Source organism: Siniperca chuatsi, linkage group LG2, assembly GCF_020085105.1.
Source record: "Siniperca chuatsi isolate FFG_IHB_CAS linkage group LG2, ASM2008510v1, whole genome shotgun sequence".
NCBI lineage: Eukaryota > Metazoa > Chordata > Actinopteri > Centrarchiformes > Sinipercidae > Siniperca > Siniperca chuatsi.
The window spans coordinates 13,481,786-13,714,519 of NC_058043.1; the positions used below are offsets into that span (position 1 = coordinate 13,481,786).

Genomic DNA, 232,734 nt, shown 5'->3' on the forward strand with positions numbered 1-232,734 from the left:
TGCAATGACTAACCCAGTGGTTCCTAACCTGGGGGGTTGTGAACCCCAAGGGGTCCAAAGATTAATCTGTGGGGTCAAAAGATAATTAAAGTGATTAGAAAGAAAAAAATCTGTGAAACAAAATTATGCTATTTTTTTTCCAATTTCTTTTCTCCAATTTCTTGCAAAATTCTGGAAACTTTAATCTCTTCTGTCCTCAGAAAAATTACTCTGTAGTTGAACTGCACTCAACTCATGTCAACACTAAAGCCGTAACATGTGATGAAGTGTCACGGCTAAACATTGCTTCATTTCAAGGAGTCATAAGCCCCAAAAGGTTGGAAACTGTCCTAACCATATGTAAATTGTTAATTAACTGCCACCATCAATCAGAGTTTTAGTGGCCAAAACGTACTGTGACCCTAAAACTTAACAAGCTTGTTCTATAACGAGACATTAACTGTAAATTAAGGCTGCTCCCTAATAGTTGAACACACCCTTAGTCGATGAAGCGTCTTAGTCGACCAAGTTTTCATTGGTCAGTTAGTTGCAGTTCGTGTGCGTTTCATGCCATTTGTCCCTCTTATAGACTGAATGCTAATCACATGACCAGGCAGGGCTGTATGACGAAGCCTCGACGGCTGCGTTCCCATGGAAACCGCACTCATGCAGGTCCCACGAAATATGACTGCTACAGTAGCTTGGAAAATAGCGACATGGGGCACTTAACTGCTAACTGCTGCTAACTGTAGCTAGCTTAACTAGTTAGCTCAGTTAGCCATGCAGCTAGTGGTCCTATTCCTAGCTGAGTCTGCTAGGATTGGGAGTTCGGAGCACCGGGGGAGTGAGGAGGTTTTCAAGCCTGGGGGGGGGGACCCAGTGGGGAATGCTGGCAGGGGGTGGAGCCGGAATGGGCACAACTACCGGTCCAGTCTCCTTGCTGGTTGTTCCAACACATTGAGAATCATTACCAAGAATCAATACTTTTGCCGCATTGTCATTAACAGGCGGATCGCTTCGGCTTGTAAAATTTATATTTTAAAGGCTCGTTTGTATTTCTCTGTAATGTAGCACAGTCGAACCATTTTCTGATTCCCCCAAAAATATATATTAAATAATTAAATTAATATCATAAACGATAGATTTTTAAACAATAATGGCTAAAAAGTTGGACCCTGATATACTGATAATCAGCAGCTTTTGTCCCTGTTTAGCTTTCACACACAGATTAGTGGTAGATGACAAATTAAACAAATAAATTAGCAAGAAGGGCACAGAGAGCGCATACCTCCACCAAGGCCAATATTTTTCTATGACATGCAAATCTACAAGCGCAACCATTATATTGTCTGGATATATTTCCAAAACTATTAGAATAACAGTATGTCAAACAAGCGCATTGTGGTTGTAACAATAACAAGTGCGGACAAAGCAGGTAGAAATATTGCTTTTCTACCTTTTCAACTTTTTACTCGAGTTGTCATCAACTTAAGTAAAACATTACATTCACTTCACGTGGTTCACTGTCTGCGTGTGTAGGAGCTGAGCCCCACCCTCAGTCAAACATGCAGAGGAGAGGACAGAGAAGCTAGTGTGACCATAAAATATCTTTTTACCGTTCTGCATGATTCACGCGGGTCACATTTTCAGGTCAGAAAATCTAATAATTTCCGAATTAATCCGGAAACAGTGATGTTTGAGGTGGCTGTTGTGTTTTGTTGTATGTTTAGTCACTTAATTTTGCCATAGATACCAGTGTTACAATTGACCTATCTCGCAGTATTAATGGAAGTGAAAAATAATTTGTGTATCCGCCCTGTGATTCAGATCCGCTCCAAGATTTAATGGCTTCTTCCCTGGTTTCTTCTTTGGCCCATGCCACACCCTTCCACCAAGTTTCATGAAAATCGGGCCAGTAGTTTTTCTGTAATCCTGCTGACAGACAAACGGCACCAAAAACATAACCTCCTTGACAGAGTTCATAAAATGTAAAATGTCACTGCAGCTGATGAGACCTGCTGCTTTTCCCATTGGCACCCACACATTTCACATTGTATAATACATGCTGAGCGTTTGGCTTTTTGATACTGATTCGGCATAACACATGAATCTGAGTTTCTGTTTTCTCTCTCTCAGAGGGTTGATGGTTGTGATATCGTCTCTGCCTTGCTGTGTTAGCGGCAGCATGTGACAGGGTCAAGAAAAATCTGCCCTCTCGCTCTCTCAGCTAACAAGCCACACATTTTTGACAGTGACACATTGTGCTCTTTGAGCTGAAAACAGATCGTTACTGGAAGATTTTCTGCTGTGGGCAGGAGAGGCGAGGAGGATCCATTTGTCACATCATGCAACAGAATAGTTCTGTTCTTTTGGTAATTTTTTGTGTAGTTTTTGTGCTTTTTTAATGCTTTTGTACAGGTCTTGTCATTGTGTTTGTCTCTCTTTGTCTGTGCCTTCTACTGTCACCCTGTCTCAGCTTTTCTCTCTCAAATTAAAATTTCCTTTATTGGCATGACCACAATTAAGTAACATTTACAATCTTTTTCAGCAATTTTAATGAGCATTTTAAGGACGTCTTCTTCCATGTTGGCTTAAAAGTTCAAATTGTTAATTCTAAAACAGCAGAATCTCACCACAAGGACCATTACTAGCTGTGCTGGAGCTTTTGATTATATCACACAATCTTTGTCAGCAGATTAACTTTTTTTTTCTTTCAATCGTTTAGGCCAATGTGGAGTAGTCCTTAAAATGTTCAGAAAACATACAATTCCATCACAGTCGGGCAAACTTCATCTGCTGATTAAGACTGTGTGATACGATCGAATGCTCCAGAACAGCTACTATTGGACTTTGTGGTGATATTGTTTTGCCAACTGCTGTTACCACAGTAAAAAATGTCCTTTCAAACGCAAATAATAGAAAATAAAGAACAAAAGAAAATATACAGAGAGATGAGATATATGGTCTTCTTTGTAACTGTGAAGCACTTTATGGCTATATTTGGAACCACCTACTACATACTACAGACGAACGCAGTATGCAGTATGTATTACATACTGTTTTTCATAGTAGTATGCCATATGAAACTGTTTAATCAGTTTATTTTGCAGTATGCTTGGCCAGGCTTAGCGTACTGCAAATGCTGCAAGAGCTGTCAATAAGATAACAACACGAGATACATAATGTTTTTATTAGGGACAGTTATATTCCTCCTTGTCCACCACTGACACAGGGTGACCAGTTGTTGAGACTGCCAGATTAAATAAAGATTAAATTAATAAATACAGGCCTATAACTATATAAAGAAATAAAATCAAAAAAGGTAGCTTTTTAAGGAGCTCAGCCCAGTTTCATGTGTAACATTGTTCACGTGTTGCTGATTTTCCCTCAGCCTTTGAAAATGTATTATATATATATATCCTGCCCTTTTTGGCCATGTCAGTTTTTCCCCAAGTAAATATAAACTTTTTTGGTCGGAGAATTTGTAGATTTCTTTTAGTTTTATTTTGGTAAACAACTTGGTTTTTATGTCTTGTACATGCTGCAATGTAACAGGAAGTGTTGCTCCGTCTCTACCTTGTGTTTTTGGCCGAACTGACTGTCTCTCTCTGACTAATTCACTGACTGTGGGAAAGTCTTGTCCTGTCCTTGGCCCGGTGCGACAGATTCCACCATGTGATCGGAGGCGACAGATTCCCTACATATCAGACGACTCGGGTGTCCACGTCCGCTTCCTGCCCTCTCGGACACGGACACACACGGACACACACACACACACACACACACACACAAACACATACTGACACCTAAACCCCAGTGTCCAATCTGCCTTCCTGTCCTGAGCTCAGGGCTAGTGGCCCAGTCTGGGTCCACACAGCTGCCAGTCATCTCAGGTTGCTCACTCTGAAAATAGATGCTACGGCCATTAACATCCAACATGCTAACCACCGAGCTTCCTGTTAAAGCAATGATGGGCGCTTAGGGTTACAGAGAGAGCAGAGGAGCCACTTATACTACTTATGGTCAAATAGAAGAGAATAGAATAGAAAAGGCTCATGTGACAGGCTTTCACTTAAAAATACCCTGATTTTTTTTTTTTTTCAAAGGAGCAGGTCGCTTTAAATTGAATTTCACCAAATTTTTTTCATTTCTGCAACAAAAAATCTTTGGAAAGAAGATGCTTACCTGCAATAGGCCTTTCTCACAGCAGATATTTTGATTTGTCATAATAGGAAAAGCACAGGTGTTACAGGCTCCATTATAAGTTTCCCAGTAAGCAATGACAGTTTTACAGTGAGCCAGCATGCACAACACCAGGACTCTGAAAATGAAGCAGCTAAATGGAATTCAGCCATCGTTAATTTTATTATTTACACCTGTGCTTTTTCTACTGTGACATGTCAAAATGTCTGCTATGAAAAAGGCATATTCCCTCTCTGCCCTCCAGCTTTCCTCAAGCTTTCTTCATTACCTGAACGTCACACCCACCTGCACACCTGCTCTCAATCACCTAATCAATTCCTTAGTCAGTGTATATAAAAGGGTCTGGCCCTTTGTCTTTATTCTCTGCCAGAATGTCTATTGTGCAACCCAAGCTTCTTGTCCCTGCATGTCTTGTTTTGACCATTTGCCTGTCTTTTAGGACATTAACCTCTCTGCCTCACCCTCTTGCTTTTGATTGCCGAACACTACCTGTTAGCCTCTGAGTCATGCTATTGAGTCCTTTATCTGTCTTGAGCAGTGGTCAGACTGGATTTTCCCAGGCAAAATATACTTGCGTGGTGTGGCAAAAAGCAGGCAGAAAACAGCATGGATAGGGTTGTAAGCATAAATTGCTCAAGCTAGCATTGCTAGCCAGCTAACAACAGCAGTCCACTAAGTTGTACAGCTTATTATCAAACATTTTATTATTGTTATCCTCAAATAATGTCTTTGCACTCACTGCAAACAAACTGTATCCCTCTTTCTTTGATGCTTGTATTATTTTGACATGCAGTTATATAAACAAGAATATAAACAGTGTTTCCTGAATAAGAAGTCAATCCCTCTCACAAACTGGCTGAACATTGGAGAGCCTCACGATTTTCAGTGAGAACTCTGTGGGAAGCGAATATTAAGCGAAAACATCTCACACCTTTTCTCACTGAAATGAATGGGGAGCAGTCAGACCACAACTTTACTGATCTATTAAAGCGCTGATAATTGTGAGCCAGAGTCCCTATAAGTAAAAGTTAAAAGATCAAACTTCAGAGCTTTGCGCTGCAAATGGCATTTTCAAATTTTCATTTTCAGCAATATTTTTGAATTATTCATTTTTAAATTTCAAATGCCACCATTTTTTTATATCAAGAATAAAGATTGAAAATTAGTCCTAGATTTTTGTGAAAACTAAAAAATACAAATTAAGGAACCAAAAGTACAGAACAGAATTGAGCATGCTGCAAAAAGTCTCCATCATCGTCATCTTGTCTATTATAGAGTATCTTACTTTCTGAAAACAAGCAGTACAAACCAATCATCTAGAATCAAGTGTCATTTATACATCATTGCAGTGATTTGTCTTACCCTTATTTTAAAGCATTGACTCTTAGTCTTAAAGATTTAAACTGAGTCAAAATGACTTGTTTGGATTGGTGTTTTGTGCAGTGTAGAGTAAACATCTGTTTCACCTATTGCAATAAATTTCGGATAACCTAGTTTAGTATTTTCTCCACATTAAAGTTATAAAGTAGACAATAATAATTTGCAAAAGTCAGCTCTTAGCTGGTTGTTTCAGGGGGAGAAAATGAGTAATTCTTTAATCAGAGTGGTCAGAGTGAGTTTCAGTCTGGGGCTCAATGGAAAAGAGGCTCTTATCTGGTGAGTAGGTGTTCATAAGACCTATTTCTGGTCGGAGTGCCGACAGACGAGCTCAAGTGTTTCCTCTGTTTTGTCATCCACACACACAAATCAACACTCAGCTTAATGTGGGTGACACACACAGAGCTCAATATTCTGTCACCCTGTCACTATGGCAACTGGGGCACAGCAATAACCAGTGTGGTGAAGTGTGAGTGTGTTTATGTGTGAGAGTATAAGTACCTCTATGCATGTACACATTTGTTTGTGTATATTAACATGTGCTTATGTGTTTAGGTGTCTGTGTAAGTGTGGCAGTGATGTCGGGATTTACTTTTATGGATATACAGTGACATCTCACCTCTCTTTAAGCCTGCGAAGGAGATATAGGAGGGGTTTTTGATTAGATACTCCAGCAGCCATTGTGAGAACTCTTTGATCCCACATGTAAAAAGATGAGAGTCTACAACATCTGCTCTTCTTCACTGCTGATGTTGTTCGTGCCCCAGGCAAGCTGGTCCTGAAGGTGAACAAGGCCCTTACCTGCCATTACTAAGAGTTCACTTTTAACCAGAGGGGTGTACTACGAAGCAAGATTAATGGGTTAGCGAGGTTGAGCCATGATAACTTATGCTGCACACTTAACCTGCTCTGGAGGAGGTTATGTTCAGAGTTTTGGATTTAAATCGCCCTTTCATTAATTGATGATATTCTCTATGAGCGATTGAGGGAATACTTTACATATATATGCAAACTTGGTGAGCCATACGTTAATGCCACAAACAAGCCGTGTAATTACAGTAGCACATACTGTATGCATCGCGTTGCCACAGGAACCTACATGCATTCACTTGGTACATGCATAACTGTATTCCTGTTTGATTCAGGTAATATTAACAGAGAGCTCTACAATGTGCAGTTGTAACGTTAGAAATACACAGGAGAGTGCACTGAGTTGATTAGCAATTTTTCTGCCAGCATTCTTGCCTTATTTGCAGCAACAGTGTTGCTTTTTGCTATAATAATTTTTTTTTTCTCCATTATAACATCCTGTTCCTTTTGACTGAAGAAGGCGGCACGCAATCGGCCCATTTTGTGCAGAAGAAGAGTAAAATGACGTGTCAAACGCCCCCTTTAATGAGAATACGCATAGAGCATGGTGAAGTAAATCTGGGCTAAGAAAGTTGATAGCCCATTATCTCTAATTGGAGTTTTAGGTTTTGTCAAGCCAGCTAACGCAAAGAAAGCCTGGCTTTGTCTAACTTGCTTCGTAGTACAGCCCTCAGGCCTTGAATTTTGACTAGCATGTCAAGACCTTGAGTGGATAATGTTTTTTTTCTATTCAACTGAGGAACATTGTAAATACGTCCCGTTGTACGTCAAACTGTAAGCAACAAAACAAGACGAGGTGCTCTGATATACAAACATGAAGGAAAGCAAAGTTTTAGACATGGTCATGTTCACCAAGAGTAAACTAGTAAGAAGTAGTGTAAGTGGAAGTCCTGTTGCTATGGTTACGCAATTTAATATACAGTACTCTGCCCACTGATTTTGTCAAATTGTTGACCACGACTATGTTTGAGTTGTCCTGTCATGCCTGATAAATTTACTGTTTTTAGCCATGCTAACAACAAGGCTCTAGAGATAGTAATATCGGTATTGCCATGACATTTTGTACAGATTCATTTATGTTCCCCAGAGGATGTATCCTATTGACTTTGGTGATCTCCTGACTTTTCATCTAGCGTTATCATCAAGTCAAACTTTCAGTTTGTGTAATACTTTGTTTTATGACCAAATACCTGCAAAACTAATCATCCTCAGCTGTTCTTTGTGTTTAGTGCTAATCATCAAATATTAGCATGACACCCACCCACTAAGACCGCCATTATGGTAAACATATCTGCCAAACATCAGCATGTTAGCACTGTCATGGTGAGCACGCTGACTTTAGCATTTAGATCAAAGCACCAGTGTGCCTGCAGCCTCACAGAGCTGCTAGCGTCGCTGTGGAATTGTCTTGTTTCAGTGGCCATGGTATAATCTTGCATTCATCTCATCACACTTGGATTACTCTAAAGGCCTTTTCATACCAGGGACGAAACGAAAATGCGAATTATTCGCTGACAATTTTTCACGTTCAAACCTTTCACATCAAGTCCGAGACGAATATTCGCGTTCTGTGCATTCCAGGGAAAATTAAAGCTTCGCACAGTACACCTCCAACTGCAAGGTTAATTTCTTTGTATCATGAATGCACGAAGGTTCCATGAATCCATGAAGGTTCCATGAATCCATGAAGGTTTTACATTTGTATGACTTTCCCAGAGCTTAGAAAAGTGATTTTCATGTCCGTGGCCAACAGGAGAAACACTAATGGGCATGTGCAGTAGACTGCACAACATGGAAGCAAACCCTTAAGCTAGAAAACCTTTTTGGCTTATGCGCTAGGCGAGCAATTTTCATCCAGTTAAATGGGCGCTATCTTGGAGTCTTTTATCAAGTTCTTTTAGTACACCTATGGCTCCCCATCAAATTTGAAATATTCCTGGGTGGGAAGCCGGTGAGGGAGCATGTCTTTGCTGCTGCACTCGAGACTCCTGGTTGGTTGGGGTGACTGTGTGGTGGGGAAGTGGGATCTCTCAAATTAAGACATGAACTTTGCCTTGCCTTGCTACACCCTGCTAGTGAACCACTGGTCTGTCAGATTAAAAGAAGCACCTGGTGACTCCTCATGTACCAGAGAAGAAAACTAGCTGTGTATGCTGTCACAGCATACACAGTTAACAGTGATGAGAAGAAGGATGAGTGGACACCTTCAAAAAGCAGCTCAAGACCAGTTTAAACCTCCTTTTGCATAGTGTTTCCATTTTTGTATATGGTCGTAGTTCATGTTTATTTTAATGTCATGTTTTAGTACTGTTTATGCATTTTATCTGTTTTACTGTGAAGCACTTTGTAACTTTGTGCACTTGAAAAATGTGATAAACTTGATAAACTTGATAAATATGATAAACTTTACCATAAATAAACTAATTTAGAATATTGTCAGATTAAGAAAGATTTAGATAATATGATATGCAGTATCTCTCTGTGTCTACTGTATTTTGACTGCTTGTGTGTCTGCCCGTCTGCTCAACTCTAACAGTAAGGATATAAGAGCAGTTTGGATGTGTCTGGATCATTAAAGTTAAAATGAGTGAGTATTGGGTTACAAGGGGCTCTCCCTGCTTCATTAATAATCCATAGGAGACCATTTCACTTCCAGACAGTAGGAATACTAACTAATATCTTCCTCTCTCCATTCAGACTCTCCCTTTCTTCGTCTCTCTGTGTGTCTTACATATCTTCGGATGTGTGTGGTCTACCTTTTGTATGTTGTGTGGGGTTTTTTATTTTTTATTATAAATGACCTCTAGACGAGACATCCTGTCCCGTCTAGAGGTCAGCTGGGTGAGGTAGAGGATGTCTCCTGTTTACCATCTATTAGGTTTGCTTAATTTAGCATGTGGCTGATGTTGTGTGGATTTCCTCCATCTCCAACATGTTTCATTTTTTTAATTTCTTATGTGGGGTCATATGAAAAATATGGCATATAAACTCAAAATGTATATATTGTAGTTCTCAATCTCTCTTTATTGAGATTTCATTTATTTAAATGTATTTGTTTAATAAAAAATAGTGAAAAATGGCCATCAGATATTCCAAAGTGATGTCTTCAAATATCTTGTTTTGTCTGACCAACAATCCAAAATCCAAATGTATTATATTTACAATGATATAAATCAGACAAAAACAACAAGATTTAAGAATCTGTGGCCGGCAAGTGTTGCATTTTTGCTTGATAAATGACCTGAACGATTAATCGATTATCAAAACCTTTTGTTTTTTGGTTGTTATTTGGTCGATTTCAGCACTAGTTATAATTGCAACTATTTGCAACATACTTCTACAAATAATAATGAAGATAAAATACAATCCAATGGTACAAACAAGAAAGAAAAAATAGGAAAAACATAGAAGCTATACATAACCAGATAGACAAATAAATCATAGCAAAAACATTATCTTGTAAACATCATAATGGTATAGTAGTAGAAGTAATGGTATGTAGTGCTGTGTGTGGTTGAGTGTGTTTTGCTCCATTTCTCTTAATTAGTTCAATACAACAACACCAGCATTTGAAATCTGTATTGTTGTTGTTGTTGTTGTTGACAAACACATTGCTTGGCTTGAAGGTGCCCTGGCCTGTAACATCAGACTGGAGTGAGCCAACGTAGAGGGATGGATGAGAGGATGACATTAATGATTCATGGTCGGGATCTGGCTGTTGTTGGTTACTGGCAGAGAGCCTGATGTCCCTCCAGACCGGCTAAACAATGATGTCATGCTTTAGAGTATCGATTAAACTCTCCCCTCTAACACATCACTCTGTCTCTTCTCTTTTTCTCTATTGTTCTGTTTTTCTCTTTACTTCTGCCTCCCTCTCCTTTCTTCTCCTCTGCTCTCCACCTATACTGACCTCATCAAGTCCATCATCAGAAACCAGATGCGGCCACTAAAACAATAAAGCTCCCATCCAGAGAGACATAAAACACATCATAATCAGATGGTCCATGCCAGGATCAATAATTTCCAGTTAGACCCGGTACCCTAGAAGGCAGTTTTGGATGCTGCAGCAGGATGCAGAGGGGGCTGAGAGGATTGATGGGGGGCGAGAGTTGGGTTACATCTAAAGTGCACCGCAGAATCGATAGTTTGTGGAGGCCCTGGCACACAGTCAGAGTTATGGACCGATCTCTTGTGGGATCTGAAGCACACAGGCCTGCTCTACAAAAGCCTGACTACCCTGACAAAAACAACAGATTGGGTTTTACTTCAAAAAAGCATTATATTTGTCATCAATCTGAAATACAGCAGTATTGACAAAATGTATGCACCTGCAAAAAAACTGATGAGCTGTGTTTTTTGGATATGATACAATGAGGATTTGTGATTCCATGAGCCTGGATTGGGATGCACCAGCTAATAGTAAAATCCATGACTAAATTTCAAAGTTTCAAACAAATGATTTACTGGTAGAAACTTTAGTAAGGTGTATGTCAGTCTCTGGGAAGCAGAATACAATCAAAAGCAGCCATAAACCATCACTCTAGCATCACAAGCTGTAACATAACTGCCAAACACAACAGTGTTACGGTCCAAACTATATTTTAAACTTAAAGTACCCCTCCACTCAAATGTGTTTTTCTTATGTTTATTCTTATCAGATCGATCTCAGTTTGTACATGTTAATGGTGAGTCTTCTGTGCATACCAAATTTAGTCACAGAGTTCCACAAGGTTCTATGCTTGGACTGATTCTATTCACCTTTTATATATGCTTCCTTTAGGCAATATTATTAGGAACCACTCCATATACTTTCATCGTTATGCGGATGATATCCAATTATATCTATCGATCAAGCCAGATGAAACTAACCAGTTATCTAAACTTCAAGCATGCCTTAAGGACATAAAAACCTGGATGACCTACAATTTTCTGATGTTAAACTGAAGTTATTGTACTTGGCCCCAAACACCTCTGAGACACATTATCTAAAGAAATAGTTGCTCGAGATGGCATTGCCTTGGCCTCCAGCACCACCGTAAGGAACCTCTGAGTTATCTTTGATCAGGATTTATCCTTTAACATGAAACAAACTTCAAGGACTGCCTTCTTTCACCTACGTAACATTGCAAAAATCAGGCACATCCTGTCTCAAAATGATGCCAAAAAACTAGTCCATGCATTTGTTACTTCTAGGCTGGATTATTGCAATTCCTTATTATCAGGCTGCCCAAATAAGTCCTTATAAGGAGCTGCAGAGACTGGAGACCGGATCTGTGGTTGTGGGCCACCTGCTGCCCCCATGTTCCTGCTCGACAACTGCTAGTACAGTTGTTGTTATTGGCTTTGTTACTATTATTGTCATTATCATTCCTATTATTATTACTTTATTAATATTAATATTAGCACTACATTACATTATTGCTATTTTAAAATTCTAGGTGGAATTTGCATTGTGCTTCCCTCTCCCCACCCTCCACCCCCCTTCTCTCTCTCTCTCTCTCTCTCAAAACATGGCAGTGGCAGATGGCCGCCCACCATTGAGTCTGGTTCTGCTTGAGGTTTCTGCCTGTTAAAAGGAAGTTTTTTCTTGCCACTGTCGCCAAGTGCTTGCTCATGGTGGGATTTGTTGGGTCTCTGTAAATAATATTATAAAGAGTACGGCCTAGACCTGCTCTATAGGAAAAGTACAATGAGATAACTTCTGTTATGAATTGGAACTATGTAAATAGAATTGAATTGAAAATTAATTATGTTTCTTATCTTCCTAAGATGTCAGACCTTGACTTTACTGACTTGTATCTGTGCAAAGTTTGTCACTAGAGAGGTGTTTTCACATTCCTCTACTGAAGGGGGGGGGTCTGTGCACTTTCCTAAAATCTGAAATTCAGACATACTCCGGGCAAGCATTTAGCCACTAATAATGGAGACACAATCTGGATCATTATCCTTCTAGACCGGGTCTGGCTGTCCTCGGTTCTCTTTTCATGAAAATTATGCAAATTATGTTTCAGATCTTGACCTTGTGAAGACCACTACTAGCAGCCCCGGGAGGCTGCAGTACTCATTATACTGTACACCAAAAAAACAAAATTGATGGATGAAAAATATTTTTTATTTTTTGCTAAACTTGCTATTCTTACATCCTTAGAAGTACTATGTTGAGGCCAGTTTGCAATGCTGTAAATAAGTTTGGTGGTAAAATACTGATATTTGGCTAATGTTTAGAATTGAATGTTTATGTATTAGCTGCCAACATGCTATGCTCACAGATACCATGTTAACATGCTAATGTGTAGCATACAACATTTAGCATGTTAACATATTAATGTGTGTGTGTGGGTACAAAGGACCTGAATGGTGCTGAATAATGCTATTGGCATTGAAAAGATTTTAGTTCCACTTAAGATTCCACTAAAAGATTTACAGCAGCAGTCACACCGGTAAACACAATAAACACAAGACGTTCATTAATTTTATGTGACAGTTACAATCATGCAACTTTATTCAAAATGCTATAAAAACAGCAGAAACTTTGTTGGATTTGGAGGTTCAGCGGGGGAGAGAAAAAGAGGAAAGAAAAGATGGATTAATATTTAGTAAAATACTACTATCAGACTAATAATATAATACTACTGTGTTACTGTAATTCATATAAAGCAGGAAGCAATGAAAAATGGCAACACATTTCCACCTGGAGTTTGTACTGTTTCCTGTTACTGCCTGGAGACAGCAAAAGGCAACAGTACAAACTCTTGTTCTCATTCGTGAAATAATTTTCTCCCTCTTCTGTTTCTTAATATGAGCATAGTCACTGCTGGAGTACTGACTACTAAAGTGTGTACTCCTCAGACCAGAACCGATCATGTGACTTTTCGCAGATCAGGATGTTTGGACACAGCCAGCAATTCTGCTCAACCACATTTGTGTGTTCGGGTACACAATGGAGGCCAGACAGAAGCACACACACACACACTGAGTGAGTGCCCCGCATTTGCCTTGCACTGCACTGCTGAGCTCCATTCATAGTTAGTCAATGGAGAAGAAATGTAGATCCTAGATTCTAATTATCCTTTGCAGTGGCCTCTTTCCTCCTATTCTGTCTCTTTCTCTCTATCCTGTTTCATCCCTCTCCCTCAACTTTCTCTCTCTCTTTCTCTTTCCTCCTTCCTTTATCTGCCACTGTCATACCTTTTTTTCTTCCGAATTTGTTTCATACTGCGTTGCGTCATCTCTGTCAGCTCCAATTTTCTGCCTTGATCCCCATCATTCTCCTCACCCCTCCCTCCCCTCCGCCAAGACTCATTTTTAGTTGAATGATATATCAAACAGTAGCTAGCTGCTGAATGAGAGGGATTTGCTAACACCCCCTCTATTCTGCACTCCATCTCTCTCACACGCACACACATACATAACCATCCATAGCAAGAGGGGATCAAAGACATACACACACACATACATATGCAAGCACATACACACACTCTATGCTGAGAGCTATTCATTCATTAATGGAGTCACATGCTGCACATCTCAGTTTCACACATCACTGGCCTTTAGTTTTAGTGAAAGAGACGACTGAGATAGACAGAGAGAGTGTGCAGGCCTGTGTGCATGCATGTCTGTGTATACTCTCAATATGTTGTTTTTCCTGTTACATGCACATGATTTTGTCTTCACATACAGAGACAAAATAGTGTGTCTGTAGCTGGGAGTGTGTGCTAGTAAAGCATGTTCGCTCTTGTGCATAGAAATACATTAGCGTGTGCATGAACACACGCGTAATTGTGCCTGCGTGCTCCTGTGCATTGTTGTCTATGCAGTTGCTCTCCGCGGCCTGCTTGCTTGAAGCTGCTGTCACATGGCCTCTGCTCAGGAACGCACGAGGCAGCAGCAGTGCAGAGGAAAATGATCACATCTCACATTGTGAGATGACATTGGATTTTTTTAACTTCTCCACCTGCACGTGAGAAGCATTATGGTGGAAGAGGGAGCTTGTATTCATTAGCTTTGTTACAAATTCTCTTTGGTTATTAAAGTGAGATGTTATTCATAGTGTTAAGGGTTACTGCAATAATTAAGTCAAATATATCCCTGGGACAACACAGTGTTTTTTCATTATTTCACACAGTCCTGAAGGATTTCCGATCATTGCAGCTCAAACTCCTGCAGATGCATCATTCCACCCACTCCCACCCGCTCCCATGGAGATCCCGATCACTCCCATCCGCACCAGTGTTTCCTATTGGAAATCTGTCTACCTCACCCTGCAAGAAAATAAGACACATGCAGCCCTTATAGATTAAACTTGAAGCTGTGGGACCTAAAATTGGATAAAAATTTTATGGATCCGGTCCTTGTTTCTCTGATAGTTTGTGCTGTTTCCCATAGCAGCAGATATAAACCAGATGCTGGAATGTCCGATTTCCGAGAAGCTTTGATAGTGTTACTGTTTACAGATCAGATTAGGATAAGGGATGGCAATTTTTGGTTATTGATGTTTATATGAAATGTATTTAACTGTATATACTGTGCAAAAGAAGGGGAGTGAAGGACAAACTAAACTGTAACTGGAGTGTAAGTGAGTATCTCCTTTTTTCGATCATTCAAGAGGGATTCTGTGCTTAATATTATACAGGATAATTTGTTTTTAATATAACTTGGGCCTTATTTTCAGAGTTTTGGCCATCATATCTAATTTTCTGTGCAATGAGGAATTATTCTTAACATTTTGGGAGTGCTCACTTACAGTTTTACCTCCTAAGTAAAATGATTTACTGTGCAATTATCTGGCTATACTATTTCAAGTTATTTAAAACCTGTCTGATCTTCTGACTGCTCGTGTACCTTGCCCCGTCAGACCTTGTTGAAATGAAGTTGCCCACACACATAAATTATGTTCTTGCATAAATTACAATATTTTCATGTGTTTGTGTTTTAGCAAACCAAATCAGTGAAGTCCTATAACAAGATGTCCCTGTCAAAGGACATTTTTAAACACCCCATGAGTGAAAATGCTATCTACCACAAGAAAAAAATCTGCAGTAAAACACAACATCTGATCAGCAGAAAGTATTTGCACGAAGATTTTGGGCTGACCTGAAAAGCCCCCTCACCATAAAATCCTCAGGCAGAGCTGCAGCTCTCTTTTTCTCTTGCCAACGTGTTTAATCAACACCTTCATCTAACAGTGAACTGCATATGTGTGATTAACAAGATGAGAGACCTACTTTTTCCTCATCACACAGACAGCAGCATGGTTCCAGCTGTAAGCACCGCTTTCCCTCTGCATTGTGTGTGCGTGTGTGTGTGCACGCGCGCAACCACTGAAGAGCTTCCACTGTAATTACACACATACCTTGACAGCAGATTAATTCCTGCTATGAATGAGAAGAGAGAGCAAAAGGAGGAAAAAAGAGAGAAGGAATAAGCCAGAAAGACTCAGGGTGAATAAAACCTTTCTTTTAAAGGCACCCTGCGTGGTGAGACGGTCGCCATGTTGTTTGGATCACATGTTCTATCAGCATGTGCTATAAAGACAAGGATGATCTAATACACATTTCTGTTGGCTGCAGAATTGGTGATAGTAATATGCTGTAAAAGGTAGCAATGTGGTAATAAAGGAGGAGAAGAAGACTTCAAGCTGATGGAAAAGCAAGTTTCAAAATATTTGATAAAAACTTTGAAAATGTTTGAGGTAGAAAATGCTGTCTTTCTAGTCTCTTATTAGCTTTAGCTATGGATGTATTGCAGTTTATTTTACCTGAATAAGCACTTTTTGAAAATGAAATATTTCATTTGAATAATTGGGCTTTCGGATTTATAATGGATTATATACAGTATATGCAGAATTTAGGCTTGACTTCTAAAATTTGCTACAAAATGCATTTTATTAAAATTCTGAAGGTGTCAAATATTATAGCTTGTTTGTTACAGAAGAGTAGTACAACTTATCAGTGAAAACTGTGAGGTTTTTGGTAAAACTGACAGCAATAATGGTCCTACACAGGTCTCATAACCAATAAATAACATTAAAATTGCTACAGCAAACCTTTACTCAGAGTAACTTTTCCTAAGGTTTAACTCAAGTTAAGGCCCCTATGTAAACACCTTACAAAAGCATCATAAACAATGAAAAGTATAGGCAACTATTTAGTAAACTCTTAACATGAAGGAACGTGGGACTCATATATTGCTTGGATCACGATAACATGATAACTAAGCGCAGCTCAAGTGTCATTGCTAGTTTCTGACCAACACAGTTGTCGTTTTCACACCCAGCGCCTATTTTGTTTTCGTAGCAAGTGTACTTGCGCCCATCTTTACACCCATGGGCGAGTTGGTCTTCAAATGAGGTGTGGCCAGGCACATTGTCGGTGCGTTGCTGTCTTGAGGCAGCAGAAAGCGATTAGTCGCACACACGTACACTCTGCTTGCAACACACATGGGGACATGCAGCAGCGCTCAACATCCTAAGTTAAATATTGGTACATTTGCATTTACAGAGGGTCCACCAGCCAAGGACCACATACCTGTCACTCAGCGAAGATGAGTGCCGCTGTAAACTTCGCTTATCCCGCCAGGCTGTAACAGTTATCTGTAATCTCCTTTCATATGATTTGGAGACCAATGCCAGCTATGCGCCGTTTAACTAGTGAAAGTGGAGTTGGACACACCCTAAATGCACTTGCGCAATGCACTTTAGACCATGCGCTATAGATTGTTTAAATAGGGCCCCAGGTCTATTGATATGTTGGTTTTCAGCAAGACACACCAGTCAGGTCATGTGCCAGCTGAACATCAAACAATGGGTTTCTAATACCCTTTTTACACCAAAATTAGCGTGTATATGCGGGGGTTTTTAAACGTGGGTAAACCTGCTAAAATAGCTGATTGACTCCTTTCCTATTGCCAGTAGACGAGTTTGATTTTTTTTTTTTCCAATGTGTCATGTTCGACATCACGAACACGCCGGAAAACAGGGTTAGTAAACAGTAGAAAGCAGCATGGAGGCTGTAACATTAACATTAGTAACCTGTCTCCTTATTTCCTCTTCCCTTCAAATCAGGAGACGCTCTCTCACCTCGCTGTCATGCCAGTGTTGCATCTTGCACGATACGAAGAACAAAATCGCTGTTGCACATTGTTCCCATAGACTGTAAAAAACAAATCAATAATCTTCCTGGCTATTTACGCGCCAACGTCCGGAACTTCAGCGCGCGTCACAGCATCGCGCCAGAAAAGGGGCAAAAATTACTGATAAGGTTAACATGTTTGGCCATAAGGATATGTTTTTGTGAGAAAACTGTGTTTGTTTAAGATAAGATAAAATAAGATAACCTTTTGATTAAACAACATGCAGGGAAAATGTAGAGTCAAAGCAACAGAGACTTTGCAATAAAAAATGAAATCTAAACATTGCACTTGTGGGAATTGAATTGGGTGGCGAGAAAGTGTCTTGTGTCCACAAATAGCAGTATAAGCAGCTTAAAAGACAGCTATTGTACTTGCAAAAGTGTGTCTCTTATAAGTTAAGTACACAGAGTACCTTTTAAGAGTGTATTTTTAAATAACAATTATGTGTGTTGGTTTTAATGTTGCGTTTTAAGGTAATCAAAATGTCTCTTATTGGAAACTATTTGGATACACGCTGATCTTCTTTTAAATCTGATCTCTATTTCTCTAGGTGGCTGATTCTGCTAAAAGACTCAAAACAACATGCATCTTGATGCAAACCAAACAATTACATCTATTTATATGTTAGTACTCATTGCCAGATTGTTATTTTTTTCTCCCTGCTAAACACTTTTGTTTTTTCCCCTACATAAATAATGTTTTGGTACAACTTGGTACACTGGTGATGTGAAACAACCTGGATAAAGTAACATTTGTTGGGGGCCTAACAGCCAAGGCAATTTTGATCAGCCTACAAAGTGGTTTGAACAAATTAATTAGAAAATGGACCAGTACATAGGACCTCAGAGAAAGGGTTTGAAAACCACAAGAACAGAGCAGATGACTGATTGAGACTGGTAAGTGGTTTTGTCCAGGCCTGAAGAAAAGAAGCAGGATAATAATCTGAACAAACCCATCAATATACATGACTCAACTCTCTGAGGAGCCTGTCCTTGTTAGAGATGCTGTGTATATATTTTTTTATATTCTATGCTGTATCTCTTCAACAAAGAATATTGAAGGTCAAAAACACACCCAGGCAGGCCATCAGTGGATTTTTGGAAAACAGATTCACATAACAGTGTTTTCATGATTTGTTTTTTAACACAGAAATGTAGGACACAGTGTCCAGAGAGAAATCCAAAGTGGATAACATACAGCACAGTAATTGACAGTGATTCACAGTATTAAATCTGAACTCATCTCAGAGCAAAAACATGGTTTATTCAATTTATTTTCAGTTATCTAGCTTCAGAGAAGATGAAGAGACACAGCCACAATATTATCAAAAATCACATGTTAGAGATTCAAAGGCTCCGGCCATCTTTACTCTTAGCCCTTTGTGAACTACATGCTGCTTTTCCTATGGTGAACTACTTTGGGAAGAAAATCTTACCAATTTAAATAAAAAAGTGTCTTTATTGCAATAGAATATGTATACTTCATCAGAACTGCTTGTTGGACAGTCGGATAGCTTCGGAAACCCCCCCACAATTGTCCGACATGGGGGTCTGTGTCCGGGAATTTCTGTAACTTTCTGAAACAGACAATCCCACAATCACACCCACTTCACATCATGGTTGCAGAGGTGAGAAAATTGCCAGGTCACTTTTTATGTGTGTGCAACACTATAAATGCCTTCCAGGAGAGAAGGCGTTCCCATATTTAAACAATATCGTGTCTCCTCTCTCTCTATGACAGCCAGCTTTTCACTCCATCTTCCACAACTATAAATACTTTTGAAACTACTTATTTTCAAGTGTAACCCGACCCTTAGGATTCATCGTCTGGAAACCCTATCCATCGAATAGTTTTATAATTTATTTCAGTTTGGACCAAAGTAGTGGACTGGCCAATAGTATGGATAAAAAAACAATTAAACTGTTTCAACAGACTACAAATACACATCCATTATCTTTTTTCTTGCCTCCTGACTACATTTGAAGCGCAGTACATCATCCTGTAAATGTGCGTACACCCACATTTTCTTCAGAAAATCCAACGTGTCTAATTAATACAAAAAGTGATCCTATTCCACTGTAGTTTTTATGAAATAACTATGTATTGGTAATACTTTGCATGTTATATCAAATCTCAAAAGACAATTTGTATAGTGTGAAACAGTAAAGATTAGCAACAGTGAAAAGTGTCAGGAGTTGTGTCATTTAGACTCAGGGTCACTGAGGGTTTAGTAGCTTTATCATATGGGCGAGTTAGGGAAGTGGGCCAGGGTGTGAATTGGTGTTAAAGTAACACACATGCTTTGCTTCTGACACATAATTCCTCTGCTAAATATGGCTTATGTATGTTTATTTTTGTTACAGTGTCACTTGGTGGCATGTGTACATAAGCAAAGCACCTAACCCATCAATTGATTGTATTCACATGTTATTTACAGCATGAAAATATGACTCTGTTATTGCTATGCTATGTATGTACGTATTTAGCCACTGTGAAGTGTCAGGAGGCCATGTTTGAAATTAACTCCCCACATCATTACTCACAGCACATGTGACAAAATGCATCTGTGACATAAAAGGTGTGGTGAATGATTGACAGAACCAGCACACAGCAAGTGGAAGAGGTCACAGAATCAAACAGTTTGCCATATGATAATTATACATTTAGACAATATATTTAGTTTAAATATATATTGTACTTTGATAGAAGGTGTCACATAAGTGATTATATAGTATAATACCTCTGTGGCACTTCACTTCTTGAGCAGAATTAACTTTTTTTTTGTCTGAATACACTTTGAATGAACCAACTAGATAACTTCTACATTGGACCAGAATGAACTGCGTGAGTGATGCAAAAGGACATTGGTTAACTGGATTCTAGTGGGTAAAACTTGTTCCGCTCAGCTCTGTTCACTCCAGCATAAAATGTTTGCCTTCTGGAGGGATTCAACAGTTACAAGGACATTTTATTGGGAAAATATGTGAAGAGCGTAACAAAACAAAAAACTTTCAGTAACAGAAAATCTCAGCACAGTTCAGACCTGTATCAGAGCTGAGCTGCTTGGTCTTCTGAATGTGGCAGGAATGACAGTACTTCTGCTAACTCGTCAGTCAGACTCTCTAAAAACACTGTCCCTTCTCATTACTCGTTCCACAACATTGTTAGCAAACCGCAAATTATGAGCTATGTTTTCGTCTTTTTTTGGCCATTTGTCAGCAGGTGTCACTGTCTGTTACCATGGAAACACTGGTTAGCAGGTGTCACTGATAGTTACTATGGAAACACTCGTCAGCAGGTATCACTGATTGTTACCATAGAAACATAGCTCTTAGTTCTGAGTTAGCTTAGGGGTAGTTGGCTAACGTTTTAGGCTTAGAATAATTGTTTTTATTTTTGTGAAACTGTCTTACGCTTCTTCTTGCTAACATCCCACAGTACAATGCTTTGCCTTTCAGAGATGTGAAAATTATAGTCATTCAAACAACACCTGCAGCAAGTGTCAGACAGAGTCTCAATGTGATGCTCACTAAGTCAAGTAGTGAGTGTTTACTATGTGGGGAATAGTGAATGAATTGATTAGATTCATCTTTATTGTTATTGCACGTAGTAAGTACCAGTACAATGAAATGGAGTTTAGCATACAGGGATACAGTATGTTTTCATTAGTGTATAATCACCTGAAAATAAGAATCGTTGTGTTTTCGTTACCTTAGAATAAGCCGTTTATATCTACAGAGGGAGCGGGTCCCCTTCGATGGAGGTCACCATGTTGCACCACCATTTTTCTACAGCAGCCCAGAACAGACAAACCAATCACTGGCTCTAGATAACCGTTTGCTTTTTTCACGGCCACCGTAGTTTCTCCTGCACGCTTGGAAGGGGAGGGTGAGGCGAGCTGTATTCAAATGGTTACAAACTGCGATTTCGCCGCTAGATGGCACTAAATCCTACACACCGGACCTTCAAAGGTCTCATCTCATATGTTTATTTAAAACCTCCTTTTCTAGAGCATCTGTCAGTGTTTTCTTTCTGCAGTGGCTCATTTTATGTTTGTTCTAGTATCTCGTCAGCATAATTCAGTAGAAATGCCCAGTGGCAGAGGATAACTTTTAATCTTCATCTCTCTCTCTCTTTCATTCTCTCTATCTGGAAGGACAATAGTGAGTCGTGCCTGTTTGTGAGGCCAATCTCTTCCCACCTTCCCACTGAGACAGAAAACAGGTCAGAGTAAGAATGGCTGTCCCTGAGACACATATTGTATAACAGGCTAACCAACAACACTGTGTTCAAAAATATCCATTGCTAAGATGAACTGTGTGTGTGTGTGTGTGTGTGTGTGTGTGTGTGTGTGTGTGTGTAGGTGTGTTGTGAAAATACATATATGTGTATACTCTATGTGCAATAAATGTGTGTGCACTGTGTGAATGTGAGCCAGTGTGGCAGTGATTCAAGTGAGTCACCAGAATATGATTAATACAGCTTGTTTGCTCAATTTTTTTGGTCCGTTATTTAACCAGTGAATTGCTTTACATTAATCTGCGTCAGCTGTGATAAGGACTGTCCTCGTAAGAAGAACGACAGCATCGGTCGTTTCACTAAGTTCCTCAAAACAACATATGTTTACACTCGAGTGACAAGCCCTCTAGTGGCCGTAGGAAGTCAAGTGAGTTATTTTAGAGCGGTAGAGTCTGCATACGGAGGAGGTCAGGCCCGATCGAGGATCAGAGGATTTTGAATGCTGTACAGATTGTAAAGCCCCTTAGGGCACATTTGTGATTTGTGATATTGGATATATAAATAAAATTGACAATTAATCATTTAAGTTCATCAAGCAAAACATTTGCTGGTAAATTTTGTTTCCATATGCAAAGATTTGTTTTAGTATTTGTTTTAATATTATTAGCATTGGTAGTAGTATATTGTGTGTGTATATTATATACAGTATATTTGTATATTGCACATTATATCACATAAAACACTGCTCTATTCTTTATATATTTTTGTATTTATAACAATATTTATCATATATTGTGAATATCCAATAGTCACATACTTACACTACCTACCTACATTCATATTAGATATAGTACACACACAATATCTACCTGTTTCTACATCAGTGAGGCTTAAATAAGTCACACAGTACAATCTCAAAAAGGATTTATAAGGAGTTGTACTACTGGACTCGTTAGTTTTGCACATGTATATTCATACAAATATTTGCGCAATTCATTTATGTAGTCTACAGTACTATAATGTATCTATTGTATATAGCTTTTGTTTGAATGCCATTTTTTTTATTTCTCATTTTATCTGTTTCATTGATATCGTTCTTAATAAGTTTCTCTTGTAGCTTGTCTCTTGTGCTGCTGTAACATGTGACTCAAGTTTTCTCTCATCTCTTTTGTGTGTGTGTGTGTGTGTGTGTGTGTGTGTGTGTGTGTGTGTGTGTGTGAGAGAGAGAGAGAGAGAGAGAGAGAGAGAATATAGTATTCCTGACAGCCAGAAGTAGAAGAAAGTAACTGAAGTACTTTCGGCAAATAACAAGAAGAAAGAGAAAGTATTGTTGATGGGGAGAGAGCTCAGGTAACCAGGGAGGCTGCAAAAAAATAAAATGGTGTTAAGTCTCGATCAAGTCTCCGATAACGAGACAGTGTCTGATACACTGATACCGTCAAGAAGCTACAGTAGAAAAGGCTCTCCCCTGAGCTGTCTCTTTCAAATATAACAATGAACATGTATCCTGTGAACAGAGCTGTGAGTGAATCTGTGATATTACTCTGTAGTAAGGGAGTGTAATGCTTTGGTAGTTCGAAACAGAACTTTATAATCAATATGTGCATTCACAATGAGCCAGTGACCGAGATAATGTAATCATATTTACTGGCTCACATTCATTTTCTGGCTGCTGAGTTTTAAATTCGTTTGAATGATTGATTGAGAGCGGAGCGGGGATGCCAGAGACGAGTACATTACAGTAATTAATACTGGAAGAAATAATAGCAGGTCTCAGTTTTTCTAGGTCATTTAAGTAGAGAAAAAGCTTTATCTTTGTATATTTCTAAGAATATTGGAGTTAGATGTCACGTTGATATCATTTTCAGAGAGAAATGAGATCTTTGCTGCACAGGGTCTAAAATTAACAAAACTGTCAGTTATCCATGTTTTGATATGCAAGGATTTAACATTTTTAGCTTTTATTTCACCATGTTTTATTTCTATTTCATGTTGTGTATCAAGTATGAACAAATCCAGTTAAGGTTATGTTTATGCCAGAAATGTGTTTGGCACGTAGTAAGTATATCTTGTACTTTGTACATCTCTTCTGTTTGATTTCTATGAGGTTCTGTTTGTGTTGTCTTACCCTGTTGTTGTACATATTGCTGTATTAGGTGGCCTTTACATCTGTCTGTTGTCCTGACTGACTGTTTAATGCGGACTGACGTCTGTTGTTGTTTTCATATGCCAGAAGCAAATGGATGCACAAAGTCAAATATGATGGGCAAAGTCAAACAACAAGACTGATGTGCAAATGAAACTGAAATGTTTCTGTAGCATTGAAAACTGCTGAGTACAAAAAGCTGCAATGAAATGTCTGAATTGTACTCTTTGCTTCTGATTTAAATTTTAAAAATGACCAATTTTATTTAGACAAAGTTCTTGTACAGCTGCTTGTGTTGAGACATTTAACATTCAAAATTTTCGTCTTCTTTTGTTGAATGAAAAAATACTTTTGAATAAAAATGTTTATATTTCTCAAAGTAAGGTATCAAGAACATTCAATCTATTTAAATGTGCTTACTTTTAGGTCAATATATAAATAAAGAAAGGATTCACTATTTCCCCACCAGAATGTTATTACTGGCAGTGTGGATTATATTAACGATGGATTAATTGAAGAGGCTGCTTGTAATGATGAACTCACAAATTCATCACCCTACCCTCCAGTTCCCCTCAGCTCTATGGAGTGTTTTGGTGTCTTTCAGCAACTTTATTATTTTGTTTCACTTTCACTGCTCTCATACCATCATTTCCAGATGCAGCAGCTGTTTTCAGTGAAAAAGCTCTAAAACCCCACTGTACTCTACCTGGTGAACATAGTGGAGCATTTAGCAGTTAATTTGAAGATATGTCCCTCAGGATTGAGTGGAGAGCAAACCAGAGCTAAAAAGAGAGTGAATATCGCACTTACATTTATCAGGTGGCCAGAAACACAACTACAAATGATGCGAATGGTGCTCCGTATTTGCTGGATGTAAATGGGAAACTGTTCACTAACACATTCACTGTATCAACTTTTAAAAAGGTAATAAATAATATGTCAGTGTTGTATTTACAGCTTGTTTCCACTGCCCCCAAGTGGCCAAAAAAAATCAGTTATTGCAGGTTTATTATGCGAATAATAATAACTTTCGTGTCTGGTCAAAACTTTCTGGGGGTTGCAGCCTGTATTGAGAGGACTTGGATTCATGACTTCAAAATTTCTAGAATCAATACAGCCCTAGTTGTTCTCTAATAAAATAATATAACTTTGTTGCAACAATTTGTCTCTCTAGCTCTAATTTTGATTTTCAACGCATTTGTTGTTCAGTTCTGTAACATATACTGATGTGTGTGTACCAGCTGAGCCACAGTGATGGGGAGGATGGAGGGAGGAGAAACGAATGGATAGACAGACAGATAAATAGATAGTTAGATGGTAGGACAAAGAGGGGGAATGAATGACTCATACTTCTGCCTCCTCCATCTCTCTTCCCTCCCTCCTGTCATTCCAGTGGTGCTTTACATCCTGATGGCCTTCATTCACATCAGCATCCTTTCATTCATCCCCTCCCATTAACCAATAGGAAAGCTCGATCTTAGCGAAGACCGCCCACTTGTCTTCTCCCAGAACCAATACACACACTGTGCTTCCCTCCTTAACGCTCTCATTCGTTCATTTTGCCTTTTATTCTCAAATACAAATCCCCATCCTTCGACCGTAATGAATGAAGTCAGTGCAGCAAAGCAAACGAGGAGTCAGGGAGAGCATAAATAGAAAGATGGATAGATAGATAGTGCAGGAGAGAGGTTATGTGCATTGGATTTTTGCCCATTCTGCTGGTCAGAGGAACAGAAATCCTCAACACCATATCTGCCTTTGAGCATTCAGGACATGATGTACATCCAGGACAAAACAAAAGCCCGCACACACATATGCACACAGCGAGAGTGAGATAATCACTCAGTGAATAATTGTCAATAGCAGCTTGAAGAGGAAGTGGAGAGACTTTACAAGTGTGATGTACCAGTGATTCTCTCTGATGGAGGACAGTCAGTGCACACTAACAAAAAGGAGGGCATTACCGTGGTAGTCATTTTTCATTGTAACCAGGCAGGAAGTCATTCATCATATGTATAGTGTAGCATCTGGTGAGGGAGGATTTGTACAAATACACACCACAACTGCTGCAGATTCCTCCTTCTGAGGAGCTAAATTTGAGCAATCAGTGATTCACCATGTTGCTCAAGGATACTACTGCAGAAGCTGTTCAGGACTGGAATGTTGTTGTCACTTCTGCTATTTCAGAGAGTTGTGAAATTTGAAAAGAGATATTCTACTTTTACATCTACTGCATTTATCTGTTTATTCCCATTTTCATGATTCTTCTGACCTACTGTGATGAGAAATCTTTCGCATGTAAACCAAGTGCCAACATAATTTTTAGCCAACATGGAAGCTGCGGTAACATGTGCAACGACCAGTTAACCTACCGTATCCTGTAATATGCTGTAACAAGGTAACCGATAACAACCTGTGCACCTGCATAATCCACGCTTATTGCCGTTTCTGAAGCCAATATAAATATATTTTAAATATATTTATATAGGAAATTGCTGTCAGTTGGCACAGTATCAGACCTATTTGAATTGAAAGAAACAAATCAGAGATGAGGGCTGTGATTCAGACGAAGTGAACACTGCTTTCCAAATATGTCTTTTAAGTATGGAAATCACTTAAAAAGGTCCAGTGTGTAACATTTCGGAGGAGCAGAAATGGAATGAAACATTTATAAGTATGATTTCATTAGTGTATAATCACCTAAAAATAAAAATCATGCTTTCATTACCTTAGAATAAGCCGTTTTTATCTACATAGGGAGCAGATCCCCTTCCACTTTCTACAGTAGCCCAGAACGGACAAACCAAACATGGGCTCTAGATAGGGTCTTTCGCAAGTTTCCCAGACACCATAGTTTCTCCCCCACGCTTGGAAGGGGAGGGTGAGGCGAGCTGTATTCAAATGGTTGCAAACAGCAATTTCACTGCTAGAAGTCCTACATACTGCTCCTTTAAGATCTGTATTATGGATGTTCTGGCAGCCTAGTCGTGTTTCTGTTCACCTGGTGAGTGTAAGTCTAATATCCACTCTCCTTTCAGCCCTGTTTTTTGTCTCCACCAGCTCCTGAGGTAAATATCTGGTTCTTTAGCTGTGAAGTTTGCTGTTCGGTGGTTGGTTTATCAGAGCTTTTTTTGCTGAAAACAGCTTCCTGCTGCGGCCGGAAACACGTGTAGCAAGAGTGAACCAAAACAGTAAAGTTACAGGCCAGAAAACCAAAACAATGAGCTGATAAAGTTGTTAAAGCTGCTGAAATGCTCTGTAGAGCTGAGAGGAACAGCAGACTCGGATAGTATTTCTCTGTGGGTTTGTCACTACAAGCGACTGCTTATAGTCATTTGATCCATTGTTAATTAAAATATTTATTACAGCTGTCTAACATTCAAACATACGAAATCTGTGTACATCTTCTCTCAAAAGGGCCCATATTATAGGCACTCATGTCTTATAACAGGTTTACGTACTTGACTACTAGGAAGGATGTCACGAAACAAGTCGTATGGAAAAGTTAAAATTAAAAAAAAAAGGTATTACGCCTTTACAAAGCTGATTTGATTAATCGCACAAAAAGACAACAATCATTAGGCAGTAAATTGTTATAGCCCCCTTCATTAGCTCTCGTTCAGGATACTGTCTGAGTAGTCAAGACTTTACATTCAACAATGTCATACAAAAATACCAACCATTAGTGTATGGGCTTGTAAAACTTCAACTCGTAATTCAAAGCCAAACAAAAAACACATCACATTCATAACCACCTTCACTCTTCAATATCCTGGTGGGTTTTTTTCTTATATTCATTTGCGCTTATGTATATGACACTTGAATCTTCCATTCTGTTTGGATGTGCCTGCCTATAAAGCCTCCGTAATCCAGAGACATAATAAGAAGCCTCTTTCATGTGTTGAGGTGAAGTGAGTCCCTGAGGGATTGACTCTGTGCTGCTCAAAGACGCGATTTCCTCTTACAGATGATAAGGAAATGAAAGTGGGTGGGGAGCAGTGCGAAAGAGAGAACAGGAGAGTAAGAGAGGGTGTTCAGGGGTAAAACAGAGGTGCAATGAGACTGAGTTGGACTAAAAGAAAAGCAGAGCAGGGGAAAGTGGGTGGGTCATGAATGAGTGAGACAGACAGGAAAGGGGGATAAAGTGATAGTGAATGCAAACAAAGCAGAGTGGAGGTTGAAAAGATAATTGGTGAGAGACAACAGTAGTGTTGGAGAAAGTAATACCACAATGTAAAGGTCCTGCATTCGTAATTTTAAAGAGGACCTATTAGGCTCATTTCTAGCTCCATTTTTTTTCTGGGATTCCACTAGAATAGCTTTGCATCATTCACAGTTTTAAAAAAAAAATCCTTATCTTATAGCCTACTGGCCCTTTTTGCAGACCCTCAGTTCATCTGCTGTCTGAAACAAACCATTTTAGCTTAAAGGTGGGGTATGTGATTCTGGAGAAATCCAATACCATGACAAATACCATGATACACAGCACTGTGCTGTCCGTACAGTTGCTGCTGGGAAGCTAACAACCAGAGATGACGAGACGGTTTCCCAGAGCAGCACACCAGCTCCAGACAGCGATACTCACAACTCTCCTGCTACTATAGCCAACATCACAACAGCAGCATATCTTGGCAAACTAAGTAAGCTGAATGTCCGTGGGCAAGTCATTTAACGTTACCTGACACACAAATCATGGCTGGAATAGTGTTGTGTGTTTAGCTGACTGCCTGGACTCAGAGCCCCGATTGACTGTTGGTATTCACATCGCTAGCACAGGAGCTTTGGACCGCCAGGAGGAGGAGAAGGAGGTTTTCAGGCCGGGCTCCCAGTCTGGGCAGAGTCAGCTAGTTAATAGTGCTAGCTGCACTGCTAACAGAGCTAATGATAGTTACGGTTAGCACTAGTTAGCAGTTACTTTAGCAATAACTAAAGCCACCTGTCCAAGAAACTAACTTTCCTTCACAACCAAAAAAGCACTTTCTGCGACAGATACTTAACCTCCAAAAACTTGAAGAGTAGTCCTGAGCAAAGTAGTCTTGCATAGCCAGACTTATCTCCACACTTAATTTTAGCGCTATGACCAGAGCGGTCGAATAACTCAGACAAACTGAGCGGGTGGATGGGTGCATCCCTGTACTCGGGCACTTTCAGAGTTTCGCTGCCAATCACAAGTGTGTACCTTAGTTACGTAACCACGGTACGGAACAAGATGGTGGAATTTGAACAAGGCATTTCAGGATGGAGTCAGACAGCATTTTCTGTGGAAGAGAAGACTTCCCTTTGGCATGGGGATAATATGGCCTCTTTAAAGTATAAGAAGTATTATCAGCAAAATATACTTAAAGTAGCAACAGTCAAAGTATTCATTATGCAGAATAACATCTTACAAAGCATACACCAGCCAAATTGATTTTTCTACAACAGTCGACGCAATAATAATAATAATAATAATAATAATAATAATAATAATAATAATAATCTTAAATAAACTTTGTTTTTTGTTTTTTTAAGTGCTGTAAAAAATAAAGTTACAAGTTGCTTTACATGCTTGATTAATGCAAGGGGTTAATAAGAGTCCCACCGTAGATACGTTTGGAACTTGTTTTGATTTTTAGTTCAGCTTCAGTTTTTTCCCCCCGCCACACCCTCGACCGATGCATCATCAGGCCACATCTAGCTGTAATTTCACGTCCCACAGTACCTGTGCTTACATAGTAGTGCTGGTGGACCCCTATAGGTTTATTATAGGTAGGAATTAATGTACAGCGTCTCTGAAGATGCTCATTCTGCAAAACCATCATTATACTGTAGCTACATTATGTGATTAATAATAATAACATCCTCCTGACATTAGATCATATTTTCGATGCCTTTAAACCTTTCTACCCTGTGGGGAGGGGGGGGACTGATCAGGACATCAAATGAAGTGTTACGGTAATAATTGTCAAGCCGGGGACCCAAGTAGGCAGGAGTAGGACCCAAATACAGACTCTCCATCGAGTAGGTGCTGAAAGAAAAAAGGCTTCCACTGATATTCAGGCAGGCAGTGGTAAAAATCAGGAAGGCAGTCCAACAATAGCAAACAAGTCCAAGGAGGGTAAGAAATAATCCAAAATCCAAAAGTGAGGTCCAAGAGAAATAGAATACCTGCACCACACTGGGGAACCAAAGGCCTGGGATGCTTGACAAGAAGACTCTGACAAAGAGATAAGCGAAGCACACAGACTAAATACACGCAAATGAAGGGAGACAACGAGACACAGGTGAGACTAATCAGGACAAAGCAAACAATCAAAACTGGCGGGAAAAGCAAACAAAGACAGGAAGCAAAACTACCAGACATGAGGGAAGGAGAGTCTTTCAAAATAAAACAGGAAAAAACATACATAACATGTTATGAAAATGCAAAAGTAATTTAATTTTCTGTGATATGAAATGGGCAATGCAATATCAGGGAAGCAATATAGCAAAATGTTTAATAAACATAAACAATTATGGATGTGCATGTGTAGTGATTTTTTTTCCTCATATGGAAAATCTGTTACATTCTGAATCTTAGATAAGATCTAATATCAAAGATCAGGTTATACAGCACGCAAGACCTTCATATTCTGTAACTGAATCAGTGTTGGTCTGGGGAGAAGTGAAAGTGTGTGTGTGTGTGTGTGCAGGTGTGCATACAAAGCAGATAAGTACAGAGTCTGAAACAGATAGATTAAGTATGTGTGGTCTGATCAGGGAAAAGTTAATCAAAATCAATAGTTTACAAACATTAATCTGCACAGAAAATATTGCATGTTACAACTACGGGGTTAGGAGATGTGCTCATTTGAAAATGTAAGGAGTTGGCACTTGGTACTTGATGGTTGGTGAGAGCTGCAGTCGTAGTGAGTGTTTTACTCCCAATGACCACAAAGGGCATCGATGAGCCCATTCCACACTCGAAAAACAAGTTTCTTTTATGCAATTCAGCTTGTTTGAGGAATTTTCTAGTATCATCACTTGTTATGGGAGAGTTATGATAATTGTGAGTTTCAGTGAACCAAGTGAAATGATCTCGCTTCATTATTATAGATTTGAAAATATTCACAGAGATGTGTTAATTTTGCAGTGTAAACTCACAGTCCCACACCACCACAACTACCATGTCCACCAAAATCTCACAGGAAATGAAAAAACCCGTCCTCTCTTGACCACTATCAGATCAAGGAGAATGTATGAAAAAAACAGAGGTACCCAAATCTGTAATTGACTGAGCAGAGCCAGGTGCTGCAGAGTGGAGCGGAGAGGCTCGTATGATCAAACAGGGGTCTAAATATAGGATGCTGCTGCATGATTTCTTCTGCTTGAACAGGGAATCACCCAACCTTAGCTGAGAATGAGAGGAGAGATGAAAGGAAAGGAAAGGAAATGAGAGGAGAGGAAGACGAGAAGTTAGGCCCATGTTTAGAAAAATCCCTTGGTTCTGAGAGAGACAGAGAGATGTAAGCTCAGTCACATGGCTATGCATCCTTTCCCATCCATCACAACATGGGGGAGAGCCAGCAGCACTGTAATCTCTGTGGATCTGTCTATAAATGCTGGCTGCTTTACAGTCTGTCCATCATCTTACCATGCTGGTTGCAATGTTGTGGCCACAGTGGAAAGTGACTAAAAGAAGTGGTCGGTCCATGAAAAGCATCAGGAATGGCGCTCAATCAGTATCTTTGACAGGTGTATCAGAAGGAAATCTCATATAATCTCCACCAGACTTTTTTCAGATTCAAACACTACAGTGTAACACCAACACCAACTGTCGTCTGAGAATAAAAGGAGCATTTCTGATATTTCCCAAATAAATCCTCCTTTTCTCCTTTTAATAATAAAAAAACTATTAACAATAGATTACACTTGAATAAACAGCAATACGTTTGAAGGACATTATTTTGATTACAAATAGGGATGACTAAATGTGATTTCAGTAGGACTTGCATCATCTTATGTTAGCATGTTAGCATGTATTGCTAATTGGAACTAAACAAAATGGGGGCATGAACCAAATGTTATGGCAAATCAGTTATCGAAACATTTCACTCAAAAAAATGAAATGTCATGTTGGATTTAGAGGAAAAGTCAGGAAATCACCAAAGACATTAGGACACATTGTCTGGGAACCATGAATATCTGTACAAAAGTTATTATAGCAATTTAGATTTTGGACATATGGATATTTCAGTCTGGACCAACCCACAGACCGATACACTAGTGTGACTATGAGACATAATTCAGACTCACCATGAGTATTTATATTTATATCATATTTTCGTTTTTATCACTCCTAACTTTTTTATTTTACCCATTTTTTCTTTTTCCTGTAGAAATGGGAATTAAAATGAGGCAACAATTGTAGCCAACTGATGACAATGTTGATGCATGTTTTTCCACACAGTATGTCATGAAATTACCCCATTTGCAATTACCTTACAGTTCGTTCAGAAGCCAGATATCGAACTTCAGCGGTTCAGAGAGACACTCAGGTAGTGAATGCTCGTCTTCTTAGAGGCCAACCTGGATTTAAGTGCTAACACTGGGCCGCACAAACAGGTTTCTTGTTGACATTTTACAATGGGTTCATGAGAAATTCAAGCTCAATTGCAATCATAGGCTAATCATTTTTGTTCCAAAAGAAAATCTTCACAAATCAACACATGCTATAAGATTTCTGAACCACATTTAAACACTTAAACACAGGCTAACATTACACATCCGGTGAGATATTAAAAAGAGTGATTTATGTAATAGAACAAAATATAAAACCCTTTTAGACTTATGTATAACCACGGACCTTGTTCAATTGGTAATAATTAGAAGGGGCTGCTGATAATACAGTACACTGGTCAAATAAATCATGGTTTGGTCTTTGTGGAGACAGAATGAAAGAGAGATAAAAGGGTTTAGAGAAACAAAAATAATAGCCTTTATTTCTATAGGGCCATATTCTGTGCCTGTGGTACTTATTATGAATTAAATACCTTCTAGTAGTTTAGGGTCTTTGTTTAATCTTCTGTAACAGTGGTTTCAAGCCTTAGAAAACAAAAAGTAAGGACTCAAAGTAAGAACAGCAGTGGTGGATGACATATTCAGATCCTTTAGATCCTTAAGAGTACCAATATAACAATGTAAAAGTCCAGCACTCAATAGTGCAGAAGTATTATAAGCAAAATGTACTTAAAGTATCAAAAGTAAAAGTATTTCTAGTTCTGGAGAAAAATGACCACTGTGACTAATTTACAATTTTAAATCACTTTATTTGATTGCTAATACTGATGCATCAATGTGTAAGGCAGCATTTTATTGTTGTAGCTGGGTATTTTATATGCAGTTAGGTAGTTATGTCCAGTGGTTCCCTACCTAATAAATGTAATGGATTTAAAAGTACAATAGCCTCTCTCATCTAAAGTGTGGTGGAGTAGAAGTATATATATTAAAAATTAAATTAAAATAAATTAAATATTTAAAAAGTAAAGTAGGCTACCTTAAATGTGTACTTGAGTAAATGAATGAAAAGAAAACAAAAAAGAGACAGAGAAAATGATGAATGTATGAAACATGATTTAGTGGAAGACAAACAAAAATGAAACGGCCTTCCACACACAGGAAGTCGTGTAATTTCCACACTTTCATTTCTAATGAAGACACCAAGAAAAACAGGACATGTGTTAACTTTGGTTCCTGGACTTCATTTCTTGTGGCTGTCATAAATTTAAAGGGTGTCATACGAACAGAGGGTGACATCCTGTGGCCGGCTGTGTGCTCTCACCTGTCATATCAGACACCACCTACAGGCGGCGGTGTCATTAAACAGACCAAGTCTTTTCCCACTGACTTCCTCTCTTGACTCGACTCTTCTTCTTTTCCACCGGGTTTACTTTTCTCTCTCTTCCGGTTGTCGTCTGTTCGTGTGGCAGGTACCCAGTTTTCCCACCTAGGTGGACTTCTAAAATCTTAATCAATCTTCATGTATTTTGCGTTCCCACACATAAACACCAACTGATTTTGATTAATCACTTTACTGGTCATATTTACACCGCAGTATGTTTTAGATTTGATCCTCGTTAACAGTTGAAAATTAGATTTGAAAAGTGCTAACGCTGCCTGACATCAGCTAGCGACCAGGCAGTGGTTACACTCATAGCCAAAACCGGCTTTCTTTATTTAGTGTAATTTTGGTCAAAAATGTACTTTTTCCATCGACATTTGAATGCTACTGTTTAATTACGAAGCTTTCTGTTAACAAAAACATTTATGTTTACATTGCATAAAGCTTCCTTGGCTGCCCGCTTGCGATTCAAACTTTAGCTAACATGCTAGTGGATGCAAATAACTGTGATATTAAATTAAAATAAAGGTCTAAATCAATTTTTCTTGTCTTCAGATTAACCAGTGTCGAAATGGCCAAGTCCAAGAACCACACAACCCACAACCAGTGTAAGTATGACTGCAGTGATAAGTAACGTTTCAAGTTTAACGTTACCCTTTGTTGAGCTAACTTTTAAAATTTTAATCCATTAACGTTACACTAAAGGCAGATTTTAAGGAATATTTCAGTGTCAGGTTTTTGGTTTTGCATGCATGTCTACTAAAATATGTATTTAGATGTACTTTGCAGATGAATGTTGCAGGGGATGTGACAAATGAACCAACTGTTTTGTGTTAATCGTTCCTCCTCTTGTCTGAACAGCTCGTAAAGCCCACAGGAATGGCATCAAGAAGCCCAGATCTCAGCGCTATGAGTCACTGAAGGGGGTACGTACAGTTACAGTTCTGTGTTGATAGATTGTATATTTGCATGAGCACAAGACATCAGGTTATTCTGAAAAATCAAGTGCACAGGGAATCAGACAACGTGTTTACATGCATGGTAGTAACCTGTACACTGCAAAGTCGATGTATACATGCAGCAGTCAGTAGTCAGACTTCTCCCCTACACTGATCTTATTTTGGATCCAAGGCTTACTCATTGTAGGTGAATTAGGGCCAACTCAGACCAAATCAGGGGCTGCGGCGAAAACGCCAGTTCTCCCATTCTTTTGAGTGGGAGTAGTCTGTTTAGGCTACGGCAGTGGGGACCGCGGGGGATGCTGGGGGGGGAAACAGTGACCTATGGCAAGAAAATTGAAACAGAATCAACTTTTGGAGAAACACAATTAGACGTCACGTTGCGGTGGCCAATCAGGCGATCAGACCAGAAATATTGAAACCAGGCCGCTATCCAGATGGAGTTCATGGACCAAACTATGATACTCTTCCAGTTGTGTCCTCGCTTGGTTTATTTCGTGTACCCAGCTTCTAAGTCTGTGTCTGACTTGCAGTCTATGCTGAAAAATTGCGATACCAAGAAGCTTCCTCTGGTGTCCCTTTTGTGTTCATTTGTTTGAGAGCCAGACAGACACAGCTGTGGTCAAGCAACCTAGAGGGTGAATGAGGAGAGGGAGCGCCGGTAGGGAGAAAGCCGGTAAATCAGAACTAAAACATTATTTTCTGATTGTTTCAGAGCCGTTACGTTCTAAAGCACAAATAAACGGCCACACCGCCGCAATGCTTGATTAAGTGTGAATACGGCCTTAGTGATACAAGAATACAAGGTTTTTAAGCTTGTTGGAGCATTTGGACTGATGGCGTGGTGAGGACAGGCTTTTTGAGCAAATTTTTTTTCCCTAGAGCACAAATGTGTCTGAAATGGCTCAGTTGTGGAAATGAGCATATACAGACTTAGGGAGGCTACTCCGTTGGTTTCAGTCTGTTTTTTTAAATAAATTCTTATGAATATGATGATGCATCCCTACTAGTTGTAATCTTTCCTTACATCCTGCTGCTTATCTGTCAAAACAGTACTTTTCATATCTGAGGTCTTTATGTACATGTAAAAAGCAGATGATAACATTGTATACATAGTGAGAAAATGTGCTTTCTTCACTTGGTTTTTCAAATATGATTTTTAAGAAATTGATCACTGCGGTAAGCCGTTGGTAACCCGGTTACTAAAATGTGGGTAGGTGAGTGAGAGGGAGACGCTTGGATAATGTCAAGCCTTGCCTAGAGAATAAAACAAGTCACATTTTTCTTTTAGACTAGCAAGTTCTTTAGAATAAAGGGCTGTTCACACTGCTGTTTAATCCAAAACTATCATCACCTTGTTTTTATATAAAAATGAAATGGGAATTGGTTTCAAGGCAGGTGTTCAGACTGAACTTTTACAGTTGTATGATTTCTAATTTTGTGTACAAGTGTACACAATTTCATGCAACTCGGGCAGCTGAAAATTTGACGAGACAGAATTAAAAACACTCTAAGCATCATTGGTCCTCCTGTTGGTTGCTGTTCATTGTATTGTGGGAAATTTTTCAGAGTAATTTTTTTATATAAGTTACTTTTGAGACCAGTTTTGGAATGAATTGGCTTGAGACAGACTGCTGTGTCTGTGGGTGAAAGCATGTTGTACCTTGGTGATTGGTTTCTACAAACCACACATTTCTGATTTGAATAGGCCAGGTACTAGTGAGGTAGTTCTGTTACTATCTAGTGCTTTTTTGTGTTTTCTTCTTTTTTCAGTTAAACCAGAAAACTAGATATGTAACTACACTACTTTTAATACAGATCAACAAGTGTTTGGTTTCTGTTTTTCCCCGCTTGAACCCTTGTCTTTTGATAGATTGTGTTGGTGGTTGTTTGGTTATTTTTCTTCCCACCTGCTCACTTCACTGTTTGATTTCTTTCTTTGCTGCAGGTGGACCCTAAGTTCCTGAGGAACATGCGCTTTGCTAAGAAGCACAACAAGAAGGGCATGAAGGCGGCGCAGAAGGCAGTTCAAGCGAAATAAGCTGCCATCCGGTCACATCCATGTCTGTCAGCGTTCATGTTTCCCCCATTACAATAAAGCTATGCTTTGTTAACAAACCAATGAGATTTTTCCTTTTATTTTAACTGCCTCAATTTGCTCATATTTAATGAATCACTTAATTGAATGCCTGGAATTTCCTCCAAGGCGATCTTAGCTGTCTTGGTTCTTGCATCAAAATAACAAAAGAAAGAATGAGGATTAAAATTTAATGTTTCACAGGGCTTCTGGCAGCTGAGTGGTTAAGACGTATACCACAATGTCCTCGTTTTGATTCTGACCTTTTGTTGCATGTCCAACCTCCCTCACTCTCCCTGCATTTTCTGTTTATATCTCTACTATCACTATCAAATATAGGCAAATGCCACAAAACCTTTAAAACAGAATTTAAAGGTTCACATAAAAAAATAAGTTCTGTTTTAGATTAAGTAAATTGAGTTTAATGACATTGCTTTGTTCTTTTAGAACTGTAATGAAACGCCACTTTCCAACTAGCTGGTTACAGCCAGTTAAATCTTTAAGTATGAAGTTATATAATAGGAGTAATGTATGGCTTAGAAATCCTAACCTCTCAGACTTGAATAGTGCTGTATCAAATACAAGATATATCTGAGAAACACCTTTACTGATCTATAGAAGCCTATAGGGGACTAAATTAAAATGATAATGTAAACTTGGAAATTAAAATGGAATTCCACAATAGTGTTATTGTCCACATATGTATGTGTTTGAGTAAAAATTAAAATGCAACAATACAGACATTTTCACATACTCAAATGTAAATGGAAAAGCTGTTTGACATTTCATTTTCAAAGTTGTACCCTGATGTACGGTGGACAATATTCAAATGTTATTTCAAATCTGAAAATGAAAAGCATAAAAAATGTAACCTGATTTTTCATTTATGCAAGCAATATTTAAATGAAAATGCAAATTTCTAACAATTTAGAAATGAAAACAGCTTTTGACATTTCTTTTTCAAGTGAAGTGCTTTTTGCAAAAGGTTGAGTACATTATTTCTCAAACATCCTAAGCTGTCAGTTTATTTTCAGCCTTTCTCTCACTGTGATCTTTGATACGTTTAGTCATCTTCACTAGAAACTAAGTCCATTATACCCACCTGCAACAGGTAACACCTGATGTTAAGTCACACTGGCCAAATAAATGAAAGTAACTCAGTATGGGGGATTTTTTTGGTCTGTTTCTGGAATTCCTTGTTAGACACTTAATTCGGTTACATATTTGGGGTACAGATCTACTGTACTATTAAGCACTCCACAATTGGTCCCACAGAGTGTGGGACCACCTTGTCCACCTTCCTCATCAGCCTTACGGTGGTTTTCTGCATCGGATAGCAGCCTTAGAGCGTTAAAAAATGCATCATTATTTGAATTCAGCTCTATGGTCCTCAAACAGCCCTTCTCTTCACCTGGACAAAGGTGTAAAGAAAAGGCAGGACAGGCGAAGACGAGAGAAAGAGGAGATATTACCAAGTGGGGTTAAATAAACATCCTTGGCAGAGTACGACCTTTGTTATTACAAAAGCAGTAGTGATCTTTTTTGTAAGTAGCCTTGGAAAAAACAAATTAGGGACTAGTAAGAAATGAGCACAGTTAGAGGTATACATTAATACCGAAGTACACTTTTACAATTAAGACAAATTATTGCAAAAGAAACAGATGAACAAGCACAAATTGAAAGCAAAAACACAGGCAGGGCATTGATGCATGGAGGTTGCATTTAAGCTTAGTTTCCCCTGTATCTCACATTACTTTCCCTGTTTTCTCCATGTACTCTTTGTACATGTACTGTAGATTTAACTCACATGTATTGACTATGTATGTGCAACGACATTGTAAAGATAACCGTTCTAATGAAACAACTAGAAATATTTGCTTAGTGAAAACTATATTAACTGGGGACAGTACGAAAATGATTGGGGTGGGGAGGGGGGCTGAATCTTATACTTTTTATAAAAAGCGAAGCCTTCCCAGCCTCATTTTCGTTGGACAAAAAGTTGACAAATCAACTTGAGAACTTGCATATCAGAATAAGGTTGATACAACCAAAATACTGCAAAACATGATGATGAAATAAAAAATTTAAAAGTCAATTAATACATTTAAATAAAATACGATATAATTCAGTAATAAGTAGATACATAACTGCATGCGTGAAGTTTGGCAATACAATTTCCATTTGTTACAGAAACTTTTCACTGCTTCTTCAAGAATCCTTATAATGAGATACCATAAAAGGGTGTAGATTGTAAAAATCTGATTTATGTGTGTGGCATTTCTCAACTATATTGAAGTCATATCTTGGAGTTGTGGATCACAATCAAAGTAAGCAACAATGTCTTTGTTACTTAAATGTATACTGCCACAGCCTTTATCAGTAAATCTACTAATCATACTGTCTCTGGGATATATTTGTGAAGAATTTTTAAATGTGTCACTTTCTTTTATTTTGTTGATCATACAGATTAAAATGTGTGCATTTTATTTTCATGCAACAAATCAGTTGGCTTTACGTCGTCACTTCCGCTCACGCTGACTCGAGCTTGCATCATTTCTTGTCTCTGCAGCGGGGAGAAGACAACATGTGAGTATATCCATTCAAACTCAGCAGTCACAACGTAAAGCGTTGATTACAGTCACACTTTACTGTACATCTCTTACTATATGTGTGCGTTCAAACGTCGCTTTTGACAAACTTTGTAGTCCGTTTAGCTTCAAGCTAACTAACTGAAGCATTGACCGGCTAGCTTAGCCTGCTAGCTAACAACAAGGAGGCGTCATTCTTGTGAACTAACTGCTGTGGAAAAGTGACTTATTGGACGTAATTGACGAGTTTGGGCAAAGTTTCTGCGGTTGCATGTTAGACGTGGAAATAATATATTAGATTGGCTTGACTTTAGCACATAAAATGTTAAAAGGGACTACATGTTCTGTTGACAAACTATCGAGCACTGTCAGGTTTTGACAGGTCGGCTATTAATGAGATCCAAAAGGATCTGTGAAGGGTGGGAGACATTCACTGAGGAAAACAATTTTTAATGCTTACTGGCCTTTATATATAAAGTAGGTTTAATTTCCTAATTTGACCAAAACGTTTTGTAGCATTGTGGGTCAATGAATGTGTGCTGAAAGTGAGATTTACTTAGTTCAGTTGCTTGTAATATGGCCAATAATGGATATGTTAATGGGTAATTACTGGATTTCTTATCCATTACTGGATTAATGGATAGTACATGGGGAGGAAAAAAAGATTAATCATGTGATCTTCATTTATGTACACTGATTTATTCCCCTGTCTTCCTGCTCAACAACTCTAGAGTTACACTTTTGTTTTCTGTGTTTTGACAGACGCCATGGTGGAACCAGTTCCTGAGTCCATCAACTTTCCCTCTGAGGAGGAGAAGATCATGCAGTTGTGGCAAGAAAAGGACTGCTTCCAGGAATGCCTCAAACAGTCCAAGAACAGGCCCAAGTAAATCCAGCTGTTTCTGGTTTATAATTATTCATTTACTAAGCAAAATATATTCCCACGACAAGCTGTTGAAGCATAAGATGAGTTTATAATTTTGTTAAATATCCTTTCCTTAAAATATGCTTTTCATATTAGTTAAGAAAATGTATTCAACATAAGTCTCCTACTTATGCCGTTGTTTAGTAAAAGCTTCTAAGTGCACCTGTTGGTGCCAGTGTCATTCAGTACCATGTTGGTTTTGATCGTTTCGATAGGCTATATCATTAACAACAAGCCTCCTCCACACGAGGCTCACCTGCTGCTGTGAAAACGGCCTCACGGGTGAAAAAATCCTAAATGTGAGTTGTGTTTTTTGGGTGACTATAAAACATACTACTGACGAAGAAAGTCAACACATACAGGGAGAAAGAGAAACAGAAAGAGGCGGCGCACACAAGCCGGTGTGTGTGCACTGTGCAGTAAGATACAGAGGTGTAGGTGTGTGCGTGGGGAAAAGAGGAAGGTGAGCAGATTAAAGTAGTTTGTGAGTATACACTACAATAGGTGGTGAATTAAGTAGAAATAAAATGGTGAATTAGAATAATAGAAATAGGGTAATGTATTCTTACAAATTTTTATATATATATATATATATATATATATATATATATATATATATATATATATATATATATAATATGTGTATATGTATATCCTGAAATTTTATTTATTTTAGGGCCATATTGCCCACCCCTAGGGTGAATTTGTAGCCCCCCAAACCATTGTTTCTGTTCTTCCACACTGTTTGTTGTTCAGATATACAGAGCAGTGAAGATGCTGTCTTTCTGTATGAAGCAACCATAAATACACTCATATAACGCAGCAGTGTTGTGTTTCTGTCATCTTGCACGCTTAGTTGAGAGGAAGGTGTTTCCAGACATCATAGTCATCTTGTCTTATCATCACATAACAATTTTTTTTATCAGGGAGAACTGAAACAGTCGAGCTAGATGACCAGACCTTTAAAAATATGTTACTGTCCATTTCCCTACCAGGTATACCTTTTACGATGGCCCTCCTTTTGCCACGGGTCTACCCCACTATGGGCACATTCTAGCTGGCACCATCAAGGACATTGTTACTCGCTTTGCACACCAGAGCGGCTTCCATGTGGACCGACGCTTTGGCTGGGACTGTCACGGCCTGCCTGTGGTAAGAATCTGTCATCCTCTGTATTGTTAAAAATCATTTTTACTGAATGTTCTGTGTAGATTTACAGATTTGTCCTTGAGTTATTTATTTATCATGTTCTGTGTGTTTTTGTAGGAGTATGAGATTGACAAGACTTTGGGGATCAAAGGGCCTGAAGATGTGGCCAAGATGGGCATCGCTGAGTACAACAAGCAGTGCAGAAACATTGTCATGAGATACTCCAATGAGTGGGAGGTGAGTATACAGGAAATAAAAATATCCTCATGTCAGAGAAGCCTGTAACCATACTTGTGAGACCAGTTTGGTTTTGGTTTTCATGTGTCAATCAAATAAAAGCATGTCTGACTCAGAACAGTGGATTGAACCTGCTCTAAAACATAGTGAGGCTACACCATAGGTATATCTCACATGTGTCAATATATGTGTTTTTTATACGGGAGGTGAATATCTGTTAGTTAGTTTGGCATTACTGACCTAAAAATAATAGTGTATAACAAGTTGCCCTGCATAATTTTGGCACATAATCATTATGTTCTTTTGAATTGCTATGTGTATGTTTCTTTTTGTTCCTAGAATTCAGTGAAGCGAATGGGAAGGTGGATTGACTTCAGGAACGACTACAAGACTCTCTACCCATGGTTCATGGAGACTGTCTGGTATGAATGTCAAATTTTCCATCCTGTATGTACACGTTTTGGCTTAAAGATACATAATTTGTATTTTGCTTATATACAAGGAATTAAATGGTAAACATTTGATATACTAAATGCGCTAAGTCATTTTCATCAGAGACTTTTGATTTAACTTATCTACTTAATCATTTCTTCAACTATAACTTGATTTTCAGGCACACTTTAAACACTTAGGTAACAGGAGTATACAGAAAACAATGAATAACCACAATTTACGTTGACTAAGACACTTAAAGCAATACACAATTAAAAATGTAATATAAACCAGACTTAATCCATGGCTCGAGTCTGTCCTCTTGTGTGCAGTTTGTCTCTCCTTCTTTAGGTTTTGTCATGCGTCTTCTATTTATTCAGGTGGGTGTTCAAACAGCTGTACGACAAGGGTCTGGTTTACCGAGGTGTCAAAGTCATGCCATTCTCCACTGCCTGCAACACTCCCCTGTCCAACTTTGAGGCCCACCAGAACTACAAGGTTGGCACGAATAACAACCCCCTCACATCTCAACCGGTCTAATGCAGCACTAGGAACAAAATTTACTGTTTAGATGTAAATGTTTAATTAACTTAATCTCTGTTTCATTTTTGTCTACAGGACGTTCAGGACCCGTCGGTGATCGTGAACTTCCCAATGGTTGAGAATGAGGATGTGGCTTTCATCGCCTGGACGACCACACCCTGGACACTGCCAAGCAACCTGGCCCTCTGTGTTAACCCGGAGTTCTTGTATGTTAAGGTCAAAGGTGAGAGACAAAGCTTGACACAAGTGCTGTGTCCCATTTCCACACTATGTACTAATTATATACAGTATATACGACTTACTAATCTTTATAATATGCTGTTTTTGGTGTTAGAATACACAAAATCAACATACTTGACCGGTTTACACTAATGGGACATTATATAATATGTGTGCCGTTTGATGTCAATCAAACTGTGACTCTACGATGCTGCTGCTAATTAAACTAAAACAAACATTTAACCATTTAATAATTATTTGTTGTTTTCTGATGGTTTTCTGGAGCTGTTTCACCACCATCCACAATTATATTTATTTTTTCACTTTCCTAGTGTGAACACACTACATACTCAAAAAGCTGCTTAGGTTTTTGAAAATCAGGGTTTGGTCAACCATGCCGATATAAACAACCACTGATGTGCTGACTGGGACTGAATGCTTCTCTGCAGAGTTTGTTTGTCTGAAGTGTTTTGTCCTAATAGAATCTGGTCCCAGTGTTATCCTGTGGTAAGGATACTTTCAAATTATTGTCAAGAAACAACATTATTTTGTTGCTGTCATCTTTACGTTCTTCAAGTCATTGTAGGGGGAAAAAATTAAATATGTGCTTGCATATCCTGCTAACAACCATGTTTGTGTTTTGGATTACTTGAATTACCAGGCTTGGTAGTTTTGTTGAACAATGTTACTTAAATGCTATAGCCTAAGGCCAAAGTTTTCTGACTGAAAATCTTGTTTCCCTTGTGGGTTTAGTGTTCTGGACCACAGTATCAGCTGATGGGTGTTTTTATTCAGAAAGAACAAACAAGAACAAATTAAGAGAGGAGGAGTGCTGCCTTGGCAATTTGCACCCAGAGGAAGGGATTTCTGCACCGTAATGTGTTGGTGGACTTTCTAGCCTTTGGCTGTGTGTTAGCAGATGAAATATGACTGTTTTTCTTCTTGTTGTATGACAAGGGACTCTTAGTGACTGGAACTTTGTTTTTATCTACAACTAACCAGACACTTCACATTCATGAGCAGTAACTTGAAGCTAAGGCATAACTGATGTTCACGTAGGCTCATTAAAAACATTATCTTTCCTCCAAATGCCTGTAGACTCACCCACGTAAAATGGCCCTGTCAGATCTGAACAAAAGACTATTAAATGAACTTGTGTATCAACTTTGCTAATGGTTTCTATATACAGTTTGCACTAAGAAGTGTTTAAGTGATGACTTCTTAACGACACAATCCAAAACTGATGTGTTTCTAAAGGCTCAATCTGTAATCCAAATCTAACCTGAAACCTGGTATCTATCTCAAGATCGACAAACGGGTCTTTTATTACACAAAAGGCTACACAACAACCAAATTTAAAGTGAAAAAAACAAGCAAATTCAAGATATTAAGTTCCCTATAATTTTAAGAATGTTAAAACTGCCTTTTATCAAGTATTGTGCTTCACTGCTGTCAGACACATGATGTGCATACACTCAGTTGCCAGTTTACTCACTGTAAACATATTTACATGTTAGTTTTACAATAGGAAACTGACAGATTTTTGTAAATATCACCATACCACCTTTTGTTTTTCATAGCAGACATTTTGACTCGTCATAGTAGGTAAAGCACAGATGTTACTAATAACATTAACAATAGTTCTTTTTCATTCAACTGTCCCAGTAAGTCGTGACAGTGAGCCAGCATGCATAAAACCAACCTCAGACGATGCTGAGTTTCAGGACCCTGAAACTGAAGCAGCTAAATGGAATTCAGCCATCATAATTTTTATTATTTACACCTGTACTTTTCTTACTGTGACATGTCAAAATGTCTCACGTGGAAAAAGGCTCACTGTAACTTAAAACGACAGTTTTGTTCATGTGTGTGTATGTCATGCACATTTGTGTATGGTTAAGACCTGAGAAATGTGGATGGACCTCAAATCAGGTCACTTAAAAAAAGTGTTGTCCTTGTTCAAATATGTATAAAAATAATACTCCAGAGAGGTGGCTAGTGTTTTTCTGTTACCCTCCTGCTATAGTTTTTGGTTCCCTGTGAGAGAAGCTGGTGGGTTTTTAAAAAGATGACCTAGATTCATACCAGTTTGTCATAGCCTCTTTGATCCTGCAGGGGGCACTGTTGAAGCACAGTCTGTCATCTTGACTGCACCGCCTGTGCTGTGCTGCATGGGAGACCGCCTTGGAATACCAATGAATGTTTGTTTTTTTTTGTATCAGCTCAGTCTCTCTTTTTATCTTGCGTCCTCTCTCTTGCTCCATCTTCATCCAAAATTTTTCCCCTCATTTTCTTATTGCTCTCTCTGCCTCCACATCCACCTGTTTTTGTCCTTTGCTGTTCTTATTTTCTCTCATTCTGTCTCTTTTTGTGTCAGTCTCTTTCTCTTGCTGCCTTTTTTGCTGTTTGAGTTGAGGGCTGTCAGCAGCTCAGGTCTGAGCTGTGCAGTCATTTGTCACACCACTGAAGGGAAGAAACATTTTTTATTGATGCTGCCCCCTTCTCTCGTTTTGTATCTCAATGTCAAAGGCCATTTGGTTTTTGCCCTCTTCACAACTGTTGTCCTTGCTGTTCTCAACGTCTCCTCTCTCATTTTTCCTAAAATCCCCATTTGGCCAGTTTTTCCAGGAGGGTTCAGTTTCCCAAGATGTCAGGCAGATATCCTACATGAGGTGGCAGCTTTTCAATAAGAATAGAAACACCTGCTGAGATTTTTGTGTTAATGTCTTGACCTTCTTCAAGACATTGTTAGACTACATTATAAATGCTGTACAGGTGGATATGGAACAATGAATATACAAATAACAAGGCAGTATACCGTGGCATTATAGTTCCTTGGTTTTTGGTCCCCAAAACAAACTAACATTCAAGTAAAAAATTAAATACATAAATTAAATAAACATGTCATAAATGATGGTAAATAAACATAATAAAGAATAAAATAATATTCAATAAATAAAAAACATAAACTGGTCTTCATATTAAAGGTTAGTTCAGCTTAGGCTCTATTAATTTCTACAATTTTATACATCTTAACAGTTATTTTGCAAATTTTGAAGTCACACATTTCAAAAATTTGCAGTGCAACTGGAATTTGTTGTAAAAGCATTAAAAATGGGTGGAATTTGCATGAATTATCTTTATACCATGTCAGCTCTCTTTTAACTTGTCTTCATGTCGTTCTTACTGTATGTGGCCTGAAATGGGACGTGTTCTTGTTTAAAGTGTGCCTCCATATAACAGCAGGACAGGATTTAATATAAAGAGCCTTGTGTTAATGATAGGTCTAGATTTATTCCATACACACGCCTGGCAACAAAGTTTGGAAACCTTACTCAACAGATGCAGTCACATGTGTTTTTCTGTTCATCTCTCAGATAACGCCACAGACAAGACCTACATCATGATGGAGGCCAGGCTGGGAGCTCTGTTTAAGTCAGAAAACGAGTACACTCTCCTGGACAAGTAAGTACAGTACAGTAAGACCCTATAGCCACCTAAACAAACAAGCGTGCAAATGACTAATACCTTAAGACACAGTGAAATGAAAAATACATTTTGCTCTAATTTTGTGTCCCTGTGTTAATTGTTCATTTATCTCTTGTTACATGCTAAATATGTGTCAAAAAAAAGTTTTTGAGTATTTTTGTAACAAAATCCCTCTGTTTTCTCTTCCTGTAAAACGTAAAAATGTTTTGATGACTCATCCTGAATTTGGGGGCCATTACATAAATGTATCCAATCAAATGTAATTCGGGGTGATTAGCTAACCCCAACCATCATAAAAAACTGCACTTGACTGTTAGCTAGTGGGTAGGTAGTAGAGAAATATCATAGTAGGAGGTGTGTGTTTGGATTTCAGCTGGCAAAAACTTTGTTCACATTTCTAAATAATGTGGTTGAGATCTAATTTATCTATTTAACCCCTATCCTCCTCCTCCCGATCTTTACAATGCTGGTGGGAGGAGTTTGAGTGAAGGTGAGCGGCTATCTACAGCTCTTTATCTCTCCACAGCCTCATATTGCGCAGTTTTCACTAATCCACACCCGCTTTTAAGCAATCCAATCAAATTTTAAGGATTTGATTTAAATCTCTCTAAACCCCGACCACACATTCAGTTTCACTCAGAAATACGTCACATTACAGAAGGGTAAGACGCTCGCTGTAACTTAAAATGTAGATACTTCAGCCTGTAGGTGCCAAGGTAGAACATTTCTTTGCTGAGCTGCTGGGGAAATAATATAATAATATTTACCCAAAATAACATTAGAGTATTAAACAGTTCAATCCTTTTTCATTACTGTCAGATCTTAAGAGCAACCATACAGGGGGTACACAAAGTACTATTAACACTTTAAGTTACTAAATATCCACTGCAAAAGGTGCTACAAAAGGGTGGTCATTTAGGTTGCATGAAAGTAACAGTGCAGTACAGTATTTGTTCAACCATAATTGTAATATCTCCTGTAGTATCAACTTAAGACCGCTGTTTCTTTTTATCAGCACATTTTGTTTTTGACTGACGCATGGGCAATTTGGGCACTGATGATTTGATAGTAGCATGAGATCATGTCGCTTTAAAAATACATATAAAGCACTGATTGTCAGCTCTGTTATAGTTGACAAATGCTGCTAATTGGTATTGAAGCTAATGTGACTGACCCTTGTAATAGTGTTAATGTAGTTACTTCCGTTAGTGTTTTTCCATTAGGTGTTTACATCCCCCACTACCCTACTGAAATAAGTTGAAATAAAAGTTCAGGTTACAATAAATGTAGTTCATAAAGGTGACAATGGCAAACCATTCAACAAAATGGTGATGGGTGTTTCTTAAGTGTTGAGTATAACCATAATATTCTTACTTGGAACACTAAAACTTACAAACTTGATAAGTTGAGAAAACTCAAACCTATGGTCTCTCAGCAAGCGTCAAACTCGTGTTTCACATTTACTGTGAAAGGTGTTCTCCTGAGTTATAACTTGTCTTCCAGAGTTAAGAGACACAGATAAAGTTACTGACAGGAGAATTAGAAGACAGCTGTGTCTGCTGTTCTATGCAGCAGAAAGCAAATCAAATTCTCAATTTCCCAGTTCAGTGGATGGTTCTGGAGCAAAGGGAAAGTGCAGAATGGACCAGGGGAAAACCAGAGGTGAAATAAAGAAAACAGCTGAGTGAATAAAGGATACAGAAACCTGATAGAAAACATTTCCAGGCATGATTTATACCCACTCATCCCATATATTGGACAAATTAACTGGCAATGAAGAAGGCATGTTGAAAAATGTCTTAACTGGCAGGAGACTCATCTTCTACAAGGATAAAGTTCCCATACACAGGGAGAGAGAACAGTGACTGACTCAGCTGACAACACAAACTTTAAATTGTGATCTCAGGAGATTACCAAGGCAAGTTTTGTCCTTACCAAATAAAAACATTTTGTGAACAGTTGTGAATGCTCGAGAGGGAATTATATCATATCCCATAGTATTCTTTTATATATATATATATTCCATGGTCTGTTGAAGCTGTTGGTTGCCTAGCATCACAAGGGTGTAGGTTTGGTTTCGACATGAAGTGAGAGTTTCTTCAACAAAAAACAAACAAAAAAACCCTGAAATAATGCAAATCCTGCATCTGACATATTTGTATCAACCAACACATTATTATGACATTGGTTATCATTGTTTCCAAATTTTAGTTTAATAAAAAAATGTAGTCGGTCCACCACTTTTGTCCAGACTAAAATATCTCAACAACTACTTGATAGATTGCCATGCCATGTTATACAGACATTCATGGTTTCCAGATGATGAATTCTACTGACTTTGGTGATCCCCCGACTTTTCCTCTAGCGCCAACACGAGGTTGACATTTGTAGCTTTGAGTGAAATGTCTCAACAATTGTTGGATGGATTGCCATGACATTTGGTACACACATTCATGTTTCTCTCCGAGTTAATTGTTAGGTCCCTTAGATTTCCATCTAGCACCATCATCAGGTCAAAAATTTTTATTTCCTTAATACTTTGATTTATGACCAAATATCCCCATCAGTTGTACTTGTGTGTGCTAATTGCAAATGTTAGCATGCTAAAATACTAAAGACACCTTTTTTGGTCATTGTTTCCTTTATTTGAAGGCTTGCCTGTATGTTGTCAGAAGTCGTGGTTGTACAAGTTTTCTGCTGGTTCAATGCAGGGAAGGTGAATTATAGATATTGAAACAAGGACTTTATAAGTGTTTTATGTATTTTTAGATTTCCTGGCAAGACGCTGAAAGGAAAAAAATACAAGCCTCTTTTCCAGTACTTTGCCAAGGTTTGTAGACTCTGTGTTCTTGTTCCTGACTGTTTTGTAGTTTTATGTATTGTTGGACACAAAATGAAGACAGACCTATGTCTCACTTTAATTACCTGTCTGACCACAAATTGGCAACTCAACTTACATTCTCTAAATATGTCTCTTAATCTCTTACTATCTGTGGCGCTATTTCTTTTGCTTTCTCACCACTCGCCCCCCTTCATCAAATTCTCCTCGTCCTCATTTCACTTCAGTGTGGGGAGAAAGGAGCGTTCCAGGTGGTGATGGATAACTACGTCAAGGAGGAAGAGGGCACAGGAGTGGTCCACCAGGCACCTTACTTTGGAGCTGTGAGTGTGGTCTTTTGCTGTTTACCTGCTATTTTTCTTAGTCTCTGCTGTAACCACAGAGTTTCCTTGCCAAGATCAAGAGATTCATTTTTTGGCAAATTCTCACATTTGAGAAGCACAGACCAGCAAATGTTTAGTATTTTAAATTACTCGGTAATAGTCAATAATCAGTTGATCAACTAATTGTTTCAACACCACTACTGTAGTTTACCAAAAGTACACAAGTATATGATTTACATGATAAGAATACTGCTAACAGAAGTGGAGAATTAGCATCCACTACTAAAAATATTTATGGTGTTAAATTTCCAGACCAGCCAGATACTAATGAATAATGGACGTACTTTGACAGTTTATCAGAGTCTTAGGCATAAGCCTGGTTGTCAGGAGTCTCAATCAAGACCAAGACCTTTAAGATTAAACAGAGACAAAGAGATTATAAGATATATCTCAAGCTTTTTCAAAAGGTAGAATTGCACAGGTTTATTGTACTGTGATGGCTGAGAATGTGGAGGTGGAAGACAAGTTGCTCGTTTGTCCTGTGTTCAGCCCTTACCGTTGATCCTTCTCCCTTCTGTCACTGTCATGGGGCTCCACCTGCCTCTGTTGGGCTCACTAAGCCCACCCTTCTCCTTTTTTAATTATAATGTACTTCCCGTCCCTGAGTGATTTGGAATAAGAGAAGTTGAGAAATGTACTTTTAAAACGTAAGCTTGATTGTCCAGTGCTGCAGATGCTCATATGGAGAATGAGGTCACCCTTGTCGAGTGTAACTCCATGAGTGCCATCCTATGTTAAAAAAGTGCATCCAGAACTGTTTAGTCTTTCTAGCAGCATAACTGCATTGTTTTTACTGATATAACTCAATTCAATTATGTTCTATTTTATGTTCTATTATGCACCATTTTGTAGTTGCTTATATTTTCGGAATTTGCAGAGCGGTTTTTATTGTTTAGTCTAGTTGCATTGCTTTAAGTCCCTTTAGCCATTGCCAGTGTAGCTCCTGTATACTGGAGTTAACACATGCAGACATTGGTTTATATATCACTTTATATATAGCGGGAAACTTCATCCTGAACAAGATTTGTTCATGATACTAACAATGACAGCAATATGATTTGGTGTTTCAAAACTTGAGCCCAAGGCCAACACATTTTATCAAGACTAATCAGGGCCCACTTGAGAACTGTGACCCTGTTTGGGAAAACCATTTAATTAATTGTCTTACAATACCTTCTATCTTGTTTTCTTATCATTTTTATGTTTTTGATAAATGTAGAATACTGTGTCTGTTTGAAATACTTTCAGCCTCTAATGGGTACCATGTTTCTTTGTGTACTCACATTGATGTGTATGCTTATTGGAGAGACTTTCATGAAATCAGTCCCTATGGGGCTGTTAAGTAAACTCTTCACATCAATATCTCACTTACATTTGCATTTATTTAGTGATCACATTCACATTGATTAGTTGGTGAAAATCTGAAACACAAATGCATTTGCTCTGAAGATATACAGTAAGAAGAAATGCGCTGCCAAATGTTTCAAATTTTATCTTGTTTTGACTAGATGTGAAATGACCCTGTGAGCCATCCATCTTGGATCTTGACAGGGGGTTTGAATACAAAATACATTTACAGCTGAACAGTACTCAGATCTTTCATGCATAGCTGTCACATACCAGTAGCGCTTGTTTCAACACTATAAAAAGTATCCAGCTCAACAAGGAATTTAATATAGAGTCATAACATATCTAAACTAGTGAAACTGTCTGCCAGAGGGGTTAGATCATTTCTTAGTTTCATATACAGTTGGATCTATTTGGAGAATATTATTGAAACAAATGACACGAGCTTGAAATAAATGGGTCACTGTATCAAGATAGTATCAAGATATTGTTACTTAATTAATTACAAACACATTTTCAAGATTTAGTAATAGGTTACTGTACATGACTTCGTTATAATTAGGGCTGCAAGTAAGAATTATTTTCATGATTATTATTTTCTCAATTAATCGATTAATTGTTTAATCTATAACATCAGAAAATAAGCTGACATATTCAACGGCTTGTTGAATTGATTAATCGACTAAATGATTCAGCTTTAGTTACAATGCATATTTTATTTGCAGTGAATTACATTAAGAATAAATAATACCTCCACTCACTAAACCCCTTTAAACTGTGTATTATTCTCTCCGCAGGATGATTACAGGGTGTGCACAGAATTCAACATCATCCAGAGGGACCAGGCTCCTATCTGCCCTGTGGACGCCTCGGGCTGCTTCACTTCAGAGGTCACTGACTTTGCGGGACAGTATGTCAAAGTGAGTGACACATCAGACATTTACATGTAGATTAGGTTAGCAGGCATTTCAGGCATTCTACCCCACTGGTAGGATACACGGGATAAATTCCTCAACGATATTGATAGCTGGTTTAATTCAGCATTTCATTTCCCGCTGTTTTATATCTGGATAATATACCTTTCTGTAATGACTTTTTCCCTCTTCCATTGCGCAGAACTGTGCCCTTTCTTCTTGGTCATAGGTTTAATGCTTTTTAGAATTTAGTTTTGTGGTAACTGAAATGAGAATATGAAATATTTTTAAAATTGTTTCCAAATCTAATTTTAAATTATTCTATAGGTGCATAACTTGCTCATTGATGTGGAGGGAGTTAAGGGAATCCGCGTCAGAGCAGTTTCACAAAGTTGTGTAGGAAAACCTACTACCAAAACACATTGTCACTGTTTACCAGTGCACTGGGTGCCCTCTTCCTCCCTGTCACACCCAACTTCATTATCATCCTAAGTGGATAGTGAGTGAAAAATAGCAGGCATGCATGATCTGATCACTATTTCGCATCCTGGCGCAAAGGCCAGGGAGTGGACTTGACCCGCCTGGCTACTAACAGTACAGCGTTAGCTAATAAAGAGCATGCAGCCACAGTTCACTGAAAGTCTGTCATAATCCACTTTTGAAATATGTTAAAACCAAGCGTGAGTTTCAAGGCTGTCTGAGACATTCTTTATTGCCGTATAAAAACTTGGAGGTGATCTGAGGGAGCGTCAGTCGCAACGTGGGCCACACAAACAGAAGTCGAGAGAGCAGCTGTTCCTCTGTAAACTAAAAAACAAACCCAGTATTTTACACAACATGAGAGCCACATCTTACACCCAGAAGAGCCTGCAGGTTAGCGGCTCCGGCGGCAGAGTAAGGGTTCAGAGCCCGTCGCCTTCCCGGTGCCGTGGATCCTCATATGACAGCCGTGGACGCTCGGGTTATCGCAGCACTGCCATCGAGTTGGGCACAGAGATACACCAGCACCATGCCAACGAGAAAGAGGAGATGCAGGAACTCAATGTGAAGTTTGCAGGATACATCGAGAAGGTCCAAGCACTAGAGCAGAGAAATGCAGCTCTTCAAGCTGAGCTGTCTGCACTGCAGAGCCGCTACAAGGGAGGCCCCACAGGCATTGGAGAAGAATATGAGCTCAAGTTTAAAGAGGTGCGGGAGCTGATTGAAGCCTTGACTAATGAGAAGGGAGCAGCTGATATCGAGCGAGGCTACATTGAAGAAGAGGTCGAAGTGTGGAGACTAAAGCTGGAGGAGGAGCTGGCACTCAAAGAAGAGGCAGAGATGATCCTGAGGGAGTTTTGCCAGGATGTTGACAATGCCACACTGCAGAAGGCTGAGCTGGAGAAGCGTATAGAGCAACTGGTGGCCGAGATAGAGTTTCTCAAGAAGCTGCATGATGAAGAGGTGGCTGACATCATGAAGCAGATTGAGGACTCAAAGATTACTGCAGAGCTGGATAGCGATCGACCTGACCTGGCTGCTTATCTGCGCAACATGCGTGCAGAGATAGAAACTGTTGCTGCCCGCAACGTCCAGGAAGCTGAGAAGTGGTACAAGAGCAAGTTTGACACCCTCAAGGAGCATGCTAGCAAACATGAGGTGCAAATGAAGACCATGAAAGACGAGATCACGACCTTTCACAACCAAGTGACAGACCTACAGAACCAGATTGACGGGCTGAGGGCTCGCAACACAGCCCTGGAGCAGCAGCTGGAGGACATGGAGATGTCTCACATGGATAAGGTGGGGAGCCTTGATGGTGTCATTGCTCAGTTGGAGGCCCAGCTCTGCGAAACCAAACTGGAGATGACCAAGTATCTCCAAGACTACCAGGAACTGCTGCACATTAAGCTCAAGCTGGATGCGGAGATCGCCACCTACAGGAAGCTGCTGGAAGGGGAGGAGCACAGGCTTGGAATTGCCAAAGATGTCTAAATATCCATGATGAGAGGAACCGCAAGTCCAAAACAGCCACAGAGAAGACCAGCAGAGCATCATGGAGTGGAGAGATCAGCTCATTCTAGTTAAAAAGACTTCCCTATCTTACCCATTCTTTCTCTATTTTATCCTCCTTACTCAAAGGGCTGGGTATTGTTTGAAATGTTTCAACACCAGCGCCGATACGACACTTGAGTTTCAGAATGGATACCTAAATGATACTTTTCTTGAAACCTTACTTTGAGATATGTTTTTTCTACAAAAACATTTTTTCATTTAACAAACAATGACAATAATGTCAAATGTTAAACGTTGTCTTAACACATGTTCTTTCACAAGAACTCTAGAAATGGCAAAATTTTGACTATGCATACCTATTTTAATGAGGTTCTGGCTCGCAGTCATACATCCACACAAAAGAAAGATTTACATGTGCGCGGCTTTCCCAAAATTTTGATTCAAATCAGAAAGTATCTGATCAAAAAATAAGTAAATAAGATTACAAATCTGACAAAACATTTGATGCCAGCTTTCTGTACTTGACCGTTCTGGATACTCAGTGCTACAGACACATTGTGCTCGGTACCCAAGAAGTATTGGGGTTCAATACCCAGCCCACCTTACCCTGTTACTTACCTTGCCACATCCTGACCCCATTGTCCTTACGTCTTTGCTTACAATGTCTACTTGCTACCAATTCTTCCCAGTACCCAGCCCTACAGTCCTTAATTTTACATCATTTTCTCAAAACAACCTCCCTGCCACTTCTCTTGCCTTTCCCTAACCAGCTCTACCCTGTCTCCCCCAGTACTCCCCTGCTCCTGTTTTATGGCAGCCCTCAGGTCTTCTTAGTCAGACCCTTTTCCTTTACTCCTTTTCCTACAACACCCTTGCTGAATCCACCTTCCCTTTTTTCTTGCCAAATCAACCCTGCTGTTATACCTCTTACCATTTCTGTCACTTCCCTTTGCTACATCTGTCACAGCTTCTCTTGATTAAATTTTAGGATCCCACCTCCTTTACCAAAAACACTTTTGTCCTGCTGTGATGCGTCACATCTCAACCCAAACAAAGCAGAATAAATATCAGTAGTGTTATGACTGGTCTTTACAGTGCCCCCTGATTATTCCAAATGTTTTGACATGACACAACTATTGACCATTTACACTAATGTTGACCAACTATTAATTAATAAAGATTGAAGTGAGTGCATACAAAATAATGCATGATCATTTTTTCTTTCTCATGTGAGTTGCCTGTTTTGGTCTTTAATGATCTGTCTTTTCTCGCTGGTCTACTTTGTCTCTTTCTGTAATAACTTTATTTCTTTGTCTGCTTTCTATCCATCTCTTTACCTTCTCTTACCCTCATTTTAACCTACAAAATAGGAAATGTGCTGAAAAGCAGTCCTTACTGAGTCAGGTGCAGTAAATTACAATAATTTTAGTATTAGTAGCTTTTTGCTTTATCCTGTAAAGAAATTCTAAATGTGCCACTAAGGAATAAAATGGCTGTGTGAATCTAGCCTTAGGTCGCTGTTTTCCATAGTTTAACTGGGGTAGTTCAAATTCTTACACAAGAGAAAGATTACTGTTTTGGAACCGTTAACTCTGCTGATTAATTATGCTTTGTGACAAAGTGTCACAAATATGTGTCAGTAATCTAGTAACATATTGAGTAACCCTTGTTTATACTCAATTGGCCAGGTAGTGAAATGGGTTTATTTTCTCGATGGGTTGCAGGCAAGCTTCCAATGAGTCTCCACATCACAGGTGTACTTTCATGTTTTAATGAGCCTGGGTCAGGGCATAACAAAATTTACTCCTGGCTGAGGAAGTTTAAAACCCCTCTCTCTACAAAGAGGTCACCACCAACAGTCTGCCAAACACCTTGCTGAAAAGTCATATTTATGAGCTTCCTGTGAATTGGTCAGAGGTAGATGAAATAGTATGTGATAAAGCACAGGGCTGATTGCATATTAGATTGTTTGCTATAAACAATGAGCTGGATGACAAACAGAATATTTCTCCCTACCTGTTTGGTGATATTTATAACAGCTGTATGAGCAGATCGTGACCATGGCTGTGAATTTACCTTGTTTTTTCTTAAAGGGAAGAATAAAGCCATGGTCCATAATCCAGAGCTTTCCTACCTGAAGGAGAACATTTATATTTTAAAAAATAAAAAATTTAATTACCTGGTGATAAAGAAATGGTAGGACAAACATTTTGTCTGAACTGGCAGTGATGCACAGTAGTGTTACCATGTCACGGTTTCTCTTAAAAACAAATAAAGTAAAAATACATAAAAATTGCACAATTTCTGGGTAAACATCTTATTATAGGTTGCTTTTGTAGAATATGTACAGGGGAACTACTGGTCTGTACTGAATATAATAATATAATGTTAAATATATACAGTAATACGATAAAATACAATATCATATATTCTATATATATATAATACCATAGTAATAAGTACAGCTGTGGTTGTGCTACTGCACATTATGAATACACAAGATTGTCTTCATCTGAAGAGTTTTACAGAATAACATGTAAAGGACAAATGATATACAAATGATGAAGATAACTATTTAAGACAAATATATTGTATAGTGTTTTAAATAAAGCACTTTTAATTTCTGTTCATTTCGAAGATGCAAAAAATGGTGTGGTGTCATCCAGAAGTTATTTTTTCACTGCAATGTTAAATACGGCTGACAATTTATGGCAGAATGTATAATTAATATGTTATTAATATTATGTGAAAATGAACATGAGAAATGGACATACGGGAAAAAATACATAATCAAAAAAACTGTAATTTAAAGATATGCTACACAAAGAAACTATTCACTGCAGGTTGCAGTAAATGATTATATCCCAGGTAATTAAATAAATAAATAAAAAGCTTGGGTTGCAAATGTACTTTCATAATCTGGTTTTCACCTGGATTTTTAGTATCATCATTAAAATTTCACCTCCATTTTTTCATGTTTAAAATACATGGTCCTCTTGTCTTTGCTGACCTCCAGTGGTTTAACTTCTCCCCTTGTAGCAGTGATGCACAGGTGTACTCCAGGGTGTGTCAGTACACTCTGACATCATAGTTCCACACTTCTGGCCACCCCCAACCACATGGAAACTTTAACCACAGAGGACAGTGAAACACAGCCCTCCATTCTGGCGTTAAGTTACTCTTTAAAGCTTCATTTTATAAATCATGTCTATTGTTTTGGTGTTCTTTTATAGGATGCTGACAAGAATATCATCAAGTGGCTGAAGGAGAAGGGTCGTCTCGTCAATGCCAGCAGTTTCAAACATAGTTACCCCTTCTGCTGGAGGTGAGACATGTTAGGAAATCAACAGCTTCACTTTGAGTCTTCTACTGTGGACCCTTAAAACAATGTTTATAGAATAACCCCACCTGTTGAAGGTCAGGGTTGGAGGTCACAGATGTTAAGCCTGTACAAATTAAATATGAAATTTTCTACTTCAATACAGGCAGCCTTATTTAGTGGTAGAAGACATACAGTTCAGCGTTCAGTACAGTGTTTAAAAGTGGAGGTGTGAGGTTCTTCTGTGCTCATGCCTCCCTCAGGAGCGTCAGAATCACTCCACAAAGCCAATGTCAGCATGGTGACACACACATAACCTCTCAGGGTCACACATTATCACATCATAACTAACAGGCACATGCAAACACACACACCCAAACTTACTTTTTGAGCAGACTAAATCACTCTCTCCCTTGGAGCAGCTGCAGGCTGAGCAGAGCAGGATTAATTAACCCAGTAAATATGCAGAGATGTGCTCTCTAAGCCACAAGGAGACACAGGTTCAAAGAGATGTAACAGTTGTGTTATTAACCACTCAGCACCTGTAAGGGAGAACTCAGCCATGGTGGAGGGAGCTCTGCTTTAGACAAAAATTAAAGAATACTCCTTAAACTACAGATTGATGGAGAAGATGAAAACAGTGCAACATTATTAAAATATATTCAGTAGCAAAAAGTCAAACAATAGAATTATGATGTGAAAACTGAGGTTTCGGTTCTGCATTCATTTTTACCGCATGTACATTCAGGACACATATTTTGCAGGTATACTTTTTATATCCTGTTCACCAACTTAGTTTAGCGTGTAAGCGTACTAACATTTGCTAATTAGCACTAAATATGGTAAATGTGTGGGAATGTCATTATTTTTGCAGATATTTGGTTATAAATTAGAGTATTGGACAAATTTAGATTTTGACCTGATGATGGTGCTAGATGAAAAGTCGGGATCACCAGAGTTATTACAATTCATCCTAAGGGGAACATGAAGGTTTGTACAAAATTTCATGGAAATCCATCAAATAGTTGTTGAGATATTTCAGTGTGAACCAAAGTGGTGGACTGAACGACTGAGTGACACATTCCTAGCGCTAAAAAAACACAACCACCTATTGACCGTACCAGCCCAGTTTCTAAAGAGAATTCAGTGATTAATACAGCAGGACAAAATATAAGAAAATACACAATATGCAAAAGTAAATAACAATCCTTAGCTTCCAACCTGAAAAGAAATGGCTTGCTTCATGAATTAGAATTTATCTTAAAAATGCAATTTTCATACATTCTTATTAGTAGTATTAGTATTATTTTTTTCTTGATTTTTTTTTATTTTTATTTTATTTTATTTTTTAAGTCAGTATGTTGCAGCCTTGTGTTTTATGTAATGTGTTTATGCTCTTTTAGGTCTGACACGCCCCTGATCTACAAAGCCGTCCCTAGCTGGTTTGTTCGAGTGGAGCACATGGTGGAGAAACTACTGGAAAACAATGGCAAATGCTACTGGTAAGCTGTTTTCTGCAACAAGCGATAACTAGCTTGATGCTAAGAGACAGCGAATTGGCAGCTATGTGCATCTTGCCAAACAGGTGGTCTAAAATACCTCTAGACAAGACAGACAGCCGTCGCAGCCCCAAAACAATTACAGCCGTGATTCTGCACAACCATGTCAAGTTGTTTGTTGCAGTCATGAATCAGAATCAGAAATACTTTATTGATCCCCGAGGGGAAACTCTTTAAGCTTAAGCTTAATTAGAAAGCTGCATAAGAGCATCACCCTCAGTGTGCAGTCACACAGACAGGGAGGAAATATGAACCTGTCTCTGCAGGACAGCTATTTATCACTGGGCATAGTAATTTTAAGTTATTGGATTTAAAATGCAAGTTGTTGCAAGGATTTTCTGTATTAGTCATTAAATGGGGTTAAAATCCTCATCAAAGCATTTTATTATGATGCACAAGGGACTGATGTTTTATAGAAAACATGAGCATGATGCTAATTGTAATGGCAGAACGTGGAGCAAAAGTAAGCGTCAGCTTTGCTAAGTGGTATTACCCCTGGTGCTCCCAGTGCTCTTTTCTGAGCCACAGTAGCTGCCTCTGGTAATGGGACTGTCAAACTGAGATGAATGACTAGCCGCTAGGAAGGTGAAGACGCACAGACACACATATATACAGAGACCGACACAAACATACACACTACTTTAAAGGCTAAATTCCTTATCTGAGGGGTACTAGAGTTGCATGTAAGAGAGGACAACCATGTCCATATGTATATGTGATAGTGTGTTTTGCATTTTTTAAAGTAGAATAGGACTGCAAGTAACGATTATTTTTTTCTATTTATGAAGTAATCACAAAATAGCTACTATTTTAGCAGAAAATTTACTATCATAGAAATTTAAGAAAACCAATGAATATTCACATTTGAGAAGCTTGAACCACTGAATTTTGCAGTTTTTGCTAAAAAAAAAATGACTTAAAACAATTACTCTATTATGAAAATAGTTGCTGATCAAATTTCTGCCGACCCACCATTCAGTTAATCGTAGAATAAAGAGTAGAATACAACGCGATGTAAGGTATTTGTAGACATGATGAAACATTTATGTTGACTGTGTGTCTAAAGAATCACAGTAAATTCATTATAATTTTAATGATAAATTTAGCTATTATACTTGTGGGGCCTTCAGGAACTTATACATGTATATACACATATTTCCTCCCTGTCTGTGTGGCTGCACACTGAGGGTGATGCTCTTATGCAGCTTTCTAATTAAGCTTATTCTCCAACCCTAATTATTTGATTTTGTTAAAAGAAGTTTTTTTTTTCCTTTTTGATTAGACTCCACTTTCATACTTGAGTTCTAGTCTCTGGAAGATTGTCTGTCTGCCAGTGAGAGTTGCCAGCTCATCAGCATCTTAAATAAAGTCCTTGCAGAGTTCAGTACCTCTGTTAGCTGATGAGAGACTTAAAAGAATCCTTCAGAAGGCAAATTGCTAGTTACCATATTCTCAAAGTGATTTGTTCATTTTATCTCTCTTTACTCACATGAAGCAGTGGGTAGACTCAGACTAAGTATCTATTGAGAGAGTTCAGACTGATTTCTCCAGATGTCTGTCTGTCTGAATAAATTAAGGACCAGATTAATGAGTGCTCGCAAGGGGAGCTGGTCTCTTTTAAGGCTCAGGGTGCAGGAAGCTCAGTCACTGGTGCCTGATCTCAGAATGTAGTTTCTTGGCTATCAGGGAGAAGAAAATGTGGTGTTGATGGACTGGTCCTCAAATGACTCAGGTTGGATTAAGCAAGAATCAAACATGTTTTTCTCCTCCATTTGACTTCTTTGTCTTTTTGTCTGTCTCTTTGTTTCAAACCCAACTGTTCACTAAGCCCCGCTCATTGCCACTCGAAATTCTTAGTCAGTTTTGAAACAGTGGGTCCTTGATTTCAGACAGTGGTAGATAAAATTTGACTTCTCATTTCTAGCCTTCACTAGCAGATTTAATCAGCTGTAGCTAGCTAACATTAGCTCCATTAGTTGGTTGAAAATACCATTTCCAGCTGTCTTTTTAATGTTTCAAGCTGAGTCGTTTTAAAATAAGAATCCTGTAAAGGGATCCTCAATATGCACTTGACAGCTACATACATGACATTGTGCTAAAAGACTGAGGCTAAAGATGCATGTCCCAGGTATCCACACCAGGTAATGATCCGTGTAGAAGACATATGGTGCCCAACACATATGGGCTTACAAGACACTAGACAGCAACAACAACCAGGATGTCCACATGGTTACAGCTGCAGGTAGTAAGCTAGTTTGCCGGACATGTTAACATTTGCAGCTACTGTTAGAGCAAACAAACACACTATTAAAACAAACACTTTTGCTCTTGTATTTTTGGTTTTGGAGAGGGTAAAAAAAAACAAAAAAAAAAAACACCAACACCAACCAAACGTACTCTTATGTACAGAGTGTCGTTCCTACTACAGCCTGATGCACACTACTGCCGTGTGTAGTTACTTTTGCTAAGCCATGACTGTTCAGGAGGAGGGGTTTAGTTGCACATTGTGCTTCAGCACTGTTTTCTCTTTTTCTTCCCTCCGTTTTTCTCATTTTCCCATCTTCCTTACCTTTTCCCATTATGCACACACTCAGTCGGTGCCGTCCCTGACCACAACCTATGTTCCTCTGTCTCCCTGTTGTATCCATCCCTAGCGTCTCTTACTTATAATAGAAGCCTGTACATATTAAATGGCTCTTCTGTGCGTCTCGAGGACAAGACAGCACACTTTAAATTCTACATTTAGCATCAAGCAAGAGAGGGAGGGTGACGGGTGGAGGAGTGTTCGCGGGGGGTTGGTGAGCAGCAGCAAAAAAAAATATCATTAAATTGATATATTAGGGGCCTAAATAGAAATGCCTCCTGCAAATGGGAATTGATGAACTCGTTGCTTAGTGTGTGGATCCTGACGACGATTTATACCCCCACCCCTGCACTGTTCTCCTGAGCAACACGGCCTGGCACAGCAAGAGAGGGGAGCAGAAGAAATGAGAGGAAGAGATTGTGAGATAGTGGATTGAAGCTAGAAATCGGTCGAGGTAAAATATGAAAAGGGGAGAACCTAAAAGGGGTACAAAGGAGGAAGATGCCTGGAAGGGAATGTTAACCTTTGCAGTTGAGCTTCACAAAGAGAGCAGTGCAGTTTATTTTTAGGGCTAAAATGAGGAAGAAGAGGAAAAGAAGCCAGCTCAATAAAGGCATAATAATGGACATTATGACAATGCTTGCTCTTGTTGTGAGAAAGTGTATTGCACAGTAAATTAAAAGGTTATCAGCAGGTCTTGAAAAGTTTTGAAAAGCATTGAATTCATTTTCCTCAACAACAACAAATAAGCCTTATAAAGTTTTCAGAAATGTTATGTTATTGTTATTGATAATATTGTCTCTTGCAAGCCATAAGCAGTAATATTAGTTACAAAATGTTTTTGTATCTGATTGCGGGCTGTTGGGAAATGTTACACACTAAGTGGGATTGTTTCGACAGTGGAGTGTGCACGCAGGAGGCTGTTATTTTTTGTTTCAGACTTTGCAAACACTGTTACTACTCCTAGCTAGGTAGCTCATGAACTCATAGTGGGCAAGTGTCGATTTTAGCATGAATAAATAATTTTTCACTGGTTAATCCTTCCATCCATTTCATGTCGCTTATCTGGGTCCAGGTTGCATCAATTTAATTAATTATATCATTAGGAATTAATGTTATATACTTAATACTAGGAAGTACTGAAAAAATGTGATATAATAATAAATTAAATATATTATATTATATCATATTGTCCCTACCGGATTTCTGTTTATTATCATACTTTGGACATTATGACCATGAAACAGGTATTGAATTGCATTTTATGTGGTATCGAAATGGTCAAAGATCATAAAAAGTCTTAAATTTAACTTGGTGAACCCTGCAGAAACCCTGATTAAATGGTTTATAGGAGAATTGGTGGTTGTAAATAGCTGTTAAATGAGGTTTGAGTATGACAGCAATATTCCTGTTGTGTCATTTCAAGCAAAAGAAAACCCCCATCCCTCATGCAGACTTGATTGTTCTTGTGGTTGAAATCATGTTTTATATTTTAAAAGAATAACTGAAACCAGAACACACATCATAATCTCTCTGTCTCTGCAGGGTTCCAGAGTTTGTGCGTGAGAAGCGTTTCGGGAACTGGCTGAGAGATGCACGAGACTGGGCCATTTCGAGGAACCGTTACTGGGGAACACCGATCCCTCTCTGGGTCAGCGACGACTTTGAGGAGGTCAGAAAAACATGAAACACGCAAATATGCACTTGTTATGCTTTAACAGAGTACTTATGCTTCTAATGTGTCTGTGTACTCTGCAGAGATCACACAATTTGTCTGTGTCATGACCAAATACCAAGACAGTTACTCTTTTCTCAGGGAGCTGATCGTAGCATTGGCAGCACTCACAAATCAGTCTGGGCTAAGCATGAGAGGGCATAATTGAAAAGTTGAACTCTCCATAACTCTCACTTTTATTTACCATAGAAATTAGTTTGGGGAAAAGGGAAGACTGGTCTGCTGCGAGGATACAGAAATCCAGCTCTTCTCATAAATTGGCAGGGTGAACATTTTTCTCACTGACCTCTTTTTGACGCTCACATAATTTAGCATGTCTGGCCCTTTTTTGTGTGTGTGGAGGCTTGTATAGGAGAGACATTCTGGCATGGCAGAGTGATGTGACCATGGTGTCAAACCAGAGAGTGTAGCGTGACTCAGGCACCATTACCGAGTGCCTCTGTAAACTCAACACATGAATGATTCATTAATGTAAACAGCAAATAAACACAAACCAAAATGTGTTTGGCTTCTCTTCATGCCGGTTAAGGCAACTTCAAAGGTCCTCAAGACAAACAGCGATCAGGCGGGAAAGGAAGGAAGACAATAAGGGAGGAGGGGGGGTCAGAATAAATTAGCTGGTGAAGAAAATGAGGAAGTGAAAGACACGAGAAGGGGGAAAATGAGAGATGAAAAGAGAGAGAGGAAAATAAATGGAAAAGGAAAAAGAAGCAGGCAACGGAGAAGCCAGCCAAACTGTAAATATTCGTCTGATTATGGATGTTCATTGCCAGAACCGGCTGACTCTGTGAAGCTGACTGAACTGAATAGAGATGTCAGAATTGGGTTGTTTGAGCATTTGAAAAATGAAGTGTTGGTCCCCTGGCTGGAAGAGGGACAGCCAGCGACCTGCTTGCTGGAAATAGCATTGTGACTGTTTCCAGAGCGCTTGTGCTCCCTGGTGCCTCCCTCACACACCCCTCAGCGGCAAATCGCACACCCAAAACTAAAGCTGTAATCGTGTGTGTCTGTCTGTGTTTCTGTGTGTGTGTGTGTGTGTGTGTGTGTGTGTGTTTGGCAGTTCAATTTCTATCTCTCAGAATCTTTTCCTTTTGTATGTCTCCCTGTCCCTGTCTTTTCTGTATGTGTTTCTTTTACTCTGTCTTCTTTTGTATCTGACGGTGGTGTATCAGGTTGTATCTGGGCCATGTTACCTGGTGCTGTGGTAAAACTAGAGCAGAGCCTACAGGTTAACTCTCTGTAGAGACCAGATAACACACTTTATCATACTTTATAAGGTAAAGTTACTCAGAAAGTGTGTTGAAGTAGGCTTACTTTTAAGTTGTGTTGTATTGTGATAATTTAATACAAAAGCTGTTAAAAAAATACATCAGAATTATAAATACAAAATACATCAGGCTTTAAACAAATAACTTCATATTAGGGTAAGTACAACTGGCTTCAATTCCTGTGGGTTTAAAGGAATAGTTTTAAATTTTTGGAAATACACTTTGTCACTTTCTTGCCAAGAGTTAGATGAAAAGATAGATGCCACTCTTGTGTGTGAATATAAAGCTACTGCCAGCAGCCAGTTAGTTTAGCTTAGCATAGGAAACAGCAAACCTGGCTCTGTTCAAAGGTAACAAAATCTGCCTACCAGCACCTCTAAATCACACTAATTCACACGTTGTATCTCGTTTGTTTAATCTGTAAGAGTGGTATCGATTTTCTCAACATTAGCTTAAAGCTGACTCTGATATAGTACATCAGATGAGAACATTTATGTTTAATATTGTACATGGCCCCTTTCAAATAAAATGCATTTTAAAATTCTAACTCAGCAAGAAAGTGAATAAGTGCATTTCCCAGCAATTTTCATTTCAGCAATATTCAGGACAATTGTTACTGTGAATACAGTCTTGTGATATTGCGCTCTCAAGCTGTACTGTGTGTGTTTGTGCGTGTTTTTGTTTGTCAGGTGGTGTGTGTCGGGTCCATGGCTGAACTGGAGGAACTGACGGGAGTCAAAGTAACTGATCTGCATCGGGAGAGGTGAGTCACTGATCAGACAGATTAGATTATCAGACAGCCACTTGAACATGTACTCAGTGGTGTGTGTCTGTTGTGATAGTGTGATACTCTCAGATTCACAGGCTGTATCTGTGGACATGTGATAAGTTTTTGATATCTATCTTGTGTCTGTGCTTGTATGTGTGTGTCATTGTATGAATTTGACTGTTAAATCTGCCCTCTGCTTCTCTAATGTGACCTGTCTGCCTGAACCAGACAGGTGTTGTGGAACACAGATCACTTTACTCTTCCGCTCTTCATCCGCTAATTTCCTTGAATCACTTCCATGGGGTTGGCCATCTTTTATTGATGGGGGAGGGAGAGGTCACCTACGCTCCCTCCTCCTGTGTTTGCGTTGTATTGAACGGGTTCCTGTGCAGGTGTTGAAGACTTGGAAGAGTTATGAAAAGTATTTTAGCAATCTTCAAGATTAAAAAGGAACTCAGCTAATTAAAGAATAACTGATTAGCAATGTAGCACTTTATCAGATGTTTAAAACTGGGTTTGAAAAGTGTACAATGGTTTGAAGCTGTGGTGTGATGTTTCACACAACTCTCATAAATGTCTGATATGCAATGGTTTAAGATGACATATAACAGAAACGTAGTTGGCTTGGAATGCATTTTGTAGTAAGTTTAAGCTGCATAAGCATTACTTTGTTTGTAGTGTTTGGTAATGTTAGTAGCAAGCCATTCTCCATTAAAAACAGCTTATCAGGCACCCTGAGAATTGAGATTCCCACAAGAAAATTGGTGGCTTGATTATTATGATATGTCATTTCCAGAAATATACCTGAAAGGGACACTCTAGTGATTTAGTATTGCACTTCCATAAAGTTAGGAGACTTGCAAGAGACAGATTAAAAAAATAATGGTCTAAATATAGGAAGCAGAGTCTAAGATATCCTGACCTTTAGTCCCTAGCATGGGTCAAGCCCCAGAAACGCTGGATCCTACACTTTTCATAATGCAAATTAATATCGGCTCATCGTTAAACACTCCATGACCCAAATCTTACAATCTCCTCCACTCCCCCAGTTTGTAAAGACGTGATCACACCAGAAAGTGGCACAGTGAAGTTGATTCTTGTGTCCTCGCGAAATAGGTGGTTCTTGAAGCTTGGTGATGTATTGACTACCACTAACACGCTAACCAGCTGGAAACATGCTAGTGTTACTCAGTCACAATAGCTGTCCAAGCTAGCTGGCTTGTTAGCTTGGTTGCTAACTGGACAATCAGTTCGAACAATTTATTCAAGAGATGCATCTGTACCATCAACTCATACCATTTGTCTGCAAACATCTGTCTACAACTTTTGTGGATCAGTTTATACTCTGGCAGAGCAGCGTTTTATAAAATTGGATGGTGAAACACAGCCAATAGGCTATGATACCTTCCTTTGTTTTGAACACTCTGGCTCTCTGTTCCCTCCTAGGTCAGCACTGTCAAGACGGCTTGCAAGTGGTCAGTGGTGCAAAATAATGTGTCAAAGTTCACAAGAGTTTAACTTGACACGAAAGATTCATTGTGGATTTACTTCGCACCTGGTACAAAATATGTATGGATCTCTAACAACTAAATGGACAGACTGTTATCAGTTCACATTATAAGGTGTGAAGTGGCCAGCTCACCGAGATAATGGCTGTGCCTGCATTGTAGGAAAGCGAACATTTTAGCAAAATCTTATGCATAACACACCGCAAAAATGACACATTCAACTACTCAAAATGTACTCTGCAGTGCACTTCTTTTTCAAAAATTCCTGCTTAACACTCTTAGGAGCAGCAGAGTACTGCAGCGGAGCAGATTTAGTGGCCATCAGCCGATGACTAAAAGTGTAATCTGCAGTTTATAGGCCTGAATGCTAATAATTCTAGAAATGTGTACCAGGTTGTTGCTAGAGGGAAAAAGAAATTACATGTGCTTAATCAACTTTCTGTGGATCTATGATGATGTTGTTGTTGTTGTTGTTTTGCTTTTTTTTATTTACCAAGAATATGACTAAGGGAACTTTTCATACATATGGATTTAACCTAGATTTAGTGGGCACCTCACACAGGCTGTCACTTTGTAACTACTACATAACCCGGGTTCATCTGTTTTCCTCAACTTTACTGAAGAAACAGTAGATTTGTTCATTGGCTGAATCTGATTGAGTCGGTATATGGAGTAACTTAATCCATATCCTTGAAGCATAAAGCAATAACCGACCTTATTCTAGTGGGTGTCAGCACAACATAAGCACCACTGTTTTTTATTAAACCTCGTTTCCAGCGGTGAAAGATTATAAAATTGTTGTTTTGTACTGCAGCCAAAAACCCTATAGACCCATGGATCCACGCAGTGTACAAATGTTTAAAAAGTTGCTCATGGCAATAATAAAACCTAAAATAAAACAGAAATGGTCAAATTGTTATTGCTGCCATTTGTCTCAAGAATTGTACCTCCTTTCTTTTTCTTTCCCTCCTTCTGTCCACACTTTCTCTGCACAGTATTGACAGTCTGACAATCCCATCACGGTGTGGTAAGGGTGTGCTGCGGAGGGTCACAGAGGTGTTTGACTGCTGGTTTGAGAGCGGCAGCATGCCTTACGCCCAGGTCCATTACCCCTTCGAAAACAAGAAGGAGTTTGAGGACACTTTCCCAGCTGACTTCATCGCTGAAGGCATTGACCAGACGAGGGGATGGTAAGCTGTTGGTGAATGGATGAATGGAGGGATAGATGGAAAGAGGTTGACTAGAATAGAGACAAAAGAGACCTTCCCTGCTGAGTTAAATGAGGGAATTGAAAAGAGCAGAGAATTAATGGATGGATAGAAATCAGTCAGACAAGTGCGTTCCTAAAAGACTTAATAATTAAATTTGAATTGAATGGATAAGTATCAATGGCTGAATAAAAAATGGATGGATTAAATTTGTAAATTTGTGTGTTTTCTACCTCAGAGAAGGAATGAACTGTAATGTTTCACTCCTACTTGTTACCCTGACCTTGTGTACTATCTTTTTGTATCCTGCTGTAGGTTCTACACCCTCTTGGTGCTTTCCACAGCGCTGTTTGGCAAACCGCCCTTCAAGAATGTCATTGTTAATGGATTGGTACTCGCTAGGTGAGACCATTGACTTATTAACAAACCCCTTTTCCTCATCTTTCTTTAATTTGCAAATAAAATGTCCGAATAAAATGGCTAAATAATTTCCTAAAACAGCGGGGCGCTGTAGTTTTTAGTGAACATTAGTGAAATAGGAGTAAATGGTTAATTTGTTCGGGACTATTTTAAGCTGCAGATTTGGTGCACTAGTGAGTATTTGTGGCATTTGTGGAAGGAGCATGTCTGCCAGTGCGACATTATGACTCACTTTAAATAGTTTTTGGACAACAATGGAGGTATATGGCATAGAGGAATAAGCTAGTGTACATCAGGCTTTGGCTACACAGGCAATACTCAATAGCAGGATCCATTTTTGGTTTTCATTTTTATTTGGGATTTGTTGATAGAAAAAAAAAACACAGGATATTGCCAACCTTATCCTTTCAGTCAATTTCAAACGCATTTCTAAGCTATTTTCTGCAGACATTATTTTTTCTTTTCTGCCTCCGCTAATCCACTGTTTGCCCTCCTCTTTACTACCATTTTTATATTCCTTTTATTCTCCATTCTTCACCTGCCCATTCATCTCCTAGTTTTCCTACTGTTTCTCATGATCAGTGTGGTATGTGTGCAGTAACATTTAACCCATAGAGCTGCTCTACAATAGATCTACTTGTCCTCAACCTCGGGGTCCAAATGTAGCACTGTGCTCACAGGCCTGCTGATCTGGAAGGACTTGACTAATTGGAATACCAAGTGCATAATTTCTAACATGCAATGTTGTGCATGCATGCATGTGTATGTGCATTAATGCCTTTCCCTGTCTCATTCCTGCAGCGATGGACAGAAGATGAGCAAGCGCAAGAAGAACTACCCAGATCCAGCACTGGTAGTGCAGAACTATGGAGCTGATGCCCTCAGGTCAGCTCTGTGCTTGAATGTGAACGAGTGTTTCTGAAGCATGAATGCCTATGTGCCGGTGGCAAGGTTCTGTGTGTTAACCAACCTTATGTTATTAGCAGGCATGGTTTTAAAAGGTTTGAATCACTATCTACGCTCAACTAGGCACGTTCTTAGCCCTACCAACAGTATACACACACTCACGCATACTGTACATACACATGCATACACACATTGTTTCTCCTCATATATTCGCTCCTTTGCCCTGAGCAATGATGGTGCCATGGCCATATGGCCTAATGAATAAAGCACTATGCAGTTGCGCCATATGCTCACATATACACTGATGAAGAGTGAGCTGCTGAGATAAAGAGAGAAAGGCTACGGTCTGTTTCTGAAGTATTTTCAGTCAAACTGGATGAAGTGACAACTGTCGGTCTCCATGTTGGCTCATTATAAGGTACCAAAAAGTCTTTGACCAACTGATGGTTCTGTCTATTCCGCATTTTATTTTAAATGTATCTTAGAGTAGCTGCTATTAAAATTGCTCACGGCCTATTGCATGAAGTTGCATCATGTTAGCTTGCTTCCAGAATCATTATCAAAACCTTTTCTAACCAGTCTACACTGTGTGCTGATGCCTGCCACAGACTATTATATCGATATGGATTATTCAGATTTTCTGTCATTGTCATGTCAACTGTGTTTTTATTTGGCTTTAATGAAGACAAGAGATTCATTTGCAGGACGGTGGTAAAATTAGGTTTTGGCCCATAATGTGTGCATAACATATTCATGGTGGACGTTTAGCCTAATTGGTAAAGCTAATCCAATCCAGATATGTTTGACAGCTGAATAGCTTTGCATTAAAAACATGCAGCCTGTCTTACAGCTTTCCTTTAATGGTGTCCGATAGTGTTTTTATAGTGACCATATAAAGAGTAGTGTTACTCTCAGACTGTTGTGGCAAGGCGTTTTGAACAGGCTTTGAACAGCCTCTAAGCATCTGCATGAACAACATACTGAAGTTCAAATGCTGGATTCAGCCAACAGTGGCTCTTAAGAGGCATGTTGCACCTGCTTAATGTCGAACAAATAGAGACAAAGTAACCTTTTTAAGACCAGAGCAGCTTCTCTTGCTTTGTTTGCTGATGTATGCTGTCTACATCTGCAAGATGCTAGATACAGTGTCAATTAATGATGTGGTTCACTCGCTTATAATGCTGTGTGTGGTTTGCTCGCTTGCAAAGATGTGTGTTGGTTCCAGTTTTTACCAGAGCTCAGTGGGGCCTTATTGACAGCTGGCATACCCGGATCGCAATGATTTACAATAAAAAAAGGAATGCAATTGTATCAGGCTTTATATACCAGAAATTGAAATATACCCTGACTGACCCAGATACTAATCTTGCACAGTGGCTTGGGACATCTCTATCATTATAAGGGAAATCAAGATAAACTAAATTTATTGCAAATTTACTAGATTGAAAAAAATTTACCATTTATGAAACTTGCCGATCTCAAGTGCAGTTGTACAGTATGTAGACCACTGCTTTCTATATATCAGCCTTGGCTTAATCATGCCACTGGAAACATGTACAGGCTAATAAGATGTCATTCCAAACGGTAGCTTTGATTTATCATGCATACTCTGTGTTGATATACAAGAACACATCTTACTGTTGAATAAGTAAAGAAACAGCAAATACACATACACTTAACATATAATTTGTAAACTGCCAAAAATGATTTATATTCTGTACCATGGCATTTGACACATTTACTTTCACTTTCAGGTTATATGTTGCTGTCTCTTGAGTGAATTTGTTTTACTTAACTTTAAACCTTTAAACTAGCTGGCTAGGTGCAAACTTTGTTTTCCCACAACACTTTTGTTATGGTGCCCTTTACATTCCTGTGTAGTGAATTAAAAGTAAATTTGGTGTGTGTGAAACTTGGCAACACTGCTCAGTTTTACAAAGTTTATTCTCACTGCCGCTTTTTTTTATATCTCTCTGTCCTCAATTCGAACACACATATTTAATTTGTGTAGCTCCACTAACACATACAGCAAACTGCCTTACTCACTCATACACATTTAAGTTATTACCTGTGTACACATTGTACACTCTTACTCACTCATAATCACATCAGATCAGGTCTTTATTGTCCCTTGAGGGGAAATTTGATTTACAGTAGAGGACAAAAACACAAACTCAACATATGAGAGGACATGGGAAATTAATCACAACTGTTACAGCAAACAACCAAATAAAAAAGATATATCTGTTCTTTTAAATTCTCAAACCATTGGAAAGGTAGATATGATATGAAGTGCTGCTGAGCAGTGCAGTCAAGGTTCAGTACAAATTAAGACTATTTATTGCACTTGGAACAAAGGAAAATTCAAACCTATTGCTTTTTACCCTGGAGGACCTGTATCTCCACCCAGAAGGGAGAAGAATGAATTCCTCCACGATTGGGTGGTCAGAGCTGGCTAAGATCGACCATGCATTCCGCAAAACTTGTCTGTCATGGATATCTGCCAAACAAAGCTGTGCCAATTTCTTTCCTGGCTATTTTAACAATGTTGAACAAATGATTTTTGTTTTGCACTGTGAGGTTCCTCTTAATGTCTTGTCCACATTAAAAGTATTCAGTCTGTGCAGAAAGTGAAGTCTCTACAGGCCCTATAATAAATCCTGCCGCACTCACCAACTCCTTCGATGTCTCTCTTTGTAGACTGTACCTCATCAACTCTCCTGTAGTGAGAGCAGAGAACCTGCGTTTCAAAGAGGAGGGTGTGCGAGACGTGTTGAAGGATGTCTTCCTGCCGTGGTATAATGCCTATCGCTTCCTGGTGCAGAACGTACAAAGGTTACAGAAGGTACATACGTAATGAGCACAATAAAAGGTCATTACTTCCACAACTCCTACAATTTCCCTTTAGCTATTCCTGGTCTAAAAACAACAGTACTGCTTGATAGTGCAGCCGTTTCTTACTATTATTAACCAATTATTATTAGGTAATCATTGGTACAAAAAGGAAATTACTTGTTGTTAGTGCCATAAAATAATGTAGTAGTAACTGCAGTAATTTCTCCCTCTAACATCCCTATGTCATTAGTTAAATGATGGTTAGGTATTTGGGTCTAATTTGAAAAAAAAAATCAGAAGCAGAAAACATTTTTTCAGATTGTCTCTGCTCTGTACATTAAAAACTATCCTGTGGGAGCAATTTTAAAGGTTGATTCTCCACAAAGGGTAGCTCTTCAGTTACTGTACATGTACACTGTTACACCTGCCAACCTGGGGGAAAGTAATAGCAGCAGTTTAGACAAAATGTAAAACATGTCAGTGTTGCCACCTACAGACAAAGAATGTAACATCTGCTGCAGTTTGAGCTCCTTTCACCACCTGCAGGCAATCAGTGTTGCTTGTGGCTGCAAAATGCCAAATACTGGCACCCTTGTGGCCTAGGGTTTTAAGGCAGTGACCATATCCAGTTTGAGTCCAGCCCGGGACCTTAGTTGTATGTTGTTCCCAAATCCGTCTCCCCTCGTTTTGACATTTTTATGAATGAATTTACCATGTATTTCCCTTTCATAATGTTTATGACCAGTCTTTACATCATGCTATTTCAGGCACTTGACCATCAGAGAAGGGAGCCTGTGATAATTGTCAGGAGAAGCAGTCACCTAATTAACAACTATATCGATATCTTTTTTCCTGTGAATAACAGATATGTAAACAAGTTCAATAACACCCAAGTTTATAGTTCTAAATATTTAAAAACACACACACACACACACACAGCAACTATAAAAATAGAAAAAACTGCAGTTATAAGAATATTTACCTGTAGGTGGTACACGTGTAAAACTCGCTGCAGAATTTGCTTTCCTTGCCTGTAGATGGCTCATGTCAGCATTTCTCTATAAGCAGGTCCAATCTGCTATTACTTCTACTTTTCTTGCTTATATTCTTGCTTATGTGTGGTACAGTTCAGGCCTGGTTTCAGCTGCTTCACATGAATGATATTGCGTGTCCTTGTTCTGTTTATCAAATGAAATTGTCAGATGAGTAATTTGTGTTAATGCTTCATTTAACTGTGTGTGTGCTTGTCTATTTATGTGTTAGGAGGATGAGATTCGGTTCCTGTACAATGAAAACACGGCGAAGCAGAGTGACAACATCATGGACAAATGGATTCAGTCGTTCACACAGTCCCTCATCCAGTTCTTCAAGGCTGAGATGGACAGTGAGATATACACACTGAAAACAATCTTTTCTTCCAGGATCCATCCCATCTGGCAACCTACAGTATTCATGTTGTTTCTATGTTCAGCGTAAATAAACTGACCGTACTTTCTTGTTGCAGCTTATCGCCTGTACACTGTCGTGCCACGCCTGGTCAAGTTTGTGGACATGCTCACCAACTGGTACGTGAGGACCAACAGACGCCGTCTAAAGGTGAGAAAACAGCTCTGAAATACTGCTGTTTAGAGTTCACTTTGTTTCTATGTAAGGAAGATGCACGGTGCAGGTTTTTGACAACAGCTATAATAGCCAATGACAAATGTATGGAGTCCTAGGAGTGACAATCACTACTATTAGTAGAATCTGATGACTCAAAAGTATAGTCATATACATAAGTGAATAAATATAGATGATGCTACACTTTCTGATTTATGTCCTGTATCTTTTTTGTTTTATTGTTATTTTGTTAAGCACATAAATTATTCATTCAGTTAATGGAAACAGTGATTTAAGCTACCACTTAAGCTACCAAGTCTCTTCATTATAGCCTCCATCTGTGGACATTTTATAGCAATCAGTTTGTGGACATTTGGTTGTGTTTTGGTAGTGTATTGGGGATACATGCGTGGATGTCTGCTTGGGCACTTTTTTCAATTCCAAGGGGACTGACTGTATTGATGTGTGTGTGTGAACTTTGTAGGGAGAGAGTGGCACTGAGGACTGCCTGTGGGCGCTGGAAACCCTCTTCAGTGTTCTGTTCTCCATGTGCAGGCTAATGGTGAGTCATACTGTTTGTGTGTGTGTTTGTGCGTGTGTGTGTGCGCGCGTGTGTTTCATGTTCTTATATCTCGGTGGGGACTTTAACCTGAATGCACACTAACCCATGGAGGCTTGTGTTACCGTGGGGACAAAAAGTGAGGTCCCCATGGGTAGAGACTGGTTTTTGAGGGTAAAGACTTGGTTTTAGGGTACAGGTTACAATTAGGTTAGGGTAAGGGTTAAGGTTAGGCATTTAGTTGTGATGGTTATGGTTAAGGTTAGGGTAAGGGGCTAGGGAAAGCATTATGTTAATGGCTGTCCCCCCACGGGGATAGTGAAACAAACGTGTGTGTGTGTGTGAGACTGAGACAGAAAAGAGATTGTATGGAGGAAATATCTTGTGGTGAGGTTTTGCTTTTGTGCATGCAAGACACAAAGAAATAATGCTGGTGTGGAAGAGGTGTGCGTGTGCTCGCATGGCTATGAATAATGCATGAGCAGTAGGAGTTTTTATTTATAACACATTGAAGATGTTTGCATGTGAAGCGAGAGGCACGCTAAGAGACAGTTAGCCTAATCCAGATCAATACAGATCAGCTGTGAGCTATACAAATTAATTAGCCGTGCTTGAAATGGAAGAGAATCACGTTAGAAGTAACCTCACTCTAGCACAATTCTGTTTGAACTTTTGCACCATTTGAGGAAAAAAGCTACTCTAAAAATGTTTTATATGCTGATTTTATAGCTGCTTCTGACTTTTAAATCTTTGTCAGAAAATGTAAATTAACTACAGTACAGAGCATCTAATAATCTTCTTCTCTTCTTTTTTCTCTCATGTCTGTTTGCTTTCTACCCTCCTTCCCCTTAGGCTCCCTTCACACCCTTCATTACAGAGATGATGTACCAAAATCTGCGTCACCTCATTGACCCCGCATCTGTTGAAGAGAAGGACATCAGCAGCATCCACTATCTCATGCTGCCCCAAGTCAGGTTGGAAAAATCCTTCAATAAAGCTCCAGTTTTAGGGACATTGACTGCTTCACGCCACTTACATTAAAGAGGAACTTTGAATGATAGGTCCTCCGCTTCATATGATCACTCAGTGGCAAAAGTGCCCTGAGAGTTGTCACTATCTATGTTTGCTAAAAGTGGCTGTCCCCCCCAGAACAGCACAAGCTACAGAGCAGCACCCCTGGATCTAGTAGTTTGTCTGTGCAGATGCTTACTGAAACCAGATTTCAACCAAATTAATGTAACCAAGGTCATCTGGTTTAAAAACTGCCTCTCTAGTCACCCTGCAGTTCACACAGCAAACCCCCCTGTGTTGTCTCACAGGGTATTCACTGCTGATCCAGAGCCTAATCCATTTCAGCCACAGTGCGTGGCCTTACTTTACCACAATCGTATCACACTCTGAACTCATAGTAGAACCTTTTGAAGCTTGAGAGTCCGCAGTAGTTTCTACATAACTGTCAGGCTGTTCTTTTTGTGTCTTAACCATTTTTTCTCTTCATTCATGCTGTTCACTACTTCATCTTCATCTGTGTTATCAGTTTATTCACCACCACTCTGATTAAAATTTCCATTTTAATATGAATTATTATATGTGTTATTTTATGGGATCAGTTGGTTCTATTGATAGAGAAAATCTGCTCAGAAACTACTTAAAAACAAATATTTGTCTGCGCATGTGTCAAATTCAAGACTCTTTGTTTCTAGGTGATAAAAGTGAATCACAGATGATGCATTTCCCACAGCGGTACAAAGTTAGCTCCAACCAACAACCAGGTTCAAGACATTGAAGTCCTTGTGCAAAGCCTCCCTCAAGTTCACTGCTATCTTCTCTAAAATCAGCCAACAGTTTTACCCTAAAAATACAAACAGGGTGTCTGTTTGTATCTGTTGATGCTTTCTTCAGAGAGTGATAGGAGTCTGTGCACTTTCAACAGAGACCTAGAAATACCCACACAGAATGGTACAGGGCCTGTCTTGATTGTCGACCCTGCAAATGGATATTGCTCACAAAATATGATCATTTAATGCCCTTCATTTCAATTACTTCAGTAAAATGTGTGCCTTGGTGGCTGATCAGTTTTGTAAAGCCTGGGAGGAATTTCTAATTGCCCAAACTTAATTGCATCATCCTTAACTGTAAAAAAGTTCTGACATGATTAAATATCCATTTGATTTAGAAAAAGGAAAATAGTTTGTGTAATGGTTCATATAATCTCCCCTGTCACTTAGACAGCACTCAGTGCTGCTGCTTTATTAGCCGCTTGTCCTTCCTGCTGTCGAATGGGACTACTTCACCCCCCTCCCAAAGGTCAGCCACCAATCAGGCGATGGGAACAGCTGCTCCTCAATCAACTCATTAAATGATTGGCTGTCCTCTCCTCTCTCATTTTACTCAACTGTTGTGTGCACACACGGTGAAGCACACTGCAGGAGTAAATGAATAAGCATTGTGCACGTACACACACAGACTACGTTCCTGGAGACAGTGAGGGCTAATATCTCTGTTATGCTGACTATCAGTGGCTGTGCAGCTCTAATTTGGGTTCAGAGGTAGAAGTCACAGTGTACCTTATTAATGGATGTTCCTGAGTTAAACTCTGGCGCTGCTGGTTCTGAACTCTGTCTTTATTTAGATGTGTGGTACTAAACTTGTAAGCTCTATTATTAATTTTCCTCAATAGAATAGCGATTTCTAAACCACCATTAACTAGAAAATGACGATTGCTGCCGATTGCAGAAATGCACATACGTCACCTGACTGTGCCATGAAATTGCACAGAATTTGACAGAATACAGATTGATTTTCCTAAGAAGATGGGTTGTTTTGAAAGATGTTCCTCTCATCCTCCAACATCCTCTTTTTATAAGAAGGAAGCTCAGTCAGGCAGCACCCATTGCAATTGCAAAAGTCTCACTAGGTATAGAGTTTTATATAAAACCTTGGACAAAGCAGCGCTTAAACGCACCATTCTCTCCAGCATGACCCAAACTGCTGAGTTAAGAGGTTATTCAAACACTCATACCATAACATTGTAACGCTACTTATAATGCGGTGATACTTAGATTTTCTTTATTCATGTTTCTGTTTTTCAGGGAGAGTGTGATTGACAAGCGCATTGAGAGCGCTGTCTCTCAGATGCAGTCTGTGATTGAGCTGGGCAGAGTGATCCGAGACAGGAAGACCCTGCCCGTCAAGGTGAATTTTCAACTTTACCCAATCTATTCATTCACTCTAGTATAAGAGGTACAGTTAATTAAAACTCGGGGAAACGTATGACATATCTGCTGATATTGGCTTATTGCAGATGAAGCGATGTCCACCAATTAAGTAAGAAATTGCAGTACAGAAATGCCAAAGATATGTTTGAGGTAATTTAGAAACACTGTCTCCATTTGATAGTTTGTCCACCCGAAAACACTGACAAGTTTAAAAAACGATGAATATATTGCTATGAGATTTTTGTAACTTAAAAATATCAATATTTATATCTGCTTCAAAAATCCAGCATCAGTCAGGCTGTAGTATTTTCAGCACCGTGCTAGGAATTCCTATAGCTCTCCTTTAGATTGCCTATAATGTATCTGGTTTTGTCATATTAGTGCACTAGGTCTGGTATGGTATAGGTATGGTTGCCATGTTGATTACGACAACCCAATTTGTGTACTGTAACTATTGACCAACTGTAATGTCGGTGTGTATTTCAGTACCCATTGAAGGAAGTGGTAGTTATTCACCAGGACCCAGAGGCTCTCGAAGACATCCAGTCCCTGCAGAAATACATCCTGGAAGTAAGCAAACAGTCTTTTGTACATTTATTTATTATTATTTTATTTTATTTTATTTTTTTAAACCAAGAATATCCTTTGTTTATATTGTTTGATAATTGTGCATTTTGTGTAGTCTTAAAGCTGTCTTGGTAAAGTGCTCTGTTTCAAGGCAAGAGGTGCATCGTCTTCTTATCTTTCCTATAAGTGTTTCCCTGTTTTTGTCTGTTTACTGTGCTTTGATCAGTACTATTAAATTTTTAAGTTAAAGAGAAACATCCCCAAGAACCTCGTTGACACTCCAAAGCCATTATGTTGACTTGATAGAGGGGATGTACAAAAGAGGGAGTACATCTTCATATGCCTTTTGGGATCGTTAATTTAAAAAGGGGGTGGAGCAGATGCCTTGGGAAATGATTTCATATTTGATCTACTCCACACAGAAACCCCTCATCAAATATAGAGTGCAAGCACGAGCAGTGTTTTTTTTTTTACTCCAGCACACAGAAACTTCATGTAACTGTTAATCTGTTTGTGTACTTCCTAGTCACAGTAATATGCATCATTATAGTTCACGTAGCTCTTCTAGCTCTCGTTTCACATATAGAGCCTGCAACATTATTAAGTTGCTGGCTCTGTAAGTTGAACTTTCCAGATATAGTAGATGTTTTTTTTACCATTCATACATCCTGTGGGTTTCACTATATTTCATATGTAATTTTAGTGAAAGTAATATCATCACTGTATGGTTGTGCACCGCAAAGTGCAGATTAATTACAAAAGTTTGTCGGGTCCATTCAGGTCAGGTCCAAGAGACTGGAAAAATGACTACGCAGACATTAGACAGACTAATTGTCATAGCTGTTTAGTGCAGGAAGCCAACTGATATTATCCCTTTGTCTTGGGGTTTGATTTCGATGCTGTTCCACAGCTGACTCCTACAACATTTCAAGGTAAAGCTACATGCTTTACCTGGAAATGCTGCTTTGTTCCCACTATAGCCATGGCAAAAGATTTTGTGAAGTCTTGTTAGGTCCCAAGCTGAGAAATTACTGATCCTAGATGGAAAATGGATTCCGGCACTTGTTCCTATATGATGCTGACCAGGAAAATTGACAGAACATTTACAGATTAAGGTTCATGTCGGAAAAGGGCTTCTGTTGCACACTCACTGTTTCATTTCTGGTGGGTAGGCACAAAATGGCATTGGCTGTTGATGGTCAATGGCCATTTAAATTTTAGCTTTGGTCAGCTTTGCTTGGCTGACAAGCTTGAAGATTCTACTGTCGACTGAGTTTCCACTGAGCTCAAGATGCTCAGTTGCTGTGAAATATCGCCATTTTCTAAGTCCACACACACACTCACACACACAGCCATATATGTATGCCCTCAAGATAAGAGTTTCTTTTTGTGCCTTTTTGCATTGATTCAATCCTATTTTCACTAACCGAGCTCAGCTCAAAACAGAAGTTCCAACTATTTTCTGCCTCGCGCTGCCCTTAAGTTTATCACTCAGCCCACTACAGTAGCTTATCTGTGCTCTCAGGCAGCAAGTCAACTGTGCTAGAACTCAGTCTCAGTCAACTTTTCAGTGTGAATGACTGAAAGAAGCGGTGCATTGCAGGCCAGGGTGGGTGTCAATATGGCTAAATTTAGAATCTCTATTCCTTCACCAGATATGACTGGATCACAGATTTCTCTCTCCACTTAGATTGAAGAATGAAACATATTGAAAGGTAGAAATATTGACTGAATAGGAGAAATGGCTCACCGACTGACTTACTGGTTCATTTCATGGCTGAATTTGCTCTTTGAGTGAATGACTCTGTAATCAATTATTGATTTGCTCTCTACAGTACATGCCTAGGGTATTTAAAGTTTAAAAATTTGATGTTGTATTTTTATTTAGTTTGTGATTTAGTTTTCTGTGAAGTATAATTTTAGTTAATTTTTAGTGTGCATTTTACAGTTTGAGTTAACCTTGATGTATTTTAGTTTTAAAAGTAGTTTTATGCATAATTTTATTTCACTTTTGTTAGTTTTGCAGTGCACATTATGGTTTCATTTTAGTTAATTTGTTCCCTTTTTTGTTTCGGTCAACTGTAATAACCCTGGTACTCATCAGTATACTTGGGATATTAACACTCTGTACAGGCAACTACAACACAGCAACTTTACCTGTTCTAAGACATAGTGTGTGTCTTTTTTTTCATCCTCCAGGAGCTTAATGTGCGACAGTTGACACTGTCAACAGACAAGGACAAGTACGGTATCCGTCTGAGAGCTGAGCCAGACCACATGGTGCTGGGCAAGAGACTAAAGGGGGCCTTCAAAGCTGTCACCGCTTCTATCAAGGAGCTCACCAGTGAACAGTTAGAGTCCTTCCAGAAGACAGGTATTGCTGTGTGTGCAAGAAAAGGCACAAAATCTGTGAACTCACAACTGAAAAATCACACTCGAGAGGCAAAGGAAAATCACAAACTTTTCAACAGTGTAAATGCACATCTGCAGCCTAATGTGGTTGACTAGTTCACATTTATACATGACAAAGTTTATATATTTCCTGTGCAAATGACATCTCAGAATTATTGTTGTGTATTCATTTTTCACCAAGTACTTGTGTTCTCTATACAACTTAATCAGTAAGCATTGATTTTGTTTGCCAAACAATTTGTGAGGAGCAGTAGGTTAGTGTTAGGATTTTCCACTCAACTGCACAATTGCTGCATATTGTGTTGAAATAATTTATTTAACCAAAAACTCCACTATGAATCCTTGCAATGATGTCAGATACAGACAGACAGCCAGTTTACCCCCAGAATGCAAACCCCTAACCCTTCTGTAACTATAATCAGAGCTCGAGTACGGATCAAAGCAGTGCAAGGTATCTTGTCTCTCCAATTATAGAAAGACGAGGAGAGCCCCCAGAGTCTCTGGGGGAAAGAGGCAGTGGAGGTCAGCTGGGCTGTGGGAACTTAACATTTCCAATCACTTGGATGTTTGAAGTCTAGCCAGTTGGAAGGAAAAAAGGAGGATGTGGAAAGATATAGATGTGGTAGAAGATGGTTGAAAAAAGATTGGACAGAGGAAACACACAGATGAAAGTCTGTACAGTGGAACCAAGTAACATTTGCTTGTGATGACAGGCGAGATGTGATGTTTGTGTGTACAAAACCTCTTTTTAAGGTGCTGAACTGTATAACGCATTGCCAGTATTCGTTCAAAGGAACAGTTCAACATGATAAATATGACGCTACAGCTAGCAGCCAGTTAGATTAGCTTAGCACAAAGACTGGAAGCAGGGGAAAACAGCTGGCCTGGTTCTGTCCATGACAAAATCGGAAAGGACCGAAAAAAGGTGGAGTAAAAAACAAAATAAACATCTGTTAACTGATCAGTCAGTTAGTGGAAGGTACACTACTGTCTCTGAAGCTAACGGCTTACATTCATTTGAGAGTCAGTTGATCAATTTCTAGCTCAGAATCCATGACTCAAAAAACCTTGTTCCAATTTAGAATATAAAGGTGGCAATTTGGCTAGAAACTGATTGTGGGTTCATGGCCATTGGTTGTATTACTCATTATTCCTTACCTGTGCCTTTTGATCCCATCACTTTGACGGGGTTAGAAGAAAAGAGGTTAAGAGAGAAGGTGGAGAAGAGCGGAGAAGCAGGGAGGGACACAGGAAATCAAAGCATGGAAATGGGATTAGACACAAACGGAGTGACTGTTTCACCCAGCCTCTGGGTGTGGAGAAGTGGAGAGGAGAGGAGAACACAGTCATGGTTTTTAGTCAGAACACAGACGTGGGTAATTGCTGCCACTGGCAAAATGGAGATATAAACCTGACTAGATTGGGTTTCCTGTATTGTTTAAAAGCTCTGATCTTGTGTGGATGTGGCCAGGATGCCTGCAATGTAAGGAATCTCACAATGCAAGCAAATACCAGTCCAGACCCCAGCTAATTCAAAACAAAGGCTCGGCCTACGTGCAAGTGAGCACTTATGATTGGGTGTAATTGAAGCCTTTTCAAAAGACCTTCTCAAGACACGAACACGGCCTAATAAAGACTAATTTCACATAATCTGTTGGCAATTTATTCAAATTTAATTAGGAGAATAGTGGGGCACTTAATTGTTTATCATCACATTTGTACTTAAGTCTATAGCCAGCATTGATTTAATAATAATGGGCTTCAATAATCAATCATTTTCAAATGCATCAATGCTTTTTCATCCTCCCTTAAATGATCCATTTTCTGTTATCAGACTGGTGGTATTTTAGCTTTGGACACATATAGATATCTCCCTATTAGCAAGAGGATCCTTTATTTCGCATCTGAAAATCAGTGTGTTATACTTGTCTAGTTGAGTTATTATGTTATTATTATCTAATTTAATTATAGTGATGTGAGTGATCTGACAAAAATGTAGCCACTTCCAAACAGTTCAAACATTTTCCATATTATATGTTACTCAACATCCAGCTGACTTTGTACCGGAAAGTTTTTCATGATTGGCTCTTTAGACCCTACCACATAATTTTGTTCTACTTGATTGTTACCAAGAATATCCCAACCCAAGAGGAAAATCTCAGTATTTGTGGTAGCAAACTTTTTTAATGAGTGTATATTAAGTATGGTTGACTCATTTTCATGCCCCCTAGTGAATTTTGTATGGACTGTATAATTTATGGTCGTTCAGAAATGTGGTCTGGTGGTGCTGAGACAATGTAGGGTTCCGTGGTGTTGAATTCTGTATGAACAGCATATTATGAACACACGCTGTTTTTCTATGAAATGTTGAATGTTTTTGTATGCTGCCATAAAATGATGTTTATTTTTAGGTTCAATGCCATAACTGGTTATGAACATTTTTGTGTTGCTATGGTTACTTTAAGGATCCATCATTGTGGATGGCCATGAGCTTCATGAGGAGGACCTGAGGCTGATGTACACCTTCAACCAGAGCTCTGGCTCAGCCGCACAGTATGAAGCACACTCTGATGCACAGGTATGCTCGAAACCCAGTAATTTTGGTATTAGATACCTTTGCGCGCAAATTGAACACACTTCGGGACAAAAGGATTTAAAAAAAAAAAAAAAAAAGATGTAATTCTTAATTTTCTCTGAACAAATGCTTTCCTTTTTAAACTAAGGAATAAAGTGTATAGCTGTTTGCAAGACAATATGGCGGAATGGAAAATTAAAAATATAATTTCATTTAAATCACTGGATCTAATGTGATCTCTACAGTTTTAGAAATAAATGTGTACCAAGTAAGTAAGTAAGTACCAATTTTTTAAGAGACTATAAAAACACCCTTTTATTAAATAAATAGTTATACATTTTGGAAATAAACTTACTTGCTTTCTTGCTGAGAAAGCGAGTAGTGGAGACTTAAGGAAGTTACTGCACCCAGCCAAGAAATAGTCCAGTCTTTATGCTATGCTAAGCTAATCACCTCATCTAACTCTCTACAAGAAATAGAATAAGTGGGACTGTTCTCTAAACCTGGTAGCAGTCACTTCTATTTTTAATGAATATACATTTTATCTTAGTTTTAGTTGGTTTAATGTTTTTAATGCACTTTATTCTCTTAACCCTAAAATATTTTTTCTTAAACTTGCTGCACACATAATTATATATTGTATCTCACATATTTTCAAACTTCTAAAATGCTGTAGACCATTCATGTACCATTTATTACACAAATGGTTATGAATGATTTGCAAAATTACCATTCAATTCATCCATGCTTTCTAAAATTAGTCACTTGTTAACACACATGAAAAGGTACAGAAATGCACACAAACATACATGCTTTCCTCTACCCCTCTTCTCTCCTTACTGCTACTAACTGTTGTCATGTAGACTGAGCTACAAAGTGTAATGTAACCGGATCTAAAAAACAAACAAACTAAATGCTACTCTGTTGCCATATACTGTAAATGCATCTATGTGTTTACTGTGAGTGTGATGTATGAAATAATTTCACGGCTAAATGGAAACCAGCATGTATGCGTTTCCCACAGGCCCACTCTAATCAGTGCTCCTCCAACTGTATACACACCACACGGCTGCACCTTAATACCAGTTTACTGAGCTGGCTTTTTAATTCTCTCTTTTACTCTCGCTCGCTCGCACTGACTCTCCTGCACCCATCTGTCTGTCTCTCTGTTCTCTCTCTCTCTCATATACTGTTTCTCTGTTTGCTTTGTGTACTTTTCTCTGTCACCCTGTCATCTCTTTCCCTCCATCTTCCCATGGTAAAGTGTTCAGGCCTGGCAGCAGCTCAACCTTACACAACATGACATTCATTTTACTTTAGTGACTCACACAGACTACAGTATTGTCATTATTGCTGCTTGGTTGTTGTTTTTTTGTTTGTTTTTTTACATTATAAAGGTTTGGACAACAGTATAAGGCAGATTTATTTCATAAAGGTTGCTCTTGTTGTCTGTGGATTTTACCCTGCCTTTTCAGTTCTATAGTTTGTAGCATAATGCTGAAGGAGTCTGGTTACTCAGTGGCTACAGTAAACACATGATATCAGAAGATTAATACTACCTTAATGTCTTCATGTCATGTGAAATTCTGTCACTCTCTGCTACTATTCTGTCTAATGCATATTGCCGTGATTGTGGCGTGTACATGATGAGATTAAATGAAACTACGCTGATTTAAAATTTCCACCTGTCAACAATAAAGTGTTGGATGAGCACACTATTTGTGGTTACAGAAACAGGAAAGTATTTCATTCATGCCATAACTTCACCATTACAACTAGAAAGTCAACAAGCTTTTTCTTGGTTAGTCTGCCAACCTGGAATTGGCTACTGTCCATACTTAGTTGATAATAAAAATAAAAAAAGATTTTAAAACAATTCATAAATGTAAATAAACTGAGTGACGTATATGAGGCAGTCTTGCTTGTCAAAATTAGCTGATTACCGTATCAGTCTTTGGAAACAGTTCTGTGATCACTTTTGTGATCAATTCAACATGTAGCTTAAACTCTTCTGTTGTACTTAAGGTTCTGGTGCTGCTGGATGTCACCCCGGACCAGTCCATGTTGGATGAAGGCGTTGCCCGTGAGGTCATCAACCGCATTCAGAAACTACGCAAGAAGGTGGGACAATTGCCCTACAGGAGCACTACTAGCTCTGGAAACATGAGTGACACATAACACACTAGTAGTGAATTTTACAATCCAGTGTCTAATGAATAGAATATGACATATATTAACAGTTTGCCAATACATGTAATCAGGGCTGTGCCAGGGTGAGCAAAACATGCCACTGAGGCAGTTTGAGGATTTGTACAGGAAGAAAAAAAAACATTCAAGGCTGTTTAATGGTGAGTTATGTATGACAGTTAAGCAGGGGAAAGGAAATTGACTGAGTACGAGAAGCACTTAGGAACATGACACATTAGTACTGAAAGAAGACTTTTACACAAAATTCTGTGGGGTATTTTAAAGGATGACAACAACAACCTGCACATCCCCTCCTTGCAGAGTTTGGTGACACTGCATGTTCTCTAGAATTAGAAATACACAAAATACAGTATCTCCAGTCGAAACTACATGAACTTTTTCAGGAGGCTTCCCTCGTTGTGTATCTGTCAACAACACTGTTTTTGTTGTCAGTGATCTTTAGCCTTAAACATCCTAATCCTGACAGTGTCCTTGCCATACACCCCATCCTCCTCAAATACTTTGATCAATAAAGTAGAGCTAAAAGTTGATAAATCGAGTAAATTTATAACATGTAAGTGATTTATTAAGCAAAGATACTAAACAATCTTGGTTTACAGCTTCTCAAATGTGACATGCACATCTCATTATTATATATTCATTAGAAAAAAATTGAATGTTGAAATGTGATGAAGAAAATGGGAAATGTTGCGTTGGAAAGTAGAGAATAGATAGATTATTAAATGTGTGCCAAGACCAAAAAAATTGGAAAATTAAGGACTTGATAAATAAAATGGGCTAGTTAAAGATAAATAGAAGAGTAAAATAAATTAAGTTTTAATTTAAGTTATAAAGTGGAGCATAAAGCTGTATATTGCTTTTTACACTCCATTTGAATTATTTAACCAAAAATATTATTTATTGATGTATTCAGTTGTGCTCTAGGAAACTGCGATGGACATTTTTCACTGTTGTCTGACATTTTATAGACTAAACTATTAATTAATTAATTGATAGTGAAACGATTCGTTAGTTGCAGCCCTACAATGTAGACCAAGCATAGGAAATTTGCTGTATTTTTTTGTTACATTTCCCTCCTTTTGATCACCCTGTCCTCCCCCCTTCCTCTTTATGTCCCATGCTAATTTTGTCAGGGCAGTTTTGAAATCTTTCCACTGCAGCGTCACAGTTAGAAGTTTCTCCATCATAAGGCAGGCTTAATGGAAGCTTAATTACAGTCTGGCCCCTTTCAGATTCTAATGTTGGAGCTTTGAAGTGGTCTGGGGAGTAAAGACGGATTAGCCAACAGCCCCTTGTTTTCACAAGCAACAAACAGTTTTTTCCGTGCCCCTATAGCAGTGGTGTGCACTGGCTCCCGGCCAGGCTAAATTCCTCCAGTTATTTCAAACTGAGATCTGTTAGGAATTTTCCACTCCGGGGATGGGAATTAATTTTTAACAATTCTTTGATATGTTTGGTAGTAGTTTCTGGGTGTGCATGCGTGTCTTTATCTGTGTTTGCGTGGGTGTTTTGTGTGTTATCATATGCAGGGTTGAGAAACAGAGGTCAGCATTTCCTTTATTTTGTTTTTGTTTTATTGGACTATTCACAAACTGGAGATCTCTGTAGCTCTAACTAATGTGTTCACACACACACACACACACACAGACACACACACATGACTGTACCAGGGTAGGGTCAGTACCTTGACTTGGCAGGAAAAACCTATAAATCTTCCTCCATTGATTGACTGCTCCTCTGTATCTAGCTAACGTTATTTCTCTGCCCTTGAGCCACATGCTGCAATTGGAGTGTGTGTGTGTGTGTGTGTGTACGTGTGTGTGTGTACGTGTGTGTGTACGTGTGTGTGTGTGTGTGTGTACGTGTGTGTGTGTGTGTGTGTGTGTGTGTGTGTACGTGTGTGTACGTGTACTATACAGTCTCAGTATATGTGTGTGTGCGGCTGTGCTCACGTGTGCATGGCTGCACACTGCAGATCAGGATGAGATCAATGTGTTTGAATGTGTCAAGGTTAGAGGAAGCTGGCAGCACACATTGCCAAAATAGATGGGCTTTCATCCAATAAAAAAATCTCCCCTTGTTCCCTTCTGCCTTTATTTGTTCCTATACTGTCTGTGTTTTGCTTTTTAATCCCTACCCTCTCTTCTTTTGACCGCCCTTCCATTTTGTTTATCCAATCCCCCCTTACTTCCTTGTTTCAGGTAATTGTTTCTTCCAGATTTAATTTTCTTATAGAAGAGAAAAAAGCTTTAAAGAGAATGACTTGTCGCAAAATAGATTCTTTGTGTCCTTCAGTAATCATTTGTTTTAATTAGATAACAGGTTTGTGTAAATCAAATGGCAGATTATTGTGCATTGTTGTTTGAAGAGCTATTCAGAAGTACTTTTAGCATATTTTCGCACTTATGATTAACAATTCCTGGTGTCTTTTAGCTGTTTTGATACTGTAGAAACTTGCTGCTTTTTTACTAAAACAAACACCCTCACTTAGTTTCTTTTATTAAAACTCACTACCTATCTCTCAATCCCTTGTTTCTTAGGGCCATTTGGTGCCTTCAGATGAGATTACTGTGTACTACCGCTGCCAGCCAGAGGGGGAGTACTTGGACTCTGTGATCCAGGCTCACACTGACTTTATCCTGGCTACCACCAAGGCTCCACTGTTGCCCTTCCCTGCCCCCAAGACTGCCAGCGTCATCATAGAAGAAAAGACTCAGGTATGAAAGGACACCTAAGGTCAAGCAGGATTATTGTTTGCTGTACTATGATACAAGTTCACTTTAACAGGCAGCTTGTTGTGTATCACAGCCTTTCAACAATTAGGAAACCTGCTGGTAACAGACAATGTGTGTAATCAATAGCGTAAGTGATATTTTGGTGTGGTGTTGGTTGATTTTGTTCTTAGGATCACTCCGGGGCATCTAGTGCCGTGGATGCCGCGGAGTGTGGCTTTAATGCCCTTCTAAAATTAATTACCCACACAGCCAGTTTGGCATACCCTATTTTGAACTCACCTTTGTGCTCTTAAAAGAAAGTTGCGGATTTCCTCATTTAAAACTACTGTACATGCAATGCACCAAATAAACTCACGTTTCCCAGTGTCTCCATCATCACGCTGGACATCAACAGTAGCATGGGATTTCTCCCGGAAATATAGCTGTGTTAACGTAAACAATAAACATTAACAGCTAACCCTCTAGCTAATAATTAATGTTATGTGATAAGCACAAACAGCTAAATACTGTACAGTGTAAGCATTAATACACGTGTGTTTTAAAGTTTACTGGGATATTGCTGCATAGTGTCAGCTAATTACGAATGTACATAGAGTTTCTAACTTGTTGTGAGATCTGACAGGTTGCTACTTTTTCAGCGCAATGCCACGAAAAGAGCACACATATTGGTATTTTTCCCCTGATAATGCTGCCGTTACATTGTGAACAACAAATCCATGTTGAAATCATAGAAATAAACAAAATAAACCCTGCTGTCAAAAAACTTTTTTTTTTCTTACCGTCTGCGCATATATCTCTCAAGCACCAAACGGGAAGCAGCAAACCAGGTAGTTACTTTGGTAATGGCCGAAAAAAACTCCTCAAAGACCGCCGTCACACACACGATAGACGGTGAATTAACCGTGTTATGAGCCTGTGTTTAATTTGGCGTGTATCTGATCCACCAACCAACGCGTATTTTAGTGAGAAATCTTAATTTTTGGAACAGTTCGCGTCTCATTCCCACAGTCTTCTCCCACTAAAATAGCGCAGCTAACCAACGGAGGCTGGTAGCAAGTTGAGTAAGTTTTATGACTGCTCCTATGATCTCAGACTCAAATGCTAGTAGTTGCATGGGTGTTGAAACCTGTTCAGATTAATTTTGAACACCCTTAGCCCATTTATAGACTTATATAATGAATAATGATTAATATAATGAATTGTTCACATTTTAAATCAATCAGACAGCATTTTGTGGAAAAGTCAAACATTCAGTGTGCAGTTTAAATATACTGTAGTAGTGTTTTAATACACTGACTGCTAATTGTTGATTGTATACTGTTTTGTCTTCATACAATGTAATTATCACTTATTGTTATTGCACCATTGGTTTTGGCCTTGGTGCCCTACATTTTAGCCACGATGCCCCAATAAATTTGTATTTATGAAAGGCCAAATTGGCCTTGCCCTAAAAATGTCTTAATTCCGGGCCTGAAGAACACTTCAGAAAATAACATAAAAAGTCAGTGTGCGTCTCTCTCTTTTTGCCTCCCTCATGCTCTTTTTTTCTTTGTTGCAGCTGAAGGGCTCAGACTTGGAGTTAACCATAGTAAAGGGATCTTCAGCCCCTCGGGCTCTTCTAAATGGACCAGCTTGCACCTATGTGAACATCAGGGTGAAGGTCAACAACAAAGAACAAGGTAGCACATGGGAAGGCCAAAAAGGAAGTCTGTTTTTCCAGCCCAAAAATACTAACAAGTATATGTATAACTGTTAAACTGTCAAGAGAAGTTGCTCTTAGGTTATTTAGCATTTTGGGGAAAATTTAACATGTGCTGATTGTCGAGATAATAAGATATGTACCATATGTACCACATATGTTTGATATGTAGTCTTGCATGTATAGGATAAGTTCAATCACCTTGTCTTACTTTTAATTCACTCTTTAAACTGGCTATGTTAGTAATCCTGTCTGACTGGTTTCTTGTTCAGAGGGGGTGGTGCTGTTGGAGAACCCCAAAGGGGATAACAGACTAAACTTGGACAAGCTGAAGAACGTGTGCAGCAGCATCTTTGGAACCAATAACACCATGCTCAGATTCTTCGACAGCGGGACTGGTGAGAACTGTTTTTGGCCTCTCAGAAAGACAGAAATGCGGCTCTTTCTTATCTATTTTCTGCCATCTCATATTGCTTGAGTGACTGTTGGTCATCCTATAGCCACCTTCTTGCTACTACCTCATGTAAACACTAAAATACTTCACTCTTACTGTTGGAACTTTTTTTAAAATTTAAATTATTGTAGTTAATATGGAGCCCCAAAACTGACAAAATATAGTACAAGGTTATCAAAGATAGGTTATCAAAAGTGTAACTGAATACATAGAATAAATATATAAATATAAATATTCTGTATATATGCAAGTTCAGAGCACTGATTGGTCCAGGGTGTGTGTGTGTATGTGTAACTGGACTGTGTGGTTAGGTGGCTGAACTGGAAACAATGGTAGTTAAACACACTGAGCACCTGCCTTTTCAGCTAGCTATGTAGCTGCAGCTAACTTTTATCATAACACTACACCAGCCAGTGCAGGTAATGTTAATCATCCATATACTGTACTGCATACCAGTGTAGCATCATTGTATAAACTCTTGTAACATTAGGTAAAGCATTTTAGCCAGCAAGCTAACCCTAGGTAGCTAGCTAATTCAACTTTTTTTTTTTTAACTAAGTTTGTTTGGCATTATAAGAAGGAAAAGGAAAGAAAATAAAGACTTTTCCTTTTTTTTACCAACTGATTGGAGGTTAAAGGAAAAGTGTAAAGCTTTTTATTTCTTTTTGCACTTCATTTTAATTATTTAACAAACAAAATTATTTATTGATTTATTCAGTTATATTTTTGACTGGTCTTATAACATTGTCTGATCATTTTGTCAGTTTAGGGTCTCTATAGTAACCCAAATGAAATTTTAACACTCCTCTGTGTGTTTCTGTGTGCTGTCTGTGTACACATGCTTGTGTGTGCATTTGTGTGTTCATTACAGAGTTGACCAGTAAAATAGACCTTCAGGCTCTAAGCGGTAAAACTTTGTCAGTGACTTCAGGCTCTTCCTCCCCTGGCCCCGCCCCCGCCACGGACACCATCCTATGTCCTTACGTGAATCTGCTGCTCTGCAACGCACAACCATCTGGTGAGAAACACACACACACACACGCACACACACACATTCTGTACATACAGCCATGCACAACTGATAATTCATTCCTTCCTACTGTTATAAGGCTGCCTTCACTCTTTTTAATTATAATCAACAAATCCTCTGGAGAAACCAAAACCAACAATGAATTTATTCTGCTGGCAAGTTGTGTCTGTGTGGTCAAAGTTTTATTTAATGTAATGCATAATGCATGTAGCATCATAGCTCCAACAGATTCTTTGTTTTTGACACACTAATCACAGTCTGAACCAGAAACATTTCTTAATGGTTCTAAGTGGAAAAAGTACTGTGATCTTTTTTTACTTAAGTAAAATTAGCAATACCGCTCTACAAAAATTGCAAATTAATGTCCTGCATTCATGTTTAGCTGGGATTTTAATGGAATAGCTTGACTTTTTGGAAAATAATTGTTGTATGCCTGTTGTATGTATGTTTTTTCCATGTTGTGTTTATAACTTATGTCACCTGGCTGCAAACTAAATTCCCCTTTTGGAACAATAAATATTCATTGATTCATTTGCTGTCTTGCTGAGAGTTAGCTGGCAAGATCTGTACCACGCTCATGCCTGTACAGTAAATATGAAGCATAGCTTAGCACAAAAACTGGAAACAGGGAGAAACACTTTTCTTTTCTTTCTTTTTTTTACACACAGATTTTAAAAACATTAGATATAACAAGTTAATTAGTGAGCTTTAGAGGTGCTGGTAAGCAGACTGTTTTACCTTTTGAACAGAGCCAGACTAACGTTTTCCACTGTTTTCAGTCTTTATACTAAGCTAAGCTAACAGCTGCTGGCAATAGCTTAATTCCAAAATGTGGAACTATTCCTATAACTACTTTATATACTGTTGGGTAGTTTATACTATAACAGTGTTTTGTATAAAATCAGAATCTGTACAGTAACTACAAACTGTAACTGTCATATACGTGTGCTTAGTTATTTTCCACCACTAGAATCAACTACACTTATTGTGTGCAGATTCCAGTGTTCATTGTACTGAAGGAAATTCACTATAATTCAGCTTTATCCTTTAAGTCATTCACATTCAACCCCTTTCACCTTGCCCCTCTACCCCTACATCTACCACTTGATCAGCCAGGCTCTCTCTCGTCCTCTGTGTTTGATCTATCATTCCTCCTCTCTGTCTCCTTCCTTTTCCCATGGCTAGGCTTAGGCTTGTTCACACACCTTCCCAGGACTTGTGAACAAGCCAATCATTTCCTAATTTGTAAAGGAAGTAAAGTCTGTGTGGTTCACTTTTCTTCAACACTCTTCCTATCTCCTCCAGAGTGCCAGACAGGAGAGATGGGCACCCTCCTGCTGGTGAACCCAGTGGGACAGAATGGCCTCGACTACTCGGGCCTGCTGTCTGAGGCTGCCAAAGTTTTTGGCCTCCGCAGCAGACGGCTCAAACTTTACCTGGACCAGGACCTCACCCAGGGTAAGATGAAAAGATGGTGGATATCCTATTGACTTTAGCATCCATGCAGCAGACTTTTAAACTGATTTGAGGCCAATAATTCTGGGCAGATATACAGTGAGGGGAAAATCAGATTGATAGTTCTGACGTTCATCATCTAACATAACACTGATAAGAAAAGTAGTTTCCAGCGCAGGTTTGGAATTTGGAGAATTATGTTTAATCCCTGGCTAAGAGAAAAATGTCACATTTTAGCAAAGGTATTGAGGGATGAAGGCTCTGCAGTCAGCTGGCACCAGCATGAGATACATTTAAAAAGACAGATGCTCAGCTATTTTAATTTCAATGATACGACAATTAAATACATTTTTTAAACTTGTGTTCCATTTGAAGTGGCTTCACATCTCACAGTTTGTTAAAATCAGCTGAAGCAAAAAAAGCAAGCAGAGGTGAAGTTGCTAACACAGGTTTTACATGACATGAACATTTTTACTTGAAATAAATGTTTTCAGCTAAAAAAGGACAAATAGATTACTTCACAAAATGGTGCCCACATGCAAATGACAGTAACGTTTTAGCTGTGTATGCTGTCAGATACTTTAAATATCACTTTTTCTTTATTTAGTCAACACACGTTTCAGTTTTTTGGCCTGCAACATAGGTTACATTAAAATGAATGAAATGCTAGAGGAGGGTTAGATGTCCTCTTATCCATAAGTGAACAGCTCAGTGAGTAAGTGGCTATGATATGATGGCACAATTTGGATGCAATAAAATGGTGCATTATGGATGAACAATTTACAGCACATTGCTTAATTACACTAAGTGTTTTTTAGATCCTCTTTTTTATTATCTAATTTGAATAAACAACACTACCACCCTCCCAATTTGAGCAGTTTAAGAGATTTGGCGTTTTTTGAAAACTGTGAGCTTTTGTGATTGCATAAATGTTTTTCCATACTTAATCTTAGCCATAAATATATACAAACATTCATTGTAACTAATTATTGTCTCTCTGTTTTTCAGAGCTGTCAGCTGATTCATCGGTAAAATCTTTAGACACCAAAACTCTGTTTGTGAGAGTTCTTCCAACAACCGCCGAAGCATAAATCCAGAGATGCCATCTTAGGATCTTGGCATCAACATTTGTCTCAGATGCTTCACAGGTTCCCTGAATTAAGTTTTTTACCGCTAAAATCCCACCATTAGCCCCTTTGATGTACAGTGGATTTATGACATGAAGTGATGTCATTTAGATCAGATGCTTTTTTGGAAATCCTGATGCAAAGCAGACTTGTCTGTCAAGTTCACAACTGTTAATCCACATAGTCACTATCACTCATGTCTTGAAATTTCTTAAGACGACTTCAGGCACAAACTTGGCAAGCCTAAATAGGTCTTGAGATTTCGATCTGTTTCAACGCATTCCCAAGATGTGATGATAGCTCTATTTAATCATCGTATTTAGCCAATACTTACAATCCTGTCGCAGTTTCTTTCCCTCATACTGTCTTTAGTTTGTCACCAATTATAAGTGACAGTTTTCTAAGAAAGCACAGTGTGTTGCTAGGCTATATTTATTCTGGACAGAGAAAGAGATTTGCATTATGTCTCTACTAGAAAGTGGATCCACTGCAGGAACAGAATGATTGTTCATACGTAACAGCTGAATAGACCCGCTGGACAGATGTTAAATGTGAACGTGTGAAGTGGCTGGTCATGGAAACTGGGAATTGTCTGATGGAAGGAAAACCAGACATCAAACTACCCAGAAAGAAATGCCAGTTAATTTGCTTCAGATTTAAAGATTTATTTCAGTCATGTTTCAGTAACTCTTCTTTGAAATAAAGATTCCAGGGAACTGTCTAACCTGTCTAGCTGTCAATATTACCAGTGGGTGTGTTTTTCTTTATTATGCCAGTGCTAAATATTATGCAAGCTACTTCCTCTCAAGGCGTATTTGAGGTGAGCTTAGTCCAGAGTAATTATTGCTGTGGCTCATAATTGGGAAACCAATTTGGCCTATTGTGCTTACACGCAATTTTTAATTTAACAGATAAACCTGTTCTGTTCATTGCATTAGGAATTCTTTGACAATTGTAAAGGCATTTAAAAGGTGAAATGGATTTTCAGGCTGCTGTATCTTCAGGACAAAAGGGTTCTCTAATAAAAAGAGCAACAAATGGATAATGTACTATTTTAAGTGACAAATGAAATAAATCAAAGGTGACTAAGAATCAATATGGGGTTTTTTTTTTTGTCTTTCAGCTCACTCAAACCTCTGTATGACAAGAATGGACACATCATGTCTGTGGGTTACTGCAGACAGACTTTGCTGCAGATATGGAAACATTTGTTTGCCTTTTTTCTGGTCGCCTGAGACATTTTGACTGACTCATGGTACTTTCTTTAACTGCAAGGTCAGGGAACAAATGCAACTAAAGGGATTACAAATGCCTTCAGCAGAAATAGATGAATTTAAAGGAATAGTTTGACATTTTGGTAAGTACACTTATTTGCCTTCTTGCAGAGAGTTATATGAGAAGATCGATACCACTCTAATATCTGTCCGTTCAATATGAAACGGCTAGCCTGGCTCTATACAAATGCATTAAAATCCGCCTACCACCTTTTTAAATGTAAAAACGACAATTTGTGGTTTTTCGTGGGGTTATGCGCCAGACATTCTTGAACGGGTGTGGTTACCAGGCAACCATTGGAGACTCCAGGAAGTCATTGCACCCAGTCAATAAATAACTCCCGCACATAACTCCCCTGAAAACCACAAATTGTTTTTTTAAGGATTAAACAAAGATGTAACGTGTTAATTAGTGAGCTTTAGAGGTGGATTTTTTAATTATCTTTTGACAGAGCCAGGCTAGTTGTTTCCTACTGTTTCCAGTCTTTCTGTTAAGCTAAGCTAACCTGCTGCTGGCTCCATTTTTGTAATAAATGGACTATGGCTAGAAAGTGAAAACACGTATTTCCCAAAATGTTGAATTATTCCTTTAAGAAAATGTGTGCAGTACAACTGAACAGCAAAGGAAGGTGACAGCCTGTTTTCTCTGCATGCGAAAGAATTAAGACTTGCTTTATCAAAATAAATGTTGGAAAAGAAGCTACCATGGGAAGAGGAATTGTGGTTTGCTGGTAAAAATGAGGCCACTTGACAGTGGAAGGATGCAGTGTTTCTTTTTCCTTGTTTCTAATAAAATCTTAAATCAGCTTCAACAAAGCAGTCAATCTGTTACTCCATCACTGTCGTGACTTGACAGAAACCCAATGTGAAATATTGCGCTCCTCTTGCAGGAAATATTACCACGTGATGTTACCGTTCTTCCCAACTAGAGTCATTTTTGAGAAACGTTTTCATGGTTGCTATTAACCATCTGATTCTAAGTGACCTGATGATGTCATCAAGGTCAATTAATAGTATCACAAACGGGCACAGCGCTCTTTCTAGTTTCAGGTTTGAATGATGAAAAGTTAGTGTTTCGTATGTTCTGATAATGACGACGATGATATTAGTCTTCCATTTGGTCGTCCTGTGAGCTCCATTTGTTATTGTAAGGATGTCTCAGTCCTAGTTTTTAATTCTAGCAGCCAGTCTGAATGAGGGATTCACAGTAGACTTGATTTGAATTGTGTCACTTGTAACTATAAAAATGTCAACAAAACTTGACCGTAGACAAGAATACAGGGGCATGGTAGTTCTGTTGGAGACTTTAAAAAAGACAATTAATAATGTCACTAGATTCAATGTTGAGCATTACATTATTCTCTAACATCGTGGGTAACCTTGAGGTCGGGTTTGTGTTGGACTTATTGTTAGGCTGACTTGGCTTTCCAGGGGACGTTTATAGGGTACTGACATCCACAGGCATGGTGTTAATCAGTGTCCGTGAAACCTGGTTCCCACTGGTCTGCAGCCAATGATGTGTGTGTGTGTGTGTGTGTGCGTGCGTGCGTGCGTGCGTGCGTGCGTGCGTGCGTGCGTGCGTGCGTGCGCGTTGATTAATGAAGGGGCCAGGAGATAGAACTGCTTGTTGGCAGTTACAACATCGTACTATAAATTAACTACTAATTTGCATTCAAATGAAACACATAAATACACTATTAATCTTATAGTATACTATTAATGTTCAAAAACATTTGCTCACTGCAGGCTGCTTACACCATTAGCACCAGCACAGTATGCTAAACTGCTTCTCCCCTCAAAAATTGTAAAGCACAACAATTAACCCTGAATCAAGAATCAGAAAAGAACCAGCTAATTTGTATTTATTTTATCAGTGCCTTCACAGTGATATTTTACCCAAAATACCCAAAGTAGATTACTTACATATGTGAATGAAGTACTCAAATCCTTCATAAATAAAATGCTCCAATACAAGTAAAAGTTATGAGTTCAAAAATTGACTTAGATTAAGGTAAAAAGTATTAGCAGTAAATTATACTGTGAAAGGTAAAGTGTGGTTACTCAGAGTGTTTACTTGGATGATATTTATAAAGTTCTTTATCACGGTGTACTGTACATGGTTTTATATTGTGGTGTTAACATATATTGTAATATAATATATAATAATTTTTATGTACAAACTAGCCAGACAGGAAGTCTGTTTTTGGTTGATCCAGTGAGCCAAATAAAGGAACTTCATCACATTGATGTAAAAATTATATCAAAATCCTATACTGCCATAATGCAGTCCTGCACAATGATTTGCAACCTTATACACCCTGAGATATTAAAGGAATAGCTACTGTACCATGGTATAAACGGTATGGCAAAATGTCTTACAGTACACACATTTTTATCATCTTACCATATATTTCATCATATTGCCCACCCCTAGTTTTGCTGTTGGATGGAACTTTGTATCAGCAGTATTTGGGATTTTCAGGTTGTCACATCTGTTGAAGGGGGAAATGAAGGCCAAAGAAAGAAGGATGACAGGGGGAAATGAAGAAAAGAAAGATGTAAGAACAGAAAGAGAGGTTTACAGTTTGAGTCAGTTCTCTAAACTCTTTACACAAAGTATTTTCACTGAGCTGAAATAAAGTTTTTTAGAATTCTCAAAATTTTTGGGGATATTTTTATATTTTTAAGTACAGTATTTCCCATTGGAAGCATACTACAGTGTAGTACAGTACTTTACTTTCCACCTGTGAATTCCAGTGTGATGGTTTTACCCCCCCCCCCCCGGGTGGAACAGCATGGTGCTTCACTGGTTAAATATTAAGCACGCAGCTCTGTCTCATCCTCCTCTCATCCGTCTCGCTCCCATCTGCTCCTGCTGCTCCATTTGTGCCTCTGCACACCCCGGCCTGGGTAAAAGAGCAGGTCAGCGACCCATCTGCTGATAGACATCACAGAAATACAGCATGCAGCATGGTTGAAGTGAACATAACCCCTGTCATCTAACTCTAATGATGGACAACAAAACTCATTACAGTGTGCTGCAGTGACAACAAAGAACAAAAGTTTTGCCACAGTGCACCACAAAGTCAGGTGTGTTTTCACGAATATATAGGCCAATAAGGGCTGTTTCCAACCAACCCACCCTGGCAACACGTGTGCTGCGTAATGGAAAAATCTAAATCTCTGCCAGTAAATCAATTTTCAGCGCCCTGCATGTTGCCTGCTGCAGAATGACAGCAGCAAATACGACCTCAAACAAGCAAGCACAATAGGTAAGAGGATGGAAAAAATATGCATGTTTGTTATTTTGGCTGTAGAAGGTGTGTGAACTGACAGGCCAAATGAGTGGAATTAACGTGATACCTAATGCCGTGCAAGTATAGCCATTTGTGGCACCCTAAATTTACAATGGACATTTAAACTCAAAGGAAATATGTAGTGGAGGGAAAAAACACTCAAGATCCGGGTTTACCCAGCTTTTAATAGGCTAGCTGTCCCTATAAGGCTGTCTTAAAAACCTGCATCTATAATGCGTAGTTGTCAAAGTGAAGTTAGGAGGATGTACATTATTCTTTATCTAGTCATTATTACCTCCACTTTTTCTCTTTCTTCCATTATTTCTCATTATACCAAAATAAATTATTCCTTAATCCTTGGTTTATTGTCATCCAAACTACACTATACCCTATCCCTCTGTCTTTCAAAGTTCAATATCGACATCTACAGTGCATTTAATGGCAGCGTGTTTGGCCATTATGTCCACATTGCCCAGAATGTCTGTATGAGCAGGGACCCACATAATGTGACCTCTATGCCACATATGTTACCATGATTTCATAAATTAAATCCTGGCATTACTGGATGCAACTAACTTAATGCCAAAAATTACATATTGTAGCTTTTCTTGTACTACACATCAGAATATTATAATATTATATAATATTATTATAATATTCTACACATCAGAATATTATAATAATATATTGGTATATATTTTGGGTGATAAGTAAGAAGAATGTGCACTTGTCCAGTGGACACTAACAAGTTTATTTTTCAACTGTAACAATAATATATCCCAGATATATAGCTAGGAGTTTAGAAATACTGAGCTTATGAGTCCAAGTTCACCCAATGCACCACAAAAAATGCTCATAATATATTTTTTCAGTTAAGTGTTTAATCATGTTTTCTGCAACATGAAGGTCTAAATGCTGCTTCAAAGCAGTCTCCACACTTCCAGGAATAAACATCTTGTGGGGAAATACAAGATCACTTATTTTTTTGTTGGGTAAAAGTTGTCAGAATTAAATATGATGAGATTAAAAATACTGAAATCAGCCTTGAAATTATCCAGTATTAATTTTCCTACCCTAGGTTGCTAAAACCCCCAGATTGCTGTCAAAATAGGCCCTAGATATATAGTTATTAGATTTTCTTTTATTTCTGAAACATCGATATGAGTATCAGCCTCAACAATCATTCAGACTGAAAAATTTAAGTTTTTTTAATCAGGTTAATGTATCTTTATTAATCCTGCTAAGACAACCAGCAACATGTGTTGTTCTTCTGATGTTTTATGGTAACTGGCATTATGTCTCCTCCGGCAGCCATCTTTATTATGTTTAAGAAACAGAGTCATTTTGGAAAGGAGTCTTCATATTAATTGAGCAGAAGACGGAATATAATTTAACTCCACTGGGATAGGAGAGTCTTTGAGGAATCTAGAAGTGTCTTTAAAACTACGGCAAGTGTTGTTTAAATAAGTTTGGCTTGGAGTTTATTGATGAGAATCAGATGCTAGCAAGCTATTTCTTTGTCTCAAATAAATGCACGTTAACTTAACGTTAGCTAAGTTAGCTGTCTAATTACAACGAAAGTCTCAAATGTCAAAACGATGCTTAACGTTAACTTACATGACACACAAACCGGGGCAAGCAAGTAGTTAAAGGGCAGGTAAGGGAATTGGGGGGAACGGTATGTTTATTATTATGGCTGTTAAAGGGCGTGTGAACTGATAAAGTTGGGCCTCAGCAAAAAGTTGGGAATTCACCAGATACCTGGTAAGTAGTAAGTAACGCAAATGTATGTGTTTGCAAATTGTTTGTAGGGTCTTAAAATGAAATTATTAGGAAAATAATAGATAATATTAGATAAAAAGATAATATTGCGCTTCAATTGGGCTCCTCGCATGCATATTCGAGAGGCTGTGCGCCAAAAGCGCCAAGTGTCGGGACGTGCGTCGTGGTCGTGACTGAACGAGGGAGCACCAGCACGTCCCTGCTACAGCTCGATTTCCATTATCTCCTGATCTTCTAAATCTATCTTCATCCTGATGCGCCTCCTCTTCCTCCTCCTGGAACAGCAGAAACAGGTAGGACACGCTTCCACTTGGACAATATCACCCACATGTGCAGTAAATGGGGGTGGGGGTGGAGGTGGGAGATAGTTATTTCCAGTCTAGTTTTTGCGTTCCTATTTTAGTTTGTCCATGTCATGGTTGTTAGGAGACCGCTGTCAGATGAGGAGTCGGTGATAATGGGAGATGCCCTGGCATCCGTAGTGAGATGTGTCGGCAGGAATGATACACTCATGCTACCCATTCTGTCTGCTATCGTTGCCGCAGAAACGTGCATTGTGCCGCAGGTATGCAGTGGAACAGAAGGGATGGATGCAGCCAATTAGTTTCTTATGTTCCTCTTCTATTTCTGTGCATGTATGCTGCACATGCAACATGCTGCATCTTCTTTCTTCATATTGTACACTTTGACATAATGATTGGTTGATGATATAATAAGGCGACCTATTTTCTGTTCTTGATACTTTCCACTGAGAGCAGTAAGACTCAAGGTAGCCCCAGTTTGTGCCTCTTATGTGTCACCATTACATTTCAAAACAGGGCTAAGCATCCAGTTGTTTAACAACTCTTACTGCTGTTTTGAAGGTATTTGCAGAATCCTCAAAACCCTTTCTGATGTCTGGATGAAAAAGATATTCCATCTGTTGCAAGATAGAAAAGATTATTAACCTGTTTTACTTATAGTTAAACAGAGATGGTAGCTGGAAATGACATATGTCCTTGCTCAATTTGTACAACATGAGCCAAAATTTAAAATTTTATTATCAGTTGTACTGGTATATATAGATGTTTCTTTTCTATATTTTATATTTTCATAAAAACACAGTCATATTTTGCAAGGACATATGCAATTTCCAGCTCTCTGTATAGATGCCAGGTATTTATTTTTCAGAAAATTAGATGCATAGTTGTGTCATTTGAATGTAATGGTAATACATGAGAGGCACAATTGGGGCTAAACTTAAAGTAGCCCAAATGAAGATGTAGTCAGGGATACAGTGGATGATTGTCTGTCTTTCTGGCTCACATTTACTTGATTTACTAGAAATCGTAAGTGATAAGTTATATATTTAGTTTATGTTGTCATGTAGACTTTCTGATGATAGCCAACTTCACACCACTGTGAGTAATAGAGCCCCTGGCATTATTATTATACTGTAGGTGTTGTCACCAGTCGTGGCTCATTATTTGTTGTTTTTTTGCTGAGTGCAAGGTTAATTGTTACAGTTGTCAGCAGTCATAGTGTCCAAGGTGAACCAATGCAAATCAAGATGATGCACTTCACATCAATGACACCTAAAAGCAGACAGCACACAAAGAAGAAATATGTTAATCTCAAAATATAATTTAAAGGGTTTTATATTAGAAACAGCCTCTTCTTCTTCTCCTTTAAACTAAGTAAAACTCTATAATACTCAGCAGGAGTATTGGCCAAAACTATGACAAGAAGACCCAGTTTGTGGAAAAATGCAATCCTCCTTTTTAAGTAAAGGATCTCTCTCTCTCTCTCTCTCTCTATCTATCTATCTATCTATCTATCTATCTATCTATCTATCTATCTATCTATCTATCTATCTATCTATCTATCTATCTATCTATCAAAATCTGAGTTTAAAAGGCAAACTGCCATCCTCATTAATCTTCTTTACAAACAGTGGCTATGTTGGTACTGCTCCTCTGACACTATCAATTAATAATGCATACATAATTACTGTGTTTGTTTGTCTTTGCAATGTAGTAAGAGCTGACATCTTATTGTATGTATTGTGTCTTAGGGGCTGGGGAGCTTGTTGCATGCAGGACAGCTGTCCAATACTGTAACACAGAGGGAGGGGGCAAACTCTCTGTTTTATAGAGGTAGTATAGTTCTTAAATTGAGGTTGGTTGAGTGATTGATCCACCTGTAGAAATTGAACAGCAGTAGACACTAATCAATTCAGCATTTAGGTAAATCTAAAAACAATTTTACTATGTTTACACAAGCATCTGCACATAAAATACTTGATTAACTCATAAAAATCATGAGTTCTAATGAGCCATTTAGGACGGTTAATTACTGCTGCAGATTCAGTGTCCCCTCTGTCTGTCATTTGCATATCTTGGCTAGAATTAATTTAATCATGACCAATTCTCACTGCAACAATCAAAAATGCTATTGCAGGCATTATGGTCCTCACAGAATATCTGGACAGATGGATGAAAAATCAGTCTCTGATTATGTTTCTTGTGTGGTTTCTCTCTGTTCTCTTTTTCCTCCTTCCTCATCTCTCTATCTCGCTCGGTACAGTAACTTGATTGAATGCATGTTCATGGTGTAATCTCACAGTGATAAATGGGATTGTTGTTTTGGTTGTCCAGATGTGCCAATTAAAAAATTTGAGATCACAGCTATTTCATATCTGTTTCCAAACCTTTTTAGTGTTTGGTTTTACTTTTACTTTACTAGTAAGGTATGCACATGTCAAAAATCATCTTTATAGCACTGGATAGGCAATTTAAGTAGTTTACACTGAGGCAGCCTCTGGCTTTCTTTCTATATTTGTAAAATTTTACATTAACTAATGCCTTCTTCAGTTGAATCTATGTCAATAGTGTGGCCAGGATTTTCTCATATACAGTGAGGCACAGTGTTCACTGGATGAATGCTGCTATTATCCTGTGAAGGACACATTTTTTAAACCTAAGCCGAACAACTGTTATGTGTTTGTACCGCCAATTTGATGTTAGCCGTACTGCCTCTAAAATATTTGGCTGTTCGACCTGTAAACCGACTGCTGTTATGCTATTAGTCATCTAGAAAGACTGATATCACTGCTTGCCAACAATGCCCTTCAAATACTTAAATGCAGGGTGTTTCATTGTGCCAGTTGTAGCTACCAGATTGCACTATACCCTTAAATAAGCAGCCACATTTCTTGTTAGTTTTTATTACCCAATTCAGCTTTGTGCTACTGTTTACCTTATTATGTAAGGAATGTCTAATTATGCTATTGTTGGCCATGCTGTGTCAACTTGCCTGATTTCTGAGTCTTTGCAAAAATGGACTTTCAGCACTTGTAGTTAAATAATCTAGACTCCAGGGTAAACCGCACATTAGAGAGCTTACAGTGGGCTGTTTGTATTGGGTGCATTCAGGTCAAACCTTTTGCTCAACAAAGCCTTCAGTGAGACTAAAGGAACTTGCAGGATTTCATTTTTGAGGAATTATGCATTACCACAATGTAAGTGACAAACTTGTAGAAAACTAACTTGTAATAGTGTAGAAATTGGTCTATATATTACTTTCAAATGCTCTTAGTAACATATGTTTCTGTATATACTTTATACATGCATTGTTTTTAGGATTCTTTTCTTTCATACTCCTACATCCTAGGCTTAAAATTCCTGCCACGTATGAGGCACAGCAGGTACCTCCTGAGTGGTCACCTAAGTTCCTTCCTGCTGACTTGCTGTTCTGTGTTACACTCCCCCAGAATTCACTGTGCATGGCTGTGTAGCATAACAAAAGAGTGGGAGTTTTTTAAGTTGCATGGTGGGAGTGCACATCATGTTTGTGAAAGGGATAGCGGTGGTGTGGTTATTTTGAAATATGATAGACAAGTTAGGGTCAGAAAAAAAGAATGAAACCAGCTCCTGTGAGCTGTTGTTGGAAAATGGATCCTCTGTATTTGCTACTGGTTGTATTCTGAAAAGTTGGGAAACAGATTTCAGTTTATTTTGTGGAAGTAACTACTGATCTGTGTGGGATGACATTTTTCTTGAGCTCAAGAACACTATGGAGGTCAACATGCAGCCTGATGCATATGCCATCAATCAGTAGTTACTGTAAATGACAGTATCACAGAAGAAGTCAAAAAAGCAATTGGTGGAACTAAAGTGAGACAAGTAACATGTATTGATAAACTAGTTAATGAACTAAAATTACCCAGATTTTTTCCCACTCTGTATAATCTTCTTAGTGTCTGCTTTGAGAATAATATGGTTCCCTGTGTTTGGTGTAAATCCCTTATAATGCCAATTCCCATGTTCCAAAAATGATCCAAGAAACAAACTCTACTCTAGAATTCTCAATGAGAGACAAGTATTTGGAAACATCTGGCCGATTGATGAGAGTAACGGAAGGGTTGGCTGTTGCCTGTCGAGCTAATAAAGAGAGTAGACTGGCTGAGCGTAGGATGGATGAACTGAAGCTGAGCCCGACACTGGAGGAGCAGGCTGACCTAGTAAAGCTTGAGGTTGATGGCAGGTTTTTTGTACTGATGGCTTTATAGGCTGAGAGAAACCTGGAACTGGTCGGGCTAAGGTAGGATATGAATGAACCTTTCAGATTGGTGTTCGAATCACCTGAAGCTGCAGGGGCAAAGGGGCCAGAGGAGACTGCTCAGGTTGTCCAGCTGAGATGTGAGAGGGTTGATGTAGTCTATAATCCTGTGTAAGGCGGCATGCCCTAACACATATGTTACCCTTCACAGTTAAGGGAGTCAGGTCTTTCCGAACAATTTGGGCCATCAAAGCATGGATACGGCTGAGACCTGGTGCAGCTCTCTGGATGCCTGAAGACAGTATGCCACTCAACTGCAGTTTCTGCAAGCCAGAATTAGACTGCTTGGATCCTGTTGTTGTAGCGTGTAAGTTGTCGAAGTTTGATATTCCTGTGGTCTGGGATGCATCAGAAGCAGCAGTATTTCTCAAAGCTTTGGTTTGGGTTCTTTGTCCTGTCATGGGCAGTCCTATTGTGAACGGCTCAAACCTTCCTGGACGTGTGGAGGCTGGTTTGTATTTCAACAACTGGGATGCAGCTTCAGAAGGAGGAAAAAGGGATTCAGCAATGGGTTGCGTCCGTTTTCGATTGCAGAAGATGTTTGATGGAATGTCTGATGGCACCTGACCATCTGGCTTACTGGGATCATCCCCATACAATTTTTTCTGTGCCCCTATGTTTTTGCTATCATCTCGTTCAGTGTTGAACATTTTACAGCTAGTCATTGGTATTGAAGTAATCAAAGAGTCCGCCCTTAAATCTAGGGTATCATTTTCAAATCACATTGAATGTGTCAGCTTTGTTGATACAACTTGTAGTCTGTACAATCCTTTTCAGGTGAGGGAAGGGGTTCAGGGCTTAGAATATGACTCTTATCTGGGTTTGTGGCCATGAGAACCATCTCTGGGTCTAAGTGGATGGTCCCACTCTTTGGGCGGACCACTGGTCCTTGTCTAAGGCTGACAGTGGGGTTTGGAGAATATGACATTACAAGGAGAGGGGAGGACAACTTTGCTTCTCTGCTAAGTAGGGGTGAAGGAAGTAGCCTTATCATCTATGAATGGTCAGCACAGGCCTCAGAGATGCTACTGGATTTAACAGGGAAACAGGATGGTGCTCCCACCTGTCCATCATATGACGGTTCATTGTTCTGCTCCAAGGGTATTGTGGTGATATGCTCTAGCAGTCCTTGACGCTGTTTTTGGTGTTCTTCATTCTCCTCAAGCATAGCTCTGAGTTATCCCGGCTGCCCTGAATCCTCCATCCCTCTTCTTGTTAGTGATTCCACCATCTGCTTAAGTGACCTCTGCTTGGCCCTCTGCTAGTAGCAGCAGTCACTGGCCCAGTTGCTCAGGGCTTCAGAGGCCTACATGTCCAGACCGCTTCGGTGGTGTCCGGACCCTCTGAGGATACAAGGGGAGTGCTTCCTCCCTTATATCCGGTAATGATGATGAATGCTCTGGTTCCATCTTGATGCACTGGACTGCTCTGATAGTCAACCCTCCAGCTCAAAGGACCAAATCAACTGTATTTTCTTCTGGTGGATTTGGGTGTTGGCTATCGAAGCTTCCTACCATTAAAGAGGCTTGAGTCAAGTGCAAGACGTTTATTTTAGCTCTCCACAATAAAATTATCTTTCTCTTTTCATTTTTTCTGCAATAAACACAAACAACTGCTTCAACAATCGAAGCAGAGCAATAATGGATATAAATAAAGTATATTATATAAGTACAGTTCCCATGACCATAGCTTATAACTAAACATATCAAAGGTTAAACATTGTAGTCAAAGTAACTTACAGGTTCATGAATGCGTGAAGTGGTCAGGAGAAAGCAGGAGAGCAGCGTGGCAGGTGGTTTTAATAATGAGTGCAACGCCTGAGCCTAATTCACTTGATTAGTGGCTAGATCAAGCATTCTGTATGGCGCCATATGGTGGAGAAGTAGTTTGCTGCCCCACACAGGGAAAATTCTTAACTACCATATGTGTTTTTACGTGTGTCTAAACAGTGTCGCGAAACTGACCGTCTCGAGTGCGCCTAGTTTCGTGGCATATTAGCTACTCCCCTAATGTATCACTTGCCGCCGGGCTACTAGTAGCTACATTAGGCTAATTAAATAGCTGTTATGTGGTGATATTTACAACTAGTAAGCCAACCTTTAAAACGAAAACCCACAGACAAAAAGGACAAAGCACATACAAAAAGAAAGTTCTGTGAGAAAGGTTTGGAGATAAGAGTTGGCTGGCTACAATATGATGCTGAGGCAGTGGTGATGATGTCGTTCTGTGTTCAATTTATTATTTTGGCCGGTAAAAAATATGGTTGGCTGGTGGATTTTTTTTAATCTAGCAGTCCCCTTGGCCAGTGAGTCAAAAAGTTAATTTTGGACACTGCAGCCCCAACTTAAAGCAGACAAATTATTATCTTCACTGCCTCTTGATCTCCTGTAGGCAACATTGTTACTTTACTTCTGCCTCAGTTTCACTGATGTTCTGTCCTGATAAACTAATGAACTAAACATTTTTGGAGAGCTTTTGGCTGCAGGGATCTGATCATATGTCAAGACATCTCAGTGTCTGTGTTAGTATAGTGTGTTTGCATGTGTTCACATCTTACCACAGTACCTAGTCTACAGCCACTGGTAACAATTACACCCCCCTAACGTGCAATATCTCCGACTACATTAATTTACTGTACTTCACTGTAGGTTCCCATTGCAGTTTTTAACAGTAATTTACTGTGCAATCTTTGAAGTGGCTTGCTCCTGACAAATAGTTCAATAAAACCTTGTTTCTGTTCTGTGGTATGGCTATTAGACCCCTCCTGACATATCATAAACTATTACTGTGATCTGTATGAACATTAACGGTTACAGATGTTCCATGAGCTTGCCACTGAGGCTGGAAGCTGCATTGCATGTGATGAAATCCTTTGTGCTACTGTACTTTATCAAACCTAAGCAGGTTAGTGCGTGCAAAACTTTCTTAACTTATACTATTTCACTTTAGACATTTCACAAATGTAATCCTGTAGTGAGAGGGTAGATGTAGGTTTTTCTCTGTTTAATGAGTCAAGCTGATGTGCCCCATCTCACTGTGGGGAGAGGCAGTTTGAGTATGTGGTGGCAGGCCAGAGTAGGCATCTAAGTATAGTTCTCTATGTGTGTGTGGGTGTGTGTGCACGCATATGTGTTTGTGAATATATCTGTGTGTGTGTGTGTGTGTGTGTGTGTGTGTGAGAGTGTGTGAAGGTTTTGGGGGTACTGTCTATTTACAGCTCAGCCTGTGGGAGTCCAACAGAAAGGGCATGGGGGCATGGGAAGACCTCCACTCTGCCTCATGTATCATCCTTTTCTTATAGGACTTAAGCACTCTGTGTGTGTGTGTGTTTGCGTGCACACACATGTGTTTGTAGTTGTGTGTTTGTGGATGCACACAATCTGTATGTTGTGTCACAGTTGCTGAAAATTGTCTCAGTGCATAAGTAAAAGAATATGACACTGTTGCATGCTCATGCACACACACAATTGTTCAGGGGGAATTGTCTAACAAGATTATCCTTGTGGCTCCCCCCACAGCTGGTTGTTTACAAGGCCAAATACTTTCTCTTCCACTGATAGTGATTCATTATTTTCAGAGAGAGAGAGAGAGAGAGAGAGAGAGAGAGAAAACAAATGGAGAAACAAACTTTTATTTTACTTTATTTTACTTTGAATTGAAGAATGTTTCAATACCTAGTTTACTTCACAAAAATAAATGCGTTGGGGCATTTCCAAATTAACATCAGCCTTCAAATCCTTAAAGGCCCACTCAGTAATCTTTTTGACCATGTAAATTACAGTGTTTTTCCACACAAAACGCAATGTTCCCTTACTGGCTTTTTGTAGAGCTTTCAACCGCATCTCACAGTCTTCCATCAGAGGATGTAGTTGGCGTAGTTGTCATGGAGTTGGCTTAGTATGATAAGATGTAGTTAAAAGCTCTGAAAAAAGCTGGTAAGTGGAGCTTGAGTAAATTAAATAAGTAAATTATTTTTGTAAAACTACAAATCTAAAAATTAACTGTCACGCACACACTGTAATAGAATAATTAAGTTGAGCTTGAGTAGATGGAAAATCTGCATTTTGTGTGATTCTACACACACATATCTATCTACCTACATACATACACATATTTCATTTTACTTACAGAAACTAAAGACGCTCTGCCATTTCATTGGGCCTTTAACTGCCTGCGACTCCCCGCCAGGCTGTAGAATTAATGAAGTTGTACTTGAGGATCTGCTTGAGGCTCTTTCAGCGTCTAAACATCTTTAACTGCCCAGCACAACAACACTTTTCTACTGTTGGCCACTAGGCTTCCTCATGGGAGCAGTTGTGATTTACCTGCTATGCTCAAGGGAGCCTAAACAGCTGTAGTGTTAAAGGTGTAGCTCACATTAATTTCCCTTACCATATTTCTCAAGCAGTCAAGCAACTTGAACCTAAATGTTTCATTCATAACCATTTTTCTGTAAACACTTGGAAGCCTAGTAACAATTTGGGATGTCTCTCAAAATAAAGTTTGTCTACCATGGAGGATTACACAACCTAATCTACTGTAGTTACTAAAGAGCTAGTAAGCCATTCACATCTAATTGCACTACTAGTATACCACTATGGCTGCGAGTAATTGTTCTTTTCATTTGTTAAACGGTGGATTATTTTTCATTTGATCAATTGGGTTTAAGTTGTAATAAATCATTACAATGATCATTAAATCATTAAAAAAAGCAAGCAAATGCTCGTATAACTAGCCAGTCTTTTGTATTTTTATTAGATGAATCACTTAGATGATTAACAAATTATTAATAGAAGTAATTGCTGTCAATTATACTTCTGCTGATTGATCATTATTCAGCTAATTGTTTCAGCCCTTCTTTGCGATACATACAAAATTGTGCTATGAAATAACCTGGCAATGCATGCCGTTCCTATTGCCCTGTTGTAACCAAGCAGCAACTACTGTGGTGCAATGATGCAGACAGTGCTGAAGTGCCTTTTAATGGCAGGTCCTCTAATACCCCTTTTTATACAGGCGACATGCATATGACATGGGGTTATCTGACGCACGTTGATCCATTCAGATCGACCGCTGATGTGGGTTTAACCAGCATTACTGTGTCTGTCTGAATAAGGTGTAACAGTGGGTGCCCATTAACAGATGGGACTGGTTCCAAACACATTCCCAAATGCAAATTGCAAGAAAACACATTTTGGCAAGGACTGTCACAACCATGCTGTGAGAAGGTTGGAACCCTACTATCAAGGCTCCAGACTAACTTTTTTTCACCACCGTCCCGAAAAACAATTTTAACCGTCCCGAAGTGAATATAAACCATTCCAAAATCAAAATCTTCTTTCTTTATCATCTATAGTTGTTAGTGACATAATAAAAATGCCTTTAAAATGTTGAGGAAATAAATTATTACTTATTTTGCTCCATATTATTACTGTTACATATTGCTGTGGGGGTTACTGTTTGCTTGCACCATTTAGCTCTGCCAAGGCTCCACCCCTTTGTCCAAATTTGGATTTTCCTAGGAAAGGTGATAAATTGCAGTCAGTGATAAAGCCAAACTCTAAGCTTCAAAGCACTCAAAAACCTGTGTGTGTTGCATTTGAAAACATCACACGACAGGAACAGGAAGGAGGACAGGCGGTAACATCATTTTGAAGCAATGAGCTGAATGGTAACTGTGGTTTTAATTATGAAAAACAAAATTCTGTGCTTAGTGTCTTGGTGCCATTAAAACTGATTTACATGTGCATTTTACTTTTATTTTTGTCTCAGGAGTTATTAAAAAAACTAACAGACACAACAGAGAATGCAAACCAAGCATATACTCGTCTTCTGCAGAGCAAAAGGCACCCCTTTGAGTGCAAAGTTGAAGGCTGTCATCAGTGAAGTTTTTTTTTTTTTTCAAGATTGACTGAAGGCTCTGGCTGTGTGTGTCAGTGTGTGCTCTCATTACAAGAGGTCATGCTAGCAGGTCCTATATACACGACACCAGCTCTGTCCCTCCCTACCTCCCTCTCTCTCTCTCTTCCTTCATCTCTCCCTTCCTCCCTCCCTTCATTTGTTCTAGGGACAGAGCCCTAGTGTGAAGCTTCTTGTTCTTGTACTTTCCTGTGCTGTGCAGCTTTCCTGCCGGTCAGAATGTGTTCGCTTATGGCAGATACAATGACCATGCCATGTGGAAAAGCCCGATTCAGCCTGCTGTCTGCTCCTGCTACAAGTTCTCTAGGTTATATTTAGTCTTGGACAGGCCACCCTGCTACTACAACTATCATCAGCACCAAAAGGGATATCTGGGGAAACTGTACCTAGCACCGCCACCACATTTTCCTCTCTCTCCTCTTTCACTGTAAGTAAATGCTTTTAAAACAATGGCATTTCTGTTGAATTTGAGAGACTGGTTTTGCCACTGTGGAGAGAGCACACAGGGATTTGATGGAAAGCAGTTAAACTACATTTGATATGTACAATAGTGAAGTACTTAAGTTTTTAAGTATATTAGCTCATTATTTGTTGTTCAAAAGCAATGAGAAGAGACTGGCTTGTAAGTGACCATGTGGAAGTGTATATAGAGCAATAATATTTGGACCATTATGACAAGGTCAATGTATGGAAGTCAAGATTAATTCTTGTCTCTGTACAAACATCAATTTTACCCTTCGTACTTTTGTTTAAAACACAACCGCTTATTACCAACATGCTTAATTGAGACTGTGGTGTAAAATGTTTTTAATCCTTATTCAGTTTTTTTGCCAACACACCATCTTTGCAATGTGTTTAAATAGGGAAATGCTACAGTTAGGCACATATTTGTCTGCAGGGAAAACATTTCTCTTACTCATCAGTTACAGAGGGAAGGGAGGGGGTGGTATTTGGGCCATGGTTGTGCTTGCATTAGACAGAGGAAGCAGACAGCAAGACATGGAAAGTTTAAAAGTGAGTTTCTCATCCCTGAAAATGGAAAGTCAGAGTAAATGCAGACGTAAAAAAAGAGAGAGAGAGAGACAGGATGGTGGGAACATCTGGAGAAACAAGACCCATGCCAAACCCTGTGACAACATGAAGGGACTGGAAAGTCTCCTGAGAAAGGCTTGAACACACACACTCACACAGTCACACACATGTGCATACAAGTACGCACCAGAGGTGGATGATAGTATGAATACATTGGCTAATGGAGATGAGCTGAGTCTATGGCCAATGGACCTTATCTTGGCTAATTTAAATTACCAGAAGACGTGCCTTTTTATTTATGCCAGTATTCAAGGTGTTAAATGTGGCACAGCATTTGTGCACCAGTCTCATATTGCCCGCATATAGGCAGTTGCAATGTGTTTGGCAATATGGGGCTTCATTCATTGCCTGCACAATGTTCAACACAGCTCACCTGCTGTGCTCTACTGTGGCCTTTTAAGGAGACATCATGTGGCTATATGTTCTGTTTAAAGGCTTTGTAATCCAATGGCATACTGCAGTTTTATACTGTAATCCAGTGATATACTGCAGGGGGGATCCTGAACGGCAACATGATTTAACTTTAATCAAAATGTAATTAATTGCATCTGTTGCAAATGTGTTTTATCTGGGATTCTTTAAGTAACAAACTATTGAGCATTAACATGCAGTTTTCAAGTTTTGTCTAGGATGGTATTTGACATGTTACTTGATATACCTACTTTTAATTCTCTACCAGTCGGCAGGCAGATTTCTTTTTTTAGGATTGTCATCCTTTCTTATTGTGTGCCATGAAGAGTAACTGGTTAAGGACAGCTTTGTGCAGTATAAGGACTGAGGAAGCTCAAAAATTGCAGCACCGAATACACCCGAGGGATGGGGGTGGAGGGCAGGAAGATGATGGGGTGAGTTGTGGGGTTGGGGTGTAAGAGAGCACTACTACCTTCTGGTGGACTGACAGGCTAGTTTTCATGACACCATCATGATTACCTGCAGTGGAGAGTGTGTGCATGTGTGTAGAATTACCCCAAATAAGTCATCCCCTCATCCATTACTGCAGGGGAAAAGGCTTCTTGATGGAACACTAACACCTGGATTTTCTACCTCCATCTTTTTCTTCCTGTTTCTCCATTCTCACTTACCCTCACTCCCACCTTTTCCTCAGCTTTGAGTATTTTTCTTTACTTTTCTTCTCCCCATGTGTAGGTGATTCAGTCATCTTACAAAATAAATGACAATGTTTTGTAGATACCTGTGTCTCATGGTCCAGTTGTGTAGTGTGCAGAATGTATTCTATTTATCTATATTTCACCAGGGAAAGAAATTGGGGATTTCATTTCTGTTGACTGATTGGTATTGGCATTGCCTTCATATGCTATAAATATGCTGGGATGACAGTGCAGTGCAGTAAGAATGATAAAGATGAGCTTGAAGGTTCATTATTGACCTTGGAAATAGTAGTTGAGAGATCTGGAAAATTTCCAGATCTCTCAACCTCATCTCGTGGCCTTAATTCTTTTTTTTTCTATTCATAAATGCTATGAGAAGGATTCTTAATTTTTTGTCAAATGGTGAATGTCTCAAGGAGAATCTTATATACAGTACAATACAAACAGTGTGTATGATTGTGTGTATTGGTATGTGTGTAGGTTACCAAGTTAGAGGGTTTACTGCTTCAACGATTAGAATTTGGAAGAACCCACTTTTTCAGAATTAAAGTGTGACAGCCTGTTATGTTACCAATAAATACATCAAAGCACAGTCACTTGCTCCCTGTATCACCAGGCAGTGTATAGGAAATAATGGAAAAACACAGCTTGCCGTTTTCTTACACAAGTTTGAAGGAGTGAACGGAAAAATACTGTTCGGTCAGTGGAAATAGCCCCTGAGAGGAAATAACTTGACCATGCTAATGCTGGGTCCAGAGACGAGCGTACCACGACCATTAAAGTGCCAGGAGAGAGATACAATCAATGAACCCACGCACTCAGTGCACCAAAGAACAGCGCAGGACATAGCATAGCGAGGAGCTACCTGCAAGCCCGTGCTCACACAGACTCCACAGAATTACAGGGACACAGATATCCTTTCTGCCACCTGTCTTTGTTTCTGATGGGGCTGAGGGATTGTGTCCATTCTACGCACAGTATCTCTATACTGCCTTAACAGCAAACTTTTCCTAAAATAGCCAGCTGTCCCAGTCTGCTTGTGGGGTTACTCAGTTCAGTCATTGGTCTTAGTTAATTAGCTTCTTGTAATGATTGCAGCTAGAAGGAGAAAGAGGAGATATATAGAAAGAATTGTATGAGGGCCTGGTGGAGAAAGAGAGAGCAGGTTAGGGAGGAGCAGAGGAGGAGAAGGAGGAAAACCTTCTGAAATGTTCATGTGCAAAAACAGGGAATTTCATATCAATATTTCTTGCCATAAACATGCTGTAATTCCCCCTTCAAATAAGTAAATGATTGTTCTTCTCTTTTGAATTATTTAAATAGACGTCATTATACTATAATGGCCCACAACTAATGATTGAGGGTTTTTTTTTGTACTTTTACATACCAGCAATGGTCTTAACCACTATAGAGGTCTCCACGTTGTATTTGTGCATTTGTTGTGCGGTTGCTTCCAGCAGTGGCTCTGTGTGTGTGACCTTTAAAGTATCAATGATTTCATTATTTACATTGGTAAAAGTTTCTAATAAAGGATTTATTGCTATTAAATTACACAATTTTCTGACTGTACTGGCAGAGTAAAATAAGCAATGAGTGCCACAACATGTTTGGTCCAAACTGTCACCTATTAAGGACTAACAAACCAGTTATCTCAACATATATTATCTCTAACATACCTGACATATGGGTGTCCCTTACTGTATATCTGCTGACATGAATCTATCTCAATTGACAGCATTTAAACATTTTAAGTTTTTCTGTCAGTCTACCTAGTGGTATGGATACAAATTAGTGCATTTAAAGCAATACTCTACTCAAACACGCCACAATTATCATTAGATTGCAACACCCATTGCCTCTAAACTGTTTAACATTAAGGTTGTTCTAATGTGATAGCCAATGTCTCCTGTGTACTATGTGGGTGTGCCTTTTAGTTTTGTAAGTTTTATTCCATTACCATCAAATCCTATGTACTTTATTACAAAGGACACATTTCTAGATTGATTTCCTACCTTCAAGGCAGCCATGGTGTCAATCTATTTCAGTCACATGAAATCAGTGACTGCTGTTAATGGGTTAATGAGTTGAAAGTCATAATGATATACTTATAACTATCCAAATATGGTACAAAAACAGTATTATTCCTTTTAATTATTGTAGAATGTTATTAAATAAACATAAATATATTTGTTTACATTTTGCCATTTAATCCTGCATTTAGTGATATTTTTGACATTGAATCAAATAATGATGATAGGATTCAAGCAGAGCACTGAAGTCGTGCTAAGTTTTTGGTGTTTTTGATTTAACAAAGATTTAATGTTCATGTATTTGTTCATTAAGGAAGAATTAGTTGTTTTTTTGTCTAGCAGATTCCTCCTTGTTGCTCAGAAGAGCTCCTTCAAAGAGCAGAGCCTTTCCTGCAAAATCTAACTGTATAACCATTTGCTATAAATGCGTTCCACGTGCCACTTAATAATGCCAAACCCTCTGAGAATTAATACACAACTTTGCAGCTTTGCACATCTAGCCTCTTTTAGTCTTTTAGCCAATTGTTTGGTTTTCTGGCCCATACATAGACTTAATGGTTGAGTCTAGAAGACCATTAGGGTCCGTCCGACGAGCGTTCATAACAGCACAATTTCTAGCTGAAATTTTCACTTGTGAAGTGAGTTGGTGAACATTAACATGCAAAGTCACACTACTGACCAATTCTTGACATTTTTGAACTTCCAGCACAACCTATTTTGCGAAGATTCGTGAATGAATTTGACTGTGCCACTTTATGATGTGTCCAGGCTTATTTTTTGTTGAAAATACATTCTGAATAGTTGTTTGGCTGCAGAAAAGAGTTAAATCTAGTCTTTATAAGAAGGTATCTGTACATTCATATTGAGTTACCTGGAACCTCCCTGTCAACCTTGAGAACCCAATTAATCTCTCTTGTATAACAGTGAACATCTTGCCAGCTTTGGCAAAACCCTCTGTTCGTAACATGGGTTAACCACTGCTCAGGTTTTTGTAATTCATTGTATAGAGATGTAAAAAGGAATTACAAATAATTAACAATATAACATGAGAAAGAAATTGAATGCAAGTGTCTCCCCGTTCCTGCCTCACATATAACAACAATCCATAGTACAACCTAAAAGTCATAAATAAGAGCTTGTTGAAGCAGACACAGAAACTATTATAAGGCTGCAGAAATAGGCACTATTTCTGATATTTCTGACAAGCTTTTCAGTCTTAGCTGTTCAATGACTAACTTAGTTAAAACGCAAAAGACTGTACCCCACGCTGTGTTGACAATTGAATACATATCCTAATGCACTAATGTGTGGTAGCAGCCAGAGTTACAGTAAAATCCTTCTGTTTAAAGGTAGGAAAGGGCCTCTTAGAGATTCTGCAGCTTTATATTCCCAAATGCACCCTGCAATTAATTGGGACCTAACATCATTTGAATATTGAGTGTGAATGAATTGGGCCATGCCCCTGAGGAAAATTCTGCTTCACCAAAATTTATTCTGAGGTGACATTAAAACAAGTCAATACTGTGAAATTAATTTAATTTACAAGTTTTTAGATACATTTGCTTTGTTAATTTTATTCATTTATTAAATCAATCAGTCACTCATTGCTAAATATAAGGTTTGTTGACATCCACAAGACCAAACTTGGTCCTGCAACATAACAGACATTTACTTAATGTGCTATTGCCTCCCAATAAAGTTCAACATCATTTGCTCCTGCAGCTTATTTATTGTACTATATACTTTCTTGTGGTGATTCTGCCCCGTCCGACACAAGGACATGAATTTCCTCCTGTTCCCTTTTAGCATCAAATTGCCAGGGCACCACAGTGGAGAGCACTCTGCCTTTTAAGGAAAGAAAAAGAAGTGATTTTAACGGTCATGACTGAATCCAGGCCAATTGCACATACTGATAATGTATTCCTCCTAATTTGACCCCTTTTCCAACTGTGCTGTACAACTGTGGTCATGCTGTGGCATTACCAAAAATCAGTCACCATGCGTTGTGCACTCGGGCCATGTTCATGTGCTTAGCGGTGTGTGCCATTTACTACTACTACTACTAAAAAAGTGTGTGTTAAAAGTTAAAAAGTTAAAAATACTGTTTTTCCTCTCGTTCCCTAAAGAGAAATTTGAGATTAATTATTTTTTGTGGATGGTCCACTGTCACACTTACAGTGTCATTGTAGGATAGTGCATATGCCTGTGAGCATTACCGTAATGCTAGCCTGGTTCCAGTCCTCTGAATCACCGTCCACATCTCCAGTTTGTTTAGTGACTTTAAAGGCCAGTTCAGACCAAAGATTTGCAGGCCTTGAGAACCCAATTTAGGTCTCTGGTATAACCGTGAAAAGTTTGACACCTTGACACACACTGTCAATAACGCAAAGTCAACCACAAGACAGTCTTTTGTGACAGTTATTGTTGCCCTTTCTATAATTTCTTCTCCAGTGACTTTTATGTAGATCCAGTAGCACTGTGAGTACTGTATCCAGCAGAACAGCTGCTGCAACTTTAAGAAATCCTTTGATGTAAAAAGCAAGACTAGAAACATAAACACCCTCCCTCTGTACCGCCTTTCAGCCATTCATCTTATGTCTATCCCTTCTTATCTGTTCCTTTCTCTGTTCCTCCTTTCATTGATTCCTTCACCTCTGTGATCCCTCATTCATCAGTCCATCTTCTCATCCATTTTTCTCTATTTTTTCTATCATGCTTCATAGCTTATCTGGTTTTCTTTCCTCACTTACGTATATGTTGGAATGTAATGTGGCACGCAGAGCCTCTACCCACCCCCCACTCAATTTTCCCTCCCTTCTTATATTCCTCTGTCCGACTCGCTCATTCATCAGTCCCTCCTTTTTATCTAATTTCTTTAAGTTTCTCCTACCATCATCTCTCTCCCTGTTTGTTCCTCTTTTCCTTTTTGTCTTTGAACCTTTTCTCCCTTATGAATCACCTGGAGCATGCTATACTTGTGTATGATATGATGTTGAAGTTCAAACATAAGACATACACACAAAGATGAAATGCATGCTATTGAAATCAGACAAAAGGCACTCTCAGACCCAATGTGATATGATATGTTATGTGATATGATGCAGTGCCTCGGTTCCAAAGGAGTGTGGAGTGTTTGCCATCATATTCTTCTGTTTTATGTAGCTAGGTGCCAATGGAAACAATGAACATCCTCTTATTAAAGTAACTTCAACTATCTTGGAAATATGCTTGCCTGCAGTCTTACCCACAGTCAAATAAGAAAATATATATCAAATTCATCTTTATTTATACAGAGATGGTGCCGGGAGATATTTAACTCTGGCTGTGGAAATAGGGGCAAACAAATGGAAAAGTACTTAATTGACTAGCAGGTTAGTCAACAGTGCACTCTGGCTGACTATCAGTTCTGCTAAGTCAAAGACAAACTGAGGAAGCAACCAATGCCAAATGGAAGAAAAAGCAGTTGACTACTGAGTAAGTGCTTCTTTAACTTTATTCTGTGACATGGTTTACTTGGTTCAGTGGTGTGGTAGTTTAAAGTAACTTGTATAATGTTGGCTGCTTACGTCAACTAGTTAGCAAAACTAATATTCATGTTCATTGTTTCAAACAACACTTTCAATTTGCATGGAGTAGCAGCTGTTTGGTTGTCAATAGAGGTGAAGTAGCCTTTGAACTAGAACTTGACTGATAAGTTGGTTGATATATCAACCATTATTGCAATTTCTTGCAGTTTAGATCTGAAACAATTAGTCGATTATTGATTTGTGGATTGACAGAAAAATAATAAGCAAATATTTTGATAATCGATTAATCATTTTGGTCATTTTTCAAGCAAAAATAGTTAATAAATGCCAAGCATTCTCTGGTTTCAGCTTCTCAAATGGGAGAATTTGCTGCTTTTCTTTTGTCATTTATCATTCTACTTAAACTACTTCTACACTGCACATTCAACTTAAACTTTTGGTCTAACAAAACAAGACGTGACGACGTTTGAAGGCATTTTTTCCCCAATAAATGTGTGTGTGTGTGTCATTATCAGATGTTGAAATATCAATCAAATATTGATATTGGGATCGGCCTCAAAAATCCTGTATCAGTTGGGCTCTACTTTAAATGTTACGTACCTCTCGAAATCTGAAGTTATTGCATATTCACCTGTTAATGCATATTTTACATGTGTTAGTGTGTTGCACTTTGGCTTGTAAATTCTAGAATTACTCATTTTGTGCTTCACTCGATCATGGTATCCTTACATAAGAATTGAGCAGCCATCAACCCACCAGATATGTGCTAGGTGGGAATAAAAACAAACACAACCTCCTTTGTTCTAATGAAAGTAGCAAAAGCATTGACAGATGATTGCAACATCCTCACTAAAAGCAAAAACAAATATGGTTCTTACATACAGTATTTAGTAGGTTTTCTGTCTACTTTGAAACTCCCTCCCTCTGGTGCTGCCACAGAATGGTGAATTCATTTTATCCTCTTCAGGTTTCATCTTCAGATGATATTGTTGTTTTTCATGCTTTTAATACATTTTGTATCTGTGGTGGCTGGTAGATGAATGTGACATAATCATGCTTTATCCTAGGCCACAGGGCCACTCCTTGTTGGACCCTAGGTTGACAGCGGTCATTTCCCCTGATATTTTTCACAAAAAAAGCTTTAAAGGATGTCCTCTGAAGTTAGATACCAGCGGTTGTTCTTTTTACCTTAACTCACCCTGTGCAAGAGTAACATTTAACAAATAAAGAAAACCTTATAGCCAAAGGCATGTTCAGATCATTCATGTTTTATATGAAAGGCCCATACAAAGACCTTACTACTTATGTCATAGTCGCACAAAAAGCTGTGAATGAATAGCCTGGCTCGCTTTGGGCCAGACCTACATCCTTCATACTATATGCTAAATGTGCCGCATATCTTCTGCACTGTACTTACCTATAGTGCTAAAGATAAATATAGCCTGGATGTTAAAGGCATGCTGGTGTGCATTCTTTTACGAGGGAGCTGCCTGTTGGAGTATGAGATGATGTTCTGGTTTTATGAAGTCATGAAAGATGTGTCACGCAATGGGACACTCATGGCATTTAAATAATTTATATTTTTAATAGTGTAATAATAATAATAATAATAATAATAATAGTCTTCATTATGCTGGACTTTAACACTTTTGGACTTTGACAAGTACCTTTTGAATCTAAGCAATAGAGCCTTAGCACTTTAGAAAGTCCCCTTTTATATACATAACTGCTGTTGTGAAATTAAAAGGCTTGGTCTATTTCTATGAAAAGTCTGTTGGTGATTTTGATATTGTGATATCCAAAACTAAACAACTAAATATGCACCAAAAAGATCCAGCTAATTTGAGTTTAGGTATATAGCCATAAAATGATCCATAAGGAGCTAAATACCACTTAAGATACCATTTCAAAACAAAGTTTCACAAGCTTTAAAACTCAAAATTGACAGAAATTTCTGTATTAAGCTATCAGGACTATCTTGCCCAAACAAAGTAGACAGTTTACCTTTGATGTTTGTGGTGGCTTTATTGTAGTTTCAACGCTTGGCTGGATATTTCATGACTTTTTTATACACAGTGTAACATAGTAACACACTGAGCATACAGACGGCTAGGCTGCATGCTGACTTCTTCATCAAAGAGATGAAACAGTTTATGACACTGGGTTGCTTTCCTGGGATTGTGCATATTCCGTATTGAGAAGCTGTGGTTGTCATTTATGTATATTGTGTGTTTTTGTGTCACTGTGTCTGCGTTTAGCTGGCACATGGCAGTTTCTTTAGAGGTCTTTTGCCTCATGGTAATGGTTATGTTTTTCATTTACCTTTTTTCTTTTTTCTTTGTTCCATCTTTTAATAAAACTGCTCTCTCTATGTTTTCTTTTGTCTTTTGTCAGAGCAACCACATGTAAGATGATTTGCTGCTTTGCAGGTTCAGCAGTAGTTTAACTGTAACATCAAAGATGCCTTCATGTAGGAAGACCTGTGTCAAGCTTTTTTTGAAGATTGTTTGTGCATTTTTGTATAGTTGGACAGCAAGCTGTAATGATGGGAGAAGGAACATGGTTTACTAGCTGGAGTCATTCTGACAATGTTGCAAGTACATGGCATGTGGCTTGGAAGCAGGACATTTGAGTCATACCTCATGCATTCATTATGAACAAGAGCACAATTTCCAGTGTGTGTATTTGGGGTTAAAATAAATTATGGAAATGGTTTAACAGATAAATATGTGAATGTGATCACATAGGAGCCATTTCAAACATTTTCAGTATGGCCAGAAGATCAATGCAATAGTCCGTAATTCAGCTTTGTGTGAAAATCTAAATTGCTTTGGTTAGAAATATAGTGCTGGCCTTGAAATCCAGTCCTGGTAGCATCATTATAGATTCATCAGATACATCAGTATCAGTTTATTCAAGCATCATCTTGCTGCATCATCAGCCTCATAAAAGTTCTGATCTCAACACCTTCCTCTTCCCTTTCCCTTTCTCCCTTTCTGTTCCCCTCCTTTTCTAATGCTTATCTTTTTATCGTCTTTCTTTCTTTTTTCTCTTTTCCTTCTCACTCTCACACTCTCTTCCTCCAACCTGCCCATCCTCTACCAACTCTTTTTTCTTCTTCTACTTCTCCTTCTTCCCTCAGTTTGCTGCAGTGCATCACTAGCAGGCACATTAACATCTCATCTTGATTACTCAGCAATGTCTTGCCCTCTTCTTCTGCTTTTTACCACCTTTTGTTTCCTCCTCTTCTTCCTTCCTTCACATGCACCATTCCCACCACTCTTCCTTTAATTTTCATAATATTTCTAACTTTCATTGTTTGCATGTTTTCTTTTATAGTGTCGTCCATTTTTTACACACACCTGCCATTTCACCCCTTTGTCTTTTTTATAGTACTATTTTTCCTATGCATGTGATTATCATCATTAAAGGAACCACCTCCTCTCTTATCCTCTCCTCTCCACTCCTGTGACAAGCTGTGCTGTACTGTTTCAAGGGAGTGGATGCCCTTGGTGTGACCGTGGGAGAGATGGGCTAAAGCTCTGCAGTAGCAAGCCAGTGAGTGAGCAAGTTGCTTTCACCGTGTGTGTGTGTGTGTGTGTGTGTGTGTGTGTGTGTTCTGATAATAAGAGACAGAGTGTGAAAGAAGCATGTGTATGTGTCCTACGCACCACCAGGACGTTATTTTCGTAATGCAACTCAACCAGGCAGGTCTGGTTAACATGCAGCCCGGGCTATCTGTCCTCTGAAGCTCACCATTCCCAAGTCAGCTTTGTCTCTCCTCTTTCCTCCATCACTCTTCATCACATGCTTCCTTGTCACCTAATCTGACTCTCTTCTCCTCCCTGGAAGGGAGTTAGAAGCTAATCTTGCTTCACAGGCAACTTTTTTTCTCTCCATTTACTGACACTTTATTGTGTTGCTCACCAACACAGCTTCCCTTCATTGAGTCCTTGTCCACTGGAAAGGATTTAAGGACAGATCTGACTCATAAAGTAATGCAGTATCAAAATGTCAGATTGTAGATGGCGAAGAATATTGCAAGGACTTTTTTTAAACTGGCAACTGGCACTGGAAAGGAAACATAGATTGTATTAAGACAGTATATTAGGGGCAGTCTTATCTTCAGCTACAGTCTTTAGCCAGGAGTAAGTATTCAAGTCCCATCCTGAGGACTTCCATTTGAATAGAAATGACTAATGACAGAGTGATACATTTTATTGCCTAAAAGGACTGAGGCTCTTGTCTGATTACTTCCTTGAAGTTGTCATTAAAGATTAGTCTCTCTCTCTGTCTCTCTCTCTCTCTCTCTCTCTCTCTCTCTCTCTCTGTCTCTGTCTCTGTCTCTGTCTTTGTTTCTCCCGCTCTCTTTCCCACTGTGCGCGTCTCTCAACTCCGTCCAAGACTGTGTTGCAACTGAGTAACCACGAGGAACAATGATTAGCATGGTTTTAGTTAGAGTTTTATACATGAAAGCATTTAAACTTCATTGTTGCACTGTAAGGAGTCAGATGGATTAGCATAGTCAAACTTGTTATTGTTTGAAATTAAGTGTTCTCTTTTTCCTCATATCTTACAGAACATGTCACTTGAGTTTGAACACTGATAAACCTACTGTCAAAAGCAAACATTTCTAACACAATCATTTTACACATCAATAAGTAAATATCTAAATTATTTGTAGTTCATGATTACAAATTGTAACTTGTAATGGGAGTCTTAATGTCAGCAATCACTTTGTGTTTAACAGTAATGTATTTATTTTTTGTAGCAACACATTCTTGTTTGTATTCCTTCTAGCCTGTCTAAATGTTAGAGCATTTAGCAGGAGAGAATGAAAATAGCTGTAATGCAAAAGGCTTATTTAGTCAAAAACAATACAGATTAAAGATGTTTTGTTCATGCTAGCTTAATAGTCCAATCTTTTTTAACAAGCACAGGATGTAGGCTAAGAGCTGCTTTGTCTGTGTGTGTGTGTGTGTGTGTGTGTGTGTGTGTGTGTGTTTGTAGGGTTGTACTCGGTGTAGCCTATGTGAGCTAGCATTATTCTCAGTGCCAGGCAGATCAGTTGCATAGCAACAAGAACTTTTTGAGGGCAGGAAATCTTTCACCAGTGGAATGTGTCAAGCACAAGAACAGTAAAAATGGCAAGAGAGAGATACATACTGCACATACCCCAAGATTCCCATATCCAGGTTTAAAAAATAACATAAAACAGATGGATTGTAATTGAAGAAATCATAGTATAACTGATATTAATCTCTGGAAATAAATTATTATACAGCAGAAGAGCTTTGCTGAAGTATAACGTTCAAAATAATACACATTTCCTTTTACACTGCACTAAATATTTAACAGTCAGACTTGCTGTATATTTCCTATACATTTGTGACATCCTCAAGAACTCCCAAACTCCAGCAGAGCTGAGGAGAACCTGCAATCAGTATTGTAGCAATTTTTGAATATATGTCACAATTACTTTATTTAGCAGCTAAATGCACCACTCTTGAATAAAGCAATTGCAGGAACTGATGGAAATGTTTGATAGATTTTGTGTAAATTTGTCTCTTAGCATATAAGTAAACATACATACATAAACTCGGCATACATAAACTTATCTTATTCAAGCACTGTAGTGTACACTTACATATCCTAAGTGCTCAGGGGAATGTAAATATAGTTTTAATGTAAATGTAAAGTAATTTAAAGAGAGAGAGTCACACAAACAGGGAGAGGTCAGCTGAAGTGTACTGCAACAGAAGTAATGGTAACAAAGTCTTCAAATGCCAATTAAAATGCATAAAACAGTGGGGTAGACTGCAGATACACATGTTTCCAGACTGGTTAGACAAGCAGACACGGCAACCTGCAAAACACTTTCACAGAAAATGAATCTTTTTAAACGAAACCTGAAGGCAACAGTTCAAAATAATGTAGGCAACTTGTTTTATTGTCGTGATCATGTAAACAATAGTGTATTGGAAACCATGCAGTCAGATACTTTGAAAACGTGTACATGTATGTGTGTGATCAAACACTTACAGGTTGTATTAAAGTGATGTTCTGTGCTGTAAAGTTGCAGAAGTGGCTGCAGTAAGAAGTGGTATTAATGACCCTGTGGAGTGCACTTGTGTGTAAGGAGTGTGTGTGTGTGTGTGTGTGTGTGTGTGTATTGAATGGTGCCTGTAGTCAGAGCAGAATCCAGCAAAACAAGCTTGCTTCTTGCTGGAGATTACCTCCCTCCTTCCTACTGTATATCCTCCTTTTATTCTCATCTCTTTACTGTTATTAGTGAGACTGACTAGCTGTAAGTGATGATATCCTAAATGACATTGCAGGGCTTCTCACATACTGTCCTGTGTTTCATTATCACAGTAGTTCTTGGGGCCTGTAGCTGGGTGTGAAAAGAAAACCTTTGTTGCATGTCTAGTTTGGTTACATTAAAAATGACTGAAGGCTTATTTCCATCACTGCCATTGGGGTGGGGGTGGTTCACATTTAAATACATTTAAATTACATATTATTTATACTTTTTAAAAATTTTTTTTTTTTACTCATCGTTGGTTTAAGTCACTGCATCTCCTGACAGAACACCACGGTTGAATTTCAGCGTTATGTAACGAGTTGTTGCCAACTCGAGTAACGTTCACTTCACCTGTCTCTCCTCTGCTCCAGGGGAAACACTGCGCTGCTGTCATCCTCTTGTGCTCTAAGATGCTGTTTAATGTTTATAATACTATTTCTTATTTCATGGGCTATGTAGGATTTTTGGGGTAATACATATATAATAATTAATATACGCAGCATTCGAATACTGATTTGGACTTCGATTACCATGGCAATGGTAGAAGCATCAAAGCTTTGAAGCATTCGGGTCAGCCCTAACCAGAGTACCTGCTAAGACGCTCAATACTACAATTTATTTATGTATTTATTTATTTATTCATCCATTACCTGTTCATTCCTCAATACATGTATTATCAATATTATTATATTCATGATTATGATTATTATTATTTTAATTGTATTTATTTTTCTCTTTTCTCCCATATACACAATCATACACAACATGTGTACTATAACAGATCTCCCCTAAAACACTAATCTAAATCGCAGTAACTGGATGATGTCACTATTATAATTATTATGACCATTTCATTCATGATTGTTTTGGATAGTTTGCCTTTTTCTGTTTTTTCTCTTCTCTTTGTTTGTCTGTCCTTGCGTATTTTATCCCTGTTTCAATCATTATTAGTATCTGTAAAATCACTACTGCTTTGCTTTTGCATTAATAAAAAAAATAATATTAATAATAATTTCTTCCTGCCTGTTTTGTAGTTCTGTTTCTTTCTTCTTTTATTCACAAGCAAATTCTAAGCATATCTTTCAATTAACTTTAGTACAAAATTAATCATTGTCAGGATGAGAAAACGCCTGGCTGATTGTTTTCCCATCATTGAAGTTTGAAGTAGGACTCAGAATATCTGAGAATTACGACTTTTAAAAAATGCTATGTTATACTACTTTTTCCATCTAAATCCATATTTTCCATACCTCTGCTTTCTTTCATACCAGTATTCTCACTCTTTTATATATACTTTTTTTTTTAACTCCCATTTCTGTGGTTGTTACTTGCACCATGTGTTTGTGTTGGCTTTGTATTGGATGTCTACTTTATTGAGATGTTTAATTTAAATTCAAATGTCCTGGGTGTCCTGGGGAGGGATGTTGCCACATTGTCAGCAAGTCTCTCTTGTAAGTGGCTAGATGCAGCACAGCAGCCTAAATAGAGTTGTCTCCTCTTAACTCTGCTACCTCTGCACCAGAGCTGTTATGTAAAGCCGCAAGTCATAAAATTTGATTTCAAATAAAACACTGTTTATGGATATATATGATGAGAAATAGCCATATTTTGAGAAAACATGTGAGGGGGAATATTGGCTTTTTCTTGGATGGAGATTGGAAGATAACAAAAAAGAGACAGAATGCAATACAGAGCTTCAAAAACAAACACTGAAAGTTTTTTCCTTATTCCTTACTCTTTTAGAAAATGTCCCATTGCCTTTAGATTAACAGAAATTTGTGCTATTTAGAAGAAGGTATGGCCAATTTGTAACTCAGCTCAAACAGTTTTCTGTACTTGTGTACAGTTTTACTGTAGGTTTTCAACCATTTTTCCACTGTAAAATGTTACCAAGGCACACCACATTACTGATGCAGCAGTACAACCTAATTGACCCCGCATATAATATTGGGGGCGGGACTATAGATTGGATCATCTACCCATCAATCTGTCACACACAAAGTTGACATGCCGGTAATCAAATTTTAAAACACCTCTAGGGAATAATGAATTGAGTCATTATTCATTTCTGGCATTTTATAAATTACACTGATCACGGTTTAATTGTTTATAAATATGTCATGCTCAATATATTGGATGCTGCTTACTTCATGAGAGCTGATGGGTAAATCCATTATTCCATAATTGGGACACTGTATATATAAATTTTTCCTATTTATGTTGTAACTAATTTGTCTTGACTTAAATCTTTTTTATTCAACCTACAATTCAATGCACGCTTGATCTTTTGAAAGGCTGATAGATGGCAGAGAGATTTGACTAACATGCGGTTATACTGGCTCAGGCACAGAGACGGACAGCAAGCATAGACCATAGACAATACTGTAGGCACCATAGACCATAGGCTTTGGATGTGTTTGACTTGTCTTCTCCATGTACTCAGATAATTTTGTCTATAACTCTCTGTGATAACTATCTGGCTCTGCTGTCCTGTCCTGTGGTGGAGAGAACTGGCAATCGTTCAGTGTAACAACTTGGCTCTAATTAATTGGCTGTTTAAAAAAAAAACATGGCCCTTGAAAAGTTTCCCTCGCTTTAAAGAAACTAATTTTAGATGGAGTTTGAAATGTGAAAATGCATTAGTGTTTATTCGTGGATCGTGAACACAGTGAGTACTCCTGTTATTGTAATGGACAGTGAAGTTGAGGCAAAGTGTCGTACTCTGTCTGTACTGAACATACTCTTTCAAACCTCCTCACTGTCAATTGTGTGTAGCATTAGGACACTCTAGAGATGAGTTAGAAAATGCTGTTTCCTATTTAAACAAACCCCAACCACTGGTGTCAGTTAAACAAGGGCATCTCACTGAAATGCATTCAGCTAAACTAAATCGCGTATTTACACAAAGCAATTGTCTACCATTGGCCTGGTTCCCAAGACAGGGGGAATAAGGTTGTCCTTTTTACAGATGACAGTTAAGCCAACGTGTATCTTAGTAGTTGAAACTTTCAAACAAGTGGACTGTTTACGGTTTCTTATTCCAGTGGCAGTAGGCTCCAGTTATTGTTAGCTGGTGAAAGCCTATGGTTAAAAGTCCAAGTGAACGCCTATAGGTGAATTGTCCAAGTATTTCAGTCATTTTTTTCAAGTTATACACTCAGTATAACATGTATTTTTTGTTGCTTTAATTACAACAAGACAGTTGTGCAATGCTAGCAGCTCTGTGAGGCTGTACTTGGGTACAGCAGTGCTTTGAACCAAATGATAACATGCCAACATGCTCACAGTGAGAATGCTAAATGTTTAGCAGATATGTTTACCATGTTCACCATCTTAGCATGCTAAAATTTGATGAAAAGTCAGGGGATCACCAAAGTTGTTACAATTCATCCTGAGGGGCCAATTAATGTCTGTACCAAATATAATAGCAATCCATCCAATAGTCATTACATTCAAAACCCCAAATGTCAGTCTCATAGTGGCGCTAGTGGAAAAGTCAGGGTATCGCCAAAGTCATTGAGATACATCGTATGGGAACCATGAAAATGTTTACAAGATGCTGTGCCAATCCATCTAGTAGATGTTGAGATATTTACCTGGATAAGTGAAAACTTGGCACTAGATGAAAAGTCAGAGGATTCATCATCTGGGCACCGGAGGCATCTGAACCAAATTTCATGGCAATCCATCCAGTAGTTGTTGAGATATTTCAGTCTAGACCAAAGTGATGGACCGACATTTCCACCCCTAGAGACATGCCGCTAGTGTCGCTAAAAATGGCGATTAAAGGAACCTCACTTGCTGTGAGAACTATATCTCAATTCACTGATTTAGTGAACAGCTCACTGAGATACTTAACTAAAATTCAGTAGTTCAAAGGTGGCCTACAGTAGATTCAACAGTAGTTAATTCATACTACATATGAAAGACTTGCAGTTTTTAATTGAGCTCTTTAGTCATAATCATGTTTACCTGTTTTAATATCGATTTAACAAGGAAATTGTGTAATGAAAAATAACAAAAATAATGTACAAAAGTGCTGCAACAAAAAAGTATTTAATCAGGAATACTTTATTGATCCCCGAAGGGAAACTCTTACACATTGTCCAGTCTTGCTGAGAAGACAATTGTATTCAACTGAGAATTAACTATATTCACTCACAATTGGCTGTATCTATTCATCTATGTGTTCCAGTCTTTTTATAAACTATCTGTCCAGCTTACAGACATGCAAGACTGATTAATCCTCTGCCACAGCTTAATCCTCACACCTCACCTCAACCAGGCATTAATTTCCCCTGGAAAAGAACTGAATATATGGCTATTTAGGAGGCAGTGTATGTGTCGAGAGGGAGAGGAGATAAATGGAAAAGAAAAAAACGAGGAAGCTAGGGTAGATTAATGGCTTTGGACACACAGCTTTTCTCGTCTGTACCTCACTGAATCCCCTACCAGCTGAACAGATTTCAGAGGCAGGCAGCTTTGTTAGATTATCAGTACAACAATGTGTTGTTGTTTTTTTTTGTTGTTGTTGTTTTTTAAGAACTAGCTCTGCGCTCAGGGGTCAGCCAATCAGGAACAAAGACCCTTGATGGGTTGATGGGTTTCCCCTGCAAGAAATAGGGGGGCTGAAATTAGACTTCCACCATCTCAACCTACTCTACATAGTTTGGACAAGTGGATCTCCATATGACTAGAATAGTAAGAGCTCTATATTTGAATATAGACATTATATTGACAGTTTAGATCCAAGAAAATTAATTATATCAGATTTAAATATATTTTTAGATATTTAGTGAACTTTTAAGTTTAAACAAAATTATTTAATTACTTTAGCAATATCTTGTGACCAATCCAAAAACTAAGAAAAGATTACAAGTTGTTTTTTTTACACTTTTAATTTTAATGGCAGGTGTAAGTAGAGGGCTGTCTAATCCAATCACCCCTTCTTCCATGTGCAACCAAGACTTAACTGTGCTCTTTGTAGAAAGTCAATTACCGACATGGGGAGGAAGAAAAGTAAAAGCTCTGTTTGATGTGGATGTCTCAACAGTGAGCCCTAGTCCTCCACCCACACATAAAATTACTCCTCACCAGACTCCCTACAACCTTCTAAAAGCTCTGCGTTTGCACTTGTTGTTAGGTGTTAAGAATGGACCATGTGGTCATTCATTAATATTTCAGCACCACCACAAGTGCTGAGCCACCAACCTCTTTGCACAGTTTCTGCACTGCCATTCAGCCTGTGAACATTTTGTTCAGATTTAATAAGGGACATACTGGTGAGATAAAATAAGGTGCCCTTACTGAATCCAGGGAATCCAGTAAGGATTAGGTAATTATTGCATTTACATAGCTACATTAGCCTGGTGATGGTTGAGTTCTGGCTGTCAGTGATAGAGTGAGTTTGGGTCAAAACCAATTGTGTGTTATTAATACAAATCATTTGACATAAATATCTTTACCAATGAATGTATTGTTTAGCTTAAGTAATGAACTCATTAGATGGGATTTTGCTGCTGCTAAGACCAGTTTGACTAAATGAATTAACACTAAAGAACAACCAGAAACATGGGGAAAGAGGGATGGTATGACAACAGTCCCATATAGGACTCAAACCAGGGACACTGTGCTACGTGGCAGAAATCATAGCCTGCTGACACACATGAACAGACAAATTCTAACTTCGTCTTTCTGACAAAACTCCTATGTTGGACACCAACGGGTACAACCTCAGTTGAAAAAGGTAGGGTGAGTGTTTGCTGCTATTTTATGTACTGCCTGCACTATCTGTCATTGTGTAATGTCCCCTTCTCCTCTGCCTACCCTTGCCTCTGGGTTTGGTATGCAGGAAGCTTAGCTAAAGAGAATTTGACTGAGTTCACCCCAACTGTCGGACGATGTCTCCCTGTCTGCTGGCTCTGTGTGTGGGTGTGTGTAAGCAGATGTAGGTGTCTGAGTTCTTGTGCGACTCTCAGGCTTGTGTGTGTGTTTCCATTAGTCTTACGGCTTATGGCTGTCCTTGGGGAGTTGGATGAAGCTCTCCATCACTCTTGGAACAAGGACTGAAACAAGAGAAAAGGGACATAGCAGTGTAGAGAGAGTTAAGAGAGGAAAATGGGATGGGATGATGAAGCCCGCATAGTAGTGTTTTGCCTGCCATGCTGGTTGTGACTGTATGAGTCACAGTATTATTGCCCACATATTAAATACCCAGATTTTTTTGTTTGGCTTATCTGTTTCAAAACAATGGGAAGACACAGGAGTCTCCCATGAATTTCTGGGTGGGATGGTGCTATCAATATTTACCAACAAATGTAGCATATTTTATGCTAAAACTGCATCATAATCTGAAGTAGATCTTAAACAATTAGTCAAATAATCAACCAATTAATTGATCTCTTTCGATAATTGATTAATTGTTAACAACATCATTTCTCTAGGTCTCCACCTTCTCAAATGTGCAGATTTGTTGCTTTTATTTCTCTTATATGATGGTAAACTGAATATCTTTGGGTTTTGGACTGTTGGTTGGACAAAACAAGCAATTTTAAGACGTCACCTTCGGCTTTGGGATATTGTAATGGACATTTTTCATTATTTTCGGACATTTTATTGATCAAGCGACTAATCGATTGATCAAGAATAATTGGTAGGTTAATCAATAATGAAAATAATCATTAGTTGCAGCCCTGACCTGGAAGTGGATTGGTGGTATTAATGTAGATGCATGATGGTGCAGCACCATAAGGAAAATCCTTTATTGTAGGTTAAATACGGTCTTTGGTCAACAATTAATATGAACAGGCTACTTACCTTTTTTCATTTTAATCTTTTATTATTCTTTATGCAGTATAAAACTCAACAAAAGGCACAGTGGAGCACAAATCAAACTAATGTCATCATGCAGGTTGGAGAAGGGCAGCAAAAAATTATTGTATTATTGATTAACATAGTGGAGATGCAATAAATCACATACCGACTATGTCCTGATCTTTAGGTAGTGGGAATTCTTGGTGATGAAGATAATATGGCTCAGCTTTATGTTTCGAGGGAGTGTACTGTACATCTAAGATTAGCAGCTTTTCTATTATACAGTACATATGACTTTTGATGGCTCCAATAACGTTCACATTAATTGTTTTCTATTTCACCTCTTTGACTTTCAGATTTCAGATCTTTGAGTGGGTTTATAAGTGCACTAGTATCCCAGTTTTGAGTCTTGGTTTTGATATTATTCACGATATAATGTTTACATGAAATATGAAACACCTGGATATTGATATCCCTGTATACATGATTCTAACAGTATCCAGGTGCAGTTGTGCAGTTGTGTCTTGATTTTTCACCATCTCAGCCACTATGTTCTGTACCAGTGAAGAATGTTCAGAAACCAGGATAAAGTGCATGCCACTGTATCCTGGTTGGAGTACTCTAGGTAGCATATCCACATTTCTCAAAACCAGGATAAAGTCTTATCCAGGTTTCTGAAACCAGGATATGTTTACATGGGCAACACATGGATACCAGGATACTCCAAAAACCTGATCAAAATACTTGATACCCAATGCTAAATTTCTTTAAAGCATTCTTGCGTTTCAGGGGCTTGTTTCGCAAATTGCAGATACATTTATGTGTATTACAGCTCTTGGATCCTCATACATGGGTCACTAGTATGGCATTTGTCTTGATTAGTGAGACATGTCAGAATTAACATGAAAGAAAATGATCTCATGTTGCAAATCGCAGCTTGCATGCTGCAGATTTGGTGAACGGGCCCCAGACTCTTAACACACGGTTGTAGAATTGGCACCGGGCTTTCACTCTTCATAACTGTCTGAGATTATTGCTACACGGAAGTACAGACATGCAGCATGTAAGTAATATATTAGATAAGAGGGCGTGTGTGTGATGGTCACCTCTCATAGAGAAAGGTTAGAGACCTTTGGGAGTCATCTCATTAACTGCATGCTTGTGTGCGTGCCCACACACAGACACAGTGCATGGTCTTATTTTACTACAGCACTCAGGAGATGGTCTAAGGCTTCCGCAATTAATAAAGCTAATGGTTACTGGCTGGTAGCAAGTGATCAGGATATGAGATGTCTGATTGACCCGAGGTAAACATGGCACTTTATGGGTTAACAGATCCCTTCTGGAAGGAAATGGAGCTTTTATGAAAGGGAGGGAAGAGGCCATTTATAGAGAGAAGGGTAAAGAGGATTAGGAGCCTCATACTAATGTGTCTAATAGGCTTCTGGAATGACTGTCATTTAATTAAGATGGATGACAGACATTTTTCTTAATAATTTAATTTCTCTTTAAAAATTTTCTCTCTCTCTAAATATGTGTGTGTGTGTGTGTGTGTGTGTGTCTGTGTGTTTTCTTTAGTGTGAAGGCGTGCCTGCAGCATCTATTTAAAATTGGCCTACCTGCAGGATTTGGGTGGGGAGAAGCTGACTTTCATATTATTGAGTGCTATAGTTTTATTTCCACTAAAGAGCTGTGGCATTGTACTTTTTAGCAGGAAGGCTGCTGCTAAACATCTGAGTGCATGAAGGGGAATATGATTCATGTGGGTGGAGCAGGATGGGGATTTTGTATGGGTGGTCTTGGCTGTGCAGGACTGGTACCTCCAGATCTTGCCTGTGATGCTATTGTCCTCTCGTGCACTTTCTCCCAGGTTTTGGTGCACTGCAGCCCTGAATTCTCTCGGATGTGCTGCATTGATATTCAGGGCCTGTTTGTGATCCCCATCACTGCTCTCTCTCTCTCTCTCTCTCTCTCTGTGTGTGTGTGTGGCTTCCTCCTTCAGAAACTCTCTCTCTTTAAATATGAACTAATATGCTCAAAGTTACTACAAAGTTATCCAGTCACCACAGTAACGTAAATGCCTATTTCAGGCCTGCCAAACACCTGTTTTATTCTGCTCTTTTCCACCTGCCTTCACCTGCATTGCTGCAGCTACTGTGGCAACTCTCTCCTGGTGATGCTGGAGTCAAGGTGTTGCTTTGATGAATAATCTCCTCTTTGTCCAGCTTCCCTAAATTGATCGTGATTTGAATTTTTATCTCATCAGATTAGATCAGAAATGTGCACAGTGTCCTTAATTAGATCAATTCACCTACACAGCATATAAACACAATATATACAGTATTTAACTCAATGCTGAACATCCAAAAAGCAACATCAACAGCAGGCAAACTACTTTAAATTAACAACTCTAGTAAGCTGGTTGAAGTTCTTTTTCTTGAAAGTAATCCTCTGCAGTAAAGGTCCAGTGCAAGACATGGTGTTTCAGATTAATGCCAGCCACAATGGGATGTTTGCAGTAGTTTGAGGATTGCTAAGCAAGCGAGCAAGCCTGATAGCTTGACATTAACCATGACAGAATCTAGTCTTTCTTCAAACAGCCACACAGTAGCCCCTTTTTTCTCTTTGTTCCAAACATTTTGCTGAACGCTTCATTTTGTGACTCAATACTCAGATAACCAAGGATGTACTCCTTCTCAAGTGGAACAATTGTGCAGCAGGAGTGCTATTGTGCCATGTAAAAACTGAGACCTCTATAATACTGTAGGTATGACAGTGCATGCGGTGTATTGCATATCAGCTGCCCCAGCCCAGCCTGGATATGCACAGCTCAGATCTGTTTAACAAGTATTCATCCTAATGGGAATAACCTAAAGTGGGGGAATGCTGCTAGTGATACTGGTGCTGTCCAACATCTGATATTTACATAATACACCTGTGACAAAACAGGGGGGAGAGAGAGTGTGGGAGACAGTGGGAGATGAATGGAAAAATAGAAACTGACAAAACAGAGAGAAAAAAAACAGAAGACAAATAAGAGATAGAGAGAGGGGTAGCAGTTTGACACAGTGAGGCTCTCTCTCCCCTCCTCCTCCCCTTCTCTCCCTGCAAGCTGTGACAGGATGAGATGTGGGATAGTGACGTGACGGCAACATGACACAAAGCTGTTATCCTCCCCTGTCGTGGCTGGCTTGCTGGATAGCCAGATGACTGGCTGGGGCAGAACAGGTGTGTTTGTGTGTGCCGTGGAAGAGCCAGACACACATGCACAGGCACACGAAAACATTATCTCCTGAGCCATCATGTCCACCGGGGTGAGCTGTATGCAAGTCTGCATGTGTTGTATGGGTTTCCCGATCTGTAGAAGACAAGAATGAGCCTGACATCGATCCATGTCCTTGAAAGTTACCCTCCCCTCCTCTTCTTCCCTCTCCTCCATCTCTGTTTTCATTCATACACTTCATTCTTGTTTCTGCCTTTACTGCCCCCCCATCTCTTTATTCTCTCTATCTCCTTCTGTGCCTCTCCTCCTTTTTTCCCTGTCTCGCTTCCTTCTCCCGTCATTTCTGAAATGAGTTTGCATGCATGTCTACAGTGGACCTCCTGCTCTGCTCTGAGGACAAAATGTCACACAGAGGGAGTAAGAGAGAACCACAGAGAAAGAGAGATGTAGAGAATATCTGTCCCCTTATTTCTTTTCTTTCTCCATGCTGCCATCTTTTCATCCCTCTCCATCCTCATCAATCCATCCATCAATTTATCTTTCCATCTATCTATCTTGATCCCTCTATCCAGTCATGGAAAATCTTTGTCAAGTGAAGAGCAGCCTCTCTGCTATGCAGCACTGTTCACACACACATAGTGACACACACGCCCACCCCTGCTGCCTGCTGACATGGTACAGGCTGTGCATTGAGACAGCCCCAGCTGAGGCAGTAGCAGTGAGTGTGCAGCTTAGCGAGTCTCCACACACACACGCACACCTACACTCACTCACACACACATACACACACACATACTGCACACCGCTGTGGTGGTTATTCCGCTGCTGCATGTGCCGTTGCAATATAATTTTTAGGTGGGAGGATTTTCACGTCACGGTGATGGTGGTGATAACCTTGGTGCCCTGTAAGTATACATTGTCCTTGTGTAAAATGTGAATGAAAGAACAGCTTATCTGTATTTGTTGGTTTCGTTAGTTGCTTTTAATTCTGTTGGCGTAAATGTTCTGCATGTCGGGGAGGCTGGGAAGTGTGAGTATGAATCTGTACATGTTGTTCCATGTGTGCCTGTTTTATGGGTATGCAGAACATGGATAATACTGTAGCCCTGTATCAGTAGGCAAGGTAGTTATGAAGCAGGTGATCTGTTAGAGAGGAGAGCTATGGATGATCTGTGGTAAAAATAATTCTGAGATCTGTGTGCATTTATCTAAATGTGCATTATATATATATATATGTGCATATATATATATATATATATATATATATATATATATATATATATATATATATATATATATATATATATATATCATGCATGTTGTGTAGGTCCACGCTTTATGTCAAACTGATTTTTTGGAGAAATCAAATCCACTTGTCTTCTCTAGATGATGTTTTATTGCACACCTCTTCACTCAGTCAGGCCATCTGTTGGCAGCATGAAATCTGCAGTCTCTCTTCTCTGTCACACTTACTGACTGGTTCTGTCATAGCAGTAGGCTTTGCTGCCGTAACTGATCATGTTTGTTTGCTGGCTAGCTGTCTTTCCTGCATTAGATAACTGACTGCCTGGCATGGTGACTGGATTAATAAGGAGCATTATCACCTCTCCTCTTTGATCCTGTTGGTTGTCTGCTTTTCTGGATGGCTCTGTGGCTGATTACAGTCAGTGGCCAATGAATTGGTAATTTCACCGGCTGGTTAGTTGAATGTTTTCGTGCTTGTCCGATCAACACCAAGTGACTGACAGGGTCACTGGCTTGTTGTCTGGTCAGTAGACAGCCAGTTAGTCAGTGTGTGCACCAAAAAAAGAAATCCATTCAGAGAAACATCAGTACAGCTAGGCAGTCAGTCAAACAACCAGTTAGCCATTTGCCTAGCCACCAAGTCGTTCAGTCATTCATGCATTTATTCAGTCAGCCACACTGTTAGACAGGCTGTCATAGGAAATTGATTTTGCCTCTGTTGGGGCTGGGATGCCTGTGTGACCTCAACCATCAGCTCCACTGCACCAAGACAGCCAGATAGCTCAAAAGCAGAGTAGAGTGTCAGTCCTCTTTCTGTCCCTTTCTCCCTTACTCTTTTTCTCACTCTGACTCTTTGTCTTGTTCTAAAGCACAGAAAACAAACAGGTGATGAGACATTCATGAATAAAAGTACACAAAAAGACAAAGTGCACACAGACTGAAAATGGAGGAAAGAAGGATAAATTGGAGCCAAAGTGAGATGAAAAAAGTATGTAACAGCTGTCTCATTGTCCCCCCCCCCCCCGTTACACGAAATTTTAGATTTCTAAACCACGCATTTGATGACGTTATAGGACAGTAGTAGCACAGCAAGCATGCAGTGACATATTCCACTACTCTTTATAACTTAAGCGTAGATAATACCAGCCTAAAAAGACGTAAAGTGAAGTCACCATGTGAAGTTTCCATTTCCACATCAGTCCAGGAGTAAACTGTATAAATACTGTATAATAAACTTTAACCTGTCCTTCCCTTGCAGTTTGGAAATACCAAGGTTCCCTTTTCCATGTGAAGGCACTTAATGCATATGCACAAAAATGTGCGTATATATTTATAGTATTTCTTTATGCTCCTGAAATTCGTTATATTTTAAATGTGATTTAACATTAAGAACAACAGATGTGTACAAGAGAACCAAACAGCCTACAGAGAAAATCCATACCTTGCTCTGCTCTGTCATATCTCATATAGTCAAAAGAGAATATGTTAGCGTCGCAGTGCATTATATTTTGCTGTGTCATCATCACCTCTGTGTAGCATAGCGACAAACAGTGCTAAAGCAGACTTGACAGTAATTATTCCACAAAACAATTTCTAATAGGAGACTTGAGCCAAGGACAGGTACAGTAAGTATTCATTTATTTCTTCTTGTCTTGTTGGTAATAACAGATTACAGGAAATGATGATGCTTGGTAACATTATAAATAGCTCATTTTGATTTTGTAAGCTTGTCTACCAGTGGAAGAATTCTTAGTAACAGAGGAGAGGAAAGAACAGGAGAGGTGAGGAGGATGAGAGGGGGAGTACAGGTAGCAACTGAGAGGGAGAAGGCTATTTGTGGACAGTTTAAATTCAGTTCTTACTCCTAAATCAGCCTAATGTTGAAATGCAGTCAGGTAGGCATCAGTTCTTTTGAAGTGAAGAAGTGACGGTCTAAGGATAGAGGGTGGTCATATGCTGTACAGATTATAAAGCTCTTTGAGGAAAATTAGGGATTCTGGGCTATATAAAGTTGACTTGACTCCAAACATGTCATGTGCTGGCCAATATAGTCCTTTAAATGTTTTTTTTTCTGTATTCATAGCTTTTCTTTATATTTTTTTCTTGCTTGCTTACTTTAGTTTTGTCTAAAATGTGGGTGCAGTTTGAAGAAAAAAATTTACGAAATGAAGTGGATAGCTGTGCTCCCTCCAGAGTCAGCTGGATCAACATTAGATTTTCTGTGCTATATGTGCACAAGTTATATAATTTAGGATTTTCAATGCTCAAATTTATCAACTACCTCTCAAAAACAGTTGACAGTTTTCTGGTGAAAAAATATTTTGGATTTTGGACTACCGAATACTTTAAATAAACATACGATGGGTTGAAAGGCAGGATGTAAGCAACTGCAGGCAGTCACTTGACATTGACACCCACTTGCTTTGAGTGTAATGTCACATTGCTGGGTCCAGCAATAAGCATCTGTGTTTTCCTAATTAATCTTATCCAGGTGAAAAGACTTTGTGTTCCAGTCACCCATTATGTGAGAATCTGACAGCATGGAGTGCATTTGTGTGCATACACGTGTGTGTGATGCAGTAAGAGGCAGTGACTAATAGCTTTTATCTATCTCTATTCCTGACCTGTCAGTTATTATATTTTTGGTATATTACCCGGTGATGAGGTGATTGATGAGGTTTTTTAGAAATTGTCCTGGTGAGGGAGGACTTGTTTCACACACTGTTAGGTTCCATATGCTTGAGTTGCTCCTTGCCACATTTAAACTAAACTATTTAAACTATTCAGTGTGTGAGGGTAAATGCATTTGCTTTTGTACAAGTTGATTCAAAACATTTGCTCTTTTCTTGTTCACATCAGTATAATGAGAAATCAAGCCATGGGTTATTAACCTTATTGGGCACTTGTGTTGAGCAGGTGCAAAGCTATTGGAGACAAGAAGTTGGAGTGCTATTTTTTTGAGCCATGTAGGCATGTTTGATAATTTGTAGCTTTTAGATAAACTCACTTGCACAGATGTCTCTGGAGTGTCACAGCTAAAGTTGTGTGCAATTTTAATATTCGTTTTCATCGTGAAACTGCGCTTGTGGACCACCAGCACGGTGCAGTCCCACATTCGTCCAGGAGTGTTCTATCGTAGAAAAGGTTTCAGTCGTAGTCATCTGGACACTGTTTTCATAATCAAGACGTTTCGGCTCCCATCCGGAAGTCATTCTCAATTGTGAAAAAATGGAACGGGAACTCAGAAATTTAAGGTACTCTGTGTTACATAAGCCCTGCCCTCAGGAAGGAGTGTACCTGAGTATCTGTTGATTAGCTAGTTTCACCTGAAACTGACCTAATTGTTTCCATGATGGCCCAGTAATCAGTAATCAGCAGGAAACTTCTAAGCCAAGGAAACTTCTAAGAGCAGTTTCCTTGGCTTTACTTGGTAGAGTTGCACACATCTCAATCACTTTGATATGATTTTTTTCATTTGTAAGCATTTACATGCACATGAAATACAATTGTTAATGAGATTAAGGGGGTTTTGGGATTGAGGATTAGCAGCGTGCGTTGCTGTCTGCCACAGTCTCTTTTTTGATACTACCACTGAGGGCACCAGTGGTAGTATCATTATGGTAAAGTCAGAAATGTTCAAATCCCACAATTTGTTGTTAATTGGCAATGCTGCACAGTATAAAAGCCAATAAAAGTGGTGATATCAGCTTGTATCATGTCATCACCAGCTCACACTTGACGTATGACTTATGACACTTTATAGCCACAGTTGTATTGCCATAATAACAGGTGTGGTACACTGTGCCTATCTCTGGACTTAAAATTAAATGTTGTGCTGTAGGGTGGCAGTCCAAAAACACACATTTCTAGCAGTTGTTGGTATTTGTTAAGTATTTGTTATCCAGATAAGTAGTAGAAATGTTTACACTTGTCATTGGCAAACTGTCTTAAATGTTATCTAATGTTTCTAAAATTACAGATAAAAAGGTAGATACAGTCTCAGTTTAACTATCTGTGCTACAACATGGGCTATATATTATATAACAGTGTGATGATCTGTGGAATGAAAAACACTGTATCGAGACAAAATTATACCATTAATCTTAAGCCTGTTTTGCATCTATCTTCATGTTATGTGCAGCAAGGCTAGATTCAAAGGACTATTGTTACTCATTCACTCTTCAATTATTTTTGGTCTCCTCTCCTTCTCCTCCTGTCCTTAGTCCCCTTCTAGCACACTTAGCCTGCATGTGTTGATTTTAATTAGACCAATAACTCCCTCATGATTTCTACAGGCTCATCTGGAGCAAGGAGAAGGCCACAGCAGTCTTTTTTTTTTCTTCCTGTCTTCCAGTGACCTTGCAGCAGGAAGTTAATGTGTGTGTGTGTGTGTGTGTGTACTTGTACTTGCTACATAGTGAGGACTGAAACGTGTTTTTCATCTACAGAGTGAGGACATCTTGGCCGGTCCTCTTCAAAGGGCTGTTTGAAGGTTAAGACTTGGTTTTAAGGGTTAGGTTAGAATTAGGTTATGGTGAGGGTAAGGGTTAGAGTTAGGCATTTAGTTGTGATGGTTAGGATAAGGGGCTAGGGAATGCATTATGTCAATGACGGTCCTCACAAAGATAGAAGTACAAGGACAAGGTGTGTGTGTGTGTGTGTGTGTGTGTGGGCATGCATGGGAATATGCACACAGCACAGCATGTACATGTGTATTAGATAGCATGAGGTGTATGATCTTGCTTAGTGAACACATGAATATAAATGCATGAATGTATGTATGGCTAAAATGCTTAATAGAATTTATAGCCTTTACCTGTAAACCCCATTCCCCAAAAAGATTTTTAAAAAGTCTAGTTTTGCTTTGTTTAAGTCTTCAGAACGGCTAACTTCAGAACACCTAACTTGTGATCTTGATGATACTTAATTAAGACATAAAAAAACTGTATGTCACATTGTAATATGCTTACTCAGTTCTGGTTTGAAACATCTGAAATAAAACCGTGCAGCTGGTGCTAATTCAGGATAAAAATGGGATAAATGTGTTCTGGTGAACTAAAATGGCTACTGGTGAATCTTTTGTAAGCCCTCTCTTTTGTTCTGTTAACAGTTAGATAGATGTGCTCTACTGTGTGCATACTGCAGCCAATATTACACCATTTAAGTTCCTCCTTATCTCCATGTAGAAAGCTTGAATAACAATCTCAACATTATTAACAACTCTTTCTATTTCTAGTCTGTCTTTCTTGGTCCTTATGCCTGTTGCCCTATTTTTCAGTGAAACCTGGAACACCAGTATCAGTCCTTTTCTTCCTCTGCCTGAACCAACGGCTGTTCTCCCAAAACAATGGCACAATTGCATCACCAGGGCCAGATGTTTTGCTAGCAATTGTTGTAGTGGTTAGTCCTGCATGCTTGGTGGCACCATCAGACAGATTGTTTACAGATACCAATACCTCATGTACACATGTCAACTCCCACCCAGCATAGGATCCTAACAGACTCCAAATGTCCCTCTGTAGGAAGACTTTGACATTATATAATGAACCACTGGCGGGCAAAGAGGCAGGCAGGCGTACAGGAGGCAAGCAGGCAAAGCAGAAGTTCAAAGCGAGAACAGGCAGACCGGCGACGGTTGTTTATTTAAATGCAAGTAGGGAAAGTGGCAGAAATAAAAACAAATGTAGAGTTGTTTTCGACAGACATGAAGAGAGAGATGGAAACAAACAGATCACTGGGCAAAAATGCTACAAAAGCATCAAGCAAGAATAATGAAAAATGTCTTGCTGATTTATTATCCTTCCCTCTGGAATGACTGATGTTACAACACAAAGCAGATAATGTAAATGTTATCTGATTTGTTAGGCCAATTCTATCCACATTTTGGTCATTATGACCATGATGAACATGATGTTCAGGATCAGACTGAGCCTGCATTAGTAGACAGTTGGCGCAAATTAACTTGTAATTTTGAGGATTAAAGGCTTTATTCACTTGATTTCCAGTCCATCTGAGACCATCAGTATTATTTAAAACATTAGATTTTTACAACTTGAATCTGGTTAAGTCCTGAAGTCTTGATGTAATGATACTAAAGATATCAAATCCAAATGGAGACTGGCTGGCAACAGTCAAGGAGAGCTGAGTGTGAGAAAGGAGAAGAAAAACAGAGCAGAAAGATGTTTCACCTCAATGTTTGTTTTTGTTATGTTATAGCTGAACCACAAGAGTTTGTTTTTGTGAGATTTAGGAGATGATGAAGGCGTTAGAACTCAAGTAGTGTGTAATCCCCATCTTCACCTTGTCGTCACATGTATGCTCCCCACATCAAGCTTATTCTGAAATGTGTGCTGTGTTTGCTCATGTTTGACAGCTTAGAAATTTGTCAGTGCCAGTCAAAAAGTGGGAAATTTTAAGTGTGTCATCCAGACTTTTCAGTCAATTTTATTTAGGTGGTCTGGGTCTTGAGGCTAAAAAATCTAATTGTTTCATGTTAAAAATAGATATGGTATTCTGTTCTACTGTATTCCTTGAAATGACAAAGCAGTCAAGTGCCTTCCTGTTTACCTCAGATGTCATTTGACCATGCATGCCCATTTAGTTGCACAGGAAGAACTTCTGTAACAAGCTGTATCATGCTTTTTGATCCCCGGGTGTTTTCCGGACACAGATTAAGCAGCTTGTCATACTGAAAAGCAACAGAGTGCTTCCATGAAATAGGCTTACAGATCTAGGAGCAGATAAGTAATCTGAGGTCAGGATCTTGGCCCAAAGGGAAACAACTGGAAGAAGACGGGGGTCGAACTCATTTAGTTTTTAACTACTGGGTTTTGTTTTTGTTGACACAGATTATTCTGTGTCTCTCTTATTAATTAGTATACATGTAGGTAGAGCCATCATGAGCAATCTTGTTATACCTATTTGTCAGTGAATAAATGCTCAGCACACCATAAATATTATCATCATCATTACAAAAAATAATTCTCAGGCTCTTGACATCAGAGTAATTTCTGAATGTGGCCTGAAAACACATGTGTGTTGTGTTTTGTATGCAAATACGTGGGCCGGTGCATGCCAGTACTCTGATGTATGACTGTGCAGATTTCTTTTTCTGTGACATTTACAGAGGTGAAAGCATTGCCGAAGTTCTCCCCTCTCCTCTCATCAATGCATACTGTAGATAACCTCTTCTGAAATACCATTTTTCCAGCTGCATAACAAACCGTATATGGCAGAGATTGAAACAAAATGAACTTTATTTAACATGAGCAACTTTTCATAAAACCCCTGTGTACATGCTCGGCTTAGTCCAAGCTTTAGTGGCATTAGTGATTAAGAAATACAGAATTTCAGAGTCTATCTGTCTATGCAAATGCTCATATGAGTATTTAGAGCCTGAGGTATACCAAAACCTGAACTTACGAGATTCACAGTCTCTGCCTCATCACACACAAACTTTAAGCATTCAACCTTGAAAAAGATGATGACTCCATATGTTTTGCAGGACCTTTCTTGGTTACAAACCCTCTTAAGCAAGTGTCAGACTCAGTGCCATTACTATTCTGTGAGCCATATTACATGTGGACTGCACCATGTGTCATACTTTGTGTGGATTAGTAAAATCCCCCTGAGCACATTTGTCATCCACTTGTTTGATGCATTATTCTCCAATGGTAGTGAATCTGGTGGTAAAACAGATTAAAACACTCATTCTAGGTTTGACTAGGTTCAAGTGTGTAAGGTTATGATACAGAAGCTGGATGGGAGTGTGGAGCATGAATGGTGTGAAAGCTGTAATCATTTCAAGGGACATAAGTGAAAAGGTAGACCCCACTACATTTTTCTTGTTCTTTGTACACAGTGTTTTAACAGTCTTGCTTAAATGACATTTTCTGGGAATGTTTATGGAGGCTGTTACAGTAATGTTATAATACAGTTTTTCTCGAGTGTGAACATAAAACACAATTTTCAAGCTACATTCACAAAACCTCAGACTCTTCTTGCAAAACCAAACTTTCACCTCAAAACAGTTCAATCTGTGCTCAAAACTGAACTATGTTGTCAAATCGTTCCCCGAGTCAATCAAAATTAAAAACACTACTGAACAGTCACTAAACACTACGTAGAAAAATAGAAAACACAGTGCTCAGGACATGAAGCTGGAGAAATAAATGTTTATTGTTCACTGTAGGCTAAATGCATGTTGCAAAACAAAAAAACCCTGTGCATTTAGCACTTGTACAAAAAGACAAAACAGAAATCTTATGCGTTTGCCACTGGTGTACAGTAAGCCCATGTAAAAATAAAGTACAAAAATATACATGGAATACTAGGCCTACAAACAGTTAGACCAACCCTCCATTACAATACTACAGTATATTGGTACAGTGATGTACTGAAACATATATTTACTTACAGTATACTGTGGTACAGTATATAGTATGTCATACAGTAATTGCTGTCAACATTTACATACTGTACTATAATGTCAAAAAAAGGTAATTACCTGTTCTCTTCTCTAAATCTTCGGATTGTGGTGGACACAGTGAATCTACTGATGTTTGGTTGTACCCTTTGTCCAGCGTCCCTCATGCTCATACCATGGACAAGAACATGGTCAATCACAGTAGCTCTGATTTCATCAGATATTACTGTTCTTGGTCTTCGCTAACCACCTCGACCTCCTCTCACACAAACTCTTCCTCTCAGATTTCTATCCATTGTAGTAGTGTTGTCAAAGCTACCGGCTTTGGTTGATAAGGAACACAGCAGGAGTGCTATCTGGAAATATTTTGCATATGATTCAAATGAACATGGAAAGCCGAAGGACACAAGCAAGCCAATATGCAAGAGAAGCTACAGAACAGTGCTAACAAAAGGCGCTAACACCACTAATATGGCAAAGCACCTGAGAGACCGACACCCGGATCTGTATAAAGAATTTCTCGAGGTTGGTATTATTATTATACATTACTGACACTCTATCCTCCAATTTGATACTGTTAAGAGCTTTGACACAATCTGTATTGTTAAAAGCACTATATAAATAAAGGTGACTTGACGACTTCATGTCGATCCAGTGAGCACTGTTTTCGCATGTGATGCACGCACGTTTGCTTTTAAATCTGTTCATCAAATAACGTTAATGTATTAACCAGCTTTTATGACCGATGAGCAATGCATTTGTTACAGTATATTTTAATCTTTGATAACAGTAGGTATTAGGTAATAAAAAATATAACGGATCATGTTAGCACTGGTCCAATGAAAAAATATTAACAATTAGAACTTTAATTTTACTTTAACTTTGATTTTAATTAGTACAGGTATTAGTGAATGTTAGTTTAAATCAACTTTTAACTTTGATTAACAAATGTTTTGTAAGTATTTTTCATTGCTTATTCATGTTAACAAATGTTTATTACCATTAACCTAAGTTCTTAGATTAGTTCATTCAGTTCATTTTAAAAGTGTGGTCAAAAACTGCAGCAACAGATTCTATTTAATTATTTTGTTTACTAATTTGATACTTGATGCATAAGATTGCACTGATTTTGTTTTTGCTTGAAGTTTAAGTATCTTTTATTGACATTGTGATTTGATTTTACTTGGAAATACAAAAGATTGCACTTTTTTTTTTCTTTATTGGTTTTTGAATGTAATGCAATCTGAGAGGCTTTTGAACAAGTGCACGACCTCAGGACAGTTTTGTTAATGTAAAATATATGTTCTAGACTTGTTATATTTAGCTTTAAATAAAAAAATAACCCCTTAATATTGTGGCAGTTTTTTTCTCCGTGGTATCGAAAATGGTATCGAATATCGATATTTTTCAAGGTATCGTATCGAAGTATTCTAGTATCGTGACAACACTACATTGTAGGGCCTCACAAACCAGTGCTCTCTGAACTGGCTTACTTTATATGTTCCCTCACATCATTAGCCACAAGTGTGATCAATTTTGAGTTGTTGTGTTCAAGTGGTAACATCTGTGCTTTAATTGTGTTTGACTTTTGTCACCTGTGCTCACCATTATGCAGCACGGGTGCATCACAATGAAAATGTGTTGGCAAGTTGTGTCTAAACAGGTGAAAAGTGCTTATGGTTTTGCCAAAAGAGTGATTGATTCAATCAGTGGGTTCAGGCAACTGAGCATTTGGTTCAGACAATAGAAAAAAACTGTAATGTACTACAGGCATTTGTGGCAATTTAATTTAACCTGTTACCTGTAACCTGTAACCTGAAACACGACTTAGAGTCTACAGCCAAAGTGGCCTTGTGAGGCTATACCTCGACACAGTAGTTCTTTCAGCTAAATGATAATGCATGCTAACATGCTTAGCAGGTAATATTTACATGTTCAACATCTTAGTTTAGCATGGTAGCATGATAATATTTGGTCATTAGTACTAATCACACAGTACATCTGTGGCTGATGGGAATGTCATTAGTTTTCCAACTTCCAGAGGGAGCGGGTCCCCTTCCACGGAGGTCGCCATGTTGCACCGCTATGTTTCTACAGTAGCCCAGAACAGACAAACCAAACACTGGCTCTATACAGGGCCACCGTAGTTTCTCCTACACGCTTGGAAGGGGAGGGTGTGGTGAGCGTTATTCAAATGGTTGCAATCTGCAATTTCACCGCTAGATGCCGCTAAATCCTACACACTGCTCCTTAGTAGTGGACTGAAAAACTGACATTTTAGGCTAAAAAAACATACAGTAGCCGTGGCTTCTCCAAATTAATATATTTTCACATATGTTTTATCACATTGTGTTCTGTTAGAGAAGACAGAATCGAGTCCCATCCTTTTAGTTTTCTTGGAACAAATGTTAAATATCTCGCTTATTTCCCTGTACCTGTCATGGCTCTGATTCATGAATACTTAACTGCGCTGTTAGTTGTGTGATTGTTTCACTGTTCGTAGCCTTGGCTCTAGTTACATGAGTTACAGGAAACACTTCACCGAGCAGGGTGATACCATACTGACTACCCAGAATTGAACACAGCTTCTACTTTGGATGTTTTTTTCCACCCAGAGAAGAACATGAGATCAATGTCAATGATAGTCTTTCTGAAAAGATAGATACTCTTGAGCCTGTAGTTTCTGATTTCAACTTTAATTCCTCTCTCATTGTATCTGATATTTGTGTATTCATGCCATTCTATCACCATAGTCACTCTTGATTAGAAAAAAAATATTTTCTTATAGAACTACTGAATAGCAAAGCTTTAGAGGAAAACATTAAAAACATTTTAAAAAATTTTTCACTTAATTCCTCTCCCCCTATTTTATAATTTACCAGGGTTCCACTCCCCTGAGTTCCCTTACAAAGTGATTGACAGCTAGATACCATGCTCCGGGGGAATTGGTCCGGGAGTCTACTTTGATTTGGAAAATTCATCAGCAGATAGCAAAACTGCTCCTCATTTACAGGATGATCTCCTACAGAGGCAAAACCACAGCCTGTTATATAGGATTAGAGCATCCTCACACTATTAAACTTAACACCACACCACTATTTATTATTAGATCATTATGTTCTGACAATATTTGGGTTAGCTAGTTTTTCAATAATAATGACTTTTTCATGCTACATTTGTTTGTTATATTTCAATATGCTTGGCAATAAAATTCCAGTCTTTATTTGGCCACAGTTAATGTGCATCCACACTGCTGCTCCAGGCAGGATTACACTCTACATCTTCATATCTCCCTCAAACAGCCTGACAATATTGCTTACGTTGTATAATGCCATTTGCTCACTAAGTAGACCCAGGACAAGGTATTCAGGTGGCCATGAATACAGCAGAACTCCTTACAACAGCAACAAGGACCAGACAAAAAGAGCAGTTATTTGTTGCAAATGATCAAAGAATGAAGCAATGTTAATAAAAGGTTGTTCCATTGAAAGGAGAAAGAGAGCGAGTGAGCAGGAAGTTGAATAAGAAGCATGGACCAAGGCGAGAGGAAAGGTGACATCTGTACACCAGCCACCCCCTCACCATCTATACAGTGACATAAGCTGAACACACACATACACATGGACGTATGTATTCGTACGTATGTCTTTCTCTCTCCCCTTTTCTTTGACTGATCCCTCTCTCTCCTTTTCTTTCCTCTCCGCGTTATCTTCTCTTCAGCCTGATATGAATTGGAGCTGCTGCAGTCCTTTTCGAGCTCCTGCATTGGTTTCCAAAATTACCATTTTTTTCGTCAGACTCTGCTGCGCTTAGTTAGTATGACAGCTACTTTCAACCCAATTAGAGAGCACTGATGGCGGCTGAAAGGAGGCTCTTCGTGTGGTTGTTATATAACTGTTCACCTTAGAGACAATGTCAGTTAACGTGTCTTTCTCTCTTTCTGGGTGTGCATGTGTGCGCTATGGATATTGCAGTGCAGTATTGCAATGCAGCTGCTGTCTAATGTGTGTATGCGTGCATTTGGGGATTCCCTGAGCATTGTGCAACTCATTCTGCTGATAACCTGATATTTATTATTTTATTTCCCACATTTTTTGTAGCTTTAGACAAATTCAATTTCCTAAATGGTTCATTGCAGAAACTGGCAGTGTAGTGCAGTTTATACCCAACACATGTTCACACTGTAAAGCTACTTTAAAAAAAAAAATTTTAGAGTTCAATGAGTTTATTTGACTTCCCAAGCAGCACTGAAACATTTATGTGCCCGAACACATTGTTATTAGGTCATGCACAAAATTTTCGCGATCTCTGCCTTCTGAATTGTGACACCAAGAACTGTGGTGGTGTTGTATTGATTGCATCACATCGTAACGTCTTTTGAACATGTTTTGAAATGAAACTCTTGATGTCATGATATAAACCCACGACCATTTGTAAACCTGCCATCTGAAATTGTAATGTGATATTTATGGACGTGCAGGTGTGTAGAGCAGCTCTATCAGCGAAGTCTCCTGCACTATTTTATGTCACAGGCAGGGGGAGCTGTATGCCAGGGCTGTTGCTGGTGGTGCTGCAGTGGGCTCAGCTCGTGCCTCAGCTCTGCCTCACTGTGCTCAAGGACGTTTTGAGACGGAGAATGCACATGGTTTCACTGTGGAGGACAGCAAACTACCCACTGCCTGTCAGACCAGGAACTTTCCATCAAAGACAAAGCAGCAATTATTCTAGAGCACCGTTTCATCATTAACACTTGTTCTTTATAATCACAGAGCAGAACAGAGAGACCCAGCAGACAACTCACCAGGCACATAGTACAGTACATAGAGAAATTCAAATTAAAGGTAAAAATCAATGCTAAAATAGAATGCCCAATATTATATTGTGCATAATATGTGAATTTGAATTTGAAGTCTCTCCTGAAGATAACTAGAGAAAGAGACTGTGAAGATGATGTCATCAAGATACAATTACATAAAGTTGCCTGATCAGATTTGTTTTGCTTAACAACTCAATAAACTATAGCCTCAAAAGTAAACCTTAAGCTGAATGCCCAAAACTCATATCCTTGGAAAATATTGACAAGACGACACCTTTAGTAATACATTAGTTGAGTGTATGTACTTTTGTTTTTAGAAATTATTGACTGAGGCTGCCAGTGTGTGATGCTTTAAAAAAAAAATACAGTGCCCCCGCAACAACATTGTAATAGAATAAGTACTGCAGGGTTGCTCAGTGGCATTGTAGCACTTTTTCCCCCCTGTTTAATGTGCACGAACTAAAAACTTGCCATTTAAATGAAAAAAGCAATAATTTGAAAGTCTGACAAAAATATTAATAGATGGTTAAATAACTTAAGTCAAACAAAAAAGACAAAAAAGTTAGGCTACTTGTTACCACAAAAACACTTACCACTAGTAAATTATTCTACAACATACGCCCCAATTTCTTGGCTGTACAAACAACAACTGGCGTTGCTGCATTGGCTTTATGTTAATTGCCCTTTTTGTATCTCAGCTATAGTAGACCCTTTTTTTCCCCCGTAGTTTCGTCATATGGCAAACACTGTACAGTATGGTGGTCAGATGGTCTTAGCATCTGGCCATGGAGCTTCACATTTTAATGTGGATCCCATATGGTGTTCAAGTTCATAAAGTCCAATTAAGTGTTCTCACACTTTAGGTAAAAAGCTGTTAATTATTGCAAAATCTACACTTTCTCCTTGAGTGTTTGATCATATGTTACTCATTACTCACTGTCGAGGCATGGAGAGCATGCCAACAATTATGCAGACAGACTGGCAAGTAGGCAGGGAGGTAGACAGAAGAATAGCACAGCAGGGAAGTGTTTTAGTCAGCTACAGATAGACAGATAAGCAGGATGACAACATAGAGATTGGTGGGACAGTATACAGACAGAGAAAATCATGAAGAGCTCCATATCCCCAACACTTGAGGAAAAGAAACTTGCTCACCCTCTGATGTTCAAATTATTTAACAGTGAGGAAGAACCATTTTGACACATTGCCTTCATCATGGTTTTATCTGTGAATGCATACAAAACACCAACAATAGCTCTACTTACAGCTGCCCTCCTTTTCCACAGATAGAATAAATCAATTCTGTGTGCACATATATGTTTGTTAGTGTGTCTGTATGTGTATGTGTGTTTGCATGTATAAAAAGGAGAATGTCGTTGGCTTTGTCGTTACTCAGCTCAGGCTTCAGCAGTGCACTTCGCCTCTATCTTACCCTTCCCTTGCTCTTTCTATGTTTTACCCTCTTTATTCCATATTCTGTATTACTCTTCCTTTCGTGTCCGCCTTCCTCCATCTTTCAACTTTTGTCTTTTGCTATCTATTCTATTCTCCCTCTCCCCCTTCCTCTCCCCTTTCTCCTCATTTTCCTCCCACATCTCAAACTCTCCCACTCCTGCACATGTCATCGTAATTTAAAGATAGGCAGCTGCACACTAGCAGAATATAACACCACCACCACCGCCACCAGTCACTTCTATCACCAACATGATAATGTGAAGCTGGAAACACGTAGCCTTACATGGCCGGTAATGAACAGATGTTGTGGAGGGAGCTGCACCGACATTCTGTGTTTAAATTAGTCATGAAATACTGCATTTTGATTCACATTTTTTTCTTTCAAACAAGAAAAATATTGGAATGGATGGAAGAATGACATTCAGAAAAGGATATCAGCTTGAATCCAACTCAAGCATGAATTACACAGTGTAGCTTGCTGATGTTGCTGCTTTCCGTGATAGATTTGTTTTAACTTTATTTATGTCTTAAAGCCTGTGTTACATTATTTATAATGAAGGGTACAATGGACAGAATTAACCTTTTTTTGTTTGCATTTGGAATAATGGTGACCACTGCTCAGGTCTGGCATCTTGGCATCTAATTATGTATTTATTTAATTTAGTCTTTTGTGATCATGAGCATTATTGGTTTGCAGGTATGTTGAAAATCTCTCTTCTGTGCCATACCAGTTCAAATATTCAAAAATCACACCTGTCAAGGCAGTGGGTTTTCCATCCAGTATCTACAGGACCCAGAGCCCTGCTGGTTTCCATTTTGCCCAGTTATCTGGCTGATTAATTGATTGGTTGCAAAACACAAGCTAGTAGGATAGAAAACCAGCGATAGTCTTGCTGCAGAGGTACATTACAGGTGTAGCAGTAAAACTGGTAATGGTGACAGTGTCCCTCTGATGTAGTTTTTCTCCTCAGCCAGCCACTTGATTAACAATTCAGACACACAAATACACAAACACACCTAATTTCCTGGGAGAGCATTTGTTTGCTTTCATTTGACATTTTTAGAGGATCTGGCCGGCACAGATGTCTGCCTTGGCATGCAAAGAGTACCGCCAACATTGATTGGACCTGATCGGCAGGAAAGGGGTACAGCATAAAAGGTTGGAGAAAAAACAGAGAAAAATGCAGTCCTGCCCGTGCTGTCCTTTTTTTGTTTAATAAATAGATAAATTATCTAAAACCCAACTAAGCTGGAATATGTAATGTATTTTATTTAATGTAGCATTACTATATTAATCTGTAGGTGGGAAAAATAAATATTTGCCTTAGTTGGAAATGCTCTGCTTAATCTAGTGGTGGAAGAAGTACTCAGATCTTTTAATTAAGTAAAAATAACTGTACCCCAGTGTATAAATACTCCAGTCAAGTAAAAATCCTGCTATATCCTGCTAAACTATTAGCATCAAAATATACTCAAAGTACCAAAGGTTAAAGTACTCATGATGCAGAATGGCACATTTCAGAATCATATACATTGTATCATTGCATTATAACTATGGATGCATTAACTTGTAAGCATTACTTTAATGTTGCAGGTAAAGGTAACTACTTTACATACTGCTGGGTAGCTTCATATGTGATAATACATCATAATTTATTTGATTTATATTTTGATTTTAGTAATTAAAATCTGCAAAGTGTAACTAGTAACTAAAGCTGTCAGACAAATGAAGTGGAATGAAGTAAAATATTTGCCTCCAAAATATAGTGGCGTAGAAGTATAATGTAGCATAAAAGTACCTCAAAATTGTACTGAAGTACAGTACTTGAGTAAATGTGCAGTTACTTACCACCTCTGTCTTAATGTGCTTTACAGAAACTTTTAGCAGGTTTCTTAGGTTGCACCTGTCCATGTGGCATTGCCAGTGCTGTCTATCTTTGTCACCTCAGTAAGGGCTGCAGCTCATTAACAGACAGGACTGTTTCCTGTGGAGTTACAGATGTGTATTCGCATGTTGGCAGGGTTTCTCACCACTCTGCTGTGACAAGGTCGGTGCCCCGCTGTTCCCGAGTGCACAATTGTGTCTGGTACTAGTCCCATCTGTAACATCACGCTTGATATTTGTGACTGAACACCGTGCTGATGTGTCAGTCTGGTCGATTTTAAGCAGTGTGTGCCACCAATACCAAGAATCTCAGTGTGCTTACTACCTCAGTGTTGCTGCTAAGTGAACTTTCTGTTAATTCCCATTGCTACTTCCAAACAGACAACAAATGGGCAGACAAACTGCATCTTGTAATGTGTTACTGTGTATTGTTAACTCATATTTCAGTGTGCTAACTGTTCCGGCGTCAAGTTGTCCTCTAGGTTCTGGGAATGGTTTTACACCGAAATGTCTCCTAGCCGGGAGAGACATAAATAATGTATTCATGTTCGTGTTACCTGGCCAAATGACATTTTTACTGCATACCAACAACAAGGTGAAACAGCTTCAAAAACAAAAGACTGTTTAGCTCAATTATCTTTGCTGTAGTTTAAACACCGAAAGTTACAGATTGCACATTGAGTCACAGCAGCAGTCACAAGGAAAATGTTTCAGCTTAACATAAGAACTAAAACCCTAATGACCTCCAAAGAGTGAATATCCAAATCACACATTGTATGATTATATAGTTTGTTTAATGAATGGAGTGGCCAGCCATGCTATCGCTGTTGTAGTTTTGTCTGACTTTTTTCTAATTTTAACTGAATATATCAAGAGTCTTCAGGTGGCCCCCACTGTCGCATTTAATTGTTTTGCTGCTTTACTGCTGCATTAGGACTCCTTGGGCAGAATTAATACTGTGCATTACAGATCATGGAGAGACTGTATAGCCAGCCCTGTTTTCGTGCTTTAGTAACAGTAACACTGCAGCGTTCAGCATGATGTATTACAGTGGCGCTTTTATTCCAGGTCTCCTCCTGAGTAGGTGGGTAGTGATGAAGGGCAGCTGTAAGCCAGAGGTTTACAGGTTTACATTGAATAATAATATTAACGACGAACCTTATTTAGATTCGTCAATAGTGTTTTGTGCATTGTAATGTGATATTATGTGTTTGTGTGGAGGTGGGTAGATTGTGAGAAACTGGTGACTTAAAGGAAAAGGATGTCCATAATCTATATTCCTCTATTGTCAACAAATCTTATTGAAAGACCAGCTAACAATGAATTGAGCCTATTAACAAGTATTGCTTGTGCTACATATTCTTCTGTGCCATAGACCTCTATTATTGTCCAAAAGCTATTAAAACACAACAATGAGCCACGCCATTACACTGGGTGACATGATACTTTATTACAGTGAACCTGGGCACTGTCGTTTATTTTAAGTCCTGGTGCTGAAAATACTCACTAGAGCGACGGCTGTTTGAGTAACTTGCTAATAACCATAGTGCCTAGCGGTTTTAGGAAATTACCTAACCTTTCTTGAATGAAACTGTATATGTGATCTGTTTTTAAATATTTACATCTTCATTAGGAACAAATGTGCTTGGAGCTGAGTGCCACAGACAGGGTAGAGAAGCTGGAAAGCATTGAAAGAGGGAATAACCCAACTGTTGCTATTGGTCTTTTCATGGGATTTTTCAGCGATAAAAGAAAATACAGACTTATCCCTTAGTGCAAATGTGATTAAAGACTAACGGTATTGTTTTTTGTTTTTTTTCCCTCTATTTTATATTGTGAACTCAGTGCTATTATTTCAGTTATACTGATCATACCGAAGCTTTTACCAGTACAGTGAAATTGGCTATGTAAACTTGTACTACTTGAGTTTGCTTTTAGTTTGCATTTAGTCCTTCTTTTGCTATATTATTGATTTTATCTATTTATTTACTTTTTGGGGGGTGGGGGGTGTCATGTGTTCTGTATGTGTTTTTGTTCATCACTTAAAAAAGCAATACACAAAAAAATACAGACTTATGCCAGCCTTATGCTTTTACTTTTTTCCCCCTAACACCTAGAAATTTGTTCCATGATGGTAATTTACTTTCAATTGATTGTAAACTGGTCACAGAATAAATTGCAGTGTAACACCTTAACACCGTAGAAGTTTCTTCTCTGAGCTGAGTGTAGTTCTAAGGTGAGAGGGCGGGAGACATGGAGTGAAATCATTAATGCAAGGCATTACAAGACAACAGACAGAGAGGAATGGATCACTGAGATAGAGTGACTGCAAAGGAGAGGTCACTTACTGTAGAATGGGAGAGAACGAGTGTAGAGATAGCAGCAGCAGCTCCACAGCTCAGCCCATCCTCCCTGTGACAGCGTAGCGTTACGTGCTGCCTCTTCACTTTATCGTCAGAGCAGCCCCAGCCTCCCGCCCGCGCACAACTCCTCTCCGCTCTGCACCAGAAAGGAGCATCCTCTTCTCTCTGCCCTCCCTCTCTTTCGTATCCTCTCTCTCTCTCTCTGTCAGCAGGCGTATCCTCAGAATGAGGGTAGCAGCACTAGTAGCAGCAGCAGCAGTAGATAGAGACAGCAGAGCCACAGTTACTGCAGCAGACAGGGGAGGCTGTCCTTCAGCCGTGCACTATCTACCGCTGCATTCACCCCTGCCCTGAGAACGCAACGCTCATCCCTGTCTCTCTCTGTGTCTCTCCTCCTCCTCCTCCCTCACCTTCTGTCCTCTTTGAATTCATCTCTTGAATTTGTCCCCCTCTCTCTCTCTCTCTCTCTCTCTCTCTCTCTCTCTCTCTCTCTCTCTCTCTCTCTCTCTCTCTCTCTCTCTCTCTCTGTAGCTGTGATGGGGAAGACCACCATGTAGAGACGGAGAGGCAGCGGATGCAACAGCAGAATAGCAGCAATGGGAAACCACACATGGAGCGGGTCTGGACTGCAGCCGTGGTGAGCCTGAGACCTACAGGACTTGCAATCACCATCATTGCCCTTCTCAGGATCTGACCACTGGGGCTGTCCAACACTCACCTGGATGCTCCCCACTTGTGTTTCATCATCCCCTCCTCTCCTTGTTCTCTGCTTCTCTTTCTCCTCTTCTGTTTCTTCTCTTTGATGGTTTTTGGTCTACTGATATCTCACAGTCTCTCCTGAAACAGAGAAGCTGCTCATCGATTTATCTCCTTGGATCCCCCCCCCCCCTTTTTTAATCTCTCTGTCTGCCTACTTTACCTACAAGTGGCATTCTTTTTTCCCTTTTTTTTGTTTGTTGCCTGCTTGATACCTGTTTTGGATTTTTTTTTTTGATGAGTCTGACCTCATCTCTCTCTTGTGCAAGCTTTTTGATTGATCTATAAGCAATAACAAACACTTATCTAACTGACTTGACTAGCTGACATCATGGGGGACATGTCCAACAGCGATTTTTATGCCAAGAACCAAAGAAACGAGGACAACCATGCGGCAGCCTTTGGCTGCTCGCTCATGGAGCTCCGCTCGTTGATGGAGCTGCGTGGCACAGAGGCGGTGGTCAAGCTCCAGGAGGACTACGGGGGCGTAGAGGGACTGTGCAAACGACTGAAAACCTCACCCACAGAAGGTGAGTCCGTGCTTGTGTGTATGTGCTTGGGTATGTATGAGAATATGTGTGCACTGGTGTGTATTGTATGAAGGATCTCATCTTGAGGAATGTGTTCTACTACTGTATGTTGTGCCGATCATAAGATTGATGGTAGGTTTTCATTGTATTTACTTTTGGTTTGGATATGGATCATTATTTTCTTGGTACACTTACTTTATTTGATATAAAAATCAATGGTAAAAGCACACACATGCACAAACCTTCTAAAACACCTGGAGAAATGCATAAGCACAGCATCAGAACAGCAGACACGGGAGGGAGTCCTGTTTGAAGGGACTAATGAAAATTCTTCTCAGCCAGCTAGTGTTAAACCTGTTTAGTATGCATAGAAATCTCTCTGGACAGTTTAGCCCCCCTCCCTCCCTCTCCCCCACATGAGCCCCCCACCTTCCCTTGTCATTCTCCCATCCTGTCAGCCAATCAGCCAAAGTCTTATTAAGGAGCATGTCTCTGGGGCAACACGGTAGAGGTTTTGACCACGTGGGATGTGCTGTGGCGTCTGCAAATGTGGACTGGGCATGAGTTAAATGAGAAAGCAAAAAACTGAAAATAATAATAATGATAATAATAGGAAACAGGTATAGCACCCTTGTCCTATTTTTTATTTTCTCTTAAACAATTGGAAAATACGGTAAATATTTCCTTTCTGCAGTACAAATGCCAGATACTTCTCCTTTCCATTTTTTTATCCTAATAGGTGTAGGTTAGTTTTGCTATATTATAATACTATTTTTCTTCGTGGAGTGGATATTCAATAAAAATGTGAGAATTGCATAAACTCATAGCATGTGGTACCACAGAATACCTTCATATGCATTTTATCACATACCTACCTAAGATCTGTCATCAATATCCACTTAAGTTTAGTATTAAAACATTTATATAGATATCTATTGTTAAAACGGCTAAACCTTTACTTTATCTACAACTTGCATAAAAGTAGGATTTTCTGTTGCTTCATCCCCAGCTGCAGTGCAGCGAGCATACAAAAAACAGACCTCTCTAATGGCTTCATCTGTGTATTGAATATTTATAACAGTGTTGAAATCATCTACCTCCCCTGATAGAGGGATCATTGATCAGTATTCATGTAGTGTCACCTGTGTGACATCAGAGGTAACCTGTAACCTTATATGCTGATAGTCACAGAAGATTGTGTTCCCTGGTCTTCTCATCCAATAGCACCACTTCTAGGTCAGCTGGTGGTAATACCTGCGGCAAGACAACGGAACCAGATAAATTCAGAGAATCTTCGAAGTCATAGAGTTGAATGAAGAGTGAATAAAGAGCAAATCAAAATAGGATTGAATAGAATAAAAGCACTGATGAACACTGACTCAGATAGGGGATGCGGTGCCTATTGCTCACCATATTTGCAACATCAGTAAGAAACAATGTCTGCAGTGTTACAGCGATACTGAAATTAAACTCAATTTGAACTAGCAATAAAATTATCATAACAGACATAAAATTCTAATTTCATTTTCCCATTCTCATGAGCATCCTGATTAGATACATGAACATTACATTTTATCAGTGCGCTAAACACTAACCCAGGATCACAGTTTGCAGACTTGCAATAAAACTAAAATTAAAGTAATTAAATGTATGAAATAGAAACAGGAATATTACAATTATTAACATGCTTTCTGTTATTGGTAATCTGATTTGTTGAACCTAACATTTCACCAGTGCCACTGCACGTACAACACTATCTCTGACACTGAGGGGAAAGCACATTATACACTTCATTATCTTAAAACATTACATAATAGCAAAATCAATAAATACCACATCGACATTTACCTTTGTTTTCTTTTCTTACTGGCTCAGTCATAATTACACGATACAGCTCATTTAAAATAGACAAAATTCTCATATTAAATGATTGCCAGTGCATTTTCATATTTCAATTTAAGACTTCCACTCTAACATTATTCTGGATCACTGTGCAAAATTAGAGTTCCTCTTTGTTATGTCCAATGGGTAAAATAATAATCATAAAGAATAAAAGGAATGAAAAAGTATGTGGCTCTAAGGAGCAATTCAGAATGTATGTAAATGCTATGCTCTGCTGGCTGGATTACTCAAAACACTGCAATCTCAAATGTGTGTGTGCCATTAATTATTTTGGTATTTATTGGATTTACAAGAATGCTTTGTGCATCTTGTGCAGTACTCTGTTTGGGTAAATGAGGTGCTTCAATATCATAGTTTGTCAACATTTTCAATGGGTAAGACCATTTAACAAGTCCCCATGTTTTGACTGAGAGCTTGCCCTACTGCTAAGAAGCAGTATGCTCCTCTTCTAGTATCTAGTGGCCTGTTTATAATTATTAATTGTTATAATGAATTATTTTATCTCTCACTGAAACATTCACTAAGTGGAAACTGAGTAATGGTATCTGGTGCTTTGTGTTAGTAATCCCAGTGTTAATTCTGTGTGGGTCCCCCTGTGTTCTGTGTAGTTGCTCCACAGAACATATGTTACCTCAGAAATATGATCATGGTAATCATCCTTGAAGGTATTCTGTATTGCTTGCTGTCATCATGTGTGGTGTAATGTGTATGTGTCCCAGGGTCCTGCGTTTGATGGTAAGAGGCCCTAAGCACGGTTGACGTATTAGCCCTGTATACTGTAGCTTATACCAGCCCTTTCACATAATACTAACAGTTCATGAATGGCTATAGCCCGTTATGCAGCATAAATGCATAATGCCTCTGTAAGTATAGAAATGCAACAAGTGAAGAGGTTGCACTCATGACCACATGCATTTAGACGCTACAGTCAGTAGTCTCTTGCTACATTGTTGCTACAGTACATGAAACTGTAAAATTTAGGAAAAAAAGGCACAAATAGTGACATTTGAGAGTCTGTTTATTTATTTATCTATTAAGAAATTTAAGTTATATATGCCTGAGGGTTGGAGTGTATGATGCTCACTGCATTTCCAAGCAGAGTAGTTGGAGAATACATGAGAGATTGAGAACTGTAATACCTGAATTGAGGTTAAAACATAAAAATCCCCAGGGTGTAAAATTACTTTTTTCAAATCAAAATTGCATGAGATAACTTGATACACGATGATGATGATGGTGAAGAAATGAATGGCGATTAAGTGGCACATCTACGTAATTCTGTAAAATGCCTGGATTCTCTGTTTCTTACCCTTCAATGTTCTCAGTAGCCTGCTTCCTTGTACTGCGTCTGTATACTTGCACCCAGGATGAAGTTACCTATGTGTTGTCTTGTAGGTGACTGTGGGGTGAAGAAGCTAGCATTTCCCTCAGGCAGCCAGCGGGTGAATGGCATGAGTCATTCAGGGGCCAGATGGGATGTCAGGCTACAGCTTAGTTTCCGAGAAGGGACGGCAGGAAGCTGCTTGGGGTTTGACCTGCTTCTCTTGAGATAGGAGAAAAGACGGTTGATGGGTGCTCACAGTGTAACTATTTTCTCAAGGGACTGTAGAGAGCTGCAGCACATCGGTAGGTCCTCCTGGGTAGAGAGCAAGGAATTGTGAGAGGGTGCTCAGGGCAGAGCCGTTCCTCAAGGGTCGGTAGGATGAAGAGGTGCTTAGGGCATTGATAGTCTTTGATGTTGTGAGAAAGGGGAGGGTAAGAGGGTACTTAGCGAGACCGTGTGGGAAAGGAGGAATACATAGATACGTGTAGAAACAACATTATATGCAACAAGCCTATCCACTTCACAAAACTACAGCTTTCAGGCAATTTAGATATTATTGCAAACTTGGATGAAATAACATAATATTGGAAATGAAGTAGTGAATGTTTTAAAATATGCATCAATACAAAGTTATGCAATATTTTATACATTACCAGTTCTTGGACTTGGTGGCTGTGTATAGTATGCCTAATGGTATTATCATCCAAAGCAGAACACCCAACAGCACCCATCAAAAATCGGCCTCATAACTGCCGTAGTCACTTTTTTTTTTTTTTATAACTTCCAGTTCACTGTCTGCGGAGCTGTACATCAGTATGACTTTACACACCAAGGTGATGGAATGAAGTGCTTTTTCATGCATACTGAAGAGAGTTAGCACTTAATACTAATTAATACAGCAGGAACTTTGAATAAGCAATAGGAATTCAATCCAAGAGTAAAGTTCTGCAATTTTTCTTTTTTAATAACTTATATTGTAGCCAGCCTGAGACTGACCTATTTTATTTCCAACCAACTGCAATTTCATATCCTCACCCACACCCCTTTTCTGTCTAATATTTTCTCTTTGCCCTCTAATATCACCACGCCTCATTTCAGTCTTCTTACTTCCTCCATCTTCTCTCCACCTCCCCTTTGCGTCTAGTTCCCCTGATTTGACTCCCACTGCACATACACACACTTCCTCCACCACCTACAAATCTCTTCGACCTGAATCACCTTCCCCCAGCCTCCATCTTAACCACATCAAAACTATATCTAAAATGTAATGATCTCCAACCTAATACAGAAATGTATAACTTAAATTTCTGCATCTAATCATCTATATCCTGGCTAAAATGGAAGTGGTTGTCCATGTCTGTAGGTTAATACTATTGACACCTCATGTCTACCCTTTTTCTCTTAATCTTCACCCCATAGATTGTTAAGTGGGAAGAGTTATTTCAGGCTTGCATAGCTCTGAAAGTGAAAGTCCCATTCTTTTTGAGTGTAGACAATGACGGGTTGGTCATGCTTGGATGGGCATGAAACTCGCAGTTAAATGATCAGTACAAAAGATGAGCAACTGTGTTGAAAAATGGTCTAAGGTACAAGCCTGTGCACATAAAAGTGCATGAACAGAAGTTAACTACATTTCTTGCCAAAAGTTAGATGAGAAGTTTGATACCTCTCTCACTTTAAGAAATAGTCTGGCACATAAACCCCTATGAAATGGCAAATTGACGTTTTCTTTGGTTTTTGTATGGATTGAACATGTTAACTAGTGATGCTGGTAAGTGGATTTTGTTACCTTGGAACAGAGCCAGACTAGCTGTTTCCCCATTTCCAGTCTTTATGCTAAGCTAAGCTAACTTGCTGCTGGCTTCAACCACTGTACATACTGTATTTACCGTACAGACGTGAAATCTTTTCAGCTAATTCTTGGAAAGAAAGAAAATGTACTGTAGTTGATTTTTAAATGTCACACATATTCCTTTAAAAGAAAACTTTAAAATGGAAAATGGGAAAAATATTTCCTCCCACTTGGCAACTCTATTATAGATGTCTTCTCACTTAAATCATCTTACGTTTTACCTACCTTTATCCCTCCCTACCTCTCCTTCCTGTCCCTCCAGACCTCCTCCTCATCAACCCTTCCACTTGCCTTTACTCTCTCTCTCTCTACCTCCCATTCCTCTGTCTCACCACACCTTACCTCTCCTCCTTTTTCTCTCTTCTGCTCCCATTTCTATTTTGGTGTGCTGGTCGGTCGCTGATATCCCAGTGGGCCAGTGTACAGCGTAGCCTAAATAGACCTGCTCCACATCTATAACCTTCATCATCTCTCTACTCTCACTTCTTTTACTGAGTTAGTGACAATGTAATAGTGCTGGAAAAGTAGCACAGCATTTCTAAACTTGTTTGTCCCTAAACTGTTGAAAAATCTATTTCCGTAATATATACTTGATTTTTGATTGATTTAAATAAATGTTTCTTTGTTGAAATAGAGACAGTACTTACCGATGACTTCAACAAAGACAACAAAGATAACACTACAATTATTTTGGCATTAAGCTGATTCACCTCTGGTAACATCGCTCACAGTAGGCTTTGACAAGTGGGGAAAAAATGGCTTGTAGAAATGCAGGTGACAATCAGTTGATTGAGGACAGTTGTGTTTTTAGCAGATCCCTGAGGGGGAATGCCCTGCGTTGCTTTTTGTCGCAGTAATGACAGTGGTGGATAGTGGCCAGATGAAACATCATACACGGTGCCATTTTTCATGGGAGAAGGTTGTTGATGGTTCTTGACTCGTTTACCCGAATGTGATTCAATTCCATATACACACACACATGCACACACACCAGCAACAGACCTAAATGTCTCTACACACAAACACATACACACACCATAGTGTCTCACATACGGTACAAATCTATTGATCTGTAACCAGTGATTTTTATATTTGCATCCATTTTTCTTCAGTGACATTGCCTAGATGTCAAGGACACAGATGTAGTGATGTGTATGTGAGTGGTTGGCAGAAAATGTAGACAGAAAAAAAATGGAGGTGTAGCAGGAGAAAGACAAACTTAAGGATGGTCAAAAAACATTATTTTCTGCCAGGTTAGATGTAGAGAAATAAGTAAACCAACACTTCGTTTTTGTAGTCATCTTTCTTTTTTTCTACCTTCTCTTACAGATACAGTTGTCCATCTAGCATCATACATAGCATTGTATATTCCCTCTGTAATATCAAGACAGCGCTGTGCTACTATTACTCTTCTTATTCCTCCTACATAACTCACTCGCTATGTTCTGTACTGCTACCATGACGAGGCCTTTATGAATTCTATACATAACTCAGGAAACTATTTGCCCCACACATCTCTCATCCACCTCTTCTCACCTTTTTATCTTCTCCTTTCCTCTCTCTATCCTCTTGAAACACCTCTCCTGTTCTCCCCTTTTATCTCATTTATCATTTTCCTTCATTCACATCCACCTTCTCCCTGTTTTCCTTCTGATCTTTTTTTTATCCCTCCCTTGAAATAAATTCCACATTTCAGTCTGGGTGCTCCTACATTTCTGCAAATTCTCCTCTTCTAATCTTAACCCTGTTGTTCCTTCTCCCCCTCTCCTCCATTGTTCTCGTCTGTTTGTCCCTCATCCCATCTCTCCTCCGTGCTCTCTTTCTTTTTCCTCCATCCCTCCCTGATGATCACACTTATCGCGTCCTCCAGCCGCAGCACTGCGAGCGCGTTCCCCTCTGACGCAGTCTATTTAATCTCTGTCCCACAAGGGATCTCTCACATGGAGCAGCCATCTCTTTAATAAGGACAATTTCTCCTGCTCTGCAACTCCTCTCCTTCTTCCTTCCTCTCTGCCCTCCCCTCTCCTACCCTCCCCTAGTGACTCTGTAAAAGGAATAGAAGAGGTAGGAAAAGAGAGAGAATAAAATCGGAGGCAGTGAAGAAGAGAGAGAGAGATGGATCTTAGAGGACAGATTAAACATGATATACAGCCATTTTGCTCTGTGAGGCAGCAAAACCACACAAATACACACCAGTACTCACACAGGTGTTCTTATGCTGTGTAGTAGCAGTGACCTTGAGGCAGGCTTAAGCCTTATTATGGCACAGAGGTCAATCACTTTGCAATAGCACTCTACATGCAATATTAAGAAGATTTACCAGGGAAAGAAATGTGCTGTCTTAAGGAGCGGTCCATCTAATACAGGTCTTTGGTATATCTTAAAAAATGCCTGATTTAATAAATGGTTAATAAATGTTTTATTGATGCTTCTAGATTAGTAATAAGCACCATTCAAATGAAAAGAACTTTGTCTTTTTACTTTGATCTTTAAATCTGCAATCCATCCAACACTCTGCATGTTCAAACTATAGCAAAGATGACAAAGCATCTAGTGTCATGTATGTGTAGTTGTTTCATCTCAGTTTTTTAGTATCCTATGAAAATTTTTATAGTTTACAGTACAGTTTGTTACACTCAAAGAAATGAAAGCTAGACCTGAAGTTGGCAGACACGACCCAACAAAGCTGTTCAGCATTTTATCTATACGCTGTGTGTGTTTCATTAGTCGATCATAGACATGGATATAACAATACAGTATACTGGTTTAAAAGCAATGCAGATCAGATTTTGGCTTTAATTAGTCATAAAGGACCAATCTCAGACAGTTTATACCTCTTATCATCTTGAAGATAGCTGAAAAACATCAGAACAAATAATATTTTAAGAATGATTTAACCATTAATAAAGTTGTTAGTGACAACTGATAAACCCTTTCTATGCCTTACTACAAAGTATGCCTTGTTACAAAGTGTTGCTATTTTTTAAATGCAGCATGATGCAAAAAGATGAGCAGGTGTGGGGAAAAAAAAATAATGGCTTGTGAACATTTCCTCTGGGACGTGTTGCGAAGGGCTTTTATATAAGGGTTTGATTACCGTCTCTAGAGAAGTACACTGTGGGCTGGTTTCCCAGACAGGGATTAAACAAGATCTTGGACTAAACCAAAACTTATATCCATTAGATGTCCACTGAAATGCACGCCTAGTCTAGAACAAGCCTAATGTTTGTTTTGAGAAATTGGCCTTCAATTTACAAATGATCTTGAACCTGTACTCTCTTTTTATCAATAGTGGTGCATCAGCTGAAAAGCCAGTATACCATATTGATTTCCCTCATGACAAATATACCCGTTACGATAGAAGGAGAATCAGATGAGCTAGAGAAGGATTTTAATGCTTTGAAACAGCAGTGAAAACAAGGCTGCAGTTGTATCAGGAAGATGTCCCTAATATTTTGTGTATTTTTTGTTTTAGAAGACTTCTGTCAAAACAAAGCAAGCATTTCTCTACCGTGTATATATATTGTATGATACTGTACTGTATAGTAGTTGAGGCAGTGAAGACTTTCTTTTATTAAATCCCATCTTGTCAGAGGGTCTGTCAGACAGACAGATATGTAGACATACATACATACACGCACACAAACGCAGATGCTGGACATGGCTGGCAGTGAAGTCAGCTGTCCCAAGAGATTCCTGACTGAATTAGACAGATGCCAAAAACCAGACTCTACTGGCCTGCTCTCATGGAGCCTGGTGCTGACGCAGTATACAGTATGTCTGCCTGTGTGAGTGTATACTATAATGTACAGATTGGTATTCAGTAGACATGACTGAAAATGTGGTTGTCTTGGTAGATAAAAAATATGAAACTCAGCACTCAATCCAGTGCTGAAAAACATATAACATATGTGCTCAGTCAACTTTCCTGAGGAAACTAATGTAAAAGAAACATCTAACAAGGAATTATAAGATTTGAACTGTTAATTCTACAAATCTTTAGGCTATACTTGAATTGTAAATTTTCAGTTCATTTGAAAAATAATCTCGTCCTCACTTTACATTACCTATGAAATTACAGATTATTGTGACTGTTTAGCTATTTCACATCTGATCTGATTTTATTATGATCTAATCTTTTCAAGCATGAAACACTGATTGACAGTGCAGTGCAGTGATTTTGTTTTCCTTTTTCTTGTTTTTTTTGCTGCCAGACTACCCTGGCTTTGAAATAATTGGTGATGTAATGCTAAAGCATTGTTATCAGGGCCAGAGATGAAATCAGCTATTTTCATATTTCCTCAGTGTAGTAATATTCTTTCTCCTTGTTTTTCATACTTAAAATTTAAAACTAGGGCGGCACGATCTTGCAATATGAAAAAATACAGGAAATTTTACCATATACATGCAGTGTGTTATTCATGTTCCAATATACAATTAACAATCATAATTTTCAGAAATTGGGTACTTTAAAAGTCTATCCTCTTCTAACAAAACAAAACACGCCTCCTACTTCTACCACACTTGGTTCAGCCCTCTGCTACCCCTCCAGAAATCAGCTTGTATGTGACTCTGACACCGGCATGGACAAGTGGAGAGAGATCAGGTGGAGAGGTATTTGGGGAAAAACAGCACGTTTCTCAATAAACTTTACAATGGACTTGTGTGTCGCAGTTGTGTTATTTACATGTAACCATTTCTAACGATGTTAAAATGTATGCGCAATCTGCGTGGTGGAAGATAAACAGGCCTCCTGGCATGGCTAAGGATGGTAAGACTCTCAAACTCAAGCAACAAACAGATTTATTATGTAAGCAAGATGTAAGTACAGATAGATCTGGATACTGTTACAAATTTTGTTTGTGTGTGTGTGTGTGTGTGTGTGTGAGTGAAGCGTTTCTTGCATTAGGGTACGGACCAGCCCTGTGACAATACCTTTTAATCAGCACCAGGACGAGTTGCCGCTGATAACAGGAATACATGCACTCAAAAGCCGCCTGGCACAACTGAACGCTTGCCTCTAGCATCCAGGCAAAATTATGTGACAGTAGGCGTGTCGCATGCTGTTTACAGGCAGGTGACACGAAGACTCTGCATGTACAGCGATCAGTTCACTATGTGCTCTGGTGAAGGGGTACACTTGATCAATTTATCAAACAACCAAAACAGTCAACAAGCTCATTTTCAGGTTGTTGTAGGCGACTTTTGGGCCCTGCTTTGGTTGTTTGATAAATTGATTAAGTGCACCCCTTCGCCAGAGCACATTGGGAACTGATCAAACTCGGTGTATCCAAGAACTCGGAAAAAATCGGACTCAATTATGTAATATCAGACAGACTTCTCTTGTACATTACTCATGGAAAATGAGAACCTTGTGAGTTTTCCTTATGTATCAAGCAGCAAAACAGTTGTAGCATGACGTGTTTGAGTTAATTTGCCTTACTTGACATTGTGCGTCCTGTAATGTGTCTATTGCACATGCACACATCGCATTGTCAACACTGAAACAATATACCGTGCAGCCCTAAAACTACACATTTTAGTTGACAGTCTTGTAATTTACGACGAGTGTACAGGTAGGGGAGTAATGTCTTGCTCAAGGGCTCTTGAGGGACAGGACAAGTGGCTGTTGAACCTGTGATTGACCCCACCCCCCAACAAGTTTTCTACCATCAGGCCACCACACCACCTCATTATTTTAGTTCCTGCCTGCCTCGAAAGTCTGTCCTTAGATAAGTAAATTGCTAAAAAAAAAAAAAAAAATACAGTACATCTGTAACTGACATCTCCAAATGCTTCTCTGTCCCAGGTTGCTGTCATACATCTAAATCCAGTTCTTGCCCTCTGAAATGTCCTGAATCTGAACTGGCTGCTGGAAGCCAGGAGTATGGATAGCGAGTTGACAGGCATGGTGATGCTTTTAGCTGAATATGCAGAGTCCCGGGCTATAACCGGCTTGTTTCTCTCTATGTCAGCTCTTTTCCTGAGTTGACCTCTCTTCTCCCACTGTGGGGCAGAACAAGGGTGGTACCACTGCTGCCAACTCGGACAGACAGACAGCATTTCCTTCTCAAGGGCACATAAACAGATACAGTCTTAGACCGGATCCAGCCCTGCCTTGCTCAAGGGCACAGAGCAGCTATCTCTCAACTTTGAGTTTACACATACTGTTGATAATAATCCATAACTTCCGGGCAACAGCAGAAAAGAGGAACAGGAACATGGATACTGTCTTTTTCTAACTTAGAATTTGACCATTTCTGAACCTTTTAAACGTCTCCCTCCATGCCTGCCCATTGGCATAAAGGAAGCAGAAACTCAGCCTGTTTAGTCTTCCCAGGGGAATAGGGATACTTCCACAGAGATAGTCACACTCACCCAATGGAGCAGGATCAAAGCACCAAAATCAGGCACCACCTAATGTGCAAGCACATCATTTCAGCTTCTACAGTTCAGTAATCTACCCCTTCTCTCTGACAGTGTTATTCAGCTTTTGCAATTTTATCTAGTAAATGCACACAGTACAGCAGATTTAAAGGAATCTTCATTGGGGGATTTTGTACAACCTTTGATGGAAAAGGTATTCAGATCCTTTACTTAATAACAGTACCAATACAACAATGTAAAAATACTCATAAGTAACAGAAGTAAAAGTCATACATTCAAAATCTTACGTAAGTAAAAGTATGGAAGTATTATCAGCAAAATGTACTTAAGTATCAAAGTAAAAATACCCATTTTACTGTTGTAGTTAGCTGAGGTGGAGCTAGTTTTAACTTATTTTTATACTGTTAAGTAGTTTAATCTATACTATTGTATTGTATTTTATAAGCTCATCAAATGTTTCTAATGTAAAATCCTAATATGCAACGTAAATATAACTATAGCTGTCAAATGAATGGAGTGGATTAAAAAGAACAAATTTTTCCTCTGAAATGTAGAAAATTACAAATTCGCACTCAAAATTGTACCTTAAGTACAGCACTTCAGTAAATGTACTTAGTGACTTTCCACCACTGCAAACCCTTTATTATGGAGGCACATATGTAAGGGTGGATAATTTCAGCATAGATGATTTTCTTTGTTGCATAGTGTTGCATTTTTGCAGTAGTATTGAAACATTTAAGCAATTATTGTGATTATTGAAACAATAAATCACTTATATTTTTAGATTTTGGACAGTTGGTCGGACAAAAAAACATTACCTTGTGAACCTCTGGGAACTTGTGATGGGTATTTTTCATTATTTTTGGACATTTTATAGACTCACCAACAGTTGCAGCCCTTTTCTCTGGTAATATACAGTCTGTCTTCTATTTGATGGCAAATATCCTACTATTACATCCAGTACTAGTATTTTAGTTTTCCTTTACAGTACATAAATATGACCCTGCCAACACTAAATGACTAGCCTTACATTAGTGGCATATGGAAAAATCAATTGTGCTGAATACCATGTAAGTACAGCTGTCAGGAATATTAAAGGAGATGCATCCATTTGTGCAGCAGATGGAACTTTTTGGATAGGGTTTCATGGGCTCAGTCACATTACAGTTCAATCACTGTAATTTCCCTCCAGTGTTAGTGTTTGTAAACTCCTACTGCAAAAGTGTGTTGAATTATTAAAAGTTCATTTTTATATGCTTTAATCCATTAAAAATATCTATCATATGGATTTACAAATATGTTGACAAAATTATATTGAAGACCACCAAGTTATTATTATAATTATTAGTATATATTTAATTAAATTGGCATTTGCCCTATACAGTTATCAGCACCTTTCTCGCTGTACCCCAAGCAGACAGACAGTACAGGGCACATTAGCGTGTGTAGATTTCCCTTACCTGTCATGACTATTTCATGACTCTCTCTGGTAGTTTGAATTTTAATAGCTGTCCCTATTGTGTCCTGAGCTTATCTGAGCCCCTGGGTGAAACCAGAGACTGACACCCAGATGGGAGACAGTAGATAGACCACTGTCACTCTGCCTTTCAGCCTCTTGGCCCTGGACGTTCTCCCTTTTCACTCCCAAGATGGGGAGGGTTGCTGATTTATGTGAGTGTGCATCCACTGCGTTTGTGTGCAGTTGGAAGTATTTGTGTATGTGTGTGGGTATAATGGAAAATACAACAGCTCCTAATCGGCATGGTTGGCTAAGGCCACAGAGCCAAAATTAATGTCAGGGTTATTCAAAATAGCATTCTTCAAATCTTGATTCTTTTTTCCCCTATGCAATACAGGTTCAATCCTTGTTCATCCAATAACCTATGATTAAGACTATTATTTGTAAATGGGAATGTTCATTAATTTATAAGCTGTAAATCTTTAGTAGTTGAAGCTGTTAAAATGTTCTTGTATTCCTGCAGTCATGCATACAACAGTCCCTATATAAATATACTAATATAGTCACACATGAGAGGAGTAGGGAACAGGTATGTTTCCTCCATCTAAAGCTCTTTATTATTTATCACAGTGTCTATAAGGTAAATAAGAATTCAATACCAATGACATTTCATCATTTCATAGCTGGTTAGATGAATGAAAGACAGATTGATGATTGATGAATAGTCTGGAATTAAAGGATGAGGTACAGTAACTGACCCCATTACACTTTGCTCTTATCACTAAGCATTTGTGTCTAAACACGCTGGCACACTCTCACTATCTATTTCTCTTTCTTTGCCACACACACACACACACACACACACACACACACACACACACACACACACACACACATTCTTCCCCCCCACACACAGAGGCTTATAAACAGATGTCTCATTAATGTTGTGTCCACATCTAGGGCAGTCGGGCCACTTAACATTACTGTGTTTGAGGCTCAGAGACCACTTGCAGTAGATTGAATAAGCACATTTGTACACACACATGCATACATGCACACTAGGTCTGCACAATTATGGTCAAAATGAAAATCTAATTTTTTTCCACTCAGAAATGAGATCATGATTCTCACACGATTTTTAGGGACACCATCTCTTTTCTAGGCTCCCCCTATGGATGTTTAATTGGTCAGGTGAAAGAGATTTTCTGATGAACTTTTCCTGGTCTAATAATAATTTTTGTGTGTGTGTGTGACTTTTCAAGTGGTTGTACAATTTTGTGGTGCTACATTTTCTTGCAAAGGTTATAGGGTGTAGGTGCTTTTAACTCTCATCATCGTCTGTGAATTTGGTCCCACACAGCAGACTGCACAACTTTTTTTTAGAGCACAAGCACAGCATTAACTCAATTCTGACACAGTTTTGTTCTTCTTAAGAAAGCCTTTTCTTTTCACCACATTTGTACTCCTCTGTGTCTCACATAAGAATCGCAGCGAGGCATGATCTTGATATGATTAATCGTGCAGCCCTAATACACATACACGTGATTTAAAAAAAAAAATGTGGCTCACATGCCCCCGGGGCCACACAGTCCCAGGGGTCCATAATATGAACTGGACCTCACCCATGCACATAATTAATAATAACTGTTTCATGAATTTTGATAAGGACCATATGTACTGAAGCTTTCATCCTACATAAGTCACTTTGAGCTTGTTTCTGTTTTTTCCCCTTCGTGCTGCTCTTGTGCTACTTGCCAGGCCTCCATAAAAGATTTCTAAGAGGTGTAAATTAAACCTTTGGGTATTAAAATTCTGTGATATGAGCAGCACACACTAACCACATCTATTTGTAATTGTAGAGGCCTGTTTTACTTCATAACATTACATAATTTTAACATGCGTAACATTACATAATCAGCTTTTTTCCCAACATCATGAAATGAAACTGCAAGAAGTATTGTCATAGAAACAAGAGAGCATGTTTTCTTTGGGTCAGAACATAATATCTGATATGAAATGAATGTGGGATGCATTATTCAGTCTTTTAGACCTGAAGACTTTATACAACCATCTTCATCTAGCTGTATACTATGAAGTAGGAATACTAAGTAATAATCCGTTATCCTGTGGAGTGAGTGGTGTGTGTTTGTCTGTATGTATGCATGTGAGAGAGAGAGCTGTGAGCTGTGTTGTCTCACTCCACTCTGCCATCTCTCGCATGAGTCAGATTCATAGAGCACAGTGCATGACAGCAAAACTCACCCACTTGTACAGCTGCCCCCACAAACTCACACATACACACCCAATTGCATATTTTATTTTCGGCATTGCAACATACATTTAATTTTGATTGTTGGGAGACCGTTAAAAACTGCCCTGGTGTTTGAGCCTTTTTATAGAAAACACAAATTAGGTGGCATCAGAGTTCAGATGCAGTGGCTTCTTGGTCTTAATAATGAAGGACCTGTAATACCTAGACCAGAAGACCAAAAGGTGTTTTTAGTGGTCAGCTTGTAGCATTGTCAGAGTCACACATAATTCAGCTTTGGAAGACGTGCGAAACATCCAAAGGTGACAAAATCTGCCTGCCTGCACCTCTAAATCTCACTAATTAACACGCCATGTCTCAAATAGTAAAAACAATTTGCAGTTTTATGGGTGGTTATGTGCCAGACTATTTCTTGGCCGGGACCAGTAACTTCCTTGAGTCTCTGCTGGTTGCATGGCAACTGGTCCCCGCCAAGAAATAGTGCCCCCCCCCCCTTCATGTACAGACATAAGAGTGGTATCAATCTTCTTATCTAATTCTCACCAACAACGCGAATAAGCGTATTTCCCAAAATGTCGAACTATTCCTTTTAAGTAATATACCTGTAAAAGCAGCAACTGTGACCAGAGCTCCTCTGAGCTCTCTGTTGCCTGATAAAGATGAAAATCTGCTGCTGATCCTGCTCCCGGAGTTTGTTTCTCTTAGGTGTAGCACAGTACATTTGCAATATTAGACTGATGTGTAAATGTTTCCGCACAAGCAGAAACATAACGTAATAGCTTGTAGTATGGTGTCACACACACGAACATACATACAGTACACACGTGATGGGAAAGACATTGCATCAGAAATTGCTCAGTGTCACTTTCTAGTCCATTACCTGTTTAGATGGGGCTGTCCTTAGGGGAGTGAGAGATAATTCTATGTGTGTGTGTTTGTGCGTGCAAGGATGTATTTGTGTTAGTGTGACCCCGTGACTCCTCATGAAATGAGAGAATGTATTTTCTCAGTTGTTTGTTTACATATAGTACAGTATGTCTGCTTGCCTGTTTTGCTACATTGATGACATCACATCAACTCATCCTCACAGAGAGAGCCTGACTCCTGCCCTACCCATTTGCTCTCTCAATGTGGAGTGTACAGAGGAGCATATGACTGCTAAGAAATCCCTCTTCAAACTGGAGAAATCTTCTCTAAATACAGGACAGGGGTTGAGTCACACCTTTCTTGCTGTTTTAAATGCTGCACTAACATTAATCCCCCGATGTTTCCCCAAAAACATCCAGCCCTACCGTGATTAAGGGAGAATAAGGACTTCCTTTCTTTAATTACATCTTCATTTAACAGTGGGTGGACCTGCTGTGCTGTTGGGTGTGGCCAACCGCTCACAGGAATAATTTGTTCAATTTAGTTATATTCGCCACTATTGTCTTAAACTAAAGATTTTGTTTCGAAATCGGAATCAGAAATCCTTTATTGATCCCCGAGGGAAAACTCTTTCGTTACAGCTGCTCACTATCACTTCAATGCGCACTTGAGAATAGAAGGAATAGAATTACTAAGCAATCAAAATATAATACACTATAATACAGGTAAGATAACCAGAGTATTAAACAGAGAATATTGCACAATTATTTCAAGTATTACAGTGATGTTAATGATCCAATGTCCGGTTTAGTGACCTAGGGTCATACAGACTGATACTTAGAGGGAGGAGTTAAAGAGTTTGATGGCCAGTCTGTTAGCTCTGGCCACCACAGACTCATAAAACATCCTCAGCATTGTCCGGCAGATGTTGAAGGACCTCAGCCTCCTCAGAAAACAGAGGCTTCTCTGGCCTTTCCTAAAGAGGGCTTGAGTGTTCTTAGCCCAGTCCAGTTTATTGTCCATGTGTGCTCCCAGGTACTTGTAATCCTCTACAATGTCCACACTGACCCCCTGGATGGAAACCGGGGTCACTGGTGCCTTGGCCCTTTGTAGATCTACCACCAGCTCCTTAGACTTTGTCGCATTGAGCTGCAGATGGTTCTGCTCACAGCATGAGACAAAGTTCCCCACCACAGCCCTGTACTCAGACTCATCACCACTGCTGATACTTCCCACCACAGCAGAGTCATCAGAAAACTTCTGAAGGTGGCAGGTCTCTGTTTGGTAGCTGAAGTCTGTGGTGTAGATGGTGAAGAGGAAGGGAGAGAGGACAGTCCCCTGAGGGGCCCCAGCGTTGCTGACCATGCTGTCCGACACATAGTGCTGCAGACGCACATGCTATGGTTTGCCAGTCAGGTAGTCAACAATCCAGGACACGAGGGGGGCCTCCACCTGCATCGCTGCCAGCTTCTCACCCAGCAGTTCTGGCTGAATGGTGGTGAAAGCACTGGAGAAGTCAAAAAACATGATCCTCACCGTGCTTGCCGGCTTGTCCAGGTGGGTGTAGATGCGGTTCAGCAGGAAGATGATGGCATTCAATACCATTTGGGGTGAATCCCACTGTGTCTTCTTTGCTGGGAGCAGAGACAGTGGGGGAGTCCCATGTGTGACACCGGGTCAGCAGATCGAAACCTTTGCAGTTTACAAGATTGCGCATATATTAGGTTTTCACCTACTTCTGTCTCTCTCTCAGGTGTGATGAATCGCCTCACATTATTTTTTGCTCTGCTCTCTACTTGGTTAGAATTTAGGTTGTAAAGCTTTGTTTCTATCTCTCTTTCTAAAAACCTTTGAAAGTAAATATGCTGTGGAAAATATATCACCTTGGAAACTGAACCTTAAGTAAATATATATAGTAATGTAATATATAGTAAATATAGTAATGTTTTCCAGTATCTCTTAATGTACTTACATAGAGTGCCAAGAACAAATGCACAGGAAGATACACATAGTCATACAGCTAAAACAAGGACAACAAGTAAAAGGCTAATGTAAAAGCATCCAGTACTTTCCTCCCCTGAACTAGCACCATCATAATAATGTATGTAGTGCTGTAACATCTTCCACCTTCTCCTACATAACAGACACAAACCCATCACCTTCGTAGCATGACCCAAAAAGCATGCAAAGGTTTTGTTTCCTTTTTCTTGGCTTTGTGTGCACTTTCCTGTTATTGTCTGAATCTTTTCACATCCCACTCCCACCTCCTGTCTTTGTAATTTACTTACACATCCTTAAGAACATATGCCCTTTGAAGCTCTTTCTACTGTATTGTATTGTATTTTGCCTTTGTATGCACAGTAACAAACCTCAAAATTTTTTATGGCATAAAATGGTGTCATTATTATGGAGGTCATTCTCAAGGACACTGTGACACATTTCTCCATCCCTCGATCTTCTAATAAGAGCATGATAATTATCCACCATTTAGCCGCTGATGGGTTATTATTCATAGAGTTACTCTACATCCAGCCTACTCTCTGTTTCGGTCCCTGTCTCTCTCTTTTTCTCACTCTCTTGTGCTCTCTGAGTCACACTTCAACCCTCTCTGTCTTCCCTCTTCATTCTCCCCTCTCTCTTTATAAAATGGTGAAATCTGAGAGTACATATTGAAGCTATTGATTCGCTGCAGAAAAACAGCATCAGTATTTTGCGTCGTTATGATGATGATGATCATCATCATCATTGTAGAACCCTGTTGCCATGGCAACTTGTGTTGGACACTGTGGCACACAGTATTGGGGGGGGGTTCAGACAGGCAGGAAGATGTAAAAAACAGTTACAGCGTGGACCCCGCCAGAATGTTGTAAAATGTTGTTCACTCCATTATGTGATGATTTCTTTTATTTATATATATATATATATATCTATATATATATATATATATATATAGATATATATATATGTGTGTGTATATGTAATTTGTTTGCTGCTATACTATGACGTGCCTTTTTCACAAGGACATTTGAAGGTCATCGCGTCATTTCATTCTTTACTGTCTTTTCTTTGTTGGAACATACATACCTGTACACACATACACATGCATGCATGTCCTTCAACACAAAACACACATACAAAACACATACACACACTTACTTACATATTCACACATTCGGCGTGGGTATTTCCACTCAACGAGTGGGATGCATAGTGTTTCCATGGAGATCTATTTTTAGTCACCTACAAAAAAGGGCCAACTGTTAAAATATGCCACCATGTTCCCTCTGACTGAAAAAAAAAATCCTCTTATGCTGAAAGGATGGCATAAAGTTTTTTGAAATTGTTTGATGTCATGTCCCTGTCTTGTCCATTTGGAAACAGGATGTTAGGTAGGTACCATTTGTCAAAGCAGATTCATATCACAGATTCTGCTGTGTTTGACACATCAGCGCATTACTGACGAGGAGGATGAAAAAAATTCAGTTTTATCTTCATCAAGTTTTAAAGAATGTCTTTAAATCTTTGGTCATACATAATAATAATTCTGTAATCTAGTCAAAGTTGACAGGAAATTAATAACAGTTGTGATAGTCAGTTAAGTCATATTAAGAAAAATGCCAAATAAGCTGGTTTCGGCTTCTCAATGGGAGAATTTGCTGCTTTTCTCTGTTTTTATATCATCATATCTTACCTAAATATCTTTAGGTTTTGGATTGTCGATCCCACAGAACTAAAAATTTTATTATGTCACTACTTTTTCACTTTTTCTTTTGACATTTTATAGACTAAATGATATATGATAAATCAGAAAAGTAATTGACAGATGAATCAGTAGAGAAAACAATAATTTGTTGCAGCCCAAGTCTAATCATTGTGTTTTTAGTATAGTATATCTTATTATCATTACATTAGTGTTGTCACAATGGCAAACATCATGGTCAGGTTTTTAAAATGATTTAAGAGCAGAGAGGCTCATTATAGAGTCAATTTGTGTGTTAATTTACAGAAGCAGGGGCAGCTTTTCTTGCCCCTGAACCCAGACGGCCAAAGAAGCCCTATACTGATTATTTGTGGCGCAGTCCTTTTCATGATTAATACCATAATCATACGTTTTCTAATGGGAATTGAAAATTCTAACTGTAGCCATCTAATGCTCACAATCAAGTATGGCCAAATATAATTAAGCATGCCTGCTTAATTAGCTAGTAATCAGTAGAAAGTGACTGAAAATATAGAAGTGATTTAATGGCTTGCAACCAAATTCATAAATAAGATTAAAACACAGCATGCGTTTCTGGTACAGTAAATGGCTTTTATTTAATCTGCTGAGTCACCAGGATGCCCACTGTTTGTTTTAAGTTCATCAGCTGATGATCTAAAAGGGAACTGCAATCTAACACTAATGATAGTGCATCATCTCATATTTCATAGGTGGACTCAAAAAGGCTTTTACTGTTTGAACAACAATTACAATGAGCTTTTTAAAAATACATTATCCATTATACACAGTGGTGGAGAGTAACTAAATACATTTAATATGTACTGTACTTAAGTACAATTTTGAGGTACTTGTACTTTTACCCTTTTCTGCTACTCCATACTTCAACTCCATTACATTTCAGAGGCAAATATTGTACTTTTTACTCCACTATATTTATTTGATAACTTCAGTTGATTCACATTATTAATACAAAATATAATCAAACAAATAATGCATAACAAATAATTGATCATTTATTATTATAGATTAAGATACGATAAAATCAAACTTTGTATATAAAGTAGTTACATTTAGCTACACCTTTACTAGCTGCAACATTATAGTGATACTTACACATTAATGCATCAATAATTATAATCCAATAATATAATATAAATGGGCCATTCTGCATAATGAGTACTTTTACTTTTGGTACTTTAAGTATATATTGATGCTAATATGTTTGTACTTTTGCTTACGTAAAATTCTGAATGCATGACTGACTTGCAACAGTATTTCTGCACTATAGTATTACTACTTTTACTTAAGTAAAACATCTGAGTACTTCTTCCACCACTGATTATACAGTAACAGGAGTTCCTTATCTATGTCCATCTATTGTTCATGCACATTTGGTATGTAGTTTGCATGTATATCACTATCTGTTCAGACTTCACTGCTTGGTAATGAACTCTAACACAAAGACTCCTTTGCAATCACCCTTAATCCTCAGTGAGGTTGTTGTGACTCATCTGTGTATCGCCACAGTTGTTATGCCCTCTCACTCCCTCCTCAAAATCTACTGCCAGAGCAGTTAGGTGGGCTGACAGTATTTAGCCTTCAATATTTCATAATCTGGCAAATGAATCTTAAGCAGCATTGCAGTCAGCGATCCAGGAAGGAATGAAAATGTAGCGGAGGATTTTCCAGGAAGCAATGAGTATTTAATGATGAGGCAGATAGATTACAGCATAGCTCACATCTCAAGGGCATTGAAGGAGAACACAGTTAAAACATTTAACAAGGTTAACTGTCACGCTGACCTGATGCACCATCTCATATACAGAGGTACCTATTACATGGCAGAAATAGCTAAGACTATGCAGTATGTTATATTTCAATGTGAAATGATTGCAGCCCTTATGCAGAATGGTGCATTTGCATGCTATAACTAGCTCCCCTGCCTCTGGACAGATGCAAGAAATGTGGAATAGGAGGATTAGCATATGTACTTGTTGTTTTTAAAAATTCTGCGGATGCAGTATTGGGTAGAAATATGAGTGAATGTTGTATTTGAAGCTGAATGTGGATATGTATATATGTGTGCATCTGCGCTTGTGTGTGCATACATGTCTGCGCCTTTGTGTGTGTGCATCTAACCACCTCAAACAGGCTAAAGCCTGATTGTATGAGCTCTAGTTTTACCGTGTGATAGTGGAAGCAACCACAGGCATGCTTGGCCAGCCTTATTACACACAAAGCACGTGCAGGCGGTCACGACTTAGAGACCCATGTACACACACATTCACACACACACACACACACGCATGCACGCACAAACATGCTTGTGTGTGATCTGATGCAGGGTGCTGTGGAGATCAATGTGAGAGCATGCTAGGTCCTCTCACAGAGAAAATTAAAAGAGAATGGATAATGAGGCTATTTATAGAGTGATCTATTTGTAACCAGGGCATTCTCCTACGTAGGAGCTGGGAATTGTTCACTTTTTAGCCTGCCCTCCTTCTGTCCTCTCCTTCTCTCTCTCTGTTGCTCTGTCTATTTTACAAGTGAAATTGATCTCTTTTCTCTACTCATTTTTGCAGTATCTAAATATTTGTTCTTCACACAACTCTGTCATTCTCTTTCTTTGTTCCTCTTTCTCTGACATCAGATGCAGATGGATCATCAGTTATTTTCTGCAGATTTTAATAAGTCATATGCATTCACATGCGAAACAGTTTCATGCAGCAGCGATGTTATCAGGTGCAATCCAGGGCCACTCCTGGGAGACCCAGTGACGTACCATGCATGACATAATGCTGTGGTAATGTCTGTGGTTGTGAGGGAGGGAGAGAGACACAGAGACAAAGAGATAGTGAATACACAATGTGCTTGTGTGTGTGCTCAGCAGCCAGATAATGGTACTACACTGAAAAGCAGCCAGATCGAAACCTATAATGTAGTTTGATAGAAATCTTTTATGAATTATTTTAACTGAAGATACAGAGCATACATTTACATTGCCATTAGTACACTTAATGCTACCTCCATAGCTTTATGAACGTTTGATGTAGATATAGTTTACCGTTTTCTGACACACCAGTGCAGATTCTTATTGTAGCTGTAATAAATGTGATTTAATATATAAACATTTATTAATATAAAGTGCAGCAGTTTGAGCAAAATGTGCTCATTTTTAAAGCCCATTATGTAAGATTGGAATACAGATGAAATATGTAAAATCAATATGATCAAATGAGGTAGTAATTTGATCCCCTGAAAAAATTGATTAAAATTATACAGACAATTTTTTTTGGCACAGAACATAATGTTCTGTGATTCTGAATTATACAATACATGATGTGCACAATAATGTTACATAATGTGATTGATTAAAAATTGAGTTTTGATAATCAAGTTGATAAAACGTTGGCTGGTTACAATTTCTGAAATGCTAGAATTTGCTGCTTTTCTCTCATTAAAATTTTGATATCTGTATCTGATTTACTATGTGAACATGACTTAATATATAGAACAAAGTAGACTCAGTTTTAAGTTGAGATTGGAAAGCAGATAAAAGATACAGGATTAACCACTCAACACTAAATTCCGTCCGTATTCAACATGTTGAATATAATAAACATGCACAGAAGGTACTGTTCTGTGATTCTAAATCATCCACATTGAAAACTTACATAATACATAAAAAAGAACTGCACACAAAAAGCTACTCATTTGCAGTAATGCTGTTTGGATTATGAAGGTAAACCGTTGCTCTTGCAAAGGCACTACACCATTTTGCCACCATGACCATTTTGCCACATTATATGAGCTACTGCATGAGAATACATTTCTGGACAGTATTCTAAAAGAAAATTGGGCCTCGAGGCAGTATGAAGTTCTTCAGATAAAAGAGCCAAAGATATTTGTGTACAGTAGTTCATGGTGTATGAGGAGGTGGATAAGGTCAAGCACAAGGCCCTCGTCTCTTGAGCAGAATTATATAAGGAACTAAGAGCCATGGCCCATCATGACTCAAACTGGTAATTAGAGATGGTTTGTGTATTATGTGAGAGTGAGAAAGAGAGAAGAAAGGTAGAAAAAAAAAAGAATGATTACAAAGCTGGCTGGAGATCAGCACTTTTAACAATAAAACATGTATTAAAAACAAAAAGACTGCAGTTTCCAGCTGTGCTTTTAAATACTTTTTGTGTGTGGGGATAAAAATAGGATTTTTCAAATGTAGAAATAAAGCAGATTGTTGTTTGCTACTGTAATGTTAACCCTTAATATATACAATATAAAACTTACTGCAGTACATAAGTAAGAATATCCTACACACACTGATGATCATTGTACAGTGATGTACAATACCATTAACAAATCGCTAACTCTTTCTCCCTCTCTCTCCTTCTCTTTCTGTGTCTTCCTCTCTCAGGTCTCGCAGGTGCCCAGGCTGACCTGGACAAGAGAAAAGAACTATTTGGTAAAAACCTGATACCTCCAAAGAAGCCAAAAACCTTCCTGCAGCTGGTATGGGAGGCCCTGCAGGATGTCACCCTCATCATCCTGGAGCTGGCTGCCCTGATCTCCCTGGGCCTCTCCTTCTACCACCCTCCCGGAGCGAGCAACGGAGAGTGTGAGTGAAGCGGCTCTTGTGACGTCACTTCCTTTTAAAATGCTCTCTTTTCATTCATATCGAGGTCTTGAGACAGACACACACACACACACACACACACGCATGCACCACTTATCTCTGTTATCTCAACTATTGCTGAGGACAGCAACGGGCTATAATTGCATTGGCCCACTGACATCACTTCCTCTGACATTACTGACACTCGCTGACACACTTACACCTACATGTATGCACACACACTTTTTAATTGGTGAGGCAGGTCACACTTGCTTTGTGACCTGTCGCAAGAGATCAAGTGACTCATCAAGCATACTGTAGGGGTAAATTTTGTGTGTGTGTGTGTGTGTGGTAAAAGGTACCGGGAAGTTTAATGAAGTGTTGAGTAGAGAAATAACCTTGAGCTCCCAGTGCCCATACATCAGCTCTGTGAGCCGTGAAACAGGAAATGAAGACAGAGACCATAACGAGGTGCTGAGTCAGCAACATCAGTCATTGCTCCCAGCATTATCACAGTAATGGAATTCATTTACCCTGCCAAAGGGACCAGGGACCAGTAATCATTTTAAGGGGTTTAAAAAGGTAGAATTACCACAAAAAGAAGAAATAGTTACCACCGTCTTACTTGCATGGGTAGTTAATCAAATCATTTCTGAGTTAATACAATTTTTAGTTGGCTGGTTAAGATTAAAATGGGATTAATAAGTGAGTAAATTAACGATCAGCCAAATAGTTTGGTAGTAAAATTATTGGTTAATTGGAATTTGATCATAAATTATGACCAGTACTTTTTCCCTCAGAGTTCGCTCATTTTCTTTGCATCTTTTGAGCTGCATCACTTTATGAATGAGCTCTCTGCATCACCAAATTCACATAAAGCAGAGAAAGGCCAAAGGAATCATTATGCTAATAACTGCGTCCATCTGCAGATGCACATAATCAAGCTTCCCTTTAACCTGAGGCAAAAAAGGTGCCAATATGCAAGTCTCTTCTCATATTTGAATGCTATGAATACAAAGCAGCAGAGCTATTCAGAAAGATATGAATGCATACCACTTTGGTACTTTCACCTTATTTAGAAGTAACAGAGGAGAGACGGACATAAGGCCATAGGGATGTACTGATGTTTTGAGATGTAGAGTTTATAGAGTGGCACTAAGAAACAAGAGCTCAACTCAAATGTCATTTTTGAGACCTGTAACAATATTTAAGAGTAAAAGAAAAGGAAGATATTGATATATTGACCAATAGTCCTTTTTCACACAAATATTTAATATAATCAAACATTTCTGGCATTGATCCCTCAAATTTGGCTATTAATGTGACAAAGATGTCTACTATGACAAGATGCTTTACGGCTGACTTTACTGTCTTGGGACACCCTTGAAAATGAGATGACACATCTCAAGGTTTTTCTTGGTATAATAAATTTGACTTAATGGCAGGAACAGTACATATGAAAGTAAACTTAACTGGAAATTAAACCATTTAAAATAATGACTCTAAATATGATACAACAAAAAACTAAATGGTAATTCTTTGTTTGAAGGTGGGTTCATAAGACTGACATGACACCGTCATAACCATGACATGACACCTGTCGTGAACACGAAGGAGTCTTTATGAAGGTTTGACTGTTGTCATTAAATGTCATTTGGTCGATTATGTTACTTTTAATGCAAAGTTGACATTGTTTGAGATGTCTTTGTCATGACAACCTGACGTTAACCAAGAAAACACAACTTGTCATAAATATGCCATAGCAGGCCTAATTATCAAACTTAAAGAAACTATTTAGCTTTATGTGTTAACATTATATTATAATTATACTGTCATATGTGCTTGGTTTTGAAAATGACTGTCATGAGACTATTATAATTGTTTCATGAATAATTCCCTTGACCTCAAGTAAAGTGGAACCATTTGGACTTGTCATAAAGAAGTCAGTAATGTTATGAGGGCAGTTTGACGACTGAGTACAGTACCAAGGTGATTTATGGAGTTTCGTGATGACAGATAGCTTTACTTATTGCTAAAGTAATGTTAGCTAACCTAACCACCCTCACTGTGAAGCACTTTTGGTATCAAGATAAAACGCTAATGTTACATGTAATCCATTGTTATTATTATTAATATAACCGCTAACTGCTATTAATTGTAACTGTTAGCTAATTAGCGCGGTTAGACCCGTGCAGCCAGCCGTGCTATTAACTAGCTGACTCAGCATCGGGATACCAGGAGGCAAACACGGCTAGAAAACCACTTCGGTACTGTATTCCCTGTAAAACTGGTCACCGTCAGTCACGAAGGTTACATAATTGACCAAATGACACAACAGTCATAAACCTTCATAAAGACTGTTGTAAGTGTTATCAACTAAACTTCATGTAGAAGAAAAATATCAATCAAAAACACATAAAATTGGAGCCCATAAAACATTTATGTGCTGAAATGTCTATATAGCAAATATGACAGCATCTACACACATGCATGCATACACAAGCACACATTTCTCACTGCTGGTTTACTGTTTTGTTTATTAATAGGTCAAAAAAAGCTCAACAGTCCGGAAATAGAAGGTGGTGGGATGACTTAATTCTCATTTACATATGAAACAGCCTGGCTGCAGTTGAATAAGGAGGCTCTTAATTGCGTCTGTATCAAACACACAACATGCAAAAACTGTCTTTGAAGCTTATAGACATTTATTTATTCATTTACATGCCACCCAGTTGTAAAAGTTTCTCAGTCAGCTGCATTTGTTATGATACTATTCTGACTTGAGTGTCTGGCTGCACAATGTTGGCACTTCAGCACCATGGACAGCTACAAATGTGCTGCACGATTGTGTGTGTCTTTCTATGAAAGAGACAAGAACACAGTTTGTGCACACATTTGCATTTACTTCAATTTCTAGACTGCTCTAGATAGGTAAATTGTAAAAAAAAACAAACAAACAAATAAATACACGCAAAGCAACAATTTAGTACATTATATGACAAATTATTACATGTGAATGTTTTTTTAATATGTCTCTCTTTGTGCTAAAACCCACATGAATGCATGAGTACATAAACTGTATGGGTAGTCTTACAGTTCAAGGAGGGTATGTTATGTTACTGTATGTATGTCTAAAAGAACATCATATTGATTTGAACCCCTCTGTAGTGCATCACTAAGTCCAAATTGCTAGGAGTCTAGTTCTTCATCTAATCAGACCCTGCATATGTAATGTCTACAATATAGGGTTGGCACTTATTGTGAGCTGCAAGTGTTTTATAGTCCAAAGCAAATCACCCCAACGGGGACTTCTGAAGTCAGCTAGCTGGGAGTGTAGGGCACAATGGCTTCCAGAGTATTACATGAAGCAGCACGAGGAGGACTGGGAATAGGCCTTGTTTCATTCCCAAATATACCCCAGTCTGTCTTTGAAATAGAGCAAATGAATGAAGAGGCGAGGAGAAGTGAATTCTCTTCTTCTTTCAGCCTTGAATTTTATTTTGCCTACATTGTACCTAGGCAGAGAAATTGCACTTATGCATGTATTTACACCAGAATGTAAACACACACACACACACACACACACACACACACACACAGTCACAGTCACAGCTGTCTTTGTCCACAGCTTTTCAGTCCCCAGTGTGAGTATGACCTTTGATTACATCCCTTTGTGTATTTTTTATTATGAAGTGTTCATACTCCACATAAGTAATAAGCATGGATGTGGATGAAATTTGTGAGTTGATATCCAGTGTCTAAATGTGTGTCAACAGAATACTTCAGTCTATGTGCTTGTATGAAAACACAGTGTGCTTGTATGACATCTGTATAATTTTCCTCTTCTCCGTCCTGTCACCGTTACCAAACTGTAGCCTGTGGCGCGGCGGCAGGTGGGGTAGAGGACGAGGGTGAGGCAGATGCCGGTTGGATCGAGGGCGCAGCTATCCTGTTGTCTGTGGTGTGTGTGGTGCTAGTGACGGCCTTCAATGACTGGTCAAAGGAGAAGCAGTTCCGTGGGCTGCAGAGCCGCATCGAGCAGGAGCAGAAATTCCAGGTGGTCCGCGGTAGCCAGGTCATACAGCTGCCTGTGGCTGACATAGTGGTGGGGGATATCGCACAAGTCAAATACGGTAAGTGTGAGGAGATTGTCAAACTGTGTGTGTGTTAGAGTTTACTCAGTTTATGACATAAAGTAAGTGGAGTAAACTCAAATGGCAAATATCTTCTTGGTGCAAATTCATAGTTCGCAGAGCTTTGAAACAGAATCCATGAAAAGCTGGAACTTAGAGATGATCATGAGCTGCAAGATGCTTCCGGCGTCACATCCTCTCTCCTTGTGTGCTGTCTACACATACCAACTCCCCAAAACACAGGCAAATATTAATATACATCTTTTTAAAGTTATCAATGAAGGAGTGGATCTTCTGGATTAATCCAGTTAGTTCCATGATACCAGTAAGGTTCCCCACATTTTACCTACATCTTTCTGGGAACAAAAAAAGGTGTAACTGCCAACTTTTGTTTTCCATGTACCATATATCTTGCATTTTAAAGATTCCACATTCTTTTGTAGCAATGTGCAAGGCATTCTGTCATGCTAACTCTCTGTTATATCTATTTATATTGTTGATTGATATTTGACATATTGACATCTATCCAGTTTGTTTTTTTCTTACTACTACAAAACTATTGTATCAACTATTTTTTTTATTTCAACCAGCCTTGAGTTATTTGTTCCTTCTTCTCTGACATGATTACTGACCAAAATTGACCAAACTTCCCAGCACATTTTGATAAGTTTGACATGGTTGGTCGTGCCCACTGACTGCCTCAACTGGCTTGTGCATTGTTCTGTGTAAAATAAGTTTCATGGTTCAGTAGCTGAAAAGAGCCTTCCACCTCAATATTCCACCTTTTAGAAATTAAATATATTTAAGCTACGGTACAGTATGTTAATGTTGAGCAATTAATTAACTGCAGACTGACCCATACATGGAGAAACATGCGCACATCTTCTCCCAATGCCATCTTGTACCAAGAATATACTTCAGTGGTCACAATATATCCTGCCCTACATAAGCTCAAGCCCATGTTAAACTTTAATTAATCTTTGAAGTTATTTTAACTATTTTGTTGTGTAAGGCAATATAAATCAAATCCAGAGATGTAAATAAATCCACTGCAGATAGCAACTCTGCCATTTCTGTTGTTGCAGGTGATCTGCTTCCTGCTGATGGAGTGTTGATCCAGGGCAATGATGTGAAGATTGACGAGTCATCACTGACCGGAGAGTCCGACCATGTCAGGAAGGCTGCAGACAAGGACCCCATGCTGTTGTCTGGTATGTTGCCAGTTGATAGATGGTTGTATAATGCATGTTACAGTGATTTTTTTTTCCCTGCATGTAATGTTGTGTAAAGGAGAAAGGGACAAAAACAGAGGAGGGGACTCACCTTTGAGACTGAGGACTCTTACATGTCAATGTTCACCTCCTCTGTCAAAATGGCTTACTGCTCAGTTTGAAGGCAGTAACTTCAAAAATCCCTTCAAAAACAAAATAATATTGTGTGTGTAATGATTTGCATTTCTTTACATCTTAAGCAATACATTTCTTTTTCATCTTTACAAAATACAAAGCATTCTGAAATTAATTAATCTCTCAAACAAGCCAGCAATTACACTTTTCACCCAGTAGGCTGGTGCAAATTTGTCATCCTGCACCAGAACTCAACATGAGAAAACAAAGTGGGTTGGTTTTACACCTACTAGCCTAATGTCACAACCTTTTATTTCCACCCAGTGCCTTCAAATAAATTACAGAAATAGAAATACTAAATGTTTACATAATAATAATCATGAATTCTTATCATTACTTATTTATGTTGACAGCCAACATAAAAGCCTCAGAGAAATGTTTCAAGTTGTTTTTATATTGAGGTTTGCCTGCCATTACGTATTGGGCTTAGGTTTGGTCTGCCTAGCTCCTTTTAAGGAATCTAGTGAGGAAAAAATATATAACGAATTATAAGTCACAGTCATGACATTACCTCAGACATAAGATAAAAGGTTGGTAATTATAATCTGAATATCAACACAGAAGACACTGGTGACATCCTGGAAGACACTATTTTTTCATCTACTTTCCCTCTTTATTGGTTTAGTATGTGCTGCACCAGAGACATTAAAATTTGCAGCTGTAGGACTCTTAGAAATGAAGAATATCATTGATAACAGAAACGTGGGTTAATCTGGTCTCACATCTTAGTATTTTTTCCGGAGGATAATTAGCTGTGTGCCTTTTTGCTGCCTTCTTTAATTAGCCTCATATTCACCCACATCAACTAACTCTTCCAAAGGTTAATAATGTTCTGTGTGTGCATACTGTACATAGACACATACACAAAAGTGTAGTGCAGTCTGCACGTATTTGCAGTGACATGTTTTTACTGCTGGATTTAAAATAAAGAGAATAAAGTCCTGACTTTTGGCTTTAATGATGTTTGATGTCTCTCTCTACAAGGTGAAGTGTTGGAATTATAGCCCTTTTGACACATTCAGTAGTTCCCAAATTTCAGGATCACTGTAGCAGGACAGTGATCCTAAATATATACTGTAAACCAATGAATACTTTGCTCAAATAGGGAAATTAACAATCGCCATTTGGTGTAATTTCACTATTATGCGTAGAGATGATGAATTTAGATAGTTTTGTTTTCAGGAATGGGTAACCAAGCAGATAATTTTATTAATCTCAATATTACTTCTGTAATATTTTAACCTTAGTGTGATCATATCTCTATGGTGCTGTTCTATCAGTGTCTTGAGATGGAAGTGACAGAGATCACTGCTGATCTAAACTTTCTTTAACACAAATGCACACAATTATGGCAGGAACACAGAGAATCCCATTTTTAGCAGACACTGAAAGTATATCTAATCTAGTTGTAATATTTTTGAACACTCTGCTGCCTTTTCTCCAGGGACCCATGTGATGGAGGGGTCAGGGCGCATGGTGGTTACTGCTGTCGGTGTCAACTCTCAGACTGGAATCATCTTCACCCTGCTGGGGGCTGGCACAGAGGAAGAAGAGAAGAAAGAAAAGAAAGGTAAGATCACTATATCATTAAACAATCTTCTTTTATAACATGCTCCGTAAGATTTTTCTGCATTTTTCTGCTTCAGGGGTACTGAGGTCATTTGTTTTTTTGTCAGTGTTGCCCAGCAACGTACCCTTGAAAAAGCTTTTGTCATTTCATTACCTTATGTTCTAAAAGTCTAACTGTGAATGCTCATTGCATAATATCAGTGTTTTTAACTGTCCTTGTTATCAGAAGGGTTTTAAACAATAAACTCACAAATAAACAAAAGTCCACCTGTTTAACTCGTGAACTGTATGAACCTTTTGTAGGTATTTGTAGTACGGTACCTGACAGTAAGCCTCTGTGCACAGTTGTCTTTGCTGAATGTGTATAAATACTGTATGAAATGAGTACTGGTGGTACACTTGTGAGCTGCAGTATCCAGGTTCTGTGGCTTCAGGTGCATTATTGTCCTTACTCTCTTATCCTTCCAAATTCACCTCGAAGGAGGGGCAGTGGAAGACGGACACCAGAATACAGGTAGAGTATCACCTTTCTCTGACCCCTGGGAGTGGTACTTGATCCTTTTGACCTTTAACCCCTAATGATCCCCAATAAACCACTGTTACTCTTCACCACTTTTCTGTAACCAAGCACCCTTGCCACAATTTAATTCCTCACTTAAAAAGAGAAGCCTTGTCATCAAAATACTGCATCTTTTTAAGTGTTGACAGATGACACATTTCACAATGCATAATCCTCTCCCCTTATAACAGGCGCTGCACTCATCTAACTAACTAGCTAGCATTCAACATCGGTCCTGTTTCATAGACGTATTGAATGCCATGAATAAACAAAGCCTGTCAGACTCATCTCATTTCTGTATTACAGAAAAATGACATGAGAGCGACAGCCTTGCAGGTGCACAGCACATGTACCAGCAGTAGAGAGTAACGTAGACAGTAAGCTTGTGTCAGATGTTATTTTTACATCTTACATATGTACAGATACATATTTTACCATCAGTAGTGATTTGTTGCCACTTTGGTAACAGTGCCTCTTCGGACAGCTCTGTAGTTTCAGTGGTTTCAATTATACAAGGTATCAGTAAAACATGTCATCTCCTGTGGATAACACTTTTGATCTGAACACTAACAAATACTCTTTGTATTCTTGTTTTGACCTGTAATTGTAGTGCTTCAGCAGTATGCTTTTGATCAGGCTGTAGCACAGTGGTAATATGCATATGCATTTTCCCAGGCTTAATCAATCTGATCATCTTCATTAAACCAAGAAAAGTAATCCCAGGTGTATGATCAACCAACAACCAACTCTACAGTTTACATTTTTCACTGAAAAGACCTTTATGTTATGACATCCTTGTTCATTGGTCTTTGATTTAAAGTTACAGATTTTATCATAATTGGTATTTGTATTGTACCATACATCATGAACTCAGTACTTCACGTATGGCTGGCCTAATTAGTCCCACTTAATTTAAAGACTACATACATATAACTTGTTAAAGTTAGGATTACTTTTAGGCTTAAGGAGACTTTTTTAAAGGGTCACATCAGCTAAATGTAGTATCATTCAGATGGATTTGCTGTCAAAACACTGCTCATGATTGCAAATTCATCATTAGTTTGCAGTAAAATCACTGGGGTGCTGTGTCATTAAGGAAAGCAATTGCTTTTCAATGAGATAATAAATGAAGTATAGAATTGTGATAAAACTTCCAGACTACTATAAATCATTGTGTTTTTGTTAACAATGATCTCTAGGCACAGAACCCAAAAGGACACATGAAAACAATTCTTGGCCTTCCATTGAATTTCCTTTTCCAGTAATCATAGTTTAAGTGACTGCTGTCAAAAATCATAAACAAATCCTTGCCTGATCCATGGCAGGTTTTGAAAACCATAACTATAACTACAAAAATTCAGACACCTTCTCACATTTACACTAGTAACTGGTTGGCACATGTGTATTTCCCTGGCTAATTCGTGGGCCCATTTACTTTTTATTTACATTGCAGGAGAGTTTAATTTCAGATTGGCTATGCAACACCTTTTATCTTATTTTCTTTCAGATTTTCTACTCAAATTATTTTGTGATGCTAAACGATATAACATGAATAATATGGTTTAAATCAACAAATTAACAAAAACAAAAATGTAAATTCAGTATATGACATACAACATAATATGATATAATCACTATTGTTTATTATACATGCAAGATTATATACGCTACATTCAGTATATTGTAACAAATATGTGTAAAATCAACTTACAGTAGGTTTGTTTTTTTTTGTATCTCTGGTTTCACATTTTGTTATCTTGTTTTTCCTTACATGTTATGTTCAGATTTCATGTTTCATGTCTGTCCAATGTTACACTTTATTGACGTAACATTTAGTAAAACACTTTAGTAACATACATATGATCACGTAAATAATAGATACATCACAAATGTTTAATCCATACTGATCACAACACTAGACTTTAGTATTCACAAACAGTCTACATATGTAGAATCTCTTAAATGTGCTATAACCATGTTATTTCTGTTCATTGTCTTGTGTGTGCACGTGCTTGGGCGCGTGCGTGTGTGTTTTTGTTCATACATGTTTGGCCTTCATTGTTACTGGCTAGACTGCTCCCATCCCCCTATCCACCCCATCGCAACTATAGCCACGGATGGGGCTGCAGGCATTAATGCCCCTGGCAGTGCCAGCCTAATTAATGGTAGGTTGACAAAACCTCTGATCTCTGACCTCTTTTTGTCGTGACTTTTGACTCCTCCTACCTTCTCCATTCTCCAACTGCCTCCTATCATGGGAGCTCACCTCCTCCTCTGCTCTACCTTTTCACATTCAGTTATGTCGGACCCTTTTGTATCCATACTGTCAATGCATGTCCTCTTTAGTTGTAGAAATTAGTCTTGTGTTTCTTTTTCTTCTCTTTATGCTATCTTTTGTCTTGTAATGCTTTTAACGTATATACTACTTTGAAAAATTTGCAGTGACGTAGGATTTGTTTTGGTCCATCTTTAAACTAAAAACAAATAAAACTCATTAGGTCTCTGTGGTGCTAAGAAGTAGTGAAAACCTTTTGAGCCTTTTTATATTCATTCAAAAAGACTTTGTGAGGGATAGCAAGGATATGTAACATTTGTGAAGTCTTGCAACATTTGAATTGGGTGTCTTTAAAGGAATAGTTTGACATTTTGGGAAATACACTTATTGATACAGAAGACTGGTACCACTGCTCCCGGCCAAGAAATAGCCTGGCACATAACCCCCACTTAGTGTCATTTTTACACTTTGGTTTTTGTACAGACCAAGCTAGAACAAACAAGATATAATGTGTTGTAGAGGTTCTGGTAGGCAGATTTTGTTACTGTCGGACAGAGCCAGACTAGCTTTTCCCCCTGTTTCCAGTCTTTATGCTAAGCTAAGCTAACTGCTGCTGGTGGCAGATTCATATATTACCATACATCTATGAGAGTGGTACCAATCTTCTCATCTAACTCTCGACAGTAAATAAAGGTATTTCCCAAAATGTAGAAATACTAAATGGTGCTGTTAGGCTATTGTTTATTTTTTGGCTGTGTAGTAAAAGTATTGTTATATTAATTCATATTTCTGACAGTAGACAAGACTGCTGAAGAATAGCGACAAAATCCTACTGTAGTCGAGTGTCCTCTGAGATCACTTAGTGCAAATCTTCCATTTCTGTGTTAGCTGGACAAGATGCAAAAGATTAACTTCATTCCTTGTTGCACTGGGTTCTCTCTTATCTTTGTCTCCTTGGAGAGCAGCCCCAAAATGTTTGTACTCAAGGCAGGATGGGCGTGATTTGCACTGTAATGATGACCTTGTGCTGTCCTGGGCTGGAACAGAGCAATTTGCCATCTTCATCTTTATTGTGACTCCAGGGAACTGGCTAATGTGGAAGTGGAGGTGAAACAAGACAGATCTAGTCTTCCATCTTTACCTGAGTAATTCCCACTGTGACATTTGAGTACAAAGCACTGAAAGACAGATTTTATGATTTCTAGCCTGCCTACCACTAAGACATACAGTGCATATCTCTATAATTATAGCCTGGGTAGATAATGGGATCAGCACTGCAGTATATATTAATGCTTTCTTAATTATAATGTCTTATTTTGTAAACATTGTGTATACATTTGGTTTGAAAGCACAAGACTCTTGTCTTAACTTTTAGTTTTATGTTTCATCAGCTTGCAAAATGACATATACTGTTTGTGTACTTTTGAGAGTGCTCTTAGCAGCTCTATTAGACTACCAGAATTTGAGTCTGTAATTTAAAACAAAATTGTTTGATTGAAACGCAAATTAAGTTCACTCCTTAGCAGAATCCAACAACATAATAAATTCACTGTCCCTGAACTTAGATTTTGATTTTTCTCCAGTTGTTCTTATGTAACTTCACCATGTGGGAGGCTTTTCCTTCAGGCTTCTCTCTCTCTCTCTCTCTCTCTCTCTCTCTCTCTCTCTCTCTCTCTCTCTCTCTCTCTCTCTCATCTCCAGTCTGCTTCCCTCTAAGCTCTAAGTGTGTGATCTTGCATGTACTTGCATGCTGTCTCTTGTTTGTGTGTACTGTACGTGTGTGTATTTGTGGTGTATTCTGCCTCATTATCAATGTTCAATGTAATGCTCAATCTACTCTGTATGTCTTGATATCTCATTTTATACCCCGACGACTTGACTCGTATTGTTGATAATGTGTGTGGAATTACCTGTGCTCATAATGTGAGTATGTCATTCAGAACAATATTTAAAACACAGAAAATTCAGCAGAAAGTGGGCCGCTTTTTAAAATGTTCAGCATAATATTATGTCACACGCGATATATTTTGATATCAAAATATTTGTTTCAGAAAGGCCCATTAAGTATTTTTAATTACCTCATTATTTGCTTATGCAATAAAATAAAGTCTATTAGAACCTAATTTCCTCCCACAAGAAAATCTGCACACTACAGTATTTGTCTGTGTTTAGTGTTAGAATAACTGTCGATAAAATTTTATTTTATTAACCCCGTTTCAGTAGCTGTAGCTTCTAGTTACATTACATCACTTACATATCACAAGCCTTTCTATGTGACTGTCACAGAGACGTTGTATTAAAAGTCATTTTCCTGTCTCCCTGTTTGTGATTTTTGGTTCTCACTGTATGTGTTGTCTCTGTGGTGATAATTTGTTGACTTGTCTGCTTTGGTTATTTTTGTTGTTATTGTCCTGTATGTCTCCATCATAGGTAAAATGCAAGATGGCAATATGGAGAGCAACCAGATTAAAGGTAACCAAACCATATCTTTCACTTCTTCTCATCTTTCTTCTTCTTCTCCTCATCTTTTCCCTTCTGTGGTGAGTGGCGTAAGCTCTGGGTCAAATGCAGGTGGAACATTCTCCATTGCTTTATTTATTTCAGCCTACTTTATATTATTATATTAATACCTCAGTCTCAAATTATTGTGCAGTGCTCATTCAGTGTAGATTAGGGACTTTGACAAAGTCTACCACTGTAGTAAATCCCAGAGAAAGTAAGTGTTTGACCCAGGTTTTACCTGCAGTCATATTAGGGTAGAAAATCCCTCCTCTTCACTCTGTCTGTCACTGATGTGTTGTCCCTGGTCTGTTCTGTTGTTGTTCTTGTTGTGTTGTTGACTCGTTTTGTTCTCTGTGAGAGAACAGAAAACCTGCCCCTGAACTACTGTATCTGCCCTTTTCTACCAAAAATACCCAAAGCTGTCCTCTTGGTGCTCTCCCCAAGTTATATACTACACCCTGGTTTCCCTTTTCCACTGTTTTAATGAAATTTGCCCCGCACAATATCAAATAAATTGCCTTGGATTAAAGGGATACTGTGACATTTTTAATGCTGCCCTTTCAGAGTGTAACTACAGTAATGCTTATTTTTATTTTTCAATTTTTTCAAGAATCAAATAAGTCTGTGAAAAGCGAATGTTAGGTATTGTTTTTTCTTGATGAATACATCTTTCATTAAACATACATTTTCTTTAAATCAAATAATTGATTCATTGACAAATGCTTTACTACCAGGCGCTTGTCATGTGAACAGACAAAATATTTTTTCAAACTTGGAAATTCTTGGCATCATCACCACTCCTTATTTGTTTTTTTTAATCAACACATCTATGAGTATATCCACAAGTCTATCTACCAAGTCTAAGTATTCATGTCATGTCAAAATATGTTTCCTCTCTTAAAACTAAAGCATGGTGAGAGGGAATAACAGACACAAGTCAAAGTATCCCCAAAGCAAAGGGGCAAAAGGGTAAATGAAGACTCTTTACACCTTGGTATGATGGTTACAGTCTAGATCAGCATTGCTGGAATATAGAACAAAATGCAGCTTTCAGAAGATGAGCCTTTGTCCTGAGCGTGTATTAATATGTTTGATCTTGCTGTTCTGCTGCGTACAGTTGGATACAGACACTTTCTGTCTTGTTTCATGGGGGTGGAAAAACAAAATGCACAACCAGACAGTATGACAAATGTTCAACATTAAAAGGTTTTTCGTATGCATCAAACACATGCCTCATTGTTTTTGGGAAACTGGGCTGAAGTGATTCTTGGCGATGGGTTACATTAACAGAGAAGCACTGTGCTGTGTGTGAGGGGGAGAGAGATGGAGACAGAGTGAGGTAATTAAGGATTGGTTTTACAGCCTGAACAGTGTTTTTTACAGAAAATATGAATCTTGTTTTTTCCACGCCATAAAACAGTTTCTACAGTATAAATTAGATACAATATAAATTAATCTCAAAGTGTGAAGATAGATTGCATATATGTAAGTTACATAGATCACTATGATCACTACAAAATGATCATTAACAACCGTTTGGATTTGGACTTTTTGACTAGTGGAAGAAGTTTTATTCAATTTTACTTTTTGTGCAAGACAAGTCATTTCAAATGCATGTAACAGTCTGCAGCATACAGTAACTGTGTTTTGTGTGTTCTAGCCTCCTCCCTGAGATTCAGTAAGATGCATGATCACATTCATATACAAGGTTCTACTATTTGGGGATTTCCAATGATTAGTTTCTTGTCATTATAATTATGAGTGATAAGCTTTCAACAGTGTTTTGTTTATTTTTTATTCTGTTGACATTTTCTCATGCAGTTCTGTGATCATATTATTGGCAGAATAGAAGCTTTCTTCACCTTAGTTCTTAGTCTTCCAGTTTGGTATAAAGTTGATTTTTAAGCACATATATCATGATCTATACTGTACATATCTCAATGGATTAAAGCTAAAATATATTTCTGGCTTGCTTTTAGAATTTTAATAATCTACACCTCCAAGGTCATTTGAAACTTGTCTGCAAAGTGTTCAGAGTAAAAACAAAACAACAAAATATTGATGTTTAGTTATTATGTTAAACAGTTTAACAAACTTCCAGAAGGCTTGAGACTCTATTTTGGACTCAACACTGATATATTCTCCACTTCAATATATTTTTATTGTTTTGAATTATGCTTTTTTTTCCACTTTCACTATCTCTTTTCAATCTTTTCATTTCTTTTCTGGTTCTTTGCATTTTTTTACTCTCTATGTGAAGCACAGTTTTCCTGGTGTGTGTGGGTGTGTGTGTGTGTGTGTGTGAAATGTGCTATACTGTATATAAGTTTTTATTTACCTCACTTTCTGCAAAAATAATCTGTGAACAAGGCCTGGACCTTGGATGTAGGACCACTGAATTATTCATGACTTACTGTAAATATGTGTTTGTGATAAAAAGATAGCGGCATACTGAATTTTTTAGTTCTGTATTCTATAGAGAAATGAGGTTCACAGGCTTGTTGATTTTACCATGAAGACAATGCAGGGACAAACATAAACTATCCTTATTATGGTACAGTATGTGACAGCTTTATACATAACAATTAGTACCCATCTTGTCATGGGACGTCTTATGATCTCTTCTTGGTTTTAAATCTAAACTATATGTCTGTACCAAATGTCCTGGAGCTAGTGTAACACCTGGGTGTTGAAGCCTGGTTTCCTGATCCTCTTCACTCCATTGGTCTAATCTACATTTATAATGCTGCTGCTGTCTGTTTTTTGTGGTGTTTACAGTAAAGAAGCAGGATGGAGCAGCTGCCATGGAGATGCAGCCTCTAAAGAGTGCTGAAGGTGGAGAGGCCGATGAGAAAGAGAAGAAGAAGGTGTCCGTTCCGAAGAAAGAGAAGTCTGTGCTGCAAGGGAAGCTTACCAAACTGGCTGTCCAGATTGGCAAAGCAGGTACAGCAAATTTCACACGGACAAGCCCGTCACTCAGTCAGGCAGTTAAATCAACAAGGTACTGAACCATCATCCTGCCCATCAAAGCAACGTGTTGCACTGATAAGACTCACTTCTCAAACAAAGCAGTTAAAAAGAATGCTAAAGTGTCTGAATTATGGATGCAATTTATGGCAACATGGAGTTGATGTCTAAAACACTTGCAGTGGGTCTGTACGAGCAAGCATTTTTAGTAACAGATGCCCACGTGCCACTGTGGGTGTCCTCCCAGCAGCAACATAGTATGATTACTGTTGAACAAATCATAGCCATGAATATTACATACCTAAAATACTTTCTAAATGCAAGGGTTTCTGGACAAGTCTGGAGGAAGTGTGATTCTTAAAACCAGAATCACAAAAATCCTTTTATATTATAATATAATATTCCTTAATGGCTGTTTAAGAAGTTAAAAGAACCTGACTGCCAAGGCTTTCTTTGAGGGACTATTTTCTTTTCTTTTTTTTTCTCCTTTAGTAAAAAGTTAAGGGTTTCTCATTTTCTGAGAATCTCTTAATTAACACTAATTTTTACAGTGTGCTGTTACATCAGGCTGTTGGTCTGAGAAATGGAATGAGGACATAGTGTCGGAACAATGAAATACTGCGGATGGATTAGCATACAAGCAGCACTTTAAGATCATATGACCTTCCTGCGGGTCTGGCAGAAAATGTTTGGACTTAATACACTTCAGGGCCTGTGAGCCTCAAGCATGTCTTACTGTAGCTTATCTGCTCTCTATACACTCTTAATAAGCCACACTGGTCTGTATCTACCTGACACCAAGTGTGCCTCATTAGGTTTCAGAGAAGGAATAAACTTGATACCCCCATACTTGAAACATGAAATTTGTGAAAGTTTGCTTGATTACATTGCATTTACACTATGCATCTTAAGGAATCAGCCTCTATTAAAGCAGCAAGAGTCACATGGTATACTGTGTATAGATACACAATCACAGCCAGGAGAGGTGCGACAGAAATCTACCTGCTATCTTTGATCATAGCAACTGACTGTCTAGCCTCTGCAGGAACTCCCTTATCTTTATCTGTGACAAATTAAACCCCTCCTTATTTTTGCAACCCAAGCTGGCATATTATTATGCCACCAAAGAGCAATGATAGACGTTTGAGAATTGAAGAACGAGCGATAAATGGTTATTGTTAGGGTCTATCCAAACTTGTCCCTTGCATAAATGACATCCACAAGGGAGTATACCATACGTTAGGTACACCTAGCTAAAACTAATGTAGTCTAATACAACAACCCTGCAATAAATCCTACCTTCATGAAGGTTATAATGTTCAGTTTTTGTTGAAACAGTTTCAGAGAGGTGTTGATTCAACTGTATGATCATTTTGGAGGCTGCAGTTTGTGGTGCTGTTAAATTGTATTGTCTTATACAGAGAGGTGTTTCTAATATTTTGTCTTCTCTCACTGATCGATTCTTTAAAAAAATATCAAATAAAATAAAAAATGCTTCCCTAACCCTAAGCATAAAGAGATATCTGCTTCCAAAAATACTTTGGAATAATACATTAGGGTTTCTTTATGGTTTGATGTTGGTTTAAATACCTTAAATACAGACAAGGCAGTGTAATCAGATTACTATTGTTCTTTAATGAGACTTTGTTTACCCCTAAATTAATATGGTGTTGACTTTTTTCTTCTGCCATCAAAGATTAATTTCCACACATGGATCAATAAATTGTCACTTAAAAGTGATGCTCCACTCAGACTCTATCTTTTGACTAGCACATCCCCCTTCTGTACCCTTGTCAGTGTCCAATGATAAAAAAATTTAAATCCACTTTCATTATATATCGTTCCGTTGCTCAGCTGATAACCTTTTGTATCTCTTTTCAGGTTTGCTCATGTCAGCCATCACAGTCATCATCTTGGTCCTGTTCTTTGCCATTGACAACTTTGTAATGCAGAAGCGCCCTTGGTTGCCGGAGTGCACTCCCATCTACATCCAGTACTTTGTCAAATTCTTCATCATTGGTGTGACTGTGTTGGTGGTGGCTGTGCCGGAGGGGCTGCCGCTGGCTGTCACCATCTCCCTGGCCTACTCTGTCAAGGTGAGGAAAAACTAACACATACAGTGCATACATTGAGGCACTGCTGTAAGGGCTGTCCATTTACACATTGTACACATTTAGTAGTGTGTCCATTTATACATTGTAAGTCAATTCTCTAACCTTTACTACAGTGTACCGTAAAATGTGCTGAGAAGATACACTTTTGTTTTGTTTTTTTAAGACGGTGAAATGATCCCACATTTTCTATGAATGGATTTATTTTTGGGCAGTTTTGTGTTGTCATTTGACTTTGATTGTGCAAATGTTTGAACCTCACACAGAGTGAAAAATGTGATTTGCATGCATACATGAGGCTTGGGTGTAGTTAATGCTCACAGTGTGTTTAAAGCTTTTTTGAGTCACAGCAGCAAACAGAGAAACAAATTCTGATGAAGGTCAAATCTGGAAAGCATATTTGTTTCTTTGACTGTTGCTGTGAATTAAATAAGCATTATAACATACAATGTGAGCATAAGCATTGCTCTTTTTGTATTTGTAGTCATTATAGCCATTCAGTCAAGTCAAGTGCCTGATAAGTTAATTCAGGCATCCATCTAATATTTCATAGCATTTTCAGATGTGTGTTGGAACATATTATGATCATCATGTTGTTTCCTACTAACAGAAAATGATGAAAGACAACAACCTGGTGCGTCACCTGGATGCTTGTGAAACAATGGGCAATGCTACAGCCATCTGCTCTGATAAGACAGGCACGCTAACCACCAACCGCATGACGGCTGTGCAGTGTTACATTGGAGATGTGCACTACAAAGAAATCCCAGAGCCTGGAGCTCTGCCGCCCAAATCACTGGACTTACTGGTCAATGCCATCTCCGTCAACAGCGCCTATACCACCAAGATACTGGTAAGTCACCTGTAATGGTAGCCATTATCGAAGTTACTTTAGAGGCCTTTCCTTTAGGGGTTGAACATGAATGTAAAGAAAGGGACATAATGTTACTGCATCTGACCACATACACCTAGACATATTAATTTATTTATCTCTTACAAAAGTAACCATGTCTTTCATATGGAATTTGAAACACCATATACCCCTTCCATTTTTATAGTGTGCATCATATGTGGCACTCTCTCTGAACCCTTATCAGAATATTTCAGATTTTCTATTATACTAAAGCCTACGTAGTTAAGACTTAAATATCTTGGGCTACCTGCAAAGATTTCAGCTCTCTCTGTGTGACAATGAAACCACATGACGAGAGCAGCCCTGAAACAGTGAGACAGTTCTGCGGCGCTTTCTTCTTGGCGAAGCAGGCAGCCTATGTCCTTGGCTGCTGCTTTAGATTTGTCAGGCATTCACTCAGCTTGTCACCTTTAGAATGGTTGTGTAATTTTGTCTTATCTGATATTCAGAGCATAGCATTGTAATTGAATCCAATCTGTCTAAGTGCTTGAGATGATCTCTTGTTTACAGTGAATGTAGTGAAGACAGATTTTCTCTAAGCCAATTAGACCTGTATACAATAAGAGATAGACAGACAGACAGACTCACACACAGACTGTTACATGTTCTAGTCACAGAATCTGAAACCTGATACTGATATTCCTTCAGGCCACAGGTCTGAAACATAATTTCCATAATAAAGCAAAATTTTCCTGAAAGCAAAGATTACCAAGATCAGATCTTCAGACTGTAAGAGCATCATGCCTGAGTAATAATTTTCACGGCGTGACCATGTATACTCACCTGCACGCGCGCACACACACACACACACACGATTTGTGCCTGTGTGTGTCTGTGTGTCACTGTTCTTGTAAACCCCTGTAGAGTCTATTCATTGATGGCTGACCAACTGACAAATGCCCTTATGGAGCTTGCATGGGGAATAAGCTGAGCAGGCGGGACATCTGCGATAGAAGGATCCCACAGATTTTACTTCCTACCCCTCAAGGCATAATCACAGTCTTGGTGAAAACAGTGTTGGTCTAAGATGGAGAGCTACATATTTGTGTCTACTCTGCTTTTAACTCAGTAGATACACTTACGAAATGCAGTTACTTCTGGCGTACTTCTGTGTGTCTCCCAGGCTTTATGCCAGTTAGCACACAGATTTTTTTTTATCTTTTTAATGTCAGTTCACAGAGCACCTATCTAAATATATAAAACAGTGACAAATTTAATTTAATTTCTCAACAATGTACATGGTGTATTTATTCCCATTTAGCCCTATTTTCCTTGTGTTTCTAAAGCAGGACCTTTAGCATGGACATGTCTCCACAGACAATGTTCCTGTTAGATAAAGGTTTTATTGTCACAGCCACATCAAAATCTGACCTCACATCACACATGCTGCAGTTTCTGTCTGCAGTCAATATACAAATGGAGTCTTTTGTTTTACTCAGTGTATCTTACAGTTCCATCTTTCCTCTACCTGCCAAATACGAAGTAGTGACTCTGCATTTGACCCGGACCTACAGACTGGGTTGTAGTCAGGACCACTTACAGTAAGTCTAGTCCAAGACAAATCAAAGTCTGAGCAGTCTCAAATTAAGTTAGACCGAGTACAAATGGGGGTTGAGTCCAAGTCAAGACTTAGACTAAAAGGGGTGAGACCAAGTTAAGACTGACACCCAAGAAACAAAAGAGTGGCCATTCAGTACCTGTGATATAACTTCAGTCATTCAGTAGTCGTTTTGGATTTAGAAAAGTCTGTGTACAAAAACTGTGTACTGTATGCTGAGAAGAAGCCCACTGATTTTAACTAAGAGGGGCAAAGGTTCAAGTCCCTTCAGAAATACAAATTGAGGTTTTATATGTAAATTTGTCTAAATGTTGAATTATTTGTTAAAATCGTGATTACAACTCTGAGGGGAAAAAAATATATTAAGAAGTAAATAGTCTTGCACAATGTAACAAGCTAACTATGAAAGTAAGATAACTTTCCACACATTTGTGCATAAAACTACATGTCCAAAATGAACATGCTTGGTTGTTACATGGCAAAGACAAACTATGTAAAACAAGCAAGAACAGGGTACGTGATACTGAAGTATTTTGCATCTCTATTGCAAACTGACTGTAATAAATGAGAGTGGTGGCCAAGACAAGAGAGACAAACTCTAGCAACACATTACTGTAAAGACATATTTTAAAAAAATATAATAATGTGAATGTTGTCTGTAGCCACATGGTTCAAATGGTGATTTCGTTTTGTTGATGGAACTATGAGGTTGCCTCAGTTTCACTTTTCCCACAGCATTTCTTTACCAAGACGTACTACATTAACAAGATGTTATCTCTTTTGAAAAACCTGGAGGAATGCATTGCAGCATTACATCAGACTATTGTACGTCCATAGCTGCTTAGCTCTACAGAATTAAGCACTGGCAGAGTGCAGCTTACACTTGGTGGATTAAATGGCACATTTAGTCTGTTTATATAATATAATATTATATATAATAAATATAATCTCTTCATTCATAAAAGAGGTTACCTCATGCACCAAACTTACCCTAAGTTAAACTTAGGGTAAACTTCAAATGATATCAGCTTACATACCTGTACTGTTTGTTACCTTCCATCAACAGTGTGTACTGTAGCTTGCTAACCACTGACTACATTGCATTCATATACATACATCAGTTAATCCACGCATGCATATGTAAGTACACAGCACATACATGAATAAATACAGTACAGAACACAAAATCTAGTACATAAATAGTAGGTAATACAGTACGTCTGCACGTCAGTATGTCTGCATGAATGTATTTATTTACTGAGAGCTCTTATTAGAATGAAGGAAAGGAAGAAATGAAAAGCAAGACGGAGAAGGGCCAACGTAATTAAGGTTTGAAGTGAACTCAGAAAGCAGGATGCAAAAGGGAAATTTCTGAGGAATATCTAGTACATGCCTCTCTCCCTCCCCCCCCCCACTCTCCTCAGCGCCACTCCAGCCCTGCAGTATGCTGGCTGGGGTGTTCTTATATAAGAGGCCAATCCTGTGGGATGCCAGGATGGCTATGGAAGTCTTTGATGGCCACCACACAAAGGCACAAAGGCAAAGAGGCAGGCTTTGATACCCATATCAGTCCCTCTACTGCCTCTCTGGCTTCATAATACAGCCAGTGGTATAGCTCTGCTTCTTCTGTCAGGACATACAGACTTTAAAGTGGAGAAGCTGTACTTTTATTCTTTTTTTTTTCAACTTTCACTTCACAAGTTTTTTTCATTATGTACGTGACATATTAACATTGTCTATAAGAAGACTGTGTGTGTAGCTTAAAACTAGTGAAGTGCACACACAGTTGCACACAAATATCATGCATCATAACACACATCTGTCATATCAGGCATTCTCACACTTGTAGGAGTTATTCAGATCACAGGTGTATGTTCTCGCAGCACAGTGGCGTGTGTTTAGCATGGCTGTGGGAGTGTCCTGGGAGCTCAGTCTCATGTTGCTTCAACCACCTGCTCAGGTCATTATTCCGGTCAGGGACTAGAGAGGTAGATAATACACACACACAAACTTATACACACACAGAGATGGCTTCAATTGTGAGGGATAGATGCTTAGAGAAAGGGAAAGACAGTTACAGTGGCTCAGTATGTGGCTGAAAAAGTAGACCCAACAGAAAGTGTCTGATTTCGAAACGTAGATAATAGAAAAACAAGATTCAGTTCAGAAAAAAATCAGTTTGTCGCTTTACAATGAGTAATTTATTGATTGTAATTAAAATGAACTGCCTCGTTTTTGTTCAGTAGTGAGTAGTTAGGTCCTGATATAATTGGATTTGGCTCACAGTGTTTTTGTCATCTGGACATTGCGTGCTTGTTTGCACAACATGGAGGAGAGATGTGAGTGTCTTGGATGTCTTTAGCTTGAAGCACCCAGTGTTCCCATGGAATAGTTTGGACACTGAGAAAGAGACAGCAAATCAGTGGAAGAAGCAGAGGCAGAGACATCTGCAACAGCAGAATTATGTCCTTCTCTTCTCTTCTTCTCTCTTTCTATGTTCTGTGTTCAGCACTTGCTTACAGACTTGACAGTGTTGCTGAGATAGCAGTGAAAGAAGTCGTCATCACATTAGAATGACAATGCTTTGATATTTCAGAGGCACAAAGCTTAATGGGTTCCCTGCGTTTCCCTCACACATGACGTGAATGATTTCATGCTTTCGGTGACTGTGTTTCTAGTTTTTTTTTGTTTTTTGTTTTTTTTAGACCAGTGTCAATTAAATACACATTTACAGTTTTACTAACACTGACCACATTCTCTAAATACATCTTTTTTGTAAGATTATATGATATAGTTGTAAAGTATTTTTTGTGTTGCCTTTAACAGATATCCATGATTTGTTTCACAATAACCAGTTAAACCTACATACCAGACTTTGTCTTACTTTACCCTAAAGTCTTGACTTAAAACAAAGTGATATTTGTGAAATGGTTAATCAAGGCAGAATTAAATCTACAGGCAATGTAATGTAAACTTGTATTATTTCTATATCAGTAGAAAAGTACACATGTGATGTGCAAAGCTTTTAAAGTTGCACAAAATCTCAAATAACTGTTAAAAACACAGTTAATTTTTCTCACACAAGCCCAGATGTCAAATGGCGGGGCAGTTTCTATTAGATGTAAAAAAAAATTAAGAAGGCCACATACTGTAAATAATGCAAATAACCTCAAAACACAGTAATAAATCCATGTGGCTGAGGTTGGTATGGAAATATGTGTACAGCTTTAAAAGTAAGAGAAATCCCACAGCCGTGAACTGTGTGTTGGAGTCAGATGAGCTTTTAACAGCTTTGCATGTCTCATTGGTGCAGAAGAAAACAGCACACAAGACAAGCACAGATTTTATAATAATAGTAATGGTAATTATATAGTTACTGTATTTGGTAAAGGTTATTATAAATTGAATTGTGGTATTAATATATAGGTAAAAAATAATGGTATACAAGGAGGGCTATATCTGTACGGTCACTGTTACAAGATGTTATTGAAAACACATGCACACAGATTTGATGGAATACGCTTTGAAATGAGATTTGGTTTGAATTTAAATTTCAGACTTAAGTCTTGTCGTTTTGTTTTTGAAAAATCAAATGTCTGTAGTAGAAGGGCAAATAAAGGACACAATGAGACAATAGAAGGAAATAAATGGTCAGAAATGGAAGCTGAAAGGAAATGGGGTAAAATATGTAGTGAAGAGGGAAAGCAAAGCAAAGCAAGGATAAGTGCAAAAAAGGTGAAAGAAGATGGGAAAATTATGTAAGAAGAAGAGAGAGAAACCACACTCGCGTGACAAGTGTCCTCATCGTGGAATGGAAGTCTGTATCACTACCCTCCAGTATGCCCCCAGGCCTTAGCCCAGTTGGCTGGTACAGTCATGTGTAAGCTAGAATATCATCCACTCCTACATGCAAAGAGGGAACGAGAAGGAAGGCGGAGGCAGGGGGTGAGGGACCTTGTAAGAGACTGGGGAAAGTGATAATGAGGAAGAGGAGAAAGTCATCCAGTGAGGAAGGAGGATAGGGATCAATGAGAATATGAGAAGGAAAGTATAAAATCAGGGACGGAAAGAGAAAGACAGAGGAGTAAAAGGGTGGGGTTGAGTGTGAAGAGAAGAGGAAGAAAATAGAAGAGAAATGGAAGGAACAGGAGGGATGGATTAAGGAGAGCCCCAGGTGGAATAGGAAGTAAAGTTGCCAGCTCTCCCTCTGGCATATGTCCTTGCCTGCGGGAGCACCCAAGGACCAGGGAGAGGGCAGCTGGTCCCTAGCCACGTCCAGGCCAGGACGTGCCAACCATAGCCCAGTCATGCCAACGCTGGGGAACCCATGCCAGGAACTGCTGTTGTGCGTAGAAACCTACGTCAAGCTGAACCTCTATGGAATCTCTGAGAATAAAAGGCAGCGGTGTCGCTGTCTGCCTTTTTTTTAATTTTCTGTTTATTCATTGCTCTTTCTCCTCTTTCTCTTGTTTTGTTTTTGCAGCAGCTATCTGGCTCTGTGTTCTCTTCAAAGTGGCAGGAGTTGTGCCACTAGCCAAATGAATTTCAGTCACATATTCAAAATTAGTAAACCGAATACTGTGATGTGTACTTTTTGTATATTTGTATTTTTAATTAAGGCTGAGGAGTTGTGTCTCAAGGAGCTCCTTAGTAGCCCAAATATAAGATGACCCTGATTATAAGAAGACCCCCCTTGTGTTGGAAAGACTTTCTGAATAAAACAAGGTAGATTAATACCTTTTTGTAAATGTATTTTTAAACACAGTATGGTAAATAAATACAATTCAAAACTTTGATTTATTTAAATAAGTAAACACAATCAGCTATAGCTTACTATTGCTGCGTTTCTAATTCCATTTCAGTCTTCCAACTTTTTCTGCAATTCTCATAAACTATTAATTTAGTCTATAATCATCAACCCTCTTGAAAGCAGCCATAACATTACATTCAGATAACTATTTTCCCTCATTACTACTGCTGTTCTCCTTTACATCAACCAAAGAGATATCAACAGTCAAAGACAGACAAATAGATAGAGAATGGTGAATACATAAAATCATCATGAAGCAAGGGAAACCGCACCATAAACAAGTGAAATGACTGACACCCATTGGCCAAATAACACCCTTCTTTTAGGTAAAACTATGGCTTGAAGGCTAAATATGACTACATGCCTTGTTAAGATACATGCATTTTACACTTAAGTGAGTTTGCTTTCTGAAATTAAACTTGTCCTCTTCAGTCGATTGTGGAACTACTGAATTACTGCTTGAACTAACATACTGTATTTTGATATGTTTTTAAAGCAAACATCTCCTATTTACTAAAGTTTTTGTGTATAAATGTATGAATTATCATTTAAAACTGTAATACATCCAGTATGGTTTTCAGCAGATCATTTACATTTAGATGTTTAGTGTGGTGTTTTCTGTTGCTGGGAGCCTATTCTCCCAGACACTTAGCAGACAGTGCAGATGAGGCCATTTGTTCCATCCCCTCATTAGCCAATGACAGGCAGTGTCTTCCTGATGTAATCATTGGTCATTAGGAAAAGACATTAATTCTGTTATTTACCGCAAACTCTGTATAAAGTATTTATACTCTTGTCTGTGTCTGTGAAACACACAGCTGAACATTAACCAGAAATGTCCAATTACTAGGTGAACATGGGCCAGCGGTCTGATTGGGTTTTAATGATTAATACGATTTTAGCTGACTTTCTCTCTCTAACCCTCTCAGCTGGAACCCCTGGCTCATAGCAGCTGCAGCTAAACGGACATGTAAAATATGTCTGGGTCCGATTGAATCAATGTTCATTGTGTCTTAAGAAATTGTGGTTTCAAAATATTGAAAGTAGATATATCACTCACTAGACAGATGAATTAAGCTTTTATAGAAGTTTGTATTGTTCAGACAAAGTTACACAGATTGCTTAGAATTCTTCCGTGGTATTTGCTTCATTTTATGAAGGAATTACTGAAACCAAAACTACAAAACACACAGAAAAGTGAAACCTAACATCTTAGTTAAGTCAAGTCAATTTAAAATTATATAGCCCCAGAATCACAAATTTTCCTCACAGGGCTTTACAATCTGTAGAGCATACAGTACAACACTGAGTATCCTTAGACCATCGGTACAGATAAGTAAAAAACCTTTAAAAGACAGCAGCATAGGAGGGATCCATCCTATAGGACAGACAGACATGCAATAGCTGTTGCATCTACAGAGTAGACAGAAATAAAACTAGTAAAATGACACTATAAAGAAATAAATGACAATATTAATTAAATCGAATGCAATTCAGTAATACTTTCTTTCTGCATGGAAATTTATTTTAGCCTTTGTCAGTCACCTTAAATTGCTACATTAACACATTTTATTAGCATTCTCTATGAAAACCTCGTTAGCAGGTGGACAAGAGCGGTATGGGGAATGTGAGCCTACCAATTTCAACAAGCCATTAATGTGATTAACTACACTGCCGATACAGAATTTTTCCTAACACATTTTCGGCAAGTGCTGAGAAAAAAAAGAAAACAACAACAAAAAAGTAAAACTCAAAACATTGACATGTCAAGCTATCCTTTTAAATCTAATCTTGGTTGGAGGCTTGTTGGGATGCAGGACAGCAAGCCTGCAGTCAATCTATTTTGAGGCAAATAGCACAGACTGAAGGTGTCTGCTTAGCAGCAAGTCAGAAGCATTATGTTTGGTGTGCTTTTGACATGCCGTGTGTGTGTGTGTGTGTGTGTGTGTGTGTGTTAGAGAAAGAGTGTACCTGACAAGCTGTTCTTTAGCTGTGAGTGTAGGTGTCAAATGTACTGTGGGTACTATATAGCAAGACCCCAGGGAGACTGGCTTTCAGCTCAGTGCCAGCTAATAGGGATCCTGGACTGTGTTCTGCAATATTGTTTACCAACAACATAGAACAACACCTACTTGCTATACAGTTTTACAACAAATTTGATATATGTTGCCCAAATTGTGCTTATTTCCTTCAGAGCTGAAACAATTAGAAGAATAAACAATAATTTTCATTCATTTTTCAAGCAGAAGTGACAAGTGCCTCTGGTCCCAGCTCCCCAAATGTGAGGATCTGTCTTTTATCAAGCTAAAATTAATATCAGTTTGAGAGTGTGTGATTATGTGAAGAGGCATGTTATGAATAATGACAGTAAGGATTGTACATTCTCAGATGTTTCCGAGCCTCAGTGTCACTACAATGCTCAGTGTGTGAGTGTGTGCAGGATATTGATGATAATGAGATTTGTTCTCTCACAGTGGCTGAAGTAGAAACCGCTGCATTGTCAAAGAAATATGCTTTATCACTTGTATTGCTGTGTGCTTTGACGATTTAGGGAGAGTGAGTAAATGGAGTGAAGCTCAGGAAATACTAATAAATAAGGACTGGGAAAAGATGAAATGGGAAACACAGAAAGATTCGAGGACATGTGTGAAGTGAGATGAGTGAAAATCCTGTAAGAGAATCAGAGCCAAAGAGTAAGAATCCTCAAGTGGCGGAGAGAGCAACCCTCTTTTCCCAAGTCTCTGCTTAGCCCAGTGATACCATGGCAACGCAGAGTCTTGAGAATGCACACATATATTGTAGCATCTGAACAGCCACGTGCACAGGTTTGAACAGAGACACACATAACCTACAGTAAAAGGCTCTACTGTTGCCTGATAATAAACCCACTCCAGCTTTGAGAGGCAGAGAAATTGCTCCTCTGACATAACATACTGTATAACATTTCTCTGCTATTCAGATTAAACACATTAATTGATCATCAGCCAATTAATTAGCAACAATTTTGAGTGACAAGTAAATCAAGTGAAGATTTGCTGCTTTTCTTTGTTTATTTTCTGACAGTAAATTGAATGTCTTTTTGGATTGTAAGTCGGACAGTACAAGCAATTTGAGTACTGTATGTCACTTTGGGCTCTTGGATATTGTGATGGGCGTTTTATTTGTACCATTTTCTGATATTTCATAGACCAAAAGATTAATTGCTTAATCAAAACAAATAATATGCATGTTAATTGGTAAAAAAAAACAACAACTAATGATTAAATCAGAACCATATTTTACACATTTTATGTAAAAAAACAAAAAACAAAAAATGTCACTTGCTGTATTTATCATTCGCACACAATCCATGTAGTCATGTAGAAATGTGGATACTGAGATATTTACTGAACCGGAGCTACACCTTCACAGAGCTACCCCTTCACCTGCTAGCTGGCTAATTATCACTAGCAGCTATTTCAAGCCTTACATTGGTCACACTCCACTGAAGAAAAGTTAGTCTCATTGATTGAATAGCTCACAGAACAAACAGTATACACAATTTGTTCCTAAAATGTGTTCAACTGAAGACTTGAGTCTCCATACCAGGATTTTCTTTATTTACCATTTATGAGACATCACAACTATAGATGGAATCAAATCATATTTGCAATAAAGTATATAAAATGACGGGTAAAACAATCATAAAATAGCTTTAAATCATCAAAACCTATAATGAGAAGTTAAGAGAAACAACCACATGTAGACAATAAGCACATATACATCTGTATTGCAGCACATATTGGGCTGAAATTAGAAGTGAACATCTGAAAATCTCTTCCTCTGCCTCTCTCCAGCCCCCAGATAAGGAAGGCGGTCTGCCGAAGCAGGTGGGTAACAAGACAGAGTGCGGCCTGCTGGGATTGGTCTTGGACCTGAAGCGGGATTACCAGCCAATAAGAAACCAGATCCCAGAGGAGAAGCTTTACAAAGTCTACACCTTCAACTCTGTCAGGAAGTCCATGAGCACTGTCACCAAATTGTCTGATGGGAGCTTCCGCATGTACAGCAAGGGAGCATCTGAGATCGTCCTCAAAAAGTGAGTCTGGTTTTGTGATTAAAAAGAGATGATTCTGATAATAATTGCAGCACATAATCTGTGTGTACAGTAATATGACACCAAGAGCTGAATTTGTATAAAATGTATAGCAAATCCATTTTGAGTGTATAATGTACTTGAAGGTATAACCTATTGCACATTCTCCACGCGTGAGACTGGGCTAAGTTTCCACTAGAAGGTCACACAATTGTGACACTTTACAGTACATTACAATAACAGTACAGTATCAAATGAGTAACTCTGAGAATAATGTGAGAAGCAGTTAAAAAGCTTCCTCCACCCACTTAAGGAAGGAACAGAAATTCTTTTGAGAATGAATGACATTAATAATAATGTCTTGTAGGTTTCTTAGCCGTTACACTATGCATTAAACACGTTTAACATCAATACAAATAAAGCTACAAATACCTTAATTTGAGGTTAAATGTAAGATTATATACACATTTTTGTAAAATTACTATACAAAAAATGTTCCTAAAATGACTTTTGATTCGATTTAAAATACCCCCATCCCACCACTCCACACTTAATTACAGATGCAGCCATATCCTGAACGAGGTGGGTGAGCCGAGGGTTTTCCGTCCCCGGGACAAGGACGAGATGGTGAAGAAGGTGATCGAGCCCATGGCGTGTGATGGCCTGAGGACCATCTGTGTGGGGTACCGTGACTTCTCTGGTGATCCTGAGCCCAACTGGGAAGATGAGAACAACATCCTCAGTGACCTCACAGCCATCTGTGTCGTTGGGATTGAGGACCCAGTCAGGCCAGAGGTAGGAGAGTGTAAGAACCTAGAAATGATAGACAGTGAAATCAATTACATCCTGTATGTCAACAATGTATATTAAAAAACGACGATAGAAGCTCATCTTTTTTTTTTGAGTAATAGTATAAGAGATAATATAGAAGATATCTTGCTACAACAGCAGACATACTGTACAACTGTTTAATATTATATAGATAAATTGTGTGGCATTAAATGGGTATAGATAGATATAGATTATTATTGAATTAAAATTTAATTTCTTTCTTAAAATCAAGAATGAAATTTATTGAGAAGGTGAAAGGTTTATGCAAATAAGTAATATGAACATAAATAAAAATTCAGACTGGGAGAAAAGTACACGTGTTTTTTAATGAAGAATAGTTTGATGGAAGTATTAGTAGAAAGTAGCAGTGTAGACCCCTAATTACTGTATGTAAGCTTCTTAAAGAACTGTGTGTGTGTGATGTTGGAAATTTAAATCAGTATTTGAAGACTTAGTTGCCTAACTATACACTCTATATACTGTATACAGTTTGGGTAAAAAGTCACTATAGGAACAGAATCTACCCTCAATTACCTCTTTAATGCATTTTTCCAAATCCTGGGATTGTTAATAAACCCAGATTAAGACACATAAACAGTTGGAGAAACTATGGATTTTAGTTACTGACCTGTGATCGCTTCCATAAATTCACTCTGTCTGAATGGAACTCAAATATTTGAATTTGATGGTACTTCAGTTAGGAAAGCTTTCAGACTGGGCCAATCAGCTTTAGCTGATTTAAGACTGAATGTGCGCTGCTCAGTTTTCGTATATTGCTAATATTTTAAACATGCAGTTACTACTTATGTGTTGCAGTTACAGTGTTACATATTGTGAATTTATACAGTATTATAAAGATAATATTTGAATATATTGATTCATTATATTAGGTCCTCAAATGTGCAATTTCTAGTTGAGACAGCTTGAAGACATTACTGTACAGATGCCTAGTGAGATACTGTACTAGATATTGAAGCGCGGACCTGTTCAAACCAAAAGCAATTCTTGAAAGAAGGCCTTGTGATTATGCATATTTACTATACTTGAGTATTTCCATTTTATACTTTAACTCTACTATATGTTATAAGGAGACTTAATTTTTACTCTACTAAATTAATCTGACAGCCGTGTTTACTAGTCAGTTTGCAAATGAAGATTTTACATTCAACATAAAATAACATCACAAAAATATCCTTGTTATTGTGTAAAAATCTCCAAAATGTCAACTTTAAGGAACAATGAAATACAGTTTTAGACGGCAAAAGAGTATGTAATCTGAACATTCCCTAATTTGGAGACTAGGTTTGCACCCAGTAGTGACAATGTGATGCATTGCTAGAGTTTAAACTCCCAAACTGCAGTAGCTCCACCCGGGCCATTGACAACATACACAAATGGTATATATGTTAAGACATCATTAATTCACATAATTCACAATTTTTTATAGTATTTTTCCCATTGTCTTATTGCTTATTTGTACTTTTGAGTACTTCCTTCAGCTCTGTTGAAGGCAGACCAAACAATTTATAGAAATAAGTCATGCATCAAGAAATTATTTCTTCAGCGGTACAAGTCTTTTATGATGAATTTCACTTGAAGAAAAGGAGGAATATATTTGGTAGAAAGAACGTCGGTTGCAAAGAGGTATCGGTTTACAGTAGAAAAATTGACCTCACTTGACAGCTCCAGTGCAGGTAGTAAAGCAGGAAGCTAACTGACTACTGCATTATTCAACTTCCTCCTTTCATCTTTTTTTCCATCCCCCTCCTCACTGTCTAACAAGGTCTCTCATTCAACCTCTCGTTTCCACTTCTCTCCATATTGTAGGGTTTGACTTTCACCTTTCTCTAGTCGTTCTCTTTTTCTTTTGACTTTCTCTGCACCTTCCTTTCTATCTCACTAGGCCTTTCTCTCTATCTTCCTGTCTGAAACCGAGTTATATAAGCATCTGAACAGACCTAGATAAAATAAATAAGTACTGAGAGATGAAGGGGAAAAGCGAAACCATCGTCCTCAAAACGAATAAGCAAACAATCTTTGGAACAACCAGACGAGCTAACGAGAAACCCCTTTAGTATCACAGTGTTATTTAACATTGTATATTTAAGCAAACTACAGAGTTGTCCTGAAAAGAATGAAAAAAAAAACTATGCAGAAGAAATATGCAGAAAAGGCCAAATATTGCATATTGGACTTGCAATAAAGCAGATTTCTGCAAATGCTGCAACATTTGTGATCTATTAATTCACGCTTTAGGTGTTGCAGTAATATAGTCCCTTACATTGCTTCAAGCCGTGCAGTTTGCAGCATTTCCCCTTTTCTTTCACCACAGAAGTCACTTAACATCTGACATTTTCAATAACTGATGTAGAACAACTGTGCACTGAACACTGATGCACTCCAGTAACATCTTTCCAGGTCTCTTAGTAAGACTGGCTAATATTGGAAATGAGATGACTTTTCTGCTCTGCTAAAAAGGTCACACAGAGTGGTAAACATGTTTTTGGTTTGTTTATTAGTCTCCAATTTCTTCTTCCAGAATGCGATGTTCTTTTAATAACTGGCTGCTCTGTAGGGTTGCCCGCAGAGAGACAAGAAAAAAGAGAGGAGGGAATGAGAGAGAAAAAGGAAAATAAGGGAAGAGGGAAAGATAGAGGCAGAGAAAGATAAACAGATTCAAAATCAGATTCATGTCAGAGGGATGACGGACCGCAGGAGAATTAAGGAGAAAAACGAGTGTAACCTGATCTGTATTTGAGACACGAGAGGCTTGTGTTGCATTCTTACCTACTAGCCTCCTACCCTCTTTCTCTCTCGGGCCAGATTGTATTTTTAATAAGCCTCCACTCTTCTCTTCTCCTCCTCTCGCCACCTCCTCTTTTGGGTGACCAGTCAACTAGAGCAGTGCAAATCCAAAGGAAAGGAGAATAAAACAGACAGCAGGGATGACAGATAGGCAGACGGGAACTTGATATCTTGATAACAATGACTTGGTGAGAGCAGAGAAAGCGGGATGTAATAACTTGCTCCGCTTGCCACAATATTGACTGCAAGGGCTTCTTTATTTTGTCAGATAACATTACTTAAAACTAACTACTAATGAATTAATGTAGCTTGTGCTCTTTGTTTTATCTGTAAGTGTACTATTTTAACACATTATCAACTCATCTCATGTATGAATAGTGGTGTTAATAGGCCTCTGAGTGCATATTTGTGAATAATGTTCAACCTCCTTGACCTTCTCCTCATTGGGAAATTGTTGCAAAATTATAGCTAGAATTCAAATTTCTTATTTAGTATTTTATTTTGTGTAAGTGATAAGATGAAAAGCTAATTTGACCTTGGTTTTTTTATATATCATATCTGGTTGTTTTTCTCTGAAGTCCTTGAAATAATTTGACTGGTGTCCATTGAAGATTTTAATAGTTCAAAGCAGTTAATTTGGTTTGATTCATTTGAAGTACTTTTAAAAACATTGCACTTCTAATCTTTAAAGTGAGACTATGAAAAGTTGAATTCAGAAGCAATAAAACAGTGACAGAAGCAGTGACACCCTTGCTCACTTCAGTACACTCAGGAGTTTTGCTGCAGCCTTATTTGGTCTGGTATGACCAGTAGCTTATGGTGGCTAACTTTAGGTAAATATTGCAAACGTATTGTATAACAGACTTTACTGAGTCAGCTAATTGACTCTAAGACTCTTGATTTTTTTCTCGACTATTGCTACTGTTATAGTTGTTGGTATTTAATATTATATCATACATTTCCCATGTGGTCGATGTTGAGTAAAAGTTACATAGTGTCACTTTAAAGCTATCTATGATGAGCCATAACAGAATTATAAGATGAAAAATATAAGTGAAATTGCAAGTAGGATGAAATTATGTTTCTTTTTGTTTAACCTCCAGCTCATTAAATACCTGCCCTCCTCCTCCACTGTATAGATTTACTTTGTAATCTGCTCCCTTTAAATGAGTTAAATCCTTCATGTTTTGCACACATGGGCAACTTGATTTGGCAGTTTAATGTTCAATGTGTTTACACATTGCGGTGGTGGATTAATTTGGTCTTCCATCCTATGTTGTACTTTGCGTGTGTGTTTGTGAGTACAAGCAGGCTCCCATGTGTATGTGCAATAAGCCCAAGTGTCTGTGAGTGTGAAGTGGAAAGTGTGCATATTCCTGCCTCTGTGTTTGTGTGTCAGAGAGAAAAAGATAAAACCAGTCCCAGGCCTGCGTGTATGCGCAAATGGATGGGAGTTGCTGCTACTGTATGTGTGCACACGTTTGTTTATGTGTGGGTTTGGAGAGCAGTGCTCGCCCACACTGACCTTTTGTCAGGAAGATATGTTTCTGAATTATTACTCTGCTTTTGCTAGCTGGTTTTACCACAGATCAATCTCCATACAGTATTATTTCCTAGTTACTCTATCAGACTACTATCTGGAGGGAAAAAAGCTCAGATAAAATGCTCCGTTACATATCTTGTTAGTACAAAAAGGAACAAAGGCAGCAAAATACTGTTCTGATAAAAGAACAATACATTTTGTATTTTATAAAAGTATAATGGAGTTATATTTGTTTTGTATATGTGTACATGTATGTGTCTGTGTCTTGTCTGTCAAAGATAGCACTATTGTTGCTGTTGGTATGTTCTTAAAGCGCTAGAATCAATATTTTTATACTAATAATGGATCACATGACTACTTGTATATGAAAGGGGTTGCTCGAAGTGACAAAGAAAATTATCACCCTACTCTGCAGTTCTTCTCAGCTCTACAGTTCTTTATATTGTTTGTCAGCTCATTGTTTTGGTTTTCCAGTCCGCAGCTTTACTTTTTTGATTAGTAAAGCCCTAAAAACTGACTATATGTTATCTACCAAGCACCAAATGGCAGACTGACAAAATTAGCGGTTAGCTGGTGTACATAGTGGAGCATCTAGCAGCAAAAAGCCAGATATTTGTCTGTGAGTTAGTGGAGACCAAAACCGCCAGGTGGCCAGAAACACGACTACAAATTTATGCTAATGTTGCTCCGTGTCTACTGAATGTGTAAATAAGTAGCCGTTTGCTAACAAGCTCACCAAATCAACTTAGAAGATCATAATATGTTATTGTTGTTTTACAGCTTGTTCTGCTGCCCCCAAGTGACCAAAAATCAGTTATTGCAGGTTTAAGTAATTTGTGTCGATCTATATACATATCCTTATACATATTTCTGCTATACCAAATAATTTTGCGCATGTGTTTATGTATCACTCTGTAGGTGCCTGATGCTATCAAAAAGTGCCAGCGTGCAGGCATCACAGTGCGTATGGTGACAGGAGACAACATAAACACAGCCAGGGCTATAGCCATCAAGTGTGGCATCATCCACCCCGGAGAGGACTTCCTCTGCATCGATGGTAAAGAGTTCAACAGGAGGATCCGTAATGAGAAAGGAGAGGTACAGTAACTTCTGTCCAAGTGAGCAAGAGAGTGAGAGAGGCTGAGTTCAGGAGAAAGAAAGCTACCTCTCTAAACCAAAATTTCAACCAGCTGTCCTTTTATTTCTGTTCGTGTGTGTGTGTGGACATACGTGTGTGTGTCCAGGTGGAGCAGGAGCGTATGGACAAGGTTTGGCCTAAACTCAGAGTTCTGGCCAGATCTTCCCCAACCGACAAACACACACTTGTCAAAGGTGAGCTGGTTGCACTATTTGATATTAATTACTGCTGATCAAAATGAAACTCGCCTTGTTTTAACGTTGTTCGTCAGTACACCAACACACACATTTTACCAAGGATATAAATTGTCCGAGTTTTGCAAAGGCAGTAAATAACAGATTATTATTCTGATCAAGGTAGTTGTATGTACACAAGATCACATAGGTTTGTGTTGCCTTTCCTCATTTCATATGCGGTTTTCAATGTATGTGCACTGCTGCATGTGCTGCTTTGTTTATGTGTGTATGTGTGTTTAACAGGCATTATTGACAGTACTATGGTAGACCAGAGGCAGGTGGTGGCTGTGACAGGAGATGGGACCAATGATGGACCTGCACTAAAGAAAGCTGATGTCGGCTTCGCCATGGTGAGCAAACCGTATTTTTCTGCCCTCCGTTGAGATTGATCTCATTCAACATCTGCAGATATCTTCTTCACCTCTGCAGTATTTAGGGTTTCTTCTCAGGCTCTCTGCCTCTGGCTGTATAGATTAGGTGCTCCCCCTAGTGGATTTCTGAGCTCACACAAATTCTCTGCAGTGCCTTATATGTATAAGATTACAGACTACTGAAAACAAAAAATAAACAATACGGATTCTGTGCTTCTTGTAACTCACAGTTTTATATTTGTTTGTTGTTTGGCTGTTGTGCTGTTTTCTCTATTTCTGCTCCCCTCACAAATTAATAATTTGGCTCATCCACGGCACCATTTCCTCCTCGGTCCAATAACGTAAGGCAGTAGTTCCCAACCTTTGGTGTCATGACTCCATAGCCCTATCAGATGAGCTCAAGTACTCCTTCACTGACACCATCTGACACCAAATGTGATCATTTTAAGTGGTTTTAAACTGGTTGTTTGTTAACACTATTAATTAGGTAAAAGTGGACATTGTTAAAGTAAGTTTTTTCATTTAAGCTAATGGAATTGTGGATGTTGCGTCTTGGTCTCTCTCTTTTTTTTTCAAGTAGGTTTGGTGAAGTGTGCATTTGTACTACTTATATTTGGAGTGGCAGAAATGAGTTTCAACCATTTATCCTTTACCTTTAAGTGCTGTATTTTGACTTCTGCAAGCTTGTTAACTACTTTTCACTCACTCTCAATCACAGCATGTTCTGACAACTGGCTAAGGTTTGACCGAGGCGAGTCCTATACAGTTGTAGCTGGTAAATTAAGGTGTCCTGGGGAGTTTTTGACCTCCAATAATGCTATGGAGCAGTTTTTTTTTTTAATTACATGCACTTCACTGTGCAAGTGCATGCAGGTGACATGATGCACATTCCTGCCAATGGTGTTGCACTATTCCACAGATCTACAGGTGGCAGCAATGTGCCAGCAAAGACAAGGAAGAAGAAGACTGTAAGCTAGAAAACATGGACATAAACAGTGCAGGTTTCAAACTTTTAAGAAAAATCAGCTTTGTAAATGTTTTATGAGGAAGGAAGGAGTGAGTAACACTGAGTGTAAACATAACTTTTGTTTGTTTACCAGAAAACTCCACAGGGCACCTTTAATTGGCTATTGTGACAATAAAAATTGGTCTGAGGCTGATATTTAGTACATGTAATCATATTTGTGTGTTTATTTTCCTCCTAAACACAAATCACAATTTCCATTTTACTACTGGTTTATGAGGTGCTACACCCTGCCACTCGTCCCGTAACTCACAAAACATGACAGAATATCAGGAAGGGTGTCCTGCTCCTCCCATAAATATGGAGCCTCCTGTCATCAAACCACCAACAGCCACACACACACATAAACACACACACACACACACACACACACACACACACACACTGAGCCCTTAATTAATCTGCATCATCATTATCCATCATCAGAGCTGACTCACGTCCAGAGTCCAGTTTTGTCCAGTGGCTGCAGAATTGATTTAGACAGATTTATTTATTTATTTGGCAGGTTGAGGAATAGTGCAGTACGATGTATTAGATGATCAACAAATTTAGAATCACCATAGTTGTGTACTAGCAAACCCTAGTTTCTATCTGACTGTACTTTGTCTGCACTCTTCCAGGGTATTGCTGGTACAGATGTGGCCAAGGAGGCGTCAGATATCATTCTGACTGATGATAACTTCAGCAGCATCGTCAAGGCAGTAATGTGGGGCCGGAACGTCTACGACAGCATCTCCAAGTTTCTTCAGTTCCAGCTTACTGTCAACGTTGTGGCTGTCATAGTGGCTTTCACTGGCGCCTGCATCACACAGGTCGGGGGGGGGGGGTCATGTAATTGTAGAATCTGCCTGTGGGGTTGGGGGACATGAGCAACTTTAGGCAACAGCACCTTTCTGTAGGTATATGCAGACAATGAAAATACTACGGCATCTAACTCATCTTTGACACAACAGAAGAACATTCTCCTGATTGGGTTATATTAGCATTGCTGAGGTCTAGTCTGTAATTCAAAAGCTGTTGAGTGTTTTTTTTTCATCAAATATATATAGCAAAAAATTGCTAATTTTAGAAGATAGTGAAGTACAGGTGTGTGTGAAAAAGTTCATCAGTTACAGTAGCAAAGTAGTGGTTATTAGTTACTTTCCACCCCTGGTTGTATTGAAGTTATTGGTTTTTAATTGCAATTTCCTTTGCATTTCCTCAGGACTCTCCCCTGAAGGCAGTGCAGATGTTGTGGGTGAACCTGATCATGGATACTTTTGCATCTCTGGCCCTGGCGACAGAGCCTCCCACAGAGTCTCTGCTGAAGAGGAGGCCATACGGTCGCAACAAGCCTCTCATCTCCAGCACCATGACAAAGAACATCCTCGGACACGGAGTCTATCAGCTCATCATCATCTTCACTCTGCTCTTTGTTGGTATGGACTATGATTTTGATCTGCGGTATATCAGGGGTTCTGCACTTTAATGATGTGACACAGTATGGGTTCAAAGTTAATGACATCATACTAATTATCTATTTTTTCCCCCTGTAGGTGAGCAGATCTTTGACATTGACAGCGGCCGCAATGCTCCTCTCCACTCTCCTCCATCTGAGCACTACACCATCATCTTCAACACCTTTGTCATGATGCAGCTCTTTAACGAGATCAATGCCCGCAAAATCCACGGAGAGAGGAATGTCTTCGATGGTATCTTCAGGAACCCCATCTTCTGCTCTATTGTTTTTGGCACCTTTGCTATGCAGGTAAGCAGATGCAAATTATTTGATTTTATTAATTATTTAATTTTTGTTGGTTATCATCATATTTTAGATATGGCATGTCAAATTGAATTGAACAATGAAGGGTTTTTAAGTGAAAGTCACTTTCTTTTTTCTCTTTATGTATTTTCATGGCCCGTGCTTTGCTTTGTGTAGATTGTGATTGTGCAGTTTGGAGGGAAGCCATTCAGCTGTCAACCTCTGGACCTGGAAAAGTGGATGTGGTGTATTTTCCTCGGGCTGGGAGAGCTTATCTGGGGACAGGTAACATGCAAACTCATCTGATTTTTCTGCTTTCGTTTTTCCTGCTTTGTTTGTTCTCTTGCTTTTATTGTGGTTTACCATGTTTTACTCTTCCTCAGTGTATATCTGTACTGTATGCTTGTCACCTTTCCTTTTGACGCAGTGCTCTGTCTTCTCTATGGGTTAGGTGATAGCCACCATACCCAATAGCAGGTTGCGCTTCCTGCGGAGGGCAGGTCAATTAACTCAGAAAGATGAGTTACCAGAGGAGGACGTAAATGAAGACAATGAGGAGATTGACCACGCAGAGAGGGAGCTGAGGAGAGGACAGATCCTCTGGTTCAGAGGACTCAACCGCATTCAGACTCAGGTGAGGACACGAGATGGAGACAAGTTCAAATATGCTGTTTCATTTCACAGAGAGATTTTGCTGGATTGATTCTGCCTGAAAGAAAAAATACAAGGATATTTGAAATTCTGATTTAAACAGGGTTGCGCTTTAAAAAAAACCTTTATCATTACGTAATTATAAAAATTCAAGGTTTTGTTTAGTCAGTTAAGCAGCAATAAACACCAACAAGATAAAATTTCACCTGTGATGTTTTCTGCCATGGCTTTTTGTTTTACTGTGTGTTTGTCTTTATCATATAATGAATTTTCAGTAGGAAGTCGCACCACCTCAGACATTACCTGAGAAGCTTAACCATAAGAAGAAGTACTAGACTATGTTATATGTTCTTCATGTCAGTAACAGCCTTAAAGTCATTTTATCTCTAGATGATTTATTTAGGTACATGAAGATGCAGCTTTCTCTCACTGGACTGAGGCGATCAACAGTGTGGACCTGTGGAAGATTGACGGTCAAACCTCGGGGTTAAACACAACTGGACATAGTCACTGAATTGTTCTCACTGTAAACAACTCTGCACACCGTTATCACTGTGATATTCAAGACAGTTTTGCCTGAGTGTTGGATTTGATTTCATCTCACTGATGTGTCACTAATGGTCCAGGGTGAAGCTATCCCACGACATGATTACGTGGACCAGCATCCTACAGAAGCAGCCAGACATGGTTAATAGACAGTAGAAGTACAGGTTTTCAGTATTAAAGGAAAACTAGGGTTTATTTCAACTGATTGTCAGAGCTCCGGCCATCGGTTTGATCGGTTGTCATAACTTTGTACTCACCAGGTTATTTGCTGAGTTTTTGAATCGCAGTGACATCACAAAAAAAAAAGGTTCTACAGTGCAACAAACAAGAGCGGTCAGATGATCAAACAGGTTTTAAACAAATCCTCAGGTTAGTCAGATTTATTTGAGAAAGAAGAGAAACTATAAAATTACAACACAAACTGTTTGCATCCATCACAGGTTACAGGCCGACTTCCTGGTTAAGCTTTGACCTACTGTTCTTGCTGTAGCGGTGCACACTTGGTTTTCCTATGTAATGGCAGATTATTAGCAACAATATACATATCTGCACTCAGTTTAAGTTTTACTGCAAAATAAGGTGGTTTAACTAATCTGTTGTCCTTGTTTACAACCAGTCTAATCACCTCACCACTTGCGGCTGTTGCCCTGTTAGAACTTTCTTTTGGTGATGTCGCCTCCCTCCAAGATTTCAGTAGTTATTTAGTGAGTACAATGTTAGCATAATCAATAGAACTGATCACCGGAGCTTCAAAAATAAAACCCAAGTTCCTGAAGTAAAATGAGTGTTGATGAAACAAAACAAAATACCTTGAATGGCTATATATAATATAAATGGCTGCATCTGTATGCTATACATCGACTAGCTTAGTCTTTTAAAGGGTCAGATCACCCAAATTAGCAAACTTGTTTTTGCAGATTTGCTGTTTTGGTTTTATTTGTTTAGGTTTGGAGATTTCTGTCTCTGAGATGTCTGCCTTCAGGCACCCAATACAAAGGAGGTGAATGGAATTTTGTTCTATGGTGCTGACAACATTGACTTCAAATGTTCAACAGCAACACCTCTTTCCAGAAATAATGTCCCAGTTACTCTGGATAATCCACCCAATATACTGTCAGTAGTTTTCATGTTTCCTCAGTACAAAATAGCAGGGAGGTCTGTGAATTATTTGAAGAGTAGAGTGGGACATTGTTTCTGGGAAGACACATTGCTGTTGAACTTTTTTAATATAGTTTGTCAGTATTGAGCACCACAGTTGAAGTCCCATTCAGCTCCATTGTATTTTGGTAAGGGCAGAAATCTTGGTATGAGGTAAGAGAGATGTTTTTTGTAATTTGGGTGAAGTAACAACTTGAGTCAAATTCAGCAGGGGATACTACATTGCTGGGGGATACTACACCCTGACCTTTCGCTGTCTCCCCCCCCCCCATCGTGTCATGATTGAGACACTTTGTACTTCCTCTACCACCAAAGTCACCCAGCCAGTCAACCTGTGTTGCCATTTGGTCTCTGTCACTCTGAGCAGCCATTTGTCCTCTTCTGTCCCGCTCTCCTCCCACAGATTGATGTAGTCAACACCTTCAAGAGTGGCACCTCCTTTCAGGGGGCGGGGGCTCTGAGACGCCAATCATCCACCACCAGCCAGACCCAGGATGTAACCAATGTTTCTAGTCCTAGTCACGTGTCCTTGTCCAATGCCCTTTCCTCTCCTACAAGCACTACTGCTGCTACTGCTCCTCCTACTACTGGCCGTGAGTCAGAACTCTGTCAGTCTGCTTCTCTGCTCTCTGCTTCAGGGGTGCCATACTGTCAAGAACAAAAAGTTATTTTTCTCTGCACATTGTCTGGCATATTATTCTTGAAACAAATTACCGTGCCAGTCTCCATTTTGGGATTGGCATCTCTGAAGAGTCGTCTTTTTTTTCTTTTCTTGCTATCTGCTTTTTTCATTTCCTCTCTTTCTTCTGTCTTTTTTGTGTTCATACTGGATTTCAAATTCATCTTGATATCTCCTCCCATGCTTGGGTGTACTGTCCTCTCATTGGTGAATGTGTGTTTGTTTCCTCAGAGTGCTAGGAGCGCAGGACTAAGGGTGATACCCACGGCGTGACATTTCAGGTTGTGAGTTTGTCTCCCTCTGCTCATCCCCCATCCAATATCCCATCCTCCAATCCTTCCATTTTTATGTCTTGACAGATTAATATGAACTAATTTCAATCAACTCACCAAAGGACTGGGTAAACATTCAAGTATAAGTTGCAATGTTGTCTTATTTCATCTGTGGGTTTGCTACTGATGAGGCAAATCACACTGAATTGAGCTGCAGCAAATTTTACCTGCTATTTCATGTATTCTCCAGCGATAGCCACTTTGCAAGCTTTCAAAATGTTCTTTCAAATGGGGATCCCAAATGGTGCGACTAAAATCTACCCACTGTCGGTGTCAGGGACTATCTCTGCTTAATTCTTTTGTCTACTTCTTTCTTTCTCTCTCTTTTTACACACATACCCTCACTCTGTCTCTAATCTTTATCTACTTGATGAAAATCAGATGTAAAACTCTGCTTAGGGTCTGTGGACAGTAATGGAGGGGAATCACCATAAAGCAGCACTGCACCAATAATTCATCCCGTCTTGTCGCTTCATACTGTCGGTCTAGTTGACTGTCATGTTGCCATAGTTACGGACATAGATCCTCTGCAGCACCAGCAACGTAAATTCAACCCCCCACCCTTTTCTGACACCCCATCAGTGTTACTTGTCAGACATCCTGTCACATGCACTCATCCAGACAGGCTCCTCTTATTATTTTTCCTTATCTGTTTTGTCTCCTTATACCCTGCGCTGCTACAGTTACTAGAGTAGCAGTAGCACTACAATATTTACAATATATACAGTATTGCCATATCATTTGAAAACCTAATATCTTTGAGGCTTTTTCTGTTCTTGTTAACATATCATGTTTGTAATTTTTAAAGCAAAACAATACACTGGGGTGCATAACTTATTATTATTTATATATAAGTGCAAAGTAGCATTTCTTTTAGTATAATTTCCCATGGAAAATGGAGAAAACTATAATAATACTATACTAATATTTTCTGGATATTTTGTAGTCTGAAAATATTTCAATTTGGATTGAAAATATTCAGTGCTAAAATGACTGATGAGAAAACAATTTTGATAATCGATAAATTCTTGAAATCATTTATCAACAAAAAACACAAAACATTCACTTGTTACGGCTTTGCAAATGTAAGGATTTACTGTTTTATATCAGTATGAATTCATTGCTTTTGGGTTTTGGATTGTTGGTTGAGCAAAACAAGCTGTTTGAAGATGTCACCTTTAGATTTTGGAAACTGTGATGATGCATTTTTCACTATTTTCAGGCATTTTATAGACAAACATGAAATCTGAAAACTATTCAGTAATAAAAATGATCATTAGTTGCAGACCTAAAAATATTTCTGTAAATGAGATGGCATTTACACAAAAAAAGTAATTTGAGTAATTAACAGGAACATTATTGATGCAACCACAATGACATGATACCCCTTTTGTATATACCCCAGTGTGCTGACATGAGTCAATGTCCTGTAAAAGCATCAAATAATGTCTTGTTGTTTTAGTTATGAAATTATGCGTGTAGATCCTAAATTTCAGCATGTGTTGATGTTGTACATTGTTTTGATTAAAACAACACTTTCCTATAATCCACAAATTGAAGGAACTGACATACAGATACTACTCCTCACTAAAGATTCACCTAGAAGTTCACCTAGTTGTTTGGGGCCTATACTTGAGTGTTTACTTAGACGTGCATGGAGTTGAAAACATGTTTTGACCGCCAGACGTCTGACAGTAAACTTATTATTTTCATTATTCACTTCCATATGTTTTGTGTCAGCAGTCTTGTGTACCGGTGTCCACTTCTTCACCGTCCTGTTGTGTTGTTGCATGTCTTGTTACCTCTTGTTTACTTCCTGTGTTCATAATATCTTAACCTGCTGTATTCGCTTGCTGTCTAAATGCCACTGTTTTTTTGTTTGTTTTTTTTGAATGTGTTTTTATGTTGCGAGTTTACCACCGCAATGCTCATGTTGAACCAACCTCCTCATGCAGGCTTGAGTTTGACTCTCTGCCCTGTTTGGGACCATGCTCTACCCACCCTGTGCTATATACGTGTGTTTGTGTGTCCCATTCAGAGTCTGTGTGGATATTGTCCCAGACAGTGCTCTGGTACCTCCAGAAGTTTTGAAACCACCTGATTGGATCTCTCAGATCTAACCTCCTTCCTTCTTACTGACCTCGTCCACCAGATTTCTTCAAACTTGCATGTGATATTCTCCTTAAATTTTTCTGTGAGCATTCCATTTATTAACGTGGCTTGTTTCTAGGTATACAGCACATTGGACTAAAGCGTATACTTACAACGAGCGTTTGTGTTGCTTTGGTATTTGTTTTTCTTGAAATGTATGATTTTGTTGTGTTTTTTTATGATTGTGTTCCTCACGGCTTTTCTTAGTGCACGCCAAAATTGAGTGATTTGTGAACTGTAGTCGTCTTGTGAAAGCAGAACACAGACTGCAGTTGCCTTTTCTCTTGTTGCTCCTTCTCCTCCTCCTTCACCTCTTTATCCTCTATTGAGAGGTTCTGTCCCCTCTGTCCCTTCTCTCTCCTATCTCCCTCTTTCCTCTCATCCCGAGGATCCCTCCAACCCTTCCATTTTGTCTCTGTTATCACCTCTCATTGTTTTTCTTCTCTTTCCTCCCTTTTTTACGACAGATACGCGTTGTGAATGCATTCCGTAGCTCCCTCTATGAAGGCCTGGAAAAACCAGACTCCAGATCATCCATCCACAACTTCATGACACACCCCGAGTTTAGGATAGAAGACTCTACGCCCAACATCCCCCTCATCGACGACACAGACGATGATTCTGCTCGGAGGAGGGGGAAGTACTCCAGTCAGCCCTCGTCCCCCAACAAGAATAACAACGCCATCGACAGTGGCATCAATCTCACCATTGACACCAGTAAATCAGCCGCTTCCTCCAGCCCCGCCAGCCCTCTTCACAGCTTGGAGACCAGCCTCTAACCTTGATCCTAACCTCAGCTCTAACCTATAATGTCATTTCCTTGCAGTCTGGGGGCACCTCCTCCAATTCCTCCAGACCTTTAACTGCAACCTTACACCTTGTCACCCCCAATATTTCACCCAGTCCAACCCAATTCTCATCTTCCAGCCCCCCCCCCTTACCATCTACACAGGACAGGTCCTGTGGCAAAAATCTTCATCTTTCCTTGTTAACCTTGAGCTCTTAAAGCTCTCTGCTCCTCTCAAAATGGAGAAAATCTAAAGTAATATGGCAAGGTGAAAAGAAAAACATACTTAACATACAATCAAAAAAGCGCAACAAAGCCACAAAACCTACACAGCCATCCTGCTTTTGTGGTTGTGTGTGTACGGTGGCAGCGGCGGTGGTGGTGGTGTGTATGACTAAATGCGTGTTAGCATGTACTGTATTAGCGTGTCGCTGACTGCACATATATATGAACTGTGTCTTTAGTGGCACCGGGAGGAGGACGATGAGGAGGGAGACACTGCGTAAGAAGAGTAAAAATCACAAAACAGGACAGACTCTAAACTCCCCTTACACTCCCTCTCCTCAACAATAACATTGTCAATACTGATAATAGTTTAAATTAAATTGAAAAACATTGTTATATTTCTGATTCTCATTCTGATTATTATTGTTATTATTATTGTTGCTCCTGCATGAATGTACATTGCCCAGGTTTTATTTAAAAGGGGTTTAATTTTTTGGAGTTCTTTCGTTCTGATGGGCTAGGCCTCGCAGCGGACTACTATTTTAAAGACAGCTTCTATGAGTTCCCGGCCTGCAAAGTTCCCTCTTATGTGTGGCATGAACATGTACCCGACTGTAAACATTTATTTCATCCATAAACGGAAATGTGTAACGAGGTGGTATGGCTCAACTTGCACAGTAGTTTTGCACCTGTCGGAAAAAAGGAACGCAAAATAATGATGATGATAGCATTTATGGGATATATTCTATAAATATAAATATATTTAGAGAGAGTTTATCTTTGTTTGTCGGCATGTTGCCTTGTTCCTGCTTCAATGGCTCAAAATACTTTGACTTATTTATGTCTTAAAGAGAATGTAATTTGTTTACAACCTCGTAGAGATAAACATCCTGGTTTCTAGAAGGAGAGAGGCGAGGCTGAAGCTCAGAAGGACCAGAGCTGTGTTGGTGTGTTATTACTGAAAAACCATGTGCTGGAATTTGCCTGCTATCTTTTCAAATATTGTAGATATTTTTAGAGGATTGACAAACAAAAAGAAACCAAAATATAATGGGATACGTCGTAAATGTGGAATCTTAGTATAACTCGATATGATTGTTGGGATCAAGTTGGAGTGGCTTGCCTTTTCTAAATGGAGGCCTCCTTTTTGTGACAGAGGGGGGATATTTAATTCTTTTTTCACTACTACTACTACTCTTTTTTTTAATAGTTTTTTTTTTCTGTGCTTCAGCGCTGGCCAGGGGTCAGGGCTCGAGTCAAAGGCTGATATCAGGACCTTTACAGTGAACTGTCTTCTAGATAACCCTGCTTGTTCAAAGGACTTGATGTTTTTAAAATGTGTGACCATCAAAAAGGCTGCAATCGAGTCATATGAGAAATCTGCAAAGTTACATTTGGCTTATCTGTGTCGCACGGAAATCAGACTTTTTTTTGTTTTGTTTAAAATTTGGAATATATTGTGTTGTTTATTTTTTAATTTAGATTTATTTTTTCGTTCAAACAATTTCCTTTTCCTTTAGCAGAGGGACACACGCAGCCCCACAAAAGCTGTTTGCATTTTTAACATCAAAAAAAAAGGAAAAACTGACAACAAAAAAACAAATTACAACAAAAATGGAATGTTGCTTTGACTCTTTTTCTATATATAAAAAAAGACGATCCTTTTCTGCACTATCTGGTTATAAATGAAAACTTCTGTGGTGTAATTCTAGATGTGCTTTTGTGTGTTTTAGCCAAGCTTGTCTTCCTGCCGTCACAGAATATACAGTACTCTAGCATCTCAACTGTACTCACTAGTTGTAAACTATTTATTGTGCTTTGACCAATCAGACATTACCAGAGTGAAGTTACATGCAGAAGGCACATTTACCCTGTCTTATTGCACTCAGAAGGACAAGGCCACTTAACTAGCCTTTACTACTGTTATTTCTATTACTAACTGAAGTCATTGGCAAGCATGACGTGATAGGCTCATTATGCAACTTGAAAAAAATTGAAGATTTTTCTACTTTTAAAAAAATCCTATAGACTACTACAGTATATGCGATAATTTATCCAAGCAGTTCTATCTTTTTTCTTTTTTATATCCTCCTCCTCTGTCATTTCCCAGTCGATCCGTCCAACTGGAGAGGGTGCACAAGCTTTACCAGTCAGCTCAGGCGTGTTGAAAAAGTAACATGAACCATTTGAATAAAATCTGTCTTATTTAAGTTGGAAAAAAAAACAGTCTTGATTCTGATATTCTACTTAGAAGCTGTTGATTTATTTTGTTTCCTTTCCAACATTTTTAACTTGACAAATTATTTGTTTATTTGTCTGTAAAAAAAAAATTAAAACAATAAACAAAACATAACAACAGCAACAGCAGCATTTTCAATAAAATAAAAACAAAGACTTAAGCCAACATTCTCAAACCACTTTTACATCCAGGAGGACATTCAGCTTTAAGAGGACGCAAAGACGACTCGTTTAAAAATAATCTTTGTAAATACAGCAATGAGTCCACTGAGGACAGAAACTCCAAGCGGACTGGTGTGAAAACAGGAACTCTTCCTGACTACATCTACCATCATGCACCACAACGAGTCATACTGCCGATGCAGCTGTTTGGCTGTATGTAATCAATCACTGCTCCTGTCAGAAACACTTCAAAACATCGTGATTACATCCAAATGATAACACATGTTGTAACAACCAATAATTATGTTGACGATGACACCGACGATGATGCTGACGATAAAGATAATGATGATATCAATGATACTTCTTGCAATATACTCTCACCTGCCTCGATGTACTGTATTTAGCAGCATGCAGTTTGTGGAACAAAGAAAAAGAGAAATGCCAACAGATATCATTTTGGCATACTTAGCCATTTATGGGTAAGTGATTTACGTGTTCATCTTGTTTTTATGATATTTTTTTTATCTATACAATAATTGTAAATAAAGAACTCAATGTGTTTGTTCATTTAATACTATGCAAAAAGTCATGCTTTTCTGATTGTTACCCACCCTTAATCCTAGAGTGTGTTGCTGGAATGTTTGTGGTCTCAAAAGTCAGTAAAAAAAAAAATGTGATGTAAATTATTTTCTAGCTTGAGGAAAAAGTTAAATGATGATGAAAATTATTATTATGATACCATGAGGACGATGATCATTATGGTCGTGACAGTGATGATGATGATGATGATAATGAACTGTGACTCTTGCTGCTTGACTGTCCCATTTACCACACTCCTGACAGGAGCGCTAGTGAAAAACATAATAAAAACAAACCAAAAAAAAACGAAAAATCACTAAATAAATCTCCCAGAGCAGCATGACCCAGCATGGTGTGTCCTGGCCCCGTGTGACATGTCCTGTTCTGATTCGTTGTGCTTCATCTACCAGTGTCCACTTTGACTTTGATTGTTTTTCCATTTTCATTGATTTGTTGCAAATGGTTCTGCTTATAGCAAATGTTTGGGGTTTCCAGTTTGATTGTCAAAAGATGTAATACACTTTAAAACAGTGGGTCCCAATCTTTTTACCTTATGACCCCTTAAAATTAAGCAATATTGGGTTACCCTGATGGCCAAGGGCTCTAAGGCGATGACCATGTACAGTAATTACAACATCGCTGATTCACATCTGGCTGACTTTTGTTGCATGTCATTTCCTCTTCCCCTTTTCCTCTCTGTCTGTACTGTCTACTCTCCAATACAGGCATCCAAAAGTTTAAAAAAAAGAAAGAAAGAAAGAAACAATGTCTATTTGCATTGAGTTCCAGCAAAGAGTGAATTTGAGATTGTTAGAGTAGAGGCCTCACGAGTTAACACTAGCCTGTATTTCACAAGATAAATCGATAGAAGACTAAAAGTCTGCAGCCATGCTAATGGCTCTGTGAGGCTGTACTTGGGCATCGAGGTTTCCTGAGCTAAATGCTAACGGCACATGCTAACACACTCACAATAATAATGCGAACATGCTGATGTTTAGCAGGTATAATGTTTACCATGTTCACCATCTTTGTACAACTGAGGCAGATGGGAATGTCATTAGTTTTGCAGGTCACAAAACAAAGTATTGGACAAATTGAAATTTTGACCTGCTGGTGGCGCTTAATGAAAAGTCAGAGGATCACCAAAGTCAGTAGGATTCATCCTCTGGGGACCATGAATGTCTGTACAGAATTTCATTCCTGTAGTTGAATATTTCAGCATAGACCGTGATGTGATGGACCGAGTGACAAACATTGCCATCCCTACAGTCACACTGTGTGCGTGGCAAAAAAAAAGCAGATTAGAATATATATCATTTTATGTTCCTATCTTCTTAATCATTTCACAACACCTAAAATTTATCTTCTATATTATTAATATATTTGTTTACTGATTTATCTGACCCCCACGTTGGGAACCACTGCCTGAAACAACCATGTTCTTTTAATATGTTACTGTTAGCATGCTGCACACCTCACTATAGTGGTTATATTTTAAGTGTTGTGATAATTACACTCCTCAAGTCGTTACATATGACACTATGCTTGTCATACACTATGTTTGAAAGGTTTCCTGGGATTTTGATGATGAACTGTAGTGAGGTTAAATGCGTACATCGACATGGCTAATTTCTTCCCATTACTTAAAATTGCTGATGCCTGCTGCATGCTAAAGTGGCTTTGTGCAGGATTGATCCCATCCAGTTTATGATGGGGAGGAGGGGGTGATGGTGTCTGAAGAACATCATAGCACTGACTTAATCTTCTTTCCATTTGATTTAAAATGGGACCATGTCTGCCAGTATCAGTATGATTTTAGACTCTTTTGAATTGGAAAAGCATTGCACAAATCTGCCTAGCATGTTGAGTTGACTGTATCCTACAAAAATGATGACAAGCCCAAACTGTTTACCCATGAGAGACAGATGGATGGAAACCAAGTGCTAACCCAACACTCCTCCCAGTTTAGTCAGTGAGTACATGATTACTGAATATCTGAGTGCTAGACAGGGCTTGTTGTGTAATAGAAAGTTTTATCTAAATGTCTATGACCACTGGAGGGCAGCATTTCACTAGAGATAACTGAAGACACTTGCATTCCTGTTCATCCATGTAAAGATCCCTGTAAAGTGTCTCTTCAGCGTCAATGTTCTTTCATTATAAGACAAAGGTCATCATGATTCAGTCTTGTCATTCTGAAGTGAAACACACCTTAACATGTGAGTGGTGCAAAGGAAAGAGAAGAGGCAGTGGGATAAGAAATCAAAAGCACCTTCAACTCATCTTTTGTTATGAAGGTTTTTATCATTTCATTCTCCAGGACTTGATTAGGTTGAACATCAGTGTTGTTCAAGACAAGGAGGGACAAGGCCCGTCTGAGCTTCTTATGAGGATGTATGACCAGTTTGAATTTTTACTTCATTGTAGTCTCAAACACAAGTTGAATATAGTAATAGTCAAGTTCAGATTCAGATTCAAATACAGTTTTTGATCACTTGAGGGCAGCACAGCAAGCTGTAAACACAAGATTGACATATTATTACCTTCTAAAGTTGATATATATATAAAATGTTTTAGCAAACAGCTGCTTATTAACTCATCCAACACACAGTGCAACATTAGCATTTATTTGAAATTGTGTTCCAGTCCACTTGATGAATATAAGTCCAATACTCTCTTTTTAGCTCTTCACCTACTCTTGAGGGAAATATCTGGCTCTTTAGCTGCTAAATGTTCCACCATGTTCACCAGCTAGTTGCTAACTCTGTCTGTCGGCCATTGGTTGCTGGGCTGTTGGTGTACAGTGGGTTTATCAGAGCTTTTTTGCTGCCTGCGGCGGCTGAAAACTACGCTGATGAGAGTGAACCAAACAGTAAAGTTGTGGGCAATGAGCTGAAAGATGCTAAAATGCTCCGTAGAGCTGAGTGGAAATGCAGAGTCGAGTGATAATTGTAGGTTTGTCTCCACAGTCTACCCCTTTCAAATTACACAGTCATTTGATCCATTTTTATGTAAAAATCCTGAGGTGAACAGCTTTAAATAAGAATTCAGATGTACAAATTCCGTTTCTTGTGTCACTTATCTCTCCCCATTTAAAAATGTCTGACGAAATAATGAAAGCATTACCACAAGAAAAGAAGCCTTAAAATTTTGGAATGGATTTTCACACTAGACCTTTGGGAACAGTGTTAGATTGTGTTGCTGTCTACAGGATAATGTGTTTACTGCCAATGAGTACAGATCAAATCAATCCTGTCTGCTTCGACTTTGTGTACATCAGACAGTGATAAAAAACAAAACAGTTTATTCCAAAGAATAAGTCTCTTCCAATGACACATATATTAGTTTTCAATATAATGAAGGGTAGCCTACTGTATGCTTGATAAATTGTGATCAAGGTCACAGTTAACATAATTAAGATGCAGGCTATTTGTTTGCAGTGCCATTAGTGCAAAATAAGATGTGGATTATTAGTTGACCGCTACAGACACACACTGAGCAGAAATAGATCCAAGCTCAGAACATTGTTAATGAGGCAGAGAAAACAGGGTCAGTGTATAGACATAATGATTGGTGTTTGTCTGCAGGTTGATACATGACTATCACTCTTCACTGGATTGACCCCCATCACCAAAATGAAGTATAAACTGGGCCTGTGTGTTCATGTGTGTGTGTGTATGTGTGTGTTTACTGTTTGTGTTTGGTCATTTAAAACCTCCATGTGTGTTTTATGTGATTACAGCATCTTTAAAATGATTCTGACGGCATATGTTTTTGTTTGCAGGCAACTGAGACAGTCCAAGTGAAAAGTGACGTGTGCATCGTTGTTAGCCACTGTGTCTTTTTTTGGTAATATCACTAGGAGTCCCCAAAGTTGGACATTTTCAAATCCTTCAGGCTTTAAATAAATAGTGAAGACAAGGGAAAAGGCCAGGCAGAGGGACGTACATACTTTATTAGAAACAAAGCCCAGTCAGTAGGTTGTTATGACCCCTCCCCTGAACAGTGATTGTCCTATCATAACTGCAGCTCAGCACAGCAGGCCTATCAAGCTTTGGATATATCCACATGTTGAAGTGGTTTGAATGAGGCGCTAGCATGAGCAATACTCTGCATCTAAAGAGTGTGGAGGATGATGTCGTATTTTAGCCTAAAATAGCAAAGTGTAA

The 232,734-nt window shown here is 38.7% G+C and overlaps 4 protein-coding genes across 16 annotated transcripts; all 4 read left to right on the top strand.

Moving 5' to 3' along the window:
- The first annotated feature begins 33,809 nt into the window (after nucleotides 1-33,809).
- Nucleotides 33,810-36,880, top strand: rpl29 (ribosomal protein L29). 2 transcript variants are annotated; one of them, XM_044217483.1, is made up of 4 exons: nucleotides 33,810-33,891; nucleotides 34,359-34,411; nucleotides 34,665-34,729; nucleotides 36,711-36,880. In XM_044217483.1, the coding sequence occupies exons 2-4, from the start codon at nucleotides 34,375-34,377 to the stop codon at nucleotides 36,801-36,803; spliced, it is 195 nt and encodes a 64-aa protein (XP_044073418.1). In that variant the 5' UTR covers nucleotides 33,810-33,891; nucleotides 34,359-34,374; the 3' UTR covers nucleotides 36,804-36,880. The 2 variants fall into 2 exon arrangements, with proteins under 2 accessions (XP_044073418.1, XP_044073429.1); XM_044217494.1 differs by having other exon boundaries at nucleotides 33,864-33,912.
- A 2,404-nt stretch (nucleotides 36,881-39,284) lies between these two features.
- On the top strand, nucleotides 39,285-95,734 carry iars1 (isoleucyl-tRNA synthetase 1). 2 transcript variants are annotated; one of them, XR_006380195.1, is made up of 35 exons: nucleotides 39,285-39,425; nucleotides 40,190-40,313; nucleotides 41,348-41,504; nucleotides 41,619-41,738; nucleotides 42,078-42,160; nucleotides 42,551-42,668; nucleotides 42,789-42,936; nucleotides 46,310-46,397; nucleotides 49,191-49,251; nucleotides 49,488-49,583; nucleotides 51,788-51,910; nucleotides 57,133-57,224; nucleotides 58,622-58,720; nucleotides 62,907-63,033; nucleotides 65,054-65,127; nucleotides 67,637-67,831; nucleotides 68,165-68,251; nucleotides 69,071-69,154; nucleotides 71,876-72,020; nucleotides 73,274-73,394; nucleotides 73,515-73,606; nucleotides 74,094-74,171; nucleotides 75,021-75,142; nucleotides 77,261-77,363; nucleotides 77,873-77,956; nucleotides 80,153-80,327; nucleotides 82,831-82,943; nucleotides 84,966-85,061; nucleotides 87,689-87,865; nucleotides 89,442-89,562; nucleotides 89,855-89,980; nucleotides 90,908-91,054; nucleotides 92,372-92,524; nucleotides 93,530-93,669; nucleotides 94,772-95,734. XR_006380195.1 is itself a non-coding variant. In XM_044217455.1 (34 exons), exons 2-34 carry the CDS (start codon nucleotides 40,195-40,197, stop codon nucleotides 93,610-93,612), a joined length of 3,807 nt encoding a protein of 1,268 aa, XP_044073390.1. In that variant the 5' UTR covers nucleotides 39,285-39,425; nucleotides 40,190-40,194; the 3' UTR covers nucleotides 93,613-94,744. The 2 variants fall into 2 exon arrangements, 1 of the variants encoding a protein (XP_044073390.1); XM_044217455.1 differs by lacking the exon at nucleotides 94,772-95,734 and having other exon boundaries at nucleotides 93,530-94,744.
- Nucleotides 51,933-55,100, top strand: LOC122885810 (desmin-like). The gene has a single exon (XM_044217468.1). The coding sequence runs from the start codon at nucleotides 52,742-52,744 to the stop codon at nucleotides 53,876-53,878; it is 1,137 nt and encodes a 378-aa protein (XP_044073403.1). The 5' UTR covers nucleotides 51,933-52,741; the 3' UTR covers nucleotides 53,879-55,100.
- Nucleotides 95,735-100,137: 4,403 nt separating the features above from the next.
- Nucleotides 100,138-228,935, top strand: atp2b2 (ATPase plasma membrane Ca2+ transporting 2). 11 transcript variants are annotated; one of them, XM_044165968.1, is made up of 25 exons: nucleotides 135,331-135,521; nucleotides 155,337-156,091; nucleotides 180,290-180,490; nucleotides 184,363-184,620; nucleotides 185,706-185,831; nucleotides 187,471-187,596; nucleotides 188,077-188,109; nucleotides 190,227-190,319; nucleotides 192,860-192,901; nucleotides 195,710-195,874; nucleotides 197,780-197,994; nucleotides 198,620-198,862; nucleotides 209,127-209,368; nucleotides 209,926-210,160; nucleotides 215,463-215,642; nucleotides 215,789-215,876; nucleotides 216,162-216,268; nucleotides 217,934-218,125; nucleotides 218,518-218,731; nucleotides 218,849-219,060; nucleotides 219,232-219,339; nucleotides 219,506-219,688; nucleotides 221,813-222,002; nucleotides 222,320-222,372; nucleotides 225,039-225,083. In XM_044165968.1, exons 2-24 carry the CDS (start codon nucleotides 155,893-155,895, stop codon nucleotides 222,325-222,327), a joined length of 3,660 nt encoding a protein of 1,219 aa, XP_044021903.1. In that variant the 5' UTR covers nucleotides 135,331-135,521; nucleotides 155,337-155,892; the 3' UTR covers nucleotides 222,328-222,372; nucleotides 225,039-225,083. The 11 variants fall into 11 exon arrangements, with proteins under 11 accessions (XP_044021878.1, XP_044021903.1, XP_044021894.1 ...); XM_044165959.1 differs by having other exon boundaries at nucleotides 222,320-222,369; XM_044166000.1 differs by having other exon boundaries at nucleotides 221,813-221,905.
- The last annotated feature ends 3,799 nt before the right edge of the window (nucleotides 228,936-232,734 follow it).

Coding starts and splice junctions, on each gene's coding strand:
- rpl29 (XM_044217483.1), top strand. CDS start 34,375: ATGGCCAAGTCCAAGAACCACACAACCCACAACCAGT. Junction 34,412..34,664: donor CCACACAACCCACAACCAGT/GTAAGTATGACT, acceptor TTGTCTGAACAG/CTCGTAAAGCCCACAGGAAT. Junction 34,730..36,710: donor GCTATGAGTCACTGAAGGGG/GTACGTACAGTT, acceptor TCTTTGCTGCAG/GTGGACCCTAAGTTCCTGAG.
- iars1 (XM_044217455.1), top strand. CDS start 40,195: ATGGTGGAACCAGTTCCTGAGTCCATCAACTTTCCCTCTGAGGAGGAG. Junction 65,128..67,636: donor ACTGATCTGCATCGGGAGAG/GTGAGTCACTGA, acceptor TTCTCTGCACAG/TATTGACAGTCTGACAATCC. Junction 89,563..89,854: donor GGTCAACAACAAAGAACAAG/GTAGCACATGGG, acceptor TTTCTTGTTCAG/AGGGGGTGGTGCTGTTGGAG.
- LOC122885810 (XM_044217468.1), top strand. CDS start 52,742: ATGAGAGCCACATCTTACACCCAGAAGAGCCTGCAGGTTAGCGGCTCC.
- atp2b2 (XM_044166021.1), top strand. CDS start 155,893: ATGGGGGACATGTCCAACAGCGATTTTTATGCCAAGAACCAAAGAAAC. Junction 192,902..195,709: donor GGAGAGCAACCAGATTAAAG/GTAACCAAACCA, acceptor TGGTGTTTACAG/TAAAGAAGCAGGATGGAGCA. Junction 215,877..216,161: donor CAAACACACACTTGTCAAAG/GTGAGCTGGTTG, acceptor TGTGTTTAACAG/GCATTATTGACAGTACTATG.